A 236,756-nucleotide genomic window follows, 5' to 3' on the forward strand; every position below is an offset into this window, starting at 1 on the left:
TTGTGCCATTGCACTGTAGCCTGAGCGACAGAGCAAGACTCTGTCGCAAAAGAATAAAGGAGGACATGGTTTATCGTGATGGCTCCTGGGGCTGGGCAGGGTGGGGAAGAGCTGCTTGTTACACAGACAGAACCTGCAGGCCAAGAAGGGGTGCCAAAGCGTGTTTCAGAGGACAATGATTTTTAATATTTAAGATTGTATTGATTGCTTCTAATGTGCCAGGTACTTCTGCATATTCTTTTCCTCAACACCCACAACAACCCTGTATCTTCCTAGTGAGAAATGGGAGTCTTTGAGGACATAAATTCCATGCCACAAGTCAGCGTGAGTGCTGGATCCTATGCCCTAACCTCTCCTGGAGCAGACTCTGCCATAGGCCAAGTGCATGGCTTCCCGGGTAGGGCCTAGTGCAGCATACAGCCACGGTCCAAGGGGATAGGTTACGGCTTTATGGTTTTACTGGTATTTCCATGTGAACTTTGAAGTTCTAGAAAGTTAGAAACTTAGGGAAATAAAAGCTAAGTATTAGGGAAAATTTCCACCAAGAAGGCAAATACTCTTGTCCCACAGCCAGAGGGAGGGGTACGTGAGCGTCAATCTCAGCACAGCTGGAATTTCTAGGTTCCTGCATGCGCAGAACGGCTGCTCCTCTCCTCACCCCTGCTAAACGTCCCTCCTCCTGCCTCTCCCTGCCCCCTTCAATGCTGCCCCTCAGGCAGGAAGTGAACAGGAGCAATTCACTCACAAGAGGTGCCTCCGGGGAAAAGGGGTGCCTCTCTGCAGGGTATGCCAGAAAGGAAGGGGTGCTGTCACTGTGAAGAGGGCTGGGGCTTGCTTTCAGGAGCCCCAGACTCCAGGAACCTTGAAGGACAAACCATGAAGAATTGAAAGGAACTAGAATCAAACCACAACCAACATAAACACGTCACTGCCCTGCCTTAGCTAAGCTAACATTTTAAGCAGAAGAGGGTGAAGGTTTTGTAAAGGTCCTGGTGGTTTGGAGAAATACCCCATGCTCTTACCTCCACAGCACCATGGAGTTCACGCCTGAGCTCCGGGAGCCCTCCCCAGGGATAGCCTGGCATCTGGCATGAGGATCTGGCTGTCAAGCTGCATGAAAGGCTGGGTCATGCACCCATGGGCAGGGCATGAGCCTTCACAGAGCCTGGACTCCATCTGGGGAGAACCTTCACTTGGTTCCACTGGTTTTCAGAGCCAAGAACTAACTTAACTGCACAAATGGTCAGAGTGGCCCCAAAAGAGCAGCGACCACTTGTCCTTGGATGATTGTGAAGTCCCCTGTGTGTAGATCAAAGGAATCCACATGTGCTCAGGTGGGGCATTTACTCAAGACAGCTCCTCGAGAACACGAGAGGAAGGCGCTGGCCTGCCAGGCCTGGCAGCTGCTGTAAGGGAAGCACGCCTTGGCCCAGTCTCTGCTGTGCATCCCCTTTTCTGGGTCTCCTTCCTTCCCTACTTGCTTCCTCAGCTCCTTGGCTGAGGTTCCCGTCATTTCAGGGCTCTGCATGGACTTGTGGGGTGTCTGAACACCACATGGCCATCCCCTTGTCATCCTCGGAGTCACAGGAAGCCCAGTGGCTCTTCCTCCCCTGTGTGTATTTCAGTTGGGTTTAAAGTTTTTGCAGGAGAGGTCCTTTTATTTTGCTACTGGTAAATTCATTATTAAATAATTCTTGAAGAGATACAGGCCACTGATTTTCTGCAATTTGCATCACCACACTTTAACTTATATTGAAAGCTGAGTCTTTTGGTCTTCTAGTTTTAGAAGTATATTAATATTTCTGTGACCTTTCCCAGATGGCAGTTGAGACATATTCTTTTAAATAGCAAGACCAAGAAAACCAATAACCTAAAATGAATATTTCTGACCCTAGTTTGATGAGCAAATTAGGAAAGGTAAGTTTTTTTCCCAAAGAAAAAATGAAGTCAAGGGGACTTCTAAGTTCAAATAAAATGTCCATATCTATCCATATTCCAAGATATTCAAATATGGATAGATACACAAAATATTGAGATATGAATATATTGATATATAACATGAATGTATGAATATATCCATATTCCAATTTTTGTAGACATGGATTCAGATACATCTTTCGATATGCTGTAGCACTTTATACCCCTTTAAATTCCATATTACACCTTACATAATCTGCTTGAATATTAAAAGGATTACACATTTAGTATTTGGATGACAAAATGAAAGATAAGAGAAGCTTTCTGCTCAGCGTGCGGGCAGCTTCCTCGAGATAGATCAACAGTGAGCACACAGCACCTTCTCTGTCTTCCTGCTGAATGCTCCTCTGTTTCCATAATTGTCGGTCCAAGCGTGGTAGGGCCAAACTTGACAATAAAACCTGGATTTAGGCTGGGCGCGGTGGCTTACACCTGAAATCCCAGCACTTTGGGAGGCCAAGGCGGGCCTGATCACGAACGAGGTCATGAGTTCGAGGCCAGCCTGTTCAATAAGGTGAAACCCCGTCTTTACTAAAAATACAAAAAATTAGCTGGGCACGGCGGCACGTGCCTGTAATTCCTGCTACTTGGGAGGCTGAGGCAGAATTGCTTGAGCCCGGGAGGCGGAGGTTGCAGTAACCCTAGGTCGCGCTACTGCTCTCCAGCCCGGGCAACAGATTGAGACTCCATCTCAACAACCACCACCACCACCCTGGATCTGATTTTGCAGCCATGAGCCTGCTTCCTGGGGGGTCCCAATGGCTGAGGAAGGTAGAGTTGCAGTGGTTTCTCCCACCCCTATCCACATTGCTGAGCTCAGTTCAGCATAACCTGGACCTCACGCTTTGAACACTGAGCTTCTTACCAAGGCCTGTGCCTTAACAGAGGCCACTCCACCATGATGCATGCCAAGGAAGCAACCAGAAGGCCAAGACTTTCCTTAGAAACCAGTCCAGGTGCTCCCAGCAGCGTTTGACATGACTGTTATCATTGCAGTCTATTTTGGAAAGCTTTAGATTGTGAACTAGGAGTCTACAATTGCTCACATGGTCTTAGAATCATCCCAGGAAAGGACCCATAGGGGATCTACCCTGAAACACGGACTTTTTAGTCAACTTCTCAGGGAAGACTTTGGTTGTATCTGTCTTCTTAGATAACTGAGTATGAAAGCATAGTACTAAGTCATTAAATGTTGGGGAATATTTACTCAATATACTGATTTGTGTTTGGAAGTCATTCTTTCGAGCAGGAATTGGACAACGGTCAGTGTTCTGATACCACCCCCTACCCTCAGGTATCAGACATCAGTTCTCCTTAATTTCTGCTTTGCGCAGCACAGTTCCCACTCAGCCCATAGCCCTGCCCAGAGCTCAGCAATCCTGCATTGGAGCTGTGCTTAGCATTGCGGGGTTGCCATGCCAAGGCTACGCCTGGACCCTGCCCATGGATCCCTCCAGAGCAGACAGCCTCTAGCTTGTGACACTGGCCTTCCAGTGCAGATACCCCAACCTTCCACAATGTGCACCCTGCAACCTCAGGGCACCACACCCTCAGCGTCTCTTCCCCACCCCTCCTCTGCCCAGACACGTCTTCCTGCTTGTCCTCGCCCGGCCCTTTGCTGTCTCGCTTTGTCTTTTATCTTGTGGTTCTGCCCACGGAAGACACAATAAAAACAATCTACCAGCACTAGAAACATAGATTTACACTGAACACTTTTTAGGGCTTTATTTCCAAAGTGTGCATGTAAGGAAGTAAATCTGTTTCCATTTACAGTTTCCAGACTAGAACCAATGGGGTTTGCCCTGGAAACCCAGTCTGGGTAACCAGCCAAGTCTGGGCTGGCACAGAGGAAACCAACACTCTTCCTGTGCACCTGTAATTAGCAGGTAAGATGAACAGGGCTGAAACAACTCTTCACTGTCAATTTCACCACTCCATGAGGAATCTACATTTATAGAGGGTGAAATGGGAATTGCTTTGACAACAGTAATTGTTAGTATTATATTTAAACCAACCATAATTTTAAAAAAATACAATGGCGTCAAATAAAATCACAGTATTGTTTCTGAGTACCATTTGGATATGATGCATTTTTACACAAAGTAAAAAAAAAAAAACACGCTGAAAAACCATGTCACCCAGCCCAGAGTCTACACTGTGCTAATGGGAGCAAATAGATTAAATTTTGAGTAAATTTGGAAAATTTTCACTTATTAGAAAATAATTCTGGGTTGATAAGTTATTTCTACTATTGGATAATTGCCTTCTCTGACCATAAAGGCAATTTGGACAATCATTAGGAGAGGGGTCTAATTTTTTTTCCTAAAACCAATGCTCCATTTTGTGCATGAAACACTCAGGGGAAACAAGTTAAACATGAAGTCATGTAGGTTTTAGATTTTTCTGTGTCCACTTTAAGACCTTACAGTTTAGGAGATACCTCAGATCCTTCAGGAATAGAAAAGATGCAAATTTTATTAAAATGTTGCTAACGCAGGAGGAAGCAGGCACACAGCCCTCAGAGTCATCAGTGGTTGTCAAACTTGAACCTGGGTCAGGGTGACTCCGTCAGTGGCTTATTCAAATGTCAGTTTTAAATGTGGAACCCTGGCTCAAGTGTTTAAGCTATCAGTTAATATATTCATTCACTTCAGCTTTGAGCTCCCTGGCAGGCAGGGGGAAGTAGAAGCACTTTACCTTATGTAATTTCACTCCTGTATATATTATAAACCAGCAGATTTTAGAAGAGATTGAGGTGGGTGACTTACATGATTCTCATACTCTAAAACCAGTTGTTGTTTTTTTTCAGGAGGGACAATCATTTTTCTGGTTCTAAATTATTAAAATAATGTTTTGGATAGTTTCTTATGTAAGGACCTTTGAAGAGAAAGGGCATTGACTTTATTATAACTTCTCAAGTTTTCTGGTTTTTAAGAATACATGCCTACTGTAGTAACAGTATAAAAGGGTAATCACCTGTAATCTCAGGACTAGTAACTATTAACCTTTACTCTACATTCTTCTATGTATACATATATTTAAAATTTAAATATTAAATACACACTGTTGTAATACTTGCTTTTGCATTTGCCAATATTGCATATATATTTTTTCATGATAATCAGTATGAAGCTGTATTATCTTTTTAATGCATATGTTTCAGTATATTAATGTACAACAATTTATCACATTTTCTCTCTCTCTTTTTTTTTTTTCTTGAGATGGAGTTTCACTCTTGTTGCCCCAGCAGGAGTGCAGTGGCCCAATCTCGGCTCACTGCAACCTCCGCCTCCTGGGTTCAAGTGATTCTCCTCCCTTAGCCTCCTGAGTAGCTGGGATTACAGGTGTCTGCCACAATGCCTGATTAACTTTTGTATTTTTAGCACCGATGGGGTTTTACCATGTTGGTCAGGCTGGTCTCAAACTCCTGACCTCAGGTGATCTGCCTGCCTTGGCCTCCCAAAGTGCTGGGATTACAGGTGTGAGCCACTGCACCAGGCCTATCACATTTTCTTTTGATGGGCATATTGTATTGAACTATGCATCTCAATAGGGAAGACACTAGGTTCAAGAGACTGAAGAAGACACCCAGAGACAGCAAATGAGGCATGGGATTTTATGAGGAGCATACATACAGGGGAGAGAGTCCAATGGAGGTAGGCTGGATAATAGGACTGCCTTAATTACAGAAATGGTGGTGGTAGCCTGGACAACATATAACCACATAACCCAATGGCAGCAGGCTGGGCAGGAAAATTGCAACTGCTTGCAAACAGCATGCAGTTTATATAGCATTTTCACTTAACATCCTCCTCCTAGTGAACTCCACCTGCCAACCTTCATGAACCCAAAACTCAGGGCCTCAATCTCTTGTTCAGTCATGTTCCACAGGATGTGACAGGGGCTCAGATGTTTATCATAGATAAGAAACCAATCTCTGTGTTGGCCACTCCCGGATTCCTTAGCTCAGAACACACATCAGGTGCGTCTGCCATATGGGTCATTCCAAGAGTATGCTTAAGTTATTGCTATCAGTTGTACTTACCCTACAGCACAGTAAGTTGTTCTCATTTTCTCTCAGTTAAATAAAATGCTATACCTTTGATTCTTTATGCAAATATATTTGCTTACTGCATGATTATTTGCTTTGACAAAATCCAAAAAGTGAAATGACCAAGTTGAAACGTATGCCACTTGTGAAAGCTCTTAAAACGTTTTGCCAAATATCCCCTAGGAAGGTGTTACCCATGTAAACGCCTACTGGTGGTATACAGACATCTATTTCTGCTCATCAGAACCAATTTGTGGGTAAAAGTAAAATACTATGGTCATTTCTCTAATACTACTGAGGTGTAAAAATTTTATTGGCCATTCATATTTCTTATTTCTTGTTAATATCCTTTGACTTGTTTTTACTAGTATCATCATTTTTAAACCATAGGCTGTTTTTACAATGAGAATATGAATCCTTTGACATATTTTCCTGGCAGTTTTATCTTAAAATTTTGGTTGTATTTTTAATGTTGAAAGTAGCTTTTTATCTCCTTCAGTGTCCTTTTTGGAAATTTTTTTCACACCCTCCACCTTGTAAACCAATTCCCCTGAATTTCCGAGTAATCTGTAATTTATCTATTTAAGTCTGTATTCCAAGAACAATTCAGTTAGTGGACCTTTTGTTTCAAATAGTTGTCCCAATACAATCTATTGAAAAAAACCTATACTGTACTCAGGGGTTCAAAATGCTTCCCTCCGTTTGGTTCTAGTTTCCATTCTGCTCTGTGTTGAGTACCATATATTTTTTCGTATTATTGTACTTTTGTAATATTTTAATATGCTGCATTCTAACATCCTTATTTGCTAGAATAAGAGTATTAGCATGGATTTTCTTCTGTCTTTCATTTTCTTTCTTTCTCTTTCTTTCTCCTTCCTTCCTTCCTTCCTTCCTTCCTTCCTTCCTTCCTTCCTTCCTTCCTTCCTTCCTTTCTTTCCTTCTTTCTTCTTTCCTTTTTTTTTGAGGCAGGGGTCTCACTCTGTAACCCAGGCAAGAGTGCAATGGCGCCATCACGGTTCATTGCAGCCTCAACTTCCAGAGTTCAAGCGATCCTCCTACTTCATTTTTTGACTGTTTTGTAGAGAAGAGGTCTCACCATGTTGCCTAGTCTGATCTTGAACTCCTGGGCTAAAGCAATCCTCCCACTTTGGCCTCCCAAAATGCTGGGATTACAGGTGTGAGCCACTGCCTGGTAGCATGCATTTTCTGTCTCAGGTGGACTGTATAATTTATAACATCTTTCACCTAAATGCTATAAAAAATGCCACAGTTCTCTGTATTTGGGTCATCTCTGGGGAAAACTGAAAGCTGAGAGGGTGACTTTATAGAGAAGATGGTGCCTGGAGGGTAGGGAGTGAGAGGCAAGTTGTTAGTCCGAGGAAGCACAGTTGTGATGGCTCCTGGTGAAAGAAATCATGCAAGACCAGAATTCAGAATCTGAAGAGCTGATGCATATCCCTGAGACTATCTCCCATGGCTTTTGTGACTTTTAGTTGTAATGTTGACCACAGAAGCCCAAATACTACAACTTACACCCACAGGTCAGGGTCAGGAACACTGGTAATTCTATGTTCTTCCTTATTGTGACTGACCTTGGATTCTAGGTCTGTGGTGAGCAGGATTTGCATTTTATCATCACAAGTGAGAAGTCTGAACAAGTTAGAGTGCAAATGAAGAGTCACCATCTCTGTTTTTCTGAATGAGTTCCAGGGATGCTACAGACAAAGCCAACATCCTTCTAGAAGCAGCATTTGGGTGTTCAAGTACTCTGACAGGTGTCTAGGTATCTGCACTGTAGAGAATGAAAAAATTATCTTAGCCTGGAAAATGCTAAGATCCAGTATTACTGAAGCCCTGTCCGGGCCCTGAGTGATGAAGAGGTGTCTCAGATTTTGAGCACCACCACCCCCTGACAAAGTGGGCTGCCAGGGATGTTTACTGCAAAATGTAATCTCAGGTACCTACGCTAATCTGCTTCCTGAAGGAGGATAACACTGCCCCATTTGTGTTTTGCTGAGAACGTTTCAGAGTTGAAGATTTTTATTTGGGTCTGTTTTTTTTTTTTTTTTTCCAATTTACTCTTTCTAAAAATAATTAAACTACAAGATTGGGTTCAGGGGGTGCCATTTCTTTTGCATGCAGGGACGTCCGCCCTCAGGATGGATGGCTGTTGCCCTTCCTCTTTCATCCTGGTAGAATACTCACCATCCAAGTCTGTGTTGTTCGTTGAGGCAATACATGATTCCATCACAAAGGTAGCTGACTTCTCCCTTTCTGTGGGAAAATCAAGAACAAACTACCCCCGAAAGCATTTACACATTTACTTGGAGTTCTGAGGTATAACTATCTTGATCTGAATTTCTTAGAAGAAGTCAGATGGAAACCCTGAGACACTTCAGAAAAGTCTAGAAACAGGGAGGGTTTTTTTTCTGTTTTTTTGTTTTTATAATTCATTGAAGGTTATCCAATCTGCTGAAAAAATGGAAGGGTAGGAGAGATATAATATTTAAATTTAAAAAATCTCGGTTCTAGTTATAACTCTACTAATTACTAGTTGTGTGACCTTAAATACTTCACTTTTCTTGGCCTTAGTCTATTTTATTCATAAAATGCAAGATATTTGTAAAATGCCTGCTACAAGAATTTATTACGAGGTTGCAGGATCAAATGAGCTAAGGTTTACAAAAGTACTTTGTAAACTCCAACAGGCTTTGTGTATGTGTATGTGTGTATGCAAATACTATGTAAATATACTTTAGGTGTATATTCCAAAGACCAGAGGGCTCCCCCTCAGCCCACATGCACCCCTGAGAGATTCTGCGAGCTGGTACTCTCTTTCGTCAAGGCCGGGTCAGGCCACACTCTAACCCAAAGTGGTCCTGACTTAGACCTCAGGACCCTCATGGGGCCTGGGGAACGCTTCTCTCTGAAGGAAACACTGGAGCAGGCCAAGAGAGGGTAGATGTTGTCCCCTTGTGTGATGTCCCCTGCGAGAAAAGAAGAACGCACTTTCTCAGCTCAGTGTTCCCACTGACAGCATATGAATTTTTGACTTTCAGATTCTAAAGTCTATGGTCTGCTTTCTGCTATAGAAGCCCTGCACTGAAGTGGTCCGATGTGAAACCTCTAGTTAGACCCAATAATCCAACCCTAAAGAGGCATCTTCTGCAATACAGTCCCTGTTCCCCTGCTGCCGGCGGCTTCTGAGACTGAGCGGCGGCTGGCCGGCGCCCTGGGTCCAGCTGAGCGCTGCCTACCGGAGGAGAGAGGCGGGGCTGGGCAGGGATGCGCAGGCCAGCGGAGAACAGCACGGACCCCACCACACTGCGCAGCGGGGAGAAGCCGCGTTTATTTCCCACCACCGCACAGGCCTTCCCCAGGCGGAAGCCTGGACAGCCCGCGCCGGGCAGCCTCCTCTAGTAGTCTATGGTTTCTTTGTCCTTCTTGCTGAAGGGGTTGTAGGGTCTCACAGTTGTGACCAGTCGAGACAGCGGAGCCTGGTGACGGAAGAGGTCAACTGCCATTTCTTTCTGTAAGACGCTGAGGCAGCATGGGGAGAAAAGGAGGAAAATGAGACATAAAAGACATATAAAAACATACGACCTCGTCCAACAAATGATACCTATGTGCAGGAAGGGGAAGAGAGCACGCACTGTAGGCTGGGAGCGAGGATGACTCCTGCTGGGGAGCTTCAGGGACTGCACCTCTGCGCTGTGCAGAGAGTTAAGGTGGGTGCTAGGAATGGGGGTGATCTGCAGAAAGCCACCCAAGGAACCCGACCGCATCGTGTCTGGGGAGGGCCCAGGGCACGCAGGCGAGAGCTCTCCGGGCTGGGCGGCCGTGGGAATTAAAAGGAGTGTCCTCCGAAGAGGAGTGAGAGATGGAGAGACAAGGCACAGGGAAGCCAGGACAAGACATGGGGCGGGCAGACCTCGCTCAGAGGGTAAGAGGGAACATACTTGCGTCACTCAGAGGCCTGGAGAAGACATGGGTGACACGGGAGTGGGGAACCCGGGCCTCACCCAGTGGCCAAGAGGAAACATGGGTGGAGTGGGCCAGGGCCTCACCCAGAGGCCCCAAGAGAAGACATGGCTGGGTCACCCAGAGGCCAGGAGAAGACATGGATGGGTCACCCAGAGACCTGGAGAAGACATGGGTTGGGGGACCTGGGCCACACCCAGAGGCTGGGAGAAGACATGGGTGGCAGGGACTCAGGCCTCACCCAGAGGCCAGGAGAAGACATGGCTGGGGGGGCCTGGGCCTCCCGCAGAGGCTGCCGTTGAAGGGTGAGCAAGGCCTGGTGTACAGGTCTTTACTGGCTCTGCCAGAGCATTTAAGCTGCCTGTTCCCACAGGAGGCTCATGACTGGGCTTCATTTTACTTTGCTTGTATACCCAGTAGGAACAAATTTGCCCTATCAAGTTTGGTGTGATAACTAAAATAATTTTGTTTAAAAAAGCTTTGAAAATGTGGAATGCTTTGCAAGTGATGTTTTATCCCCTTGGGTTACTGGCATTCCCAAACTCCCTATTCTGCCTGGAGGTGGCTGTCCCAGTATCACAGGAGTTGGGCCAGCTATTATGAGCAACCCCACAAGCCCATGGCCTGAAGTAATTTTGCTGTGAATTTGCTGCTATTTGAATCACACACAAAATGCAGTGCTTGTATTAGCAGTGAGTTACAATGCTGGCATGGGAAATTAAAAAATTAAAAATAATTAAAATTAACCCTCTATATAGCGACTCCATCTAAAATGGCTTTGTTTTATGCTATGATGTCCTTGAACTAATATTTTATTTTGCTATATATATATATAAATACACACACACACATATATATATATATAAAAATATGTTGTGAGAAATGGCTGCAGAGGTGGGAAGGCAAGTTTCTGTGAAGGTTACATTCTGGTGGGAAGGTGTGGGCAAGAAACACTGGACTGTCCTGGAAAAGGGAGCTAGAAAAAGCATTTGTGCCTATGTTCCCCTTGCTCACGACTTTGGAGATTGGTCACATCGCTTCTTCTCCACCTCCAATACACCCCATCTCCTCACTTCAAATCTCTTTCAACTGTCCCTTCCTCTCAGTTTACATTCTATCCCAATATTCGTCCTGAGGCACTGTGGGGGCCCTATGTACTTTGCTCCAAATACGGTGTGGGAGTATATGGCCATGGACCCCTTTGTATCAACATTTGAGGCCCAAACAACTTAAAACCTCCAAACCACCAGTACAATTTTCTCAATTACAGAGATCCAGCCAAATGCACTGTTCCTTGCCTCTGCATCAAGAAGATTCAATGGCCCCTCTCTTGTCCCCCTTCCAGTGTACAGCCTGGCAGGCAGGAGCATGTCACTTGACTGCTGGTGTCAGAATCCAGAGCCAGGAGGTTCAGGTTCAGGAGAGAGTGGGCAGGAAGGAAGCGAAGGCAGGAGGCCCGGGAGATTAGCTGTTTGCTTTTTCAAGAACTTTAGAGGTGAAAGGAACGAGAGGGGAGAACAGGGTGGCAGCTCACAGGGAAGCCACAGGAGACTTTGCTGGGGTTCTTCATAAACAACTGGCCAGCTGGGAGAGGCCAGCACAGCGGGGCAGAAGGAGGAAGCAGGACTGATGGGAACACAGGACTCAGAGCTCAGAAATAATGATCAATATTTTAGAAAAGTAAGAGCATGTCTTCCTGGGGGAAAAGGGAGACAGCAGTGATGGAAATAGAGCCTGGGATGTGGAGAGGAAGAGGGGACACTAGCAGGGAAAATGAAAGGGTCGCGTTGGGTGCCCCAGCAAGCAGGAGGCAAGGCCAGCTGAGAGGGGTGTGGGGAAGGGACTGGAAGCTCGTGTGGCACAGAGAGGTTTGAAGACAGCCACCACAGGAATGGCATTAGCCCTGAATAAGCGAGGAACCCATTGCAGAGGAGCAGTGAGAGTACAGTAGCGGCTAATATTCAGGAGTTCCCAGGGGATGCCCGTGTGAAGACGACTTCTTAGAAATAACAGGAAAAAATGCATCAGATCAAGCAGAAACAGTCAGAAGGAAGTTAGCTCACTACGTTCTCATGACACTCATCAGAGACAGATCAAGGCTCATACTTTCACTGGAAAGTTTTAGAAAAATAAATTATCGTGTTAAATAAAATCAGAGTGATACTTTTTGATGTGAAGAGCCTGGAAGGCCCAATTTTCTGACCACAAGGGCCAGGCCTTCCTGCTAGAGGGCACTGTCCTTATGAAAGCACGGTGAGTTTTTACACGTTTTAATTCCCTCCTGCCCCTCTGCACTGTGCTTTTTCATGCCAGAAAAAGCCACTGCTTGCCAGGAGCTGCTGTTAGGGCAGAAGGCAGAGGTGCAGGCCTTGACACCTGGGCCCAGCACGAGCCATCACTTAGTTGTGGGTGACACTTTGGTTAGTGTCACTTTCTCTAGCGTGTTATCTGCACCCTGAAAATGAGAATCCCAGAGACGCTGCCTCAGAGGGCGCTGGGTCCCCATTCGGGCCATGGATGACAGCTGTATGTGCAGTATGTGTGTATATTGAGGGCCATGGATGGCAGCCATATGTGCAGTATGTGTGTATTGAGGGGGATTGCGAGGACCCCCAAGAGTCAGCTATGGGCCTGAATCTGAATGTGAAAGTCTGACTGAAAGATACAAGTTATATTCTCTGGGAGTAACTGTAAGGGACAGTTTTTCATTTAGAAATAAAGATTTATCTGAAAGATAATAGGAACCTTTTATCACACATTGGATGGCTTGATTATGCGTTGTGTAGATGCGTTAGAGCAATAAGAGATCAGGGTAGGGTCCGAGATTTGGGGGTGAGAAGATGGATTGTTAAGAAAAAAAGAAAAGGGATTAGCAATGTTTATATCTGCAATGACAAAGAATCTCTGGATGAGATCCCTCCTAAATCATGAATCAGCCACAAGGTTTCATCCTAGCTGTCTTTGGACAGTTAGTCTAAATGATCAATATAAGGATGTATTTAATTTTGACATTGTTTTATGTCCCTCACATGAAGTAAATATATATTACTTGTCTAAATGTCTACCAGCTTTGCCTTTGGAAATGGATTTGTAACATTTCAAAATATGTCTTGACATTGGCCTTGGCAATGATTTCTTGTGTATCACACCCAAAGCTTGGGCTGCAAAAACAAAAATAAGTAAATATGACTATGTCAGACTAACACACTTCTGTGCAGCAAGGGAAACAATCAGCAAGATGAAAAGGCAGCCTACAGACTGGGAGAAAATATTTGGGAACCATATATTTGATAAGGGGTTAATATCCAAAATGTATAAAGAACTCATACAACTCAATACATATAACCCAATTTAAAACCCAATTTAAAAAATGGGCAAAGGACCTGAACAGACATGTCTCCAAAGATAACAAAAATGGTGAGCCAGTATATGAAAGAGTGCTTAACATTGCTCATCAGGGAAATACAAACCACAGTGAGAGATCACCTCACACCAATTAGAATGGCTGCCATCAAAAAGACAGGAGATAATAAGTGTTGATGGGAGTGTAGAGAAATGATAGACTGTTGATGGGAATGTAGGTTGGTGCAGCCATTATGGAAACAGTATGGGATTTCCTAAAGAAATTAAACATAAAAATAACATGTTCCTTCTCTGGAGATATACTCAAAGGAAGTAAATTACCACCTCATAAAGATATCTGCACTCCTGTGTTCACTGCATCATGTTCACAATATCCAAGATATGGACACAACCTAGGTGTCTGTTGACAGATGAATGGATAAAGAAAATGGAATATTATTCAGCCTTAAAAAGGAGGAGATCCTGCCATTTGCACTACACAAATGGACCTGGAAGTCATTTTGCTAATAGACACAGAAAGAAACATGTTGCACAGTCTCACTTATTTGTGAAATCTAAAAAAGAAATAAAAGGTGAAATATACAGAGATAGTGAATAGAACAGTGGTTATGAGGGATTCAGTGGGGGATGAGGCAAAAGGAGATGTAGGTCAAAGGATGCCAAGTAGCAGACACACAGGAGGAACAAGCATGAGACATAAGATCCATCATGAGGACTATAGAGAGTCACAGTGTATTGTATTCAGGATTTTTGCTAACTGAGTAGATTATAGCTGCTCTGACCGCAAGGGGAAGGGGAAAATGGGTAACTATGAAGATGACAGATATGTTCACTATAGTAACCATTTTACTATATACCCATATCTCATCGTAATATCATGTTGTTAGGATGATATACACGACAGAATTTATCTTTTAAAAATACAGGCAAATATTGAGACTGGGAAAAATGTGTCTTGAGAAAAAACCAAATGCAAGTTATTAGCCTAGAAAGCCATTGACCTCCTTTTAAAATGTTTCTTATCAGATGGCCTGGAGAGATGCTAGACAATTACCAATCCAGAAAGTGAGAGGCGTTGATAAAGCCTCCTGTTGGCAGGCACCTTACAAAAGGCCACGCACACAGGGCTTGTGGGATGCGTAGAATTGTCTATACACGGTGGCCTACAGTGGGCTAGTCGGGGCCTGACAGCTGCCCCCTATGGTGCCTTTACTGTGCCATGAGGAATGCTTGCTGCCCTCAATTACCTGGGACCAAGCCCCACTCCTTCAAGTCACTGCATGAGCCACTCCTCTGTGAAATCTTCTTTAGTGCCCCCTCCCAGAGCTGCAGGCAGCTTGTGTGTGCCTCAGTTTCCTTATCTGTAAAATGGGGATGGTAACATTCCCTTCCTCACAGGATTCCTGGGACCGTGACATGAGTTAGTACCCACAAAGCACTCAGCTAACAGAAGTGATTATTAGTGTTAAGACATTTTTCATCATCCTCTGCTGCAATTGTTTATTTCTCATTGCGAGATAGTGAGCTCCTTGCAAGCAGTTCTTGTGATTTATTGGAGCATAGTAAACATGCATTGACTCAATAAAAGGTCATGTGAATCCACCAGCAAATGGGTGAGTGAATGAGAGGATGAGCAGCTGGGTGGACCAGGAGCCACAGCCCAAGAGGCCCATGCATGGCAGCTGCTCCCATTCACAACCATTGCCTTTCAGAAAGTTTAAGCAGCTGATCAGAGCAGGAGCTCGGGCTTGGTACCCATGGCCTGACAGTCACCTCCTCAGAAAGCTCTCCCTGACCAGCAAGCTCAATAAGCCCCTTCTGAGGAACTCTCTCCTACATCAGTCTTTCTTCTTCATTTCACTAGCTAAGGTTATTATTTCATTTCTTCACATTTCTTCAGTTGCTCATGTGCTTCTTTACTGTCTATCTGTTGTACCAGAAAATAAGCTCCTGAAAGCTGGGACCTTGTCTGTTCATCCCTGTATCTTCAGTGTCTTGAACAGTACCTGGCCCAGAATTGATGCTCAATAAATATTTGATAAGGCCAGGCACAGTGGCTCATGCCTGTAATCCCAGCACTTTGGGAGGCTGAGGTGGGCGCATCACTTGAGGTCAGGAGTTCGAAACCAGCCTGGCCAACATGGGAAAACCCTGTCTCTACCAAAAATACAACAATTAGCTGGGCGTGGTAGTGCATGCCTGTAATTCCAGCTACTCGGGAGACTGAGACATGAGAATCTCTTGAACCCAGGAGACAGAGGTTGTAGTGAACTGAGATAGCACCACTGCACTCCAGCCTGAGCTACAGAGTACTCGGTCTCAAATAAATAAATAAATAAATAAATAAATAAATAAATAAATGAAATGTGTGATAAACAAATGAATCCTCTACCAAAAGAATGTGACCTAGGAGAACAAGCTCTCCTTTTGGAGGAGAACTGCCATCCCTCTAGTCTGCCTTCCGACTGTGCTGGCATATTCATCTGCACTGGGCCAGCCACTAGACATCATTCAGACTGTGTTTGCATTTTCCAAACCATTTGCAATGCCAGGAATTCCATCAGGTGCTTTCAAATTTGAGTTATAATAAATGAGTAACGATATACTCCTTCTCACTAGTAGCTTCAAATAAACGAATCTTCAGTAACCTTGCATCTAACATCTCCTGTTTTCTGGGATTTTTTTTTTTTTTTTTTTTTTTTTTTTTTGAGATGGAGTCTCACTCTGTTGCCCAGGCTGAAGTGCAGTGGCACTCTTGGCTGACAGCAACTGCCACCTCCTGGGTTCAAGTGATTCTCCTGCCTCAGCCTCCGAAATAACTGGAATTACAGGTGCCCACCACCACACCTGGCTAATTTTTGTATTTTTAGTAGAGACAAGATTTCACAATGTTAGTCAGGCTGGTCTCGAACTCCTGAACTCAAGTGATCTGCTCACCTCAGCCTCCCAAAGTGCTGGGATTACAGGCGTGGTGAGCCACCATGCCTGGCCACATCTCCTGCTTTCAGTCTGCAAAATGCAGGTTTAAAAATATATGTGACTTTCAACAGAATTTTGTCTTTTCTAAAAAATAAGGTGACTGTTACAAGAAGTAACTATCTGATGTATGTTCCATGTGTCTTCTGATGGTCATGCAGAAAGGTAATGTGTGTGCACAGCTGTGAGTCTAAGAAGCAAAGATGCCATTCCTCTAAAGTGCCTGAAATACCTTCATATGCCCCTTTTGGCTACATTCATAATAACATTAATCTACACCTGGTTTTCAGTGTAATTTTGGGTAAGATTCAAAAAGGAAACACATACAAGGCTTAATAAAGTTCCCCTCAGTAGGAAAATGGAAAATTATCTTTTTTCTGTTTCAGACTTGATGCCACATTTTTAAAAACAATGTAAATTTGCTTTTACTATTTAATTGTTCTTTAATGGAATAAACATAATTAGGATTTCCCCTCCTAATGTATCTGAGCAAATTGAGTAAGAGGCTTCATACTTACCGGTGCAGTTCTGAATCTGGTGATGGGGTTGTTGATGGAATATTAGAATTTGCTGGGTGGGTGGCTGTGAAATGAACCTTGCCGGTATATCCTGGAATATTTGCAGCACTAAAGTGAAGAGTTAAGAGAGGAGGAAGAGAGGAAATTAAAATGATGATTTGTGAAATTGTCATGGTAACTAGCACCCAAATATGAAAAATATAAAGAAAGATGCAGTCTAATTTTTTTTTCCTGTATAAGGTGTGGAACTTGGGCTGTCCAAAAAGGAAACAGTGCAGGCCTGGGGCATGCTCATGCACACGTACTTAGATAACAGCCCTATGCTGGAGTCAATAAAATTTATTTCAAGTTCACATTTTCCTAATATTTTAAATTTCCACGTCTTTGATAAACATGACTCACTGCTTACTCTGTTTCATAATGAAGGAAGATATCAGGTCTTCACAGAGCAGCAGACCTATATCCCATGTATATTTCTGTAATGCAGACTCTAATATTAATGAATATGCACACTTACATTTATAGCATTGTTACATGTAAATCTTACATTTATCAAATATCTTTCTTATCACCATTAATGTACTGTACTACAAATTTCAGATGATTTCCTAAAATTACCCATTGGAAACAAATGTACCCCAGCATTAATTCTACAACAGTCTGTTTAGTCGAACTCCACTGACTCTTCTGCTTCCCTCTTCTTTTCTCCACCAGGGACAGTGGGAGATAAAAGGAAAACACAAGCGTGAAGAAGCTGTTCTTCAGTGTGTGTAAAAGCTCTCTCTCTCCAGAAAGGGCAAAGAGTATTCAAGAGAAAGGTTTAAGTAGGTAGTTCAGAGGAAGGAATGTGAAGAATAACGAATATTCTTGCCATGATAGCACACAAGGTGGTTTACACAGATTATTTCCTAGGAGGTGGGTAAGGCTTATGGGACAGGCCCAGCGTGAAGCTCCGTCCTGTGTGCTGCAAGGAGTTGAGGAAAATAAGATTTAAATTGCATTTCAAAGTCCCAGAACACACCATTTGCAGATCTTGAGGCTCTGTGTAACAGCCTACCATCTTTGCAGAGTCGTATCAAGGCCTTGGCCTCAGCTCACTGTGCTGGCTTCAGGAAGGAATGAGAAAGGCCACCATCATGAACTTGCCCCCAGTGAGGAAAGGGCCAGTGGGCAGCTTGCACATTTCACTTATCTCAGTGGCTTTCACTTGCCATCCTTGGGCCTTTCTCTGAGAGCAGGACATCCCTGTGCCATGGTTCCCTATTCAAATTGGCACCTAGGCAAAATGCAACACAGTAGCAACAAGCAAACCTCTGTGGGTGGTGGAGGAATGGTTCTTCTGTGGCTGCCTTGGTTATATCCATGACCTTCCCACACGACCAGTAAGCCAAACAAAGCCTTCTCCAGGAACCACTTATCTTAGGAGTAATTTTCAAAATTTAGAACTTATAGGAGTTGCTCCTGAAAGTATCAGGTGACAAGGCAGGCAGAAGAGAGGTTAGTGAAAGGGGTGTGTGCTAAAGGGTTGGGAGGAAGATTCAGACTCCGGTTCCCCATATCATCTCTGGGATCTGGACTAGACATAGTCTTTTGGAGCCTGCTAGCCTCAGCCTGACCCCAGGTAGTGTTACCAACCAGCAGGACTTGGGTGAGGGAGAAGTGGAAACAATGAGAAGGATTCACATTGCAATTTCTTGGTGTCCTTCCCACATCGATTATGTGCAAATATCAAAATGTTAGGGGGAAAATACATATCAGGCAGGGAATTGCACTAATAAATTTCCTAATTCTCTTCCAGTTATGTAATTTATGACTCTGTTGGTGATGACTTACTGGCTTGCAGGTGATATAATCAAGGACACCCAGAGACTAACAAAGTGAAGGGAAATTACAACTATGGCAACAGCAGAATAAACAGTACAAAATAACCGGTTTTGTGAGACTAGGAAAATAAGGCAGCTAAAGACTGGGGGAAGCTCACTGCATCGAGAAGCAGGCTTCTGTGGCAAGTCTGACTCTGCCCCTTAACCAGCTGTGAGGTTTTACTCCAGTGAAGAAAGCTCTCTGGGCTTCAGCTCAGTCAACTGCAGCATGAAGACAACAACACTAACCTCTTAGGGACACTCTGGGGATTAGAGGAATTAAATGAATGTGAAAGCGGCTAGCAAATTGTTAGCACTTAATAGATGCTAATTTCAATTGAAATATAGTAATTTAAAGAAATAAAACATTTACAAAATAAGGGCCATGCACATGGAGATTGCAAAGTTTATCCAGTACAGACAGCTGAAAAGATGCTGAGACAGAGGTTTCCAGTAGTACTGCACACTGATATCTCAGGGGCATCTTTAAAGGTACCAATACCTGGCTCCCATCCCCACAATTTTTTTTTTTTTTTTTTTTTTTTTTTGAGACGGAATCTTGCTCTGTTGCCTGGGCTGGAGTACAGCAGCACAATCTTGGCTCACTGCAACTTCCGCCTCCTAGATTCAAGTGATTCTCCTGCCTCAGCCCCCTGACTAGCTGCTGTTATAGGCATGTGTCACCACGCCCAGCTAATTTTTGTATTTTTAGTAGAGATGGGGTTTCACCATGTTGGTCAGGCTGGTCTCGAACTCCTAACCTCGTGATCCGCCCGCCTCGGCCTCCCAAAGTGCTGGGATTACAGGTATGAGCCACCGTGCCTGGCCCAGCCCCACATTTTAATGTAACTAGTAAGTGGTGTGGCCTGAGCACTGGGACTTTTGACAGCTCTCCAGATGATTCTCCTGTGCTGCTAAGTTCAGGAGCCTCTGTTTTAGAGTCACACTGTCAAGCTTGCTGGAGGGACCTAGGTGAGTGAACTGAAGCTGCCGAATTCTAGGCAGTGCCCTGCAGGATTTCTTGGAATTTTGTTGGAAAAGTGCAGATGTAAGTTAGAGAGGTAACCCAGAATGAGGCAAAGTTATTCATGCGTGTGTCTCTCTGTCAACCATTCATTAAAGCTTCCATGCATGTTACAAAGGAAATCCCCTCCATCTGTGTGAAAGGTTTTTTCCACTGCCTTTGAAAACACCTGCAGAATTAAAATGCCTCTAAAGTCATATCCTCCCATCAGAGCAGTTAAGAAGTCAGAGGGATGGACGCAGGCCATCTGTCAATCACATGAAGGGCTTGATAAAAAACATTGCACAGCCTCTGTGCCTCTGTGGCATGCAGGTTATTGATGCTAAATGGTATCATATGTTACATTGTCTTAATGCTATTAGATTACATCATATTTAATAATAACATATCATGAAAGGTAGACTGATTAGCTGCTCAGGCTTGAGAATGAATTCACTTGCATAATAAACTGCCAAATATTTGAAAACGAAAGTCCTCACCCACACTACTTCTAAATCTATTCCATTTAACCCTGGCACATATGGCCATAGCAAGGGGAATTTTGCCATCTTAAGTGCAATACGGTGACCTTATATTAAGAGGAGAATACTCTCTGGGGGACACTTTAGACTGCTGCTGATAGGAGATGTTATTTTTCAGCTGGAGGGAACAAAGCTATTAAAGATACTGAAACATACAAGCTGGGAAATGGATTTCCAGATTAGTCGCATGTTCAAAGAATTCCACTCCCCATTTGAGGAAAGCAGAAAGAAGCAGAGACCCACTTAAAAATAAGAAGTCTTCATTTTTACCTTTGCTTCACAGCTTCCAGTCCTTTAAACACCTTATTTTGTACTCCCTAGTTCCAAATAAACCAGGATTTTGTTCACTAATTGATACATTTGAATATATTATTGCCCAAGTCTACAACGAATTGGTTCTCAACAAAGCATGATAAAATAGAAATTAAGTAATTTAAGAAAATCAAGAAGTTTACTAACTCAGAAGAAGGGAGTACAGATGGTATGTAAGTTAAATATGAGACAGGAAAAATGTGGAGAAAACCATGTTATATGTAGACTATAGTATTGTAGATGTGCATAAAATTTAGGCCTGCATACAAATTCTCACTCTACACTGTAAACATGACTAATAGTCATTGAGTATGTTCTATGTTCCAGGCACCCTTTTAAATGCTTGATGTAAGTTGACTACACAGTAATCTTGTGCCATAGGTCCTATGATCATGCCCATTTTATAGGTAGAGAAACTGAGGAAGAGAAAGTCTAAGTAACATGGCCAGCACCAACCAAGCTGGCAAGTGGCAGAACTGGACCTCAGTGTGATTGAACTGAATGGGAAGGGCCATTGGCATTACTCCCAGCCCAGCCAGGAAAGCCTTGTTAGTTCACGGCAGGCTGCATTTATACGGGGTGGGGTGTAAGTGCAGGTTCAAATCAATGTGATAGTCTTTTATTTAGAGCCATTCTATATCAGGTACAGTTCTAGGCAGACATCAAGCTGATTTAGCTCCCAACAGCTTTCACACTAATACTTTTAATTAAAAAAAAAAATGCACCTTTAAATGTTTAAAGATCCCAAGTGGACAAAGACCGTGGATACGACATAAGGGAGGGGAGTGTGAGACAGACATATTTAATTTCCAGGGCTGCCCTGACCAGCTGTGTGAACTTAGACCTCAACTGAAGTTTTCTCAGGCATCTCACCTATAATTGGCCATCAGTCAGTGTAGCTGCACTCCCTTGGAGGGTGCTGGGGACAATGTGATGCAAGTAAAGGCCTGGCACAGTGTCCAGCGTGCAGCAATTGCAGACCCATGTGAGAGGAGCAGCAGGAGATGGGTGGGAGTTAGGGTGGGCAAGGGGAGCAGAAAGTGGGAGAGGGAGGAAGAGTAGTAAAGTCCAGGCTTGGACGTTAGGGAGGGTCAGCCTAGAGGGCTGAGAGAAGGGAAGGACTATGGAGAACTGTAAAGGGGATGCAGCTGGAGAGGAAAAGACAGGAGTCCATTGTGAGTTGGGGTTTGTCTGATTTTATTGTTCAATGACAAATGCAAGTAAAACTGGAATCATTTTGCAATGACTTTTGGTCACTGGATTGCATTTTTCTGAATATCCTAAGATGTCGTGGCCACAAGATATTTTTTAGGAATTACAGGTTTATTGATTATTCTCTTCATCTAGTGGGTATAGTCTTTCCTCTTGTTTTCTTGGGATCTTCAATTCTTCCATTTAGAAGGGAATGTAGAAACAGTATAACTCAAAGCTTTTATATTACAGCTGAGGCTGGAGCTCCAAGAACCCATTATTTGCCAAAGGCAGAAGCCACGTTTAATGTGAGTTAAGGCAAGAGCTTGCCCTGGGGATTAAGAGGTCAGTTCTCTGGACTTTTTACCACTCATGAAATGAGTGACCTTGCCTCTTTATGTCATTTCCTCTGGCCTCAGCCTCCTCATCTGCAAAATGGGGATAGAACTTGCACCTTCACCTCTGGCCTCATCACATTATTTGAAAAACAAATGAGGGAGTGTGTGAAAGTAGTCTGAAAAGGCAGAAGTGTTGGGCTGATCTAAGGAACTACTATTCATAGAGTTATTCTTTAACCTGGGTTGTGGTAAGATTTTTTTGTTAAGCTGCAACACAGTCCAGTGGCTGACAGGGAAGCCCCCTTTTCGATGGGAGACGTTTGTCAGGGGCTGCCTGGGGGTCCATGTTGGACAATTCCTCTTTATTTGCAAATGCTTCCTCAGATATCATTGAGGTCAAAAAGCACAGTAAATGTGAAACCTTGTAACGTCCTGAGATAAAAGATTATAACTTAGTGGAGGATGGTACCTCAGAGGCAGCTGCCTAGTTTGGGAAAACAAGCAAATGGTGACTGCAAGTGCTGGGTTTGGGGTCAGAAGGCATGGGCTATGCTGCTCTGTTAGCTGGGCCTGCACCTCACCTGTGCTGAGCCTGTTTATTCTTTGGAAATACAAGGGCGAGATGCATATATGCTAGATCCCAGAACTCTCTCCCATATATGTAAGATACACACACACACACACACACACACACACACACACACATATATATATCTACAATAGAGTCCATTACCAAAGAAAAAGCACCCCAACACCTCTTTCCATATCCTTGGGAAAGGACACAGATATGCCATTACAGATCATTCAGTTATCATGTTCCTTGTACTGATGACTCATGACTGCAAAGCACTGAAGGTATATCGCACTGTAAAATGGTTACTAAAAGGGAGTGAGCTTCTCTTCAAACTTGTTCACTGAGCCCTTGCAAAGAGTATGGATCTTATATTGAAGAAGATAAAAACATCAGATTTGAAAAACCGGATTCTTTTTTCTCTTTTTTTGAGACAGGGTCTCTGTCACCCAGGCTGGAGTGCAGTGGCGCGATCTTAGCTCACTGCAACCTTCGTCTCCCAGGCTCAAACGATTCTCCTGCTTCAGCCTCCCTAGCAGCTGGGATTACAGATGCTCAGCACCAAGCCTGGCAAATTTTTGTGTTTTTTAGTAGAGATGGGGTTTCACCATGTTGGCCAGGCTGATCTCCAGCTCCTGACCTCAGGTGATCCACCCGCCTTGGCTTTCCAAAGTGCTGGGATTACAGGTGTGAGCCACTGTGCCCAGCGTGATTAAACAGGATTCTTATCTCAGTCTTACCTTAACTTTCTGCTTGACACAGATTATAAGTGGGGATGAATTTGTATCACTTAAAAAAAATTCCTGAACACTACCCAGATCCAGTCAACAGTACATGTTTGTTGAAGAAACAAAGAAAATTGTTTAGCTATACTGAACTTCAATAATTTTTGTTGAACCCAGTGACTGTTTTGGATTCTTTCTATTTCCTAAATTAGTCTCAAGTTATAAGTTAGGAACTGCAGTAGAAACCGCATTAATATTTCGAGTTCCTGAACTCTAAATGTCATTTAATAACTGTGCATGCCTACCAAATTTGAAAATAATTTTAACAAGAAAACTCAGGCAACAATTTCATTTTTAGTGGTTTGTTCTAAAAGAATGCATGGATAAGTGTACAACATATATGTAGAGGCTGCTTTTGCTATATTCTTTACAACAAGAAAAGTAGTCAGGGCTTGGGCTACATAAACTTGTTATAGACTTGGTGGGATACATCTAGCCATTAAAAAGATTTTAATATGGAAAAATATTTAGTGCATATTTCAATCTTATATACACACATACACTCCACCGATGCATGCACACGTGATACATTTGTACATATATGTTGCACACATTCATAAATGCATGAGGGGAAGAGTCTAAAAATAAATCAAACTTTTAATATTGGGATTGAAAATGAAAGGTATTTTACTTTCTATGTTCAAAAATATCTGAATTATTTTCATAATGAACATTTTTGGAAAAAAGTTATTTGTGGAGCTTCAGTGTTAACATTAAAGGTGAGCATAAATACTGAGTATAATCACTGACTCATCAAACCTCTGTAAATTCACATAACGCTTCAAGAAAATGATAGCCATAAGTTTAAGAACGTTTTAAGAATGTTTACATATTCTGACCCCGGAATCCTTTCGGAGGAGTGTCACTTAAGTAAATAACTTCAAATCAAGAAAGAGTCATATAAAGAATATTTGGAGGCATGATTTACCATATCAAAAATGGAAACAATTTACATATGTAACATAAGTGAATGAGGCAGTTACAGTACATCTACACAAATAGAAGCTATGATAAGCTCATAAAAACATGTACCCATAATTATGTGGTAATGTTATGGTGGTAAAAATGTTCTGTGTAATGTGATCATAGCTATATAAATATACATAAGCAAGATTAAAAGTGTGTATGACAGATGGAAATATGCCAACATGTTAATAATAGTTATGTTTTGTGTAAGAGTTTGGTTATATTGTTATTGTTATTAATATTTCTGTAGTTTTTCTTTAATGATCAGATTCAGTTCTACAATAAAAATTAAAACTACTATTTTTAAGCTATTAGCACAATCACTACCGATATAAAAAACACAGAGCATGTCAGATGACTTAGTAACCATAAAACAAAATTAACTGATGAAGGAAATTTTTAAAACTTTTGCCCTGTAGGAAAATTGGTGATTCCAATGCTGAAACCACTTGAACTAGAGAGTAAATGGCCTTGACCCTTGCCTGAAATATGGCTTTTGGGCTGGGTGTGGTGGCTGACACCTTTATCCCAGCACATTGGGAGGCCAAGGCAGGTGGATCACTTGAGGTCAGGAGTTCGAGACCAGCCTGACCAACATGGCGAAACCCCCATCTCTACTAAAATTACAAAAAAATTAACCAGGCATGGTGCTGTGCACCTGTAATCCCTGCTACTCAGGAGGCTGATGCAGGAGAATCAGGTGAACCCGGGAGGCAAAGGTTGCAGTGAGCCAAGATCACACTACTGCACTTCAGTCTGGGTGACAGAGTGAGACTCTGTCTCAAAAAAAAAAAAAAAAAAAAAGCTTTCACTGAAAAGGCAAGGGTATAGCAGGGCTTCCCAGCCATGATTAAGTGCCACCAATCATTAAAATACCATAAAAATATCATAAAGACATTTCTCTTCAAGAAACTTTAAGATGAAAAAATTCAAGAGGAGACATACTTGCGTTTGAATAGGATGGTTCTCTATTCCTTTCTTGGCACAAAGTAAGCTCATGTACTCGTATGCAAATGACATCATATTGCTTGTATTCTCCTGTACTTTGCTTTTTAGCTCAAGCAGTATTGTGGAAACTACATAATAATTTGTTTAGAGATTCATATGTATGTATCAAAACTAGGAAGAAAACTAAGCAAAAGAAAGGCATAAAGTCTAACGAGTTTAACTTCTGAGCTGGGGAAGCAGAAGCATGGGCAATGAAATTGGGGCTACACATTGTTGAAAACATTTGAGTGCGATTCTGTGTGTTACTAGGTGGGGAATAGACAGGCATTTACTTATGTTATTTGATATATCATATGTGACACTGTATCTTTCTGTGTCTGTCAATATTTTATAAATAAAAATGAAAAGCATTTCTTTGTGTTAACGGTTAAGATTCCGTTAAAAATGGAAAGCGAATCCAAAGAAGAAACTTTGCAACCTTGGAGGCCCTCTAGTGCCCAAATCAGATAAGTACAATTAATGTCTTCAATTCTTTTCTATGATTCGCTCAAAATATCATTTGCTTAAAAACAGAAATTAACAGCAAGATGAGGTAGGAATGCTATACGCCCAATTTAATGAAGTTAAGTGGTTCATTTTTACATCAAATCTTTAAAATGCTGCCATACTGCTCTTCACTCTCTTTGAAGAAATGACCCCAAAGAATGTTCTGATTCTTTAGCAAGAATGTTTCATAAAACATTTCCAAATTTAGATATACGTATTAAAGAAGAAACAATCCTAAATGTTGTGCCCCAAGAATATTTTAAATTGGCTTTCTTCCTATATCCTTCCTTTAGATTTTTAGAATTATTATGTGTAATAGCAATGATTTCCTTGCAGAATGTATGGAAGAATCCAGCCCACTGACTCCTTCCTCAGGACTAAGCACGGCACGACAGCCTTCAAGTTCCTATGTGTAAAAGTGATTCCTCTCGGGCGCGGTGGTTCGCGCCTGTAATCCCAGCACTTTGGGAGGCCGAGGTGGGCGGATCACGAGGTCAGGACATTGAGACCATCCTGGCTAACACGGTGAAACCCCGTCTCTACTAAAAATACAAAAAATTGGCTGGGCGTGGCGGCGGGCGCCTGTAGTCCCAGTTGCTCAGGAGGCTGAGGCAAAAGAATGACGTGAACCCGGGAGGCGGAGCTTGCAGTGAGCGGAGACTGCGCCACTGCACTCCAGCCTGGGCGACAGAGCGAGACTCCGTCTAAAAAAAAAAGTGATTCGTCTCTGTTAGTGATCAGCCGTTTCTCAGATACTTTACAAACATTAGTGATCCCTCCACCATCACCTCGATTGGTGGCATTTTTTTTCTCACAAGTTTCGGATGAAGAAACTGAAGTCACAGAGATGAAGTGACTTGCTCAAGGGCCCCAAGTGAGTCAATCCCCAAAGTCTCCTTTGTGACAAAACACATTTCATTTAGGAAGCAGGTATCTTTCTTCTTCAGCTATGTTCAATAAAAAGCCACGTTTAAATTCCTTCATTTACAGTAAAGTCCATCATTTTACAGTAAAGTTTCATCCTCAGTAATAAAACAAGGGAAATAATCATGAATGGAACTCACCGACTTGTGTTTGTATAAAGAGGCTTAGAGCACCGTTGCTTGGCTAGCGATGTGATGTCTCCCAACGGGTTGTCAACATCATCAGCATTTGTAGACTGCACATGACCACTGTTAGAATGGAAAGGAAAGAAGGCATACGTTTCTTTGTAAGAAACATAGAAGAAACCATTGAACAGTATTCTAACTTCCAAAGGAAATTTATTTGCCAAAATAGATCAAAGGCTCAAAATGCAAAATGTAAAGCATAATGATAGAGCAATTTTCCTTAAAATATATAAAGATGCTTTTCTCTTCTTCAGAATGAGCGGTGCCATACTCCTTGATGTTAAGTTTGAGCCAGAGTGAGAGTAAGGGCTGTTTTGTGTTTCTGAACAAAGAAGCGGGCTGTTCCTGTAGCCCCAGCACAACTCGTTCTTTGGAGACTGGCTAGAGGTTGGGCAAGGAAGAGGCGGGCGTATGCTGGAGATAATAAGGCTAAGGGTGGATGGAAACCCTCACGGGTGCAGAGGGGCTTGGGCAACAAGCCACGTGCCCTTGCGCCTGAGAGAAAATTGAGAGGCCGAGTTAATGTCAATCAGAGAGAGTTTCAAGGACTTCTGGGGCCACTGGTAGAAATACCAGTCAACTGCAGAGCAGAAGAGGCCGAGTAATGGGAGGGAGTGGGCCAGGACTAAAGGTCCAGATCCCTCCTCCATATTCTTGGATCTACTTTGTTTCAAGGTTTTTCTTCCATTTAAAAACCAAGAGAAGACCCCAATTGGCAGATAATGTACTTTTTTGCCATCTATGGAAAGCTGGCATTAAATGTAGAAAATAAGAGGTGATATTTTCTGCACTTCACTGTTAACAGCGCCTCATCCCTTCTGCAATTAAAACAATTTTCGTGATTCATAACACCCAATAGTGGTAGCATCCAAGGTATTTTATTTCAGAAGGTAACCTATTTGGAAAAACAAAAAAATACCACTCTTTCTTTCTCTATCTTTCTCTCTCTCTCTCTCTCTCTCTCTCTCTCTCTCTTTCTTTCATCATAACCAAACCTCAGATGGGACTTCTGACATTAAACAGGCACTGTGTGCCATGTAAACATTAGAAATGTGTTACAATACATAAGTTGTCTTAAAAAGTGAATACAACATGAGTAAGCTGAAAGCAACTACGACCAAAATATAAATCTGATTTTTTTTTTTTTTTTTTTTTTTTTTTTTTTTGAGATGGAGTCTCGCTCTGTCGCCCAGGCTGGAGTGCAGTGGCGCGATCTCAGCTCACTGCAAGCTCCGCCTACCAGGTTCATGCCATTCTCCTGCCTCAGCCTCCTGAGCAGTTGGGACTACAGGCGCCCGCCACCACACCCGGCTAATTTTTTTGTATTTTTAGTAGAGACGGGGTTTCACCGTGTTAGCCAGGATGGTCTCGATCTCCTGACCTCGTGATCCGCCTCGCAAAGTGCTGAGATTACAGGCGTGAGCCACTGCACCTGGCCAAATCTAAAATTTTTTTACAAGACTGAGAAACATTACTTACGTGTAGAGAGGAATATATTTACTTCTAGAACTTGAACTCACACTTCAAAAAAAGAGAAGAGAGGCAACTGGGTTATTTACATTAAGTTAATAAACATCAAATTATTACAGTATTTCTCTAATTAAGATAAAAACCTTCAAGGATATCTCATAGGAATTGTCCTTTAAAGGTTTGTGATTTTGAACAGAGACTATTTAAGGATGTAGTTTGCTTTCTCCAGAATGTCAAATAAATGGAACCATATAATAAACTTTTGGGTCTGACTGCTTTCAAAATGTGTTTCAGATTCATTTATATTGTTGTATATTGCATTTGTTCTTTTTCATTGCTGAGTAGTATTCCATTGTATGGGCAAACTTTAGTATCTTTATCTATTTACCTACTGAAGGGCATCTTAGTTGTTTCTAGGTTTTGGAGATTATGAATCAAGCTGTTATAAACATTCACATATAGGTTTTTGTGTGGGTTCTTGGAAGGAACATTTACATACAGGAGCCTTCCATTGTGAATAGTATGCTGAAGAGTTCTGAGGTGTGGCAGTGCTGACTAACACACATAGCTTTTCATTTGCCAGCTGACTTATAATCAATAAATTAAGCGGATACATGTAAACTGGAATAAAAAAATTGTCATCTCCCTGAGCTATTTGCCATTTTACCACATGATATGTAAATTAAAAATACCAATATACCAATGAAGTTTTAGAACTAACATTCACATGTTAAAAATTAGTACAAAAAAATTGCATTTAAAAAAAGGTATTCAAATAGGATTATCATCAATTTCAGCTTGCTATATAAACAAGAATCTCTTTTTTTGTTTTTTTTTAATTTTTTTTTGTTTTGTTTTGTTTTTTGAGTTGCTGTCTCGCTCTTGTTGCCCAGGCTGGAGTGCAGTGGTGCAATCTTGGCTTACTGCCACCTCTGCCTCCCGGGTTCAAGCGATTCTTCTGCCTCTGCCTCTCGAGTAGCTGTGATTACAGGCACCTGCCACCACATCCAGCTAATTTTTGTATTTTTATTACAGACGGGGTTTCACCACGTTGGCCAGGATGGTCTTGATCTCCTGACCTCGTGATCTGCCTGTCTCAGTCTCCCAAAGTGCTGGGATTACAGGTGTGAGCCCACGTACCTGGCCAAGAATCTTAAATTTTTAACTATTTCAATCTTTTATTTACATGATTACTATTCAATTTACACGTTGGAGTCTATAGCAGGGTATTTTACACATTTGACAAAACCATACTTTAAATAATTTTTATCAAAAATCTTACACATCATTTTTAGATATGGTTCAATAAAATGGTAGTTTTCTGACATGACTCAACATTCTTCTCCGTACTGTCACTATCTGTATTTCTAGATCCAGCAGTCAGACTTGAGTACAGTATTGTGTATTTCCATTTCATTCTTTTTTCTACCAGTTACTAAAAAAATCCCCTTTAAAGGTCTCTTGATACTACTTTTATTGAAGTGGTGCAATTGTTAAAGATTTAAAAAATGATATCCTTGATACTGATTTTTGATAATTAAAATTTAGCAAAAACTCTCATTAGTTTTGCTGTGGACCAATATGTCCTCCATTTTGCTTTAAATTTAATTTGGATTAGGTAAATATAAAGTTAAATATATAAGATTGACCATTCCACTGAGGTGATGATCAAATTGATCATCTAAAAACCAGAAAATCAGATGAAATTCCAGGGAGCAAAAGATAGAATGAATAATTTTTTTCCGGAATAGCATGTGTTTTTCGTAAGTGATGTCTGTCTCTCTCACGCTATTCTTCATAACTGCCCACAGTAGTTATTGAAAAATACATAGTTCCATTTTAAAACTCCATGTGATTCACTTTTATATTTCCTATTCAACTTTATTTTTGCAAAATGCTGATTGTGACTCAGCACTCACAGGCTTTACCCAACAGGCCTACAAATCACTCATTAAACTGTTTAGTAAGATCCTCTCATTAAACTGAACTAGCATAATTGCTTATTTATGTTGGGAAAATGGATCCCTAGCTCTTATCATAAGTAAAAATCAAATGCTTTAAAAATAATAAATGTGAAAAGCAAAACTTTGAATATTTTAGAAAAAAAGTTATAAAAGGAGGATATCTTTATTCTTTCGAGGCAGGGAAACAGTCATTAAAATCTTCAAAAAACAACCCGAAGAAAAATATTGATGAATTTAGTTACATTAAAATTCAAAACTTCAGATAAGCAAAAATAGAAAAGTCTTAAAATAAAAAAGTCACAGACTAGAAGGGGATACTTTGATGCATATTACCAAGAAAGGATTTTTACCCAGCATATTGAACAGAAAAGTTGTGACAATCAATAAGTAAAAACTCAACAGCAAAAGGGACAAAATATATGAGCAGGCAAGTTACAGATGTGAAAATTCAAACAGGTCATAAACTTGCAAAAACTGATCGTTAGTAATCAAGTAGATGTAAACTAAAATTATAATGGAGCACAATTTGTTATTCATAAGATTGGATTTTTTTTTTTTTAATCTGAAAATTCTAAACACTGGCTGTGATGTGCAGTAATGGGAACCCAAGCACTTATAATGGGAGATTCCATTGTTAAAACTCATTTGGAGAAGAACATGGTAATATGTAAAAAGCAGAGAAGTACGCATCACATGACCCAACAATTTTAGACGTAAATATGGCTATATAAAACTCAGAAATATTTTTACACTTAGGTATGTGAAGGTATGTGGGCACTGTACCAACTATACTAAAAATCAGAAAATTATGAGAATGGATGAATAATTTTTGGCACATCCATTTAAAGGAAGACTCTACAACAATGAAAACAAATGCCTAGAAACACAGATGTCAACAGGTATGAATCTCACAAACACAAATATAAATTTTTGTGTAAATTAAAATAATGTAAAACTAAATGTAAAATTAAATAATGTAAATTATTTGATATCAATTTTTGTATCATATAGTTACTTTGTGTTCTATTAATGTTTGAAACTATGACTTTATTAGTATTACTTCCTCATATTTACTTTCTTATATGAACAAAATATAAACTTGCATAAATATATGTATGATACCACTAATACTGGGTTTATAAACAAAGAACACAATTCCATATATTGGTTAACAATAACACGTATGTCTTAAAAAATTAAAAGAATGCATGAAAATGTGAACGTCAAATCGAGAATATTAGTCATGCTCCCTGAGGAAGATAGATGTGCTTAGAAAAAAGTACATAGAAATTTTCCATTGTGTAAGTAATATTTTATTTCTGAAGTTGGGGAGCAGATACACAAACTATATCACTTTCTTATACATTTTTGTGTACATAAAATATTCAAAACTGAATACAAAATAAAAACAAAGATGATAACCTGTGTTGTGGGTTGTGTTAAGAGCAAAAATGAAGAGACAATATTGTGATGTTTTCGAAGGCAGAAACACCAAGTTTTTTTAGACTAAATGTGAAAATTACATGTAAGGAAATAGTAGTAATAAAACCATAGTTTCTAACATTAATAAAACACAAAGTAACTATATAATACAAAAATTGATAGAAAATAATGTATAATCGATTTTATATAAAGTCCATGGATTTTAGCAACATTATAATTGCTTATATCAAATTGTTTATAAAGCCCTCCCTATTTTATATTATTTTATTTATTTATTTGAGATGGAGTCTCGCTCATTGCCCAGGCTGGAGTTCAGTGGCATGATCTCAGCTCACTGTAATCTCCACCTCCTGGATCCAAGCGATTCTCCTGCCTCAACCTCTCAAGTAGCTGGGATTACAGGCAGGGTTTCACCATGTTGGTCAAATTCCTGACCTCAGGTAATCCTCTGCCTAGGCCTCCAAAAGTGCTGGGATTACAGGCATGAGCCACTGTGCCCAGCCTATTTATTTATTTTTTAAGGCAGGATCTTGCTGTGTCACCCAGGTTGGAATGCAGTGGTGCAATCATGGCTCAGTGCCGCCTGGAACTTCTGGGCTCAAGGGATCCTCCTGCCTCAGCCTCCCGAGTACTTGGGACTACAGGTGCACCACTATCCCTCTTGGCTAATTAATTTTTATTTTTCTTATTTTTGTAGAGATGGGGTCTTACCATGTCTACAAAAGAGAAATTATAACTTATTTTCAATTACAGACCATCCAGGGTGGTCTCTACCTCCTGGGCTCAAGTAATTCTCCCACCTTGGCTTCCCAAAATGCTCCAATTACAAGCATGAGTCACCGCACTGACTTTTCCAAAATGGTTATGGTACATCCAATATTCTAAATGTTAAGGAGGGTAAAGAGAAAGTAAAGGAAGCAGGCACACTGAGCAATTGTCCTGGGATTTGGGTCATCTTCCCAGCCCTAATGATGTAAGTCAGGGGGTCCCTGGGTTGGTCTCCATCAGAGAACATATTCCTCACCCACCCCTCTAAGCCATGGGCTATAGCATCAGCTTCTTAATTATAATACACGATAATGAAAAACCTAGTGTGAGAACTTCAGGAGATAAAACTTACAAATTAACTGGTTTGACTGGTGCCAAGAAAGATCTTGTTTGAAATCTGTCCCAGAGCTCACCAACCATCTAAAAATAATCATCAAAATCAATGACAGTTAATGAGCACATTATAATTTCTGGTGGATAAGTTCCTGTGCCCTTGACAGTCCTTTCCACATCACAGCCATGTCCCAGGCTCTCTAGGAAACACATTCTTCAAGCTTTCCTAGCACTTCATGGATTCGGTCTGGAGCCACTCATGGTCTTTGCTCTGGTCTCAAACTTCCAATTTCAATTTGTTTTCTCATAGCTGGAATCTGTCTCATTATCCACCTGTTTCAGATCGAAACCCATGTGGAAGGTCTGATTTTAGTTTTCATCCTTAGCTACTGTTCTGACTTGGATCCACTGTAGCCTACCCTCTGCAAACTCAGGCCAGTCTCCCACTTCCAAACCAGGCTAGATCCTAGGCTTTGAATCTCATCTGGCCCAAGAAGGACTTTGGATGCTAGTAGAATTTAACGCCAAGGAATGTGTAATGAAAGGACCAACTTTCCTAGGTATAAAAACATTTTAAAGTAGTTTAGCAATCCTTTAAAATTAGCTAGATGAAACCATATATATTTATCTTTTAATTAACTTTTTCTGTGTGAAAATCTCAGGTTTGAGTCTTTATATTAAAGCCATGTTTTCCCCCTTTCATTATCGTTTTCCTCTGTAAAAGCTGAATAAATTTTACAAGAAAATATGGGCTTCTTAACCTATCATCAATGGACTTCTTGGGATCTATATTAAGAGCTGTATTTCAATATAATTGATTTTCTTTTTAATCCTATGGATTTTATGTACTCAAAAACTTCATTACAGGAAACAGTCCAAGGGCTTAACAAGACTCCCACGCAGTGAGAAGTGGCACAAAAGGATAAACGAATCAATGGAAGTAGAAGGTACTTTGCAAGCACAAAGCTGAGACATCTAATCCAGTGTTGGGAGGTCAAAAGTGAGGGCTACAATAAGACCTGAAGAAATTCTTGAGATTCACCTGGCATAAATAGGGAGAGTGAGGAAGGCAGTGGAACACTCTTTGCAAAGCACACAAGCTGGAAAAGAGCATGGCAGACTTGAGACTTGAGAGAAGCTCAACAGAGATAGGACACAGAACAGTGAGGAGTGATGTTTGGCCAATAAAGTGGAACAGTAAGAAGTAACAGTAAGAGAATGGGACAGGGATGAAGCTAAGGAGGGAACCATGGACAAATATTGGAGAATTGGGTCTGTGTCATGTCAAGGAGTATGGATTTTTTTTTTTAAATAAAACGCGATGGGTTTAATCAGTGGAGTAACACAGATTCACACATGAGGAAAAGTTATCTGGTTATGGCATAGATATGATAATTCATGTAATAAATTCTTCTTGATACTCAGAAATGAAAAGAATGAGTGTCACTACTGAAAAGTTGGTATGCTTTGTTTTATCACATAAGTGATAACATCAGATAGCAATCTATGGATCTTCTCTTTTTGCCATGAAAAGTACCGAGCTAAGATCTAGATCCTGTGTGAAGAAACATCTTCAGCATAGGTTATCTGGTAAAATTATTTCTGTCTTCTTCATTATTTACTCATTCTCTTGCAATTCTAGAAATAAACACAGTCATTGCAAATGACTTTTGAGAAAGAGGTAGTCTTTATATAATCAATAAAAGTTTTAAATATTGAAAATATCAAAGTATTTGCAGTCATCAATAACTTGTACGATTATGGAAATTTCAACTCCATACATATGTGTGTGTGCATGTGTATATATATATTTACCTATCTTACATAAATTTACTTCCTTATGTATTGTTAACAACAAGGTAAGTATTATTTTGACTTAAAGTTTTGGAACTCATTTCAGTAACAATGAGAAATACATTATTGCTCGGAGAAGTCTGCTGACCTGAGTTATTGCTGGCAACCCTTTGTATCTTTTCAGAGTAAAACACTGTGAGATGGGGTCAGCGGCTTTTTCCAGTGTTGTTTCTTCTGGAACAAGTTTTGGTGGTAGCATCTTATCCCAAGGAACATCTTCATAAGCTCTATGAAGTTATTAAATAGAAACATCTTATGAAAAGTATATTCAATTGGTAAAGTTTATAACAATATTATACTGTGATAAGAAGAATCTGAAGATGACGCTGAGGACCCCTGCCCCTTGGTGTGCATATCATCTATAATCACCTCCCCTGGACAGTAGGCAGAGGAAGTGATTATGATGAGATAGTACTCCTGTGTTATGTGATTTTATATGCCCCAAGAGATTGGCACATGTAGTAAAGGTCCCTAATCGGTTGAATTTGAGTTAATCAAAAGGTGGGATTGTCCTGAATAGGCCCAATCTAAGCAAGCAAGCTCCAAAACGAGATATGAAACAGCAACATATGCTCTTTGTCTGCCCTTGAAGAAACAAATATCAGTCCTACAGCCACAATGAATGGAATTCTGTCAACAACCTGAATGATCTTGGAAGATGAGAACCCAGTCTCAGCTGACACCTTGATTCCAGCTGTAGGGAACCCTAAACAGTGAACCCAGTTGGAATATGCCTAGACTTCTGACCTACAGGACTGCCAGATAACAAAAGCTACTAAATTCCTGCAGTCTGTCACACAGAAATAGAAAACTGACATACATCTTACAGTTTCCAAAAAAATGCTCATTTGACCTTCAGAGAATACCATTAATTTACAAATAAACTATGGCTTAGAAAACTGATTTCCTTTGCTTACGGTCAGCTATTGGTCAAAGTCAGGACTCAAATCCACATAATCTGCCTCCTAAGATTCAGCAGCATTCCCAGTATTCCACACGAATGCAGCCAAATTGCACAAGTTTTTTTTAGCATGGTTGAAGGGCTTCAGCCATCCTATGAAATGCAATTATTTCACACACACACACACACACACACACACACACACACAAAATATGGAGATCTTCGGAGTTTTGAAAGTTGTTCTTTTTCACAGGCATATATGACAGACATGGTGAAATCAATTCCAATTTGATTGAGTGAAAACCATACAATCCGCATTCTAAAGACTATATTATGACAAGATGGATGGATCCCCAAACCTTCTCCTGCCCTATCCACACTTAGTGCGAAACTTGATCTTTCCATTCTCTGGACAAGGTATACCCTTCCAAAAAATCCCCTGTCAGTCAAGTCATTTTTAAAAGAATTATCAGTGATTGTTACTTCCTCAACACATATTTGTTCAGAGTTGACTATATTTCAAGTCTTGTGCGAGGTGTTTATGATACAAGAGTGAACAAGAACCAATACAAAAATTGTCTCTACCACATAGGAATGCTGTGAAAATTAAAAAACATAATATTGGAAAAGTTAAATAGATCAGTGATGAGTCCATAGTGTTTTTGTTGTGTGTGAACACATTTTGAACTTACTTATCTTCAAATTAGTGTCATAGAAGTACTAAATATAACAAGATATTTTAAATCATAGCAAAGTCTTAAATGTTTTCTAACATATCTGACTAGTATTGTATGTAAGAAATTAATCCGTGAGTTCAATGAAAGCTTAAAAGATACCTCACTGTTTGAGCCTCTGATAAATTTCATAAATATTTTAGGAATTTTCCATGAAGGTAATAAACTTTTCCCTAAGGATGCTTTTATATGTTTCAAGATAAACTACTTAATACTCTGATTTGATACTTTGTCTTATAATAAAACTTTTCCATTCTGAGTGAAGTATCATGTCCTTAATCAAAATATTAACTGTTTCTGAGATGATCACAGAAATTTTTAAAATTAAAATCAAGACAAGAATACAATGGGAAATAAACCCAAAAGTGAGAGAGGAATTTAGGGGCCATTTAGTTATCAACCTTCATTTTTAAGATGAGAAAATTGAGACGAAAAAGAATGGAGGATGCCAAAGTCCCACATTCAGCAAGCAGGTATGTTTTGAGCCCTAGAGTTGGATTCAAGATGACTGATGAACAAGGCTTTTTTCTCATGTTGTTCTAATACTTTGAAATCCCACTTCATATCATGTTTTTAAATGTTTTCATAACACCCCTGGGATAGTAGGCATTCATACATGTGTTTCATGACACTATGTTTGGTCATGGGTATACTTTCAATTTGAATGAGAAAAAAAAGGAAGTTGAAATGTGAAGCCTGTCTGAAGTGTTCAAAATATGTGAAGAAAAAAGAGTGGGCAGACATGAAGTGCTTTGAGGTCCACACGTGATGTCATTTTTTTATTCTTTTTGCTGCCTCTCTTTCCCTCTTCATCCATTTCTCTGTGCCATGCCATGTGTTTTGGCCTTCACTCTATCACTCTGCTGAATTCTAAATCCACTAGTAAGCCCCATTATCCATTCTCGGGCCTCATCCCACTTGACCTATTTGCATGATGTGAACTGGCATTCATTACTCCTTCCTGAACACATCCTCAATATGCCTTCCAGGACCTAGACTCTTCATCTTCCTGCTGCCTTGAGGAGGAAGGCAGGTTGCTCCTTCTCAGTCTCGATTGCTGGCTTTTCCTCTTTTTTTCTCTTTTTTAACGAGGTGCAAGGACTCAGTGCCCTTTGCCTGTCTGACTACACTTCTCCTTTAGTGTTCTCATTCAGTGCCATGGCTTTACATACCTTTCTATAAGCCATGACACCCAGGTTGATTTCTCTAGCCCAGGCCTCTGCCTCAAACTTCAAATTCATATTTCACGCTACCTACTTGACATACCCACTTGGTTGTCTAATAAACATCTTTATACTCAATGTATGTAAAACTGACTTTTCCGCTGCCTTCACCCTGTTACGAAATGGCAACCTCAGTAGATCCAGCTGCATAGTCCAAAGGTTTAGAATCATTTTTGAGTCCTCTTTTTTCCAGATCCATCACAATCAGAAAATTGTGTTGGCTCTACATTCAACATACATCCAGAACTCAACCGTTGCTTACAAATTTTTCTGCCAGCACTCTCCCCCAAGATACCATTATCTCTGTCCTAAATGACAACAATAACCTCCTAACTGGTGTTCCATCTTCTCTCCCCTGCAAAAATCTACTTTGAACACAGCAGACACGATGATTGTTACCTTCATGTACAAGTCTGATCTTTCCACTTCTCTGCTAAAGCCTCATGTCACTCAGAATGACAGTCCAATTGCTTAAAGTGTCCCACAAGATCTGGTTCCTAGCACTTCTCTGACCTCTCCTTTTGCTACTCCCTCCTCTTACCCTACTGTTACCCTACTCTAGGCACCCTGGCCTTTTGTTCTTTCTTAACATCTTAAGCACACTTCTGACCTGGGCTTTTGCTCCATATTCCTTCTTCAGGGAATAGAGTCACTCCAAGTCTCTGCATGGGTGCTTTCTCAACTCCTCCAAATTTCTGCACACCCCTCAGCACCTGGGGAGGCCTTCCCACGCCTCCTACTTATTACTGAAGCCTGCTACCCTGCACATGTGGGACTCCTGATCTTATCCTGTTCTACCTTTTCTTCGCAGACTTATCCGTCACTTTCTAAGATATAGTCTGTTTACTTTCTTAGTGTATTTGCTTATTATTGTCTGTTTCCCTTTTGATATGGTTTGGCTGTGTCCCCACCAAAATCTCACCTTGAATTGTAATAATCCTTACCTGTCTAGGGTGGGGCCAGGTGGAGATAACTGAATCATGGGGGCAGTTTCCCCCATACCGTTCTTGTGGTAGTGAATAAGTCTCACGAGATCTGATGATTTTATAAATGGGAGTTCCCCTGCACAGGCTCTCCTGACTGCCACCGTGTAAGATGTAACTTTGCTCCTCCTTGCCTTCTGCTATGATTGTGAGGCCTCCCCAGCCATGTGGAACTGTGTCAATTAAACCTCTTTGCTTTATAAATTGCCCAGTCTCAGGTATGTCTTTATCAGCATTGTGAAAACAGACCAATATACCTTTATAATGAGAGATCCTGAGAGCAGAGATCTTTGCTTACTCACTGATGTAGCTCATAGTCTAAGACATAGATTCATAATAGGTACTCAATATATTTGTTGACGGAGTCAATGAATTCTCCCCTTTAAACTTTCTCTGTCTTGACTTTCTAGGATGCTGTACTCTTATCCCCCTTTCTCTCTCTTTGACCATTTACTTTCTGTTTTGGTTTTATTCTTCCATCAAGCATAGGTGTGCCTTAAGACTCTTCTTTCAATGTTTATTTTAGCAATCACTATAAGTAAATATCTGTGTTTGTTGTTCTCTGAGTCACTCATGAGATCCAGAATATTGTAGACATAAAGAGGATGTGTCTTGAAGGAAAAAGAAATATATTCCAAAATCAAAATTCCACTGGGAAAACTGCTTACTTTTGTGTGGAGGACTTGTAAAATGAGTCCTTTGCATTGCATTTCTTGTTTGTTTGAACAAGTGGTTCACCTTCATCCTAGAAGGCATAAACAGTAAGTTAAAAGAGACCAAATATAAATGGAAATTGCTATTGTTTTCTAGTCATCATGTTTTCTTTTGGGTTCCTCTTTCTTCGTATTTTTCTTTCACTCACCTCTTGGATTGACCAGATTTAACGCTTCCCTACTTTTCCTCTCCTGTTTAAGGAATTTACATTGTTTTATTGTCATAATCATTAAATTAAAATTCACAAAATGTATATTAAAGTTAATGGAAAGTGAGAATTTAAGAGAAACCACTTGAATTGGAAATATCAGCAAATACTTAGTTTTAGCACAATGTAATTAAAACATTTTTAAAACGTATTGTCTTTTCTTCTAATAACTTAAGGAGATTAGTTATGAGATACTTTTCTTTATCTTCCAGTTATTTTATCAAAATTAATTAACTAATTATTGTTATAATAATTATTATCTTTAATGGTTACTATTTATTTCAATTTTCAATGATATTTTACCAATTCTTTGCCTCCTTTTGCTTTTTATTGTACTTGTTTTTTCTCCCCTAGCAACTTGGTTCCTTTTTGTTTTTGCTGAATTTCAATTTTTGTTAATTCTTTCACAAATGTAAACTTTTTCTAGTTCTATGTGTTAATTCACCCCCAGTTTTGAAAAATGTTCTAACTTGGGTTTAAAATTCTAGTTCAATTCTAGTTATGATCTTTTTAGTAACAAATTTATCTAATTGATTCCAAAGATGTATTGTTGCTTTTAAAATACACTGAGTTTAATTGTTTGCAGGTATTTTGTGTTTCTCCCCTTTGCTTATATTTAGGACACTATCTTTGTCTCGAGATTTTTTACAGATTCAATAGAATTTGTTTAGGAAAGGATGTATTTTTGTTCATCTGGCTTAGGACTTGTTATACTTCTTTGATTTAACAATTCATGACTTTCATCAAATATTTCTCCATCTTTATCTATTTACTGTCAATGAATTATAATTATTCTCTTCTTTTAGAATTACTACCAGAAAAATATTGGACTTTTCATCCTGTGGTTCATGTCTCTTAATTTTGCATTGGTTTGTCTCTAATTTCTGTATATACCTTCTATTCTACCACTATTAACTTTCATATCTTTAAAATGTATTTGTGTTGATACATAATAGATATACAGATTTTGGGGGTAAATGTGATGATTTGATACATTCACATACTCTGTAAAAATCAAATCAGACTAATTGGAATATCTATCACCTTAAATGTCTATCTTTTCTTTATGCTAGAAACATATGAATATTTCTCCTCTAGTTATTTTGAAACGTGCAACAGATTGTTGTTAACTATAGTCACCCCACTGATATATCAAACACAGTCTTAATTATTGAATCTAACTGTATATTTGTACCCATTCATCAGCCTCTCTTTATCCCCCCCTCCACACTCCCTTTCTTGGCCTCTGGTAACCACCAATCTACTCTCTATCGTCATGAGATCCACCATTTTAGCTTTCATACATCAGTGGGAACAAGCAATATTTGTCTTATGTAGTTGGCTTATTTCATTTAACATAATGACCTCCAGTTCCATCCGTGTTGGTACAAATGACAGAATTTTATTCTCTTTTATGGCTGAATAATATTCCATTGTATGTACATACTACATTTTATCTACCCATTCATCCACTGATGGACACTTAAGTTGAGTCCACATTTTGCCTAATGCGAGTAGGGCAGCAATAAACATGGGAATGCAGATATCTTTTTGATATATTGTTTTCCTCTCTTTTGGATATATACTCAGTAGTGGAATCACTGAATCATACAGTATTTCTAGTTTTAGTTTTTTGAGGAACCTTCATACTGTTTTCCATAGTGGGTGTACTAATTTACATTTCTACCAACAGTGAATGAAGGTTTTCCTTTTTCCATATCCTCACCAGCATTTGTTATTCTCTGACTTTTTGATAAAAGACATTTTAACTGGTATGAGATGATATCTCATTGTGGTTTTGATGTGTATTTCTCTGATTGGTGATGTTCAGCATTTTTTCACCTGCCTGTTGACTATTTTTATATCTTATTCTGAAAAATGTGTATTCATATGTTTTGCCCCTTTTTAATCAGTATATATATAGCAAAAGATATGAATAGACATTTTCAGGATAAGACATAAGACATACATATATATACACATAACTATGGAGTTGTGTGAGGTCCTTATATACATTCTGGTTATTAATCCTTTGTCAGATGGGTAGTTTGCAAATATTTTCCCCATTCTGTGAGTAGTCTCTTCACTTTTTTTTTTTTTTTTTTTTTGCTGTACAGAGCTTTTTAGCTTGATGTAGTCCCATTTTTTCTATTTTTACTTTTGTTGACTGTGCTTTTGAGGTCTTACACAAAATATATTTGACCAGACCAATTTCCTAGATCATTTCCTCACCTTTTTTTTCTAATAGTTTCAGAGCTTCAGATCTTAGACTTAAATCTTCAACCCATTTTGACTTGATTTTTGTGTATGGTGAGAGGTAGGGGTCTAGTTTCATTCTTGTGCTGATGGCTATACAGTTTCCCCAGCACCATTTATGGAAAAGACTGTCCTTTTCCCATTGTGTATTCCTGGAGCCTTTATTGAAGATGAATCGGTTGCAATTATGTGTATTTATATCTGGGTTCCCTAATCTGTTCCATTGGTCTCTGTGTCTGTTTTTATACTAGTACCATGCTGGTTTGGTTACTATAGCTTTGTGGCATATTTTGAAGTCAGGAAGTGTGATGTCTCTAGCTTTCTTATTTTGTACATTATTGCTTTGACTTTTCCAAGTCTTTTGTGTTTTCATATAAATTTAGTATTTTTTTCTATTCCGAATTGACTTTTCTGTTTATGATTTCCTTTTTCACTTTTTTTCTACTCCGTGTTTAAACCTGTTCATTATATATTTTTAAAAATTCATCAAATGTATATCTAGCAAAATAATTTTCTCCTTTACTCCGTTAGTATATTAAATTACATTGATTAATTTTTAATGGTAAGTGAATGTTTGCATTCCTGAGATAAAGTTTACTTGATTATGATATATTTTTTCTATAAATTATTGTTTTTTATTTGCTTTGTAAAGATGTTTGTGTATATGAGAAATATTAATCTATGATTTCCTCTATTTTTTGTAAAATCTTTGATTTTGTTGTATGAGGTAAAGTTAGACTCCTAAAATTGTTGGAGAAGTACTCCCTCTTTTATTTTCTGAAATAACCTACATAAGATTGGTGGTTGTTTCCTGAATATCTGATAACATTTATCAGTAAAACTATCTAGGCCTGAAGTTTTCACTGTGGTAGGTCTTTTGATTAAAAAAAAAAACAGAACTCCGTATATAATATATACATATATGCATTTATCATATTCTATTTTATCTAGTATTAATTTTGTTAACTTGTATTTTTAAAGTTTTTGTTCATTTTGTCTAAGTGCCAAAAGAACTGGCACACAGAAGTTTGTAATATTTCCTTATCCTTTTTTAGGATCTGTAATTTTTTACATTGGTAATATGTATTCTCTTTTGCCTGATCAGACTAACAATAAGTCTATCACTTTTGTTAATGCTTTCAAAGCAAAACCTTTGGGCTTTAAAAAATATTTAATTGAAAAATAAATGTATATATTCAAGGTGTTCAACATGATGATTTGATACATGTATACATTGTGTAATGATTATCACAGTCAAGTTAATTAACACATCTGTCATCACCCATTGTTATCATTTGTGTGTATGTATGTGTATATGTGGTGAGGATGCCAAAAATCTGTTCTCTTGTCACATTTCAAGTAAAAAATACAGTATTATTAACAACAGTCCCCATAGTGTATCTCTGGAACTCATTCATCTTAAAACTGAAAGTTTATACCCTTTGACCAACATCTCTCATTTTCTCCACCTCTCAGCTCCTATAAACCACCATTCTACTCTTTGCTTCTATAAGCTTGACTTTTTAAGATTCCACATATAAGTAAAATCATGCAATATTTCTGTTTCTGTACCTGGTTTATCTCACTTACAGTGTCCTTCAGGTTCGTCCATGTTGTGGTAAATAGTAGGTTCTTTTTTTTTTTATGACTGAATAATATCCTAATATATATATTTATACACACACACACACACACACACACACAGACACACCATATTTTCTTTATACATTCATTTGTCTGTGGACACTTAGGTAGGAAATAACTTCTGACTTTTCAAATTTTTTCTCTTGTGTATCTATCCTCCATTTCACAATTTCTATTCGTATCATTTTTTAATTTTCTTCCTTCTTAGTTTTGGTTTAATTTAATCATTTTTCTAGTTTCTTTTTTAAAAATTTTTTTTTTTTTTGAGACCTAGTCTCACTCTGTTGTGCAGGCTGGAGTGCAGTGGTGTGATCTCAGCTCACTGCAATCGGCACCTCCTGGGTTCAAGTGATTCTTGTGCCTCAGCCTCCCAAGTAGCTGGAATTACAGGCGCCCACCACTATGCCTGGGTAATTTTTGTATTTTTAGTAGAGACAGGGTTTCACCATGTTGACCAGGCTGGTCTTGAACTCCTGACCTCAAGTGATCCACTTACCTCAGCCTCCGAAAGTTCTGGGATTACAGGCATGAGTCACCACACCTAGCCTTTAGTTTCTTAATATTGAAACATTATCATTAATTTTAGATCTTTCTTGTCTTCTAAGATAAGCAAATAAGGCTAATTTTTCTTCTTAGCAGAGTTTTAACTGCATTATACAAATTTTGATATGTTTTCTTTTGCAATAAGTTTAAATATTTTCTAATTTATCTTGTGACTTCTTCTTTGACCTGTAGTTTATTTAGAAGTGTGTTTAATTTTAAAAGATTTGATATTTTCCTAGATGTCTTATGATCATTGATTTTTAATTTGGCTCTGTGGTGGCTAGAGAACATATGTGGGATGAATTCAATACTTTTAAATGTGTTAAGACTTGTTTGTGTTCTCACATATCATCTATAGTAGTAAATATACCATGGGCATTTGAAAAGAATATTTAGTGTTTGTTTGGTGTAGTGTTCTATAAATACCAACTACCTGAAGGTGATTGATGTGTTGTTTAGCTCTAGGTATTTACTAGTTGTTTTGTCTAGCTGCTTCATCAAGTGGACAAAGGTGTTAAAACCTCCTAAGGTGATCAGTGGAATTGTGTATCTCTCCTTTTTGGATCTGTTCATTTTTGTCTCACGTATTTTGAACCTTTGTTACTAGATGCATACACATTTATGATGTTAGGTTTTCTTGACAAATTAACTGTTTTGTAACTAAGTCATGACTCTCTTTATGTCTTGTAACACCCTTTGTCATGAAGTCTATTTAATCTGATCTCAAAATAGCCACTAAAGCCTATTTATATTTTATTTACATTGTATGTATTTTCCATTGACTTACTTTCAATGGATTTGTATCTTTATATATCTCAAGTATGCCTCTTGTAAGTAGCATATAGCTGTGTCTTGCTTTATTATCTATTCTGACAATGTCTGCCTTATAATTGGAATGTTTATTATATTGCCATTAATGTAATTAATGTAATTATGATATATTTAGATTAAGTGTAGCATTTTATTACTGGCTTCTGGAAAACCCTACCTTTCTACTTCTCTGTTCCTTTTCTTTCTGCCTTTTTGGGAATTATTTAAATTTGTCTTTTTGCTTTTTAAGAATTCCAACTTAAGCCATCAATTGACACTTTAACTACACTTCTTTACTTTGCATTTTAGGGACTCCTCTAGCGAAAACAATATGCATGTTTAACTCTCCACAGTTCACTTAGAGTTAACATACCACTTCACATAACATGTACAAACATTGCAACCTTATGTTAATTTATCACATGCTTTCATCTCTTACTCTACAGTTGTCATACATACATTCAGAGGACAATGTTATACTTTTATTTAAAACAATCATACGAACCTTAAATAAAAGGAAAAAGGTAATATTTTGTTAGGCAGGATTTCCTTTAGTGTACACTTGTTGGCAATAAATTTCCTTCATTTCCTTTACCTGAATTTTTAAAATCATTTTAATATATTCATATTTAAACCCCCAAATATATCCACATTCAAATCCCTGGAACCTGTGAATATGTTACTATTAAAAAAGAACAGCCGGGTGCCGTGGCTCCTGCCTGTAATCCCAGCACTTTGGGAGGCTGAGGCCGCAGGACCACCTGAGATCAGGAGTTCAAGGCCAGCCTGGTCAACATGGTGATACTCCCTACAGAAATACAAAAATTAGCTGGGCATGATGGTGAGTGCCTGTAATCCCAGCTACTCAGGAGGCTGAGGCAGAAGAATTGCTTGAACCTGGGAGGTGGAGGTTGCAGTGAGCTGAGATCATGCCATTACACTCCAGCCTGGGTGACAGAGCGAGATGCCAGCTCAAAAAAAAAAAAAAAAAAAAAAAAGAACCTTGGATAAATTAAATGTAGCAGTGTTTAATTGGACAGAAAAGAAAGATTCGTGAACAAGGTAGCACTCAACACAAAAGCCATTCAGAGAGTTCCACTGCAAAATGTGGGCAGGGAATATTTATAGCCAGGAAACAGAAGTGACATACAAAAATAGTCTACATGGTATAGTTCCGTGTTTGCCTTAGTTTAACATGTTTTGCTGGTTTGCAGCCTGTGATTGGCTGAAAGCTTGGCTGCTATGATTGGCTGCAACACAGCTGCATGTTGTAAGAGTTTACTCACAAGTTGTTAGGTTGAAGTTGGTTCACATATAATTTAGATTACAGTTTATTACATATGTAGGTTAGTTTCAGGCCAAATCTAATTTAATTTAACAATTATTCTCTTTTGCTCAGCCACTCAATTTTGAGAGAGTGACCAAAACCTTAGCACTGACACTCCTTTCTGTCACCTTCATAATGGACTTGTTTGGTCTCTGTATAAAATTCGCAATTCATTATATGAAATTAGTTGGATGATTATGTTTTCCTCATGTTTTTGTTACTCTAACTGTAATGAGATCTTTTGATGTACAAAGGATGGCTATAAATGAACATTTATGATTCTTAAGGGATATAACACACGAGGGAGACCACTATAATGGCTATTGGGAGGATAATATAAAGAAAGAGAGGAAGTACACTATTTAACAGGAATCTCTCCAAACTAAACTCATCAGAACAAACAATTCAAAATTCAAGCAATAAAGACAGTTCAGCAGTATTTAAGTCTTAGTGGTCATAGGCTGTGTTTGGGGTGGAGTGGCAATTAAGAACAATGGTGTGTCGTAAAATGGTCTGATTTAAAGAGATATCTATTTTTGTAGTTAGCCTGGTAATACCAATCGTAGTAATCTGCAGATGATTAAATGAAACATAGAGATGAGAAAATCTTAGACTAGCCAGCCTTCCCATCCACCATTCGGGACGCCTACAAACCAGCTGTTAGCTACTTCCATAAACACATCATGTGTTTCTTTTCCCTGACAAATGTCCATAGTGCATTCGGTGGTAGTGTCTACAGGAATAGCAGTGTTGGCTGCCTTTTAAATTAAGCTTTCTGTAGTAGTAAAACTAGGGGGAAGATAAGTACAGCACTCAGTTCTGTTTAGCACCACATGCAAGATCCCAACATACGCCAAGAAGAGATCTAACACTGTATGGTGTTCCATTAAGTGTTTTTGCTGAACATGACTTTTTATTAATCCCCCTTCAGGAGAGTGGCTTCTTCCCATTTAAACCCTGGAAAATATAATTGGCTACAAATTTCAAGATTTTCTCCCAATTTATGGATTACCTTCAAATTCCATACAACTGGCACCATCTACCAACAAGAATGAGCATCCAGGAACCTCATTAGAAACTTTTCTCAGTGGAAAGTAACTTATCTTCATTCCACTTTAAGGTTAGTATTAATTTTGGTTATTGATCACTTTGGCCTTTGATTATGGAAGGTATTATTGAAACTTTCAGAGAAAGCTATTTGGAAGACAGGAGTGAGCCAGACCCATTAGCAAGATATGAACCAGCAAGGAGGCAGAACAAAGTAAACAAATTCTCCTCAGACCCAATGTATCTGCAGGCCCCCAGGAGCTGGAAAAGAGGGCCACCTGGTGGCATGTGAGCAGAGGCTAGTTACACTTTTTCACCCATAGGCCTACGTAGCTCCTGAGCCAGGTTCGATGAGTAATTTATTTTCTGTGTGTAGTCCCTTTAAAGCATGCTGGAAGGATGCATAACCATATTCAGTGGAACAAGACCTTACTGGATTTAGCCCAGTGACATCATACAAGCAATTAGTTGTACCCCCATAAGTGATCCCCAAATCTTGAGTATTCAATGCCTGGAAGCACAATATACCTTTTATAGGCATCACTCGGATAGGTTTTTTTATATTTGGTAGCCATTCTGTTATTAACTGGAAAGGTCAGAGTATTGTTTTCAATAAGCACAGGAAAGCAAGTAGCAGTCATGTCTAGAATATCAATTTCCACTCGAGGTTTTAGCATGACTGCCACTGGTAACACAGACAAGTAGTGGCATTAGTGGAATCGCTTCCTAATTTGGGGGCATTAGGTACAAATTTAATAATTGTTTTGGTTTCTTACTGGAGCATAAGCCTTTGCTAAAGCCATCCACAAATTACAGTCCATGGCTTTTCCTGTAAAGAAAGGGAAGGATTAGGATGGCAGAAATAGAAAACAGAGGAAAAAGGATAAGGTTTTCGGTTTTCATGATGTCAGAAAAATCTTGATCTATGGCCTTAGGGTAGCTGTCAATGTCTAGGATGCCATCTGCTTCTGGGGAAAAGTTTTCCTGGTCAGGTTTACCTTCAAGTCTCAAACAGGTATACATTTCCAGAAGCTTGGAGGGGCCCTTTTGAGTTGTAAGATGTGAACCCAAGGTTAAGCCTTTGATATTTTACTGCAGCACTGATGGCAAGTAGAATTTGGTATGGTCTCTTCCAATGGGGATAGGACCATGGGTTCAATGAGGTCTCTGATGTCATTTTCAGAAGATCCAATCTCCAGGTTCTGGGTTTTCAAAGGTTTGGTTGTTCTCAGTCTGTGGGTCATGGAAGATCTCCTTTACCTCGTGAAAATACACTTAAACATAATGCATTAGGAGAATGGAAGATACATGAGGTTCTACTATTAACGGCATATGCCTTCCAGGAACTTATTCCATAAGGAGTCAATCGATGTTTTCAATTGGGGGTGGATATGATGACCATTAAAGCCGAGGTAATATCTTTGGCCAATGCAATCAAATTGATTTAGTTAATTTTGCCCATTTCAGCTGTAAAATGTTATTTATCTTTTGACCTTTCCAGAAGACTAAGGGTAATAGGGACAATGGTGATGACATTGTGTGCATAAGCTTATTCAACTGCTTTCTAAATTGTCCAGTGAAATAGGTTCCTCTGTTGCTGGAGATTTCTCCAGGGATGCTCCATAAAGGAAATACTTTTTAAATAACTTGTTAGTTACCATCATAAGATCAGCTTTCCCAGATGGGAAAGCTTCTATCCATCCAGGTAACATGTAAATATACTGATATCCCACTGAAAATGACAATTGAATAAAGTCCGATAGTGAAAACACACCACCTGAAGTTTTTATTGCTTTCACAGGATTATGAGTTTGACAAACCAAACATTGGTTATAAGCCATTTTATCAATGTGATAACAGTCACCCCACCAGTGTTTGTTCGTAATTTGGATCATGCTATCTGTTACTTGATGAGTTGTAGAGTGAACAGCTTTGTGGAGTGCAGAACTTTTAACAGTGGAAGCTTCAAGGACTCAGGAAGTACCTGAAGGAAGTATTAGGTACCCATCTGAGAGCTCTTTGAGTTCACGTTTAACACTGAATTTACAGCCTTTCAGGTATCAGTTTTGTTTTTCCAAGTCAGGCACACTTAGCAGTTTGTTAAATAGGTCACCATAGGTGAGTTGACTTTGATCAATCTTGTAGAGTTTATTCAAATTTTATATCCTAACAGTTTCAGCACTAGCTGATTAGCATAGAAATCTGTCAGGGAATTCCTTTGATATTCAGGTTTAATTTTACAGCTATGACCTTCAATCTTAATAATGGCAGTTCGTGATGATAAGAGGATAGCAGAAAGGAGTGCATTTGCTTGGAGACTGTTTTTAATGGGAGGGGGTCCCCCTCTTTGTTTCTATAACATGTCAAAATCATGGACTACTCCAAAAGCATATAACTATGTGTATAAGTGTTCACTGACTTGTCTTTAGCTGTATGTACAAGCTCAGGAGAAACTGACTTATATTGGGTAAGAGTTCTCTTCTGTATTAACTCATTTCAGGTGATAAGATCATACCCTGCCTGGTATTTTCCTTCTGACTTTTATAATAAGACCCATCAACAAAAAGTATCAACTCAGGATTATCAAAGAGATTATCTCACATATGAACATGAGGAGCCACTATTTCTAACACTACACTCACAATTGTGGTCTTCACCTGCATGAGGCAGAGGTAGTAGAGTAGCAGGGTTAAGTAAGTTGCAACATTTTACATAGAAATTAGGAGATAGGAGAAGAATTCCAGAAGATGTTAATCTATTTGCTGACAAATGCAGAGTTTGAATGGAATTTAATATATATTTTTTGCAGTGTGCAAGACTTGCAAATAAAGCTTGTGTCTTAAAAGCGGCTCAGATGAAGCTACCAATTTGGCTGCTGCTGCTATTCCTTTTGAACAATTAAAATATGCCTTAGCTACTAAGTCCAATCACAGGCTATAAAATGTGATTGGCCTCTATTTTCCTTCATGTGTTTGAGTAAGTACTCCTAATGCCTGAATGTTATTTTCATGAATGAACAGGGTGAAAGGTTTAGCATAATTTGGAAGTCCTAAAACTGAAGACTATTGTAAGGCTATTTCCATTTGCAGAAAAGCCTGCTCATGGCTGTCTTCTCAAGGTAAAGGCTCTGATACTGAGTTTCTGGTAAGCTAATCCAATGGTGAGGCCATTAGGGCAAAATGTAGGACCCAGCATCTGTAGTATCCTGCAAGCTCGAGAAAACCTCTTATTGTTTCTTTTAACTGTAGGCCAGGAAAAATTTTGAGTAGTTTTTATTCTCTCAGGCAAGAAGAGAATTGCTTCAACACTCAGGTTATGTCCTACCAAGCGAACAGTTTTTTCTTAAAAACAGAATTTTTTCCATTAAAACGTTGTGACCCTTATGGGGCCAGCAAGTTGCCATAAAAGGGTATTGAATTTCTCCCCTCTACTTAAGAATATTCTTAGTTATTTCTGATTCTTTGTTTTTATGTATCTATTTTTTAAAGAACTTTTCAAAATCCCACAAAAATACAGGTAGAATATTGATTTAGATGGCATTGAAACTGTTAGGAAGCTCTAACTTTTTAAACATTTTAAGTTTCCAGTCCAGAGAATAGCATATTTCCCTGTCTGTTTAGGTTTTAGATTTTCTCTCAACACATTTACTAGTTTTGCCATAGGATTCTTGAATATAATTTCATAGATTTATTACTCAATAGTGAATAGGTTTTGATACAATTTTAAGTGATAGATGAAATGTTTTAAAACTTTCTGTTTCTTGCTGATATTTAGAATATAATAAATGCATTTCTGATAATGTTTATTTCTGAAAACCTTATTCAGTTTCTTTATATCATAGTAATTTAAATGTATAGGCTGGAGTCAGTGGCAGATTGGCTGAGCTCAGGAGTTCCAGACTAGCTTGGGCAACATGGGGAGACCCTGTCTCCACAAAAAATACAAAAATTAGCTGGGCATGGTGGTGCATGCCTGTAGTCCCAGCTACCTGGAGGGCTGAGGCAGGATGATGGCTTGAGCTAGGGAGATTGAGGCTGCAGTGAGTTGTGATCATGCCACTGCACTCCAGCCTGGGTGATGAAGCAAGACTCTGTTTTAAAAATAAAATAAGGTAAAATAAAATGAAAAGTAATTTAACTACATATTTATTTGGATTTTTACATATATAATCATATTATCAAGAATAACCATGTTGTTTAGTCACCTCTAATTTGTATACCATTTTTATGTTTGCTTGATTGGGCTGGCTAAGAACTTCAGTGCTTAGGTGAAAGGAGGAGGAGAAAAGAGGATGTGAAAGAGGACATACTTGCTTGAGACTGATTACAGAGGGGAGGCTTTCAACATTTCACTGTTTAGTATTGTTTGATTTACCTTTTCACAGACTTCCATTATTAAAGGATAATGTCAATCCTATTTATCAATTTTTTTTCATATCTTGAGATGAGTAAATGACTTGTATTTTAATCAGTTAACACAATGAATCACATTTACCCATTTTCTAAAGTTAAGCAAACCTTACATAATTGAAATAAACCTAACTTTATAATGATGTATTAACCATTTGTATATTGCTATATTTTAAATGTGCATATACTCTTTTATTTTTTACCAGGCATCTTTTATTATTGAGTTCTAGTTTAATTTTGTTCCTATCAGAGAACATCTTTCTATAATTTCAGTTCTTTCGATTTCATTTGATTTGTTTGATATTCCAGAATATAATTTATCTCAGTGAATGTTCTGTGTGCCATTGTTATTTATATCGATTAGATCAAGTTAGCTGATTAATGTTTTTCATATGTTCCATATCCCCCTGTTTTTTCTGTCTACCTTTCCTATAAACTGCTGAGAACAGAGTTTTGAAATATCTACTAACTGTAAATCTGCCTTTCAGTTCTATCAGTTTTTTTTCAAGTATTTTGAGTTCTGTTATTAGGTGATACACATTTTAAATATATTTTATGTACATTTTATGGATTGATCCCTTTCTTATTGTAAAATATCTGACTCCGTCGTAAAATTTCTTGTTCTGAAATTCACTTTGATATGATTGCAGTTAGTTCTGCATTAATTTGACTAGTTTTTGAATTATATATATTTTTACATCTTACCTTAAACTTCTATTTATATTTCACATGGTTTTCTTGTGCTCAGTGTATAGCAGGGTCTTAATTTTTTTTTTTTTTTGGGTCACCCAGGCTGGAGTGCAATGGTGCGATCTCAGCTCACTGAAACCTCTGCCTCCCAGGTTCAAGCAATTCTCCTGCCTCAGCCTCCTGAGTAGCTGGGATTACAGGTGCCCGCTACTACGTCTGGCTAATTTTTGTATTTTTAGTAGAGACAGGGTTTTACCATGTTAGTCAGGCTGGTCTCGAACTCCTAACCTCAGGTGATCTGCCCGTCTCAGCCTCCCAAAGTGCTAGAATTACAGGCATAAGCCACTGCACCCGGCCAGGTCTTAGTTTTTTTATCCAACTAACAATTTGTGACTTTTAAGTTCATTATATTAAATTCTGTTTAGCAGTGGACATAATTTGGTTTAAATCTGTTTTATTCTATTTGTTTTATCTACTCTATTTTTCTTTTGTGTTACTTTCTTTTGCGTTAGTTAAGAACTTTTTTTAATTTTAAAATTTCATTTTATCTCCTATTAGCTTACTACGTATACTTTAAAAATTTTTTTTTCTTTTCTGTTGTTGCTATCTCTCTAGGATTTATAGTATAGATATTTTACAATATACATCTTTAACCCCAGGGTTTACAGGATAATAATATATCATTCCAAAAATAGTGTAAAAAAATTTAAACAGCATATGCTCATTTTCTTTGTTGTCCCTTATACTACTGTCACACAATTTACTTTTTTGTATGCTATAAACCTGAAACACATTACTATTATCGTTGCTTTAAACAGTGATACTTTAAAGAACTCCAAGATGAAAAATAGTATTTTATATTTACCCATCTGTTTACCATTTCTGTTAACCTCAATTTATTTCATTGTGTAAACTTGAATTTTCATATACATTATTTTCTTCTGTCTAAAGAAATTCCTTCAGGTCTACTGGCAGTGCATTCTTTCAGCTTTGTTTTTATAAAAATGTTTCTATTTTGCCTCTAATTTTAAATATTTTTATTGTTAGTTAATATCTTCTTAGTTTCTTTTATTTATTTTCGTTACTTAAAATATGTGCATTTATTTTCTTCTGGCTTGCACAAACTGACAAAAAGCCAGAAGTCATTCTTACATATGTTTCTTTGTAAATATCTTTTCTCTAGTTGTTTTTAAGATTTTATTTTTATCACTGTTTTTCAGTAATGTCATTGATGTGTTTTGGGCATAATTTTAAAACATTTTTATACAGATTGAAATTTGTTGAACATTTTGTGTCTTCAGATTTATAATTTTTATCAGCTAGGGACAATTTGTGTCATTGTGTCACCAACCTTTTTTTTCAACTCACTTTTATTCTGAGACTCCAATGCATGTATGCTAGATGTCTTACTAGATACTGTTCCACAGTAACTGATGCTTTATTTTGAAGTTTTATTTTTTCTCTTTTCATTTTGAATAGTTTATGTTGCTATGTCTTTATTTTTACTGATCTTTCAGCATGGAAGATCTGCTCTGTTCTTAAAACTACCAACTTATCTTTTACTTCAGATGTATTTTTCATGTCTAGAAGTCCGTTTGCATTTTCACATCATCCCTTGTTATCATGGTTATGACTGTCTCTATGATCTGAACATATGAAACAGATTTGTAATAGCTGTTTGAATACAATAGCTGCTTGGTCTTTTATGTCTATCACTCATAGGACTGTTATTATTGACTGAGTTTTCCCCTATGGGTAGTATTTTTCTGCTTCTTTGCATGAAAAGTAGTTTTTTTATTTTTCAAACTGATAACTTATTTTGGACTTTAAGTTGTTGGTTGGTTGCTGGAAGTTGTTTTATTCTTAAGTTTTGGATTTTTTTCCAGCAAATAAAGTAATTGGAATCAGTCAGGTGCTTTTAAAATTTGAGAAAGTCCAGAGCAATCTTTAAAGTTGAACTAGTTAAGCCTGACTACAAAGGTAATATGCTTTTGAAGATCTGACCTGATGTACCTATGTACTATAAAGTGTTTTATTCTAGTTTGTGGGGACATAAAACATTCCCTGCTCTGTTTGAGTTTCAGGGAAAGCTTATGCCCACTTCTTTACAGTGGGTTTTTCCTTAGCTTTAGCAGTTCCTTCTTTTGTATACACAGATCAGTACCCAAAGACCTGAGCTATCTCTTCTGCATATTTCCAAAGCTCCACTGCTCCTCCACATCCTCATAACTCCCTCTTTTCTGTCCTCTTACCCTGCAAATTCTCCATTCCTTGGTTTCTCAGAACTCTAATCTCCTCTTCAATCCAACAGGAATGTAAAGCTATGTTTGGGTTTCACTTTCCTGGACTGTGGCTTAAAAACTGCCCCCTCAGGAAGCAAGCTGGTGTAATTGTAGGGCTCACATTGTTAGTTTCCCTTCTTTAGAGATCCCAGTCTTTCAGTGCCTTTGGCCAGTGTCTGGAAATGATTTTTTTTTTTTTTTTTTACAATTGGTCCAGTTTTCTATTTGGCTAAAGCAGAAAAGTAGCTTGAGTGCCTGTTACTTCATCTTCTCTAATTTATTCATTACTTTGCTTATCATTTTTTACTTTTCTTTCCATGCTTTCTTTTGATTTACTTTGCTGTTCATTTTGTAGCTTTTCATTCACCTGGGAAGGGTGCTACTGGCATCTAGTGGGTGAGGTCAGGGGTGCTGCTAATCATCCTACATTGCACAGGATAGTCTCCTTCAGCAAAGAGTTATGAAGCCCAAAATTCTGACCATGCCAAGGTTTGGAAACCATGGTTTAACACACTCTGTTCCACTGTTTGGTTTTTGTTCTTCAGGAACTCCAGTTATATGTATATTGTTTCTTCTTTGTTTATCTTCCACTTCAACCACCTTCTCTTTAACACTTTCAAATATTCTTTATCTCATATTCATTCTCTTGGATGTTTTTTCATTTTTTATTCAATGTCTTTTATTACATTTTTGTTTTTTTCTGTTTTTCCTTTGCACCATTTAATTATTATTCCAAGATAAATTTTTATTATTTGTTGTCACTATTTTATTTGTATCTAATTTTTGGAGTTCTGTATGAAGGCAGACCTTTATAATCTCAAAGGTTTATTTGAAAATATGTAATTCAGTTTGGAGTGTTGTAGTACAATGTTTCATTTACTGTTAAATAGTTGATGTGGGAGTAACTGTCTTCACTAGATTGTTTTGATTCTTGTTTTTAGTTTCATTACAGTTGGTTGAATTTTGAATAGATTTATTTTATTTTCTTCTATTCATTTTGTGGATTTTGTGTGGTTTGTAATATTTTTAATTTAATATTGCTTTCTCTGTCAGTGTAGCAAAATACAATGTCATGTTGATACAGGAGCTAGAAACAAATTGTTTAATCAGATAGTAAGGGCAACAGAGTCCTTGGCAGGGTTTCCCTTTTAACAAAAAGCACCACCCAAATAATTTATTTTCTAACAAAGATCAGCCTGAAAAATCCAGCTGCAAACATAGATAAGCAAGCTCGAAGCTTGCATGTGTGAATGCCGACAGCTGTGCCAATAGGGAAGGGCTACCTGGAAGCCAGGGATATTCAACACGGAGGCTCCATCTTCCCTTTTCTTTGTCACCACGCGTACAGTAAAAAGCAAGCAACAAGGTGCCAGTCAGGTACAGAACCCATCTACATAGTAAGATTAGGGTGGCAGTGGCCAGATTCTCATGTGCTATGCAAATGGCACATCTGGTTCAGCCAATTTTGTGTGCCCTATGTAAATCAGACACCACCTCCTCAAGCTCATCTATAAATCCTTATGAATTTCACTGCGGAAGTAGGAACCCATTTTCTCCAGGACCCCTCTCTGCACAGAGAGCTCTTCTCTTTCTTTTGTCTATTAAACAACCACTCTTATCCTCACTCTGGTGTGTCTTAGTTTTCCATGGCCATGGGAAAACAAACCTCGGGTACTACCCCAGACAATGACACCATTTCAATATATATATGTATCATATATATGATAATATAATGTTATCATATGTCATATATAAATATATAATATACATTTTATATATGATTAAGATATTACATATATATTTATTATATATATTAGTTGATGATTTACATATTATAAATATATATTTTACATATTATATATTAGATTATGTTTTTATATATAATCATATATTATGTAATAATATATAGTAATATATATCTAATTATATATTATAATATATAATAACATAATATGATTATATATTATATTATGCATGTTAGATATCATATTAGTCATAATTATATATTATAATCTATATCACATAACATATAACATATTTATATATAATATTTAATATAATATATGATGTATATATTATATATGATGTATATATTATAGATAATATATGATGTATACACATTATATATTTATATAATATGTAGTATATATTATATATAAATATAAGTATATAATATATCAAATATAAAAGTGGTAAATATTATATGTAAATATAAGCATATATATCAAATATATAAATCTAATGTATCATATATAAATATATAAATATAGTATATAATATGTAAAACTATATATCAAATATATATAATATATAATATATAAACTATATACAACATATTAAATATGAATATATTATATATTATATATTAAATATATAATAAATACAAATATATATGTTAGAACTCCTGTTGTAATCTATTATTGCTATGTAGAAAAGATCTGTCAAGCCTTTGAAGGTAATCTGTGTTTTTTTCCCCACCTCTGGCTGCTTTTAAGATATTATCACTGATTTTGGTTTTATGAAGTTTTTCTCTGGTTGATTAGGTCTTTACTTTTTAAATTCTTCTGTATTTTACTGCACTCAAATAATATTAAATGAAGAAATTTTACATTTTTAAAAAATTTATCAACTTTTTTCATGTTACTACATAATTAAATAGAAGCTTTATTTATTCAGATTTGGAATTACAAAATATTCAAATTGACTACAGCAGAATTGATCCTCAATTCTCAGAATTTTTTGAATGATTGTGTACCGAAAAATCCAGTATAACTTACTTTATTTATTCATCAGTTCTTTTATTCCTGAGATTCTTATAAAAAGTATTGCTTTATAAAAGTAATAGTGTTCTAAATTTGAGAATATAAATTAACATTATTTAAATTAATGTCAATGTTGTATCAACAATATCAATGCTGTATCTATCAGTAATATCACATCAGAAAAATTACAGCTTATTTTACCAGCTTATTATTTTGGGTTATTCTACATATGTAGAAATTATTAAATTGCAATTTGAGGTAGCTATATTAAAAAAAAAAATCTCTTTGATTCTGACCCTAGTAACCAAAACAATTACCTTATTTTAAAACAGTATTGGCCTGGCAGGGTGGCTCACACCTGTAATCCCGCACTTTGGGAGGCCAAGGCGGGAGGATCACTTGAGGTCTGGAATTCGAGAACAACCAGGCCAACATGGTGAAATCTGTCTCTACTAAAAGTACAAAAAATAACCAAGCATAGTGGCACATGCCTGTAATCCCAGCTACTCGGGAGGATGAAGCATGAGAATTGCTTGAACCCAGGAGGCAGAGGTTGCAGTAAGCCGAGATCATGCCACTGAACTCCAGCTGGGGCGACAGAACAAGACTCTGTCTTAAATAAATAAATAAATAAATAAATACTGTGTTAACTTGATGAAATGCTGCCTCTGACACTTAAAGGAAAACATTTCTTATTATTCTTTAGGCTAATAGTTATTTCATGAATGAAGTTGTGTTTATCTCCTTTTCTAAAATAAAAATATTTTCAACATAAAACTATTTCTGAGACATAAATAGGTAAATTCCAGTGAAAATGGTTCACACTTCGTAAACAAGTAGGCCATGACAACATTTTATACATCGTAAATCAATCTTAATGGGGAGGCCTTATTCACCTTTATTTGAAAAACGTGGTGCAATACTAAAGCTACTGGTGTGAGGGTGCTTAATTAGCCAGAGGCAAAACAAGCCTGAAATTAAATGCTAGTAATTTATGTTAGTTTTCTAAAATTTAAACAGGTGTCTAATAACAGCAGCTATGATATGACCAGTCTAATGTGCTAAGAAGTGTTTTGTACTATACATCAATCCATATAATTTACTTGTGTCCGAAGAGGCATTTTACAATCCAATCCCCTAAATTTTGATAACTAAAATAACTACATTATGGTCATTTCAAACTTCTATTGAAATGTCATTAACTTTTTTTCTGATTAATTAGCTACATGTTTCAAACAGATACAAATTTACATCTTAAGTAGTATGTTTGAAACTGATATAGTAATTTCTAACAAAAATATCAGGGTAGGTATAATCAATGTAAGTATCACTTTTTATAATAACTCCCATCAGCCTGAGTCATCATAGTCTGAAATTCACCAGTTTTTATTGCCCTTTATCAAAGGGACAGTTACTTTTTCTAAACCTGTGTTTAAATCTTCTCTAGCAGTATCTGAAATTTATGTCATATTTTCTACAGTTCACGTTTGTTGACTATTATCTTGGTATGCTATATTGTGATAATACAGCATAATCTTTCAGGGGAATCTAGGTTTTTCTCTAATATAGTATCTCTTCCACTTTCTGATTATATTCCTACAAACTCACTTGTACGAGTTATGTATCTTCAGTTTCTTTATAAAATGTTTTCATTTCCAGGTACTCAAATTTATCATCTACCTAATATCCTTGCTGTCTATCTTCACTTTCGAGTGGCTATTTTCTTGCTGGTGCATCTTCTCTCTAATTGCTGCCTTTTACATGTTGTGTGTCTACTATTTCATAGAGAAGGGACTAAATTTGCTCTTTGATATCTTTACTATACTTGAAATCTGATTGAGTTGGAATCTCTACTTCTAACTCTAAATGTTCCTTAGTTTCTTCTAATAAAAGTAATCACATTGAAGTAGAACTTCCTTTATGTCCTAATAAAACTTTAACATTATCCATGTTAAGATTCTGCAACACCATCAGCATCATTCAATGCCTCAATTTCCAGAATTTCTTCATATTTAACAAGACCTGACAAAATATGGCTACTGATGTCCAGATTCCAAATAATGCAATTACCATAATCTATGTTGAAAAATGAACTTTCAGATTTTTCCTTTTTCCATTTTTATGTTCTCCATGTTTTGCCTCCTTTAACTTGAGACTTTTTCTGCCACTACTCTTGGTGATGGGGCTGAATGCTTCTGTTGCTGTCACCTTTGGCTTGTTTATTTGGAACCATAACTCATCCTCAATGTACAGCAGAGAATGTGAGGGGGTGCCTCAGGGAGCTATCAGAAATAAACATTCAGTGGATACAAAAATCTTATCTTAGCTTCTGCTCTATTTCTTCTCTCTTACACTTCTGGGATTCCAAATAAGCATGTGTTCTTTTTTCTCTCTATATCTCCTAGTTTTGTGGATTTCACTTCTGTATTTTTCATATTTTTGTATATTTGTGCTTCATCATAGTTTCTTCTGATTTATCTACCAGTTCCCCAATTCCCTCTGTAACTGTGTCTAATCTATTACTGAACTCATCTATAAAGTTCTTTTGTTTATTGTATTTTTCAGTTCTGGAATTACTTTTACCCCCAATTTTCTTTTCTTTTTGATATTTTCTTTCTGTCTTTCTTTCTTTTTCCTTTCCTTTCCTTTCCTTTCCTATCCTTTCCTTTCCTTTCCTTTCCTTTCCTTTCCTTTCCTTTCCTTTCCTTTCCTTTCCTTTCCTTTCCTTTCCTTTCTTCTCTCTCTCTCTCTCTCTCTCTCTCTCTCTCTCTCTCTCTCTTTCCTTCTTTTCTTGTTGAGACAGAGTCTCACTCTGTCATCCAGACTGGAGTGTGGAGTACAGTGGCACTATCTCAGCTCACTGCAATCTCTGCCTCCTGGGTTCAAGCGATTCTCCTGCCTTAGTTTCCCAAGTAGCTGGGACTACAGACATGTGCCACCACACCTGGATAATTGTTGTATTTTTAATAGACATGGGGTTTTGCCATGTTGGCCAGACTGGTTTTGAACTTCTGACCTCAGCAGATCCACCTGCCTTGGCCTCCCAGACATGTGCCACCACACCCAGATAATTTTTGTATTTTTAATAGAGATAGGGTTTTGCCATGTTGGCCAGACTGATCTCCAACTCCTGACCTCAGGTGATCTGCCCTTCTTGGCCTCCCAAAGTGCTGGGATTATAGGTGTGAGCCACCGTGCCTGGCCTAATATTTGTATTTTTAGTAGAGATGGGGTTTCGCCATGTTGGCCAGGCTGGTCTCAAACTCCTGGCCTCAAGTAATCCTGCCTTGGCCTCCTAAAGTGCTAAGATTACAGGTGTGAGACACCATGCCCAGCCCCTCCCCCAGTCTTATAATTTCCATTTGTTAATTTATAATTTTTTTACAAAAATTGTGAGCTCATTTTTTTTTCTCCTTGAATATTTTATGCATATTTGCAATGTATGGACTCAATGTGTGTCTGTTTCTGTTTTCTTTCATTTCTGCTGATTCTCACTCATAGCGTACTTTCTCCTTCTGTGTTTGGATACTGTTAATTATGTGTTGAACATTACACTTTAAAAGTTTTTGGCTGGGCGTGGTGGCTCACACCTGTAATCCCAGCACTTTGGGAGGCGGAGGCGGGTGGAATGGCGTCAGGAGATCGAGACCATCCTGGCTAACATGGTGAAACCCCGTCTCTACTAAAAACACAAAAAATTAGCTGGGCGTGGTGGCGGGCTCCTGCAGTCCCAGCTACTCGGGAGTCTGAGGCAGGAGAATGGCATGAACCCGGGAGGCGGAGCTTGCAGTGAGCCGAGATTGCGCCACTGCACTCCAGCCTGGGCGAAAGAGGGAGACTCTGTCTCAAAAAAAAAAAAAAAAAAAAAAAAAAAAAAAAGGTTTTAATAAAAATACTTTGAGATTTAATAAGATAATATCTTCCTTCAAAGAAAAATGTTGTTTACTTCTGTCTGATTTCTGGAAATGAGAGCAGTAGTCTAGGATCACCTTCATCCTAGTTCAGGACTGGAAGTTTTCTTGTTTACTTGGATTAAGCTAGGCTGCAGTCTGTTCAAGTGCTCTCTACTATTGACCTATCCTTACTTGTGGGATTCAGGCCTCCAGGTATTCAGCCCACAGTCATAGGTGTTTTTCATGGATCAACTCCAGCTTCTGATCTTTTACTCCTATGAGACCACCAAAAGTTCAAATCAAACTTTTGGTTGCCTCTTCAAAAATTGCAAATTCTTTCAGTATCAAAGTGGCCCTAAGTGCTGGCTTAAATTTTAGAGCATCTATCCTCTTGTTGGCCTAGTAATTTCTCTCTACCTTATTAGAAAAAAAGAACATTAATCCAGTTGTTTTGCCATTGGAAATACTGGTCCATATTACTTAGCTTCCACTACTGGAAATAATACCTAGATTTATTCACTGCTATAAAAAGTCTAAACTTATTTTAAATTTAAATAAGTATGCTAATAAACCTTTCCATGACAAGTTCCTACTTCAGAATTCTAGTTTTAAAATAGTTAAAGCATGGAATCTTGCCATAAATTTGTACCATAGATTTTTTTGGGCAACGAGGTCTTCAATTTCTTATAAGGTTCGCTATGATTTGCTCTCACAGGATTTACCTACAGGACCAATGGATCTTTTGATAAGAGTTTTAAGATAGAATAAGTAAAACTAATAAATAAAAATTTTCATTACCCTTGCAATCACATTATGAATTTTGTCTAAATTCAGAATAGCCTAGAACAGACAAAATTGCCACTATTTCTAATACCATAATTTTCTTATAAAAGAAAAATGTATAGGACAAAGAAAAACATAAAGTCCTACCATGTGTGTGACATCCTGAGTAAAGGAGGCATTGAGGACACGTACTTTAAATGACTCATGCTCTTTGTTTCATGGCCATGTACTGTAGTACAGCTGTTAATATGTGAGAGGTATGCCCCATTTCCCTTTGTGGTAAACTAGAAAGGGTTATTGTGAAGGAAAAAGTGAGAAAAAAAGAAATCAACATGGCACTATATGGGTAAATTCCCAGGCAGATGAATTTTAGAAGAAATACATATAGGAGTTACAGAAATGGAAATTGATTCTTTACAATGTATTCATACCTTTACTGCTAATGAATATGGGTTTTTTTAAGGTAATAAAAATCTAAAATTAGATTGTGATGGTTGCACAACTCTGTGAATATTCTAAGAACATTGAATTGCACACTTTAAAGGCCTGAATTTTATGGTGCATGACATATAGCTCAATAAAGCTTTTTTTAAAAAATATTTTTATATCTCTGTGTATGTCTTAGGAGTCTTTAAGCATCTCAATTTAAATGCCAAGGATTTAGAGACTATAAAATCTACACAGGAAGATGAGTAAGAACATAATCCTTAAATTCTGAAAAATATTTACATTAAAATTTTGGTTTTATATTTATTATCTGTCTTATCAAAAGTCAGTTACTCAACATTACTGGGCTTCTGTTTTCTCAAATGATATGAGAATAACAACACTACTGGTTAAGGAGCAGGGATTCAGACAGGATTGTTGTTTAAGTGATATATTGTGGGAATGCCCTCAGGCCAAGGGGAGTGAAGACAGTAGAATAGGAGAAGGAAAAGAAGTTAGTGAGAATGCAGTCTCAGCTGCAGAGTAGTATTTATCTGTTGCCCTAAGAAGTCAGTCAGTCACTGACCAAAATCTGAAAGAGACAGCATGAGAAGGTGCAGTCCTCTAGTCTTGCGGCTGTTAGCCTTTCAGTGGTCATCACTCATTGCTACTGGGAATAGACACACTTGCCAGTGAAGGGAGTCTGTGATGGGCACCAGCTGCATCTACTACTCACTCTTCCCCCATGTATTGTAGGAATAATGCAAGGTAATGCATAATATACATTGACTGCAAGGGTCTGCACAATACCTGGAATATAAGAAGAACTATATACATAGTAGCTATTCATTTAGGGCATACAATATCTAATAACTAAACAATGAAATAAACGAATTACATATATTGTATAATAACACCCAGCAAGAAAATCTTACTGCACATGTTGCCTCCTCATCAAATGTAAATATGTGACTTATTGAGCGTCCTTCATGATGAGGTTGTAAAGGAGTAACTTTCAGAGGGCTTGTCCAACCTGAAAACACAAAACAAGTGAATGGGATTTTGGTTAAAACCACAATAAAAGTTCTTTTTCAACAGAAATATTTACTGTTAGAAGCTAGACTGTGTGATTGTAATTCATTTTTTAATGGATTACTTAATAACTTTTCTGGATCTTTTAGCTGTGAGAACAGAATAGCTCTGGAATTTCTATGTGAGCCTAATGATAATAGCACAGAATCACTTGTTATTTCTTACTTATTATTGGAAGATACCTATTTGGTACTAGACATCGATGTATGTGCACACAGGCATGTTGGGGATGGTGGTGACACAAGGTGAGTCTGGTTATTATGCAGATAATTCATGTAATGATAGATTAGAAATCCTAAAAGATTAACAAATATAAAAAGCAGCCTTCAAAAATATTTGGTACACTGTAACTGGAAGCTTTTATATAAAGATGAAAAACAGGGCTCCTGGTTTTGAGGCGTCCATAAGCAAATAGAAAGTACAAACATATAAGTAGATAATATCAATATGGTGTGGCAATACAGCAATAGCTGAGCTCAGAGTGCTGTGTGGGTGCATAGGAAGGATACCTAAGAATACCTAGTCCAACCAGTTTGTCGGGGCTTAGGGACATCTCCTCAAAGATAACACCTGATCTAACCCTGGCAATTAAGCAGAACTTGGATGAAAAAGGAGAAGTAGAGGAAGGGTAGTTGTTCCAGGAAGGGAAACAGTATGTGCAATGGTAGTCCTGCTCTGCGAGAGCCTATTAATGTATATAGAAATTAAAATATGTTAGGTATAGCACATTGTAACATGGTAGATAGGAAATGGTAGAAGATAAGCAAAAGAAATAGTGCAAGGTCAGGGCATGAAAACCTCGGACTCAACCTGCAGATGAATTGCCCTTGAAAGATTTTAATAAGAGAGATTGATTACTTTGGTTTGGGCAGGTGACTAGCATAGGTGAAGAACTGCAGTGCCTCTGGTAGTTTCCATAGATATAATTTCTCTTATCCCATGGGGGCTTCTGACTTGGTCCTCTACCTCATAGCTTTGTTCCACGAATTAGTCCAACTTGGCAAAACGTAAATTTAAAAGTTAAAATTTGAGATCAGGATGGACAGCACAGAGATGTTGAAGCAAGAGAGAGATGCATTATGAGAGGTGCTTAGGGAAGGATAGGAGCTCCACGGTCATCTGTGGGTGCCACTCTGGTGGAGCTCTATCACAGATGCCACCTATCTAATATTATATATTGTATATATAAATATTATATATGATCTTATATACTTACAAGTATATACATTATGTATATATGTATATACTTGCTTGGGTTCCAGAGTGACCTTCCTGAGTTATTTGACCCATCTGAGCCTCATTTTCCTCACCTTTAATGACTATTGCCAGAGTCATAAAAACTATAATTAATGAATACAAAGAAATAAGCAAACTATGGCATGTAGTTTAAGTGCTCAACATGTTTATTAATTAACAATTAGTGGTTGTAATATCATTAGTATTTTTAGTACTAATGTAATAGTGTTATTTTCATGATGATGATAATGATGATGATTGATGATAATTCAGTCAATACTTGACTGAGAAACTCGGGACAGAATCTGCAATGGGGATTTGCAAAGGAGGAATACAGAACAAGTGGATGCTGGATAGTCTGTGGGTTTAGAAGGGCCAGTTAGAGAGTAGAGTATCAGCGGACCTCAGTGCACCATTGTCGACTTTGAAGCTTGAGGCAATCACATGAGTAGGATATGGGTAGCCTCTAGGAGCAGACAGAGTCCCCTGGCTGACAGTGCATGAGGAAATAAACAGTTTAGATGGAAGAAACTGGATTCTGCAACAATCTGAATGTGCTTGGAAGTTGATTTTTCCCCAGACCCTCTAGATAACACCTTGATTTTGGCTTTATTTATTTATTTATTTGAGACAGAGTCTCTCTGTTGCCCAGGCTGGAGTGCAGTGGCACGATCTCTGCTCACTGCAACCTCCACCTCCTGGGTTGAAACAATTCTCCCACCTCAGCTTCCTGAGTAGCTGGGATTACAGGCACATGCCACCATGGCCAGATCATTTTTGTATTTTTAGTAGAGATGGGGTTTCACCATGTTAGCCAGACTGGTCTTGAACTCCTGACCTCAGATAATCTGCCTGCCTCGGCTTCCCAAGGTGCTGGGATTACAGACATGAGCCACGGCTGCATCCGGCCAATTTTGGCATTATTATCATCATAGATTCTAAATAGAAGACCCAGATGACATTCCCCAGACTTCTGATCCACAAAACTGTGATTGATGGGCTTCACTGTAAACTTTCCAGTTTGTGTCAATTTGTTACAGCAGCAAGAGAAAACTAATACAGACACAGAGGTGAGAGGCCAAAGCAAAGGGAGCAAAGGAATGCTGAATCCCATGGTCATTTCAGCTTTAAGAACCATGAGGATGATTCTGTCTGTGACACAGCTGGACAAAGGAAACTCTCTAGAAGTCTATTGTGCCAAGAGCAACAGGATGGCATTTTGTGGTATCTATCTTATTTGGAGCCATTCAAACAACTGCTTTGAAAAAGCAGGAAATTAGAATAATAAAACTTGAATTCTAATGTTAAGACAGATTAGAAAGACTCTGGACAATGAATTACACCTCAGAGTCATCAAAAGTCTAAGTATGAGGATATCCTTTCCTCCACTCTGTTTCAGTATCTACTATTTGAAAAGCAAACAATTCTAAAACCTAATGGCTTAAGTCAACCATTTATTCTCTCCCGGAATTCAGAAGATAGTTGGGGGTGGTTCTTTCACATGGTGTCAGTTTCAATAGCTGCAAAGGTTCAAAAATGGCCTCACCCACATGGCTGGCAAGTTGGTATTGACCATTAACTGGGGGTTTAGGTGGGCATACTAGCAAGTGTCTTGTATTTGTTTCTGTGGGCATAGGTTGGTCTTTCACAGGATAGTGACTGAGATCCCAGAGAAGACTCTGAAGAGGACTAATCCCAATGTGCAAGTGCTTATCAAGTCTCCATTTGCACAATGCTTACTAACTTATAATTGGCCCAAGCCAGTCAAATGTCCAGGCCCAATGTCAACATGGGAAGTAAACAGAGTTTATTGGCAAGCGTGGCAGGCACATGCAGGAACAGGGTGAATTGCTGAGGATCACTTTTGGACGAGCTACCATTCATCTCTTCTTCATAACTCACCATCCCACTTCATCACTTTCATACCAAAAAGTAAAAGTCAACTCTTCTGTTAAGGAAAGCATTATAGTATTTTCCTTACTTCTTAGGAATTTAAAATGTTTAAAACCATGATCATATTTTTATTGTGAGAAGGATTCATGTGTAACCTATAAAATGATATGAGTTTGAGGGCATCTGCCATGAATCCTATTTTCCCATAGGCCCTGTTATTTTTATTGTAAAATATCATAATATTGTGCTTTTAAGGAATGCAAAAACTATTATAGGAGAAAAATTCAAGAACCATTCTATGTATTTTGTCTTCTTCTTCATGTATTTTCTACCATCTACTGGTTATATATAGGTTTTCATAACACCTAAAATGCCCTTTGTTAATGGTCTTACTTGAGTTATCTTTCTTAATATAGCTAAAGTAGATCATGTTTGTTGATTTTTAAAAGGACAACTATAGGTTTAGTTGTTTCTACATGTTGTTTTTCTATTCTCTATTTTATTTATATGCACCTAATATCAGAGATTCAAAATACATGAAATAAACATTGACAGAATTGAAGAGAAAACTAGGCACTGCTACAATAATTATTGGATACTTTAATATCCACTTTCAGTAACAGAATGATCAGACAAAGATCGATAAGGAAATAGAGAACTTGAACAACACTATAAAACAATTTGACCTAACAGAACAATTCACCCAACAACAGCAGGATATACATTTTTCTCAAGCACACATGGGACATTCTCTAGAATAGAATATATTTTAGGCCACAAAACACTTCTTTATAAATTTAAAAGGTTAAAATCATACAGTGTCTTTTCTAGTCGAAATGAAATGAAACTAAAAATCAACAAAAGAAGGGAAACTGGAAAATTAACAGATATATAGAAATTAAACATGATGCCATGAAACAAAGGATCAAATAAGAAATCATAAAGGAAATGGGAAATTATCTTGAGAAAAATGATTTTTGTTTCTTTTTTTTTTAGACAGAATCTCGCTCTGTTGCCCAGGCCATGATCTCGGCTCACTGCAAGCTCCACCTCCCAGGTTCACGCCATTCTCCTGCCTCAGCCTCCCGAGTAGCTGGGAATACTGGCGCTCACCACCACGCCTGGCTAATTTTTTGTATTTTTAGTAGAGATGGGGTTTCACCATATTAGTCAGGATGGTCTCGATCTCCTGACCTCGTGATCCACCTGCCTCGGCCTCCCAAAGTGCTGGGCTTACTGGCGTGAGCCACCATGCTCAGCTGAAAAATGAAAATTTAAACAACAAGATTTATGGGGAATGACCTTAGCAAGATGGCAGAGTAGGAAACTCTGAACTTCCTCTCCCCAATTAACAAACTGATTCGGCAGCAATTCATGAACAAGTTGCCTTTGCGAGAAATACAGAAACTAACTGAAAGGCTCCTGCACCTTGACAGAATGCAAAACAGATGCACTGAAGCTGATATGGAGATTTGAGTCACCCTCTTGCAGATTCCCTGCCCCTGGTGCAGTACCAGACAATCAGGAAGAGATCTCCTAGCTCCCATATTCACTCAGGATGTTCTCCCCTCGATTGGTTGCCATGTTTAGCACCCCAACTTTTCCAAGGGGGCTCCCCAGAGGACTGGCTTCTGTCTTGCCAGTCCTGGAGCCCTGAGGGGTCTGGTACAATCTAATGATCCAAGAGTGAACAGAGATTGCATTCTGGACTGGTAGATAGTACAGACTTTCCCATATGCTCAGCACAGAGTAAGCAGATTTTAAATAATCCTCGCTTTCAGCCCCAAGAAAATGTTGATTCACTCATGTGTTCAGCCCCCCAACTTCTGGGTAGTTGCCTAAAGAACTAGGATTTATCTTACCAGTCCTGGAACTCTGATAAATTCAACATAGTTTAACCCCCTGGGGGAAGACGGAGAAAGCAGACTGGGCTTGTAGATGCCACAGATCTAGATCTAGAGATAGTCATCATAGATCCAAGAGTTGATTCAGGACCACAGCTTCTCTGGGGCTGCCCCAAAAAACAGTATCTGTCTTACCAATCATGAAACTCTGATGAATCTGGCACAGTCTAGTTGCCTATGGGATAATGGAAATGGGAGTTTGGGCTAGTAGACACCATAGCTCACCCCCTCCTCAGCATAGAGCAAGTGAACAAAAATCCCATCTCTCAGATTCCCTTGGGAAGGAAAACAGTTGGCAGAGGTTCCCAAATCCCTGGCCAGGCTGAAGGGTGAAGGTCTTCTCATTTTCAAGACCAGGTCATGAAGAATGGAAGAAGTGCCTGTTTTGTCTAATGTGCGAACACCTCTACAGTCAAGGAAAATGAAGAATTAGGCAAAGACTCTCCAAACAAAGGAAGAAGATAGATTTTCAGAAACCAATCCTAATAAAATGGAGTTAAATAATGTACTCGACAGAAAACTGTCACAAAAAAATGTTCACCAAGGTCAAGAGAACATAAATGCAGGAACAGATAGACAGCAATACAATAATAGTAGGATATTTTAGTACCTCACTTTTAATAATGAATACAACATCCAGACAGGAGATCGATAAGGACATAGAGTACTTGAATAAAACATAGGCCAAATAGACCTAATACACACAGAAATTTTGGACATATACTACAACATGGGTGAACCTGAAGGACATTATGGTAAGTGAAATAAGCCAATCACAAAGGACAAATAATATGTGATTTCACTTAAGTGAGGAAACTAAAGTAGTCAAAATCATAGATGACAGAAGATATAATGGTTGTTGCCAGGAGTCCACAACTCCTGGCAGGGAGGGAAATAGGGGGTTGTTTAATGGGTAAAGAGTTTCAGTTTTGCAAGATGAAGTGAATCCCAGAGATGGATGGTGGTGATATTTGCACAGTATGAATATACTACTTAATACTAATTAACTATAAAGATGGTTGTGGTGAATGTCTGTATCACCCCAAATTCGTGTGTTGAAGCCTAACTCCCAATGTGATGTTATTTGGAGGTGAAGCCTTCGGGAGGTAATTAGCTTTAGATGAGGCAAAGAAGGTAAGACTTCCATGATGGCATTAGTGTTAAGTAGAGGAAGGGAGACTAGAGCACTCTCTGAGGATGCAGGGAGAAAGAAGCCTTCTATAAATTAGAAAGAAGGTCTTCGCCAGCAATCAAATATACCGATTCCTTGATTCTTGGCTTCCCAGCCTCTAGAACTATGAGAAAAAATATCTGTTGTTTCAGCCACCCAGTCTTTAGTATTTTGTCATGCAATGTGACTTAATACAATGGTTTAAAAAAAGAAAGACATACAAAGTGGTATCAATATTGATATCAGGAGGCCAAAGTGGAGGACAATCAAGGAAGTGACAATAGACAGGCTCTATTTCTTCTGTGATAACAAAGATTGGATCATCTACTGCAATGAGAGGCAGAGTTCTATAAAGGATTTGAATATAATTAGAATAAGTTTAGAAGAGTTAATTGGTAGATGATAAAAAGAGGCAACTGGATCAAGAAAGGAAGTGCTAAACTCAGTAAAAGGTCTACACAAGTTTGGAACGGGGCAAGAAGAAATCAGCAATATCATATTTTATGATCTTTCTTTGATATTTGTGAAAGTCCACTGAAGAGCATACCGGTGTGTGATGAAATTAATTCTGAAATGTCCGTCTTTATGAAAATGTATTAGAAATAATGTGTTTTTAGGTTTAAAACCTGAAAGTACTTATCATTTACAATTAATGATTGTTTCCAGGATGTACAGAGTCATTGAAAGCCTAGGACAAATTATATTGAACTCTGTCCCCAAATTGCAGGTATTACTTTTTGAAACTCTTAATAGCTAATAATAATAGCTACTATTAATGAAATGTTTTATCAGGTTTCAGGGATTCTGCTAAGCACTTTACAAGTGTTCATTCATTTGATTCTTACAAATGTATAAAAGAAGTACTATTATTCCTAATTTATGTATGAAGAAACTGAAAATTTTGGACTTCTTACAATCTGACATTAATTCTTTACTTTAGGTATTTTTACATGAATTACATAAAATGGCCCTTACTATTATCTTATGAAGTTTTACTCTTAGGTGAATTTTACAAGTGAGGATACACAGGCATAAAGAGAATAGTAACTAGCCCCGGGTTGTACAGCAGCTTAGTTTTTTTGCCAGAGTTCAAGGCTAGATAGTCTGAGTATAAAGCCTGTTCTCTGAATTCCTCTGTTTCACTGATTCAGGCAGTGAAATACATGGGATAGATGAGCTCTATACTTGGTTCTGACTTGGTGGTGCAAAGTCTGTTAACACCATTTTAGCCCTATGTTAGCTTTGCTAAATCATTTCTTCAACCTATCATTTCTTGGAATAATGTTTAAAAGTCTTCTTCCTATAGCATCTGGTCCTTTCCTTTTCACAAGCTAAAAAATGTTGATCTTTTTACATTCCTGTCTGCCAGACAGCTTTTATACAGGAAATAGTACCTATGGCTTTCTTTTGGAGGTGTTTCTTATCATTTAGAAGAACTTCATTTACAGGAGTTCTTACAGAGAAACCACATGGTGCAGATGTCAGTAAGGAGTCATCAATCCTGCCTCCATGGCTGTGGAGCCATTTATGCAGCTTGCTGCATTTCAGCTTCTGTTCTTATTGGAACCAAAAAGTTTATGTTCAAGTACTTAAATTTTTCCCATTTTATTTCAATCCTTAAAACTAACTCTTTCATAGTCATCAGTGAATTAATTCTTTCAAAGCAGAGAGACAGATAAGGAGAATTCTATAAAATTATCAAAGTGATACATAAATTCCCCTGTGGTAAAACAAGCTTAGCCATATATCTAGAATAAATAATGTTATATAATCTGTGTGAATCACTTAATGAATATTCTTTTCTTAAAGAACAAATTTTCTTTTACAAATAAGTTTATAAGGTTTATCATTCCTTTCTTATATAATCTGTAATTTAAAAATAAAACCTTTTTCACATCATTGTAATTTTGTAAATTTAACTGCCTAAATATTGAATCTTATGTCCATACTCTCTTCCCTCGAGTATTTAAAAAATATAAAGTTGATGTCACTTCATTTACCTCCAAGTCTTGCTCTGATAGAAATGTCCAGTACTCCCCTGGAATTCCATTTCCTGTTCTGTTGCAGTTCTTCTGATAGAATTTTTTGCCTTTTTATTGTTTGAAATCCTGTGTCTGGTCTGGAAACTCGATGTTGAGGTTTCACATCACTAAAATCCACTAGGGTTGGTATGGTTCTGCCAATGCCAGGATTTAAATCAGCATCACCACCAGGACTCATAAACCCTGAACAGGAATCACCTAAGGTCACATCATCCCGAAGTGGAAATAATGGATAATGTGGCCCATATGGTGGGGGATAAGGATAATGTAAATGATAGTCTGGCAAAACTGAAGGGGGATAAGGGTGAAATTTAAGAAAAGCAGGGTTGCATTTCTTTTCAAATCTGCCATAGTTATGTCTGTTCTCAAGACCTTTCACAAAAGGCATGTTCATTTTTCTTAAGAGATCACAATAGTGTGGGTAATCTATATTCTCAACAGTTCCTGAAAGGATGGACCTTTTAGAAATACTTATCTTTCCAGGTGTGTCCTGAATCTCTACATCCATGGTCTTTCTCTTTAGAAGTTTTGATAACTATAAAGTATTTATGATAATTCCTTTATCTTTAACTATATAAACTCTATTTCCAATAACTCAAGATCGGTGTTAAAACTAGTATAAAATTGACTCAGCTTTCTAAATGTTGGCAGATAATTTTGTTTTTCTTTTTAAGGTAAATATTTTCCTCCACCAAAGGAAGAATAGGGCAATGAAGGAACAGGACAGAAGGAGAAAAAAGCAGAGCCCTTGTTGCTTGGCAACGGCTAGAACTCTTAACACATTGAACCATTTATTATGTACATCATAATTTAATTCTTAAGAAAAACAAAAATAGCCTCGGTACTAATATTTCCATGATACTTTTCTCCCCAGTGCTCAGGAAAGCTGTGTTCATTTACTTATTTTAAAATTTTCAATAAGTTGGTATTTATGGGTATAAAATATATTTAAGGAGGGTAAATAAAGCAGTTAATTCAGTGACAATATATTTCCCAAAAGTATATATGTGACTACAATTAAGTATTTATAGATATAACACTTGCTATGTAAATAACTGTAAATATAAATGCACTGCAAAATACAAACATTACTAAAGTTAAATTGGTATATCTAATTTTTTTTTTTTTTTTTTGAGATGGAGTTTCGCTCTGTTGCCCAGGCTGGACTGCAGTGGCGCGATCTCGGCTCACTGCAAGCTCCGCCTACTGTGTTGATGCCATTCTCCTGCCTCAGCCTCCTGAGCAGCTGGGACTTTAGGCGCCTACCACCATGCCTGGCTAATTTTTTGTATTTTTAGTAGAGACTGGTTTCACCGTGTTAGCCAGGATGGTCTTGATCTCCTGACCTTGTGATCTGCCCACCTCAGCCTCCCAAAGTGCTGGGATTACATGCGTGAGCCACTGTGCCCAGCCCCAGTATATCTAATTTTTAAGAAAAACAGAAAATTATAATGAAAGTACAGGTACATATTTACATGCCCTAAATTATCTTTACTTCCCTTAAATTTACCATGGTGTCCAGAGTAAGAACAGTAAGAGTTTTAAATTCATTTTAGGAAACCACAATAGGTGTTAGTTAACTGTCTACACACACAATATCATTTAAATCACTAATATATTGGTTCACTTAAAAGCTCTTTTACCTGGATAATTTCATCTTGCATAAACTACTATAAGAGGAAATCCAAATATTAGAATTTGGGGTAAAAGTTCACATCATCCTTACTGTAGCAAAAATGTTAGAACAGGCAAGATTCTAGCTTTGAAGAGTCAGGCACATTATCATTAAGCAGGCCAACTGTTAAGGGTGATATGCTTGTTATAATCAGAATGCCTATGCCCCACTGAAAGTCTTCACAATTTTGAGATATATTATTAAACAAGTGAGGAGATCAAATTAGGTGGTTAGACTGTCAGTCTTAAATCCCTCATCCAGATGATAGTATATCAAGTGACAGTTTTTAGCCCACCCATGATCACTCATTTCTTCATATCAAAAGTGATAACTCATTTGTAATTAGGCATTCTATATTTAGTTGCTCAAACTTCATTCTTCCGTGTATTTGCACCAACTGCTTTATTTCTATCACAGCTCTACTCTTAAGTAAATCCTTCCAGCAGCAGAAAAGTAGAGGCATGAGTCTCTTTCAATTTCTCTAAAACAAGTTCTGGCTATAAATGGCCTCTTAGGCTGTGTATGGGAAAAAAATAATCCCCATAACTTTGTACTTAGAATGAATCCTTTACAAGAGACAGATTAACAAGAGAAAAACAGAAGTTCATTAATATATTTCACTTATATATGAGGAACACCCAGAGAATGAGTAGTTCTCAAAGAAGCATCTTTGAATTCCAGCTTGTATAGCATCTTCAACAAAGACTAGGAAATTTTTAGAGATGTGACAAAGGAAAACGACTCTGAGTCTCTATAGGCAGTAACCTGGGCTAAGCAAACAAATAGCAGACAAAAGATGGTTAAAAAAAAAAAAGCTAATATTGATTCCTCTGGTATCATTTCAAGGCTAATGAGGGTCTGAAGCTGTCTTCAGTGGTTAACCTTTGTTCTCCCTGGTAAAGGAGCAGGGCAGGATACCTTTTGTCTTTCTAAATCTATGTCTTGCTTTTAGGTAAAAAGGGAAGGTGGACAGCTCTCCTGCATCCGCTGGTTCTTGTCTTCAGGGCAGCAATCTTTCATATTTGAGAAGGTATATTCTGGTTTCCCACACAGGATAGATGGTTTTATACGTTTTGCTGAATTTAGGTGATACTATAAGATGATTTTCCAGTCTATTTTAGAAAGTAAACTTCATCTACGGTTGTTTCCTCTGTCCTTCCATCAAGCTTCTTTCTGAGGCTGAAGGCCTTACTTACCTTTAATTCCCACTGTGTATTGCATTTATCTCCCAATTAAGTTCCACACATCCATAAAATACTAGCTGCTGACATTACTAGATCAAAGCAATCCACTGAGGGCTCTACACGTCTTAACTCATACATTCTCACTATCTGTTGCTCGAAACTGGGTCCCACATCTACCACCTGGCTTACAAAAAGGGCCTTCCCTCTGATTACAAACCCTTTGCAAAGGTAAAAGCACTGGCTTTGGGGCCCAACGATTCTCTCTCAGCTCTAGGATCTTGGACAAATCATTTATGTTCTTGAGGATGCCCTGCGGGGCAGTGTTGTCCTGAAGGCCTGGGGGCCGCACAGCAAAGCAGGCGAGTATAGGCCCCACTAGCTATGTAGAGACACAGGCGCACCCCCAGTCTACCATCCCGGCGGAAGTGGGAGCACGTCCATCAGGTCCGTCGTTCCGGTCCTCCGCCCGCCAACTTCCGGCTGCAGGTGGAGGCGCGTTGCTTAACGACCTTCCGCGCGGACTGTGGGCAGGCGACGGCGGCGTGTGGATGGAGGCCTCCGCCCTCGGCCCGGCGCGGCGGGGCAGGCGGCGGACCCGGGCCGCCGGCTCCCTGCTCTCTTGGGCCGCCATCCTCCTCTTTATCTCCGCCTTCCTCGTGCGGGTGCCCTCATCAGGTGAGGGTCCGCGCCGCCGGGCCAGCTCCGCAGGGACAACCGCAGCTTCCCCCACTCTTCGAATTGCCTTTTCTTGTGTCACGTGCATCCCTGTTATATAGAGACACCTTGCTCACTAATACGTGACAAGAAATGTTTGTTTTTTTATAGAAGTCGCACTCTGTATTTGCATAGAAGAGTGAATGACAGGAAATTAAGGTATAGATAGATCACCCACAGTTGAAGTTTTAAAATTAAATTGCTTTGTTAATAAACTCCTTGATTCAGTCCATGGGTCATCTGCCAGGTTTGCATTTCAGTGTGTGAACTCTGTAATGATGTGCTCAGTGTTTTTCAAAGTGAATAGGCAACGTGCTGCTTTGAAATTATCCGTGATGGTGGAGCGCCATCTATTGGTTTTAGCTGTAAAACATAGGAAATAATGCGATTTTAAAGTTTTGACCTCTAAATAATTGAAGTACTTTTCTATTCTGTTTTAAAAATACATTTAAGGCAGGGCGCGGTGGCTCATGCCTGTAATCCCAGCACTTTGGGAGGCCGATTTGGGCGGATCACAAGGTCAGAAGGTCGAGACCATCCTGGCTAACGTGGTGAAACCCCGTCTCTACTAAAAATACAAAAATAATTAGCCGGGCGCGGTGGCGGACGCCTGTAGTCCCAGCTACTCGGGAGGCTGAGGCAGGAGAATGGCGTGAACCTGGGAGGCGGAGCTTGCAGTGAGCCCAGATCGCGCCACTGCACTCCAGCCTGGGCGACAGAGCAAGACTCTGTCTCAAAAATCAAAAACAAAAACAAAAAGCAAACAAAAAATACATTTAAGATACTGATGAACAAACACTGAGGAAGGAAGTGAAAGTTTAATTGAACTGTTCTTTAACTAGAAAGGTTTGGGCTGCACTGTTTCGTGTTGAAATTCTAGACTCATAAAACAGAATATCTCCCAGAATTGATAAAATCACAGATTTGCTTCATATGAAAAAAGTTGTTCAAATAAGGAATAATGAGGAAGTCCTCCAAGAATATAAATGTAAAAGGAATGTGGAGGTAGGCAGGGGATGGGGGAGGAGAAAGTAAGTAAATAGAGTCAATAGAGATTTAAAAATCAAAGTCCAGGCATCAGGAATCCAAAGATGATTATTCTATAAGTATATGAATAACTGATAGCCATCAATTGTCATGTAGGAGAAAGAAGCTTCTTGGATATGGTTCATGGTCGTGTATTAGGTGTGAAAGGGTTTTTGTTTTAAAATTTTACCTGGTGATCTTTTGGTGAAATAATGAGGTTAGACCTTTGAGGTATAAGAAATAGAATAAGCAGTTAGTATCTTATAAGTGATGAATAGTGAAGGCCTCTTATATACCTTTTTACAATTTTTACAGTATTCTCATTTTCTGTAGTAACTGTAAGGATGGAATTATTATTAGTCCCATTTTGCATATGAGAAAACTGAAACTCCTAGAGTCAGAAGTGATTTTCCTAAAATCAGTACATGGCAGAATTAGGATTTAAACTCAAGTCCTCTGGCTTTGATACCATATCCTTTTCTTTGCACTTTGCTATTCCTGTCTGCTAAAGGCTATTTGGGTATAATGCTTTATTGCATTTTTATACTGGCTCTCACATTATTATGCCAATCACATTTGCTCATTTAACAATGAAGACTATCAGAATATGTTTCACAATTGTTATTTAATATTTACAATGTGCGAGGTGTAGTGTTTGATACTGATATTTGATAAGTTAACATAAACATTGATCCCACTATCAGTGGAGCTTATAATCTAATAAGGAAAATGATATGTGTGCATCAAGAGCTATAGTACAATGTAAGCCAGCGTCTACAAGGGTTTTTCTGATGTTATCTTCTAGAATTTTTATAGTTTCAGGTCCTAGATTTAAGTCCTTAATTCATCTTGAGTTGATTTTTATATAAGGTGAGAGATGAGGATCCAGTGTCATTCTTCTGCATGTGGCTTTCCAATTATCCCAGCACCATTTAGGCAAAGATTTCGTGACCAAGAACCCAAAAGCAAATGCAACAAAAACAATGACAAAAATGCCAGACTTAATTAAACTAAAGAGCTTTTGCACTGCAAAAGGAACAGTCAGCAGAGTAAACAGATAACCCACAGAATGGGAGAAAACCTTCACAATCTATACATCTGACAGAGGACTAATATCTAGAATCCATATCTAGAATCTACAAGGAACTGAAACAAATTAGCAAGAAAAAACTCCCAACAACCCCATCAAAAAGTGGGCTAAAGACGTGAGTAGGCAATTCTCAAAAGAAGTTATACAAATGACCAAAAAAACGTATGAAAAAATGCTCAACATCACTAGTTATCAGAGAAATGCAAATCAAAACCACAGTGTGATACCACCTTACTCTCACAAGAATGGCCATAAACAAAAAATAAAAATTAATAGATGTTGGTGTGGATATGGTGAAAAGGGAACACTTCTGCACTGCTGGTGGGAATGTAAACTAGTGCAACCATTGTGGAAAATTGTGGAAATTCCCTAAAGAACTCCACATTGGAACTCCCGAATGTAGAACTACCATTGGATCCAGCAGTCCAACTACTGGGTGTCTACTTGGAGGAAAAGAAGTCATTATATGAAAAAGATACTTGCACACACATGTTTATAGCAGCACAATTCACAATTGCAGAATCATGGAACCAGCCCAAATGCCCATCAGTTAATGAGTGGATAAAGAAACTGTGGTGTATGGTATATATATAAATATGTGTGTGTGTTTGGGGGGGTATATATATACACACACATAAATCTATGTGTGTGTATATGTGTATATATATGTATATGGAATACTACTCAATTATAAAAAAGGAATGAATTAATGGCACTTGCAGCAACTTGGATGGGGTTGGAGGCTATTATTATAAGTGAAGTAACTCAGGAATGGAAAAACAAAACATTATATGTTCTCATTTATCAGTGGGAGTTAAGCTATAAGGATGCAAAGGCATAAGAATGATACAATGGTCTTTGGGGACTCAGGTGGGAGAAACGGTGGGAAGGGGGTGAGGGATAAAAGGCTACAAATTGGGTTTAGTGTTTGTTATGTGATGGGTGCACCAAAATCTGAAAATCCTTACTAAAGAATTTATGGAACCAAATACCACCTGTTCCTCCAAAACTTATGGAAATTAAAAACAAAGAACTATAGTACAGTGTAGAATGAGTGTTATTAAAAAGGTGCTAGTGATGTACTGTGGCAGGTAAGAAGTGCTAAGGACAAACGAGGTTTGAGGGAGAAGGGACTTGTGATTTGCGTCTTGAATTGTGGGAGATGTGAACTTCTAATAATGAAGAGAGTATTCTAAATGGATTTAGAAAAAATCAGAGGTGAGATATAATATGGAGAAACAGTAGGTAGATTAAATTTATCAGATCGTCTGAGGGGGAATAGAGTTGAAACAGTGATATCAACTGTCAGAGGAGATTGACTTATGGCTCTTCCCCTCAACCAATACCAAAGATACTGTAATACTATACTTGAATATTTTAGAATATCTAATGAGACAAATTGTTGATCATTTTTTTTTGATAGTTGGACACTTGGTTCGATTACCAAGAGGTTTTCGCTTGACCAAAGATTCAGTGAAAATAGTGGGATCAACACATTTTCCAGGTATTCATGAATATATTTTCACTAATTTTTAAATAAATTATTAGCATTTGTTTAAATTTTATCAATCTTGTCCAAAAGGCTAATGTTCTTCAGTTATCCTAGTCTCTTAAGGCCCTTTTCTTTCTAGAGAAGTGGATTAAAGTTGTTTGCATATGGTTAGACTCATCCAGTTCTAATACTGTATGCTATAACTGCGTAAGTGTAGAAAGAATAATTATTTCTAAAAGTTATCTAAAGTTGCCTGTAGTGGATTTTTATTATATAATAATTAGCTGTAATATTAAATGTATGTAGTGCAAATATGGTAATACAAATCATACATATTTTGGATTCAAAGATTTGCAATAGTCACATGAAGTGTAGCAACTACAGCTTGTTTTGGTGTTTTTTAAGTTGTAGCAAATTCACATGCCATAAAATTCTTCCTTTAAAGTGCACAGTTCAGTTGTTTTTAGTATATTGACAAGATTGGACAACTGTTACCCCTATCTAATTTTACAACATTTTCATCACCCCAAAAAGAAAGACCTAATCCATTATGCAATCATTCTTCAGCCCTGGAAAGTACTTACCTACTTTCTGTCTCTATAGTTTTGCCTGTTCTGAAAATTTCATATAAATGGAGTCATACACTGTGTGCCCTTTTGTGTCTGTCTTTCACTTAGTGTAATGTTTTTGAGGTTCAGCCATGTTATAGAGTGCATAAATACTTCATTCCTTTTTAGGGTGAAATAATACTCACTTCTCTACCTAGCAGTACATATGGGACATATGGTAACTCTATGTTTAATATTTTGAGGAGCTGCCAAACTATTTTTTAAAGAGCCTAAGCTATTTTACTTTCACACCAGCAATGTATGAGGGTTCAAATTTTCCAATATCCTAAACATTGTTATTGTCCATCTTCTTTTTTTATAGCTATTGTAGTATGTGTAAACTGGTATCATTGTGGTTTTGATTTGCATTTCCCTAATGACTAATGATGTTGTAACTCTTCATGTGTTTTGTGGCTATATGGATACGTCATTTGCAGAATACCTATTCAAGTCCTTTGCCCATTTTTAAATTGGGTGGTTTTCTTTTTGTTGTTGAATTGTAGAGTTCTTTATATATTCTATATATTGGATATATGATTTGCAAATATTTTTCCCAGTTGGTGGATTGTGTTTTCACTTTCTTAATGTTTTCTTTGAAGCATGTGTTTTAAACTTTGATAAAGAAGTCTAATTTCTATTTTTTATATGGTGCTGGTGCTTCAGGTATCATATCTAAGAAATTATTGCTTAATCAGTGGTTTCAAAGTGTTATTCCTATATTTCTTTATAAGAATGTTGTAGTTTTAACTCTGACATTTAGGCCTCAGATCTATTTTGAGTCAATTTTTGTGTATGGTGCAAGGTAGAAGTCATACTCATTCTTTAGCACATGGCTATCCAGTTGTTTTATCACCATTTGTTGAAGAGATTATTCTTTTTCTTTTGAATTGACTTGGCACTTGTATTGAAAAGCAATTGGCCCCAGATGTATGGGTTTATTTTTGGACTTTAAGTTCTATACAATTGATTTATATATCTATTCTTATGCTGATACTTTGCTATCTTGATTATTGTTGCTTATAGTAAGTTTTGAAATCATTAAGTGTGAGTCCTTCAAATTTGTTCTTTTTAAGATTGCTTTGTCTTCCCTGGGTCCCTTGCAATTCCGTATTCTAGAATCAGCTTGTCAATTTCTGCAAAAAAGTCTATTGAGATTTTAACAAGGATTTCATTGAATCTGTAGATCAATTTTAGGAGTATTGTCACCTTAACAATATTAGGTCTTCTTATCTATGAAATTGGGGTGTCTTTCCATTATTTCAGTTTATTTAGATCTTTAGTTTCCCTGAATTATATTTTATAGTTTTCAGTGTACAAGTGTTACATTTCTTCTGTTAAATTTACCCCTAAATATTTTATTATTTTCAATGCTATTGTAAATGAATGGTTTTATTCAGTTAGTTTTTGGATTGGTCATTGCTAGCATGTAGAAACACAACTGATATTTTCATACTGATGTTATGTAAAACTGGTATCAGTTTTTACCATTAAGTATGATGTTAGCTGTGAGTTTTTTGTAGAGGCCCTTTATCAGGGTTACGGAGTTCCCTTCAATTCTTAGTTTGTTGAGTTCTTTTATTGTGAAAGGGGTTGAATTTTGCTAAATGCTTTTTCTCCATGTATAGCAACGATAATGTGTTTTTTATTCTTTATCCTGTTAATATGATGCATCACATTGATTTTCGTAGTTTGAATTTGCTTTGCATTCCTGGGATAATTTCCAGTTGATTATGATGTATAATCCTTTCTTACGTTGCTGGATTTGGTTGCTAGTGTTTTCAGGATTTTTATGGCTATGTTCATAAGGAAAATTGGTCTGTAAATTTCCTGTGATGCCTTTGATTTTGGTTTTAAGGTAATACTGGCTTCATAGAACAAGTTGGTATGTAATTACCTCCTTTTCTGTCTTTTGGAAGAGTTTGTGAAGGATTGTTGTTAATTCTGTTAATTGTTTGGTAAAATTCACCAGTGATTTCATTTGGTGCTGAATTTTTCTTTGTGGGAGGTTTTTTGATTACCAGTTTAATCACTCATTTTAGGCCTATTCAGACTTTCTATTTCATTATGACTTTTTTATGAGAAACTATTAATCAAAAGTTACTTGTGTGGGATGAGTTGCTTCTCTCTTGCTACTTTCAAGATTACCTCCTTGTTTATGGGTTTTGACAGTTTGATTATGATGTGTCTGGGTATGGATTTCCTTTAAGTTTATCATAATTGGAGTTAATTGAATTCTTGGATATGTGGATTCATGTTTTCAATCAAATTTGGGATGTTTTGTCATATTAAAAAATTTCTTTTTCTCTCTCTCCCCTCTTTCGGGACTCTGACTATGCATACATTGATATGCTTAATGCTTTTTCAAAGGTGTCTTGAGTTACTGATGTTTATTCTTTTTTCTTCTTTTTCTCAGACTGGATAATCCCACGTTGACCTATCTTCAAGTTTGCTAATTCTTCTGCCTCCTCAATTTGCTATTGATTCCTTCTAGTTAACTTATCATTTCAGTTATTGTACTTTTTAATCTGCAGTTTATTAAAAATAATTTTTGTATCTTTATTGATATTTTCTATTTGGAATATCATACATTCTTTATTACTTTAGACATGGTTTTCTTTGATCATATGTGAAATATCTAACTTAAAATCTTTATCCAGTAAGTCCAATATTTGGTCTTTTTCCAATAACTGGCCTTCCTTGGAGTCTGTTTCAGTGGGCTACTTTTTTTATGCATATGGCCATATTTTCTTGGTTTTCTGCATGTCTCATATTTTTAGTTGAAAACTTGACATTTACAATAATATAGCAACACTGGAAATAAGATTCTTTCTACTTCCCAGAGTGTGATGTTGCTGCTGTTTGCTGATATCATGTATTTGTTCAGTGAGTTTCTGAACTAATTGTGTAAGTTTTGTATTCTTTATCACACAGCCGCTGAAATCTCTGCTTAATTAACTAATTAAGCTAATGATTGGACAGAGTTTTTATTAAACATCTTGAACCAGTTAGTTTCCTAGTCTTTGCTGAGGGTGTCTTTGTGCATGTTGTGACATACTTTTCAGATAGTTGGCAACTCTACCTTATCATTCACTTTATGCTGTGCAGAACCTCAATTTCAGACAAAGGAGATAACTTAAGGCCTCTTCATCTTTACTGAGTATACAGATTGTCCTAGGCATGTACACAGTCCTTTGCATGAATATGTCCTGCTATTTTTTCAGGAATATTCAGAACGATTCAAAGTTCCTGTGGACATGACATTCCCCAGCTTTTCCTCCTAAGGGTTTTGGTTAGCCTATTGTTTTCCCCAATTGTTGTTCACTATATCAGGCAGTCACAAAGTTAAATGAGGGCCTCTAATTGTTTTTAATGAATTCTTTTGGGGAAAAGACTTTTTGCAGTAGGCGAAGTCCAAGTCAGGTCAAGTATGGACAGCCTTTAATGTGAGATCTTCCGGGATGTTGACTCACAGGTCGCATACTGATAGTACTCTGGGAAGGAGGCTTTGAAGGCATTCTAACCATGCTTGCCCCTTCCATTGGCTGCCAGGCCGCTGGTTCTCACTGGGATTGTAAACTGTTGGTTGTCATAGCTCCTTATTGCAGAGCTGGGAAAGGAGGCATGGAAATCAGGCATGTTAAAATGCTACAAGCTCACTGTTTCTACCGATTGTAATTAGTTCCTTAGGGATGCTGGAACAAAAGAACCATAGACAGGGTGGCTTAAACAACAGAAATTATTGTCTTACAGTTGTAGAGGCTAGAAATCAAAAATCAAAGTGTTGACAGAGTTGGTTTCTTCTGGAGACTTTGAAGAAAGAATCTGTTCCAGATATTTGTCTTTGGCTTTTAGATTGCCCTCTTTTCCCTAGCACTCTGTATCCTCTTCCCTCTGTATTTTCTGTTTCCAAATTTCCCCTTTTAATAAGGGGATCAGTCATATTGGATTTGGACCCACCCTGATGACTTCATTTTAACCTGACTTCCTCAGTAAAGACTATTTCTAAATAAGTTTGTATCCTGAAGTACTGGAGATTAGGACTTCAACATATTAATAAGAGAGGGAGGAGACAATCAACCCATAAATCAGATCCAGTTGTTTTTCTTGAATAAATGTTTTCTGGATTGCTATATTTGATTAATTTTGAGTTTGAGTTCTGGAAATGTTTATTGTGATAATTTCTACATTTTTCCTCATTACTTTTATGAAGGAGATAATTTTTGGAATTCCTTATTCTGCCATTTTTATTGATCTCCCCAGTGACAACTTTTAAAGCTGAATTATAAAATGTTATCTGGGTAACTAATTTCCCTTTTATTTTCTTTTATTGTATAATATTAAATTTATTCTTAAAATAGATTACCATTCCAATTCACTAGGTAGTTCTTATATCTCTTGAGTAGGTTATTATATGATATTTCATTGGTTTTGGCCCATAATATACTGACTGCATGATTTTTTGTGCCTTCCGTTTCTTCTGTCATGTAAGGTCTTGGCATCTGTCTGTGTTGGCCACTTTTCAGATTTGTGACCCTCTTTTTAACTCGTTCACCTTTTGCATATTCTTTTTAGGTCAGTTAGTTTTCCATTTTCATTAACTCATGTATTAATTCACTGAGCCTTTATATTTTGTTGCACTTTTAGTTTATTCTATTTTTTTTTTTTTTAGTGTATATAATAAATGCCATTTTGTATTTTTTTTGGTACCTGTTCAGAAGTTTTCTGGGACTGTATATTATCCAGGGGAAGAGGTTTTAGCATCATAGGACCTGAGCATTCTCAATCTCACTGACGTTGCTCTTCAAAAAGGCTGCAGCAGTTCACACTTCCTTCAGTGGTACTTGAGGGGATCCCATTTTCCCACATCATTATCAGCACAAAATTTTACCCAACTTTTTCCATATTTGCTAAGCTAAAGATTATGTTGCCTCTGCCCATTCTTTTCTTTGTTGTTTTCAAAGGAGTTCTTTTTCATATTGTTTATATTCCAGTTATAAATACGTTATTAACTTTGTGGCAAATATCCTCTTCCTACCGTCAAATTTGTTAACTTTGCCTATGTTATACAGGATCAAACAGAAATTGTTACCATTTCAGAAGTTGAGTTCAGTAGTTTTATATTTGTGCTTTTTGCATTAAAATAATTTTCTATAACCAGTTCAGACAAAAAGGTATTATTTTCTTTAAATAATGACTTGCCTTCAGGAATTCAGTGTACCCGGAATTTATTTTTATATACGGTTAAGAGGTATAAATCTAAGTTTACCTTTGCATATATTTTGAGATAACTTTTAACTATAATTTATTGATAGTCTGTATTTTCTCCAGTGATTTTAGGTACCATATCTACCACATATATATCAGTTATTTATACCAATTTGATTTTTTTCCCTAGACCCATTATTTGTTCCTACACCAGGCCTCTCTTTTTTTATTTAGTGTAAATGTTAATATATCTCAATAACTCTTATTGCTAGTCCCTCCTCTTTGCTTTTCTGTTATAGAATTGTTTCAGATATTTATGAAGCTTTAATCTTCCTAATGGATTTTAGAATCAGTATTGAAGAGCTTCTTAAATAATTTCTTCTGGGATTTTGCTTATGTGTTGATAAATACATTTGGGAATAAATTGACATCTTTAAAGTTACTGACATCTTTAAAGTTACGTGTATACAATCATGATTATGGCATTGTGGTCTAATTTTATGTCTTTTGCTAGAGTCTAAAGATGTTCCCCATATAGGTCTGATTATAGAGGGACTTTTGTTTATTGTACTCTAAATATTATCTTCTTTCCTGCAAAATGGTTTAATGCATTATTGTTGATGTAGAGGAATATTGTTTGTTTTTGTGTGTTGATCTTGCATTGGGAAACTCTTCTGGATTCATGTATATTTGCTGTGAAATAGGTACAGGGATTAGTGGGGGCGAGAGGAAGGGTACAGTCATGGTATGAGGTACTGTCAAGCCAAAGCACAAAGGATATACTTATGCTGAGTTTCCAAAGATGAGGAGGAACTTACACCAATAAAATTACAAAAGAATGATGCTGTGTGCTGCTATGGCATGGTTAGGACAGAGGGTGTGAAAAGAGGTATACTGAGATATATGCAAAAGACAGATCATGGAGAGTGGTGCCAGTAAATCATGCCGAGGAGTGAAAATTTATGGGGTAAGCATTTATTAAAGAAGTTATTAAAGAAGTTAGGCAATCTATTAATGCAAGCATTTCATTAAAGTATTCAAAAAGAAAAAAAATCACCTCAGTCAACATAGAAAAAACATTTCTTTAAATTCAGTGCTGATTTATGTTTATGATAAAAACAAATAACCAAAAACAGAGGGGAACTTTCTTAACCTGTGGAAGGGTACGTACCTAAAAGTACATTCAATAAACATCATGCTTTATGGTAAAACTTTAGAGGAAGTCTCTTAAAAGTCAGAGAATTTTGATTTTCTTTATTTTACTGGATCACAAAAGTCTTTGTATACAGTGTGTCAGTGAAGAGTTGCCATGCAGTGTATAAAGGGTTGTTGGAACCTTTCCTAAAAGTTTACTTATGAGTAAACTTAAAATAGTGGAATATTTACCGAGTTCCTTTTGTATTTCCTAAAGGATACTAGTTTTGCTTACTTATCAGGATTTAAATTTCAAAGCAAATGAAACAAAATGCTTTAATATTTAAAATCAATACAAGCATATATTTGCTGACTTTTTAATCACTTTATCATTTTTATTCAGTACCTCATGCTACATCATTGTGAATAATGCATTATTCTGCTAATCTAAACAATTTTTAAGCTCTAATCATGTTTGGTGTCTTTACAAAACAGATAAAGCGTAGACAGTATTAATACTTTGTTATTGAAATAATATTCTGAGAATAAAACAGGTTAGTGTACATGAGCTCTGAGTGAAAAGTACTAACACATTATGCTCAGGTTGGGGATACATGTACACACACATACATGCATACACATATATACATACAAATACATAATATATTTTTAATGTTAATTACATAGAATGCAATGAAATTTAGTTTTTATCAGGTAATAGCAATAATTCAAAATACTCTTATTATTGCATGTAACCCAAACTACAAAAGTGTACATTATAGAGAAATAAAAGAACATAAAATATTATTGGAACATTTTAAATGTTGTATTTTCAGTGAAAGTGTATGTCATGCTCCATCAAAAGAGTCCACATGTGTTATGTGTAACACAACGACTGCGAAATGCTGAACTGATAGACCCATCATTCCAATGGCATGGGCCTAAAGGAAAAATTGTTTCAGGTAGGATTTTGTTTCAATTATTATAATTAAATAAATGTATCTGAGTTGTGTGCAACACAAAAAGAATGTTTGTATCTCATACATATTTATGTTATTTCCTCAATTCTTTTTTTTGCGATTTCCTTTTGGAGTTAGAGCTAGCAATGTAAATAGTGTTCCCATTTTTAGATATTTTATTTTGATACAGAGACATACTCTTAGAATGACCTGTTTAGAGGGTTCTCAAAGCATCTATAATCCCCAAAAGGTACTTTTTTCACTTAGAAATTACTGTTTATATGACCGATTTGATCAATATCCTGAAATACAGATTTTACATTTATTATAATTTTTTAATTGGATAAAAGCTGATTTTTAACGCTGTAGTTTTAAAAAACTACAGTTAACTTAGCTGACTTTGTTTCTAGCCTTGCATAAAGTATAGATTAATGAGTTTTCATTTTGAAGATCTGTTCAGTCATTTTTGTATACCCTCAGAGAAAGTTTTTCTTTATTGCTCTATATACCATATTTTCTTTCCTTTCTTTTTAAAAATCTTACTGGTATTTTGAGATAGTGCCTGTGGATAAAAACTTACAGGCTTACTTTATTTTCTTGGATGAAAGAGAGCAATATATTTATACAAAGACTTGCTAAAGAAGCGTAGGAAATAGTAATTTTTAAATATGTTTTAATTCATATTTATGTAGCTAAGAGATCTCAGCTGTATGCTTCTGTGATATTTATGTTGATTCTAAAATAGGTAATTTTAAAGAGTTAATCTCCTCTTTAGGTCAGTCTGTGTGTTTCTTAGGACAAATTATTCATCATTCATTTAGTGAGTGACTATTTGATGGAAGCTGCTGTGCTAGGTTTTATGGAGGATAGAAAGATCAGACATAACCTCTGCCTCGCAACACTAGCAAAGTAGGAATGATTGTGCAGTTTGTTCATGAGATCAGCAGGACTCATTAACAGAAATTCTAATAGGTTTTGCAGCTTATATAAATCACAGAGGTGGTCCAGGTGTAAAAGCACCCAATACTGGAAATACAGTCAGATTTTATTTTTGTTGCTCTCTAATAGTAGCACATAATGTAATAGAAACATGTGTATATTGAAACTCTGCAAGTTGAAAAATAGAAACATTTAAGCATTGAATTTTTCTATTGTCATTTGTTGCTCCTTTGATTTGGAAATTGAAATTTGAAATTTTTTCTTCAAGGTGCCACGCCAGGTCTTGCAGTTTATATTGCAAATATAGTATGAAATTCAATTTATCCTTTAAGTAGGAGCAATATTTATTTTACTCACTTTTATAATAGAGAAGTAAGTATTCATAAATGTAGTTATTTCCAGGTAAAGATACAATCCTGTTACTACATTGGTTTTTACCTTTATAAAACTGTTCTCAGGGAATTCTGGTATTTTAACTTTATGATTATATTAGAGTTTTCAATACAGTATTTTATCATAGGTCACTGTCTACCAGTTGTAAAGCTTATTGAGAACACTATACTTTTTATTTCAGAAAGGACTGGAAGAGGTCTAATTTCTTAAAGTTTGAAGAACAGAGAAGCTTTTTGGACTGTAGTTTAAACTACACTGTACTTATCATTTTATGAACATCTCAAAGATAGTTTCCCTTAATTTGAGCCAAATAAATCATGTAATTATGTGATTACTTGTACATTCCTTTGGAGAAAATACTCAAGTTGTTTGGATGTGTTATGAAACATAGGGAGCAAATCTTAGATTTAGTGTCTCTCTTTTTCTCTGTTTCTGTTCAATATTGTTTATTTACAAAGGAATTGCCTTTATTGCAACAAGTTCTGCACCTCCCACTCTGACCCTAATACTATTCTGATGAATTAACTCTTTTTGGTGTGTGGACTTTCCTGCTTTTCTAAATATTCACACAAACATCTGTAAGTACTCACACATGTGTTCAGCTCTCCTACATCAAGCTATTAACAATCAGTTACCTTACATAGTTGCCATTTTTGTGTATGTTTGTGGTGAGAACATTTGAGATTTACTCTTATAAAATTTCAAGTATACAATACATTAATGTTAACTGTATTTACCATTCTATACATTAGGTCTCCTGAACTTATTCATCTTATAACTCAAATTTTATACCCTTGGACCAAGAACCACATGTCCCCAACCCCCCAGTCCCTGGTAACCACCATTCTACCCTATATTTGTGGTAGGGTGGAGTGTGAGTCTGATTTTTATATGAGTATTAGTGTGACTTTTTTAGATTCCACATATAAGTGAGGTCATGTATATATGTCTTTCAGTTTCTGCCTTATTTTACTTAGTATAGTGAATTTTATAAAAATAATAAACACATAAGATTACCATGTGTCAGATATTATTCTAACAATTTACACATATTAATTTTAACAATGACCTTTTGCAGTAATTACAGCCATTTTCTCCATTTTATGAATGGGAAAACAAAAGCATTAAGAGAATAAGGTACTTTCCTAAAGTCAAATGTCTGAAGTCTTTTATCAGAGTTCATAGATATAATCTCAGTGAGTTAGGAACACACCATTTTATGAATTTTGGTAGATTGTATCTTTCAAGGAATTTGTCCAACATTGGATTTTTAAATGTGTTATATTTATACGCATAAAGTAGTTTGTAGTATATTGTGTTATCTCTTTATAGGTAACAGATTTCTGGTTTTCAGAATCTATAGTGATGTGTCCTCATTCACTCCTGATGTTGGTTGTGTCTTCTCTCTCTCTCTCTCTTTTTTTTGTTCTCTCTTAATAGTGATGTTGAGCATCTTTTCATATGCTTGTTGTCCACATGTTTGACTTCTTTTGAGAAGTGTCTATTCATGTCTTTTGCCCATTTTTTAGTGGAGTTGCTTGATTTTTGTTTGTTTTGTTAAGTTCCTTATGGATTCTGGTTATTAGACTTCATGGGAGGCATAGTTTGCAAACAGTTTCTCCCATTCTGTAGGTTGTCTGTTTACTTTGTTGATAGTTTCTTTTAATATGCAGAGCTCCTTAGTTTAATTAGGTCCCACTTGTCTGTTTTGTTTGTCTTGCAATTGCTTTTGGAGTCTTGTTCATGAAATCTTTGCCAGTGCCTGTGTTCAGAGTGGTGTTTCCTAGATTTTCTTTTAGTATTTTTATAGTTTTAGGTCTTACACTTAAGTCTTTTAAAAATTCTTCTTAAGAATATTTTAAAATTTTTTTTAAAAAAATTTTTGGATACATAGTAGGTGTATATATGTATGGGGTGGATAAGATGTTTTGATACAGGCAGTCAATGTGAAATAAGCACATCATGGGGAATGGAGTATCCATCCCCTAAAGCACTTATTCCTTCGGTTATGAATATTCCAATTACATTGTTTATTTTAATATATACAATTAAGTTATTATTGACTATAGTCATCCTGTTGTACTATCAAATAGTAGGTCTTATTCATTTTTTCTATTTTTTTTTTTTTATTTATTATTATTAGACTTCAAGTTGTAGGGTACATGTGCACAACGTGCAGGTTTGCTACATATGTATACTTGTGCCATGTTGGTGTGCTGCACCCATCAACTCGTCGTTTACATCAGGTATAACTCCCAATGCAATCCCTCCCCCCTCCCCCCTCCCCATGATAGGCCCCGGTGTGTGATGTTCCCCTTCCCGAGTCCAAGTGATCTCATTGTTCAGTTGCCGCCTATGAGTGAGAACATGTGGTGTTTGGTTTTCTGTTCTTGTGATAGTTTGCTGAGAATGATGGTTTCCAGCTGCATCCATGTCCCTACAAAGGACACAAACTCATCCTTTTTTATGGCTGCATAGTATTCCATGGTGTATATGTGCCACATTTTCTTAATCCAGTCTGTCACTGATGGACATTTGGGTTGATTCCAAGTCTTTGCTATTGTGAATAGTGCTGCAATAAACATACGTGTGCATGTGTCTTTATAGCAGCATAATTTATAATCCTTTGGGTATATACCCAGTAATGGGATGGCTGGGTCATATGGTACATCTAGTTCTAGATCTTTGAGGAATCGCCATACTGTTTTCCATAATGGTTGAACTAGTTTACACTCCCACCAACAGTGTAAAAGTGTTCCTATTTCTCCACATCCTCTCCAGCACCTGTTGTTTCCTGACTTTTTAATGATCACCATTCTAACTGGTGTGAGATGGTATCTCATTGTGGTTTTGATTTGCATTTCTCTGATGGCCAGTGATGATGAGCATTTTTTCATGTGTCTGTTGGCTGTATGAATGTCTTCTTTTGAGAAATGTCTGTTCATATCCTTTGCCCACTTTTTGATGGGGTTGTTTGTTTTTTTCTTGTAAATTTGTTTGAGTTCTTTGTAGGTTCTGGATATTAGCCCTTTGTCAGATGAGTAGATTGCAAAAATGTTCTCCCATTCTGTAGGTTGCCTGTTCACTCTGATGGTAGTTTCTTTTGCTGTGCAGAAGCTCTTTAGTTTAATGAGATCCCATTTGTCAATTTTGGCTTTTGCTGCCGTTGCTTTTGGTGTTTTAGACATGAAGTCTTTGCCCATGCCTATGTCCTGAATGGTACTACCTAGGTTTTCCTCTAGGATTTTTATGGTATTAGGTCTAACATTTAAGTCTCTAATCCATCTTGAATTAATTTTCGTATAAGGAGTAAGGAAAGGATCCAGTTTCAGCTTTCTACTTATGGCTAGCCAATTTTCCCAGCACCATTTATTAAATAGGGAATCCTTTCCCCATTTCTTGTTTCTCTCAGGTTTGTCAAAGATCAGATGGCTGTAGATGTGTGGTATTATTTCTGAGGACTCTGTTCTATTCCATTGGTCTATATCTCTGTTTTGGTACCAGTACCATGCTGTTTTGGTTACTGTAGCCTTGTAGTATAGTTTGAAGTCAGGTAGCGTGATGCCTCCGGCTTTGTTCTTTTGACTTAGGATTGTCTTGGAGATGCGGGCTCTTTTTTGGTTCCATATGAACTTTAAAGCAGTTTTTTCCAATTCTGTGAAGAAGCTCATTGGTAGCTTGATGGGGATGGCATTGAATCTATAAATTACCTTGGGCAGTATGGCCATTTTCACGATATTGATTCTTCCTATCCATGAGCATGGTATGTTCTTCCATTTGTTTGTGTCCTCTTTGATTTCACTGAGCAGTGGTTTGTAGTTCTCCTTGAAGAGGTCCTTTACATCCCTTGTAAGTTGGATTCCTAGGTATTTTATTCTCTTTGAAGCAATTGTGAATAGAAGTTCATTCCTGATTTGGCTCTCTGTTTGACTGTCACTGGTGTATAAGAATGCTTGTGATTTTTGCACATTAATTTTGTATCCTGAGACTTTGCTGAAGTTGCTTATCAGTTTAAGGAGATTTTGGGCTGAGACAATGGGGTTTTCTAAATATACAATCATGTCGTCTGCAAACAGGGACAATTTGACTTCTTCTTTTCCTAACTGAATCCCCTTGATTTCTTTCTCTTGCCTGATTGCCCTAGGCAGAACTTCCAACACTATGTTGAATAGGAGTGGTGAGAGAGGGCATCCCTGTCTTGTGCCAGTTTTCAAAGGGAATTTTTCCAGTTTTTGCCCATTCAGTATGATATTGGCTGTGGGTTTGTCATAAATAGCTCTTATTATTTTGAGGTACGTTCCATCAATACCGAATTTATTGAGCGTTTTTAGCATGAAGGGCTGTTGAATTTTGTCAAAAGCCTTTTCTGCATCTATTGAGATAATGATGTGGTTCTTGTCTTTGGTTCTGTTTATATGCTGGATTATGTTTATTGATTTGCGAATGTTGAACCAGCCTTGCATCCCAGGGATGAAGCCCACTTGATCATGGTGGATAAGCTTTTTGATGTGCTGCTGAATCCGGTTTGCCAGTATTTTATTGAGGATTTTTGCATCGATGTTCATCAGGGATATTGGTCTAAAATTCTCTTTTTTTGTTGTGTCTCTGCCAGGCTTTGGTATCAGGATGATGTTGGCCTCATAAAATGAGTTAGGGAGGATTCCCTCTTTTTCTATTGATTGGAATAGTTTCAGAAGGAATGGTACCAGCTCCTCCTTGTACCTCTGGTAGAATTCAGCTGTGAATCCATCTGGTCCTGGACTTTTTTTGGTTGGTAGGCTATTAATTATTGCCTCAATTTCAGAGCCTACTATTGGTCTATTCAGGGATTCAACTTCTTCCTGGTTTAGTCTTGGAAGAGTGTAAGTGTCCAGGAAATTATCCATTTCTTCTAGATTTTCCAGTTTATTTGCGTAGAGGTGTTTATAGTATTCTCTGATGGTAGTTTGTATTTCTGTGGGGTCGGTGGTGATATCCCCTTTATCATTTTTAATTGCGTTGATTTGATTCTTCTCTCTTTTCTTCTTTATTAGTCTTGCTAGTGGTCTGTCAATTTTGTTGATCTTTTCAAAAAACCAACTCCTGGATTCATTGATTTTTTGGAGGGTTTTTTGTGTCTCTATCTCCTTCAGTTCTGCTCTGATCTTAGTTATTTCTTGCCTTCTGCTAGCTTTCGAATGTGTTTGCTCTTGCTTCTCTAGTTCTTTTAATTGCGATGTTAGAGTGTCAATTTTAGATCTTTCCTGCTTTCTCTTGTGGGCATTTAGTGCTATAAATTTCCCTCTACACACTGCTTTAAATGTGTCCCAGAGATTCTGGTATGTTGTATCTTTGTTCTCATTGGTTTCAAAGAACATCTTTATTTCTGCCTTCATTTCGTTATGTACCCAGTAGTCATTCAGGAGCAGGTTGTTCAGTTTCCATGTAGTTGAGCAGTTTTGATTGAGTTTCTTAGTACTGAGTTCTAATTTGATTGCACTGTGGTCTGAGAGACAGTTTGTTATAATTTCTGTTCTTGTACATTTGCTGAGGAGTGCTTTACTTCCAATTACGTGGTCAATTTTGGAGTAAGTACGATGTGGTGCTGAGAAGAATGTATATTCTGTTGATTTGGGGTGGAGAGTTCTATAGATGTCTATTAGGTCTGCTTGCTGCAGAGATGAGTTCAATTCCTGGATATCCTTGTTAACTTTCTGTCTCGTTGATCTGTCTAATGTTGACAGTGGAGTGTTGAAGTCTCCCATTATTATTGTATGGGAGTCTAAGTCTCTTTGTAAGTCTCTAAGGACTTGCTTTATGAATCTGGGTGCTCCTGTATTGGGTGCATATATATTTAGGATAGTTAGCTCTTCCTGTTGAATTGATCCCTTTACCATTATGTAATGGCCTTCTTTGTCTCTTTTGATCTTTGATGGTTTAAAGTCTGTTTTATCAGAGACTAGTATTGCAACCCCCGCTTTTTTTTGTTCTCCATTTGCTTGGTAAATCTTCCTCCATCCCTTTATTTTGAGCCTATGTATGTCTCTGCATGTGAGATGGGTCTCCTGAATACAGCAGACTGATGGGTCTTGACTCTTTATCCAGTTTGCCAGTCTGTGTCTTTTAATTGGACCATTTAGTCCATTTACATTTAAGGTTAAGATTGTTATGTGTGAACTTGATCCTGCCATTGTGATATTAACTGGTTATTTTGCTCGTTAGTTGATGCAGTTTCTTCCTAGCCTTGATGGTCTTTACATTTTGGCATGTTTTTGCAATGGCTGGTACCGGTTGTTCCTTTCCATGTTTAGTGCTTCCTTCAGGGTCTCTTGTAAGGCAGGCCTAGTGGTGACAAAATCTCTAAGCATTTGCTTATCTGTAAAGGATTTTATTTCTCCTTCACTTATGAAACTTAGTTTGGCTGGATATAAAATTCTGGGTTTAAAATTCTTTTCTTTAAGAATGTTGAATATTGGCCCCCACTCTCTTCTGGCTTGAAGAGTTTCTGCCGAGAGATCTGCTGTTAGTCTGATGGGCTTCCCTTTGTGGGTAACCCGACCTTTCTCTCTGGCTGCCCTTAAGATTTTTTCCTTCATTTCAACTTTGGTGAATCTGGCAATTATGTGTCTTGGAGTTGCTCTTCTCGAGGAGTATCTTTGTGGCGTTCTCTGTATTTCCTGGATTTGAATGTTGGCCTGCCCTACTAGGTTGGGGAAGTTCTCCTGGATGATATCCTGAAGAGTGTTTTCCAACTTGGTTCCATTTTCCCCCTCACTTTCAGGTACCCCAATCAGACGTAGATTTGGTCTTTTTACATAATCCCATACTTTTTGCAGGCTTTGTTCATTTCTTTTTCTTCTTTTTTCTTTTGGTTTCTCTTCTCGCTTCATTTCATTCATTTGATCCTCAATCGCTGACATTCTTTCTTCCAGTTGATCGAGTTGGTTACTGAAGCTTGTGCATTTGTCACGTATTTCTCGTGCCATGGTTTTCGTCTCTTTCATTTCGTTTGTGAGCTTCTCTGCATTAATTACTCTAGCCATCAATTCTTCCACTTTTTTTTCAAGATTTTTAGTTTCTTTGCGCTGGGTACGTAATTCCTCCTTTAGCTCTGAGAAATTTGATGGACTGAAGCCTTCTTCTCTCATCTCGTCGAAGTCATTCTCCGTCCAGCTTTGATCCATTGCTGGCGATGAGCTGCGCTCCTTTGCCGGGGGAGATGCGCTCTTATTTTTTGAATTTCCAGCTTTTCTGCCCTGCTTTTTCCCCATCTTTGTGGTTTTATCTGCCTCTGGTCTTTGATGATGGTGATGTACTGATGGGGTTTTGGTGTAGGTGTCCTTCCTGTTTGATAGCTTTCCTTCTAACAGTCAGGATCCTCAGCTGTAGGTTGTAGCTGTAGGAGATTGCTTGAGGTCCACTCCAGACCCTGTTTGCCTGGGTATCAGCAGCAGAGGCTGCAGAAGATAGTATATTTCTGAACAGCGAGTGTACCTGTCTGATTCTTGCTTTGGAAGCTTCCTCTCAGGGGTGTACTCCACCCTGTGAGGTGTGGGGTGTCAGACTGCCCCTAGTGGGGGATGTCTCCCAGTTAGGCTACTCAGGGGTCAGGGACCCACTTGAGCAGGGAGTCTGTCCCTTCTCAGATCTCAACCTCCGTGTTGGGAGATCCACTGCTCTCTTCAAAGCTGTCAGACAGAGTCGTTTGCGTCTGCAGAGCTGCTGCGTTTGTTATTATTTACTGTGCCCTGTCCCCAGAGGTGGAGTCTACAGAGACAGGCAGGTTTCCTTGAGCTGCTGTGAGCTCCACCCAGTTCGAGCTTCCCAGCAGCTTTGTTTACCTACTTAAGCCTCAGCAATGGCGGGCGCCCCTCCCCCAGCCTCGCTGCTGCCTTGCCGGTAGATCACAGACTGCTGTGCTAGCAATGAGGGAGGCTCCGTGGGTGTGGGACCCTCCCGGCCAGGTGTGGGATATGATCTCCTGGTGTGCCGGGTTGCTTAAAGCGCAGTATTGGGGTGGGAGTTACCCAATTTTCCAGGTGTTGTGTGTCTCAGTTCCCCTGGCTAGGAAAAGGGATTCCCTTCCCCCTTGCGCTTTCCAGGTGAGGCAATGCCTCGCCCTGCTTCAGCTCTCGCTGGTCGGGCTGCAGCAGCTGACCAGCACCGATCGTCTGGCACTCCCCAGTGAGATGAACCCAGTACCTCAGTTGAAAATGCAGAAATCACCGGTCTTCTGTGTCGCTCGCGCTGGGAGTTGGAGACTGGAGCTGTTCCTATTCGGCCATCTTCATTTTTTCTATTTTTTTGGTACCCATTAATCATCCCCACTTCCCCACAAAACTCCCCACTACACTTCCCAGCCTCTGGTAACCATCCTTCTACTCTCTATGTCCATGAGTTCAATTGATTTGAATTTTAGATCCTACAGACAAGTGAGGACATGCAATGTTTATCTTCCTATGACTGCTTATTTCACTTAACATAATGATCTCCAGTTCCATCCATGTTGCTGCAAATGTCTGGATCTCATTCTTTTTTATGGCTGAACAGTACTCCATTGTGTATATGTACCACATTTTCTTTATCCATTCATCTGCTGATGGACACATAGTTTGCTTCTAAATCTTAGCTATTGTAGGCAGTGCTGCAACAAACAGGAATGCAGATATCTCTTCAATATACTAATTTCCTTTCTTGTGAGTATGTACCAAGAAGTAAGATTGCTGGATCATATGTTAGCTCCTTTTTTAGTTTTTTGAGAAACCTCCAAACTGTTCACCATAATGGTTATACTAATTTACCTTTCCACCAACAGTGTACAAGGGTTCCCCTTTGTCCACATCTTCACCAGCATTTGTTATTGCCTGTGTTTTGGATATAAACCATTTTAACTGGTGAGATGATACCTGTTGTAGTTTTGATTTGCATTTCTCTGATGATTAGTGATGTTGAGCACCATTTCATAGGCCTGTTTGCCATTTGAATGTCGTCTTTTGAGAAATGTCTGTTAACATCTTTTGCCCATTTTCTTTATCATATTATTAGGATTTTTCCTATAGTTGTTTGAACTGCTTGTATATTCTGGTTATTAATCCCTTGTCAAAGTTTGCATATATTTTCTCCCATTTTGTGGATTGTCTCTTCATTTCATTGATTGTATCCTTTGCTATGTAAAACCTTGTTAACTTGATGCAATCTCATTTGTCTATATTTTCTTTGGTTGCCTGTGCTTGTGGGGTATTGCTCGAGAAGTCTTTTCCCAGACCAGTGTCCTGGAGATTTTCCTCAATGTTTATAATAGTTTCAGAGATTGAGGTATTAGATTTAACTCTTTAATCTATTTTGATTTGATCTTTGTATATGACAAGAGATAGGGATCTGGTTTCATTCTTCTGCTTATGGATATCCAGTTTTCCCAGAACCACTTACTGAAGAGACTGTCTTTTCTCCAGTGTATGTTCTTGGCACTTTTGTCAAAAATGAATTCACTGTAGGTGTGTGGATTTGTTTCTGGGTTCTCCATTTTATTTCATTGGTCTATGTGTCTCTTTTTATGCCAGTACCATGTTGTTTTGGTTAGTATAGCTCTGTAGTATAATTTGAAGTCAGATAATGTGATTCCTCCAGTTTTGTTCTTTTTGCTCAGGATAGCTTTGGTTATTCCTGGGTCTTTTGTGGTTCCATATAATTTTTAGGGTTGTTTTTTTCTATTTCTGTGAAGAATGTCATTGGTATTTTGATAGGGATTGCATTGAATCTCCAGATTGCTTTGGATAGTTTGGACATTATGAAAATATTGATTCTTTCAATTAATGAACACAGATTTTTTTTTTTTCATTTTTTTGGTGTCCTCTTCAGTTTCCTTCATCAGGTGTTTTATAGTTTTTATTATAGATATCTTTCACTTTTTTGGTTAAGTTAGTTCCTAGATGTTTAATTTTATGTGTGACTGTTGTAAATGGGATTACTTTTTTATTTCTTTTTCACATCATTCACTGTTGGTTATAGAAATGCTACTGATTTTTGTATGCTGATCCTGAAATTTTGCTTGTTTATTGGTTATAGTTTTTTCATGAAGTCTTTAGATTTTTCCAAATGTAAGATCATATCATCAACAAACAAGGATAACTTGACTTCTTTCTTTCCAATTTGGATGTCTTTATATCTGTCTTGTCTGATTGCTCTAGCCAGGACTTCCAGCACTATGTTGAGTAACGGTGGTGAGTGGGCATCCTTGTGTTCCAGATCTTAGAGGAAAGGCTTTCAGTTTTTCTCCATTCAGTATGATACTGGCTGTGGTCTGTTGTATAAGGCTTTTATTATTTTGAGGTATGTTCCTTCTATACTCAGTTTTTTTGGGGTTCTTATCATTAACGGATGTTGAATTTTATCAAATGCTTTTTCAGCATCAATTTTGAAGTTTAATCAAAACATGATCATTCATGTTTTTATTCTTCATTCTGTTGATAAATCACGCTGATTGATTCGGTATATTGGAACCATCCTTGCATCCAGGAATAAGTCCTACTTGGTAATGATAAATGATCTTTCTAACCTTTTGTTGAATTCAGTTTGTTAGTGTTTTGTTGAGGATTTTTGCATCAACATTCCTCAGAGATTGATTTGTAGTTTTCTTTTTATGATGTGTTTCTGTCTGGTTTTGGTATAAGGGTAATACTGGCCTTATAAAATGAGTTTGGAAATATTCCCTCTTCTTCTATTTCTCAGAATTGTTGGAGTAGGATTGGTATCATTTCTTCTTCAAATGTTGTTTGGTATAACTCAGCAGTGAAGCCATTGAGTCCTGGGCTTTTCTTTACTGGGAGAGTTTTAAGGCTTCAATCTTGTTACTTGTTATTGGTCTGTTCAGCTTTTAGATTTCTTCCTGATTCAATCTTGGTAAGTTGTGTGTATCTAGGAATTTGTCCATTTCTTCTAGATTTTCCAATTTATTGGCATACAGTTGCTCATAGTAAACACTAACAATCCTTTGAATTTCTGCAGTATCAGTCATAATGTCTCCTTTTTCATTTCTGACTTTATTTGGATCTTCTCTCTTTCTTAGTCTGGCTAAAGGTTTTTCAATTTTGTTTAACTCTTCAAAAAACCAACTTTTTGTTTTATTGATCTTTTGTGTTTCTTATCATTTCAAATTCATTCGTTTGTCCTCTGATCTTTATTATTTCTTCTACTAATTTTGGGTTTGGTTTGCTCTTGCTTTTCTAGTTCTGCAAGATGCAATGTTAGATTCTTTGAAGTTTTTCCCCTTTTTTCAATGTAGGCACTTATAGCTATAAATTTCTATCTTAGAACTGCTTTTGCTGTATCCCATAGGTTTTGGTATGTTGTGTTTCCATTAACATTTATTTCACGAAAATTTTCAATTTCATTCTTAATTTCTTTGATGATCCACTGATCATTCAGGAGCATATTGTTTAATTTCTATGTATTTGTATAGTTTCTAAAATTCCTCTTATTATTTATTTCTAGTTTTATTCCATTGTGGTCAGAGAAGATGCTTAATATTATTTCAGTTTTTAAAAAATGTTTTAAGACTTGTTTTGTTACCTAACATATGATCTATCCTTGAGAATGAATCTCTGTACTGAGGAAAAGAATGTGTATTCTGCAGCTCTTGGATGAAATGGTCTATAAATGTCTACTAGATGCATTTGTTCTGTAGTGCAGATTAAGTCTGATGTTTCCTTGTTGATCTTGCTGTCTAGAAGCTCTGTCTAATGCTGAAAGTGGGGTATTGAAGTCTCCCGCTGTTATTGTATTGAGGCTTCTCTCTCTCTTTAGCTCTAATAATATTTTCTTTATATATCTGAGTGCTCCCATGTTGGGTGTATACATATTTACAATTGTCATATTCTCTTTCTGAATTGACCCCTTTATTGTTATATAGTGACCATTTTTTTCTCTGATAGTTTTTGTCTTGAAACCTATTTTGTCTGATATAAGTGTAGCGATTGCCACTCTTTTTTGTTCTCCATTGGCATGAAGTATCTTTTTATATCCCTTTATTTTCAGCCTATGTGTATCTTTATAGGTGAGGTGTGTTTCTTATAGGCAGTAGATCAGAGGGTCTTGTTTTTTCATCTACTCAGTCTATTTTTTTTTGTTAGAGAATTTAGTCAATTTACACGTAATGTTATTATTTATAAGTAAGGACTTACTCCTGCCATTTTGTTATTTATTTTCTGGTTTTCTCTTCCTTGTTTCTCTCCTTTGTGTCTTCCTGTAGTGAAGGTGATTTTCTCTGGGGATATGATTTAGTTTCTTGCTTTTTATTTTTTGTGTATCCATCGTATGCTTTTTGGTTTTAGGTTACCATGAGGCTTGCAATTGCTATCTTGTAATCCAATATTTTTACATGATAAAAACTTAACATTGTTTGCATAAACAAAAAGAAAGCTAATAAAAACTCTATGCCTTAACCTCCCTGCTTTTTAACTTTTGTTTTTTCTATTTATATCTTATTGTATTGACTGTGTCTTGAAACATTGCTGTAGTTATTGTTTTTGATTGGTTCATCAAAGACTAGTTTACACATCACAGTTACAGTGTTATAATATTCTGTGTTTTTCTGTGTATTATTACCTTAATAATTATGTATTTTGTACCTACTGGTGATTATTTATTACTCATTAGTGTTCTTTTCTTTCTAACTGAAGTACTCCCTTTAGCGTATTTTGTATGAAAGTTCAGGTATTGGTGAAATCCCTCAGTTTTTGTGTGTCTGGGAAAGTCTTTATTTCTCCTTCATGTTTGAAGGATATTTTTGCTAGATATACTATTCTACGATAAATTTTATTTTTCCTTCAGCACTTTAAATATGTCATGCCACTCTCTCCTGGCCTGTAAGGTTTCCACTGAAAAGTCTGCTGCCAGATGTATTGGAACTCCATTGTATGTTATTTGTTTTGTCTTTCTTCTTTTTGGATCCATTCATTAACCTTTACCTTAGGGAGTTTGACTATTAAATGCCTTGAGGTAGTCTACATTAGGTTAAATCTGCTTGGTGTTCCATAACCGTCTTGGACTTGGATATTATGACTTTGTCTAGATTTGGAAAATTCTGTTATTATCCTTTTGAATACACTTCCTACCCTTATCTTTTTCTCTATCTCCTCATTAAGGTCAATAACTGTTAGATTTGTTGTTTTGAGACTGTTTTCTAGATCTTGTAGGAATGCTTCATTGTTTTTTACTCTTTTTTCTTTTGTCTCCTTTGTGTATTTTTAAGTAGTGTGTTTTTAAGCTCACTAATTCTTTCTTCTGCTAGATTCATTCTGCTGTTAAAGGACTCCGATGCATTCTTCAGCATGCCATTGCATTTTTCAGCTCCAGGATTTCTGCTTAGTTCTTTTTATTTCAATTTCTTTGTTAAATATATCTAATTCTGAATTCCTTCTCTGTGCTATCTTGAATTTCTTTGAGTTTCTTCAACATAGCTATTTTAAATTGCCTTTCTGAAAGGTCACATATCTCCTGTTTTTCCAGAATTGGTCCTTGGTATTTAGTTTATTTGTTGAGGTCATGTTTTCCTGAATGGTGTTGATACTAGTAGATGTTCTTTGGTGTCTGGCCATTGAAGAGCTAAGTATTCACTGTAGTCTTCACTGTCTGCACTTATTTGTAGCCATTCTTCTTGGAAAGGCTTTTCAGTATTTGAAAGGACTTGGGTGTTGTGATCTAAGTTGTATCTGTTTTAGGAGGCGCCATTCTTCTTGGAAAGGCTTTTCAGATATTTGAAAGGACTTGGGTGTTGTGATCTAAATTGTATCTGTTTTAGGAGGCACCTCAAGCCCAGTAATGCTTTGGTTCTTGCAGATTCACAGAGGTATTACCTTGATGGTCTTGGACAAGATCCAGGAAAATTCTCTGGATTACCAGGCAGAGATTCTTGTTTTCTTCCCTTACTTTCTCCCAAAACATACAGAGTCTCTGTCTCTGTTTTGAGCCATCTAAAGTTGGAGGTGGAGTGACAATAGCACCCCTGTGGCTACCACCACTGTGATAGAAATAAAGACTTTCCCAGTGACTACACTGGGTCAGACCTGAAGCCAGGCCTGCTATAACCACTCCATGACTCCTGCCTGTGTTTGCTCAAGGCCCTGGGGCTCTCTGATCAGCAGGAAGTAAAGCCAGCCAGGCCCTTGTCTTTCCTTTCAGTGCTGCAAGGTCCCTTAATCCCTGGGTGGGTTCAGAAGTGCTGTCTGGGATTCAGGGACTAGAGTAGAAAACCTTAGAAGTCTGCCTGGTGTTGTATTATATTGCAGCTGAGCTGGCAATCAAAGCAAAAGACACACTCCTTCCCATTCTACCCCACTACTCTTTCCAAAGGGAGAGGAGCCTCACCTGATAGCCACCACCACCACAGGCCAGTAGAATTATTGCCAACTACCACCAATGTTCCCTTAAGGCCCAGGCTTCCTGGGCTGGGACTTACCCTTCAGGGCAGTGGACTCTCCTCTGGCCCCAGGGCAGGTTCAGAAATGCCATCCAAACATCAAGTCCTGTTCACTGGGGACCCTGAGAGTCCACTTGTTGCTCTCCCGCTCTGTGTCCATGCTGGTACTTAAGGTGTAAGACAAAGTACCCTTTAGTTTTCCTTCTGCATTTCTCAAGCAGAAGGAGTTTTTCCCCATAGCCACCACAGCTGGTCATGTGCTGAGTCTCACCTGAAGTGAGCAAGTCTCAGAGGCCTACCCAAGGCCCTCGAAGTTGTACCTGGGTATCGCTGCTGGTTATTCAGGGCCCAAGGGCTCTTCAGTTAGCAGATGATGAATGCTGCTAGGACTGGGTCTTTTTCTTTAAGGCAACAGATTCCCTTCTGGCCCAGGGTATGTCTAGAAATGTCTTATTGGAACTAGGGCCTGGAATGGGAACATAACAACTCTGACCAGTGCTCTATGCTACTATGCCTGGGCTGGTAGCTTAGATGCAAGACAGCATCCTCCCCACTCTTTCCTCTCCTCTCGTCAGGTGGAAAGAAGGGGTGCCTTTTGGGGCTGCAAGCTGTGGAGCCTATGGTTAGAGGAGGGGTGATGCTAGCCCTCCCTTGGCTTCCCCAGCTGATGTCTCAAGATGTTGTGTGCTCCCTCAGTTTACTGTCTTTGGGCCTACTTCAGCACCAGGACTCACCTATGTTTTGCAGCCCTATGGCCTAGATTGCCTTTCAAGTTTACTTGGAGAGTAAACAGAGTGCTGTAGACCTTGGTGGCAAGGTTTGTAGGCACTCAAGTTCATATTGCTGGGATTGATGATTCTCTTCTGGTTTGGGCTGGTTTAAATGCTCACACCATGGGCAGGTGTCAGCTGAATTTGGTCTGCTTTTCCTTTCTGCTCTAACAGGACAGCTCTGAGCTCAATACCTCACAATTTCTGTGTTCTCCCTCCCCCAGTACCCACAGACACTATTTGCACCAGGCCACCACTGTGGGGTATGGGGGTGGTAATGGGGGAGGGGTGGCATTGGTGATTTTTGGATTTTTAAAAAGTCTTTTCAGTGCCTCTTTTAGTGATATTAGAACAGGAATTAAAAGAGATTAAAAACTGTATATTCAGAAACTTAGTTGTATGTAAGAAAACCCTGTTCCTCCTGAGAGAAATAAAGAGCTGGAGTCCTTTAGAATTAACTGCCTGTTTTTCTGTGGCTAGTGAGCCTTATCTCTCCCCCTTTCCCAGGCATTGTGAAGATGCTGTTTTTCTAGCTGTGCAGCTTCAAGGTCACTAGACAGATAAACTCAAGTCATAAAACATGTTTTTCCTTGAAAAGTAAAAAATGATGTAATGCATGTCTCAATTAATTGAATAACTGTCTTTGTTTCTCGCTTCTGTAATATGCTTCCCCCTGCACAGATCTCCCCCACCCCACAAAATTCTTAAAAGGTAACTTGACTCTTTGATCAGGGCTCAGTCCTCTGGATGTTAATCCAACTGGACTGGTGCACCTGCATAATAAATATCCTCCTGAACCCCATCAGTCTCTCTGATTCCTTATCAATCCCACTACATTTCTGGGGGGTCGTCTGGGATTGGAGATGACAGATTTACTGTTTCCTTTGCCTTTGGGACTAGAGGCCCAGGGCCGGGGGAAACCTGGCATCCAAGGCGTGCCACGGGAGAGCTTCACCTGGATGGAAACTGGCTCTCCCGGCATCCCAGCGCCATGCCTGGTAGTGCAACGGAACGGGGTATGGGGCTGCAGGACAATACCAGCACTTCAGGAACTGCAGTAAGGGGTAAGGGCCCAAGGCAGGAAAGCTTGTCCCATAGGGATAAAGAGGAGTTTGATCACCTCCCAGGTAACAACCACTAATCCAACCCAGAGTGGCTGGTAGTGGCAGGAGTGGCCTGCCAATTTGGATGAACCTTGTGTCCCCACTAACAAAGTGAAAGTGGTTCGCTGGATCTGGAGACAGGAACTGGGAGTTGTGGGTGTGTGTGAAACTACCTGGGATATGAGAGAGACTCATTTCGTTCAATGATGAGTCCTGGGTTAGGAGTGGTGTGTGTATGTGTGTGAATGTGGGAGCCTAACTAGGCTCACCTGCGACATGAGAGAGGCTCATTTTGTCTGATTAGGAGTCCTGGGGCAAGGGAGGTGTGTGAAATGGTGTGAAAGAGATGATCTCGGGAGAGGCCAACATGGGGAGTGACGTGGGGAGGCACAGAACCCTTAGCGTGGGCTGTGTGCTCCAAGGCGAGCGTGGGGGAAATCAGACCGAGGACGTTGCATAAGGCTGATAGGACCAGCTTCGTAACCGCAGCAGGCTGTGATGGGAAGGCATGTTCCTGGATAAGCAGTGTCCGAAACTCCCGTAATAGGACCCAGTCTGGTGGACCTGAGAGTGAAAGTGAGAGTGAAAATGCATTGCAAGAGAGGAAATGGGAGGGAAAGCGTCAAAACCAACCCCTTTGGAGTGCATGATAAAGAATTTTTAAAAAAGGATTTAGAGGTGATTATGCAAAAAAACTGGATGTTCAAAAGTTAAGGACATACTGTGAATTAGTATAGCCCTCTTTTAGTGTCTGATGACTGGTCAGAGGCACTATAGAGAAATTGGTCCTGTGTTTTAAGGTGGTGACTAGGGTTGGAGGACATCCAGGGCATTCAGACCTAGACTTTGTATTGACTCATGACTGAATGCAGCCCTGCCTAGCAGTTTATTGTAAAATGCTTGCAGCTCACGCCAAGAGAAATCAGCTGCACTGGCAGCTACAGAGTTAAAGGGAAAGTCACAGAGGCTTGTAGTACCACCCAGCCAATAGTGAAAGTAAAAATCAGCTGCCCCTGAAGCTGAGACAAAAAAATAAAGTCTCTGGAAAGGCAGAAAAACCAGTTTTGCAAGAACCACAGTAGGGAATAGAGACCCCTCCTCCCTACATTCCAATCTACCTGACTTTACCAAGGCTAACTGCCCCTAAGGAGTTAAGTTAAAAGGAATACAGGCTCTGGATTTCACGTGAGAAGGAGAAATCAGAGCTCGGGGAAATTAAAGTGAAGGGCTCAAAAAGTCAGGCCATCACAGGTCTGACCATGCCCAAATTGTGCTTATGCCTCTTAAGAGGACAAGAGGACCCCCACTAAGAGCCAGATGATGCAGTCCAGCTTCAGCACCTACAAAGGTGCCGAGAAGCACTTCTGCAAAGGGTAAAGTATGGTAAAAAGAAAAGGCAACTCATATAAAAATCTCAGAGGTGCTCCAGGGTGCAGATAAAAGCACCAGCCAGTTTTATAAAAGACTTTGAGAGGCATTTTGGTTGTGTACTCCGTTTAACTCTGAGGCTGCTGAAAATCAGCACATGGTGAATACGGCGATTGTAAGGCAGGACCAAGGAGATATCAGGCATAAACTGTGGAAGTTAGAAGCTCCATAGGTGTGAATGCTACTCAGCTTATTAAAGTGGCTACTAAGGTGTAAATTAACCGAGATCAGAAGGCTGATCGGAGACCTTAAAAAGGCTAATTTACTAGCAGCAGCCCTTAAGGAAAGAGAAGCTGGCTTTGCAAGGAGGCATGGATGTGGGCGTGAATGCAGTCATGGAAAAAAGCTAATCTGGACAGGAGTTTGAAAGTTGGCTGAGGCTAGAGAGAGATTAATGTGCATGGTGCGAAAGAAAAGGACACTAGAAGGATAAATGTCAAAAGAATAAGGAAAATGGTCAGGGCCATAGTATGAAAACAAACAAAGAAACTAACTAACAAACAAAAAAACACTGGCCAAGGGCTACTGCACCCAGAAAAACCCAAGACCCCCTGCACCTGCTGTGAAAGACAGGATATAAAGTGTCAGGAGAAAACTCAGATCTACTCTAAAAGTGTCCAGTAGTTGGGCTTTTATATGAGCCAAGAAGAAAGATGGCTTAGTAGTGAACAAACTCAAGCTATTTGTGCACTTCCTGCTCCAACCACCTGGCGTCAAATAAGTGAGTTCCTAAGGGCAGCAAGGTTCTGCCGCCTCTAGATGCCAAATTTCTTGTTCATGGCTAAGCCATTATACAAAGCCACAAAGAGGAGAAAAAAAAGGAGCCCCTCCTCTAAGAGGCGAACCAGGAGAAGGCTTAAAAAAAAAAAATCAAAGAAACCTTGACTCAGGCTCCAGCTTTAGGACTACCAGATCTAACTAACTAAGCTTTTCTTGTATGTCCACAAGTGAAAGGGAGGCTGTAGAGCTTCTAACTCTAAGTTAGAACTTAGAAGGACAACTACTAAGTTAGAAGTCCTTAGAAGGACAACTGCCCTGCTCTGACCACACCGGTTCTAACTCTAACTCAAGCCATAAGATCATGGCATTGCCCAGCGGCATACTTATCCAGGCAATTAGATTCTGTGGCACTTGGATGGCTTCCTTATCTTAAAACACTAGCTGCCACTGCTCTACTGGTGCAGGAAGCTAATAAACTGACTTTAGAGACTGTGAATACCCTAAACCCAGCTACCTTGCTCCTCATCGCGATAGTCAGTGCCAGGAGGCCCCCTTCATTGCTGCGTGGACATGGTAGATGAAGTGTTCTCAAGCCGAAGAGATTTGACAGATCGGCCCCTCGGGGACCCAGACATTGAATATTCTACTGATAGAAGCAGTTTCATACTAAAGGGAATCCGCCGAGCTAGGTATACAGTGGTGACTTTGGACTTAGTAGTGCAGTCTTTGCCTACAGAAACTTCTGCTTAGAAAGCAGAGCTAATAGCTCTGACAAGAACTCTCTGGCTAGCAAAAGACCAAAGGACAAATCTTTACACAGATTCCAAATATGCTTCTGCTACTTTGCATGTTCATGAGGCCATTTACAAAGAAAAAAGAAAAGATTTTAACTGCTGGAAGTAAAAAAATAAAGTACAAGGAAGAAATTATACAGCTTTTAAATGCTGTATGGGCCCCAAAAGAGGTGGCAGTGATGCACTGCAAGGGGCACCAAAAAGCAAGAACACTAAAGGCTAAAAAAAAAAGAGAAAGGCAAACATAAAGGCAAATGCAGGCTTTAAGTATGGCCATGCAAAAGATGCATGGTTAGGTATGAAAAAAATACCTATAAGTCTGATAGACCCGGTACACCCTTTCAAACCTAAGGACTTCGTTTAGGTTGAAAAATAGAATCTAACCACTCTAGGACCCATATAAGATAGGCCCCATATTGTGATCATGTCTACTCCCACTGCTGTTAAAGTTGCAGGTGTCACACCTTGGATTCATCATAGATGGCTAAAACCAGCGGCAGTAGTGACTCCCAACGATGACCAGTGGATTAGCCAACAAGACCCAGATCGCCCCACCTGAATAGTCCTATGGTGAAACCCAGCCACTGGTAAGGACAACTGCCCTGCTTTGACTACGCTGGAGGCTGGTCAGTCTATGCATGGCTGAAGCTTGAGGATCCTACAAGCTCTGCTCTAGTCACATCCCGAAAGCTGACTAGTTTATGCACAGCTGGAGCTAAGAGTACCATTTCTGGATAAGTAAATGTAAATATAATTTATAAGCCTAGTTATAGTTCTGTCAATACTGATTGTTCTGTTGTTATGTTATTAATGCAAATGCTGCAAATGTCTATGCCCAGAGGAATGTTTGCCATGCCCATGTGTAGTGTAAACGTATTTCTATTACCTACACTGATGTTTTTACCATTTCTGCCTACACTAAAATGGAAGAAATCTCTAGAAGAATGCCCACACTGTGTAGATACTAGCTGGGTAAGGAGTACCATAGTTACAACTCTACTGTACCATGTCTACTATAAATGTACAGGAACCAAGTTAGGAACCTGTACATACAACCAGACCACCTATTCAGTCTGTGACCCAGGAAATAATCAGCTATATGTATGTTATGAAGCTCTTACCCTATAAATTCTGGTTTAAAATACTTATTAAATCAGAGAAAAAAAAAAGAGAGCTTTTAGCTCAAACCAAAGAAGATCCTCTCTCCTATAAAAGGCCTATTTCCTTGTACTTTGATGCCTGCCATGCTGCATATGTTCATAATCCTAAAACAACCAGAAGCAGTCTGCAATGGTTTAACACAAGAGAGGCTTAGCAGCAGCTACCCTAAACATCTGTATGGAAAACCACAAATCGGATGCCCAGACTGTAACATTCAGTGGAATATGCCAACACAGCTCCAACACTTATATTCAGGAAGGGCTGCTCTACTAAGTAGTATGTCAACCAAACGAAATTGTAAGACAAAGACATGCAATTCTTTAAATTTTACTTTCTTAAAGCCAGAGCTACCTTTTTGGTCTACAGGACAGACAGCACTGTTAGAAGTTAAAAGAGAAGGAACAGGTCTTGGAGTTCCGCTACTAATTGTCAAAAAGACTAGAAGGACTCAAATGCATCCGACCCTGCAATTCCAGGTCCATAAGTCATTCTATAAGCATTTTAATCAGTCAGTGCCTGAGCTTCTCCCATCAACCAAAAAGTTATTTGCTCAACTAGCTGAAAACATAGCTGGCAGCTTAAGAATTTCCTCATATGTGTGTTTCTCCACATATACATGGAGAAACAAAAATTGGAGACCAGTGGCCATGGGAGGCAAAAAAATTAATGCCACAAGATAACTTCACTTCCCCTAACCCGGCCAGTGAACCGACAGCCTCAGCCAGTGTTTGGTTGTTAAAAACCTCCATAATTGAAAAGTACTGTATCACCTGATAAGAAAAGGCTTTCACAGAAGCAGTCGGAAAAACAACCTGCCTAAGGCAACAGTATTATAAATAAGACTAAAAACAAAACTCTACGGAGAAATGCCCAGAACACCTCCTACTTACCAGATCCACTTTCTCTTGATTCTCTAAGCCACTCATGAGATCGACTAGAGGCTCCAAATGCTTGGAAGGCACCCTCTGACCTGTATGAGATCTGTAGAACATGGGCATATTGGCAACTGCTGGCTAAATGGATGAGGGCATGTGTGTTAAAAACAATCAAGCCATCCTTCTTTCTAATTCCTCTAAAGCAAGAGGAACTATTAAGATATCCAGTTTATGATAAAAATAAAAAAAATGGAAGCATAATTACAAAAGTAGACACAAACATCAAAGAGATGTGGACATAAGAGACTGGAAAGATAATGAATGGCCTCCTGAAAAAATCATTAAATATTATAGGCCAGCTATATGGGTGTAAGATAGGTCATGGGGGTACCGCACCCCAATCTATATGTTCATAAGGTTGCAGGAAGTTCTTGAAATTATAACCAATGAAACATCAAGGGCACTAGATTTATTGGCAATGCAAGCAATACAAATAAAAAATGCTATATATCAAAATAGTTTAGCTTTAGATTACCTCTTAGCCTCAGAAGGAGGAGTATGTGAAAAATTTAATTTAACCAACCGTTGCCTAGAAATTGATGATAATGGCCAAGCTATCATGGAAATCACAGCTAGAATGTGTGAGTTGGCCCATGTTCCAGTTCATACTTAGTCCAGGTGGTCCCTGGATTCCTTGTTTAAAAAATGGTTCTCAAACTTTAAAAGATTCAAAGCCCTCACTGGTAAGTTCTTGCTTATTCTTGGCATCTGCCTCATCCTCCCTTGCCTTTTACCTCTGTTTATTAGGAGTGTTCAGTCAACTATAGAGGCAGTAGTAACCCGACACACTACTGTGCAATTGATGGCACTAACCAAATATCAGCTGCTGCCAGTAGAAGAAAAAGCTCAGCTCCACGAAAAGATGGCAGATAGTGGTGCTTTGTATTAACGCCTTTGTGATAAAAAGCACCAAATGGGGGAATGGAACAGAAATTAAAAGAAATTTAAAAATGTGTAAGCAGAAATTCAGTTGTATGTAAGAAAATCCAATTCCCCCTGAGAAAAAGAAAGAGCTGGAGTCCTTCAAAAATTAACTGCCTGTTTATCTGTGGCTAGTGAGCCTTATCTCTCCTCCTTTTCCAAGCATTGTGAAGACCCTGTTTCTCTAGCTGCAAGGTCACTAGACAGATAGACTCAAGTGGCAAAACATGTTATTTCTTGAAAAGTAAAAAATGATGTAATGCATGTCTCAATTAATTGAATAACTGTCTTTGTTTCTCACTTCTGTAATTGCTTCCACCTGCACAGATCTTCCCTGACCCCACAAAATGCTTAAAAGGTAATGACTCTTTGTTCGGGACTCAGTCCTTTCGATATTAATCTGACTGGGCTGGTGCACCTAAATAATATATATCCTTCTGAACCCCATCAGTCTCTCTGATTCCTTATTAATCCCACTACAATATGAAGTTAAAACCAGGCACTATGAGTGCTCATCTGATTTTTGTTATTAAGAGAAGGTATTTTTTCTGTGTATAGTTGTTAACTTGGTGTCCTTGCAGGAAGGATGTTCAATAGAGCCTTCTATTTAGCCATCTTGCTTTGCCCTTTCTCTGGGAGTCCCTTACATTTAAGTCTTTAATTCATCTTGCATTGATTTTTTATGTATGGTGGAAGAAAGGGCACCAGTTTCAATCTTATGCATGTGGCTCGGCAGTTATTCCAGCACCATTTATTGAATAGAGACTCATTTCTCCATTGCTTGTTTTTGTCATTTTTGTCGAAGATCAGATGGTTATAGGTGTGTGACTTTATTTGTGGGGTCTCTATTCTGTTCCATTAGTCTATGTATCTGTTTTTATACCAGTACTATGCTGTTTTAGTTATTATAGCCCTGTAGTGTAGTTTGAAGTCAGGTAGTGTGTTGCTTCTGGCTTTGCTCTTTTTACTTAGGATTACTTTGGCTGTTCCAGCTCTTTTTTGTTTCCATATGAGTTTTATGGTAAGTTTTTTCTAATCTATGAAAAATTTCATTGGTAATTTGATGGGAAAAGCATTGAATCTGTAGACTGTTTTGGGTAGTATGATTATTTTAACAATATTGATTCTACCCATGAGCATGGAATGTTTTTCCATTTGTTTGTGTCATCTGTGATTTCTTCAAGCAGTACTTTGTAATTGTCATAGTAGAGATCTTTCACCTCCCTTAACTGTATTCCTAGGTATTTTATTCTTTTGTGGCCATTGTGAATGGGATTGTGTTCTTGATTTGGTTCTCAGTTTGGATGTTATTGGTGTATAGAACTGCTACTGATTTTTATACATTGATTTTGTATCTTGGAACTTTGCTGGAGTTGTTTTTCAGATCCAGAAGCCTTTGAACAGAAGCAATGTTTTTTTGTTTGTTTGTTTGCTTTGTTTTTTGAGATGGAGTCTCAGTCTGTCACCCAGGCTGGAGTGCAGTGGTGTGATCTCTGTTCACTGCAACCTCTGCCTCTCAGGTTCAAGCCATTCTCGTGCCTCAGCTTCTTGTCTTATCTATGTTTTACTGTCTGCTCTTTCTGACTGCTTGTAATTAGAAGAGAGATGATTTCCTTGAAATGCATCAGGCTAGAAGGAGTGATGGAACTTAAAGTGGCAGTGTTTGTTCAAGATGATGGTGCTTCTGCTCTGTCAATGTGGAGTAGCCAGGAGAAATCATTAACATCATTAAAATCAACCTTTATTAGCTGGGATTACAGGCATGCACCACTATGCCTGGTTAATTTTAGTATTTTTTAGTAGAGATGGGGTTTCACTATGTTGGCTAGGCTAGCCTTGAACTCCTGGCCTCAAATGATCTGCCTGCCTCGACCTCCCAACATACTGGGATTATGGGTGTGGGCCACCACGCCAGGCCACGATGGAGTTTTCTAGGTATAGAATCAAATAGTCTGTGAAGGCATATAATTTGAAGTCCTCTCTTCCTATTTGTATGACTTTTTATTTATTTCTCTTGCTTGATGCCCTGGTTTGAACTTCCAGAACTATGTTAATAGGAGTGGTGAGGGTGTGCATTATTTTCTTGTTCTGGTTCTCAAGGGGAAATGCCTCTAACTTTTGCCTGTTTAGTATGATGTTGACTGTGAGTTTGTCACACATGGCTATTATTATGTTCTCCTTTGATGCCCAGTTTATTGAGGGTTTTTAACATAAAGGGAGGTTGAATTTCATTGAATGGCTTTTCTGCATCTGTTGAGATGATCACGTGATTTTTGTTTTTAGTTTTGTTTCTGTGATGAATCAAATTTATGATTTGTGTATGTTGAACCAACCTTGCATCCCAGGGATAAACCCTATTTGATTGTGATGAATTAGCTTTTTGATGTGCTTCTGGATTTGCTAGGCTAGTATTTTGTTGAGGATTTTCGCATCTATGTTCATCAGGGTTATTATCCTAAAATTTTCTTTTTTCATTTTGTGTCCACCAGATTTTTATATCAGAATGATACTGGCTTCGTAGAATGAGCTAGGAAAGAGCCGATCCTCCTCAATTTTTTGGAATAGTTTAGCTAGAATTGGTACCAGACCTTCTTTATATGTCAGGTGGAATTTGGCTGTGAGTCTGTCTGGTCCAGGGCTTTTGTTGTTGGTGGGTTTTTAATTACAGTTTCAGTGTCAGGACTCACTACTGGTCTGTTCAGGTTTTCAATTTCTTCCTGGTTCAATCATGGGAGAGGGTGTATGTTTCTAGCAATGTATCCATTTCTCTAGGGTTTCTAGTTAATGGGCATGGAAGTGTTTGTAATAGTCTCTGAGGGTTTTTTATATGTCTCTGGGGTCAGTGGTAATGTCCCCTTTGTCATTTCTGATGGTGTTTATTTGGATCCTCTCTCTTTTTTTTTTGCTCTATTAGTCCAGCAAGCAGTCTACCAGTCTTATTTATTCTTTCAGAAAACCAGCCTTTGGTTTTGTTGATCTTTTGTATGTCTTTTTGTGTCACAATTTTGTTCAGTTCAGCTCTGATTTTGGCAAGCCTTGGGGGATGGTGTCCCTGGCCATGCTCCACTGCAGCAGGTCCCATGGCAAATACTCTGGGTTCCATGCAGGGGAGCCTTGTCCCCACCAACCCTCCAAGAAGCTCTCCCTTACCAGCCCAAATATCCATGGGTTCTCCTGTAGCTAGGATTCTAGAGGTCCGTAGTGACAGTGGGCCACTCCATGTCTATTTAACTTACCCCTTCCCCAGGAGCCACTCAGGGCGAGGAATAAGTCCTGATGCTTGGATACTCTGTGCAGGGTACCCAGCTTCTTGCTCCTTCAGTCCAGGGTCGGTGTCCTACCTCTGTCTACTCTCAATGCCTTCCTTCTGAACATCTGCTCAGAGTGTGCTGGTCTTCTTGATGGTCTTATCTCTTGGTGGGAGAAGCTCTTGCTGGCTATGTCTGGTTGGCTATCTTGGCTCTGAGCCCCTTTATTTTTTAGATCTATTTAAACATTTTTTAAATAAGAAGGCAGTCAGGGGGCATTTTATTATAGATTGTATACTACTACATTTTCTGGCTGTCATAATGTTTAGTGTTGTAGTAGGCATTTAGGTATATATTTTGATACACCTATTAATTGCTTTCTTTAGTGTGGGAAACATTCATTTCAAATGATTGCCAAGGAATATGTAATCTCATTGATGACATAATATTCTATAATTTCTTTAAACTTCATGAGAACCCTTTATTATATCTCTACGAGGTGTTTCTGCTGAAATACATAGTGAACTCTTGCAAACTGTTGACTTTGTTTATAAAAGACTTGGTATGTTAGGATAAATATGTAATATTTCATCAAAAGATAATCATGAAGAAATAGGCATTACAATAGAAATGTATTCTAAATTCATATCACGTTTTTCAGCATCATCCAGGATATAGAAATGGAAGTTCTCAAGGCATAATGCTCTATGTAAATTCCTTGATGGTGGGTATATCCATCTGTTCATTTCTCTTTCAATACCTGAAGCAGGGCTTGTATGTACTAGACACTCAGTAAATATTTATTGAACAAATAAATAATGAAAATTTCATCCCTATGAACACTCATCATTTGTCTTGGAGAAATATTTCAACTTAAAATTTATAAGCAATAAATTGTTTACCTAAAATAGAAAAAAGAAAAAAGGAAGACAATTATTTCCTGATGTAGTACTTTCACTTCTAACTAATGGAATATCAAATTATTGACTAAGCAAATTTTAATATCTAAGAATTTTTCTAATTAAAAACTGTGGTTATAAACTTTCAGAATAACAGATTTATAGCTTTTTCAAGTACTTTAGCATTCATTGTATTTGTTATACAGAGAAATCCTGTGAGATAGGCTATCATATATTTTGGTTTTTCGTTGTACAAATGAGGGAACTGGATCTCAGAAAGATTAATAGGTTACTCACGGTTACAGTTTGTGAGAGGGAAAGGTAGGTCTGAGACCCAAGTGTCAATGCCTCCAAAGGCAGATTTACTTTTCATTTCACAACATAGCTTTCTCCCTGTATGACACTTAAATAATGAAGTATGTTGAAATGAAAAGGGTGCTTGCATCTCATTCTGACCCCCAGCACTGCAACTGTGTGATTATGTGATGTTGGGCAAGTCAAGTAATCTCATATCCAATATTTTTCTTCTTCTGCAAACCTCAAATTTATAAGCTAAATTTTGCCTTTTATCATGTGTAGTGATAAGAAATCTCTTGTTAGTGATTATATTCTGATAGCCTTTGTTCTGGGTGTATTATTTATAGTTTGTAAGCTTACTGAGGGCCTAATTTATCATTGAATATAAATATAATCATGTTAAAGTATGTGTATATATTTATGTGTATATATTTGTATATATGTGTACTGTATTTCTGATCGTGCCCAGTTCAATGCAAGGAGCAGATCAGGAGCATATTCTGTATGTATCCTTGTTAGTCTCTTTCTACTTCGGCAACAATGTAATTGATGAACTCTGGTTAGTGAATGTCTGTCAGTAAGAAGGTTATCCTGGCATCCACTGTTAGCAGACACCAGATGCAATGTCCTAGCTATGCCCCCTACTCCTTTCATTGACTGTGTTGGTAAATTATGATGGTTTTACCTTGCTGAGAAAATGTTTTGGTAGTTGTCTCATGGAATTTAAGCAACTCATAACTGTATCTTATTCCTTTAGTAGAAAACCGCACTGCACAAATAACATCCACAGGAAGCCTTGTATTCCAAAATTTTGAGGAGAGTATGAGTGGAATTTATACATGTTTCCTCGAATATAAACCTACTGTGGAAGAAATTGTTAAACGTCTTCAACTAAAATATGCTATATATGGTAAGAAGTAAAGTTAGTTGTGTTTTAACCTTCCTTAATGATTTTAAACATTTAAATATGTTTGAGTAGGTTTGTCTTAAAGGGACTTTATTTTTTAGTCTCATTTAATTAAAAAAGAGTTATTGCCTCCCTATGTAAGTACTTTGTAAAGGGTTAGTTGTGAGGGCACAGAATAGTTAACAGATCGTAGTCTTTTTTTCTTCAGGGGAATGTTGACATGTACACACAGATGAATTTTAGGGCCAGGGATGTATAAATGTTTTCAAATTATTATGATAGTATGGCTTGTACTATATTAAATTCTAAGTATTTTAAATTTGAGTATCATGATTTCTGGTACACTGCCATCCACCAAAACAGGAGCGTGAAACACCACTATAAATTCCTTTTCTGGTGGGTTGACCTTTTGAGGCTTACAATTGGCAGAGGTCAGTTGATATTTGTAAGAATTACAGAAAGAGGAAAGAAACATGAAAAGGTGGCTTTCCAGTCAAGACAGGTTTATTTTAGAAAACAAACCTGAGAGATGCCTTCTGGCTAAGTTAGGTCAGAGGCACACTCTCTTACAGACTAAGAGTTTTTAAGAATTCAGGGTGGGAGAGTTTATCAGAGGCTCGGACTGCTTCTTTGTCTCTTTGTTGTGCTTATCTGGGAGAGAGAGTTGTGTGTCTGTTCCCATGCATCTTTTTGCAGCTGCAGGCATATCCCCCAAATCTGCTTTTAGCTTCTCTATCTTAGTGCACCGGAAGGGAAAGGGAAAGGAATGTGCTTATTAAGGCCCACTTTTTAATTTTTTTTTGAGACGGAGTCTTGCTCTGTCATCCAGGCTGGAGTGCAGTGGTGCCATCTCAGCTCACTGCAACCTTCACCTCCCGGGTTCAAGCGATTCTCCTGCCTCAGCTTCCCGACTAGCTGGGACTACAGGCACATGCCACCACACCCGGCTAATTTTTTGTATTTTTGGTGGAGATGGGTATCACCGTGTTAGCCAGGATGGTCTCGATTTCCTGACCTCATGATCTGCCCACCTTGGCCTCCCAAAGTGCTGGGATTACAGGCGTGAGTCACCGCCCCTGGCCAAGGCCCACTGTTTTACTGGGACCCATTGTATAAGGGTGAGGTATGGCAGTTACCCAAGAGACTTCAACCCATCTCCCTCTATGCCCCAGCTGTCTTATCTGTGTTTTACTGTCTGCTCTTTCTGGCTGCTTGTATTTAGAAGAGGTGATTTCCGTGAAATGCATGAGGCTAGAAAGGGAACTGGAACTTCAAGTGGTGGTGTTTGTCTGAGATGACGGTGCTCCTGCTCTGTCAATATGGAGTAGGCAGGAGAACAGCCTGAACCCAAGTTGCTTGTAGGTTCCATCTCACTAGTGGGACCCATGTGTGGCAGACGGAATAATGGCTCCTAAACATGTCCATATCTAGTCATATCCAGAACATGTAAGTGCATTGCCCTACATGGAAAAAGGGATTTAGCAGATGGATTACGATGAGGAGATTATCCTGAATTATATCGGTGGGTCCAATGTAATCACAGGGTTCCTTCTAAGAGGAAGGCAAGAGGGTCAAAGGCAGAAAAAGGAAATGTGCTGACAAAAGGAGAAGTTGCCGTGATTTTCTTTGAAGATCAAAGAAGAAGCCACATGCCGAATAATACAGGCAGCCACCACAGCTGGAAATGGCAAAGAATTGGATTCCCCCTAAAGCTTTCAGAATGAATACAGCTTGATTTTTGCTTAGTAAGACTCATTTTGGATTTCGGATCTCCACAGCCTTAAGGTCATAAATTTGTGGTGTTTAGAACGTTAGGTATGTGGTAATTTGTTACAGTGTCAATAAGATAACATAGTCACCATTACTTTGACAGCAAGGGTGCCAAACAACTGGCAGAATTATTACTGGTTCTTTGATAATATTTTGGTTAATCAAAAAATACTTTCCCATATAGCCAAAGAGAGACATAATGTTTTGGTAAGATAATTAACTTTGTTAGACAAATAATTTGTTTAAACCTTTTAATCAGTCATGTTTCATTTTTGTTACATAGTAGTTATCTCCCTCTTGTTACTTCATGTACCTAACTTATAATAAATGTACTTCAGAATCACTCATAAGTACATATTCACATATGCTAACAAATGTAGAAGTGCCTAAAATGAGTACTGGTTTATAATATTGATAATGATAGCTAATATTTACTGAGCACTTATGATATACCAGGCGGTACTGTGTTTTTACATGTAATTATTACAACAGCAGCAAAATCCATATTTATGTAATGCTTGCCTAGTGTAAGCATTGTTCTAATTTATGTATATTAAATGTATTTCACCATAAACTGTGATGTAGGCACTGCTATTTTTGGTCTTGTAAATGTAAGGAAACAGAGTGGTTAAGTGACTTTCTCAAGACCACAGCTATTAAGGAGGGGAGGGGAGAACTCAGATTTCAATTAAGGAATTCTGGTCCTAGAGTTAGTATTCTTATGCTTTATGGTATCCTACTATGTATACCACTGTTAATATGAATGCCAGCAGGGTGAAGACCTGATTAATGAACTGACTTTGAAGACCTACTCTTTTAATGCTTAAAACCAATGCAATTGATTATATTTTATTATACATACTTCCTTTAATCTTTCTAATAGCTACATTGTGTTTCAGATTTTATTTGAGCATTCTTCAGTTAATTACTATTTAGTTTGCTTCACATTTTCCCTACCTCAGATGGTACTGTATGGAACATTTAAATATGTGTCCATCCATCCATCTGCCGTTGATTTGTGTATACACACACATACACCATACCCCCCCCCCCCCCACCATACTAACATTGCTGTATTTTGTAAGATAAGTTGTTAGTCTTTCAGAAAGATGAATTCTGTAAAGGAAAATCTGCAGGGAATTCGTAGTGCTATTTTGGTTGATTCTTTTGTATAGCAATTTGCAACCCTGCTTTGATGGATGAGAACCTCAGTTTCTAAAACCCCTTTAATGCTGTATTTTGAAGTGTTGCCAATATAATAAATTAATGGTATTTTATAGTTTTAATATGCATTTTTTGGTCTTTGGTGGGTTATTCAAATCTTATTTGTGTGAGCTCTCTCTGTGTGTATGTGTGTGTGTCTGAATAGCTACAGAGAGATGTGTAGCTATGTAGATATTAATTTTATGTCAAATGCATTGTATTCTGTATTTTGTTTTTAGCTTATTAATCTCTTATATTCTAAGTAAAGGATAATTCAAATTTTAAAATTTTATATAAACTACAAGTGGCATTTTCTTTTTGACTCATGTTTTTTATTTTTACTGTGTTGAGCAAGATATTCAACATTACCTGGATTGTAAGAAGTAAAATCAACTTATAATTTTCTATATATATTAAAAACCATTAAAAATTTTAGAAAATTACAAAATAAAATCAAGAATTGTTATCAGTTTTGCGTATGGCAAGACACTATGTATAAAATGGTGATTCATTGCTTTAATATACACTTCCTTAATTATTAGTAAGTTAGAACATCTTTTCATATTTTTATTATTCAGTAGATTGCCTTTTCAATTCAATTGTCATCTTCCTTTTGCGTAGTTTATCTTTTTCTTACTAATTTTTAGATATTTTGCTGTTCTGGATACTAGCTTTTTCTTATGCATGCTGTAAATAATTTCTACCTTCTCTCACTTAAGATGTTTATAGTAACAGAAGTTTCAATTTTTTTTTTTTTGTAATGAGTCCTATCAGTTTTAATTCTCTGAGTCGTTTTGCTTTTGTTTTGTTTAGTTTTGTTTTCTAAGAGATTGTTTCCTATCTAGAAAATGAAAATTGCCCAGAACTTTGGGAGGCTGAGGCGGGTGGATCGCTTGAGACCCGGAGTTCGAGACCAGCTGACAAGATACAGAGCAGTCCCATCAAAAGAAGGATACCTTGTGTTGACCTTTTATAATTGAACCCGCTTTCCTTCTTACCTCCATCCAGAGTTCCTGGCAACCACCAATCTTCTCTAATTCTGTATTGTCAACTTGGAAAAACACTGTCTCTACTAAAAATACAAAAAAATTAGCCAGGCGTGGTGGTGCATGCCTATAATCCCAGCTACTCAGGAGACTGAGGCCAATCACTTGAACTGGAAGCTGCAGTGAACCCGGATCACGCCACTGTATTCCAGGCTGGATGACAGAGTGAGACTCTGCCTTAGAAAACAAAAAAAGAAGAAAAAAAGAAAAATTGTTTCCTATATTTTCTAGGCCTATTTTTAAAAATAGGAATAAATTAACATCTTTTATTTGTTAGACAAAGAGCAATGTTCAATATAAATTTTCTTAAGACCCTTAAAACCTGTGAATTTCTGGCCAGTTCACAAAACCATAAGATGACACTTTTCAGCATGAAGTAAAAAACAGACTGTCAGCTCTAAATACGTTACAGAGCAGAAATTTCCAAATGCGTTAACGAGCTTTCTGGGCAAATGAAAAATCTATCTTCTATGATATATTAACAAAAATTCGCAAGATAAGATTATGTTTTGACATACTTAACAAGCATCCCTTCTTTGTCTCCAACAAACAAAGCTAAGGAAATAATGTAACCATTTTTACACAGAAAATTAAGGCTGCAGGTCATACACAAGAACAGAAGTGCTTGAGCATTGAAACTGTTCTGCTTCATTGTCATACTCGAATTGTTGACTCTTAAACCATTTTCAGTTAAATATAAGGAAAGGTTATTACATGTTCAGCAATTACTAAGTTTTCAATAATTTAAGGTCCAGTAGCTTAGAAAAGTAGACTGAGAATGGTTCTGAAAAGGCAAGTTAAACCTTAGGCCTGTTTTTTCAGGTTAAACTTTTTGTTTTGAGATAAATGTAGATTAACGTATGGTTGCAGGAAATAATACAGACAGATTCCATGTATTCATTAGCCAGCTTCCCCAAATCATAATATCTTGTAAACTAAGATAGTGATTTTGTCACAGTCTACCCATCTTATTCGTATTTTTCCAGGTTTATGTGTACTTTTGTGTGTGTGTGTGTGTATGTATGTGTGTGTGTGTGTAATTCTGCCATTTTTATCCCATGGGTAGACTCAGGTATCTACAACCATAGACAAGATACAGAGCAGTCCCATCAAAAGAAGGATACCTTGTGTTGACCTTTTATAATTCAACCCGCTTTCCCTCCTACCTCCATCCAGAATTCCTGGCAACCACCAATCTTCTCTAATTCTGTATTGTCATTTCAAAAGTATTATACAAATACAGTGCTATAGTACATAATCTTAGGGGATTGACTTTTTTTCATTTTTCCGAATTCCTTGGAGATTGCTGTAAGTTTTGTGCATCTATCACACACTCTTTCTTATTGCTGAGTTGCATTCCAAAGTGTGCATATACCACAGTTTGTTTAATGACTTACCCATTGAAAGATATCTAGGTTGCTTTGAATTTTTGGCTGTTGCATATAAAGCTTCTAAGGACATTTGTGGATTGTTTTTCTATAGACCTAAGTATTTATTTCTGTGGGGTAAATACCTAAAGTGCAGTCGATTGGTCATATGATAGTTGCATATTTAGTTTAATAAGAAACTGCCAAACTGTATTTCAGAATGGCTGTACCATTTTGTATTTCTACCAGCAATATAAGGATAGTCCAGTTACTCCATGTCTCCACCAGCAATTGGTGTTATAATTATCTTTTGTTTTAGCCATTCTGATAGATGTGAAGTAATATTTCATTATGGTCTTTATTTGCATTTCTATACTTTCTAATGATGTATTTAATGTATTTTATATTAATAAAATATTTTACATTAATAAAATATATTATGAGTTTATTTGCCATCTGTACATCCTCTTTGGTAAAATTTCTGTTCATATCTTTTGACCATTTTTTAATTGGATTGTTTGGTATATTGCTGTTGAGTTTTTTGATATTTAATACACATACACAGATAGATAGATACTCTTTTTTTGTTGGATATATATTATTTGTAAGTATTTTCTACCACTGTGTATTTTGTCTTTTCATCTTCTTGACAGGATCTTTGCAGAGCCTGTTTTAAAATTTGGTTTATCAGATTTGCTTTTGTGAATCATGCTTTTTGTGTTAAGATGAAAAATTATTTCCCTCATCCTAGATCCCAAAGATATTCTGTTTTTGTTTTTCTAAAAGTTTTGTAGGTTTCCTTTTTTTTAAAAAAAATTATTTTTATTTTAAATTCTTGGGTATGTGCAGGATGTGCAGGCTTGTTACATAAACATGTGCCATGGTGGTTTGCTGTACCTATCAGCCCATCACTTGGATAGTAAGCCCAGCATGTATTAGCTGTTTTTCCTAATGCTCTTCCTCCTCACACCACCAACAGGCCCCAGTGTGTGTTGTTCCCCTTCCTGTGTTGATGTGTTCTCATTGTTCAGCTACCACTTATAAGTGAGAACATTTCTGTTCATGCATTAGTTTGCTGAGGACAATGGCTTCCAGCTCCATCCATGTCCCTGTAAAGGACATGATCTTGTTCCTTTTTATGGCTGCATAGTATTTCATGGTGTATATGTACCACATTTTCTTTATCCAGTCGATCACTGATGGGCATGGGCATTTGGGTTGATTCCATGTCTTTGCTTCAATGACATGGAATAGAATGATTTATATTTATTTGGGTATATACTCAGTAATGGGATTGCTGGGTGAAATGGCATTTCTGGTTGTAGATCTTTGAGGAATTGCCACAACATCTTCCACAATGTTTGAACTAATTTACACTCCCACCAACAGTGTAAAAGCGTTCCTGTTTCTCCACAACCTCGCCAGCATCTGTTGTTTCTTGACCTTTTAATAATTGCTATTCTGACTGGTGTGAGATGGTATCTTATCATGGTTTTGATTTGCATTTCTCTAATGATCAGTAATGTTGAGCTTTTTTTCATATGTTTGTTTGCCCCATGAATATCTTCTTTTGAGAAATGTCTGTTCGTGTCCTTTGCCCACTTTTTAATGGAGTTATTTGTTTTTTTTCTTGTAAATTTAAGGTCCTTATAGATTCTGGAATATTAGACCTTTGTCAGATGAATGGAGTGCAAAGATATTCTCACTCTGTAGATTGCCTGTTTGCTGTGATGATAGTTTCTTTTACTGTGCAGAAGCTCTTCAGTTTAATTAGATCCCATTTGTCAATTTTTGCTTTTGCTGCAATTGCTTTCAGTGTTTTTGTCATGAACTCTTTGCTTGTGCCTATGTCCTGAATGGTATTGCCTAGGTTTTCTTCTAGGGTTTTTATAACTTTGGGTTTTACATTTAAGTCTTTAATTCATCTTGAGTTAATTTTTAAATAAGGCATAAGGAAAGGGTCCAGGTTCAAATTTCTGCATATGGCTAGCCAGTTCTCCCAGCACAGGTTTACTTTTTATATTTAACTATGGGGTGCATATTCAGTTAATTTTTGTGTAAAGTGTGCTAAGGCTTGGTTTAAGGTTGATTTTTATTATTTTTATTTTTTATATATGGATTGAACATTGCTTCAATGTTATTTCCTGAAAAGGATATCCTCCTTCCATTGAGTTGTTTTTGCATCTTTGTCAAAAATCGGTTGAGGATATTTGTGTGGCTGCTTTTTTTCTAAGTTCTGTAATTTCTTCCATTGATTTATAGGTTTATACCTCCTCTACCAGTACTGCACTGTTGATTACTGTAAGGATATGGAAAACCTCAATACTAAGGAGAGTGTTCTTTTCAAGATAGTTTCCAAGAATAGTCTTTGTTATTTAAATGTCTGTCCCTTTCTATATAAATTTTTGAATATTCTTATGTACATCAACAAAATATCCTAATGTGATTTTGATGGGAATTACATTCAATCTATAGATTAATTTGGGGAAGAGTTGCATCCTTACTATACTGTGTCTCCTAGTTTATGAACATGGTATGTCTATCCATTTAATTAAGTCTTTAATTTCTTTTATCTGCATATACATGTTTTGTGAAGTGTATACTAAGAATGTTATTTTGATTTTATAGAATAATTATAAATAATATTATATTTTACACTTTGAATTACACATATTTATTGCTAATATGTAGAAATAAATATTATTTTTGTGTTGATTTTGTATCTTGCCACCTTATCAAAGTCACAAAATAATACTAGATTTTTAGATTTTTATAGATTCTTCATGAGATATTCATGGCATTTGGACACAGAGACAGAATCTGCATATTTGTTATTTATTTTTGTTTTTTTTATTGAGGAGGCTAGGACTTTAGATACATGTTAAAAAAGTATGTTGAGAGTGGGCATCATTATCTTTGTCTTAATATTAGGGGGAAATAATCTAGTCTTTCACTATTGAGTATATATAATGTTAGCTGTGGGTTTCTTGTAGGTGCCCATTATCAGATGGAAGAAATTCCCACATTCTACATTTATATTTGCAGATTGTTTTTATTGTGAAAGGATGTTGGATTTTGTCAAATGTTTTTTCTTGCATCAGTTAATACAAATGTGTTTTTTTATTTTGTACTTCATTACTATGGTTTGTTACATGAATTGATTTTTTTAGATGTTAACCCAAACTTGCATTCCTGGGATAAATCCCACTTGGTCATGGTGTGTGATGTTTTTCAATATTTTGCTAGATTTGGTTTGCTAGTATTTTATTGGGAATTTTTGCATTTGTGTTCATAAGAGATACTGGTTTATAGTTTTCTTGTGATATCTTTGGTTTAGATATCAGGGTATTACTGGCTTCATAGAATGAACTGGGGTGTATTCCCTTCTGTTCCAATTTTGAAAGTGTTTGTGAAGAATTGTTGCTAATATGTCTGTTTGGTAGAATTCATCAGTGAAGACATTTGGGCTTGGGTTGTTTTCCACAGGTAGTTTTTTGATTACTAATTCGACCTTTTTGTTACAGGTCTATTCAGATTGTCTATTTCTACTTGAGTCAGTTTCAGTAGTTTGTGTCTTCCTAAAGAATTTGTTTTATCTAAATGTGTCTAATTTGTTGGCATACAGTTGTTTGTAGTGTTCCTTTATATTTCTTTTATTTCTTTAGGGTCAGTATTCTCTCCCTTTTTATTTCTGATTCTAGTAATTTGAGTCTTCTATCTCTTGTTTTTGTAAATCTAGCTAAAGTTTGATCAATTCTGTTGATTTCTTAAAAAAACTGGTTTTGGTTTCATTGATTTTCACTGTTTTTTATTTATCACATCACTTATCTCTGCTGAAGTCTTTATTATTTTATTCCTTCTGCTTGCTTTATATTTAGTTTTTCTATTTTCTCTTTCTTTTTCATTGTCTGAAGATAAAAGATTAGGCTACTTGAGAGCTTTGTTTTATAATATGCCATAGGCATGGCATATTATTTCCCTCTAAGTGCTGCCTTACCTGCATGCCAGAGGTTTTGTTATGTTTTGTCTTCATTTTCATTTGTATCAAGATTATTTCTAATTTATCTTTCAATTTTTTCTTTGACCTATTGATTATTTAGGAGTCTGTTAATTTTCATTTCTGAGTTTTTCAAATTTCTTTTGTTACTGATTTTTTAATTTTACTTTATCAGAGAAAATAATTTGTATTATTTCAAAGGTTTATGGCTTAGCATATACTTCATCCTTGAAAATGTTCCATGTGTATTTGAGAAGAATGCATATTCTGCTGTTGTTAGCCGGTTTACTATAGATGATTCTCAGATCTATTTGGTTTATAGTGTTGTTCAGGTCTTCTGTTTCTTTATTGATCTTCTTCCTAGCTTTTTTATTCATTATTGTAAGTAGGATATTGATGTCTCCAAATAATGTTGAATTATCTAATTCCTCTTTAATATCTGTATATGTTTATAATTGTTCTTTCTTCCTGATATATTGACCTTTTTATCATAATAAAGGTCCCTTTTTTTTTTTTTTAGTAACTTTTTGTTGTTGTTTTAAAGTCTGTTTTTTTGGTTTTTTTTTGTTGTTGTTGTTGTTTTGTTTTTTTGTTTTTCAGTGTTCCCGGTACCTGACTCTCTGTAGGAGAAGTGTAGTCTGTATTTCTTGAGAAATATATCTACACTCAGTATGCCTAACTCCTCCTTTCACCCTCAGTTACCCTCCCATTCTGTTCTGGTACTTGCATCTGCAATTGCATGAAACTACTAAGGTTAAGGTCATCAATAGTGCCCTTGCTGTTAAATTCAGTGGAAACGTATTTCTCATTGTCCAGTGTTTCTGCATCCAGTGCTTCCTCGTGCACTCCACCCACTGGGCCTCTGTTCCAAATCAGGTGTTTTAATGACCTATTGTGATATAGAGATATTGCCATACATTCAGGAAAGCTGTGGGGGACTTGGTTTAGTTCCTGGATGCAAAGGAGGAACTTTGATCATTTTCTCATGAGGCACCCTGCTTGTTATGAGCCATTGCTTCAAGCAGCGATTGTAGCCATTTGGAATTTTTTTTGCCATTTGGGTTTTTTTGCTTCTGTGAGCAGAGTGCTATACTCAGTCCCTAGTTTTATCCTGTGAGCCTGGTTTTAGTCCCCTATCTCACATAAAAAATGCATAAGACTATTCTCCACAGAGGCCAAGTTCCTGCTGCCACTTCTCTGCTACTGGTTCCATAGACCAGCAACCCTATGACATTTTCCCCACGTTGTATATGTACTCTGCTGTGTGGTCTGTAAAAATATCCATCTCCTTTTTGACCTGAGCCTTGGCTTTTTGGTGTTGTCCTTTAATATATCACTAGCGTTAGTGTATAATTTTATCAGAAAGGGTGTGGAAGCATGATATATTGTGAAGACATCTCCTACCATTTCTTTTTTTTTAATTATACTTTTAAGTTCTGGGATACATGTGTAGAATGTGCAGGTTTGTTGCATAGGTATACACATGCCACGATGGTTTGCTGCACCCATCAATCTGTCATCTACATTAGGTACTTCTCCTAATGCTATCCCTCCCCTAGTTACCCCACCAGCCGACAGGCCCTGGTGTGTGATGTTCCACTCCCTGTGTCCATGTGTTCTCATTGTTCAGTTCCCCCATATGAGTGAGAACATGTGGTGTTTGGTTTTCTGTTCCTGTGTTAGTTTGCTGAGAATTATGGTTTCTAGCTTCCTCCATGTACCTGCAAAGGACATGAACTCATCCTTTTTTATGGCTGCATAGTACTCCATGGTATATATGTGCCACATTTTCTTTATCTAGCCAATAATTGATGGTCATTTGGGTTGGTTGCAAGTCTTTGCTATTGTGAATAGTGCTGCAATAAACATACATATACATGGGTCTTTATAGTAGTATGATTTATAATCCTTTAGGCATATACCCAGTAATGGGATTGCTGGGTCAAATGATATTTCTGGTTGTAGATCCTTGAGGAATTGCCACACTGTCTTCCACAATGGTTGAACTAATTTACACTCCCACCAACAGTGTAAAAGTGTTCCTATTTCTCCACATCCTCTCCAGCATCTGTTGTTTCCTGACTTTTTAAGGATCACCATTCTAACTGATGTGAAATGGTATCTCATTGTGGTTTTGATTTGCATTTCTCTAATGGCCAGTGATGATGAGCTTTTTTTCATATATTTGTTGTCCACATAAATGTCTTCTTTTGAGAAGTGTCTGTTCATGTCCTTTGCCCACTTTTTGATGGAGTCATTTGTTTTTTTTCTTGTAAATTTGTTTTAAGTTCCTTGTAGATTCTGGATATCAGCCCTTTGTCAGATGGATAGATTGTAAAATTTTTCTCCCATTCTGTAGGTTGCGTGTTCACTTTGATGATAGTTTATTTTGCTGTGCAGAAGCTCTTTAGTTAAATTAAATCCCATTTGTCAATTTGGCTTTTGTTGCCATTGCTTTTGGTGTTTGACTATGTCCTGAATGGCATTGCCTAGATTTTCTTCTAGGATTTTTATGGTTTTAGGTCTTACGTTTAAGTCTTTAATCCATCTTGAGTTAATTTTTGTATAAGTTATAAGGAAGAGGTCCAGTTTCAGTGTTTTGCATATGGCTAGCCAGATTTCCCAACACCATTTGTTAAATAGGGAATCCTTTTCTCATTGCTTATTTTTGTCAGTTTTGTCAAAGATCAGATGGTTATAGATGTGTAGCGTTATTTCTCAGGCCTGTGTTCTGTTCTATTGGTCTACGTATTTGTTTTGGTACCAGTACCATGCTGTTTTGGTTACTGTAGCCTTGTAGTATAGTTTGAAGTCAGGTAGCCTCCAGCTTTGTTATTTTTGCTTAGGATTTTATTGGCTGTATGGGCTCCTTTTTGGTTCCATATGAAATTTAAAGTAGCTTTTTCTAATTCTGTGAAGAAAGTTGATGGTAAGTTGATGGGGATAGCATTGAATCTATAAATGACTTTCAGCATTATGGCCATTTTCAGTATATTGATTTTTCCTATCCATGAACATGGGATGTTTTTCCATTTGTTTGTGTCCTCTCTTACTTCCTTGAGCAGTGGTTTGTATTTCTCCTTGAAGAGGTCCTTCACATCCTGTATAAGTTGTATTCTCAGGTATTTTATTCTCTTTGTAGCAATTGTGAATGGGATTTCACTCATGATTTGGCTGTCTGTCTATTATTGTTGTATAGGAATGCTTGTGATTTTTGTACATTGATTTTATATCCTGAGACTTTGCTGAAGTTGCTTATCAGCTTAAGGAGATTTGGGGCTGAGATGATGGGGTTTTCTAAATATAAAATCATGTCATCTGCAAAGAGAGACAATTTGACTTCCTCTCTTCCTATTTGAATACGCTTTGTTTTTCTCTTGCCTGATTGCCCTGGTCAGAGCTTCTGATACTATGTTGAATAGGAATAGTGAGAATAGTGCCAGTTTTCAAAGGGAATGCTTCCAGCTTTTGCCCATTCAGTATGATATTGCCTGTGGGTTTGTCATAAATAGCTCTTTTTTTTTGAGATACATTCCATCAATATCTAGTTTATTGAGAGTTTTTAGCATAAAGGGATGCTGAATTTTATCAAAGACCTTTTCTGCATATATTGAGATAATCATGTGGTTTTTGTCATTGATTCTGCTTATGTGATGGATTATGTTTATTGATTTGAGTATGTTGAACCAGCCTTGCATCCCAGAGATGAAGCTGACTTGATCATGGTGGATAAGCTTTTTGACGTGCTGCTGGATGCGGTTTGCTAGTATTTTACTGAGGATTTTCGCATTGATGTTCATCAGGGATATTGGCCTGAAATGTTCTTTTTTTGTTGTGTCTCTGCCAGGTTTTGGTATCAGGAGTATGCTGGCCTCATAAAATGAGTTAGGGAGGAGTCCCTATTTTTCTGTTGTTTGGAATAGTTTCAGAAAGAATGGTATCAGCTCCTCTTTGTACCTTTGGTAGAATTCAGCTGTGAATCTGTCTGGTCCTGGGCTTTTGTGGTTGGTAGTCTATTACTGCCTCAATTTCAGAACTTGTTATTGTTCTATTCAGGGATTTGACTTCTTCCTAGTTTAGTCTTGGGGGGGTGTATGTGTCCAGGAATTTATCCATTTCTTGTAGATTTTGTAGTTTATTTGCCTAGAGGTGTTTATAGTATTTTCTGATGGTAGTTTGTATTTCTGTGGGATCAGTGTTGATATCCCCTTTATTATTTTTTTATTGTGTCTATTTTTCTTTCTTTTCTTCTTTATTAGTCTGGCTAGCAGTCTATCTATTTTGTTAATCTTTTCAAAAAACCAGCTCCTGGATTCGTTGATTTTTTTAAGGGATTTTCATGTTTGTATCTCCTTCAGTTCTGCTCTGATCTTAGTTATTTCTTGTCTTCTGCTGGCTTTTGAATTTGTTTGCTCTTGCTTCTCTAGTTCTTTTAATTGTGATGTTAGGGTGTCAATTTTAGATCTTTCCTGCTTTCTCCTGTGGACAGTTAGTGCTATAAATTTCCCTCTAAACACTGCTTTAGCTGTGTCCTAGAGATTCTGGTACATTGTGTCTTTGTTCTCACTGGTTTCAAAAAACTTTATTTATTTCTGCCTTAATTTTGTCATTTACCCAGTAGTCATTCAGGAGCAGATTATTCAGTTTCCATGTAGTTGTGCAGTTTTGAGTGAGTTTCTTAATCCTGAGTTCTAATTTTATTACACTGTGGTCTGAGAGACTATTTGTTACGATTTCTGTTCTTTCGCATTTGCTGAGGAGCGTTTTACTTCTAATTATATGGTCAATTTTAGAATAAGTCCAGTGTGGTGCTAAAAAGAATGTGTATTCTGTTGATTTGGGGTGGAGAGTTCTGTGGATGTCTTTTAGGTTCATTTGGTCCAGAGCTGAGTTCATGTCCTGAATATCCTTGCTAATTTTCTGTCTCATTGATCTGTCTAATATTGACAGTGAGGTCTTAAAGTATCCTACTATTATTGTGTGGGAGTCTCTAGGTCTCTAAGAACTTGATTTATGAATCTGAGTGCTCCTGTATTGGGTGGATATATATTTAGCATAGTTAGCTCTTCTTGTTGCATTGATCCCTTTACCATTATGTAATGCCCTTCTTTTGTCTTTTTTGATCTTTTTTGGTTTAAAGTCTGTTTTATCATAGACTAGGATTGTAACCCCTGCTATTTTTTGCTTTCCATTTGCTTGGCAAACATTCCCCCATTCCTTTATTTTGAGCCTGTGTGTGTCTTTGCATGTGAGATGGATCTCCTAAATACAGCACACCAATGGGTGTTGAGACCAGCTAGGTCATGGAGACCCTAACCCAGCGGTGCTAGAGGAATTAAAGACACACACATAGAAATATAGAGTGTGGAGTGGAAAATCAGGGGGCTGACAGCCTTCAGAGCTGAGAGCCCTGAACAGAGTGTTACCTATGTATTTATTGACAGCAAACCAGTGATAAGCATTGTTTCTATAGTTTATAGATTAACTAAAAGTATTTCTTATGGGAAACAAAGGGATGGGGTGAAACTAGGGATGGTCTCTGGCTAGTTATCTGCAGCAGAAACATGTCCTTAAGGCACAGATTGCTCATGCTGTTGTTTGTGGTTTAGGAACGCCTTCAAGTGGTTTTCCTCCCTGGGTGGGCCAGGTGTTCCTTGCCCTCATTCTGGTAAACCCACAACCTTCCAGCAAACCCACAACCAACTAGCATGGGTGTTATGGCCATCACAAACATGTCACATTGCTGCAGATATTTTGTTTATGGCCAGTTTTAAGGCCAGTTTATGACCAGATTTGGGGGCCTGTTCCCAACAGATGGGTCTTGACTCTATTCAATTTGCCATTCTGTGTCTTTTAATTGGGGCATTTAGCCTGTTTACATTTAAGATTAATATTGTTACATGTGGATTTGATCCTGTCATTATGATGCTAGCTGGTTATTTTGACTGTTAGTTGATGCAGTTTCTTCACAGTGTCAATGTTCTTTACAATTTGGTATGTTTTTGCAGTGGCTGGTTTAGGTTTTTCCTTTCCATATTTAGTGCTTCTTTCAGGAGCTCCTGTAAGGCAAGCCTGGTGGTGACAAAATCTCTCAGCATTTGCTTGTCTGTAACGGATTTTATTTCTGTTATGACGCTTAGTTTGCCTGGATATGAAATTCTGGGTTGAAAAATCTTTTCTTTAAAAGTGTTGAATATTGGCCCCCACTCTCTTCTGGCTTGTAGGGTTTCTGCAGAGATCTTCTGTTAGTCTGATGGGCTTCCCTTTGTGGGTAACCCGATCTGGCTGCCCTTAACATCTTTTCCTTCATTTCAACCTCGGTGAATCTGACAATTATATGTCTTGGGGTTGCTCTTCTCGAGAAGTATCTTTGTGGTGCTCTCTGTATTTCCTAAATTTGAATGTTCGCCTGTCTTGCTAGGTTGGGGAAGTTCTCCTGGATAACATCCCTGAAGAGTGTTTTGCAACTTGATTCCATTCTCCCCGTCACTTTTAGATACACCAATAAAACGTAGGTTTGGTCTTTTCACATAGTCCCGTATTTCTTGGAGGCTTTGTTTGTTCCTTTTTATTCTTTTTTCTCTAATCTTGTCTTCATGTTTTATTTCATTAAGTTGATCTTCAATCTCTGATATTCTTTCTTCTGCTTGATTGATTTAGCTATTGTAACTTGTGTATGCTTCTTGAAGTTCTCATGCTGTGGTTTTTAGCTTCATCAGGTCATTTATGTTTTTTTCTAAACTGGTTATTCTAGTTAGCAATTCGTCTAACCCTTTTTCAAGGTTCTTAGCTTACTTGCATTGGGTTACAACATGCTCCTTTAGCTCAGAGGTTTGTTATTACCTACCTTCTGAAGGTAGGTAATACCTTGATACCTGGTTTTCCTCATCTTCATCAATTTATCTACCTTTGGTCTTTGATGTTGGTGACCTTTGGATGGGGTTTTTTGTGTGGACATCCTTTTTTGTTGATGTTGATGCTATTCCTTTCTGTTTGTTAGTTTTCATTCTAACAGGCCCCTCTGCTGCAGGTCTGCTGGAGTTTGCAGGAGGTCTACTCCAGACCCTCTTTGCCTAGGTATCACCAGCAGAGGCTGTAGTACAGCAAAGATTGCTGCCTATTCCTTCCTCTGGAAGCTTCATCACAGAGGGCACCTGCCAGATGCCAGCCAGAGCTCTCCTGTATGAAGTGTCTGTCGACCCCTGCTGGGAAGTCTTTCAGTCAGGAGGCACGAGGGTCAGGGACCCACCCACTTGAGGGGGCAGTCTGTCCCTAGCAGAGCTTGAGCTCTGTGCTGGGAGATCCACTGCTCTCTTCAGAGCTGGCAGGCAGGAATGTTTAAGTCTACTGAAGCTACACCCACAGCCGCCCCTTCCACCAGGTGCTCTGTCCCAGAGAGATGGGAATTTTATCTATAAGCCCCTGCCTGGGGCTGCTGCCTTTCTTTCAGAGATACCCTTCCCAGAGAAGAGGAATCTAGAGAGGCACTCTAGCTATAGTGGCTTTGCAGAGCTGCAGTGTGCTCCACCCAGTTCAAACTTCCAGGCAGCTTTGTTTACACTGTGAGGGGAAAACTGCTTGCTCAATCCTCAGTAATGGCAGATGCCCCTTCCCCCACCAAGCTCAAGCATCCCAGGTCAACCTCAGACAGCTGTGTTGGCAGCAAGAATTTCAAGCCATTGGATCTTAGCTTAATAGGCTCTATGGGGGTGGGATCTGCTGAGCTAGAGCACTTGGTTCCCTGGCTTCAGCCCCCTTTCCAGGGGAGTGAATGGTTCTGTCTCACTGGTGTTCCAGGTGCCACTGGGGCATGAAACATAAACTCTTGTAGCTCACTCGGTGTCTGCCCAAATGGCTGCCCACTTCTGTGCTTGAAACCCAGGGCCCTGGTGGTGTAGGCACCCAAGGGACTCTCCTGGTCTGCAGGTTGCGAAAACTGTGGGAAAAGGGTAGTGTCTGGGCTGGAATGCACCATTCCTCATGGTACAGTCTCTCATTTCTTCCCTTGGCTTGGGGAGGGAGTTCCCCGACCCCTTGTGCTTCCCGGGTGAGGCGACACCCCACCCTGCTTCAGCTCGCCCTCTGTCGGCTGCATTCACTGTCTAACCAGTCCCAGTGAGATGAGCCGGGTACCTGAGTTGGAAATGCAGAAATCACCTGCCTTCTGCATTGATCTCGCCGGGAGCTGCAGACCAGAGTTGTTCCTATTCGGCCATCTTGCCAGCCACTTAAAGTCTGTTTTGTTTGGTAATTGTGTCACCACTATTGTATTCTTGTGATTGCAGTATGTGTGGTATATCTTTTAACATTCTATTACTTTCAACCTATTTGTATCTTTGAATTTAAAGTGCATCTCATGTAGACAATATATAGTATAGTTGGAGATCACTTTTTAAATCTAGTCTGACAATCTGCTTTTTGATTGACTTGTTTAATCTGTTAACATTTAATGTTATTATTGATATACTTGGATATACTTTGTCGTTTTACTTTTTGTTTCCATGTTCTTCATGTGTATTCTTCTATTCTGCATGAATTCTGTTGAATTAAATGAATATTTTCTAATGTGGTATTTTCATTTCTTTACTTTTTGCTGTTTATTTCCAGTTCTTTATTAATTTCTCTAGAGCTTGCTGCACACATATTAACCTATCAGAATCAGTTTTAGATTTATACTAATTTAATTTCGGCAAGCTATAGAAATGTTACTCTTTTGTACTTCTGTCTCTCTGTAATTTACGGTATCAGTATTACACATATTATATCTTTAGATGTTACAAACTAAACACTACCTTGTTATTATTTTATGTAATTTTGTATCTTTCAAATAAGCTGAGAGTAGAAAGGATAGGAAGTATATATTTATAGGTTTTGTCATATATAGCCTTCTTATTTATCATTTGTGGTTCTCTTCATTTGTTCCCTGGATTCAAGTTACCATATGAATTTTTTTTTAGCCCAATACAGCTTCTCTCATGCACCTCTTTTGTGTTATCATTGGCAAATATATATATTTATGTGTTATAGGCCCAATTTATACATTATGTATAAATTCTTCTGTGAAATTGCTTTTAAATCGGTAAAAGGGAAAAGAGTAGAAGAAATGCATAGTTATACTGTCTTTTTGATTACATAATTACCTTAATTGGTGCACTTTGTTTTTTTGTGTGTGTGGATTCAGATACTGGCTGGCATCACATTTTTTTATTCTGAATAACTTCTTTTGGAATTTATTTTAAGCTAGGTATGTGGCAAATATTGCTAATTATTTCTCCTGCCAGTTTAAATCTACTCTTGAGCCCTCTTAGTATTTTTACTTTTCAACTCTTGCATTTCCATTTCATTCTTGTTTGTAATTTCAGTCTTTATTTATATTCTCTATTTGATGTGATTTTATAACCGTATCTTCTTCAATTTTGCTTTCCTTTAATTCTTTTAACATATTTATAATGAATTATTTGAAGTGTTTATTTTTTTAAATCCCACATCTGGTCACTGTCACAGATAGTTTCTGTTGCTTACCTTTTTCCAGTATATGTCCTGTTTCCTTACGTGTGTTGCAAATTTTTGTCAGAAACTTCACATTTTAGATAATATAGTTATGTGTTTCTTAATGATGGGGATATGTTCTGAGAAATGTGTCGTTAGGCAGTTTTGTTTTGTGAACGTCATAGGGTATACTTATACAAACCTAGATAGTATATAGCTTACTACACACATAGGCTACATGGTATGGCCTTTTCCTCCTAGGCTACAAGCCTGCACAGCATGATAGTGTATTGAATATTGTATATAGTTGTAATACTGTGGTATTTGTGTATCTAAACATACTGAATATTATAAAGGTAGACTAAAAATAGGGTATTATCATCTATGGGACTAAGATTGTATATGCAGTTTGTTGTTGACCAAAACGTAATTATACAGCACACGACTGTATATTGTAGCAACTCTGAGGTGAAGTTGCTGGGTAAAGCCTCTGATGTATGTCCTTGAAAGATGCAGCTTGGGTGTACCCACAGCAGTTTTGGCAGGGCCGTCTCTGACTGTCTCTTTTCTGAAACATACTCACTCAGGTGATCTATTGCTTTCAACAGTGCCCTAGGAAATAAATTGCCCTACTGATCCAGTTAAATTTAGGTTTCTTGAAGTATTAGTTCTTTAGGTCAGTGTTTGAGATATGTTCTGATCCCAGTATTGCTTCTCCCAGGTGACTCCTGTGTTCCTGTCTGGCCAAGTTGTAGTTTAGCTTATAACTCCAGTGAATCTGTGAATCTCATCTTAGTTGAGCTTGTCTACACTTACATGCAAGTGAAACCAGTTCCTTCGAGATTCAGAGCTTTCTGTTCTGCAGCCTGATTCTCTTCCTTGGGGAAATTCTCTGAGCGATAGCGCTGAAGCTGAGGCTGGGGACAGTGGTGTGCTTCTTTCTGGGTGACACCCTGCTTTAGGAGCTGAGCACTTGATGTAGGGGTAGCAGGAGCCCTAGGTATCATCAGCTTACAGTCCTGATGTGGAACCCTTACACCACGAATTGGGGTAAGGGTGATGGAGGACTCAGTATTCTCAGTATTCCTCTACCTGATTTAGAGCCTCTGTCTCAGGAGTTGGGACTAGGTGGAAGAAGGTAGCCATCACCTCTCAGCCAGATTCACCTGGAACTTAATAAATTCAGCAACACGGAGCTGGGGGTAGATGAGAAATGCTGACATCCTTCCTTTCCTGGGAGATAGTCTATTAACTGAAAACTGGGTGGGGAAAGAACCCTGTGTTAGGCTGTAGAAATCTGGAATGGAGTGTCTCTCTCTCCCTCTCCTTGAGCTGAGGGAAGGGAGAAAGGGAGCAGGTCTTGGTTCATATGCTTTCTTCAAATACTGTTTGATATGGTTTGGTTGTATTCCCACCTAAATCTCATATTTAATTGTACTCCCCAATGTTGGGGGGAGGACCTGTTGGGAGGTGATTAGATCATGGGGGCAGATTTCCTCCTTGTGCTTGTGGTAGTGAGTTCTCATGAGATCTGGTTGTTTGAAAGTGTGTAGCACTTCTCCCTTCACTCCCTCTTTCTCTCCTGCTCCATCATGGTAAGATCTGCTTGCTTCCCCTTCACCTTCAATCATGATTGCAAGTTTCCTGAGGCTTCCTGTACAGCCTTCAGAACTGTGAGTTAGTTAAACCTCTTTTCTTAATAAATTACCCAGTCTTAAGTAGTTCTTTATAGCAGTGTGAGAATGGACTGTTACACTATTTTTACGGACATTTGATAGACTTCTTTGAATAAATGTTTATTTTTTCTATGCCCTTAGGACAATTTCCAAAGACTGTTTAATGGTTGTTTTTAAAAAAGAATTTATAGCAGCTTTGTTGGAGTTTGCAGAGCTCCTCCAGCCATCTAGTCAGAAGTCTGTCTCCTACAGTTATTTTTTTTAGTAGTAGTCATTACTTTATTCAGTTTATTTCTTCTTGCACACATTATAATAATTCATATTATGAATAATAAGTTATTTTCTCCTAGAAATAGTTTTAATCCAACTCTCCAAATTCATTGACATGAAGATATTTATAGTGTTTTATGTCATCATTTGTTTTTTCTTTATATATTAAATTTTACAGCTTTTTTCTGTTGTTTAATTGGTACATTATTTGATGGTTTTTCTTATGTATCATGGATTTTACTGTCCTTCTACCTGAATTATAATTTTTTAAATATTTCTCAGGGATTAATTCCTTCTTTGATTTTTCTTGTTCTCTTTCCCTAACTTGCTTTCTTGTGTTAACCTTGTTCTTTATGTAGGCTCTTGAGTTGTACAGTTAGCTCATTTATTTTCTTTTTTTTTTTTTGGGTAAATCTAGTTAAGACTATAAATTTACTTTTTATTACTATAATTGCATCCCACAATTACTGATATGTTTATCATCATTTCTAAATATTTAGTCATATCTACTATGATTTCTTTTATAGTCATTTGTTATTTAGTATTTTATTTGTTTAAAAATGTTTGAGGGATTTTTGTTGTTGATTTTTATTTTGATTTTTTTTGTGTGTCAGAGAGTGTGGTTTACATATTATAATATTGAAGTTTTGGATTTTGTTGACTTCTTTCAAAGCCCCCTTTTGACTATTTTTATTTCTGGAATGCTAATTAAACATATTTATTGGCCAGGCATGGTGGCTCATGCCCGTAATCCCAGCACTTTCAGAGGCTGAGGAGGGCAGATCACAAGGTCAGGAGTTCAAGACCAGCCTGGCCAATATGATGAAACCCCGTCTCTACTAAAAAAAAAAATGTAGCCAGCTCAGTGGCAGGCGCCTGTATTCCCAGCTACTCGGGAGGCTTAGGCAGGAGAATCACTTGAACCCGGGAGGTAGAGGTTGCAGTGAGCCGAGATCAAGCCACTGCACTCCATCCTGGGTGACGGAGCAAGACTCCGTCTCAAACAAACAAATGAATATATTTATTAGGATTTCTTAACTTATCTTTCAAAACCTTTAGCTTGTCTTTCATATACCAGAATCTTTAAATGTGGTGTATTTTAGGTGCTCTCATGCAATTTACCAAATGTTTCCTCAGGTATGTTATGTCTGCCATTTAGCTTATCTGTTTCACTTAAGTTATTTATTTTTTAACTTTGGTGATTTTTTTCTTTTTATTTCAATGACTATATTTTCATTCTCCAATATATTAGATCTTGCATTTTTATAATCCTCACTTGTTTTTGGTCTTATTCACCTGTTTTTGTTTTATAATTTCCTGTTCTTAATTTATTCCTTTCTTTAACATTTTGAGGATTTACATTTTTACATTTTATTAAATTTTAATAATGTACATATACTTCTTTGTATCCTTACCACCAATAAAATAGGTTTTATTGCTCTTTTATCTATATAGTGGGTGTAAAAAAACTGTATCACTTATAATTTGCATTTTCCTTAATACTGTTATCTTTGAGCATCTATTTATATATGTTCATTTTCCCATATAAGATTTTCTGTTTATATATTTTGCCTGTTTTCCTATTTTTGTGCTCTTGTCAGTTTCTAACAGTACTTTGACTATAGATCAGTGGTTCTCAAATTATGGTCTGTGAAACTCTGGGAGTCCCTGAGACACTTTCAAGGGATCAGTAAGGTGAAAACTAATTTAGTAATTATACTAAGTTTTTATTTGCTATTTCTACTGTGTTGATATTTGCACTTATGGTGGGTAAATTACTGTCACCTATTTAGTAGAAAGCAAGGCAGTGGCCTTGAACTGTACTGGCAATTGAATAACTTCTTAGTTGAGACACTGCTGAAAACAAAAGCCAGGTTAACAAGGAAGAAAGTGGCAGAAGTTTATGCATGTGCTGTACCTATCATGCTGGAGAGGCCTCAATTCAAAAGTATCTCCTATTGGTACCTTAGGGGCCTTGCTTACATAATATTTTAACAAAGAGTCATAAATCCAATTTAGTGACAAAACAAAGGAGAGAGCAATTCCAGTCTTCTAAAAGGTTAGAAAATGTGGGATGATAGTAAAATCTGTTCCCAGATTCCTTTGGTGCCTGCTGGTGCTTTCTCTGGACAGATTAGCAAGTGTTATCTCCAGTAAGGAAGGATTGGTGTCCTGCCATTGGGAAAATGGAGGCTAAGGCCTGAATGGTCCCCTCCATTTTCAGTGTCTTTAACCTTACAACCCTCAATATTTGGGAGAGAAATACTTTGTTTTTCTTCAGTCCCCCTTTTACAGCTTTAGTTTTAGAAAGTTTTACATATTAAAGTCCAAGTTGGTAGCTTTGGGGAGATTTGGGTTAGAGGTTCTAATCTGGCAAAGGGGGAGAAATAGATTGAAACAAGTAGAAAGCAACAAATTGGGTTCCATGTCTTACTAAATGAGTCTCTTCGTCCTGAGAATAATTAGCTTAGTTGAACAGATGAGCCTGATTTCAGGAGGTGGTGTTATAGGTGAATTTTTTTCAAATTCAGTCTTTATATGGTATAGGCACACTGGTATTTAGTTGGAAGCATTTTTATGGAAAACACAGAAAAACAAAAGTTAATATCTGGAGCAGTCTGCAAACTAGTCTTTGAGTTTGGAGGGCAGTCAGCTGAGAATATTTTAGATTTTGACTCAAAACGTTTCAGTTGGGATGGACAGGGAGTGGCAATTTGATAGATTTTCCCAGATTGTCGTTTGAATCAGGGGTTCCACTGAACTTTCTGTACATACATAAGTTGTTGTAGTGATTTCTCCAAAGTTTATATCAGGTTGTCTAGCATTAACTTGCAGGACTTTAGGAAAAGCAGTTTTGAAGTCTAGGGATTTAGAGTCAGATGAGTGAGTGGGAGAAATATTGGAAATTTTAGTCTGGAGAGTCATAGTCAGATATTAAAAATTCAAGACTCAGCCTAGATAATTTTTTAAAAACCCTCAAAAGCAAATGGACAAAGCTAGAATCTAATAACGAGCACACTATAGTTTTTAAATTTTTCTTGAAACATAATTTTTCTCTCTCTGGTCACCTATTTCTACCAAAGATCACGGTGAGTCCAGTTTGTTGTAAAATAAGTTTTAGCCTCATTGTAGTTGGCTTGATTAGTTATATAAACTCTAGCAAGGCCAGGTGCAGTGGCTTACACCTGTAATCCCAGCACTTTATGAGGCCGAGGGAGGTGGATCACTTGAAGTCAGGAGTTCGAGACCAGACTAGCCAACATGGTGAAACCCCATCTCTACTAAAAATACAAAAATTAGCTGGGCATGGTGATGCATGCCTGTAATCCCAGCTACTTGGGCAGCTGAGGTGGGAGTATCGCTTGAACTTGGGAGGCAGAGGCTGCAGTAAGCAGAGATTGTGCTGCTGCACCCTAGCCTGGGCGACAGAGCGAAACTCCGTTTCTAAATAAATAAATAAATAAACTGTAGAAAAAATAATGATCGACCTTATTATAGGCTCTTTTAAAGTTGGTTTTGCTGGAACTTGTCATAAGGAAAAGACTTAAAATACTCTCCAGGTTAGGAAGTCAAGCCATGGACTCACCCTCAGATTTTACCTATAGTACTTGAGTGAATTCTTTTCTTGAAGTCCCCAAAGTATTTAGAGTATTCTGCACCTCTCAGAAACTGATATTTTTTTACTTACCACAAGGCTAGTAACCCTGTAAAGGAACCATGTAGACAGCGTACTTGGCCAGTTTTTCCAAGGGATTAATTGGATCCTAGTTAACCTTTAGTTCCTTAAAGCAGCCTGGTCACACCTGAAAATGTGACATCCCAATCAAAGCCTTTGTAATATGTGTTTTTAACTGTGTCTTATTATGAAAGGAAACACATTCTTATTAATGTTATGCAAATAACTATATTGTCATAAAATAAAAATATTTATGGTTAGTTTCTCAATTCAGAAGAAATCAGAGAGAAAGGTAAATGTTTTGATTTTGCTTACAAAAATGTACTTTACCCAATTCCTGCAAACTATAAGTAGCTTAAAAAAAAAAAAAAAGCTTTCTCGACTCTGGAAAAAGAAACAAAAAATAATCAGCAATGTTTTCAACAAAAAGTCATTAAAAATCATTTTAGTCCTGCATCAGTTCAGTCCCACATAATTCTTTTTCTGCTTGATGTTTGATTAGCAATTTTATGAGTCCAGTTTTTAAAATGAGAGTTATTCAAATTCTTAACCAGTCTAATTGTGTTATCTCAGTGATGTCGGAAAACTGTACTTAAGTGTATTTAAAGTCTATTCCATGAATCTTCTTGAAGACACTTTAGGATTTGCAGAGAGCTTTTGAAGAAAAAACAAAAGCAACAGAATAAAGCAGTAACACATCCAGAATGTTTATTAGGGACCAGTTTTGCAGGCACTTTTGCCTAGCAACTCCAACAATCTCAGACTCCCAGAAGGCAGAAAGATGTTCAGTGCATCAGGTGCTTAAGAAGACAGTTTTATTGTGAAGAAAAGGATTCCTGTCTTGTGGAGGAAAGTGTTTACCAGCCAAGGGCTAATCCTGCAAGCAGCCTCCCACCTGCAACATTAACTCTTTTATGCACATAAGCTGATCCTGAATTGTTGCTGGTTTATGTGTGCTTCTGCTGGATGCTCAGAAGAGTATACTTTTGATACAGTGTTTCAGAGCATTTGGGGGATATTTTGACTTAAATTCAGACTTAGTTCTATTTCAGGAAATACCTTCATATGGGTCAGATTTCTGGAGAGAAAAAGTTTTCTTTCTCTGTCCCCAGTCATACTGTGACTCACTACAGTTTCCAGCTCTGACCCTTCAGGTTCAGTTATTCTATGTGATATTTGTATATATTACATATCTTTGATATTATAAGTCATGATATATGTATGTATACATGATAAATGTGTACCTATGCTGATGGATGAATCCGTACAAAAAGCATGTTAGAATTCCTGTTCAGAAATGAAACCTATAGAGGTTTCCTTAGCAATTAGAAGCTGTCTGGTCTCTACTCCGAATACAAAGATGGACGGTAGCTAACTATGTGTACTTAATTTTAGCTTAAATGTGTAGGTAGGAAAGTAAACAATGGCTGGGTGCAGTTCAGTGTGTGCAGGAAGCTTTTCTGAGCATAATCCAGGAACAGGCAGGGAAGTCTCCCTTGTTTGACAGAAGTAGCAACAGAGCGCCCTGTTTTGGAAGATGAACTTTTCTGACTTTTGGTATTGTAGTGAATTTCTTTTCATTTTTATTTTTCTTGTGTCATTTTAGTGAGAATTTGGGATGGGTAAAATATATGTGTGTGTGTGTGTGTGTGTGTGTGTGTGTGTTCTCAGTTCCAGCTGTTGTACTCAACTCAATAAAACTAATTGTGTATCTATTAGAAACATATATTTTTGAATATTGTTCATAATTGTATGAATTTAATTTCTTCCAAGATAAATATTGAAACTTAGAGAAGTGTTATACCTGAGTTTGAGCAGCATAGTGTTGAGGTTAATAGAATATGCTCTGGAACCAGGCTCCGTAAGTTAGAATCTTAGTTTTGAAAGCATAGGCATTGGACATGTGACATAATCCCTGCCTCCCTCAATTTCTTTATGACAGATAGAAAATCTTAATGATGCTGAGAGATTCAAATGAGTCACTATTTGTAAAGTGTCTATCATAGTGTTTGGTACTTAGATAAGTGTTGGTACAAGATAAGTGTTGGTGAACTAAAAATAAATATAATTGTATCTAAAAACATGTACCAAGAATTTATACCAAGTAATCATATTTCTTAGTTACAATATGTTTGAATTATTTAAGTAACCATTTTTTTGTCTTTCTCTTCTAATTTTTTACAGCTTATCGTGAGCCTCATTATTATTATCAGTTCACAGCTCGATATCATGCAGCTCCCTGCAATAGTATTTATAATATTTCTTTTCAGAAGAAACTTATTCAGATTTTAAGCAAACTGCTTCTTGACCTTTCATGTGAAATTTCCTTACTTAAGTCTGAATGCCATCATGTTAAAATGCAAAGAGCTGGTTTGCAAAATGAATTGTTCTTTACATTTTCAGGTAAGTCTATACAATTCATTAGAAAAGCAAATGGAGAACACATAACTAAGAGTTAAAAAATGTTGTTAATTACTCACAGCATTTTTACGATACAAACACTATACATCCGAATATATTTTGTTCTCTACTTTGACTTAGTGCTATTAACCCCTCAAATAGAATTCTACTGATTCATGTACTAATGAAAAGTTTGCTCTCTCAATAACACTGTTATGATAATTTACTGTAGAGTGGAATTTAGTGTAAGAAAAGTCATGCTATTTAGGTTTAATGATTTAATTTATAAAATCATCTAATTATAAGATGGGTTAATATCATAGACCAGAGGAACCATTCAGCTTAGTATGCTTTTCTTAATAATGTGGAGTAGAGGCCCAGTATTTTCTGGAAAACAAAGAATTGGACTTTATACTTACACCTTTATATTTATCTTTGTATTTATAATGGTTTATGAATGACCACTTAGGAATACCCACCCATGTGTTTTTAAGAGGTCCCAGTGACAGTAGGGCACCCCTCCCCTTTCATCACAAATGTTATTGCTTGCTAGTTTCCTTCCTCCTTTTTTAGTGTTTTTTTTTTTTTTTTTTTTTTTTTTTTTTAAATCATTATTTATCTGCTATCAGAGTTGGATTGTATTTAACCATTTCCCCAACTTTCCCTTCTGTTTCTTTTTTGGCCATCTAGGATTGAAGTTTTAGAAACACAGTTGAGAGGAATGAAGTTTTAAGGGGAAAAAACAAGAGAAGTTCAGCCTCATTTTCTGTCTTTTATCTTCCTTACTTTTCTCCTGTCTTCCCTTTTCTTCTCCTCTCTTTCCTTCTCCTCAGCCCTCCCCTCCCCTTGCTACTCCTTTTCCCTTCCCTGCCCTCCCCCTCTCTCTCCTCTTCTCCAGAAATACATTGAGAGTTTTTCTCCATTCCCTGGGTCTGTCTAATAGGTAGATCAGTTCTTAGAAAACCTGAAAGTGTGGCTCTCTTCAGGTTCAGCACTTTGGGAGGCTGAGGCAGGTGGATCACTTGAGGTCAGGAGTTTGGGACCAGCCTGGCCAACACGGGGAAACCTGCCTCTACTAAAAATACAAAAATTAGCCGGGCATGGTGGCGTGGGCCTGTAGTCTCAGTGACTTGGGAGGCTGAGGCAGGAGAATCACTTGAACCCAGGAAGCTGAGGTTGCAGTAAGCCGAGATCATGCCACTGCACTGCAGCCTGGCTGACAGAGTGAGACTGTTTAGAGAAAAAAAAAAGCTGAAAGTGTACTGGAACTCATAAAAGAGATGATATCCAATAGAAATGAAGCATTATGGGACTTGATTTGCATTTCTCCAAAGGCAAATGTTGTTGAGCATCTTTTCATGTGCTTATCGGTCAGTTGTGTATCTTCTTTGGAGAAATGTTTATTCAAGTCCTTTGCTCAATTTAAAATTGGGTTGTGTGTCTTTTTGGTGTTGTTGTAAGAGTTCTTTATATATTCTGAATACTGTATTCTTATTAATATGTGATATGCAAATATTTCTTCCATTTTATGGGTTGTTTTCTCACTTTCTTAATAATGTCCTTTGATACCCAATTGATTTTAATTTTGAATGATGTCCAATTTACCTGTTTTTTCCTTGTGTTTCTTGTACTTTGGGTGGTGTTTCTAAGAATATGTTGCCAAATCTGAGGTCATCAAGATTTACTCCTTCTGTAGTTTTAGCTATTACACTTCAGTCTAAGATTCATTTTGAGCTAATTGTGTATATAGTATGAGGTATGGGTTCAGCCTTATACTTCATATTTTGCATGTGGCTATCTGGTTGCCCAAGAACATTTGTTGGAAGAGACCATTTTTTTCCACATTGAATCATCTTGGCACCCTTGTTGAAAGTCAGTTAACCATAAATATATGGGCTTATCTCTGGACTCTCAATTCTATTGCGTTGTTCTGTATTTCTGTTCTTATGTCAGTATACCATTTTGATTACTGTTTGATTTGTGGCACTTTGGAAATTGAGAAGTGAGAGTCCTCCAATTTTGTTCTTCCTTTTTAACACTGTTTTGGTAATTTGAGATTGTTTTGAATTCCATATGATTTTTAGCATCTCCTTCTCCATTTCTGACAAAAATCACCATTGGAGTTTTGATAGGGATTCCATTGGATCTGGACATAGCTTTGGATATTATTGCCACCTTAACAATATTAAGTCTTTTAATCTGTGAACACAGGTAGCTTTGCATTTATTTAGAACTTGTTTAATTTCTTTCAGTAGCATTTTACAGTTTTCAGTGTGTAAGTATAGTGCTGTAACTCTTGACACATATATTTCTAAGTATTTTATTATTACTGATGCTATTATAAGTAGAATTTTCTTAATTCCCTTTGTACTTTGTTCATTGCTAGTGTATAGAAATACACTAGGTTTTTAAAAAAATGGATTCTGCATCCTTGGTTGAATTCCATTGTTAGCTCTAATAGTGTTTTTGGTTTTGTTTTGTTTTTGTGAAATCTTTAGTAGTTTTTGTGTAGAAGATCATGTTGTCTGTGGATAGCAATAGTTTTACTTCTCCCTTTCCACCCTAGATACATTTTACACCATTTTCTTGCAAAATTGCTCTTGCTTGAACTTCTAGCACAATGTTTAGTAGAAGTGGCAAAATTGGCATCTTTGTCTTATTCTTGATCTTAGGAGGAAAGCTTTCAGTCTTTCACTGTTGAGTATGATATTTGCTGTGGGTTTATAATGAAAGGATTTTGTATTTTGTTAAATACTACTTTTGTATGAAATGAGATTATCATGTGTTTTTTTAATTTTCACCCTGCCTTTTATTAATGCAGTGTACTCTATTTTTATTGTTATATTTTCAACAACCTTTGCATTCCTGGATTATACCCTACTTGGTCATGCTGTATTCTTTACCATACTACTGGAATTGGTTTGCTATTTTTTTATTAAGAATTTTGCATTCATAATGGATATTGGCCTGTAATCATATAATTTTCTGGCATTGGTGTCAGGGTAATGCTAGCTTCATGATATGAGTTAGGAAATGTTACCTCCTCTTCTATCCTTTTGGAAGAGAGTGAGATGAATTTTATTTAATTCTTCTTTAACTGATAGAATTCATTACTGAAGCTTTTGGATTCTGGGTTTTTCTTTGTTGGCAGGTTTTTGATTACTGAATCAAACTCCTTACTTAGTTATAGACCTGTTCATATTTTCTGTTTATTCTTGAGTCAATTTTGGTAGTTTGTGTGTTTCTAGCAATTTATTTCATTAGGTTACCTGATTTATTGGCCTACAGTGGTTTATAGTGTTCTCTTGTTATCCTTTTTATTTCTGAAAGGTAGGTTGTAATGTCTCTACTTTGATTTCTCTATGTGAATGTTTGTCAATTTTATTGCATTTTTTCCAAAAACCATTTTTTTCTTTATTGCTTTTTCTCTTCTCTAGTTTATATATTTTCTACTCTTTATTATTTCCTTCTTTGTGCTAGCTCTGAGTTTAATTCATTCTTCTTTTTCTAGTTTCTTAAGGTGTGACATTAAGTAATTGATTTGAAATCTTTCTTCTTGTTAAGTATAGGTGTTTACACCCATACATTTCCTTCTGAGTACTGCTTTAACTGCAACCCATACTTTTTGGTAAGTTGTAGTTTCATTTTCATTCATTTGCAAGTATTTTCTAACTTCCCTTATACTTTTTTTTGACCTGTTTGTTGTTTAGAAGTATGGTGTTCGCTTTCCACATGTTCGTATACATTCTAGATGTCCTTCTGTTAAGGCTTTCTGGTTTCTTTCTTTTGTGGGATAGAAGTCTAGTCCAAATGACCACCAGAATGGCTAAATAGTAGAAAGAAGAGATTTATTGTGACATCAACTTGCAGTTTGGGAAGATAGGATCTTTGGTGTGGACTGAAGGCACTCTCTCTTCCAAAGGGAAAGGGTCTGTATTAACAATAGGGTCTTATATATTCAGCTTGTTTTGGGTAAAGCTATACATATTTATGAGGGGGTTGAACACATGTACAATGGGTAGACATGTATGTAACTTACGTTCCATGTTCACTTTGGGGTGGGTTTTAGCATTAAAACGAGGTAGAATTTGGCTCTGTCTATTGAAAGGCTGACTATAAAACACAAAGAATTTGTGCAGTCTCTATTAGCTTGCTGAAACTGGCTTAAGGCCTACAGTTGCCTTTCAGGAAGGAGTACTTGTAAGGCAGATTCTCTGTCCAGTCAGAATTTTAGTGGTCTTGGTTGTAAATCAGAGTTAGGAAGGGAGTCTGGCAATTTGTCTGATAGCTCCTGTTAAAGAGTTTAGCAAGGTGTGTTTGCGTGCGTGTGTGTGTGTGTGTGTGTGTGTGTGTGTGTGTGTTTTGTAGCCATAGAAATTTAGGGAATTGACATGCCAGCTGAGCCCTGAACCTTTAGCTCATAGCTAATTTTTGTTTCCTTAACCTTGGGGTCCATCTTAGTTGATAAAGGGGCATCTATTTTTGTTTCTCAGATTACAGGAGCTACTTTATATCATTTTCATCTACTTATACTTACTTACTGCGACTCTTTTGTGGTTATACATATGGTCTACCTGCAGGAATGTTTCATATGTACTTGTGAAGTATGTGTATTTTCCTGTTGTTGGGTGGAGGGTTCTGTGTATATTGTATAGATCTAGTGTTGTTCAAGTACTCTATCTGCTTATTGATCTTCTGCCTAACTTTTATATTCATTTTTGAAGGTGCGGTATTGATGTGTTCCACTATTATTATCTGCTTTTCCCTTCTGTTCTGTCAGTTTTTGCTTCATATAATTTGGGACTCTGTTGTTAGAGGCCTATATACTTAAAAATGTTATATGTTCTTTAATACATTGGCCCTTTTATCAAAATATAGTGCACTTCTTTGCATCTTGTAACAATTTTTGACTTAAAGTTTATTTTTTCTGATGTTTGTATATAGATCTGTTTATATTTTTTGTTTCTTCTTGAGTTTTGATAGTAGTGTGTTTCCAGCAATTTGTCTATTTTATCTAGATTTGATGACTATTTGCACAAAGTATCTTTTTTCATCCATTTACTTTTAATCCGTGTTTTTTTTGTTTTTGCACCTAAAGTTAATCTTTTGTAGACAATAGTTAGATCCTGCATTTTTATCCATTATGTCCACTTCTGTCTTTTAATTGGTGCCTTTAAATTAAGCCACTTACATTTAAAATTATTACTGATAAGGGAGGACTTACTTTTGCCTTTTTGCTACACATTTTCTATATTGTGTGGGTTTTTTTAAACATTAATTGACTATTTTTAGAGCAGTTTTTACTTTACAGAAAAGTTGAGCAAAGTATAGACACACACATTTTTACATGCATATTTGTATGTAAAAAGTCATTAACAAACCCAAGGTCACTTTGATTTTCTTCTTTGTTTCCAGCTTTCCAATTTTGTGTATTTTACAGATATCTCTGTGATTATATTATGAAGTTAATTTTGGTTTAAGGTTTAAGTCTAGATTTATTTGCATGTGGATATCCAGTTGGTCAAGCATCATTTTTTAAATGACTATATTTTCTCTCTTGAATTGCTGTCTTTTCCTTTGTGAATGATCAACTGAGTATATTAACGAGTATATTTCTGAGATTTATGTTCACTTATGTTGGTCTCTGTCTGTTCTTTCATCAGTACTATACCGTCTTGACTTCTGTAGTTTTATAGTAAGTCCTGAAGTTGGGTAATGTCAGTCCTCTGTATTTCTTGCCTTTAATAATGTGTTGGCTGTTCTAGGTCTTTTGCCTTTTCACGTAAATTTTAGAAGCTGTTTGTAGATAAGCACAAAATATTTTACTGATATTTTGAGTGTCATTGAGTTTAAAGTATATATCAAATTGGCAAGAACTGACACTGTAACAATAGTGGATCTTCCTATCTATGAACATGGAATATCTTTTTATTTACTTAGATCTTTGATTTTTTATCAGAGTTTTACAGTTTTCCTCATATAGATGTTGTACTTACTTTGTTATATATTTCATTTTTGTTAGTGTAGTGGCATTGCATTGTTTTCAAATTACAGTTGTTTATTACAAGTACATAGGAAAGCAATTGACTTTTTAAAACAATTTTTAATTGATAAATTTAAGATGTACATGTTTATATACACACATATGTACACATTAAAATAATTACTGCAAGTCAAGCAAACTAGCATATCTATTATCTCACATCATTATCTTTCTTTCCGTCTCCAACCCATGGTAAGAGCATGTAAAATGACTCTTCTTGCAAGTTTTTAGCATATAATACAGTATTATTAACTAGAGTCCTCATGTGGTACATCAGAACATCAGATCTCTAGATTTATTCATCCTTCTTAACTACAACTTTGTTCACTTTGATTCACATCTCATTACAACGACCCCTGCCCTGCCCCTGGGTAATCACCGTTCTACTTCCTGATTTTATATATTTAGTGTTTTTTTTTTTTTCTTAAAGTGAGATCATTCTGTATTTTTCTTTCTGAGTCTATATTATTTCACTTAACATATGTCCTTTAGGTTCATCTGTATTGTTGCAAATGGCAGGATCTCCTTTTTTAAGGCTGAATAATATTCCTCTGTGTGTGTGTGTGTGTGTGTGTGTGTGTGTGTATAATGCATTTATTTATTTATATTTATCCAGTCATCCATCATTGAACACTTAGGTTATTTCCATATCTTGGCTGTTATGAATAATGCTGCAGTGAACATGGGAGCACAGATATATGTATGAGGTTGTGGTTTCATTTCTTTTGGATGTGTAGTCAGAAGAGGTATTGCTTGGTCAAATAATACCTAATTTCTTTAGTAACCTCTATACTGTTTTCCACAATTGTTGTACCAATGTACATTCCTACTAACAGTATACAAGGGTTCTAATTTCTCCACACCCTCACCAGTACATTATCTCTCATCATTTTGACAGTAGCCATCCTGACAGGCATGAGATGATATCCCATTGTGGTTTTCATTTGCGTTTCCCTGATTATTGGTGATGTTAAGCATTTTTTCCTTTTTTTCTTCTTCTCCTTCTGGCATTATCATTTTGTATATTATACAACTTATGTTATTATTCCACAGTTCTTGGATATTCTTTTCTCTTTTTTTTTTAAATTTTTTTTTGAGAAATTTCTACTGATGTGTTTTCAAGCTTCAGTCTATTTGATTCTTTCCTCCAGCCCACTGATGAGCACATCAAAGGCATTCTTCATTTTGGTTAAAGTGATTTTGATATCTAGCATTTCCTTGTGATTCTTAGAGTTTCCATCTTTCTCACTACATTATCCATTCTGTTCTTGCATCTTGTCCCATTTTTTCCATTAGAACTCTTAGCATATTATTCATAGTTATTTTACATTTCTGTACCATAATTCCCAAATCTCTGCCATATCTGAGTTTGGTTTTGATGGTTGCTCTGTTTCTTGAAACTGTGTTTGACTTTTAGTATGTTTTCCATTTGTGTGTGTGTATGTTTGTGTGTGTGTGTGTAAAGCTGACCAGTATGCACCAGGTAGTAAGAAATTAGTTAAATAATTCTTTTAGTGTGTGATAGTTCTGTTTATCTGGCTAGGATTTGGGCTTTGTTTACTGTTTATTGTAGTACTAGAGGCTACATTTTTTTTATCCTCTTGTTTTTGTCTTTCCTATGGTCTTTGGGTAATATGGAGACTTTTTCTTGAGTAAGACTTGAAATGCTTTCCATTATAATACCATGGCATTATACGGAACTCTGTAAATATAGTGGTAATATATGCATGTATGGGGGGTAAGCATCCTGTAAGTCTGTGATTTGCTCTGTTTTTTCAGAGAGCCTGTGTCCTTTGCCTGAGACCTTCACAAGCGCTTCTCTTTCTCACTTTACACTGAGAAGGCTAGAGAGGGTTTGAATTTGGTATTTCCCTTCCCCCAGGTCATTGAGGCTCTGGTAAAAATGAAACTTTGTTAAGCTATTTCTCTTGAGGCAGGGTTTCCAAAATACTAGTTTTACTTCAGATGCTCTTGTCGTACTTTGGTTTGGTTTACTTCCAACTGGTTACTTTTCTCCTTCCCTTTGCCAGAAGCACAAGGAGATTTTCCTCCAGTCTTAACCCTGAGAACGTGTTGGGTTTCCTAGACATAAAGCTCATGAAAGTTTGGAAGCCCTCCCCTGCCGCCCAAGAATGCTCCCCATTGCAGTTTTAATGGTGGAGCTTGTCCACCGTGAACTTCTTAGCAATTATAATTTAAATTATCCTGGTAATGGCTCCCATAGCAGGCTTCTGCTCCTGGTAAGTTGTGATTCTCTGTGTACACCTATCTGCCTCTACATTTTTGGAAGCTGCAGTTTTCCCAGTAACCTCAATTTTCTGATGGGTCTAAGAAAAGTTGCAGATTTTTTTGTTATTGTTGATACAGGCCTGACAACTGACAAGTTCCTTAGATGTCAAATAGAAACCAGAAATTGTCTCATATCTTTTTTTGTTTGATTATCCCTGTTACTACCTTCTTTTGTATTTAGTTATTTATAGAGTACCATTTAAATTTCCTTTTCATTTCATTTTATTAATATATTTTAGTTATTTTCTTGGTGGCTAACCCGAGAACTGCAATTAGAATTTCAAACTCATAAGAAGCTAGTTTGAATTGATTCCAGCTTAGTTATAATAGTATTCCAAAACTCTGCTCCTGTGAAGGTCCCTCCTTCTCTATGTTGTCCCTAATTACATCACTGTATATTGTGTATCTACTAACATAGATTTGTAATTATTGTTTTATTCATTTGTCATTATTATCATATAAAAAGATGAGTGAAAAAAGAATAGTGACTTTTATATTTATCTATATTTACCTTTTATGTTTACCCAGATATACTCCTATGTAGTTACTTTTGCCAATATTCTTTTTTTTGTGTGTAGTAACAAGTTACTATCTATTCTTCATCAGCTGTTCATTTTTGGAAGATCTTAGATTCTCCTCCACTTTTGAAAGCTTGTTTTGCCAGATACAGGATTCTTGGTTGAGTGTTTTTCTTTCAGTTATTTAAATATATCATCCCACTGCCGTCTGTCCTTTGTAGTTTTTCATGAAAATCTGATGTTCATCTTATTGTGGACACCTAGTATGCGACAAGTTACTTCTTTCTTGCTGCTTTTAAGATTCTCTGTCTTTTATTTTTAAAAAAATGGTTGCCCATTTATTATAAATGATATTACAGAAAATACAGATATACTGCCAGATGGAAAAGATGCACAGGGCAAGGCATGTGGGAAGGGGCCTGGAGCTTACATGCCCCCTTTGGGCATGCCACCACCCAGTATCTGTGCATGTTCAGCAATCTAGAAGCTCCTGTCTTTGATTTTTGAAAGTTTCATTATAATTTGTCTCAGTGTGGGATTCCTTGTATTTACCCTATGTGGATTCTATATATCTGGTATGTGTTTTATAAAATTTGGGGAATTTTGGCCATTATTTCTTCAAATACTCTTTTTGCCACTTTCTCATTTTTCTCTCCTTCTGCGACTCCCATCATGTATATGGTGGTACACTTGACATTGTTACACAGATGTCTTAGGTTCTCTTCACTTAAATTTTTTTTTCTTTCTTCTCTGACTGGATAATTTCAGTGAACTATCTTCAGGTTCACTAATTCTTTTGCTTGCTCAAATCTGTCATTGAAAATGTTTAGTGAATTCCTCATTTCAATTGTTACAATTTTCTGCTCCATAATTTTTATTAGATTTTGTTCTGTAACTTATTTTGCTTTATTGATATTCTCTATTTGTGAAGGCATCATTTTCCTTATTTTCTTTGGTTCTTTGTTCATGATTTTCTTTAGCTCTTTGAGCATATTTAAGATAGCTGATTTAGAGTTTTTGTCTAGCAAGTCCAATGTCTGTTTCCTCAGGGACAATTTCTATTATATTTTGTTCTCTGTGAATAGGCCATACATTCTTGTCTCTTTATATAACTTCTATTTTTTTTTTGAAAACTTTACATTTTAAAATATTTTAATGGATACTTTTGAAATCAGATCCTTCTGCCTGTTCAGCATGTTTGGTTGTTGCTTGTGTGGATTGTAGTTGTTTGTCTTATAATTTTCTGCATCTTTTGTCATATCCTCTGAAGTCTGTCTTCCATTTACTTGAAATTTTGTTACATATTTAACCTTTGAATTCTTTTTAACCTTTGTGGTCAGCTACTAACTTAACAGATATTTTCTTAAATTCTGTGTTGAAGTCATCATTTGTTGACTTTGCATTCACCTGGTTGTTGTAAACATTTGATCATTTTCTGGAGTTCTGACAAAAGTTGATTCTGGCCATTTTTGTTCTTTTTTTTTTTCATGTTTCTTTGGAAAGAGGTGGCCAGCAGTTTTCCTCTCTACTATTTTCACTGGAGTCATTGCTATCTTCTTTATTTTTTAATCTCATAGAAAAGTTATCTTACAAAAAGCTAGGTGATTGTATACAGGATGAAGTTAGTCAGTTAGCCTAAAGAGGGGATATGCAAGAAGCTCAGGAAGAGATAGCTGATGCAGACAACATGAGTGTCATGTGGTTTACCTGATATGGTGGGGATGGATGTAGTGTCTCTTGTCTGTTAACACCATTAATACTGGATTGGGCTGAAACAGTCTCCAAGATGTTTGTTACTTTAGCAATCTTTTATGTATACTGATTCTGAAAAGATAGATAAGAAAATACCTTGTATTTCTGTTGATTCTATGTTATGGTTTCTGACAGTTTTGCATTAGTTTCATGAATAGTAGATCTTAATGAATTTTTAAAATTGCCTTAAACTTTTATAAGGATTCAAAAGTAAGAAAATTTTACATCATCATGATGATTCAATCTCGTAATCATGTTATGATGCATTGGTAGACTCAGGTCTGCCACCTTCTGAATTACTTTGTGGACAATCCATTCAAAAGCTGTACCTTAGGTGTATAATATTTAAAAGACCTGGCTACAGTTTACTAGTGCTTTTCATAACTCTATGTATGTTTCTTTTCTTTTCTTTTCTTTTCTTTTCTTTTCTTTTCTTTTCTTTTCTTTTGAGACAGAGTCTCACTCTGTTGCCAAGGCTGGAGTGCATGGGCATGATCTCAGCTCACTGCAACCTCCGCCTCCCGGGTTCAAGCGATAAAATTTAGAGATTTAACTTTTCTCGGGCCTAGATTTAGATAACTTCATTTTAAAAGGACTTAAGGTAAAAATAGAATATAAATAAAACCTTTTCTCCCCCAAGTCTGTGACCCTAGTTGGACCTCTGTCTGAAATTAACTGATCTAATTTTATAAAATCACTAGGTTGAATTTTGTTGTCTGTAATATTGTATAGTACCTCATAATATCAATTCAGATGGCAAGAGTGAAGTTTCACACCATGTATGGGTTTAAGAATTTGAAAGAAATATGTTGAAACAACAAAATAAAGATTTCCCATTATTCTGAGAATATACTCCACGTATATTCATACTTTTATGATCAATTTTATGATCTTCATATCAACAGTTGTCCATCAGACATATTTTACATGGCATATTAGGTAAATGTTGGTAATGCAGAGTAAGGATCCCTCTTCAAGATTATATTATGGAAAAACAATATGCATATAATAATAGTACAACTTATGTAAATACTGTAGAAGAGTTACCAAGTGTTTTATGGGTTCTGAGGAAGTGAAGATGTTATTAAGGAGATGAACAATTAAGGAGGCCCGTGAAAAATTATTGGTGTTTTGAAAGAATTCTGTGGAAAATGAACAACTTAAAGTCATGTACACAGGCATCATAGAGCAATATTTGGAGTAGAATAGCGAATGGATAGCATACAAGTAGAGTTATGGGAAAAACAAAATTGTCAAGATCAGTAGTAAATAAATTATAGAGATTTTGGTTGCTGGATTGAAGTATTTGTTTTTAAATATATCCTCATAACTGGAAAGGGTGACAAAAATCACATTATTCAGCCCCTTGTTTTATAAATTAGAGTAGAAGCCTCAAATGTTATTTTACATTATACCTATGTTTATTAGTAGACCGCCTATAGAACTCAGGCTAGAAATCAGATTTCTTTCAATGTATTTTTTAAGTCTTGTAGTATAATAGGAACATTTCTCAGATGATCTTGCAGAGATAGTACTCATTTCTACATTGCTAAATTCAATGGGATTTTGTTGATTTTGTTCACTTATGTATCCCAAGCCCCTAGAGTAATTCCTGGCACACAGTAGGCTCCTGGCAATTAGTTATTAAATAAATGAATGTGTGTCTGAATATAAATATTCATCATTTTAGTTACCATGGCCGCTACTAAAATCCAACCTCATTTCTCTTTCCAGTCTTGTGATCAGAGTTTATCCTACCTCTATCATTTTGCAGCTAAAGATTAAGAATTGAGATAAATGACACACAGTATATTATATAGAGTTCAATACAATATTGAATGAATGCACATAAATGTATACATACATATACATATGTATGTTATTAAAATTGAAATAAATATGTTGCTCAGATTTTACAAAATCAACAGCCCAACATTATCAGGAAAGTTAATTAATTCTTAAGTTCACTGAAGAAATAAGGTTGTCCTGATTTATAGAAAGCAAATTGTTGACTTAGTTTTTTGCTAAAAAGAGTCATTTAGCACTAGGAAAATTGCTTAATATTTTAATGGAAGAGAAATATTAGAATATCATTTCATTTTTCAAAAGCCAATTTAAATATTGTAACAGAATACATTATACCCATGATAAAATATAATGTATTTTCTCAGTTTCATCTCTAGACACTGAAAAAGGACCCAAGCCATGTACAGACCATAATTGTGAACCTTCCAAAAGACTATTTAAGGTATGTTATGTGAGGCTGGTAAAAGGAAAAAATAAGTTAAATGAACATGCCCCATGTGTAAGTAAGCATCCTAGCTATTTATAAATACATTGACTCCCCACAATTAAGGATTTCAACAATAAAAATAAAACTTTACCCACTAATAAAAGATAAGACGTTAATAGAATTTATCTTTATAAAATACTTTCAAATTTAGCCTTTTGTAATGGGTTATATGAAGAATAATGGTTTTTCTATTTGTTTTGCCTTATTTGCTATTGCTAATTAATTTATAACTATTATTCAGATAAAATACTGTCCATATTACCGTTGTCCATCATAAATAACAAGCAAATTTGAACCATCTTTATAATCTATTTTCATATTGCTTTGCCCTATACCCAGCATCCTGTATCCATGCTTAGGATGAAAATGATGCTATATCATCTAGAAGCAATTTAAATTAGTTGTTTTTTACATTATACTTAACATATTGTTCATGTTCAATAAATTTGTGACAATATTTTCCTATGCCTAATTATAATTTACTGACCATAAACACATTGTAAACAGTAATATTTTTAAATGTTTGGCATATATAATTATTTACATTATAATGGTTGTAAAGTGTTTCTACTAAAGGTATAAGTATTGTACACAGATCGATATCCATTATTTTTACCTAGTGAAATTGACAAGGGGATTATTTCTTAATCTGTACTCAGTAAGCCTCCTAAAATACGGTTTAAGTCAGGCATTCCTAACTCCTTGGCTACAGACTGATACCAATCCATGGCCTGTTAGGAACTGGGCCGTACAACAGGAGGTGAGTGGCAGGCTAGAGAGAAGCTTCACTGTGTTTACAGTCCCCCATCCGCATCGCTTGTATTACCACCTGAGATCTGCCTCCTCCTGTCAGATCAGATGAAGCACAGCATTAGATTCTTATGGGAGTGCAAACCCTGTTGTGAACTGTGCATGTGAGGGATCTAGACTGTGTATTCCTTATGAGAATCTAATGCCTGATGATCTGTCACTGTCTCCTGTCAGCCCCAGATGGGACCTTCTAGTTGTAGGAAAACAAGCTCAGAGCTTTCACTGATTTTACATTATGGTAAGTTGTATAATTATTTCATGATTTATTACAATGTAATGATATAAATAAAGTGCACAATAAATGCAATGCACTTGAGTCACCCTGAAACCATCCCCCGCCTTCCCAGTCTGTGGAAAAATTGTCTTTCATGAAACTGGTCCCTGCTGCCATAAAAGGGTGGGAACTGTTCGTCTAAGTCATCAATTCACATATTATCTTATATTTCCATTTAAAATTTTTTCTTAAGCATTACCTGTCTTCCTTGGGATAGGTTTTCTTCTTTTTCACTCTTGAAGTAAGATTTAGGATGTGAGGCACCATGAAGAGAGCACTTAATCTTAATTTTCTTCTCTCAGTTTTTAATATGTGATTACTGTGTTAAACTTTAGTCAGTTATTACCTAATACATCTTTTACCCTCTACCAGTCTTAAACAGTCACAGACCCTGAGTTAGGATAATTTATTTGGAAATGAGGTTGGAATGTGTATTCAAGCATAGGGATTAGGAGCAGGGGAAGGAATCTGACGCATTTTATTATTTTCCCTGATGGTGGGCTCACGGTGATAATTGTTGAGCTTTCTTATGTCATTTTTATTTATTCTTTTCTCTTTTACATTCAGGGGGTACATGTGCAGGTTTGTTGCATGGGTAAATTCCACATCATTGGGGTTTGGTGTACAAATGATTTTGCCACCCAGATAGTGAGCATAGTACCTGATAGGTTGTTTTTCGAGCCTCCACCTTCCACCCTCAAGTAAGCTCTGGGATCTGTTGTTCCTCTCTTTGTGTCCATGTGTGCTCAGTGTTTAGCTCCCACTTATAAGTGAGAACATGTGGTATTTGGCTTTCTGTTTCTGCATTAATTTGTTGAGGATAATGGCCTCCAGCTGCATTCATGTTGTTGCAAAGGACATGATTTAATTTTTTTTATGGTTGCATAGTATTCCATGGTGTATAGGTACCACATTTTCTTTATCCTGTCTACCATTGGTGGGCATCTAGGTTGATTCCATGTCTTTGCTATTGTAAATAGTGGCAGTGAACATATACATCCATGTGTCTTTATGGTAGAATGGTTTATATTCCTTTGGGTATATGCCCTGTAATGGGATTGTTGGGTCAAATGGTAGTTCTGTTTTCATTTCTTTGTGAAATTTCCAAACTGCTTTCCACAGTGGCTAAACTAGTTTACATTCCCACCAGCAGTATATAAGTGTCCCCTTTTCTCTATAACCTCGCCAACATCAGTTATTTTCTGACTTTTTAATAATAGCCATTCTTACTGGTTTGAGATGCTATCTCATTGTGGTTTTGATTTGTTTTTCTCTGATGATTAGTGATGTGGAGCATTTTTTCATATGCTTGTTGGCTCCCTATATGTCTTCTTTTGAGAAATATCTGTTCATGTCCTTTGCCCTTTTGTTAATGGGGTTGTTTGTATTTTGCTTGCTGATTTAAGTACCTTATAGATTCTGGATATTAGACCTTTGTTGGATACATAGTTTGCAAAAAATTTCTCCCATTCTGTAGGTTTTCTGTTTACTGTGTTGACAGTTTCTTTTGCTGTATTGAAGCTCTTTAGTTTAATTAGGTCCCACTTGTCTATTTTTGGTTTGGTTGCAATTGCTTTTGGAGACTTCATCATGAAATCTTTGCCAAGGCCTATGTTCAGAATGGTATGTCCTAAGCTTTCTGCTAGGGTTTTTAATAGTTTAAATCTTTAATCCATCATGAGTTGATTTTTATGTATAGTGAAGTGAAGGGGATAAGTTTCAATCTTTTCTACTGAAAGGCAATTTTATCGTTGTGCTTTATATAGAAACACAAAATAATTTTTAAAGCTTCCATACGATGAAGCTTTGAGTACAAGAGGTCTGTGGTTTCATTTAAGTTCATTTGTTCCTTTTCCTCCCCAAATACCTGCCTTCTGACTTTTCCTGTCCCTCGGAAACTTTTTTTAAATGCAGTATGTTTATCTTTCTTTCTTCTTCAGCGTAGAATTTCTTATTTGGCTTGTTACAGCAAAATAAAGAAGAGCTGGTGCTTTTCTGTCTTGATGATAGTATAAAAACCATATATTGGCATATAGGAAAAAGAATTCAGAATTTGCAGGCAATGCTATTTTCACAAAAGCACCTTCATTTAAAAATCTGAAAAATTATTTGATGTATTTCTCTCATCGTTGGTCTCATTTGCCTTTCAACGTTAGTACCTTTTCATCTTATATTAGCATCTTATATATTATTAAATACAATCTTTTGATTTTAGGAAGATTTAAGTAGCTGAAATTGTCTCCAGATTACACTAAGGCCAAATTTACTTTTGCATACTTGTCCCGATGATGTTGTATCTTGCTTTTAAATATTTCTTCTAAATATGTTATATTAGGCCGGGCGTGGTGGCTCAAGCCTGCCTGTAATGCCAGCACTTTGGGAGACCAAGGCAGGTGGATCACCTGAGGTCAGGAGTTTGAGACCAGCCTGCCCAACATGGAGAAACCCCATCTCTACTAAAAATAAAAAAAAATTAGCTGGGCGTGGTGGTGGGCACCTGTAATCCCAGCTACTCATGAGGCTGAGGCAGGAGAATCACTTGAACCCAGGAGGTGAAGGTTGCAGTGAGCTGAGATCATGCCATTGCACTCCAGCCTGGGTGACAAGAGTGAAACTTTGTCTCAAAAAAAAAAAAAAACAAAAAAAAAAAGAATAAATAAATAAATATGTTATATTTCTTAAGTGTATAATTTTTGTTCCACTCTCCTCTGTTTTGTCAATCCTTATGCCAGTTCCATACTTTCTTCATTACTTCATCTGTACAGTGATTCTTTTGTCAGTAGTTTTTTTTACGTTGATTTTTTGTCAAGGTTCTTCTGGATATTCTAAGTTCCTTCCTTTCCAAGAAAACTTAGAATCAGCTTGTATGTCAGTTTTCTCAAAAAGGACTGCTTTGGTTGGGATTGGAGTTTCCTTGAAATTATCAATTTGGTGAAAAGTGCATTTTAATAGTATTCAATCTTCCAATACCTGAAAATGCTACATCTCTCTCTCTAGGTTTAAAAAAATAAATATACCTGTCTTGTGCCAGTTTTCAAAGGGAATTTTTCCAGTTTTTGCCCATTCAGTATGATATTGGCTGTGGGTTTGTCATAAATAGCTCTTATTATTTTGAGGTACGTTCCATCAATACCGAATTTATTGAGAGTTTTTAGCATGAAGGGCTGTTGAATTTTGTCAAAAGCCTTTTCTGCATCTATTGAGATAATCATGTGGTTCTTGTCTTTGGTTCTGTTTATATGCTGGATTATGTTTATTGATTTGCAAATGTTGAACCAGCCTTGCATCCCAGGGATGAAGCCCACTTGATCATGGTGGATAAGCTTTTTGATGTGTTGCTGAATCCGGTTTGCCAGTATTTTATTGAGGATTTTTGCATCGATGTTCATCAGGGATATTGGTCTAAAATTCTCTTTTTTTGTTGTGTCTCTGCCAGGCTTTGGTATCAGGATGATGTTGGCCTCATAAAATGAGTTAGGGAGGATTCCCTCTTTTTCTATTGATTGGAATAGTTTCAGAAGGAATGGTACCAGCTCCTCCTTGTACCTCTGGTAGAATTCAGCTGTGAATCCATCTGGTCCTGGACTTTTTTTGGTTGGTAGGCTATTAATTATTGCCTCAATTTCAGAGCCTGCTATTGGTCTATTCAGGGATTCAACTTCTTCCTGGTTTAGTCTTGGAAGAGTGTAAGTGTCCAGGAAATTATCCATTTCTTCTAGATTTTCCAGTTTATTTGCATAGAGGTGTTTATAGTATTCTCTGATGGTAGTTTGTATTTCTGTGGGGTCGGTGGTGATATCCCCTTTATGATTTTTTATTGCGTCAATTTGATTCTTCTCTCTTCTTTATTAGTCTTGCTAGCGGTCTGTCAATTTTGTTGATCTTTTCAAAAAACCAACTCCTGGATTCATGGATTTTCGGAGGTTTTTTTGTGTTTCTATCTCCTTCAGTTCTGCTCTGATCTGACAGGGATGCCCTCTCTCACCACTCCTATTCAACATAGTGTTGGAAGTTCTGGCTAGGGCAATCAGGCAAGAGAAAGAAATCAAGGGTATTCAGTTAGGAAAAGAAGAAGTCAAATTGTCCCTCTTTGCAGATGACATGATTGTATATTTAGAAAACCCCATTGTCTCAGCCCAAAATCTCCTTAAGCTGATAAGCAACTTCAGCAAAGTCTCAGGATACAAAATTAATGTGCAAAAATCACAAGCATTCTTATACACCAGTAACAGACAAACAGAGAGCCAAACCATGAATGAACTTCCATTCACAATTGCTTCAAAGAAAATCAAATACCTAGGAATCCAACTTACAAGGGATGTAAAGGACCTCTTCAAGGAGAACTACAAACCACTGCTCAGTGAAATCAAAGCGGACACAAACAAATGGAAGAACATACCATGCTCATGGATAGGAAGAATCAGTATCGTGAAAACGGCCATACTGCCCAAGGTTATTTATAGATTCAATGCCATCCCCATCAAGCTACCAATGAGTTTCTTCACAGAATTGGAAAAAACTGCTTTAAAGTTCATATGGAACCAAAAAAGACCCCGCATTTCCAAGACAATCCTAAGTCAAAAGAACAAAGCCGGAGGCATCACGCTACCTGACTTCAAACTATACTACAAGGCTACAGTAACCAAAACAGCATGGTACTGGTACCAAAACAGAGATATAGACCAATGGAACAGAACAGAGTCCTCAGAAATAATACCACACATCTACAGCCATCTGATCTTTGACAAACCTGAGAGAAACAAGAAATGGGGAAAGGATTCCCTATTTAATAAATGGTGCTGGGAAAATTGGCTAGCCATAAGTAGAAAGCTGAAACTGGATCCTTTCCTTACTCCTTATACGAAAATTAATTCAAGATGGATTAGAGACTTAAATGTTAGACCTAATACCATAAAAATCCTAAAGGAAAACCTAGGTAGTACCATTCAGGACATAGGCATGGGCAAAGACTTCATGTCTAAAACACCAAAAGCAACGGCAGCAAAAGCCAAAATTGATAAATGGGATCTAATTAAACTAAAGAGCTTCTGCACAGCAAAAGAAACTACCATCAGAGTGAACAGGCAACCTACAGAATGGGAGAAAATTTTTGCAATCTACTCATCTGACAAAGGGCTAATATCCAGAACCCACAAAGAACTCAAACAAATTTACAAGAAAAAAACAAACAACCCCATCAAAAAGTGGGCAAAGGATATGAACAGACATTTCTCAAAAGAAGACATTCATACAGCCAACAGACACATGAAAAAATGCTCATCATCACTGGCCATCAGAGAAATGCAAATCAAAACCACAATGAGATACCATCTCACACCAGTTAGAATGGCGATCATTCAAAAGTCAGGAAACAGCAGGTGCTGGAGAGGATGTGGAGAAATAGGAACACTTTTACACTGTTGGTGGGATTGTAAACTAGTTCAACCATTATGGAAAACAGTATGGCGATTCCTCAAGGATCTAGAACTAGATGTACCATATGACCCAGCCATCCCATTACTGGGTATATACCCAAAGGGTTCTAACTCATGCTGCTATAAAGACACATGCACACGTATGTTTATTGCAGCACTATTCACAATAGCAAAGACTTGGAATCAACCCAAATGTCCATCAGTGACAGACTGGATTAAGAAAATGTGGCACATATACACCATGGAATACTATGCAGCCATAAAAAAGGATGAGTTTGTGTCCTTTGTAGGGACATGGATGCAGCTGGAAACCATCATTCTCAGCAAACTATCACAAGAACAGAAAACCAAACACCGCATGTTCTCACTCATAGGTGGGAACTGAACAATGAGATCACTTGGACTTGGGAAGGGGAACATCACACACCGGGGCCTATCATGGGGAGGGGGGAGGGGGGAGGGATTGCATTGGGAGTTATACCTGATGTAAATGACGAGTTGATGGGTGCTGACGAGTTGATGGGTGCAGCACACCAACATGGCACAAGTATACATATGTAACAAACCTGCACGTTATGCACATGTACCCTAGAACTCAAAGTATAATAAAACACACACACAAACACACACACACACAAACACACACAAATATATATGATTATTTGGAGATGAATAATGTATTGTCTCCTCCTTCAGAGAAGTTCATGGGAAAGTAGGAGAACCAACATGTAGACAAGTTACCTTATATATGCAATGTGGCAGTTAACTGTAACAGAAATAGGTAAAGGATGATAGGATAATATATAATTGATTAATATTTTTCTAGAAGTCGAAGAAGAAAAACAATGACACTGCCATATATAACAGATGGTATTTACTCATTCATCCATTTATTTTAAGTATGTTTGCAAGTTAAGGTATCATAGTGTCATTATATTCAAATAATTTTATAATTACTTGACTCAAGTGTTCAGTTGAAAATCAGACCCAGTGGAGCTTGATTACAACCCAGAAAGTAATCTATTGAGTCTTTCATATTGGGGTCATCTCTGACATATTTATCACTCTTAAGAAAGATGACTGGTGCTGACGAGTTAATGGGTGCAGCACACCAACATGGCACAAGTATTACATATGTAACAAACCTGCACATTATGCACATGTACCCTAGAACTTAAAGTATAATAAAAAAAAATACCTTGGAAAGAAGGGGTTACTTTGCAGATTTCCTGTTTCTCCTTAAAACTTTTGCACACAAATTTTAGCTCTTGCCTACAATAATTATTATTGTGTATGGTGATTTTCTATTTCCCTCATTCCTTCTACATTTATTAATTAAAATTCTTCTGTACAGAAAAAAAAAGAAAGATGACTAATATTCCCTAATATTAAAAATAATGATTTTAATTGGGTAAAGTTTATATTGGAAAATTCATAATCCATTTCTTTATCTCTTTACAATGTTAGTCATAAAAATTAGTCTTTGAAAGGAGAAATGCCATTGTCTTCTGTTTTCCAAAATAGACTATTATTACCTGGAATTGGAAATAGTATAATAATAAATATAAGAAGACATTTGCTGCTGATGGCTTTACACAGAAATTTTATTTACAATATATTTATATTTGTCTGTGTAATGTTGAACTTCTGTACATGCCAAAAGAATTTCCTTACATGTTGTTCTCCTTCATGACCTCTCCCATGGAAATTATTCTTTACAGTCCGAGAAATGTGATGCCTTTCTTCAGTCACTGTTACATTATGCAGGTTTTTATATTTCTCTTTTTCAACTTCACACATCAAGTGACATTGTAACAACTATACTGTAAAATAATTTAAATAACTATATTATAAAATAATAGAGCTTGGGTTGGAACAGTCTTCTATGTAACAATTTTATCTCTGCAGATTTAAATATATTAATTTGAAAAAAATTATCTTCTTTTTGCATTTTTTTAGTGTAAAGGTCTTTTATATCATTTGGGTTAAATTTATTCCTGTTTTTTGTGGGAGGTTTGGATGCTATTTTAAATTGAATATTTAAAAATTCACTTGATAGTTGTCTCAATTTCCAGCAGATATTTTCAGAGTATTCTTGTATCATGCTACTTTGCTAAATTAACTTGTTAATTACAGTAGTTGTTTTATAGATTACTGAGGTCTATGTAATCTGTCATGTCATCGGCAAATAGAGACAGTTTTACTTCATTATTTTTATTTTTGTACATTTTATTTATGTATTACATTTTCTCTGAATACCTGTAATCTACAGTACAACATTGAATAGATGTGACAAGAATGGGCATCCTTTTCTTTCTCCTGATCCTAAAGGGGAAAGTACCATCTAGTATGATGTTATCTCTAGGTTTTCCTAGATACCTTTTATCAGAATGAGAAAGTTCTCTTCCCTATTTACTGGGAGATTACATTACGAATGGGTGTTACGTTTTTCAAATATTTTTTCTGATCTTGTTGAAAACAACTTTTATCTCTATTATATTTGTTAATGTCTTATTAAGGATTTATATATATATATATGTTATATGTCATGTTATTTTTTGTAATATCTGGTCAGGTTTTGGTATTTGGACTATATTGGCCCTGTAAGATGACTTTTAACTCTTTCCTTCTCTTATATTTTCTGAAAATGTTTTTAGTTATTAGTTTACTTTTCTTAAGATGTTTGATAGAATGAGCTAGTTGAAGCACTGGGTCCTATAGTGTTCTTTGTGGGTAGGTTTTCAATAAGAAATTATTTCTTAAGTGCATGTAGAGATATTTGGATTTTCCTGTTCATTTTGTTCACTTTTAGTGAGTTGCATGTCTCAAAAATCTCATATATTGAATCAAAATTGTCAAATTTTTCTGGCATGAAATTGCTTCTAATATTACCTTTCTGGTTGTAAGATTTGTAGTGATTATCTCTCTTTTCTGGTATATTGAGTGGTATGTGTTCTCTCTCATTTTCAGGTTTTTTCTAATTTCCTTTTTTTTTTTTTTTCTTTTTTGAGACAGAATCTCTGTTGCCTAGGCTAGAGTTCAGTGATGCAACCTCGGCTCACTGCAACTTTTGCAGGTTCAAGCAATTCTCCTGCCTCAGCCTTCTGATTAACTGGGATTAAGGCACACATCACCACGCCTGGCCAATTTTTGTATTTTTTGTAGAGACGGGGTTTCACCATGTTGGTCAGGCTGGTCTTGAACTGCTGACCTTGTGATCTGCCTGCCTTGGCTTCCCAAAGTGCTGGGATTACAGTCATGAGCCACCATGCCCGGCCCCTTCTTTCTTTTTGATTCTTGAGTTAGCTTAATTTCCAGGTTTTGGGAATTTTTCCTAATATCTTATTATCAATTTCTAGTTTAATTCTGTTTTGGTCAAAGACATACTCTGTATATTTTAAGTCCTTCTGAATTTATTCAACATGCTATCCAGCCTTGTGGAATATATTATGTACATGTTAAGATACTGTGTAGATGTTAGGTGTCATGTTTTATAATTAACTAAAAGTGGATGATAGTGTTGTTCAGATCATCTCGGTCATGAGTTGGCAAATTTTCCTTGTAAAGGACCACATAGTAAATATTTTAGACTTTGTGGGCAACATGGCTGTCTGTTCACTTTGCTGATTATTTCCTTTGTTGTGCAGAAGCTTTTTAGTTTAATTAGGTCCCATCCATTTATCTTTGTTTTTGTTGCATTTGCTTTTGCATTCATCATCATGAACTCTTTGACTAAGCCAGTGTCTAGAAGAGTTTTCCAATGTTATCTTGTAGAATTTTTATGGTTTCAGGTCTTAGATGTCAGTTTTTGATCCATCTTGAGTTGATTTTTGTATCAGGTGAGAGATGAGGATCCAGTTTCATTCTCCTACATGTGGCTTGCTAATTATCTCAGCACCATTTGTTGAATAGGGTGTCTTTCCTCACTTTATGTTTTTGTTTACCTTGTTGATGATCAGTTGGCTATAAGTATTTGGCTTTATTTCTGGGTTCTGTATTCTGTTCCATTGGTCTACATGCCTGTTTTTATACAGTACTATGCTGTTTTGGCAACTGTAGTTTGTAGTATAGTTTGAAGTCAGGTAATGTGATGACTCCAGATTTTTTTTTTTTTTTTTTTTTTTTTTTTTTTTTTTTGCTTAGTCTTACTTTGGCTATGTGGGGCCTTTTTTGGTTCCATATAAATTTTAGGATTTTTTTTTTTTCTGGTTCTCTGAAGAATGATGATGGTATTTTGATGGGAATTGCATTGAATTTATAGGTTGTTCTTGGTAAGATGGTCATTTTGACAATATGGATTCTACTCACCAATGAGCATGGATGCGTTTCCATTTGTTAGTGTCATCTGTGATTTCTTTCAGCAGTGTTTTATAGTTTTTCCTGTAGAGATCTTTCACTTCCTTTGTTAGGTATATTCCTAAGCATTTTACTTTTATAGCAGTTGTTATAAAAGGAGTTGAGTCCATGATTTGATTCTCAGTTTGGTTGTTGGTGGTGTACAGCAGTGCGACTAATTTGTGTACATTGGTTTTTATGTTTTACATTTCCCGTCAAAGACGTGATAATTTTTTAGTAATTTTCTATAAGGTATGAAATTTAAGCTAAAGATTATTTTATTTATTTATTTATTTATTTGCCTATGGATGTCCAGTTGCTCCAAAATCAGTTGTTCAAATGCTGTCTTTTCTCCATTGAGTAGCTTTTGTACCTTTGTTAAAATACAGTTGAGCATATTTGTGTGGGACTATTTTTGGGTTATTTATTCTGTTTCATTGTTCTATGTGCTTATGTGTCTTCTAATATCACGTGGTCTTGACTACTGTAGCTATCTAGTAAGACTTACTAATGGTAGCGTCATTCCTCCCACTGTTTTCTTGTCAAGATTGTTTTAGCTATTTTAGGATCATACCTTTCTGTATACATTTTGAATAAGCTTGTATATGTGTACAAAAATCATTTTGGGATTTTGATAGGGATTGTGTTAAACTTATATATAATTTTGGGGAAAACTTACATTTTTACTATATTGATTCTTCCTGTCCATGATCATGATATGTCTCTACATCTTCTTAGACCTGCTATTTCCTGTATCAGTATTTTGTAATTTTCAGTATACAGATCTTGTATGTGTTTTAGTAAGTTTGTATATAATTATTTCCTTTTCTTTGGAGTTATTTTGAAGAATGTTATGTTTTAATTTGGGTTTTCAAGTGTTCATTATTAGTGTGTTCAAATGCAATTGATTTTTATGTGTTGATATAGTTTCCTGTAAACTTGATGTATTCAATTATTCTAGACTTTTTTCATTTTGTTTTGTTTTACTTTGTTTTACATTCTTTGGGATTTCCTATCACAATTACGTCAGCTGCAAACTGAGATAGTTTTATTGTTTCCTCTATGTTTTATTAATAGGGAGTAAGTCTCACTTGTGAGATGTTTAGGGATGGTTCTAACATGACCACAGAAATTGTATTCAGAGAGATATATGAAATTAAAGGATTTTTAATACTCACCAGCCCTAGAAATGGGGGCATGGCACAGCAAGCAGGAGGTCTTGTGGTAGGAGCTTTCAGAGAGTAACTAGAACCAAGCAGGTAGGGAGCTTGCTGGGGGTAAGTGGGGTGCAGAATGAGAGACAGGACTAGAGAACCATTGGGCAAATGCCTTAATCAGGGGACAGCAAGAAGGTGAACTTGTGGTAGGTTCATTGTTGGACCTGGCTACCTGGGTGGGGTGCTCACAGTCTGTTTGAGGGGATGTTGAAGTATCAGGAAAGTATTAAGTTTTAAGAATTTAGAAAACATACCCAATTAGTATGTGCCTTTTTTTTTTTTTTTTTTTTTTTGAGACAGAGTCTTGCTGTCGCCCAGACTGGAGTGCAGTGGTTCTTGGCTCACTGCAACCTCTGCCTAGCAGGTTCAAGTGATAATCCCACCTCAGCCTCCCAAGCAGCTGGGATTACAGACATGTGCCACCACACCTGGATAATTTTTTTGTATTTTTAGTAATGACAGGGTTTCACCATGTTGGCCAGGCTGGTCTCGAACTCCTGACCTCAAGTGATCCACCTGGCTTGGCCTCCCAAAGTACTGAGATTACAGACATGAGCCACTAGTGCCTGGCCCAGTATGTGTCTTCATTTACGCTTTTGCTTATTGCAAAATGAGCACTGTGCCCGGCCCAGTATGTGTCTTTATTTACTCTTTCGCTTATTGCGGTGGCTAAAACATCCATGTGCTTAATAAAAGTGGTGAGGGTGGACATCTTTTCCTTGTTCTCCAGTGATGGGGAAGGCATTCATCTTTTCACCATATTGTTTGTAGATGCTTTTTAGAAATCATTTTGACCATGTATACGAGGACTTATTTCTGGTTTCTGTATTCTGTTCCTTTGGTTTGTTTGACTGTCTTTATGCCAGTACCACACTGTTTTGATTACTGTAACTTTGTAATAAGTTTTGAAATCATAGTGTGAGTCTTTCAACTTTTCTGTTGTTTTTCAAGATTGTGGGGCAAGTAAGGGTCTCATGAGATTTCATATGAATTTGAGTTTTTCTATTTCTGCAAAAAAAAAAAAAAAGACATTGGGATTTTCATATGGATTGTATTAAATCCATAAATAGCTTTGGGTTGTATTAACATCTTAAATGTGTTAATGCATGAAAGTGTGACATCTTTTCCTTTATTTGTATCATTTTAAGTATTTTTCAGCAACATTTTCTAATTTTCAGCATACAAGTTTTTCATATCCTTGGTTAAATGTTTTAACTAAGTGTTTTATTCGTTTTTGATGCTATTATAAGTGGAATTGTTTTCTTAATTTCCTTTTGATATAGTTTGTTTTTAATATATAGGAAAACAATTGATATTTGCATGTTGATTTACTGTCCTGCAAGTTTGCAGAAATATTTTATTGCTGTGCTTTTGTGTTTTTTGGTGTGGAATCTTACAAATTTTCTGTATGTAAGATCATGTCATCTGTAAACAGAGATAATTTTATTTTTTCCTATATAGTTTGGATTTATTTTATTTCATTTTCTTGCCTAATTGCTGTTCCTAGGAGTCCTGATGCTGTTTTGAAAATAAGAGGCAAAATCAGTCATCTTCGTCCTATTTGTAATCTTAGTGGGAAAGCTTTCAGTCTTTCAATATTGAGTATGATGTTAGTGGTGGACTTTTGTTATATGGCCTTTATTATGTTGAAGTAGTTTTCTTTTATTCTGAAGTTTTTTAGTGTTTATTATGAAAGTGCATTAATTTTTAAAAATACCTTTACTACATCAGTTGAAAAAATATATGTTTTTTTCCTTCATTCTGTTGTGATATACTACATTGATTGATTTTTGTATGTTGAAACATCTTAACATTTCAGCAATAATCATTCTTGGTCATGGTGTATAATAATTATTTTAATGTGCTGTAGGATTCTGCTTTGTTGAGAATTTTCTATCTCAGTATTCCTCAGGGATATTCGTTCGTGGTTTTCTTTTCATGTAGTCTTTTTCTTGCCTTGGATTAGGGCAGTATTGGCCTCATAGAATGAGTCTAGAAGTTTCCGTCTTCTGCAATTTTTGAGAGTTTAGGAAGATTGGTTTTAATTCTTCTCTAAATGATCAGTGACTTTACTACCAATAAAGCCATCTGGTTCAGGGCTTTTCTTTGTTGGAAAGTTTTTGGTTACTGATTCAATTTCCTTACTAGTTACAGGTCTACTCAGGCTTTCTGTTTCTTCATGATGCAACCTTTGTAGGTTGTATGTTTCTAGGACTTTGTCCATTTCATCTAGGTTATCCAATTTGTTGACATACATTTTCTCTCAGTCCATTTGGAATGCTATAAAAATACCTTAGAAGGGGTAACTTATAAATAATAGAAATTTATTTATCATAGTTCTGGAGGCTAGAAATGCCAAGCTCAAGGCTTCAGCAGATTTGGTGTCTTGTGAAGGCTCACTGTCTGTTTTATAGATGGTGCTTTCTTTTGGTTGGTTCTCACATAGCAGAAGGAAGAACAGCTCCCTTCAGCCTCTTTTATTAGGGCACTAATCCCATTCATGAGGGCCCTGCTCTCATGACTTAATCACCTCCCAAAGGCCCTATCTTGGCATTTAAGTTTCAACATACGAAGTTTTGCGGGACACATTCAGACCATAGTGCAATTGTTTATATTATTTTATTTTTTTACTTTCTATAAAATGAGTTGTACTTTCTTCATTTTCAGTTCTGATTTTAGTTTTCTTCTCCCTTTTTCTTAGGTAATTGAGCTAAATGTTTGTCAGTTTTGTTGATCTTTTCAAAGAAGCAATTCTTGTTTTGGTTAGTTTTCTGTATTTTTCTATCCTCTATTTTGTTTATCTCTGCTCTAATCTTTTAAATTATTTTCCTTTTGCTATATATAGGTGTAAATTGTTCTTTTTCTAAGTATTTAGGTTGTAAAGGTAGGTTATTGATTTGAACTGTTTATTCCTTGTGTAAGCATTTATAGTTATAAGTTTCCTTCTAAACATTGCTTTAACTGAATCCCATAAATTTCCCTTGTGCTTTCTTCTCTGACCCTTTCATGTTTAGGGATATCTTGTTTAATCAATATATGTGGATTTTCCAGTATTTAATTTAATCATATTAAATTAGAAATGAAAATTGATTGGAAAAGATACTTTGTATTATTTCAACCTTTTATATTATAAATATTTGTTTTGTGGTTTTACATATGGTCTACCCTGGAGAATGTTCCATGTGCACTTTAGGAAAAAACAGTATTTTGTCATACTGGGTGGAGTGTTCTGTGCATCTTTTAGGACCAGTTGGTCTATGGTGTTGTTCAGATTCTCTGTATGTACTGATCTTCTTTTCGGTTGTTCTGTCCATTGTTAAAAGTTGGGTATTTTTGTTGTGTATTTCTCTCTTCAATTCTGTCCGTGTTTGTTCCATATCTTTAGGTGTTCTCATGTTTGGTGTGTATATATTTATGATTATTATAGCTTGTTGTTGAATTGGCCCTTTCATCATTATATAATGCTATGTATCCTGTAACCATTTTTGACTTGTCTGTTTTTTTCTGATATTAGTATGCTCTTTTATAGATACTATTTTCCAAGGAATATCTTTTTCCATCCTCTCACTTCAACCTATATGTATTTTTAAATCTAAAGTGAATTTCTTATAGAAAGCATATAGCTAGAACCTGATATTAATGTAGGCAAAACACACACACACACACACACACACACACACACACATTGTTAAGAAGTTTAACTGATTTATATTTAATGTAATTACTATTAGGGAAGAACTTACTATTGACATTTTGGTTTTTTGTGTGTGTGTCTTAGAGCTTTTTTACCCCTCTTTTCCTCCCTTACTGTCTTCCTTTTTGTGTAGTTGATCTCCCACAGTGCCATGCTTTGTTTCCCTTCTCATTTCCTTTTGTGTATATTGTATAGATATTGTTTTTGTGATTGCGAGGCATTAGATAGAACATCTTAAAGTTATAACTATCCATTTTAAACTGATAACAACTTAATGTCAGTCACATGCAAAATCTATGCTCCTTTATAGCTCTGCACCCTCCCATTATATTTTGATATCACAAATTACAATTTCATATTCTGTGTGCCAATTAATATACATTTATGCTTTTGGTTTTTAAATCTTTTAAGAGTTAAAAATTGACTTACAAACCAAAATTTCAACAATGCAGGGTTTTATATTTTTCTGCATATTTTTGTTTACAGAATTACTTTATATTTTTGTAAGACTTTGATTTCTTCTCTAGAGACCTTTCATTCCAAGTAGACACACTCTGCTGGTGGTAATGAACTTCCTCAGTTGTTTATCTGAGAATACTCTGATTTCTCCTTCATTCTTTGGAGGAAAGTTTTGTTATATATGTATAATTTACAGTTGACAGCATTTAAATTTTTTTTTTTTTAGCACTTGAAATATATCATCCTACTATCTTCTGGCCTCTATGGTTTCACTAAGAAATCAGTCAGTGATCTTACAGAGTTTCTCTTGTATATGACAAGTCAGGTTTCTCTTGCCTTTTTTTTTTTTTTTCAATGATTCAGTTGTTTTCTTTGACAGTTTAATGATAACTTCTGCTTATATCGTATTTTTAAATTATTCCTACTTAGCGTTCACTGAGCTGTATGTATTTGTGTGGCCATTTCTGTCTGTATAAATTTGGAAAATTGTGAGCCATTATTTGTTTAAATAAACTCTCTGCCCTTTTCTCTCTCTTCACCTTGGATTCCCATAATGTTTATGCTGATCAACTTGATATGGTATCTCACATATCACTTAGGTTCTATTCATATTTCTTCATTTTTTCTTCTTTTTCCTCCACAGATGCTAATTTCAAATGACCTATTTTCAAGTTGACTGATTGTTTCTTCTGCCTCATTGGTTCTGCTGTTGAATCTCTGTAACAATTAATTTTTCACTTCAGTTATTGTACTTGTAACCTCCAGAATTTCTGTTTGGTTTTATTATTTCTGTCTATTTGTAGATTGTGTTAGGGTTTTCCGGAGGGACAGAACCAATAGGATATATGTGTATATAATAGGGAGTTTATTTATTAGGGAAGATTGGCTCACAGAATTATAAGGCAAAATCCAATGGAAGGCCCTCTGCAAGCTGGGGAAAGACAGAAGCCAGTAGTGGCTCAGTCCTAGTACGAAAGACTCAAAACCAGGGAGGCCAACAACGTAGCCCTCAGTCCGAGGCCAAAGGCCTGAGAGTTCCTGGAAGACTGCTGTTGCAGGTCCCAGTCCCTGAGTCCAAAGGCTGAAAAACCTGGAGTTCGACATCCTGCCCTGACACCCAGGGCAGGAGGAAAGGAGGCAAGCATCTGGCATGGGAAGAAAAAGAGAGCTAGAGGACTCAGCAAGCAAACTTATCCCACTTTCTTCCACCTGCTTTGTTCTAGCTGTGGTGGCAGCTGAACAAAGTGTCCACTCACTTTGAGGATAGGTCTTCCTCTCCAGGTCGCCTGACTCATATGTCAGTCTCTGCTGGCAACACCATCACAGACATACCCAGAAAAATGCTTCACCAGCCATCTAGGCATCCCTCAATGCAGACATGCTCATGTTGTTATTATTATTCTAATTTTGTTCATAAACTGCTTTCCTGATTTTGTTCATCTATCCATGTTCTCTTTTATGTAATTAAGCATATTTAGGGAAATTTGTAAAAATTATTTATCAATTCAGTAAGAGATGTGTGTTTTTTAGGGCTGGTTTCTGAAGATTTATTTTTATCTTTGGAATGTGCAATTTTTTTCCTGTTTCTTTGTATACTTTGTAAGCATTTCTTGAAATTTGAGTGTTTAACAAATAGCCACTTTTCCTTGTCTCTGTGGACTGGCTTAGTGCAGGAGAAGTACTTCCCCAGTTACTCCATTATATGACTTATGGGTCCCTTCAGACTTTTTCTGCAGTTCTAGCACACCGTATCACCTGCCTTTGCTGTCAGTGGCCTCCAATCTGCTATCCAAACTATGCCACTGTTTCTATCAGCTCTCCAGGTCAGGTGAGACAGAAATTAGTCTCTCAAGTAGTTCCCCAGACCTAGAATGCTATAAGCACATTCCACACCTTTTCTTCTCTCCCTAGGTGGGAATGAAGAATTGGGCGTCCTCACGTCAACTGCACTGTGCTGTGCCACTGGGGGTGAGGTGGGATAGTCCGAGCTAGAGTGAGCAAAATGTAATGACGTTTTCTGTTCTTCTAATTGCAGCTCTTTCTTGGTCAAGCATTAAAGTTAGGTTCTACAGCTTCTTAGCTGGTTTCTAGAGTTCTTACAAAGCCACTTTAATCCATGTATTATGGTTTATTCAGGGTTTCCATGGGGGGAAAAGGACATGAAACTTCCTAGTCTGCCGTCTTATTGATGTTACTTCATGTAGAATTTTTATTTCATTTTCAAATCAAATTAGAATCCAGAAGAATCAACTCATAATAATTCTATATTAACAGTATATTTGTGTATTTCCCATACCATTCTCAGTGCTGCTATGTCTTTTAGGGTTTTTCCTCCAAAACAAGTAGGGAATTATTAGCAAATTGTGTCTGTAAAATAATTTGTATTTTAGTTTGGGAATAACACATTGCATTTTTGCATGGATGAGAACATACAGTAACTTTTAACCTTAGTTTCAGATTTTTTGGTAACATATCAATTATTTTATCAATGAATGTTTTATCCCAAATATTATGATTTTTACCTTGCTGGGTGCTGGGAATTTTGATATTCTTATAAATGTTCCTGAGCTTTGTTCTGGAATACAAGTTATTTGGAAAACAGCTTGATTCATTCAAGTATTGCTTTTATGACTTCTAAAGTAGGATCTGAGCAGTGTGTTTAGACTAGATCTAATTATTCCTTACTTCTAAGACAAGACCTTTATGCTTTAGAAGTCCTGTGAATTTTCAGCTTTTCTATTCTGGGTGCTATTAAGAAGCAGCATTTCTGACCTGGTATGATTTTCAGATACTTTATCCTTCTGGGTAGTTCTTTTAAGGTCTTGGGAAGATTCTGTACATATGCTGATGAATACTCAGCTAAATACATGAGGATGAGCTGGGTGTGGTGGCTCATAACTGTAATCTTAGCACTTTGGGGAGGTTGAGGCAGGGGAGTCTCTTGAGCCCAGGAGTTCACGACTAGCCTGGGAAACGTAATGAGACCCTGTCTGATATGATTTGGCTGTGTTCCCACCCACATCTCACCTGAATTGTAATAATCTCCACATGTCAAGGGCAGGGCCAGGTGGGGATAATTGGCTCATGGGGGCAGTATTTCCCATACTGTTCTCATGGTAGTGAATAAGTCTCATGAGATTTGATGGTTTTATAAGTGAGAGTTCTCCTGCACAAGCTCTCTTGCCTGCTGCCATGTAAGATGTAACTTTGCTCCTCATTTGCCTTCCATCATGATTGTGAGGACCCCCACCCATGTGGAACTGTGAGTCCATTAAACCTCTTTCCTTTATAAATTACCCAGTCTCAGGCATGTCATTATTAGCAGTGTGAGAACAGACTAATACACGCATGTCATTATTAGCAGTGTGAGAACAGACTAATACACTGTCTCTACAAAAAATTAAAAATTAGCCACGTATGGTAGTGTGTGTGCCTGTAGTCCCAGCTATTTAGGAGGCTGCCTTGGTTGTGCCACTGCATTGCAGCCTGGGTGACAGAGCAAGACCTATCTAAAAAAACACATGCATACATTCATATAAAATAAGTATTAATACTTGAGGATAACCCTCACAGTTCTGAGGACTCACTCTATGCAGCTGTCTCTCTTTTTTTTTTTTTTTTTTTTTTTTTTTACATTTTACTACTAACAATAGTTATGTTGGCATATTCCCAGATTCTAATTTCCATCTTTTCAAGTCGGGGTCCTCCTGGGTTTCCCATCATTACCACAGCTAAAACTTGTTCAAGGTAGCAAGGTAAAGTATTCAGACACCTGACCTTATTTGTTTTGTGCTCTTAAGGAATGGATTATTCTCTTTCATTGCAAGATGCCCAGTGTCTGTCTTGTAAACTATTGTTTCATATATTTTGTCTGTTTTTTGTTTATATCAAGTGGCAGTCCCTGTTACTAATTATTGGCCAGAGGCAGACGTTCTCAGTAATTTTATGTTCCTTGCATTACCAGATACAAAAAAGAGGAACAGGTTTTCTTAAGTTTTTTCCCCCGCCTATATGTGTAACAAATGAAAAACTGATGGGAGTGGAAAGAATAAAGAAAAGGTGTTCAATTATTTCTGCCTTAAATTGTTTAAAGTTTTTGTCTCCAAGCATTAAAAAGCCTCCAGGAGAAAATTTTAGGTTTCTATCATAGCAAATACTGTACAATTCATAAGGTGAGGTTCTTTGAAGTTCTGATTTTATCATGGTAAAATTTTGTAGAACTTCCCCAGAAGTTTCAGTTCTTCACTTTTGCACAATAAGATGAAAGATTAGTTTATTAGTTTTTATTAGATTTATTGATAAGACATTTTATGTGTCAGAGAGTGAGAAATAAATCTGATTAAAATTTGGGGACCTTCTACCTCAGTGAAATTTCTAGGGGTTCAATGGTATGAGGCCTCTTGAGATAACACAGGGCAAAGGGTATGTTGTTGCATATGGGTCCTCCTTCAATCAAAAAAGGGGTACAATGCCTAGTAGGCTTATTTATATTTTAGAGGCAACATATTCCTCATTTGGGTGTGTTACTCTGGCACATTTACATAGTCACCTGATATCTGCTAGGTCTGATGGGCCCAGAACAAGAGAAATGGATCTACAACAGGTCTAGGCTGTTGTACAAGCTGCTGTGCCATGTAGTCTATATGATCCAGCAAATCCGATGGTGGTTGAAGTATCAGTGGCTGATAAGGATGCTGCTTGGAGCCCTTGACAGGCCCGAATATGTGAATCATATCACAGACCTTTGGGATTTTGGAGCAAGGCCCTGACATCTGCTGATAATTACTCTCCTTCAGAGAGACGGCTTCTTCTACAGGGTCTTAGGAAATATTGAATGCTTGACCATCGTCCACCAGGTTACCATGTGACCTGAGCTACCCATCATGAACTGGGTGTTAGCTAGCCCACTAAGCTATAAAGTTGATCATGCACAACAACACTGTTATCAGATGGAGATGGTATTCACTTGATTGGGCCTGAGCAGACCTTGAAGCACACGTAAATTAATGAAGAAGTGGCTCAAATGCCCATATTCCCCATTCTTGCTACACTGCTTCTCTCTCCCAGTCTTTACCTATGGCTTCATGGTGAGTTCTCTATGATCAATTGACAGAGGAAGAGCTCAGGCCTGGTTTACAGATGGTTCTCAACAATATGCAGGACCACCCAAAGGTGGACAGCTGTTGGACTACAGCCTCCTGCCTGGGACAACCCTGAAGGACAGTTGTGAAGGAAAATCTCAGTGGGGAAAACTTTGGGCAATGCATCAAAATTGTGCAATTGGAAGGAGTAACGGCCAGATGTGGTATTATATATTAATTCTTGGGCTGTCACCAGTGGTTTGGCTGGATATTCAGAGACTTGGGAAGATAATAATTGGAAATTGGGTGACAAAGATACTTGGAGAAGAGGAATGTGGAAAGACCTCTTTGAATGGGCAGAAAGTGAAGATATGTGTGTCCAATGTGAATGTTCATGGGTGACCACAGCAAAGGAGAATTTTAATAAGGCAGGGGATGGGATGACCCCTTCTGTGGATACTAATCAGCCTCTCTCCTCAGCCACCACAGTCATGTCCCAATGTGCTCATGAACTACACGACCATGGTGGTGGGCATGAGATTATGCGTGGGTTCAGCAATATGGATTCCCATTCACTAAGGCTGGTATGACTGTGGCTACCACTAAGTGCCCAGTCTGCCAACAACAGAAACCCACATTGAACCCTGTTACATGACACCATTCTTCATAGTGATCAGCCAGCTACCTGGTGACAGGTTGATTACATTAGGTCCCATTCATCAGTGAATGGGAAGATTTTTGTTCTAAGTATTTCTTACTTAATGTTGTTACAGATGTTTTTAAATTTTATTGTATAATTGCTTTTAAGATAGAGAAAAACATTTATTGTTCATAGACTATAGTTGGTGACTGCTTTTCAATCCAGTTAACAATCGTTTCATTTTAATTGGAATGTTTAAATTAATTGCATTTAATTTCGTTATCCATATATTTGGATTTAAATTAACCATCTTTCCATTTCTTTCTATTTTTCCTATCTGTAGCCCTTTTCCTTTTATTTTGCCTTCTTTAGATTGTGTCTTTTAAAAATGATTCCTTTTCATAGCTCTACCTTGGTAGTTTATTATTTACATATCACAATTATTACTCTATGTGGATTGTCAGCATTCTCTTCTGTATAATTTATCCTGGTTTTCTGTTCTTCAGATTTTCCTCTTTTAATTGATTAAACTTTTTTTTAACATATATTTTCTGTTGTTTGATGTTGTACACTTTAAATATTTATTTTAGTGGTTTTGCTTCAAGTTTTAACATATATACTAGGCAGCAGTACTGAAAGTTAGTTTATTTTACACTCCTGAAAAATGCAAGGCCTTAAGAACCTTTAACTCTCCTGACTTGCTTTTATCTTTCATTGTTTTAGTTTCTAGTATTTGAGTTCTATTCTTTTTATTTTTCTACTTATTACTGAGATTGTTTCAGAATATCAGTGTCTGTTTAGATTTACCCACAATTTTATTTATTTATTTGCTTTTCTTCTTATATTTTAGTCCTTCATTCTCTTGTCATTTTTCTTCCAGAATTTATTGTGCCTCCCAGATCTGAGTATTCATTGGCTGTCAGCAGTTAAGAAAAATTTTCAGCCAGGATTGTTTTGAAAATTCCCTTTTCTACATTTGCTTTTGTGTTCAGCAGTACACTTGCAATAAATACATTTTATGTAAATTATATCTCAATGAAGTTATCTAAAATAATGAAATTTCTATTCACTATAATTTGGATTTTCTCATTGATTTCTCCATCTCTCTTTTGTAGTATTCTTTTCTAGCTGTTTATGTTTTTAATGTTGAATATTATCTTCAGATATTCGTTGTATTTCATTGTTGTGGCTACATTTAGGTCTAATCTGCTGCTAAAGCTGTCCATTTAATTTTTAATTTCACTCCATTCATTATGTGTATTCAAATAATTTATTTTTCAAATGTGCTTTCTCTCTTTTCATGATAAAAATTACCTTATGTTTTCATTCCATTTTAAGCCTATATATTTTAAAATATACTTTTAAAGTCATTCTGTATTTTACGTAACTGATATTCAATTATATGAATTGCTTGACGATCTAATTTGGCTGTTGTGGCTTCAACTGTTTCTTCATTTCATTATTTACTTCATAATTCTGGTTGATAAAGTCATGCTTTTTAGACCTTTATCAGTAAGTAGATAGCTACTTTGGTCTAAGAATTCACACTGAAGTTTTTCTTGTCCAGCCTCTTTACCCTCCCTGCCTCTACCACCCTCTAAGAATCCTTGTTTTCTCCCATTTGTAATCAGTTTTATTTTCTTTGTCCACTGTGAATTAGGGACATAGCTATCATTAGGTTTGTAGTTTTCCCCTCAGTTTTAACTCTCATCTCCTTTTCCTTCTTTCTCTCCTTTCCTTCCTACATTTTTGCTTTTCTTTTTCCCTTTCCCTCTCTTTCTTCCCTTTCTTTCTCCCACCCTCTCCTATTGTAGAAATGCGACTATACAAAATCTTTGTTTCAATTAGGTGATTTTTGACAGGAGGTTTTTTCAAGGTATCTAGTACACCACAAGGTTAAAAATAGACATATTTTTCCTATTTTTAAATTTCATTTCTACCTGCCCACTCTCTGTTTCGTCTGCTTTTTTTCAATGAGAAATATACTACTTAAAAAAACTTAATATACCAGTTTACATCTCTAATAATTTCAAAATATAAATTACAATTTGTCTTTAATCTTTCTTTTGAAGAGCCTAATTTTCTAGTGCATGTTTCAGTTTCTGGAGAAAAAACATAGTGAAGAATGGATTGTTTTGCTTTTTGCTTCAGGATGGAAGTTGTCCCCACATTGCAAAGTGAAAATTTTCTGATCTGAAGTTTTAGGATTAATTGTTTATTAGGATTGAATTCCAGCGCTCATAGAATTCAAATTGTTATATAACCCTTACTTTCTTCCTCATTCCTTTGCTTTCGCTCTCAAATTTAGCTCTATCTCATATATCTCTAATATGAGATCTCATATCAGTAATATGAGATCACATTATTCCTGTTCTGATGTTCCTAATGAGAGAGGGACAATTTTGACTTTCTGATTAATCATTTTTATAGTTATCTGTAGAGACTTTATGTTATAAAGTCTGTACACTCCTACCTCTTATTTGCATTCTGATCATCAAAATAATCCCTTTTCTATAAAAATTCACATTTCTTTCCAGTTCGTTCAAGACACTTTGTGTTTCCATCTCCTTTCAAAAATTATTTTTCCAACCCCTTTTGATTATTATTGTCACTTATCCCAGAGATTCCCAAATATAGGTGTTAATCAGAGATACTCAAAGGACTCTATTTTTTAGGTATAGTATCTGTAACACCTTGTAAATACTAGTTCTCTCCTAGTGGATATTTGAGCCTTAGTTAGACTATAATCTTGTATGATATCTGTTGCCTATCCTAAAACACCCATAATGCTAGTTGCTGCCTTCTTATTAGACTAATTAGTTAACTAGTCTTGTTAGACTCCTTGTTAGGTTTGTTAGACCAATCTAGAACATATATTAAAGCTGTTCCAGTCATATTTATTCCCAATGAGTTTGGCATGGTCAGTAGGACAGATTGTAGTAATTAAAATAAGTTGTTCATTTTCATGCAAGAATGTACATATTTTACAGATTGCTCATTGTTGAAATGGTAAGTTTTTTTTGTTTCCTGAACCATTGACCAATTATTGTAAAATATAATCCCACTCATATATACTTAATCCCTCTATAAAGCTTTTCTTTACAGGGGGCTTTTTTTCAAAGGAGTCCCAACGTTTCAGTGTGCATTCCAAAGGGGTACAGACTGAAGATGAATGGCTACTCATCCAGAAAGAGGGAGAGCGACTCATCCCAGTTTCCCTTCTCTTCCTAGTGAATACCCAGAGTATGTGAGGGAGAGAAAGTGAGGCATCCTTCTTTCTTTCATCTGTCCTTGTATCCCTGAGTCTGGTGACTGTGACAGGGTGCTGTCCATGGCTTTCACCCATGTTAACAGAGGGTGCCCAAAGGGGTGGGAATATCTGCTCTTACCCACATATGCCCTATCCCCTCTGCTGTCAGTAGCCTTTGAGTTTTCTAGGCCTCATTTATGCCATGGATACTAGCATGGCATTTATCCATTAAATGGGAGACTTGGCTTAATCAACAGGAATTAGTCATGCTTACCTGCTCTGTGCCTTTTAACTTCCATTATTGTCTGCCTCTGGATCCCTTAGATCCAGTTCTCTTCCTAGGGCTTTGACCTGAAGCTTGGAATTGAATTTGGGACAAAAATGTGTTTTGGGGAGACGGCATGGACTCTTTATCATAAGCTGAATGCTAAGGTGAAGCTGTAAAATTGAGTCCTCTTCCAACAAGGGAGAGAAAAGGATATCCTGTGACATGCCAAGAAAACTGGTGGCTATAGTTACGCTTGCTAAGATTTGGGTGATGGGTCTTGACTTTGGCTCTGTTAAGGAAAACTCCAGGTGATGAGCACCCTCTTTATTCCTTTCACATGGCAGGATTTTCAGGATAATTACTCAGAACTAGAATATTGATTCAGATTTTTACATTACCCATACCCTTTTTTACCTTCTGGTCTGCAGTCAGAGATTGCTGGTTGTTTCACAGGAATAAACAGGGTTACTCTAAAATGTAGGCAAAAACTTAAAAGCAACTAATGAGTGTAGATTTTCATGACAGATGTATGATAAGTTCTGAAACAAAATTTCTCTTTCTCTGGTCCTCATTTTTGTTAAAAACAAATCATGATAGGACTAACTTGTTTGCAAAATAGACTTCAGTCTTATACTTGGCCTGATTATTTGCATAAAGTGCAAAGAGAATGATTATTTTTACATAGACCTTTTAGATCCGCTTTGATGGAACTCTGTTCCACAAGGAATCTCAGATAGGACTTTGTAAAGCCAAGCCCAGCCATGGGTTTGTACCCTCAAACCTGTGAGTTGGGCAAAATCCTCTCTTTTTGAGGTTCCTAGAGCATGGGGTTCTTGGGCCTGTTAGAAACTGACATTCTTTACTCACCGCAGATTAGGAACCCCATACAGGGACTGTGTACACAAGGGATGAGGCCATTTCCTCCCATGGGGCCTTTATCAGCTCTGCAAGTTGAGCTTGATTCCTTAAATGGAAGCAAACCCTTCCAGTCAAAGCTTTGGTAAAACAACCAGTTTCTCCAATTGCGTTCCTCTTGCAAAAGAAAATGGATTCTTATTGCACTGATGCAAACAACTATATTGGCATAAGTTAAGAATACTCAGAACTAGTTTCCCAATTCTGAAGAAGCGATGCAGAGAGAGAGACACAAATATGCTCCAAATTTTGTTCATAGGAGTATAACTTACTCAATTATTAAAGGTCGTAAATAGCTCAAAATAAGCTTCCTTGACTCTGAAAAACAAAACAAAGATCAGCAATGTTCCAATCAAAAGTCATTACTGAAAACCTTACTTCAGCTTTCTATTAGTTCAGTCCATTCAGTTAACTCTTGTTTTGCTTGATATTTGTGAACATTTCAGCTCTTCATGAGTCCTGTATGTTTTTCCTTTATTCCAATGTCACAATCTCCAAAGTTTTCAGAATCCTGCATTTGAGACCACCTGTCAGAGTTTTGTGACTGATTATAAACCATCCTTTGAAGAGGATTAAAATAAGACAACAATTTTTTGTGAATAACAAAATGTCCATGGTAGTTACAGTTAGAAACATGATTAACAAAGAAATTTAGTTATCTCTGTGGTTCATAATAACTTAGCATAATGACCTTAATTGTGATTGATAGCATATACTGAGAATTTTAGAAATCCCATACAATTTTGGAACATATATTAACACTATTACATAAAATATAACCTAAATTAGAGATTAAGCATCATTTTGGCAATCCCATGTACCTGAGCAGGTCAGATAATCCTGTTTATCACTCTTCTAGATGCTTCAGGGGCCCCCTGTAGCATCAAGCTAGGTGTCAGGAAAGACAATTTTTGAAACTGAAGTTTGATTTGGGGAGGCCTGTTAAGTATGTTAGAGGTTTAAAACACTTGATGATATGAAAGAATTCCAAATTTCCATATTATCTATTTTTCCAAAATGATGACTTAGGATTTTTTTTTAAAAGCAAAAGCCTCTTATAACCCTTTACAGATTTAGCTAAAGAGCAGATTAGTGCATTAAGAGTATTTTGTTATGCTTTTATTTTAATGCTTAATTTACAGACAAACCATATAATACCCTGTTGAATTTAATGTATTCACACATGAAATTTCTTTTGCAAGATTAATTTTTACAGTTTTTCCACAACTTGTTTGAACTTTTAGCTTTATCTTATCGAATTCAAAACAATCCTAAATTAACCCTAGTCAAAAATTTACATTTTGACAACATCTGCATTTTACCAATAATCTTTAAGACTATTTTTATTTTTCAAAAATTAATGTCATGTGAACTAAAAGGTACCACAGCTTTTATTTTCCTTTTAAAAAATATTTGATCCAAGTGTTTATCATTCTTTAAAGTCAGTTAAATAGAGCTCTTTTTTATAGACATCACACACACACACACGCACACTCACACACAAAACACATATATAACTACACAGAAAAGCAGAAGAAGATTCAGTAACTCTAAGACTTTTTGTTTGCCAATCTCCTCATTGGATTATTGGCCTCTGGATGGAACTCTCTAAGGCTAGGAAAGGCTTAAAGCAAGGCTAGGAAAGCATGCAGTTTCCAGGGCCTATTAAACAGGTATAGCTGGAAGATAAAAACAGATTTTGAGAGGGATCTATCCACCTCTAATTCCTGGGGCTTCTTTAAGAAAACAGAGGTCTCTCCCAAAATGGAATTTGTGGCACCTTTTCTGTTTTTCCCAAGGAGTCCCAGGCCATGAGAAATTATCTTAGGGTGTCTCATGCATGCATTAAGATTGGCAAGGCAAAATGGAGAAAAATAGTTTAGTCAGCTGAGAAAAAAATCTTTTTCCAGGAAAATAAAGTTCAGGAAGAGAAAAACATAAAGGCCTTTTAAATATACTTATAACTTGGATATCCATTTTGAATTAAGCTGAGTGCTCTTTAAAAAAAATCCTTTTAAATCCCTTATTACTTGACTTTATCCATGCCAAACAGCCAATATTTGTAGCTTTGAAACTTTATCAAAGATAATCTCCCAGGTGCTCAGAGAGGAAAATTCAAGGTGGTTGGTGGAGGGTAAGATAATCAACAAATGTCAAAGGTCACACAGATAGCAAACCAGAAAGGACTCACTCCCCTAAGCCAAGATTTGAACCCAGGCTGCCATTGTAAAATGTTGGAGGCTAAAACAAAGCACTGCCACCTGCTTACAGTAAGGTCGTGCTTCCAAGGACATAAAACAAGATGAAGGCCTGCAGCAAAGTTTGCCACTGACCAGTTTACCAGACTGGCTTTAATAGAGGGCCTGTGGAGTCCTGGGCCCATATCCCATCCTTAGGTACCCCTCTTTTTGACAGAACCGTAAAGACATGTAAAGCACTCCAGATTGGCTGTAACTTAAGACCAGCCTCACAAATCCTTTTTCATAAATAAAACTTTATGGAGACTATAAACAGTGATAGTTAGGGTCCTGGCCTAGTAAAATGTCTTCTGGAAGGTAAAAAGCCTTTCGCGTAAAAGTTAACTCTTGACTTGGTGGAGTAAAAAAAAAATAAGAAAATAAAAACAGCTTAATGTTGAGGGCTGTGTTAACTGGGGGAAGAACCTCTTATTCTTGTGCAAATGGTTTCCTCCAACAAGGAGGGAAACTTAATTGCTGTTTCTTCCCTGGGGCTGGAACAGAGCTGGACTTCTTGGCCAGGAGAGGGGAAGACCCTGTGGACACACACGTGGCAGGGAATGCTGGCCAGCCTGCCACGCAGGACCCTTTGGGCATGGGCCCCTGCCCCAGCTGGGAGGGAAGGGGGAACAGGTGATGCTGCTTGCCTTTTAGTCCCATGGGTGCCTGCGGCCATTGGGGTGGGGTGGTGCCATTACAGTCCTGAAAAAAAGAAGGAAAATGCCATAGAAAAGGCTAGGTTAGACCAAGGTTGACATTCCTGACCCCCAAGAGCAACGGTGGGTAGGGGATGCAGTTTCTTCTACTCTCAGAAGTCCAAGGACAAAAAGGGTCAGATACAAGAGGGGAAAAGATGCTTTGGTCTGCATTTTACTCACCTTTCCTCATGTCCCCACATGGGCCACCAAAATGATGCAAGATATTTTGCTCCTTAGTTGAGCTAAAATCCAGGTCCTTATCACACAACCAGGAAAAATTAGGCATATGGACACATTGAAAGTTTGAGGAGAGCGGAATTTATTAAAGAAAGCTCTCAGTGAAAAAAAGGGGTTCTGCCAGCAGGCTTCCAACTCACAGATTGAATACCAGATCACCACACATATGAGCTGAAGAGGACCCTTCTCACTGCTTAAGGTGTGAATCCCCACTGGCTGCACCCCATTTTCCCAGTGTGCAGGCAGTCCCCCAGTCTGTTGCCAGCATGCACAGACAAGACCCTGGGCAGGTTCCCACATCTGCACAAAAGCATCTGATGTAAACACTTGTGGGGCAGGTTGGGGATTCTCCAGGGATCCTCCCTTATCTGCCTCCTGCATCTATCACTAGGTTTTCTCAGGTCTAACTTCATTTAGGTTTTTTTTTTTTTTCCATGGGGTATTAGAAGCCTAATTAGGCTCTGTATGACCTAATCTGAGTGATTAGGAGTGTGTCTCCTGACAGTTTTAATTATAGTCTCAAATTTAAATGCAATTACTTTCATAACACATTTATACATATTTTTAATATCCTTTATCTGAAATGGTTGGAACCAGAAGTATTTTAGATTTCAGATATTTTCAGATTTTGAAATACAGTAAGTCTTCACTTAATTTCATCAATAGACTTCTGGAAACTGCAACTTTAAGCAAAATGACATATAACAAAACAACTTTACCACAGGCTAAATGATATAAATGAGAGTTAAATTCCTCTGGCATATTTCTGGTTGCAAAAATGTAACTACATTTCAAAATAAAGACCCAAAACACTTCTAATATTAAACATTGAAATAAATGTGAGAAACACATATATTTAAGAAAGAGTATTGAAAACAAAGTATGATAATTATTTACTTGTTCCAGTTCAGTGTCACCGGTGGCTGGAGCCTATTCAAGTAGCTCAGGGCTCAAGGTGGGAACCAACGCTGGACAGGATACTATTCCATTACAGAGTGCACTCACACACATCCACGCTTACTCCTAGGGGGACAATTTAGCCATGCCAATTAATGTAACATGTATCTTTGAGATGTGGGAAGAAACCAGAGTACCTGGAGAAAACTCATGCAGACATGGGGAGAACATGCAGACTCCACGTGCACAGTGGCCTAGCTGGGAAGCATTTTTTTCTCTTCAACATTATAACAAAATGACATTGAAGGAAAGGATATTATTTGAGGACTTGCTGTATTTGCATATATATAATGAGATATCATGGGGATGGGACCCAAGTCTAAATAGAAAATTTATTTATGTTTCATATATACTTTATACTAGTGGTCCCCAATCCCCCGGCCTTGGACTAGTACCAGTCCATGGCCTGATAGGAAACAGGCCACACAGCCAAAGGAGAGTGACAGCAAGCGAACATTACTGCCGGGGCTCCACTTCCTGTCAGATCAGTGACAGCATTAGATTCTCATTGGATCACAGACCCTATTGTGAACTCCACATGCAAGAGATCTAGGTTGCATGTTCCTTATGAGAATCTTAATGCCTGATGATCTAAAGTGGAACAGTTTCATCCCAAAAACATCCTGCCACCCTGGTCTGTGAAAAAACTGTCTTCCGTAAAACCATTCCCTAGCACCAAAAAGGTTATGAACCACTGCCTTATACAGATAACCTGAAAATAATTTTATGCAGTATTTTAAGTTACTTTATGTATGAAACAGTTATTTTATCACCCTTTGTGGGTGTTTTTGCATGGGAGAATCTGGGCATTATAGAAATTGTAATGGAAGGAGTGTAACTTACAAGATATTGGAAGAACTCAGTAGACATGAGGTGCACCATTAGTAGTTATAGATCAGCCTGTGTGGTCCATTTATCCCTGCTCCTGACTAGATTGGAGGTGCAAATTAGTGTGGCAGAGTGGAGTAGAACTAGCTAGCTTGTAGCAGTTTGAATTTATGCATACCTCATACATGAATGCATAGATTTTAGCAGTCAGAGAAGTCTAAGGCTCTTGTTAATTTTAGGAGGCAAGCCAGTATAATTATTACAAACATACAGATAATTACAGATCAGAATGGTGCTTTTTTTGACTTAATTTTTGAAACAGAGCTAGAAGTTGTAATGTGTTATATTTTTTCTTGTTTTTAAATTAAATTTTTCTTTGTGAAAAGAGTTGATGTTGTGCCTCAGGATAAGCTTCTTACAGATGCTTATAATATATTATTTTAAAGTACATTACATTTCTTACCATTCAATCAATTTCAAAGAGCTTTCTTGATTTTGCTCATATACTTATCCATATATTATTCAAAATACAAAGGGACCAAAAAGTTTGGTTATATCTTCAAATGATTTCTTTGCATTGTAATTGGAAGTACATTTAGAAATATTTGATGTATATAGATGACATCTTTTCAGTTTTGTGTGTTTTATTTATATTCTATGAGTGCTAGAAAAAATAACGACTTTGAGACTTTGTTTTCTTCAAATTGTAAATCCACATGCATCCTTATTTGTTCTAAAATTACATTTTTTATGGCTAACAATTCATCAAATTGTATTTATATTTTAGGCTAAAAATCTCATAGAGAGATTCTTTAATCAACAAGTAGAAATTCTTGGCAGACGTGCAGAACAATTACCTGAAATATACTATATTGAAGGTACTCTCCAAATGGTTTGGATTAATCGCTGCTTTCCAGGGTATGGAATGAATGTCCAGAAACATCCAAAATGTCCTGAGTGCTGTGGTATGTAATGAATTATGATTTCATGTTTTATATTGTTGAAAATTTACTTATTTTCATTAAGCCTAAGTGAATGCGTATCACTTATTTTTACCATCATTTAGGTATTTTTTCATAGTTTATTTAAAGTAGTGTATTTGAAAAGACTATGTGAATCTAAAGATGTGAAAGAAAAAACAGTCTGGCTGAATTTTGGCCTTGGTATTAATATTACAGCAAGGGAGTTTAGGATCACTAGGCAGTTATCTGGGAGGAAACACAAATAATAGTTATGAATCACTTAGAGTTCCTGACTTAAAAAAAAGCCAATTAACATATCTTTTAGAATCTATTATTGATGAGTTTAGGTTTGTATAGTCTACAGTAGACATATTTGTGACTTTTTCCTTCCTTTTGAAATAAGTATATGAATTGTTTTATTACCAATTGTTTTTTCTAACTTTTGGTCCTAGCACTACAGTATCTGAGCTGCTCTCTGATGTTTATTCTTTCTTTTTCATCTTTACTATAGAAGAGAGTTCTGTAGAGGCTGTTGATTTAGATTGAGCACATGAATTCAAAGTCTTTGCATTTCTGTTATTGAGAGATTAATGGGCCAATTAATTTTCAGTCTTAAAAGAGTTTTAAAAATTTATACTAACGTCACTAAATTTATACCTGTCTTAGTCTCTTTCATATTGCTATAAGAGAATACTTAAGCCTTGATAGTATATAAAGGAAAAAAGTTTATTTGTCTCATGATTCTGATGGCTGAAAAGTTTGAGACTGAGCATTTAGTGATGGCCTTGGTCTGCTTCTACCTGTGGCAGAAGATGAATGTGAAGGGGAGCCTGAGTGTGCAGAAATCACATGGTGAGAGAGGAAGCCAGAGACAGGGGCAGGTGCCAGCCTCTTTTGTATAGCCAGCTCTCACAGGAACTAATAGAATTAGAACTCGGTCACCCCTGAGGGAGGGTATTAATCTGTTCATGAGAGATCTGCTCCCATGACCCAAACCTCTCCCACTACACCTTACATCCCAACACTGCCACATTTGGAATTAAATTTAAACATGAGATTTTATGGGAATAAGCAAACCATATCCAAATCATAGCAATATCATTCTCATTAAGTCATTTCTAATTGTTCTTTTCTCCTTTCTTTCTGCAATTTAAGTTAGATTAAAAGCCTTTTCATAAAATAGACCACTAAATATTCCTTTTACTTTGTTTTCTTTGATTTGGCTAGAGTTACCTTTATAACTTTTTGTGTTTCGTTATTGTTTAACTATGTGAACTTTCAAAAAAATACAGTACCAAGGTACATTACGAAATAGAATACAAATTAAACAAATAGCTTCCAACTGTTAACTCTGTAACTATTTTTAAAATTGTGGTTATATATATTATTTTATATATATAAAATATCATATAATTTTAAATATCATATAATTTATATATAAATCATATGATTATTTATATCATATAATATATAATATATTTATGTATAATGCAATATATACAAATTATAAATATTTATATATGCCATATATAGATCATATATAAATACAAAATATATAATTATATATTGTATATAATTAATGATATATGACATGTATAATTACTGATGATATATATAGATAGTCTGAAACAGACTATGACAGGTATAAATTTAGTGATATTAGTGTAAATTTTTTAAACTTTTAAGACTGAAAATTAATTTATATATTATATATGTAAATATAATGTAATATATTACATATAATACAATACATATTATATATTACTCCTGAACACAGATATATAATATTATATATTATGTATATATATATGAAACTCCAGAACACAGATAAGGGTAAAGAAAAACATAGAAATACCCAAAAATAAACTGGAACATAGTAGTTAGACTGTCTATTACATGCATTTATATCATTATTCAAAAAAGACTTAAGATAAACTAAAATTGTTAAAATATTTGCATCTCCTTAATTATAAGTATTTTGAAATTGTCAAACATAGCTCTTTCAAGTGAAGTAGTAGTTTTAAATGTCAGAATTACACATAATTTTATCATTAAAATTTTTTTTTTTATTTAAAAACTTTGGGTAACAACACAATTATAATGTTTTCTAATTTCATCATGTAATGATTACACTCAACTTATGTGCTATGCTATTTGATCAAGTTAATTAATTGTTTTTATTCCTGTCATAAGAAGTATATGAGAAAATTTAACATGAATCTCAAAAATATTTTCTGTCTCTAAAATACTGTTTTGTTCTTCTGAATATTTGATCTCTGCCCACGGAGTTTATATACTTAAGAGATGCATCCATGAAACAATTAGGGAACAAAAGGCTGTTAAACTTAAAGGAAAAAATACAAGAAGATTATATAAAGAAAACTGAGTTAGCAATAGGATAGATCAGAAAGGTTCAACATAATTGTGATACGGCTTTCTTGGTGGGTCTTTGAGTCTTGAGGAAGTTACTTTGCAGTACACCAGGATAGCAAGTACCATTCAAGCAACAACATGAATGAGCATCAAGTTTATGGGGGGAAATTTTGCTTAAATAAAATAAAATTTATTTTTTGGATTTTATGGGCTCATCATCATTGCTCAATAGACTTATTAATTAGTGAGTTGCCAAATTTCATTTTGTGCCATCTTATGGTTAATAAACATTTTAATTTATAATTGTCTTTGTGTTATTCCTGTTAAGCAAGATTCAGTTCCCTTAATGCAATATTCAGGACCCCATAGGATAATAATAATTTTTGTTGATTTTACAGAAGGTCATCACTCTAACATTTTAGAAGAGCGTATAACTACTCAAAAAGATACTTAAATGGTTCTCTGAATAGAAAATGACTTAACAAATTACCCTGTGTTTTAAATTAGGATAACACTAGTTAAAAGACAAAATTAACACAGTAAATGAACTTAAAATCTATTCAAGTATGAAACTACTAGATAAAATGATGATGAGCTCATAAAATATATGAGATATTTCATAAAACAACTTCGTCCAGAATAAAATGATATACCATGTTTATATTCAACAAACAAGATTGAGACAAAGCATGTTTATGACATAAGGGAAGTTTGTTTACTTTCTCCATAGTAGGTGAAAGAAGCACCAGATTTGTTCTTTTCCTTTGGATATCATTCTTTACTCATTTAATTTTACTTTCTAGATGGCAGACAGAGCTTGTTTCCTTATAAATTAGTGAAGACTTGACATTTCTACCTACATAATTTTTGTTTTTCCTAACTTATTTAGTAATTTTAAAGTAAGTTGTACTGCAAAGCTTCTCTGTGACTTGACATTTAGTGTTGCTTATTATGTACATCATTTTGCTAGTCAGTTTTGGTACTTTAAGGAGAGATTTATTAAATTTGTGAGTTATCAGTATCTTATAATTTTATAAATTATATAATATACTACAACCAAAGACCAGCCAAATATTACATTGTTTTTAAGAGAATATTGTTAAAACACAGATTCTGAAATGCTTTACTTTTCAATTTCTATTATTTCTATTTTTGTGTAGCTTGTGTATTCAACTTTCCCCTGTTTTATTTCTACTAATTTTTTTCAAAAAACAAACAAAAAAAACCCAACAAATTTGTAGGTCCGGTAACATTCTTTGACATAATACCCCAATTCTCCTTCCTATTTTTTTTCTGTTTAAACTATGGCAGTGGTTTTAAAACTCTTACGTGTGTATCAGAATTTCCTAAAGATTTTCTCAAAATATATCCAACGTTTATGAATCAGACATCTACATTTATAAGCTTCCTAGGTGATTCTTATATACACTGAGTTTGAGATATCTGAGTATTAATGTTGAGAAGGCAACACATAGATAGAATGTCAGAATATTAGTTTTGATAAGGGAATACCTTGTCAGGATGCCCACGCTTCTACTGAGGTAGCAGACTGTTTGCTATTGATTATTATGGATTAAATATGTAGCTCAATAATAAATTGGACAACTTTTTTTTTTCCTATTGCTTTCTCTTTTTTAAAAAAACGAATAGCTATTGCTTATTCAAGACTTTTGATAATCACATGGAAATTCCAGTAGGGAGTTCTCTCATTGTGACACAGATACTGTGTCAGTGGTCAGAAATGATTAGGTTACAGGTTAGCGTATTTAATCATCTTGAGATGGTTTTATTAATAAACTGTACATTTGTACTTTTAGTTAATTATGCAGAAAAAACAAATTGTTTAGTAGGTGAAATTTTTTTTATTAAAGCATTTCAGAGTCAATAAATTTATCCTACTCAGACTTGCATCCCTGATTTTACATCAGAGGATCAGAGACAAAAAAATGTTTCCTTTGCAACTTTTTCACTACATGTATGTAAATAGTTTCTATTATCAGTATGAAATAAAATTCATCTGCCTTTTAGACCCACAAAGACATTGTTCTTATTTTGAATCATTATATTTCTGAAGAAACTAAATAATTGAAAAATCATGGCCAATGGATAGGTCATTCTATGGATTAGCAGTGTGGAATGCCCAGATTTTCCTTAAATAGATACATTTTATTTTTATTTATTTACTTTTTGAGATGGAGTCTTGCTCTGTCACCCAGGCCGGAGTGCAGTGGCGCAATCTCGGCTCACTGCAAGCTCCACCTCCCTGGTTCATGCCATTCTCTTGCCTCAGCTGCCCAAGTAGCTGGGACTACAGGTGTCCACCACCATGCCCAGATAATTTTTTGTGTTTTTAGTAGAGATGGGGTTTCACCATGTTAGCCAGGATGGTCTCAATCTACTGACCTTGTGATCTGCTAGCCTCGGCCTCCCAAAGTGCTGGAATTACAGGTGTGAGCCACTGCACCTGGCTGATACATTTATTTTCAGTAAAAGCAGTCCATGTAATTTGAAAAACTTATTTGAGTGAAACTGTCTTAGATATGTTGAAAAATTAACAATATCATGAAGACTTACTGGGTCAAAAGCTAAAAAACAAAAAGTAGTGCGTCTCCTGGCCATGCTGGAGTAGCTTGTAGCAGACCAAAGCTCTTTCTGGAAAAACTAGAAAAAGATTGTAATAGTAGATTAAGATGCGTGATTTAATAAAATTTAAAAATTACTCATTCTATTAAAGACATTGGTAAAATGTCAGGGCATGAGGATTCAAGAGGCAGCGTAGCTCCCTTCCTTTCTATCATGGATAGAAGGGGTGTGTGGAAATGCATGACAGATACCAAAAGGCAATAAGATGACATGTTCATGTGCTGAAATCAAACAATTGTCAACTTATAATGCTATACCTGATGGAAATATCATCATACATGATGGAAAATCAAAACACCTTTAGGCATAATATGTGAGAGAATTGTTGTAGGCAAATCTACACTCAAAGAAGGACTAAAGGGAATTTTCAGTTAGTTTAAAATGATCCCAGGTAGAAACATGTTCATGCAAGATGGCATAAGGGGCAATGGAAGGGAAAAACATAGAGATAAATGTAAATAAATATTGACTACACAAAAATATATAATGCTTTATGTGCTTAAAATATGTAGCACTAAATATATGATCATGGTAACACCAAAAGCAAGAGGGAGTAAATAAAATTAAAATGTTTTCAGTTTCAACTATTGTCTAGAACTGGTATAAGTAATGATTTGCATTAGATGTAATAGTAGATTAAGATGCGTGATGTATTCTTTAGGACAACCACTAAAAGATAGTAAAATAATATGTATGTAACAATTAGTAGATAGAAAAAAAAAGTTACCCCAAAACTCCATTTTATTTATCCAAAAGAAGCCAAGTTGGAAAGGGGACAAAAAAGTACAATTGGAACCAAAAATATTTCACTGAAACGATCAATTTAAATTCAGTGTGTATGGCCCAGAGTCCCATCTCTATTGCCTCTTCTCCTGAGATACTGGAGACCCGAGGTGACTCTTATGAAGCATTTGTGACCTGTGACCTGAAGGAATTAGATTGGTATGCAGGATACCAGGACATCCTGGAAGCCAAAAAATGATAGCAGAATAGAGGTTTTGCCAGCACACCTCAGCCACTTGGAAACAGCAAAATAGTGTATATAGAGAAAATTCACACTGACAATGTTTATACAAGGAAGAACACGGGAGTTCAATATAAAAGTGAAAGAAAACTTTGTATTCTGGGAAAAGAAGATGGGCAGTAGCCCACATGATGAGGTCCAGTGGAAAATTGTGTGAAAGCCCAGTACGTGAGAGGGAGAGTGAGTGTCTCTGTGATACACATTCCCACTGGGTAGCCAGGCAATCCAGGCCACAGCAGAGCTCCTTGACCCTCTCAAACCCTGAATCTGACTTGGGGAGCAGTCAGGAAACTATGAGAAGGAACAGCACGCGAAGTGTACCAAACATGCTCCTGGACCTGGGCACCAAAAGAGGAAGCCATTTCTTTCCTAGATCCTAGGGAACTGCTTGGGAACATGCCAGTTAGCACCAGTGCCACTCACTAGTTTTGAGAATCTCAGACTGAGGATTGGCACTCTGGTCTTGAGCAGAGTAGGAGCCCCCATAGCCAGAGCTGACAGATGAGTGCGACACCCCTGACCCCCGCCACCTTCATGGAACTGTAGCAGGAAGCTATTTGCCTGAGTTTCACAGACTGAAAGCAAACTGCTTGTGACTTATTGTCCCCACTTGCTGCCAAGGTCAGGGCATGGGAGGGAATGCCACTGGGTCCAGAGGATAAAAGCAAAGTGGGTCCCACAACTGCTCACTAGGCTGTGGAGCCAGTCACTCCATTTCCCTGTGCTGGGTCTTTGGCATGGCAGCAGTTCTTCCAGTCCTCACTGGGGCATTTCTCTAGGGACCTGAGAATTGCTACCTGACCCCCATCAGATCTGGTGCTTGCATGTCCCGCACTGGGGACTTGAGTGCAGGTTTGCCCAGCTCAGTCCTGCCCAGCTTGGCCTCCCGCCTGGGCTGGGCAAATCTGCACTCAAGTCCCCCAGTGTAGGGGATGGAAGCACCAGATCTGATGCTATTTTATTCCTTTGTCTTAAAGTCTTGTTAGAAAGTAGTTTGAGACTACAGAAACATGCATATTCATCATACATTCGGCAAATGTGTGGACAAAGTTTAAGATCAAATGATGAACTAATTTTAGCATCCAGTGATAATTCCTGCCTGTGACAATTGTTTCTGTGTTGTTTGCCTAATGGCAGTTTCTTTATTCATTATTCTATATTTATTGATTATAATTCTGCTCTAAGGGAAAGTTATATTCTTTCCCAATTTATTATTTTTTTGCCATTATGGATTTATGAATATTGTATTCTTTTAGTTATTTTTCATTGCCATCATTATTATGTTGTTCAAATTATCCAAAATTTCACCATTATAGTTTATCTAAAGTAAAATGTGTACTCATTCAATATACCCTCCTCATTTTTTTAGCAATTTCTCACTTTGTGGCTTCATAACATGTTCCAGGCCTGCCTTCTGATTATCCTGCCCAAACCTTCTGATTAGCCATGTCTCCCAGAAGCTCTGCTTTTTTTTTTATTGGTAAATTATACATGGCATAAAATATAGAATTTTAACCATTTTTAAGTGTAAAATTCAGTAGTGGTAAGTACATTCACCATATTGGGCAATCATCACTATCCATTTAGGATCTTTTTCATATGGCTATCAAAAATTGTATTAATTAAACAATAACTCCATTAGCCCTTCCCTTCATCTCCCAGTAATCTCCGTTCTGTTTTTGATCTCTATGAATTTGTATACTATTGGTACCTTATATAAGTGTAATCATACAGTATCTGTCTTTCTGTGTCTGGCTTATTTTAGTTAAAGTATTTTTAAGGTTCATTTATATTGTAGCCAGTATGAGAACTAAATTCCTTACGGTAGAATAATATTCTACTACATATATCTGTTCATTTATTAATGGGTCTTTGGGTTGTTTCTATCTGTTGGCAATAGTGAATAATGCTTTTATTAGCATTAGTATACAGTTATATGAATCCCAACTTTCAGATATTTGCATATATACCTAAGAGTGGAATTACTGAATCATATGGTCATTCTGTGAGAGGTCCAACTTTTTCACAACAACTGCACCATTTTATATTACCACCAGCAATATACAAGCCTTCCAGTTTCTCCATTTCCACACCAACACTTACTTGTTTGTTTTCTACACTAGGCATCTTAGTGAATGTGAAGTGTTCCTCATTGTGAGCTTGATTTGCATTTCTCTAATGACTAATTGATACTGAGCATCTTTTCATGTGTTTATTGGCCATTTGTATATCTTCTTTGGAGAAATGTCTGTTTAAGTCTTTTGTCTAATTTTAAATTAGGTTGCCTTTTTGTTACTGAGTTTTAGGAGTTCTTTATATATTCTGGATATTAATACCTTATCAAATGTGTGTTTTTTCAAATATTTCTCCCCATTCTGTGAGTTGTATTTTTACTCGCTTGATAATGTCCTAAGCGTACAAAGCTATAAATTTTTGTTAAGTCCATTTTTTTCTTTTGTTGCCTGTGGTTTTGTCACCATATCCAAGCAGAAATTGCCAAATTCAGTGTAATCAGACTTTCCCCCAGAAAAGCCTGATGACAATGAATTTTTCCAATTGGAGTTAAGTCTAGATTTTTTCTTCTGTTGTCTATGGTTTTGTTACTGTATCCAAGGAGTAATTGCCAAATTCAGTGTCATCAGACTTTCCCTCAGTGTCATTAGGCTTTCTAACAGTTTTAAAGTTTTAGCTTAGGTGTGTTACTTACTTTAAATTACTTGTTTGCTGTGTAAGATAAGGGTCCAACTTCATTCATTTGCATGTGGATGTCCGGTTTTCACAGCACCATTTTTTGAAAAGACAGTCTTTTACCCATGGAATAGTCTCAGCTTCCTTGTCAAAATCAGTTGACAATTTGTGCAAGTGTTTTTTTTCTGGGCCCTCTATTCTGTTCCATTGGTCTGTATGTCTGTCTTTATGCCAGTATCACACTGTTTTTATTACTGTAGCTTTGTAATACATTTCAAAATCAGGAAATGTGGATTCTTCAACTTTGTTCTTTTCTAAGATTGTTCTATTTGTGGTACCTTGAGATTCCATATGAATTTTAGGATGAGGTTTCCTATTTTTGCAAAAACATGCTTGGCATTTTGATAGGTACAATACTGAATCTGTAGATTGCCTTGGGTAGTACTGCCATCTTAAAAATATTAAGTCTACCAATCCATGACCACACAATGCCTTTCCAGTTATTTATGAGTTAATTTGTTTCAACAGTATGTTTTAGATTTCAGTGTACAAGCCTTTTGCCTCCTTGCATACATTTATTCCTAAGCATTGTATTCTTTTGAATGTAACTGTAAATGGAGTTGCTTTCTTAAATTCCCATTGGATTATTCATTGCTAATGTACAGAAATGCAGCTATTGTTGCATGTTGATTTTGTATGTTGCACCTTTACTGAATATGTTTATTAGATATAAACAAGATTTTGATTTTTTTAGAATCTTGAAGATTTACACAAAGATGATAATGTCATCTGTGAACAGATAATTTTGCTTCGTTTCCAGGTGGATGCCTTTTGTTTATTTTTCTTGCCCAATTTCTCTGGCTAGAACTTTCAACAGTATGTTAAATATAAATGAGGATAGTAGACACCCTTGTCCTGTTCTTAATCTTAGGGGAAATGCCTTCATCATTTCATGATTGAGTGTGATGTTAGCTGTGAATTTTCCTATAAAGTATTTACCATGATGAGAGAGTATTATTCTATTCATACTTTGTTGAATATTTTTATCAGAAAAAGGGGTTGACATTGGACAAGTGGTTTTTCTGCATCACTTGACATGAGCCTGTAGTTTTTTTCCTTTTCATTCTGCTAACGTAGTATATTGCATTGATTGTTTTTTCATGTGTTAAATCTTTCACGCATTCTGGAAATAACATCTTCTTGGTCATTGTATATAGTCCTTTACTACGTTATTGAATTTTGTTTTCTAATATTTTATTGAATTTTTGAGCAGTAATCATAAGGGATATTGGTCTGTAGTTTTCTTGTAATGTCTTTTCCTGACTTGGGTGTCGTGATCATACTGGCTTCATAGAATGAGTTAGGAAGTTCCTTCCTCTGCAAACATTTAGATTGTGTATAAGGATTTGTGTCACTTCTTTAAATGTTTGTTTGAAATTACTGGTGAAACCATCTTGCTGAGCTCTTCTTTATAACAAAGTTTTTGATTACTGATTCAATTGCCTTACTAGTTATAAATCTGTTCACATTTTCTATTTCTTTTGAGTCATTTTTTAAGATTATATATTTCTATAAAGTTGTTAGTATTATCTAAGTTATCCAATTTGTTGGCATACAGTCATTCATAGTATTTTGTTATTTTTTTTTCTGTTTGTATAAAATTAGTAGTAATGTCCTCACTTTTAAATTGTGATTTTTAGTAATTTGAGTCCTCTCTTTCTTTTTCAGTTAATTTAGCTAAAGTTTGTTCCCTTTTTTGATCTTCTCAGAGAACCAACCTTTGTGTTTTTTTGTTTTATTTTTTCTATTTCCTAATTTATTTCCCTCATTATGGTGATTCTATATTTAGTTTTCTCTCCTTTTCCTGGTTCCTTAAAGTGTAAATTAGTTTACTGATTAGCAGTCTTTTCTCATGTTTGATGTATGTGTTTCCAGCTATAAATATCCCTCTTACCACTGCTTTTGCTGGATGGCATAAGTTTTTCTATGTTGTGTTTGCATTTTCATTTGTCTTAAGGTATTATCTATTTCTTTTGTGGGTTTTTAAATTTTTTTATTGATACAGGGTCTTGCCTTGTCACTCAGGCTGGACTACAGTGACACAATCATGGCTCACTGCATCCTCAACCCCCTGGGCTCAAGTGATCCTCCCACTTCAGTCCCCTGAGTAGCTGGGACTAGAAGCATGCACCACCATGCCTGGCTTATTTATTTATTTATTATTCTGTAGAGACTGGATCTCACTATATTGCCCAGGCCAATCTCAAACTCCTAGGCTCAAGTCATCTACCCACCTAGGCTTCCCAAAATGCTGGAATTACAGGTGTGAGCCACTGCACCTGGCTGCTTTGGTGTTTTCTATTTTGACCTTTTGAATGTTTGATTGTATTGTTTAATGTCCACATATTGTGATTTTCAGTGTTCTTTAAACGATTGATTTCTAGCTTTATTCTACTTTGATTAGAAAATATACTTTGTATGATTTCAGTATTTTAAATTTATTTAAACATTTTGTGATTAAGCACATCATCTATCCTGAAGATTGTTTCATGTGCCCTTGACAAAAAAAGGAAAAAAAAAATGTATATTCAGCTGTTGTGTGGAGGGTTCTGTATAATACTCTTAGGTCTAATTGGTTTATAGTATTTTTTAAGTCCTCTATTTTCTTACTGATCTTTTTTTCTCAGTGTTCATTCATTATTGAAATTGGGGTACTGAAATCTCCAACTGTTACTGTAGAACTATCTCCCTGTAATTCTGTCAGTGTTTCCTTCATATATTTTGATTCTCTGTTTGAGTATTTTAAGAGCTGCTGAGACTGAGTTTGTTTTTCTGTATATCTATTGAGAGATTGTTTGATTTTTCTTTCTTAATTTATTAACATAGGCCACACATGTGGCTCACACTTGTAATCCCAGAATTTTGGGAGGCTGAGGCGGATGGATCACCCTGAGGTCTGGAGTTCGAGACCAGTCTGGCCAACATGGCGAAACTCCGTCTCTAATAAAAATACAAAAATTAGCTGAGTGTGGTGGTGCATGCCTGTAATCCCAACTACTAGGGAAGCTGAGACACAAGAATCACTTGAACTCGGGTGGCGGAAATTTCAGTAAGCTTGAGATTGCGCCAGTCACTGCACTCCAGCCTGGGTGACAGAGAGAAACTCTCTCTCTCTCTCTCTCTCTCTCTCTCTCTCTCTCTCTCTATATATATATATATATATATATATAAATTTATTAACATAAACTTTTTAAACTCTTAAATCAAATTTGCATCTCTGAAATAAACCCAACTAGATTCTCATATATTTTCATTTTTGTACAGTGCCATTTGCTAACATTTTTGTAGAAAGTCCTTTTTCTGCATTTATGAGAGACTGGCTGTAACCTTCTTTTCTCATACTTTTCTAATCAGGTTTTGACACAACTTTATGTCAACCACCTTAAATTGATGCGTGATTTATCTTTCTTTTCTCTCTTCTGCATGAATTGGAATAATTTCATCCTTATGTGGTTTTTTGTTTTTTTGTTTTTTTGACCATGCTATTGAAGTTGTCTGAGCTAGGTTTTCTTTTTGGAAGATTAATTTGAAGAAATAATCTTCTCTTTATATTGGTTATGATATCATTAAGATTGTATATTTTGTGTCAGTTTTGTTATATTTTCTCTTGTTATTTCCATCTTAAATTTAAATTTAATGGATAGTTATATTCAGGTATATAATTTAAAACTTATTATGTTATAACTTACTACTTAAGATACATAGATCTTATGTGGGCAACTACAAGAACATTTAGATATATATTGGCTATAAAAATATATAGTATTATTTATCATATATATTGTATTATATATGTATGTATAAAAAAATGTATAAATAATATATATATCACTAATCACAAGTTTACATCAATAGAAGGAAAATTTTCAATATTACAGTAATTTTTCCATCAGGTCTCTTTACAGTCCATCCTGGCCCAGAAGTAATTACTAATGTGACATCTATCACCATAAATTAATTTGCCTATTCTTGAACTTCATTTAAATGGAATAACAATATTATGTCATCTTTTGTGACTAGCTCTTGTATTCATCCTATGTCTATGAGATACGTTCTTATAGTTTCATATGATGATAAATATTTTCTCCTGATATGCAGTATGCTTTTGACTAGAGTCAGTTTACCCATTCTGTTGCTGATTGGAATTTAGTTGTGCTATTATTAATAGTAATTATTATCAGTTACTATTAATTATTAATAGCTGTGATATTATGAGTGTAATTGCAAGTCGTGTTATTTTTCATGTTTTCAGAAGAAATATTTTCCTTGAGTATATACCTATAAATGGAATGGCTGAGTTATAGGCCTGGCATATTATACTAGCTTTAGTAGATACTGCTACACGATATTTTCATGTGCTTGCATGATTGTATTTATATCAGTAATTTATAAGAGGTCTAGTTTAAGATTATATGTTAATTAACATTTAATTAATCGATTCCATATATCTTGATATCTTTTGATGTAAATCTGCCAATTCTATTGTTTTTCTTCAGCTTAATTTTTGCTCTCCTAGGTTGCTATGTTTTTAGATAAATTTTAGAATCATTTCATAATTTTTACAAAATACATGTGAGTGCTTTGATTTGAGTGGAGTTTAAAATATAGATTAATTTTGGAAAATTTGCATTCTTATAATATTGGTTCTTAGAATCCATGAACCTAATATATCTGTCCTTTTATTTATATCTCTTTAAGTTTCAGGAAAAATATTTTTTTTTTTTTTTTTTTTTTTTTTTTTTTTTTTTTGAGGCGGAGTGTAGCTCGCCACCTCGCCCGGCTAGTTTTTTGTATTTTTTAGTAGAGACGGGGTTTCACCGTGTTAACCAGGATGGCCTCGATCTCTTGACCTCGTGATCCGCCCGTCTCGGCCTCCCAAAGTGCTGGGATTACAGGCTTGAGCCACCGCGCCAAATATTTTAAATATAATGGCTTTCAGTCTAGAGGTCACACACATTACTGAGTTTGGAGTATTTCCTGATTTCTTTTTTTAGTTCTTTAACTTAATAATTATATAGAAATGTGTTGTAATTCTGAGCATTTGGTAATTTTCCCAATATGTTTTTTTAAAAAATTAGTTCTAAATTAATCTGCTGTCATGAGAAAAAATACTCTATTATTTTGTCTTTGCATACTTATATTTAAGTATATTATAGTATGCTGTTTTGGTTACACAACTACCAGTAGTTAGTATTTGAGCATATATTTTTCAGGGACATAATTCAACCCAGCACAACCTGCCCTGTGGTTGTGGCTCTCAAAAATTGCTGGCAATCCACTCGCAAAATATATTCACACTGTACCAGATCTTCAAAAATCTCATCCCACCCAGGCACGGTGGCTCATGCCTGTATTCCCAGCACTTTGGGAGGGCGAGGCGGGCAGATCACCTGAGGTCAGGTGTTCAAGACCAGCCTGACCAACATGGAGAAACCCCGTCTCTACTAAAAATACAAAATTAGCCAGGCGCGGTGGCGCATGCCTGTAATCCCAGCTACTCAGGAGGCAGAGGCAGGAGAATTGCTTGAACCCGGAAGGTGGAGGTTGTGGTGAGCCAAGATGACACCACTGTCCTTCAGCCTGGGCAATGAGAGTGAAACTTCATCTTAAAAATAAATGAATAAATAAATAAATAAAATAAAATAAAATAAAAAATCTCATCCCATTGCAACATTCACTCTAAAAGCTTACCTAAATATTATCACCCAAGAAAGTCCCAAATTATCATTATCTAGGTCATGTCAGTCTTGTATGGATGAGACTCTAGGTATGATGCATCTTGGTGCAAAGTTCTTCTCCATCTATGGATATATGGTCATAGAAAACAAGTTACCTGCTTCCAAATTAAAAGATTGGGATATGCATAAGATTGATACTCTCATTCCAAAAGGAAGAAATTAGAAGAAAGAAAGGGGTCACTTATCCCAAGGAACTTTGAAACACAGAATCATTAGATTTTGAGACTTGAGAGTAATCATCTGTGGTTTTATTCTCTGCCCACCGGACCTGCAGAAGCTCTGCCCTCTGGGCTCATGAAAGCTCCATTCTTCCCTACCTCTGGAACTATTACTATGGCTGGATCAGCCTGTGGGCCCATTGCTCTTCCATCAGAGTCATGCTTTCTTTTTCTTGAAGAACAGCACAAGCTTGAGGCCAAGTAGCTCTTTTAGCCCATTTTCTGCTTGTAGAATTTTGGAAATCCATCAGTCCTCTTTCATTTTATCTTTCCTCTGTCTCCGTTAGTCAAAGTAAACATTGATACAGCATTCTCAAAAATCTTGTCTGTGCCATGGAAATTTACACCATTAGATGGGGGATCCTCCACAGAATTTTCCCGCATAACCCCATTTCTGTTGTGGGCTTCTTGGATGTTTGACTAGATCTGTGAGTCACAAAACTAATCTCTGCAGCAAAAGTTGTTTATTTCTTCTTAGAAAAGTTTTGATTGTTTGTGTCTTTCAGGTAAAAATTTCTGTCTAGCATTGCTTTTGTTGCACCTCACAAATTTCAACATGTTGTATTTTCATTTTCATTCAACTCAAAATGCTTAATAATTTCACTTAATTTTTTTTGAGCATTTGGTTGTTTAGAAGAGTGGCATTTAATTTCCAGATTTTTAGGGGATTTCCAGAGATTTCTGTTTTATGGAAACCTAATTTAATTATTAGAGAATGTATTTTGCATGCCTGAATACTTTTAATTTAAAATGTTTTATGGCCTGGTATATGGTATATATATTTTGGTAAATGTTCCATTTGTACTTCAAAAGAATATGTATTTTTCCCTCATGTCATATCTATATATAGAGACATATATATTGATACTGAGAGAGAGTGAGAGACAGAGACAGAGAATGGGAGGAGAGTTCAGCAAATATAGATTAGGTCAGTTTTATTGTTAATTTTACTTAAATCTTTTATGTCCTTTACTGATTTTATGTCTACTTATTTTGCCAATTATTTAAAGAGGGGTATTTATCTTTATGACTAAAATTATGGAAGTGTCTGTTTCTCTTTGCAGTTTTATGAGTGTTTGTTTCAAGTATTTTTAAGTTCTGTTATTAAGTATATAAATGATTAAGATTTGTATATGCTCCTGGTTAAATCCACTCCTTTATCATTATGAAATGTCCTTTATTTTTTGTATAGGTTTTCCTCTGAAATGTACTTTGTCTAATCTTAATATTGTCATTGCAGCTTTCTTTTCATTATTGTTATCATGGTGTGTCTGAGTTGTTTATGACTCCATTTATCTGACTTGACCTATTAGGTACAATTTGTGTTTTTTATTTTGGTAGTTGCTTTAGGTTTATAGTATATATTATTAATTTATCTTAGTCCACCTTCAGGTAATATTATACTTTATATATAATGTAAGCATCTTAAAATAGTATGCTTTATTTATCCACTTCTGACTTTTGTGCTGTTGTAGACATCTGTTTTAGTTTTACCTATGTCACAAATCCTGCACTACACTATTGTTATGCTTATTAAACTGTCAGTTATCTTTTATGTGGATAGAAATAACAGCAAAAAAAATCTCATGTATTTACTCATGTAACTACCATTTCCAGTAGACTTCATTCTTTGGTGTAGACCCATTTCCATCTGCAGTAATTTTTCTATGGCCTGAAGGACTTTATTTAATATTTATTTTGGTATAGCTTTGCTATTGAGGAATATTTCCTTTTTAAAATATGTCTAAATGTCTTCTTTTACTTTAATTTTTGAATTATTTTGTTTGGTGGGTATAGAATTAAGAGTTGATAGTTTTTTTATTCTTTATATATCTTGAAATTGTTGCCCCTCCTGTGTCTTTTCACTGTGATTGTTTCCAATGAGATATCTGCTTTCACCTTTATCCTTATTTTTCTTTTTTGTCTGATGATTCTTTTAAGGTTTTATCTTTATCATTGCTTTTGAGGAATATTAGTATGTTGAGCCTTGGTGTAGTTTTCTTCACAATTCTTTCCTTTGTTTTGGCACACATAGGTAAGTTGTTTGGAGGCAGTTTAATCATTTCTGGTATTGCTCTTAAGATTTATTAGTTGGGCCAATTATTTGTTTACATTAATTATATTCCACTTACTGGGACAAGACTTTTCGATTTGCTCTGTCAGCCTGTCATTCTTGGTGTTTTCAAGACTGACTCCTGGGAGTATGCACTATTCTCATCCCTGTGTGAACATTGGGTTGTCACCTTATAATATGGCAGACAAGATCCAAAGTTCATATCCTAAGGAAACAATGGAAATCCATGATGTTTTTATGACCTAGCCTCAGAAGTCACCTAGTGTCAGTTTTGCCATACCCATAAAGATCTTCTTATGTTTAAGAGAAGGTAACTCAGACCCCACTGCTGAATGAAGTCACATTGTAAGAATGTGTAGAATTAGCATATGGTATTTGCCATCTTTGGAACATGCCATTTGCCAAAAAGTCCTTTGCATTTCCATATAGATGTTAAAGTTAGCTTGTCAATATCCATTTTCAATAAGTGAGGATTATTTGAAAAGAATGTGGCTTCATGTCTGTAAGTGTGATATCTCTCTCTCTCTTTAGGGATTCTTAAGTTTATCTCATCAGTATTTTACAGTTTTCATTGATGGTGTCTAATACGTTTTTTACCCTATTTTAAATTGAATTTTTTATTTCAATTGTTGGCTGCTGATATAAAAATGGAAAATGTATTTTGTATGTGGGCTTTGTTTCCTGTGACCTATGAAACCTATTTCTAGGGGAAAATTTGTATATACCTTAGGATTTGATACATAAATCATCATATGGTCATTAAATACAGTATTGCTTATTCCATTTAACCTTCGTGGTGTCTGTTTCCTCATTATTTCTATTACAGAGCCTAGAGCCTTGAGTAAATATTTAATATAAATTGTGAGAATAGCTATGCTTATCTTTCCCCCAATTTTAGAAAGAAATCATTCAATGTTTTACCTTGAAACAGGTGTTAGCTATAGAAATTTTTTAGATACCCTTTATCGGATTAAGAAATTCCTACTTATTCTTGGTTTACTGAGATATTTTATTGTGGATAAGAGAGTTGGATTTTGTTAAATGTTTTTCTCTGTTATTGAAATAAAGTAGTTCTGTTTAATATGTTGAAATATGCATTGAACCTTATGTTCTTTTTTCAGACTCCACTTTATCATCATCTATTGCTGTATCTAATTTGCTAACATTCTAAGCATTTACATTATTTATATTACATATTTTATTATAAATCCTTTTTCATTTTTATTATACTGGCCTTTCAAAAACAAGTTGGGCAGTATTCTTTCCTCTTCCGTATTCTGAAAAAATAAACCCATAATAACAATTTTTTTTTTGCTTAAATGTTTCATTGAATTCACCAGTGAAATCATCTGGGCCTAGAACTGTCTTTGTGAGACAATATTTTTAATCCTCTTTATTTAAATATAATGTATTTATTTTATACATGTAATTTTAATTTTAAACATTCCAATTTTAACTTTATAGCTCAGTGAGTTATGGCAAGTATCAGAACCAACATTTAACTAACATCAGTTAACTAACATCACTATGAAGATGCAGAAATTTCCATAACCCTAAATGATTCCCTTATGCCATTTCACAATCTCTACCATCACTTATTAAATATACCACTATTTATTTATCTGTCCAACTCTTGATCAGCATTTGAGTTGTTTCCAGGTTTTGTCTTGTGTGAATAAAGTTGTATGAACATTTATGTGTTAAGTTTTTATATGGTTATATGTTTCCATTTCTTTTGAGTAAATACGTAAGAGTTAAATTGTGGAGTGATATGGTAAATATAAGTTAAAATTGTAAGAAGACCCCAAACTTTTACACAGAAATTGTGTGATTTTCCACACCCACCAGCAATGTATGAGATTTCTAGCTTTTCAACATTCTCAGAAGTGTTTTCTATTGTCCATCTCTTAAAATTTTAACCATCCTAATAAGAGTATAGTATTATTAATTTACACTTAATAACTAATGATATAAGATATCTTTTCATTTGCTCTTTGCACATTCATATGTATTCCTTTCTGAACTGTTTGTTCAAACCTTTTCCTGTATCTTTTTATCAGGTTATTTTAAAAAAATATTTCCTTATAAGATTTATTTACATATTTTGGAAATAGGTCTCTATGTGCTCTGTCTTCATTTTCTCAATGGTATCCTTCAAATACCAGAAATTTTAATCTTGACAAAACCAAGTTTCTCAAATTTTTTCTTAATGTTCCAAAGATATTGTGTCTGTCCAAGAAATCTTTGCTTAGATCAAATTCATGAGGACCTTTTTCTGTTTTCTTCTAGAAATGTTGACTTTGTATCTTGTGGCCTTGCTAAATGCAGTGATAGTTCTAATAGTTTACTTTTGATTTTTAGGATTTTTCTTTATACCTAATCATATTCTACAAGAATAAAGACAATTTTACTTTTTTCTTAAGATCTATTTGCTCATTATTTCTTTTTATTGCCTCTTGAGACTATTGTATTTAGAAAACTTTAAACAGAAGTGTTAGGAGTGGGCATGCTAATCTTGTTCCCACTATCAGAGCCCTCATGCTTTCATAATTAAGCATGACACTAGTTGTGGGCTTTTCATAAATGCCATTAATCAGGTTGACAAAGGAAATTCTGCTTCCTATTATTTTGATTTTTAATCATAAATCAGGTTGAATTTTTCCTAATGTCTTTTATACCCCAATTGAGATGATTACATGGTTTGCATCTTTTATTATGTTTTTATGATGCATTGATTGATTGGCATATGTTAAAGCAACCTTACATAAACTCCCCTAATATAAAATACACGTGATCATTTAAAAATATATTTTTAATTTTTATATGCTGTAACATTTTAAGGATTTTTGTGTCTAGATTCATGAGGGACTTTGGTCTATAGTTCCCTTCTCTCGTAAATTTTTGTAAACATTTAGTGCTATATTAGGGCACTGCTATTTCAGAAATGAGTTGCAGTTCTTCCCTCTTGCCTTTTCATAAATGGTTTATGTAAAATTTAAATTCTTATTTCAAATATTTAATTCTTCATTGAAGCTGTCAATGGAGGTTTATTTCAGTTTCGGTTTTCATGGAAAAGTTTGTATGTGTTTATGTATGTGTGTTTGATTTATTATGGCTCTTTGGAAATGAAATATTTCTTCATAAATATCATGTTTCAAACACATAAAATAACAGAAATGATAGGGGGCAAGTATTCATGAATCATCCATTGAAAGAAAATGTCATATTCTGTTACATGCTTTACATTCTAAGATTTAGGGCAACTTTAACAAGACACAGGTGACACCTCCTATGAAGTCCTCAACAATCTTACTGTCTTCCCTCTCTCCTCAGATATATCCATTATCATAGATTGGTCTTTTTTTAATCCTAATTAAAAATTTTATGCTATTAACACTTATTGGGATCATGAATAATGACAAATAGTATTGTTTTGCATGATAACAGCAAAATAAATGATATTTTGCCTTAAGTAACTTTTGCAACTTGTTTTATTTTGGCTCAACAATGACATACAATTAACTATACATATTGAAATTTTACAGTTTAGTGACTTCACATGTATATATCCATGCAGGCATCACAATGGTCAAGAAAAGTCTCATGTCCTGTATTTTGCTTATGCCCTTTTGTAATCTACCTTACCTCTCAACATCTGCTCCTAGGCCTTGATATGCTTTGTGTCATTACAGATTTGCATATGTTTTTGTAATTTTATACAAGTAGCCGTGTAGTATATATATTCCTTGTCTGAATTTTATTAGTCAGCATAATGATTTTGAGAGTCATCCGTTTTGTTGAATGTATTGTTTGTCCCTGTTTATTCCTGAATAGTACTCCATTGTATGGGTATACCACATTTTGTTTATCCATTCTTTCACCTGATGATGGACATTTGGGTTATTTCCAGTTTTAGGCCATTATAAATAAGGCTTCTATAAATATTCCTGTACAAGTCTTTGTGTGGATATATATTTTCGTTTCTCCTGGAAAAATACATATGACTGTGATTGCTGGGTCATATGGTTAGTGTATGTTTAACTTTATTTATTTTTAAGAGAAGCCAAATTGTTGGCTTTTGTAAGCCAATTGTGTCTATATTTAGGAGCCAACAATTGGCTTTATAAAGTGGCTATATAATTTCCACTTGTATTAACTGTGTAACACACTTATAACTTGTGTTATACAGTATAACTTGTGTTATACAGCAATATGTGAGGTGACAGTTGCTCCAAACCTTTTCCAAAGCATGGTGTGGTCAGTCTTTTTCATCTTAGCCATTCCAGTATGTGTGTGTTGTGGTATCTCCTGTGGTTTTAGTTTTCATTTTCCTGGTTAAAAGATATCTTGAGCATCTTTTCAAGTTCCAAATGGCTACTGGCATGTGTTTTATACTTTGTTCAACTATCTTTCCCATTTTAAGTGGATTGTTTGTCTTATAATTATTGACTTACAAGAGTCCTTACAATAGTATGGACAAAAGTCCTTTGCTGATATATGTGCTGTGAGTATTTTCTCTCAGATTGTGGCCCACATTTTTGTTTTTAAACAAAAAAGTTGGATAAGTATATTTTATTTATTTTATTCAATAGTTTATGTATATGTTTGTGTTCTAATACACCTTATCTTGCTCTGAATTCTCTGAATTCACAAAGATTTTCTCCTGTTTGCTTTTTTCTTTTTTCTTTTTCCTTTGTTTTTTTTTTTTTTTTTTTTTTTTTTTTGAGACCGAGTCTCACTCTGCTGCCTAGGCTGGAGTGCAGTGGCACAAGCTCACTGCAACCTCTTTCTCCCGGGTTCAAGCAATTCTCTTGCCTCAGCCTCTGGAGTAGCTGGGATTACAGGCATGCACAACCACGCCGAGCTGTTTTTTTGTATTTTTAGTAGAGACAAGATTTCACCGTGTTGACCAGGCTGGTCTCGAACTCCCGAGCTTAGGTGATCCACTCACCTTGGCCTCCCAAAGTGCTGGGATTACAGGCATGAGTCACTGCGCCTGACCTCTGTGTTTTTTAATAGTATTTTGGATTCCGCATTTAGGTCCATGATCCATTTTGAGTTGATTTTTCTGTTTGGTGTGAGAAAAAGGTTGATGATCATTTTTTACCGTAAAGATATCATAATGATCCAGTACCATTTGTTGAAGATACTTTTCTTCCTCTATTAAAATGCCATATTGCCTGTGTCAAACTTTCAGCCAACTGCAATTATGTGCATTTAATTATGCTCCATTCATCTATGTCTGTTATTTGAACAATACCGTGTCTTGATTACTGTAGCTTTATAGTAACTATTGAAATAGCAATGATAATCCTCCAGCTTTGTTTTTATTTTAAAAATTGCTTTTTTCACTGTTTTTTGAATTACTGTATGCATTTTAGAATTAACATATCAATTTCTACAAACAATTCAACTGTAATTTGAATTGATTTCAATGACTCTAAAGACAAAAGTAATTAAATGTTATCTCAAATATATTTAGTCTTCTAAATAGTGAATATGTTGATTCTCCATGTGTGTAAATTCTTTTAAAATTTGTCTTTGGGATGTTTTGTAGTTTTCATTTCAGATTTCCAGCAAATCTCTTAGATTTATTCATAAGAATGTTATGTTTTATTTGCTCTCTTTTAAATTGAGTTATTTTAATGGTTATTTGATTTAATTATTTGATTTAATTTTCCAGTTAGCATGTTATTTGATTTAATTTTCTAGTTAGCATGTAATAATATGATTGATTTTTTAAAATATTAACCTGGATCCTGTGATTATGCTTAGTTCACTGGTTAGATATCATAATTATTCTGTAGATCCTTTTAAATATAAATATATGTTCTGCAACAGATTTAATTCGTTATTTCTGCTGTTTATGCTTTTTTTTCTTGCTTGCTTTATTGCAATGACTAGGTCCTCTAGTACAGTGTTACATAAAAATGTCAAAAGAAGGCATTCTTGTCCTTTTCCCAATGTTAGAGGAAAAGTAATAATTATTTCACTTTTAAGTATGGTATTAGCTGTAGGGTTATCTTAGATGTTCTTTGCCAGTTTGAAAACCGACAAAGAACATCTGAGAACACTTACTGTATTAGTATAGTAATTTGCTTTGATTGACTGTTTAATGCTGAACCAAGCCTTGCATTTCTGGGAGAAAAACCTATGTGGTCATGGTCCTTTTATTTATTATTTGATTTGTTAGTATTTATACCTTTTTCAAGAGTATTTTTCTGTATTTTTAAATAATGTCTATGTCGTCATTTTGGATTATGGTTATGCTGGCATTATAAAATGAGTTGGACATTGTTTTCTCCTACTATTCTGAAAGTGCTTCTATAGGATTGATATTATTTTGTCCTCTGATATTTAATGGAATTCACTGGGTTACCAGCTTGTTCCATTGATCTACGTGTGTATCCCTCCACTAATAAAGCACTGTCTTAGTCTGTTTTGTGCTGCTATCATAGATAAAACAGAATACCACAGACTCCATGATTTGTCATGAAAAGACATTTATTGGCTCACATTTCTGGAAGCTGGGAAGTCTAAGATCAAGAGTCTGGCGTCTAATGAGGGCCTCCTTCCTGTGTCATCCCATGATGGCCAAAGAGAGAGTGAGATGGAGCAAGAGACTGACCTCTCAGCCTCAAGCCATTCTATAATTGGCATTAATCCATTCATGAAAGTCAAGTTATCATGACCTAGACACGTCCCATTAGGCCCCACCTCCTAACACTGTTGGATTGGGGATTAAGTCTCCAACACATCCTTTTTGAAGATATATACCAATCATATACCATTTTGACCTTGACCCCCAAAATTCATGTTTTTCTTGTGTATAACATACAGTCATTTTTCTCCAGTAGTCCCAAAAGTCTTAACTTGTTTCAGCATCAACTGAAAAGTTCAAAGTCCAGAGTCTCATCTAAATCAGATGTATATGGGTGAGACTCAAGGCACAATACATCCTGAGGCAAATTTCCCTCCAGCTGTGACCCTGTGAAATCAAACAAATTATCTACTTCAAAATATTGTGGTTGAACAGGCATAGGATATATTTCCAAAAGGGAAAAATAGGTGAGAAGAAAGGGATAAATGACCCTAAAGAAGTCCAAAACCCAACAAGGTAAACAACATTAAATCTTAAGCCTCCAGAATATTTTTCCTTGACCCCTTGTCCTGCCTTCTGGGCACACTGGGGTGGCAGTTGTGCCCTCAAGGGGTTGCGAAGCCACACTCCTATGGCTTTGTTGGGCATAGCTCAAGCAGCAGCTCTTGTAGGTTGGAGTCAGATGCCTGCTGTTCTCCCAGGCTGGTATTGGACTCAGGTAGCTCTACAGAGCTGGCTCTTCCCTCATAACACTGGGCATTCCCTAGTAGGGACTCTTGTATTGTGGCCTTGCTGTCATGGCTCTACTATGCATTACTGTAGTGGAGACTCTCTGAAAACTCTGACCACACAATTGTGCTGGGCATTGCTGCAGTAGAGGCTCTCTGCCGTGACTCTGCCCCTATGGTAAGTCTCTGGGCCCCCAGGTTATTCACAACAAGGTTCTTTGAAATAAAGGTGGAGGAAGCCATGCCTCCACAGCCCTTGCATTCTGCCTGCCTCAAGACTTAACATTACGTGGGCACCACCAAGATTTGTTGTTTGTATTCTTACAGTCAGTGGCTCAAGTCCTATCTGGGGCCTCCTTCAGCAACACCTGGGTGACTGAGGAGCCCTGTGTCAGAATGCAGGGAGCAGAGACCTGAGACTTCCCTGGGAGGCAAGCCTCGATGTCCTGAGGGCCCACTAGGCCTCTCTTTTCACATATATCCTTCCCCAGATCTTTGCACTCTGGGCCTGTGATGCGAGGAGTGACACTCTGGGCTTGTGATGAGAGGACTGTTTTAGCAAAAGTCCCACTTCTCAAAATCAGTTTTCTATCTTATTCCACTCTGTGCTGCTGTAATGGAATATCTGAGACTTTGTAACTTCTAAAGAACAGAAATGTATTTCTCACAGTTCTGGAGCATGGAAAGTCCAGGATCAAGGTATTGACATCTGGTGAGGGCCTTCTTACTGTGTAATCTTATGATGGAAGTGCAAAGAGAGGGCGTGAGACAGAGAGAGAAACAGAGACAAGGGGGCCAAACCCAGAATCCACCCCCATGATAATGACATTAATCAGTTCATGAGGGCCAAGCCCTCATGGTCTAATCACCTCTTAAGGATCTTACTTAATACTGTTATAATGGCAATTAAATTTCAACTTGAGTTTGGAAGGGACAAGCATTCAAACCAGAGCAAACCCTGTCTTCATTACTATGGTTAGTAAGTCTTAAAATTGGTGGTGGGATTTCTCCTACTTTTTTCTTCTATCACAAAGCTAATTTTAGCTATTCTAGTTTCTTTGCTTTTCTATATAAAGCTGTTTATCTGTATTTACGAAAAAAATTATTCTAAGATATTCATAGCAATTGTATTAAACTTATAGTTCAATATAGGATTTGTGGAATTTTCTGTATTATTTGTGGAATTTACTGTATTAAATCTTTAGATCCATGAACATAGCATGTCCATCTGTTTATTTAGGGCTTTGATTTCTTTCATTGGTAGTTTGTAGTTAGCATCTTATAGGTCTTATACATGGTTGTTAGATTCATATAGTTATTTCATTTTGGAGGTAGTTATTATAAGTGGTATTGTGGCTTAAATTTTGGTTTGTAATCATTTATTGCTAGTACTTAGAAATATGGTTTTTGTTCATTGCCCTTGATTACAACTACTTGCTAAATTTACATATTTTTGGAGACTTTTCAAAAATAGATTTCTTGAAATTTTCAATGAGAGCATTGATATTTAGAAATTTCCATTTTTTCCTAATAAAAGCCACATGTAAAATGATAATTTTTTCAAACACTGCTTTAGATTTATCCTATTAATGTCAGTGTTATATATTCATTGTTATTAATTTCAAAATATTTTTAGATATTTAAGGTTTTTCTAGATAACTCAGTGTTCTTGATATTTATATAGTCAGAGGTCATTTAAATTAATTTGATTGATTTTGTGGCTTGTTATATCTGTATTGTTGAAGGTACCATATCTGATTAAAAAAGACGGATATTTTGTAGTTGTTGATTGTAGGATTCTATAAATGTAAGTAGATTAAAGTGGTTGTTTATGATCTATAATTTCGTCAGGTTTTTATTCTTCTGAGACTGTTATTTCACCATATATGTCCTTCTGATGGATTATCATTATGAAATGTCTCTTTATGTCTAAATTGCTGTGTTGCTTGAATTTTATTTACTTACATTAGTGTAGCAATTCTGGCATTCTTTTCCTTACTGTTTGCATGATAAGGCTTTCCCCCCCTTCAATTACTTTCAACCTGTCTATTATAGGCAGCTTATGCTTGAATCTTGCTTTTTTAGTCTGTTAATGTCTGCCTTTCTTTTAAAGTGTACATATTGTTTTCATTGTTTTCCATTTGTCTCCTCTCTTCTTTGATCTTCTCTTTCTGTCTCTTTAGAATATTTTTAATATTATAGATTAATCTGTTCAGTTGCATTTGTGCTGTATTTAATTCATTTAATTTTCTTTTGACTACATGTTTTTGTATGTTTTAGGTAGTCTACAGATTAAAGTATATAAATTTATAGTTTCACTGTCTACTTAATGTTGTACAACATTACATAAAATGTAGGATCCTTACAATCACTGAGGCTGTATTACCCAGCTACCCTCTCACTGCTCTTTATAATTGTCATATATGTTATATGTATATAGATATGTTATATGTATATGTGTGTGTGTGTATATATAAACACTGAAAATTCCTCAAAACACTATTGTAATTTTTGATTTGAAGAGTTTTACATATTTTAAAGAACTTAAGGGGGAAAATGTCTGTTGGATGTACCCACGTTTACCACTGTTGATGCTCTTCTTACATTTCTGCAGATCTGAGGTTTCCTTTTTTATTTTGTTTTACCTGAAAGCATTTTCTTTAGCAGTTTTTGTAGAGAAGGTATGCTGGTGGCAAATTATCTTACTTTTCCTGAATCTCAAGGCTTTCCTTTATAGATGTCTGTTCTTCATTTCTTAAAGGATATTTTCTCTGACTATAAAATTCAGCATTCTCAGCACTTTTTCTCAGTCCTTAAAAGTGGTGTTCCATTGTCTCCTGACCACCATGGATTCTGATAAGAAATTCCCAGTGACTTGAATTGCTCTTTCCTTTTACATTATTTGTCATTTTTCTCCAGCTACTTTTCAGATTTTTGTCTTTTCTCATCAACATTTTGATTATGTTTCTAAGCATGGTTTTCTTTGAATTTATCCTTTTAGGGGTTCTTTGTGATCCTTAAATCTGTAAATTTATGTTTTTCACCAAATGACATATTATCGTTTTAAAATATTGCTGGATTTTCTGTTGCCCTCTCTTCTTTTTGGACTCTCCTTCTGTAACAACTCATAGTTCTTGATATTGTACAGTGCTTGAGGTTTGTTCTGTGTATTCCCCTATTGTTTAATTTTTTCCTTTCCGTTTTTCAGTTTGATTAATTTATTGATCTAAAAGTGTTCTGACTTTGCTGCTATCATCTCCATTCTCTTGTTGAGTCCATCCAGTGAATTTTTTATTTCCAATATTCTATATTTAAATGTTGAGTTTTCTAATTTTTTTCTAGTTGTTTCTATTTATCACCTAAGATTTACTATCACTCATTTTAAGTATGCTGTCACATGTCTCATGTAATGTAGTTATCGCTGCTGTTTTAAAGACATTGTTTGATAATTCACACTTCTGTCATTTTGAAGTTTGCATGTTTTGTCTTTACCCTTTTAATAGGTCACATTTTCCTTGATTTTTCTGTGTAGACTTAGTTTGTATTGTATGTTGTAACTGTGAATGTTATATTATGTGTCCTCTAGCTTCTGTTATAATCTGATGGAGAAGGTTGATGTTTTCCTTTTAGCAGGAAATCTATCCAATTATATTTAGGTAATGATAATTTAGATAAAGATAATTTTATCTTTCCTTCTGTGGGCAGTAATTGAAGTCCAGTTCAGGTCTCAAAGACTTCGTTATGCTGATTTTGGGTCTTTCTCATGCGTCTGTGTTCCAGGGTTAGGCTGAAATTTGTATGGTTTCAAATCTCAGTTCAATTCTTTAAGTCTTTGCTGGTTTGGATCTATCTGGTGTAGTGTATGTGTGGTTTTTGGGTTTGGCTAAGCTTTATCCAGGCTTGTACACAGAATTAGTGGAACCGTTTCTCAGCTTCTCTCCCTTCCAGGATATCTCCTTTACATCACAGTATTATTTGGCTTCATTCTTTGGTTTCATTGGCCAGAAATATGGCAGGCCTACTATCCGAGTTTTACCTACCTGCCCAGTGCTGTTCTGCAACTCAGTTCACCCTTGTGGTAATAAATGTGAGAGAGAGAAAATGTAAAAACAGACAAACAGAATGGACACTCTTCCCTGTGTGAGTTGTTTCTTTCAACCGCCCTTCTAAATTCACTTGAATCTCTTTGCTTTTTAGAGTACTCAGGTAGTTATTTTACAATATAATTATTTTGAGTATATAATTGTAATCAATGGAATGGCTGGATATTAGTAGCTTAGACCATAACAACAAAATTGTAACTCCATGTGTAAAGGAGTTTAATTACAATTCGGTGGTTAGTTGATACAGGGCTTTTCAGATTTTCTGAGTCCGTTTTGATAATGTATATCCTCAAGAGTTTGTCTGTTTTATTTAGATGTCAAATTTATTCCACAAATTGATCACAATGTTCTCTTATTTTCTTTCTAATATCATAGGATCTGCAGTGATGTTTTATCATTAATTCCTGATATTATCCGTCTACATACGTTTTTTGTTTTTAAGTTTTACTAAATTTTAATTGGAAGTTTATCAATTGTATTAGTCCTTTTAAAGAGCCGCATTGTATTTATTTTCTCTTATCTGATTTCTGTTTCATTCATTTTAGCTAATACCTTCAACAGTTTCTAAAGTCTTTCCTTTCTTATCTGAAAATTAATGTGCTCTTCTTTCTTTAGTGTTTTGTTTTGTTTTGTTTTGTTTTTAAATGGAGTCTCACTCTCTTGCCCAGGCTGGAGTGCAGTGGCGTGATCTTGGCTCACTGCAACCTCTGCCTTCCAGGTTCAGGTGATTCTCCTGCCTCTGCCTCCAGAGCAGCTGGTATTACAGGCACACACCAGCATGCCCAGCTAATTTTTGGTATTTTAGTAGAGACAGGGTTTCACCATATTGGCCAGGCTGGTCTCGAATGGCTGACCTTGTGATCTGCCTGCTTTGGCCTCCCAAAGTGTTGGGATTACAGGTGTGAGCCACTGCGTCTGGCCCTTTCTTTAGTTTCTTGTGAGAATAGCATAGAACATTGATTTCATACCTTTCTCTTTTTTCTTATGTAAGTATTTAAAGCCTTACATTTCTCCCTAACATTGCTTTATCTATAGCCCACTAATTTTATTTTTATTGATTTTTAAGTTTTTGGGAAGTCCAAAATATTATTGAATTTTGTAATTTTATTTAGCCCAGGTCTTATTTATTAGTATATGGTTTAATTTTCATAACATCTGGTCAATTCCAATATAATTTTTGTTAATCTACAACTAAATATCTTATGTTCAGAAAACATATTCTATATCAATTCAGTCCTTTCAGTTGTTCTAAAGATTGTTTTCTGGCCAGAAATCTGGCACATCTTGATAAATGTTACATGCTCCCATGAATAAAAAGTTTATTCTGATATTTTTGGTTTTAGAAGATTAATCTTCTATATCCCTGTTTTTTTTTATTTTCAACTTGTTATATCAGTTTTTGAGAATGGAATGTTTGAAATTCCTAGCTATCATTGTGAATTTTTCTATTTTTCCTTTTAGTTTTGCCACATATTTGAAACTCAGTAACTAGTGAAATAGACATTTAGGATTGCTATATTTTTCCTGATCACTTCCTCCTCTGTCATTATGTAGTACATTTTTATATTCCTGATAATATTTCTTACATTGAAGCCTATTTTATTAGATGTTAATATAACCATTCCAGCTTTCTTATGTTTAGTGTTTATATATTGTGCCAGTTATTTAGATCCTGTAAACACTTCTGCTTTGCCAATTTGCAAAGTTCTTGGTAATATACTTTGATGGACAAAATCTTAATTTTGATGAAGTCAAAGTTACGTGTGCTTTCTTTTGTTACCCATGTTTTTGGTGTCAGATCTAAGCATTTATTGCTGTATCAAAGGCATGAAGATTTAGCCTTATGTTTTGTTCTAGGAATTTAATAGTTTTAGCTCGAATTTATTGAGGTCATAAATCCATTTTGAGTTGATTAATGTATTTGGTATGAAATAGGGGTTCAACTTCATTTTTTTGCAGTTGGAAATCCACTTGTCTCTTTACCATTTGTTGAAGAGACTATTATTTCCATAATTAAAATACTTGGCACCCTTATAAATAATGAGCTGATCATGGATATATGCACTTATTTCTGTTCCATTGGGCTATATGTCTGTCCTTATGCCTTTACCACATTATTTTGATTACTATTGCTTTGTAGTAATTTTTGAAATTGGGAGTTATGCATCTTCCAACTTTGTTTTCCTTTTTCTAATTTTTTTGCCTATTTAGTGCCCTTTGAATCCAACATAAATTTGAGGGTTGGCATTTCCATTTCTTCAATAAAAGCTGTTGGAATGTTGACTGGGATTGTATTGAATCTCTAGATCCCTTTGGGTTATATTAACATCTTAACAATATTAAATGTTTATTCTCATGAACACAGAATATCTATTTAGGTCATCTTTAGTTTCTTTCAGCAATATTTTATAGCTTTCAGTGTATTTTACCTCTTTAGTTGCAGTTTGGTTTTGATTGTTCGATTATTTCCCTGATTATGGGTTATGTTTTCCTGCCTCTTTTTATGCATGGTAATCTTTGTTGGGATTCCAAACATTGTGAATTTTGCCTTATTTGGTGCTGGATATTTTGATATTCCTAAAAATTTGTTTCTTCTGAGTCTTTGTTTTCACATGCAATTAATGCATTTCTTGGAAGCTGTTTGATTATTTTATGTCTTGCTTTGTAATTTGATAGGTGGTTCTTGTTCAACATTCAGTCCAGAGGTAATTGTTTCTTACTGCCTTTTCAAGTGCTTTACCCAGTGTCCTTTGAATTTTGAGTTTCTCATACTGGCTGTTGGGAACAGACACTGTTCATTATCCTGAGTGACTGCCAGGCACTATTCCCTCTATTGCTATCAAAATAGATGTTCCTCTTCCCAGCCTAACAGCTTCCTCACACATACCTGCTGATTGCTGTTGTGTAACATATGTAGGAGAAATATTCTACTCATCTCCAGGGTCCCCTGTGTATGTAGCTATCTCCTCTCTGGGACATAGTCTTAACTCCAGCAGTGTTGGTCTTCTCTGACTCTTAGGTTGGTCTCCTCAATTGAGGGACTTTACTGGGCTCCACCTTAGTTCCCTGTAACATAATTTGAAAACTCACTCAAGACAGTAAGCTATGGAAGTTAGTTTACTAATTTTAGGCTCACAATTGTAGGGCTCACATCTTCTGTTTCTCATTTCCAAAGAATCACAGTTCTTTGTGGTTTGATAATTAATGTCTTGAAAACCATTTTTTTCCATGTATATTGAATGATGATTATTATTTTTCATTGTTTCAGGCAAGGTGATACATGGATTTCCTATTATTCCATCTGGTAATAGCTCTCTTCAGGCTAAGGAATTTCCTTTAGTCTTTCTTTTTTTAACTTTTATTCAGGAGTACACATGCACATTGATTCTATAGACTGCATGTTGCAGGATTTGGGAGAACATATTATTTTGTTACCTGGATAATATATCTCTCTAATTTTTATTACAAATTGTTTTTTTACCTTTAGTTTTGAAAGTAAAATTTACTTTTATATCTAGTAAACCATTGCTCCATTGTCTTCTAGCATTTATTGCTTCTGATGAGAAGACAGCTTCCAGTTATATAAATCCCTCCACCTTGCCTGTAATACGATGGGCTTTTATATTTATTTCCTGTATAGCTTTGAGAATTTTTCTTTATTAAAACTCATTTATCTTTATGTTAAACTCATATAGAAATTCTCAAAGCTACACCGGAAATAAATAGCAGTTTGACTCTGTAGTGCCTAAAAGTGGAGTTCTTTGTATATATTGTGTGGAATGTTTGCCAGGTATCTTTGACCTGTTAATTTACGTCATTCACTAAATTCAGTGCCTTTAATTATTTATTTATTGTTTTATGCATGATTGGCCTCTCCTTTTGATTATCAAATACACATGTGTTACACCAGTTTATACTGGTCCACAGATTAAATGAAGCTCTATTTATTTTTTTAATTGAGTTGAAATTCACATTAATTAAAATTCACTATTTTAATGAGAACAATTTAATAGCATTTAGTCCAATCGCAATGTTTTGCAAACACCTCTGCCAAATTCCAGAATATTTTAATCACTGCAAAAAGGAAACCCCGTACTTATTAAAAAGTTACTCCTCATTCATGTCCACCATTACCCCCTGGCAACTATCACTATGCTTTCTATCTTTATGGATTTATTTATTCTGGGTATTTAATATAAAACACAACAATATGTATTATTTTGTATCTGGCTTCTTTCACATAGCATATTGTTTTTGAGATTTGTCTGATGTAGCATGTATCAGTGCTACATTCTTTCTTATGGCTGAATAATATCCCATTTTATGTATATATACAATTTGTTTATCCATGCACATTTGGTTATTTCCACATTTTGGCTACTGTGAATACTGTTGCTGTGAACATTCATGAAAAGTATACACTTAAGTGCCTATTTTCAGTTCTTTTGGGTACACACCAAAGTGGAATACTGGGTCATTCCACTTTATTCTATTTTCCACTTACTTTGTTTTTAACTTTTTGAGTATAAGCCAAACCATTTTTCACAATAGATATACCATTTTACAATCCCATTAGTAATGTATGAGAGTACCTGTTTCTTCACATCCTGGCCAACACTTGCTATTTTCTTTTTTTTTTTTTTAAAAAAAAAAAAGTTTATTCTAAGCATTCTAGCATATGTGAAATAGTGTCTCATTCAGTTTTTATTTGTATTTCCTAAATTATGATGATGTTGAGCATTTTTTCCTGTGTTTGCTTGGTGGGCATTTGTGTATCTTTTTTGGAGAAATGTCTACGTAAATCCTCTGCCAGTTTTTTAACTTGGGATTTTGTTTATTTGTTTTTGAGTAGTAAGGGCTCTTTAGATATTCTGTATGCTAGATTCTTAGCAAATATATGCTTTGCAAATATTTTTACCTGTTCTCTGCTTTTCTTTTCACATCCATAATATTGTCCATTTGGTCACCGTTTTGAGATGAAGTCTAGTTTATATTTATTTTTTATTGCTTTTGCTTTTGGCGTCATATCTAAGAAACCATTGCAAAATCCAAAATCATGAAGACTTACCCCTATATTTTTTTTGAAGTGGTCATCAATGCATTTTGAGCTAAATTTTATAGATTGTGTGTTGTAGGAATCCAGCTGCATTATTTGACATGTGGCTATCTGGTTGTTACAGAATAATTTGCTGAAGAAACTGTTCTTTCCGCATTTCATTGTCTTGGTATCCTTGTTGAAAATCAGTTGTCTTAGATGTATGAGGTTATTTATGAACACTATTCTGTTTCATTGGTGGTAGGCCTTTCCTTATGCTAGTACTACACTGTTTTGATTATTATGGGTTTATAGTAAGTTTTGAAATTTGGAGGTGCAACTGGAAGCTTTGTTCATTTTTTAAAATATGTTTTGAGTATTTGGGACCCCTTGCAATTATACTTGTTTCTTCTTAGGAAAGTTTTAGCTGTCTCATAAGCATGAAAAAAACCTAATATTTTATTTCAATAATTTCATATTTTTGTTCCTTTACTCTCAGGTCTATGAAGTAAGAGTATATACCGTATTGTGTATTTATATATGTATATATAAATAGACATATACATGTACTAACACATATAAAATACATATATACACACATCTTTTAAAGAATTATGATTTTTTACTTTTACTAAAAGAAAAATGATTTTTCTTTTACTGATTGTGATTATTACTAAAACTTACAAAAATGTGTTATGTATAGAGATCATTGTTTTTATTCTTGTTAAAAGCTGCCAGTTTTAAAATGGTTTGTCCAGTTGCATAAAATAAAATTGTCATGGTTGAGATTTTGTGATTGCTTTGCATATGTATATATTAATTTGGCTGAAACTTATATTTTTATGTTAACAGCTTACAGCTGGATTTTTAAATACCAAGACTGAGAATCTATCCAGTCAAGACTGAGAATTTATCTAATTATAAATCTATCCAATTATAGTTATTTTAACCTATTCACATTATTATAGACCATATGTGTGAAATTTGTTTGTACTTTTGTGATTATAACACTATTTAAAATTTTTATTTTTGTATAATTTTCCATTATATGAATATATCAGAGTGCATATGTCTGTTTTATTGTTGGTTGAAATTGATTGTTCTTAATTTTTTGCTATGACACACAGTGCTGTAATGAACATTTTTGTTTATATATTCTGTTCAAGATTCTTAAAGGTCTTTATCTAATATTGGGTCACAAGATATGCAGTTAATTAAAATATATCAGACTATTTTTCACAGTTGTTTTTATTAATACATTTCCAACAGTAGTGTGGAAGAAACTCTTATTCCATATCTATGTGAATTCTTGGCATAATCAAATTTTAGATATTAGCTAATTTAAATATACGAATGCATATATATAACATTTTTATTATGGTAAAATGTACATAACATAAAATTTAACATTTTAAGTGTATTTAAATGTATAATTTAAATACACAGTGGCATTAACTACAGTCCCACTGTTGTGAAATCATCATCAGCATCCATCCCTAGAATTTTTTTCAACTTCTAGACTGAAATTTGATACCCATTAAATAATAACTCCCCATTCCCTTCTCCCTCCAACACCTGAAAACCAGCATTCTACATTTTTTCTCGACAAATGTGACTACTCTAGATACCTCATATAAATGGAATCATATAGTATTTGTCTTTTTATGACTGGCTTATTTCACTTAGCACAATATTTTTAAGATTCATCCATATTATAGCATGTGTCAGAATCTCCTTCTTTTTAAGGCTGAATAACATTCTATTGTATGTATACACCACATTTTGTTTTCCATTTATTCATTGATGGGCATTGGGCTGCATCCACCTGTTAGCTATTGTGAATAATGCTGCATTAAACACAGGTAAGCAAATATCTGCAAGATCCTGCTTTCAGTTCTTTTAGATGTATACTGTGTTAGGCTGCCATAGTAAAATTTCATGGAATGGGTGGCTTAAACAACAGAAATTTATTTTCTTACAATTCTGGATGCTAGAAGTCCAAGATCAGTTTCTGCAGAGGGCTCTCTTCTTGATTGCAGACAGCCACCTTCTGGTATTGTCCTTACGTGACTTTTCCTTGGTGCATATTCGTGGAGAAAGAGATAGCAGTGTTTCTGGTCTGTTTTCTTATAAGGACATTAATCTTATCAGATAAGGGCCCTGCCTTTATTACCTTATTTAAATTTATCTCCTTAGGGACCTTATCTCCAATATTTCCTCATTGGAGATTAGGGCTTTAATATATCAATTTGGAGGGATACAAACATTAAGTCCATAATGTGTACAAATATCTCTTTGAGACACTGCTTTCAATTCTTTTGAGTATATACCCAGAAATGGGATTGCTGATTCATATGGCAATTCTATTTTAATTTCTTAAAGAGCCACCATACTGATTTTCCATAGCCACTACACCATTTTACATTCCCATCAGCAATGCACAAGGCTCACAATTTCTCCATATCCTCACTAACACTAGTTATTTTCCATTTTCTTGATACTTGTCATTTGATTGTGTTTAAAGTGGTATCTCATTATGGTTTTGAGTTGCATTACCCTAATGGTTAGTAGTGTTGAGCATCTGTTTATACTTATTGGCCACTTGTGTATCTTCTTTGGAGAAATACCTATTCAAGTCTTCTTCCCATTTTTTAATTGGGTTGTTTGGTTGTTGAATTATAGGGGTTTAAAATTTTTTAAAAAATTAACCACCTGTCAGACATATGATTTGCAAATGTTTTCTCCTATTTTGTGGGTTGCCTTTGCACTATATTTGATAGTGTCCTTTGATACACAAAAGGTTTTAGTTTTGTAGAACCCAATTTTTCTTTTATTTCTTGTGCTTTTGGTATCACCTAAAAGAAATCAAAACAGGGAGAAGGCAGAGTAAGATGGCCAAATAGAACCCTCCAGTGATTATCCCTCCTGCTGGAACACCAAATTGAATAACTATCCACACAATAAAGCACTTTCATAAGAATCAAGCATTAGCTTGGATACCAGCTCTGTGGAGGAGAGCAACAAGTGGGCTCCTGGAGTCTCCAGGTCCAGGTCATCGCTCCTGGATAGCATTTCTGGACCTTCTCTGAGCTAAGAGGGATCCTACTGCCTTGAAAGGAGAGGCTCAGGACTGGCAGCATTCACCACAAGCTGACTGAAGAGACTTTGGGCCTTGAGTGAACATTGGTGGTAGCCAGGCAATACTTGCCGCAGGCCTGGGGCAGTGATGGTCACAGAGAGAGACTACTCTGCTTGAGGATAGGAGGGAGGGAAGAGTGGGAAAGACTTTATCTTGCAGCTTTGGTGCCAGTTCTGCAGCTGTAGAATAGAGGACCAGGTAGATTCCAGTCCCTGGCTCCCAGCTGGCATCTCTGAACCCAGTCAGGGCTGAAGGAAACTTGCCAACAGGAAGTGAAGGATATGAGCCTGGCTGGACTCACCACCTGCTTATTGTAGAGCCCTTGGGTCTTCAGTGAACATAGGTGGTAGTTAGGCAGTGGTCACTATGAGTCTTGGGTGAAACCCAATGCTATGTTGGCTTCAGTTCTCACCCAGTGCAGTCACAGGTGGTGGTGGCCAGTCACCCCTCCTCTTGTTCCAGTCAGCTCAGTATACACAGAGCGACTCTGTTTGTTTGGGGGAAAATAAGAGAAGAGAACAAGAGTCTCTGGCTGGTAATCCAGGGAATTCTTCGGAATCTTACCCAAGACCTCCAAGGCAGTGCATCTGCAAGTCTGCCAGAGCCACATTGTTACTAGGCTTGGAGAGCCCCTTAATGCAGATATAGCTGCAGTGACCAAAGACTTCAATCACAACACTGAAGTCTCTTTGAATACCTAGAAGGCCTTCCTGAGGAGGATGGGTACAAAAAAGCCCAGACTGCAAAGACCACAATAAATACCTGACTCTTCAATGCCAAGACATGGACAAACATCTACAAGCATCAAGATCATCCAGGAAAACATGACCTCATCAAATGAACTAAATAGGGCACCAGTGATCAATCTTGAGAAACAGATGTGTAACCTTTTTGATGGAGAATTCATAATAGCTATTTTGAGGAAGCTTAATAGAAGATAACACAGAGAAGGAATTCAGAATCCTGTCAGATAAATTTAACGAAGAAATTGAAATAGTTAAAAAGCATCAAACAGAAGTTCTGGAGCTGGAAAAACGCAATTGATATACTGAAGAATGCATCAGAAACTCTTAACAGCAGAGTTTATAAGCAAAAGAAACAATTAGTGAGCTTCAAGATAGGCTATTTGGAAATACAGTCAGAAAAGACAAAAGAAAAAAAGAATGAAGCATGTCTAGAAGATCTAGAAAATAGCCTCTAAAGGGCAAATCTAAGAGTTATTGGTCTTAAGGAGGAGGCAGAGTGAGAGATTGGCGTAGAAAGGTTATTCAAAGGGATGGTAACAGAGAAGTTTCCAAACCTAGAAAAAGATATCAGTATTCAAGTACGGGAAAGGTTTGGACACCAAGCAACTTTAACCCAAGTAAGACTACCTCAAGACATTTAATAGTCAAACTCCCCAAGGTCAAGGATAAAGAATGGATCCTAAAAGCAGCAAAAGAAAAGAAACAATATACAATGGAGCTCCAGTACATTTGTCAGCAGATTTCTCAGTGGAAACCTTATAGGCCAGGAGAGAGTGGTATGACATATTTAAATTGCTGAAGGAAATAAAGAAAAAAACGTGTATCCTATAGTGGTATATCTGGCAAAAGTATTTTTCAAACATGGAGGAGAAATGAAGACTTTCCCAGAAAAACAAAAGCTGAGGTATTTCATCAGCACCAGACCTTGCCTATAAGAAATGCTGAGGAGAGTTCTTCAATCTGAAGGAAAAGGATGTTAATGAACAATAAGAAATCATCTGAAGTAGATACACACAAAAAAAGAATATTATAATACTGTAATAGTGGTGTATAAACATATCTCGAGTAGAAAGACTGAAAGATGAACCTATAAAAATAATAACTACAACAACTTTTCACAACACTGTATAACAAGATATAAATAACAAAAAGCTAAAAAGTGGGGGGGGATGAAGTTAAACTGTGGAGTTTTTACTAGTTTTCTCTTTGCTTGTTTGTTTATGCAATCAACATTAGGTTGTCATCAGTTTAAAATAATAGGTTACGTGATATTATTTGCAAGGCTATGGTAACCACAAATCAAAAAACAAAACAGATATATATATATCTCACCAGAGAAAATCACCTTCACTAAAAGGAATACAGGAAGGAAGGAAAGAAGGACAAGACTACAAAACAACCAGAAAACAAGTGACAAAATGGCAAAAGTTATTCCTTATGAGTAATAACATGGAATATAAATACACTAAACTCTCCAACAAAGAGACGTAGAGAGCTGAATGGATAAAAACACAGGACCCAACATTCTGCTGCCTACATGAAACACACTACACCCAGACAGACATACACACAGACTGAAAATAAAGGGGTAAAAAAAATTTCGTGCAAAACCAGAAAAGAGCAGGAGTAGCTATACTTATATCAGAAAAAAAAATATATTTCAAGATAAAAAGTATAAAAAGAGACAAGGTCATTGAATAATGAAGTCAATTCAGCAAGAGGATATGACAATTCTTAATATATATGAATCTAACACAGGAGCATCCAGATATGTGAAGCAAGTATTATTAGAGCTAAAGAGAGAGACCCCTATACAATAATAGCTGGAGACTTTAACACCCTACTTTCAGCATTGGACAGATTATCCAGACAGAAAATCAACAAAGAAATATCAGGCTTAATCTGCACTATAGAACAAATGAACCTAATAGATATATTCACAGAACATTTCATCCCACAGTTGCAGAATACACAGTCTTCTCCTCAGCCCATGGATAATTCTCAAAGATAGGCCTCTTCTCCTCAGCACATGGATAATCCTCAAAGATAGACCATATGTTAGGCCACAAATCCAATATTTAAAAAGTCAAAAAATTGAAATTATATCAAGTATCTTCTCTGACCACAATGGAATAAAAATAGAAATCAATAACAAGAGGAATTTCAAAACTGTATGAACACATGGAAATTAAACAATATGCTCCTGAATGACAAGTGGCTCAATGAAGAAATTAAGAAGGAAATTTAAAAATGTCTTGAAACAAATGAAAATGAAAACATGAGGTACCTAAACCTTTGGGATACAGTGAAAAAGTACAGGAAAGTTTGTTGCAATAGGCACCTATATAAACAAAAGCAGAAAAACTTCAAATTAGCAACCTATTGATACATCTTAAAGAACTAGAAAAACAAGGGCAAACCAAAATTAGTAGAAGAAATAAAGATCAGAGCATAAATAAATGAAATTGAAATAAAAAATACAAAAATCAATGAAATAAAAAGTTATTTTTTAAAAAGATAAAATCAACAAACCTTTATTCAGACTATGAAAAGAAGATAAAATAAATGAAAGTAAATAAAATCAGATAAAAAAATAGACATTGCATCTGCTGCCACAGAAATTCAAAGGACTAGTAGAGGCTACCATAAGCAACTATATGCCAATAAATTGGAAAACCTAGAAGACATTGATAAATTCTTAGACACATACAGCCTACCAAGATTGAACTGTGAAAAAATCTAACAACTGAGGAGACCAATAACCACTACTGAGATTGAAGCTGTAATAAAACAGGTCACTTCAGCCAGGCCTGGGAAGCTGTGAACTCATTTACCCAACATAAGCCGGACTTAGCACTTCAGTTCCCATCTGGTCGCCAAGATGGTAAAGCCCAAGTACAAAAGGACAGTGCACCATCAACCTCTTCAACACAAGCACAAACCCAGACTGAGTCCAGGAAGCAGGAGGTCAAAACACGAGGGACCAGGCCACAGTCTCTGGCCTGAATATGTACAGGCAAAAGAAATACAAGAACAATTGTGGTAAGATCATTAAGCCCCTTGAATATCAATCAAAGGTGGCTTCTGGCACAGTGATAAAAGTACAGCCAAATATTAAATGGTTTGAAAATGCACATGTGATTACGCAGTCATGATTACAAAAACTTCAAGAAGTGGATACAGTTACGAAGGATTCATACATAGTTGTCATGAAGCAAAGCAAGTTACCAATGTCTCTTCTCTAAGATTGAATCCAGCCTCAACTCAAAGGTGCACGTTCCTGATACTGAAACTTCCTGATACTGAAAGTTTTAAAACTACATTTGGCCCTATGTCACAAAAGAAGCAACCAAATTTATTTTCAAGTGATATGCAGTCTTTTATAGAAAATACTGAAATGTCCGCTGAGAGCTATGACCAGTTTCTATAAAAGATCATGATTCAGTAACTGAAGACACTGGTGTGATAAATGAAGCACAAGAAGAGATATGTAAAAAGGGACAGTCCAAAGGAATATAGAATGATCTCTCCAGGGTTATAGATTCACCAGATGCTGTAGTTCAGGTTGCTGATGCTAGAGATCCAGTGGGTACCCGTTCCTCTCACATTGAGCCTTGAGCCTCACTTGAAAAAGAATAAACCTTGGGAACACCTTATGTTTGTACATAACAAATGTGACCTTGTTCCAACCTGGGCAACAAAATGATGGGTTGGATTAGCCAACACTTGCTTTCCATGCAAGTCTTACTGACCCCTTTCCCAAAGGAGCATTTATTCAGCTTTTGTGGCAGTTTGGAAAGTTGTACACTGACAAGAAACAGATGAGTGTTGGGTTCATTGGCTATCTAACTGTTGGCAAGAGCTCTGTGATATAAACATAGTGTTCCAAGAAAGTTTGCAATGTGGCCTCCATTGTAGATGAAATATCTGGAAATACATTACCTTTATATATTGGTTATGCTTGATTGACTGTCCAGGTTTGGTTTACTCTTCCAAGGACTTGAAGACAGACATTGTACTAAAAGGAGCTGTTTAAGTAGGAAAAATTAAGGCCCCTGAAGACTGTATTGATGTATTTGAACAAGTAAAGCAAGAATATGTCAGCAAGACATAAAAGATTAATTATTGGGAGAATGCTGAGGACTTTATTGAGAAGCTAACTTTCCGGACTGGAAAGTTACTGAAGGGTGGAGTAACTTACTTACTGACTGTGGGTGGATAGTCCTCAATGACTGGCTGAGGGGGCTGGATTCCCTTCTTTGTCAAGCTGCCTAATAGAGACCCTCTTGTGGGCCCCTAGCTTTCACCTTCCTAGTCTGTGAAAGTTGCCACAGAAGCAACCCAGAACAATCCAGAAGAGGAAGTGACAGAAGGAATACCAAAACTGTAGGTGAAGTGACAGAATCTGCGATTGAAAAAGAAAAAGAAGAGAATAGTCATTGGGATGCTAACTCAGAGATGCAACAGATTCTTGTGCATGGGTTCAGCAACTTTGGCAAACCCAATGTGGTGCCTCAGTCTTCTGGGGATGACCCAGTTCCTGTGGATATGTCATATCTGGAGAAAGAGCTTGAGAGCTTTTCTACTGAAGAAGAGGAGCAGAAGCAGGAGATGATGAAGAAGAGTCTTACTAGGAATCTGAGGAAGAACATATGGAAAAATCACACCAAAGCCATTATTAAAGCTCTAGATGAGAATATTGCTAAATATCAGAAGTTTTTAGACAAAGTTAAAGCCAAAAAGTTTTCAGGAGTCAGAATATCCGAGGGACTAAGTGAAAAACATGAAGAGCAGAGAAAAATATCTGAAGAAGATGTAGATGATGCACAGTATCTACCAAAAAAGGAAATAAGCAGAAGTCACAGAGGGAAGAGGAACATTCAAGCAAAACTTGCAGGATGCTTACATCTAAGGAATGGAAGTGAGCAGTACAGCAGCAACAATCCGAAAACATTTGTGTGCACTACTATGAAACACACAATGTGAAAAATACAAACGAGAAACAAAAGAAGACCAGTGACTCAGAAGGACTGAAGTACAAACACAAAAATTCAGATACTAGCAGTAACGTTTAAAAGGTTGTATGTTATACAAAAATATGCAAAAAAAAAAAAAAAAAAAAAATCATTGTGAAACCCAGTATCCTGAAGCTTTTCACCAATGTCATCTTCTAAATGTTCTACAGTTTTAGCTCTTAAGTCCTTGATTCATTTTGAATTAATTTTTGTATATGGTCTAAGAGTCCAACTTCACTTAGTTGTCTATGTATATCCAGTTTTCCCAATACCGTTGGTTGAAAAAAATTATTCTTTCCCCATTGAATGATCTTGGCATCCTTTATGAAAATCATTTGTCCCTATATGCAAGGATTTATTACTGGACTTTCTATTCTGTTCCATTAGTCTGTATGTCTGTCTTTTTGGCAGCACCACACTGTTTTAATTATTGTAGCTTTGTAGTAAGTTTTAAAATCAGAAAATGTGACTTTCAACTTTGTTTTTCTTTTTCAATATTTTGGCTATTTGGAGTCTTGAGAAGGATTTTTGGTTTTCATGAAAGAAAAGTTATTGGGATTTTGATAGAGATTGCATTGAATCAATAGCTTTGTGTAGTGTTAACACCTTAATATTGTGTTCAACCCGTGAACATGATATGTCTATTTATTTGTGTCTTCTTGCATTTATTTCAACAATTTTTGGTAATATATAGTATACATTATTCTAACTCCTTGGTTGAGTTTATGGTGAAATATTATTTGATTGTATTTTAAATGGAACTATTTTCCTAATTTCCCTTTTGGATTGTTTATTGTTAATATACACAAACAGAGTTGATTTTTGTGTATCAATTTTATATGCTACTACTTTGCTGAATTTATCAGGAGATTATTAGAAAAAAACGCAGTCTCTTTTCACCTAAAATACAGTTGTTATGGCCGTGTGTGAAGCACATTTGGTTCCTCCTGTAGTGTTGACCTCTTGTGGCTTCTGCTATATGACTTAAAGCAGGGGTCCCCAACCCCCAGGCCAGGGAACATTACAGGTCCATGGCCTGTTAGGAACCAGACTGCACAACAGGAGGTGAGTGGCGGGCAAGTGAGCATCATAGCCTGAGCTCTGCTTCCTGTCAGATCATCAGTGGCATTAGATTCTCATAGGAGTACCAACCATATTGTCAACTGTGCATGCACGCAAGGGATCCCGGTTGCACGCTCTTTACAGGAATCTCAGAGTAAGCAGGTAAAACTTTCAGTGTATGATTCCATTTACATGAGGTATGTAGATTAGTGAAACTCATAGAAACCAAAGGTATAATGGTGGTTGCCAACAGCTGTGGAAACAAGGAAATGGGTATAGAGTTGCAGTTTTGCAAGATGAAAAAGTTCTGTAGATTTGTTGCACAACAATGTGAATGTACTTAATACTACTGAAGTATACACTTAAAAGAATTGAGATTGAAAATTTTATATTATGTGTATTAGGAAAATACTACTTATTAACTTATTCTTTTTTCACAGTGATCTGCAGCCCTGGATCATATAACCCCCGTGATGGAATTCATTGCCTTCAGTGCAATAGCAGCCTGGTGTATGGAGCAAAAACGTGCTTATAAGCCATTATCTTCAGTTATTCAGTAGTTTATTAAATGCAAAGTATATATTTGAAATATTAACATATAATAAATCATTATTATGCCAAAATTAATCACATTTTACAAAAAATGGTGTCATCATTTTAATCAAATACTGTATGTCCAAGTGCTTTATGAGGGTGAAAATCCCCTAGTCTTTATCCATTAGTGCCAAACCTACATATGATTCTAAAATATTTCTTGTACCACTGCATTTTAAAAATAGTTTCAAATATACTGCATCAAGCTAGCCCAAAAGATTTTTCAAGATTTTTCAGAAATATTCTGTTTTATTTTTACTATATGTTCACTAGATCCAGGCCACCATATTATTCTATAATAACTTTAATTTCAACTTGTTTCATTCTTTTGATTTAAATTTATGGGATTTTATTCATTCTAGTTTCACCTTTCACAGTTTAAAGCCATATTTAAAGCCTGGGGTCTTATTGCAATTTTTAGCCTCTTTAATATAAGGCCTAGTTCCAAACACACTGTAGATTTTTAATATAGCTCAGTGTGACTATCTTAAACTTTTCAGTTTTAAGTCTCTTAAATTACCTTTTCGGCATTTTAGAATGGAGTAATTATTCTATGTGCCTAAATTAATAATTGAACTTCCTTAGTGGAAAGAGAGAAAGAGAGAAAGCGATTTCTTTCCCTGACAATCCCTCTAGGAAAAATAATCAACAGTCATCACAACCTTTATTTTATTTCTTCCACTAAGAAAATGAGTATTATGTAACAAATATCACTTGTACCATCACTAATACTTATCCTGTCTCACATTGGGATGCTATATTTGAATATGAAATGTTATCAAAAATTAAAAGATTTAAATTCTAGGAAAATACATGAGTGATTTAGAGAATGAGTAGTTTCTCAATTTTTCTAATTATTGTTTTATTTATATTTGTATCAGCTTTCTCTCTCTGGATGCACTGTTTTGCTCTTCATATTTCCTCTCTTAAGACATAAACGTTTGTAAATGGCAAACATACCCCATGTTGACTCTGGGCACAAATGTGCAATACATTGACAGGAGGACAGTTCACCTATACATAGGATGTGTTCGACTTTTAAAAAATGAAGTAGTTAATAAATTAGCCTCTCATTTTTCCATCCTGTGTACAAATATAACTCTAGAATTCTAACACAGACACAAAGGGAAGATAAATAACATATGGCTCTACTTTGTGATTAGCCCTGGTAATGTTTTCTAAAAAAATTCCTTGGGCTTTCATCATCATGATGTAATTGTTTCTATATGGTTTAGAGACATTTTTCAAGTACTTTCTTTCCACTAGTAAGTGACATACTCACATTACACTGTTTGGGTGAGTTACTGTTCTTCCCGAAATTACTAACACATGTATTTTGCAAATAGTAGAAGACCTACCATGTCTCCACCTCTAAAAGCAGTGTAATCTACTAAAGTTTCCAAATTTCTTAACTGTATAATAAATAATGGATTAGAATACATATTCTTTATGTTTGCTTACTTTTTTCCTATATTTAAAATCTTTAATAATTTAACTTAATTTAACTTACAATGCATTTTTCTGAGGCATGAACAGCACCCCATCAACAGCCTGGGAAAGCAGAGGCAGAGTTGTTATTCCTGTGATAAGTACTGGGGATCGGAATGCAATCACGAAGAGATAGGTGACCCCAGATAAGAGGAGTGAACAACAGGAGTGGGATGAGAGCATATCATGGATTTTTAACTACTGGCACACCAGAATGAGACCACACAAATATCTGAAGGCAGAACAAGGTTAAGACTTATAAAGTTCAGGCAAAGAAAACAAGCTGTAGAAATTGAAGCAAAGGTCTGGGTGCGGTGGCTCACGCCTGTAATCCCAGCACTTTGGGAGGCTGAGGCCAGTGGATCACAAGGTCAGGAGTTTGAGACCAGTCTGGCTGAAAATTTCTGGAGTGAAATCCTGTCTCTGCTGAAAATACAAAAATTATCTAGGCATGGTGGTGTGTGCCTGTAATCCCAGCTGCTCAGGAGGCTGAGGCAGGAGAATCGCTTGAAACCAGAAAGCGGAGTTTGTAGTTAGCCGAGATCGCGCCACTGCACTCCAGGCTGGCAACAAGAGCGAAACTCCATCTCAAAAAAAAAAAAAAAAAGAAATTGCAGCAAAGGACAAAATAGGAGAAGGAAGGGAAGCATTAATTATTTCTTTTTCTTGGGTCCTATAGTAAAATGTTCTTTGCTCTGTTATATCACTTATCACATTTATTTTAGTTGATTATGTTTTTCTTCCACATTCAATTATACTAGGATACTCCTAGCTTCATGGCCTTCTTCATAGCACATAGTTATATCCTTAATACTTTTTAAAATTAATGAATAGATCATTAAAGTTCTATGAGTATAAATGCTTGAGCAATTTAGACAAAAGTTGCTTCTATTAACAGGTAGGATGTGAAATGTTGAAAGTTGTTTAAAGTGATGACAATGTGTACAATAAAAATTATAAATGAATTCCCAGAGATTATTGTCATAAAGCAGTTTCAAATGTTTTTTATTTATTTGCATCAAAATAGTATCTTACTTTTATATAATGCTTAAATTTTCACAAAACACTTTTTTAGCAATTATATAATCTGATAATTATACCAGTCTGTGAAGTTAGCAGGGCAAATATAATTCCCAGTTTTTATTTTATTAATTTGAATTTTTCTTATTATAAATATGTAAGATGTGTTTATTTGGCAATATGGTAAAAGAGCCTTAACATGTTTGGTCCAGTAATCTCAATGGAAATTTTACTACAGAAGTAAATCAGAAATAAAGTGAAATATTACATCCAATGGTATTAATTTCTGTATTATATATAATAATGAAAAGGAAAATAATATAAATGAGTGACAATATAATTGGTTGAATAAATTATCCTGTTTCCATTTGATTGAATGTTATTGTGTCATTAAAATCACATTTACAAATTAATTAAGATTATATACACATGTGTACAGTTGTTATCCATATTGTATGGATTTTTAAACCAAATGCACCAAAATGTTAACAATGGTTGTTTCATGTGATGGGATCATGTGTGAGTTTTTTTTTTTTTTTTTTTTTAATGCCCTGTGTTTTCCAAATTTTCTGCAGTGAAATGAATTGCATTCACAAGCTTGGAAGCAATAAATATACTTTGAAAAATTAAAATAGTAGCAAAGTAGAGAAGACATTGCTTATCTCTCCAATATCAATTCACTTCTCCCCTTCTTCCTAACAAAGCACCAAGTTTGTTTACTCCAGAGAATGATTCTTTTTAGCCAGTCAACACATAGCTTTTCTGGCCACTGCCTTGTTGTGACCATGAGGTGAACCAGTTTGAGGATGAAGCCCACAATGAGGACACACAGTGAAGATAGGAAAAGAACTGGGGCATTGATGATGGTGTTGAGTTACTGTCCTTATTTGTACCTGAACCCTAGCCTGTCCTAGACTTCTTAGTTCTGTCAAATAAGAAAGTTTCTTTTGCTTAAGCAAGTTAGGTTTTCTGTTACTTGCAGCTAAAAATATTCTAATTGATACAGTATTAATTACAGGAAATTTGTAAAGTAGAGGATTAGAAGTAAGGGGAAAATACCACTTATAGTTTCATAACCCAGATGTCAACAATGTTAACATCTTGGTAAATTTCCTACTTTTGTGTGAATTTTTTATTCATGCTATAGGTACCATATGTAGTATTTTCCTTAATAGTATGATATATATATTTCTATACTATTTACTTCATTAACATAATTTCAATGACTACAATATTTCATACATTTCAGCAAAAAAAAAACTATAATATGGTTTATTAGTCTGTTCTCACACTGCTAATAAAGACATGCCCAAGACTGGGTAATTTATAAAGGACAGGTTTAATTGACTCACATTTCCACATGGCTGAGGAAGCCTCACAGTCATGGCGGAAGGCAAATGAGGAGTAAAGTCACATCTTGCGTGGTGGCAGGCAAGAGAGCATGAGCAGGGGAACTCCCATTTATAAAACCATCAGATCTTGTGAGGCTTACTATCAGGAGAACAGTATGGGGGAAACTGCCTCCATGATTCAGTTATCTCCACCTGGCCCCACCCTTGATATGTGGGGATTGTTACAATTCAAGGTGAGATTTGGGTGGGGACACAGCCCTACCATGTCATTCCACCCGTGACCCCTTCTGAATCTCATGTCCTCACATTTCAAAACCAATCATACCTTCCCAACAGTCCCCCAAAGTCTTAATTCATTTCAGCATTAACTCAAAAGTCCACAGTCCAAAGTCTCATCTGAGACAAGTCAAGTCCCTTCTGCCTATGAGCCTGTAAAATCAAAAGCAAGTTAGTTACTTCCTAGATACTATGGGTACAAGCTTATTCCTTATAAGAGAAATTGGCCAAAACGAAGGGGCTGCAGGCCCCATGCAAGTCCAAAATCCAGCAGGGCAGCAAAATCTTAAAGCTCTGAAATGATCTCCTTTGACTCCATGTCTCACATCCAGGTCATGCTGATGCAAGAGGTGGGTTCCCACAGCCTTGGGCAGCCCCACCCCTGTGGCTTTGCAGGGTACAGCTCTCCTTCTGGCTGCTTTCACAGGCTGGCATTCTGTGGCTTTTTCAGGTGTGTGGTGCAAACTTGGTGGATCTGCCATTCTGGGGTTGGGAGGATGGTGGCCCTCTTCTCACAGCTCCACTAGGCAGTACCCCAGTGGGGACTCTGTGTGGGGGCCTCCCACCCCACATTTCCCTTCCACACTGCCTTACCAGAGGTTCTCCATGAGAACTCTACCCCTGCAGCATACCTCTGCCTGGACATCCAGGCATTTCCATACATCCTCTGAAATCTAGGTGGAGGTTCCCAAACCTTAGTTCTTGACCTCTGTGTACCCACATGCCCAATACCACGTGTAAATTGACAAGGCTTGGGTTTCTTCCCTCTGAAACAATGACCTGAGGTGTACATTGGCCCTGTTTAGCCATAGCTGGAGCTGAAACAGTTGGAATATGCAAGGCACCATGGCC

At 36.5% G+C, this 236,756-nt stretch overlaps 2 protein-coding genes and 1 pseudogene across 5 annotated transcripts; 2 read left to right on the forward strand and 1 right to left on the reverse strand.

Annotated features, from left to right (window-relative positions):
* Nucleotides 1–9,357: 9,357 nt before the first annotated feature.
* Nucleotides 9,358–72,556, reverse strand: SPMIP7 (sperm microtubule inner protein 7). Its single transcript, XM_007981350.3, has 9 exons — nt 71,803–72,556; nt 63,442–63,539; nt 39,381–39,457; nt 34,960–35,098; nt 33,037–33,104; nt 28,519–28,560; nt 26,995–27,102; nt 16,867–16,974; nt 9,358–9,568 (listed from the first exon to the last, which is right to left on the reverse strand). Exons 1-9 carry the CDS (start codon nt 72,350–72,352, stop codon nt 9,445–9,447), a joined length of 1,314 nt encoding a protein of 437 aa, XP_007979541.3. The 5' UTR covers nt 72,353–72,556; the 3' UTR covers nt 9,358–9,444.
* A 2,640-nt stretch (nt 72,557–75,196) lies between these two features.
* Nucleotides 75,197–232,585, forward strand: ZPBP (zona pellucida binding protein). Of its 4 annotated transcripts, none has more exons than XM_007981344.3 (8): nt 75,197–75,378; nt 78,957–79,037; nt 86,809–86,934; nt 115,692–115,844; nt 142,520–142,738; nt 155,509–155,585; nt 187,753–187,930; nt 231,615–232,585. In XM_007981344.3, the coding sequence occupies exons 1-8, from the start codon at nt 75,252–75,254 to the stop codon at nt 231,707–231,709; spliced, it is 1,056 nt and encodes a 351-aa protein (XP_007979535.1). In that variant the 5' UTR covers nt 75,197–75,251; the 3' UTR covers nt 231,710–232,585. The 4 variants fall into 4 exon arrangements, with proteins under 4 accessions (XP_007979535.1, XP_072864951.1, XP_072864954.1 ...); XM_073008850.1 differs by having other exon boundaries at nt 115,695–115,844; XM_073008853.1 differs by lacking the exon at nt 86,809–86,934.
* On the forward strand, nt 227,343–230,421 carry LOC103226081 (nucleolar GTP-binding protein 2 pseudogene; annotated as a pseudogene).
* Nucleotides 232,586–236,756: the final 4,171 nt, after the last annotated feature.

The sequence above is a fragment of the Chlorocebus sabaeus genome, chromosome 21 (genome assembly GCF_047675955.1).
Source record: "Chlorocebus sabaeus isolate Y175 chromosome 21, mChlSab1.0.hap1, whole genome shotgun sequence".
Classification (NCBI taxonomy): Eukaryota; Metazoa; Chordata; class Mammalia; order Primates; family Cercopithecidae; genus Chlorocebus; species Chlorocebus sabaeus.

Bases quoted from the DNA above. Each gene is read 5' to 3' on its own strand.
- SPMIP7 (XM_007981350.3), bottom strand. From the start codon at position 72,352: ATGGATGTAGAGATTCAGGACACACCTGGAAAGATAAGTATTTCTAAA. The intron at 35,099-39,380 runs GTAAGCAGTTTT...ATAACTTCATAG, and splicing joins TACAAGTCCTCCACACAAAA to AGCTTATGAAGATGTTCCTT. The intron at 9,569-16,866 runs GTAAGTATGAAG...ATGCTGCCTCAG, and splicing joins CCAGATTCAGAACTGCACCG to CGTCTTACAGAAAGAAATGG.
- ZPBP (XM_007981344.3), top strand. From the start codon at position 75,252: ATGGAGGCCTCCGCCCTCGGCCCGGCGCGGCGGGGCAGGCGGCGGACC. The intron at 115,845-142,519 runs GTAAGAAGTAAA...AATTTTTTACAG, and splicing joins ACTAAAATATGCTATATATG to CTTATCGTGAGCCTCATTAT. The intron at 155,586-187,752 runs GTATGTTATGTG...TTTATATTTTAG, and splicing joins CTTCCAAAAGACTATTTAAG to GCTAAAAATCTCATAGAGAG.